The sequence below is a fragment of the Lagenorhynchus albirostris genome, chromosome 1, assembly GCF_949774975.1.
Source record: "Lagenorhynchus albirostris chromosome 1, mLagAlb1.1, whole genome shotgun sequence".
Classification (NCBI taxonomy): Eukaryota; Metazoa; Chordata; class Mammalia; order Artiodactyla; family Delphinidae; genus Lagenorhynchus; species Lagenorhynchus albirostris.
The window spans coordinates 167,694,453-167,978,863 of record NC_083095.1 but is presented as its reverse complement, the minus strand read 5'-3'; the positions used below and the strand labels follow the sequence as shown (position 1 = coordinate 167,978,863).

The 284,411-nt window shown below is 42.6% G+C and overlaps 1 protein-coding gene, 2 long non-coding RNA genes and 1 other non-coding gene across 9 annotated transcripts; 2 read left to right on the top strand and 2 right to left on the bottom strand.

Moving 5' to 3' along the window:
* Positions 1-41,522: 41,522 nt before the first annotated feature.
* Positions 41,523-199,625, top strand: PRKCQ (protein kinase C theta). Of its 6 annotated transcripts, none has more exons than XM_060159845.1 (18): positions 41,523-41,604; positions 90,976-91,102; positions 94,112-94,311; positions 97,269-97,329; positions 107,180-107,342; positions 109,044-109,075; positions 109,172-109,257; positions 112,247-112,376; positions 116,252-116,361; positions 117,135-117,252; positions 118,819-118,979; positions 122,571-122,744; positions 167,059-167,150; positions 169,043-169,105; positions 176,500-176,638; positions 182,163-182,351; positions 196,006-196,134; positions 198,335-199,625. In XM_060159845.1, the coding sequence occupies exons 2-18, from the start codon at positions 90,985-90,987 to the stop codon at positions 198,488-198,490; spliced, it is 2,121 nt and encodes a 706-aa protein (XP_060015828.1). In that variant the 5' UTR covers positions 41,523-41,604; positions 90,976-90,984; the 3' UTR covers positions 198,491-199,625. The 6 variants fall into 6 exon arrangements, with proteins under 6 accessions (XP_060015828.1, XP_060015868.1, XP_060015857.1 ...); XM_060159874.1 differs by lacking the exon at positions 41,523-41,604 and adding an exon at positions 42,581-42,599; XM_060159865.1 differs by lacking the exon at positions 41,523-41,604 and adding an exon at positions 60,091-60,108.
* LOC132526096 (uncharacterized) lies at positions 45,237-49,463 on the bottom strand. Its single transcript, XR_009542452.1, has 2 exons — positions 48,709-49,463; positions 45,237-47,674 (listed from the first exon to the last, which is right to left on the bottom strand). It is a non-coding gene; the product is annotated as an uncharacterized LOC132526096 (long non-coding RNA).
* On the bottom strand, positions 50,729-60,248 carry LOC132526092 (uncharacterized). Its single transcript, XR_009542450.1, has 2 exons — positions 59,649-60,248; positions 50,729-52,780 (listed from the first exon to the last, which is right to left on the bottom strand). It is a non-coding gene; the product is annotated as an uncharacterized LOC132526092 (long non-coding RNA).
* Positions 105,967-106,074, top strand: LOC132504553 (U6 spliceosomal RNA). The gene has a single exon (XR_009534946.1). It is a non-coding gene; the product is annotated as a U6 spliceosomal RNA (small nuclear RNA).
* Positions 199,626-284,411: the final 84,786 nt, after the last annotated feature.

The following is a 284,411-nucleotide window of genomic DNA, read 5'->3' as shown; positions in this document are numbered from 1 at the left end:
CCAAAATATTTTAGGCCAACCATATATCTTGCATACCACTGATCTCACCACTGAGAGCCCATTTCCAACAATGATGTTAATTCATAAGCCTCTAAATTTACAAATAAAAATGTGTCCTTAACATTTATTATGCTAATTAGAGAAAAAGCCTAGTGTTGATCAGGGATTAAAAAGAGTGAAATTCCTTGTGGTATTAATGTTATGAAATGTGGCCTTTCTGACACCCCTGAAAGGTGAATGTCTAAGATGACAACTGATTAACCCCCCAGAGCAGACTTTGTCAATCTTTTGAATCTGGAGGAACCCTTTAAATGATTTCCAGGATACAAGATGTGAAACAGGTATGATATATGTGTCATACGGTACATGCACATGGAAATTTGTTTCCCTTGTTTAAAACTAAAAATGACTTTTTAACCGATCTTTGCTGGAAAAAAAGGCAAGACAGGCAAGTTATGCTTAGTTTTTAACCTTTCTCAAAATGAAGCTCTTCCTTTCCTTTCCAAAAAAAATTAAACCCTCATAAAGCAAATCTAATGAATTAATCCAAAATAGAATTGAATTTTTCTAAATTTGATGGTTTGATAGATTTTATTCCAAGATTATCAATTTAATTTAGTAAAGGTTATCTATAGCATGAACATTTATTGACAAACAATAAATTAGCAAAGCTTCTGAAACCACAAACCAAAGCAATAGGAATAAAAAGTATAGCTCAAGAAATGATTTGAGGTAACACTTTGCAAAAAAGACTTTCTTACTGAGTGATACAGTCAGGCTCAAATACAGACCCAGCAGTTACAAAGTTACGTGTTGATTCTTTCGTCTCTCTGTTAGGCCTATACACGCATTTACAAAGTGTTATTTTTGAAACTGAAAATAAAGAATGAAATTTACTTCTTTAAAGTGAAACCTGTGTCTGTTTGGTGCTGCATGAAAATTCAATTCTGAGCCGAATCAGATTTCATTTTCAACTGAAATGCAATGATTTTTGCCCTTGGTGCTTGTGATACAAAACAAAGCTTGCTCTTCCATGTGAGGAGTTGAAAACTGCAGCGAAATATCCATTGTTCCCCTGTGACACGCTTCTTACACAGAAAAGGAGAGATCAGGAAACCTTGCCTAGAATATGCAATCGGGCTGCAGTGCACGGAATTCTTTCTTCCCTCAGAACTGTGTCCTCACCTCAGCAAGAGAGAAATGCTCCCTCACCTGGTCATGCACTTGTATTTAAGACAGGGAAAATAGGGTTCAATTTTATTCTTCATTCTTCCAGGTCCTTTTCAGCAAGATTGACATTTGTTGATAGCCTTAGGCCCAAGGAGCAAGGAAAACATCTCAAGATTCTCTTTTACAACATTATTTTTCCAAAAATTCAGTTTTCTTCTAAATCCCAAAATTTGGGGTGAAAACATTATCTCCAGGGTTTTTCAAAGACTTGTTCAGCTGATTCACATGACGAAAAACATCTTCCAATTCGGCTAGTGTCAGTAACCATCCTTCATCTTCGAAGCATTCTGCAAAATCTGGTCTTCTGTATTTTTCAGATTACCCCTAAAACACACTAGCGAAATTTCTGTTTGTAGGAGATACATTTTTTATTGGAGTTTTCACTCATTTTTAAAAAGAGATCTCCAATTGAATTGATCTTTGCTTAATCAAACTAATCATATTTGTATCATCATCCAAAACTTTTTCCATTTCCCCTCCAGTAGTTTTTGACACAAGCACCTGTTTACCAACAAATCAATGTGTTATGACGATGTCAGGGTATTCTTGTTTTCCTAAAGAGGGAAGCCTCTCACAGGGTGAACCATGAATAAGGCACTTTCAGTACAGACTCTAACACAATTCTTCCAAATTAGATGCTTTGCTTAAAGATATGAAGACAAACCAGAAAATATATCCTGGCCTTGGCTTGTTTTGAGCAGGTTTTTGTAGCTGACAAGGTTTCCTGAATTTCGTCATTATTTACAAACCTTATGAATGACACAATTGGTGTCAAGCTAGATGAAGATGCTGTTTTCATCAGTTTATTATACAAAACCTTTTCAGCATCCAGTAGCTTGTCACCAATATGTCAACCACTCATACTGTCTGAGATTGGAAGCTTTTCCATTTCTTACACTGTAAATTGTCCTAACATTTAACTCAGTATAATTTTATGTGCTGGTTCTCACCAAAGGCCTAATTCATCCTTTTGGGGGCATTAAGTTCTGCTTCTAAAAAACTGCTTCCTGAGCCATCTTACTGAAAGAGACTCTTCTTGAATGTTTTACACTGCTTGTTTTGAGATTCTGAAGGCTGTTTAAATAGTACCTTTACGTTTCAGATTTCACATAAAGTATTTTTCAATTTTGCTGGAGTCATTTCTGCCTTCATTAGTTCTTTGCCACAGAGAACACAAAATGGGCCGGGACACCTTGGATGACCCGTAAAATCCATTGATAAGCAGTTTTCATTGTACACACGAACAGACAGACTTCCTCTGTGCCCTTTGATGTGATGAAATGACTCAGAAGATTGTAATTCATCACTTCATCACTTTATCGGAATTGTCTTGGTCTAGATCTGGAAATCTCTTCCATTTCACCTGTCATTTTCAAAAATCACCACATGATACCTCAGATGTGTTTGAAAATATACATGCAATAAATTATAACACAGGGTGCATGATGAAAAGCTGAACAAAAGTTGCAAAAAATACAAAAATGTCACAGTAAAATTCTCTTCTAACCCGCATAATCCACATCTCACAGTGTTTACAACAGCAAGATGGCAGGAGGGGAAGCTGGGTGGCAACACATAACAATTCCTTCTTTGCAGTGAAAAGTCCATCCAATTTCCTGTTTCTACACTGGGTACAATTTGTTTGCTCCAGTACATCAATCGGGAGTAGGAGAGGTGATTCCTGAGCAAGAGGCTGATATCTCCAGTACAGGGTCCTCCACTACCTGCAATATGGCACTAACCAATTAGCAACAGCCTCTCCAATTTGCATAGAAAATAAGAATGGACGCAAGCGAATAAACACAACCCCGTTACTGCCGTACAGTAGGGCTGAAGGAAATTCTTCCAGGGCTGCTAGGTCACTAGGAACACCAGCATTCAATGGCATGCCAAGTGCAGAGAATGGTGGTTACTTCTGCATTCACCATCTCTCACAAAATCACTAGCAAAACACGCCCACAGGATTCCATTTGAGAAACTCGGTCCTAGGGTGTAGCTTCAACGAACACACATGTATCTTACTGTTTATGCTAAAGTGTTTTTAATGTAAAACAACAGAGATCAGCCTGGTGAACATCCTCTCCCCTCACTGCCGTCCTTAGGCATCTGAGCGTTTCTGAAGAAATTCACATGACCGGACTTCAGTAGGGACATGTCTAATGCCATGAAACATTAAGTAGACCCAAAGGTGAGGCAAGAAATAAAACACGGGAGAAGTTGGTTTTGTAACTGGACCCAGCAAGGAATTATGAGCTCAGAACCAGAATCTGGGTCCCAGTGACATGGGCTGACATCACCACCACTCCCCACCTGCCTCTCCAAGTCCAAAGAAGGGAGAAAGGATTCTCTTACCTGGAGGATCTTGATTCCTGGGTACCCCTGAATTGAGTTCCTCTCTGTGAAGAGCAAGTGAAACCCCAGGGAGCTATGATCACTTTCCCCATTATAAAATGTTTATCTTTTAAAAAGTCTCCTTAAAAAAAAAAAAAAAAGTCTCCTTTACTTTTCTTTTTTGGTGAGGAAATAATAAAACGAACTGAAAATGACCTTAGGCAAGTCCAAATCATTATTTTCACCAACTTTTCAACCCAGACCAACATTTGGGTTCTGGCCAAGTTCAACTGGCCTCATTTTGAACTCATGATCCTAATCTCAAATAAACGCTCAACATGGCGTGGGAACCCTAAGAGGCGTCTCTTGTGAGCTTGCTCTACCTTTCCTCTCTCCTCAAACCATACACTGACCATCTCTCCATGCCTTTTCCCTAACGCTCTCACTTTTGGATGACTCCCCTCATACTTCAGGAACTCCCTCACATCCCCATCGCCAAATCTATAAACCTATTTGCAATTGAACTGAACTTTCCTTTCTTGCCTTCTGTTAACATGAAAGAAGCACCCTCCTTTTATCCCTGGCAACCTCTTCGCTTGTGGCCTGGATCCCTCTAGGCTTATCCCTTACAGACTTCAATCCTTTATGTCCTTTATCCTTTCTCTTGCATCATCAACTTCTCTCTCAACCAGGTGACTTCCATCAGTATGAAAACATGTTCTAGTATCTCTCATCTTAAAGACAAAATGAAAAATAAACTCTTGACCTTAGAGCTCCTTCCAGATGTTAAGCACCTCTTTGACCCTTTTCACAGAAAAACCACTTGAAATAGTCTCTTTCCACAAACTGTTTGCACTTTCTCACTCTTCAGTTTACCCCAAACTGATTTTCATGTCTGTCACTTCACTGAGTCTGCTGTTGTCCAAGTGGCCACTGTCTTCCAGGTTGCCAAAGATGTTGACTCTTTTCTACCCTTTGAGCAGCATTTTCTGCAATTCACCATCCCATCTTTTATTTATTTTTTGCCGTGAGAATATTGATTTTTGTAACAGCTTTATTGAGATACAATTTACAAACCATACAAATAGTTCATTTAAAGCATATAATTCAATGTTCTTTAGAATATTTACAGAGCTGTGCAACCATCACCACAAGTTTTAAAACATTTTTGTCACCCCAAAAAGAAATCCTATACTCTAGCCATCACTCCCTAATCTCCCCAGCCCTCCTCCCAACCTGAGGCAGCCAATAATCTACTTCCTGTCTCCATAGATTTATCTATTCCAGACAGGTCATTTAAATAAAATTATACAATATGTGATCTTTTGTGACTAGCTTCTTTTACATAGCATGATTTCAAAGTTTATCCATGCTGTAGCTTATATCAGTATTTCATTCCTTTTTAATTGCCAAATAATATTCCATTGAGTGGACATACCATTTTTATTTATCTTTTCATTTCTGTTGGGTATATACCTAAGTGTGAAATTACTGGGTCAAATGCTAACTCTATGTTTTACCTTTTGAGGAACTGCCAGACTGTTTTCCAAAGTGGTTGTACCATTTTACGTCCCCACTGGCAATGAATAAAGGTTCCAGTTTCCCCACGTCCCCACCAGCACTTGTCATTTTCCATCATTTTGGTTATAGCAATCCTCGTGGCTATGGAGTTATATGCCATTGTGGTTTTGATTGACATTTCCATGATGACGAATAAGCATTTTTCATGCCTTTATAGGTCAAGTTTAGATCTACTTTGGAGAAATGTCTATTGAAATCCTTTGCCCATTTTTTAAAGTGAGTTACTTGTCTTTTTATGATTGAGTTGTGTTATTTATATATTCTAGATACAAGCCCTTAATAGATATATGACTTGCAAATATTTTCTTCCAGTATGTGGGTTATTTTCTCACGTTCTTCATGGTGTCCTTTCAAATACAAAAGTTGTTAATTCTGATGAAGTTCAATTTATTTTTTTCTTTTGTTGCCTCTACTTTTGGTGTCATATTTAAGAAACCATTGCCTAATCCAAAGTCACAAAGATTTACTCCTGTGTTTTCTTCTAAGAGTTTTCAGTCTTAACTCTTGTATTTAGGTCCATTTTGAGTTAATTAGTATATATGGAGTGAGAGAGAGGTCCAACTCCATTTTTCTGCAGGTAAATATCCAGTAGTCCCATCATTATTTGTTGAAAAACCTATTATTTCCCCATTGAGTTAATAGTTTTGGCAATCTTGTTAAAAACCAACGGACCATAAATGTGAGAGTTTATTTCTGGGTTCCCAAATCTATTCTGTTAATCTTCTTCTCATAACACCTTGTTCTCTTGGCTTCCAGACCATAACAATTTCCTGGTTTTTCTCCAAACTTTCTGTCTCCCACGTAGGTTCATCTGCTTCTACCAACCATACATCCAGGATTCAAATTTGTCTATTCACCTGCTAATGTGACATGTTCACTTAGATGTCTCCGAGGCATTTCACACTTCATATGTCCAAAACTGCACCTTTGCTTTTCCCAGGTATCAAAGTTTTATTATGCAAGTCTTCCTATCATAATAAATGGCATTTTCATTCACCCAGCTTAAGTTAGAAAGATGAAAATCATTCTTGTCTCCTTTTCCTAACTTCATCTGTGTCAGTTAGGATCTAGTCAAAAGACAGAAACCACATTAGTTATTTGAACAGAAAGAATTTAATATAAAAATATTAACCAAATGTTAGATAATCTGGAAAGGAAACATAGAGATATCACAAAGATTGTGAGTGAGGGAAACAGCTACTGCTCTAGGACTAAGTACAGGGATATGGTTGGAATTACTAGAAGTTTCAGGTTATGAGAAGCTTGGATGGGATATTCCATGGAGCAGAGTCCTCTAAGGAGGAGTCCCCAGCTAGCTGTTGCTGGTATCTCAGGCTGGGGGTGAGGTGGAAATGAAGCTGAATCTGAGATTGTTAGGAAAACTGCAAACTGAAATTCACCGTCGCAAACTAGATGTAGAGCCTTTGCTAAATTAACGCTGGCAGGAACAAGAAGGAGCAGGTCTCTTCTTACCCTCCAGCTCTCCAATATTCCTTTAATGTCTCCTTTTGCCAGAGCCTAGCATGTTGGGAGCTGACAAAGCAGAAATATGGTTTTGAAGAGTCTCCATCTTAGCATCAAAAAAAAAAAAAAATCAAGTGTGTAAGAGTGGCTTTGGAGCTAAGAAACAATAGCTTAATAACCGGCACAGTCCACTATTTTGATTACTCGGCACCCAAATATCCTATTGTTTCCACCTATGTTCTCTGGACCCTACTTGCCTCTCTAAATTTGACCCCCAATTCTCAGTGCTTTGGCCATTCTAACTTTCTGTCAGATGCTCAGATTCACAAAATAAATTTGTGTCTTGGAATCATCACACTTTGCCCGGACTACTCTTTATTCCCATGCCAGGTTTTTGCCTAGCTAGTTCCTTCTTATTTTTAAGTCTTAGCTAAATTATCTCCTCTAAATAATGGGCTTCCTAGACCATGCAGTCAAAGTGTCAACTGACCTTTGTTCACAGAGCTTTGTTCTTTTCTCTCATTGCACTTACTGTATATTTTCATTATATGTTTATTCCTGTGACTATTTGTTTTACGTCTGTCGCCATCAATAGAATGTAAGTTTCAAACTCCCTTTGTTCATCACTTCTTAGATAACACCTAGCACAGCTCCTGACATTTAATGATGCCGAATCACTATGGGTTGGATGGATACCATACTGAACCAATTCGCTGTGTTACCAGAGCAATCATATTAACCCAGAAAATAATAAATTTGCGGTTGGTTAAGTGTTGGGTCAGTAAAGAGGGTGGGTGGGTGTGAGAAGCCTAGTGGGGAGGATGGTTTTCTCACCCCCATGGTAAGCATAGGGCACCAAAACCAAAGTTGCATTAAAAAAACAAATTCAAGAAACAGAGTCATAATCCCCTGGGCGGGGGGACAAAATGCACACCGGGAAGAACTGGAAATTGGGAAAGGTAAGTTCAGATTACGAACACTTTGAAAGCCAAGCACAGTATACGTAGCTATTTGATTTCCCCTAAGAACCAGGCAAAACGGATTCACCTTCTGTTGCAATGGCACTAGTCTAGTTTAGCCATTAGGAAGTTCTTCCAATAAAAGCTGTGTGTCATTGGAATGGATTAACAAAGGGGCTGGTAACATAGCTACTTAGTAGAGGGAAGGGAAAATTTGCAACCTGAAAGTAAAGAAGAGGAATGAGGGAGTGAGGTTTCTCAAATTCCCATACAGGTTGCCCCTTTTCTTCTTGTTTTTCACTAGCCCATCCTAACTGCCTCCAAACAAGTCATTTTCACTACAAGGATTAGTGTCTACCAACACCCTTCACCAGATTACGCGGGAAATTGATAATTTATAGTGGGAATGGCTTCATGGACCCCAGGCTCAGGACAACACACGTGATGGAATGTTCTTCTGTCTCTATCTTGAAATTCAAATAATTTTTGAACAAGGGATCCTGCATTTATTATTATTATTATTTTTTTTTTTGCAGTACGTGGGCCTCTCACTCTTGTGGCCTCTCCCGTTGCGGAGCACAGGCTCTGGACGCGCAGGCTCAGCGGCTCCGCGGCATGTGGGATCCTCCCGGCGCCCCACGGTATGTGGGATCATCCCGGACGGGGGCACGAACCCGTGTCCCCTGCATCGGCAGGCGGACTCTCAACCACTGTGCCACCAGGGAAGCCCCAGGGATCCTGCATTTTTATTTTGCATTAGACCCTGCAAATTATGAAGCCAGTCTTCCTCCCAGTATAAGTTCCGGGCCATGTTATGCTGAAACAATATCCATTTCTTCCCAACCCTGGGTTTCATCTGAAAACCTCCTTTTATTAATATGAATTCAGAAGGTGCTGGGTCCAATCACCCTTCCAATTCCTGAGATTTCCACCCCTGCCCCTCACTGCGGGTGATGTCAGTACTGCTACACAATAAGCAGAGATGGGAGATCACACTAGCTTGAATGCCCCAGGATAAAGCTCACAAACTAATAAATCCTCTAGAGGTGATTTTGCATGTAAGTAAATGAGGGCAGAGGCAGCCTCTGCTTGGGGGCACTTAAGAAGATGTACTTTAATGGAAGCTGCCTCTTGCCTTTCTCTATTACCTCAGACCCCTGGCCTCAAACTAGCTGCAAGCAGTGTGAATTACCAGTGCATTATTACCAATCCTAGTTTTCTTCTTAAAGGTTTGTAGAGTTCTAGTTCTCCAAGTGTTTTCACCCACCGTGTATCATCTGATCGTCACCATATCTGTGCGGTAGGCGGGGTGGACCTTATAATCCGTGCGGCAACAGTGTAAAGAGCAGATATGGGAAGGCAGGCAAATCAGGGTCAAATCTCGTCTAAACCACTTCCTTGTCTATAAAATGGAGTTTTGTAGAAATTTAACATGAATATGTGTAAACTGCAAGTACAGTGCCCGGCACGTAACATACATATTATGTTACATATACAGGACGGGAGCTTTTGTTGTATGCATGCTTCCCTGGGGGAATTAAGGCCAAGCACGGTCCTGATTAGGACCCATCTCACACCATCCTGGCTGAGACCTGGCTCTGGCAGTTCCCAGAATGCACCTTGGTCTCTCCCAGCCCTTTGGCTTCCCACCTGCTGCTCTATCAAAAATTGCTGCTGCTCTGTTCCATCTGGCTAACTCCCACTTCTCCTGCAGACTCATCTCATGTGGCCCTTTTCCTGCAACTTTCCCAGAACAGCCCTCCTTTGTCAGGTGATCCTTCTTGGGCTCCCATCTTCCTCTCTTCTTATCTCCATGGTTGCACAATGTTGAGCTATAGCTGTCTGGTCCCTACTTTGTCATCTCTGTTGTCTATACTGACCTATAGGGCAGGAGCTGTGTCTTTAATCTCTCTGTTTCTGTGGTCTCTGAGTAGTTACTCCACAAATATTTGCTCCTTAAATGAATGAATAAACAAATGAGTTTAAAAAGGTAAGGAGGAATTAATTAATTTGCTATGTGTGTGTATGTGCCCCCTGGTAACAGAAGTGAGATGCAAACCAGCCTTTATAATCCTGGAGATATTCCAGCATTCCATTTTAACGCTGAAATCAACAGGACACAATTTCTCTAAATAAAAAGGTTTCTTGAGTTTCTAGGAATCTGGCCTGTGGCCACAGGTATAGAAATGGTAGAGGGCTGAATCTGGGTTGGAGGAAGGAGCATCACTCGATTGCAAAGACCATTTTTCTTGGCACTAGTCAAAGAAGAGGTCAGAGACATCTGCGTGTCCCAATGACATCACTTGGCCCTGCTTTGCACAATAGAGGAAAAAACTGTCAGGGCAAATTTCCCATTTTTCTAGAAATAGCTGGGTCACGGCCAAGATTTTCCTCCCCTCTCCCCACCCCTACTGGCTCCAACATTGAAAATGGCTCTTGGAACCCTGGATAAGATTGTCCAGAAAAAGTCAAACTCTTCATCAGATTTGCAGCTATGATTTCAAGGCACTGTTATATCCATCTTGTCCCTTTATGCTCCCATTCCTCCAAATCAGCTTCCACCCAAGAGAACCACCCTCTCTTCGAGTTGAGGGTTTTCATCTCTAGGCATTTCTTTATACTTAAATTATAGATGCACAGATTCTTAGAGCTATGTAGTGTTGCTTTACATTTTTCAACTTTATATGTTATATCATGTTGTATGGATTCATCTTTAACCTCCCTGTGTCTTTTCAATATGATATTGTCAAACGTACGCACATGGATATTTGCAGCTCTGAGCGAGCGTCAGCTCCCTCAGGTGAGTATCACATGGCACAGCTGCTGGTGCACACGTGTGAGCCTGGTGGATGGGAAAGCAGAGGACACATCACACACAGGTCTTTGCTGCTTCTCATTTCACGGTAAACTTGTAACCGGATGTCACAGGGCTGGGGGTATCTGTGGTCTGTTTTATCACATGTAGACGAGCTGATCTCATTTCCTAAACTTTGTTCACATGTGAGTCTATAATCCAATAGTCTATTATTGCCAGAACAGTAGGCTAGCAGTCAGAAACCTTGATTCTGGTCCCTGTTCTGCCATAAAAGCCCATAGGACCCCTGGCAAGTTACTCACCTTCCCAAACCTCAGTTCCCACGTAGAGCATAACTTGATTTCGGTAAGCTGTACAGGTCTGGGGGAAACGTTTATAAGGTAAAATGCGGTGAAATGGTTGAACTTTGTGCAGAAGGACAAAGTGAGAGTCACTTCCCAATTGGGGGTAATCAGGCAAAGCACTTAACTTTTCTAAGCCTCATTTACCTCCTCCCCACAAATGGAGAAAATAACGATTCGATTATACAATGCATGTAAAGGGCTTAGTCTAGGCTGGCACGTGAAGAGTGATCAATGTCACATAGTGTTAGTAATATTTCTCTGGGGATGACCTTTTCTCATTCTTTAATGTAATCTCAGTCCTTCTGAAAGTCTGCCCCGTACCTACTTCTGTGAACCTTCAGAAGATGTCTTCCATCTCCTGCTACAGATTAAGCACCTGAGTCCATCAATGTGACCATGATGGCACTGAGACCTCCATCTGCCACAGCTGGAGCTCTGCTGGTTCTGACACCATGGACAGGCAGCCCTCAGTGCCTGGACCACCAGCAGTGTAAGCACTACCTTTCTTATCACATTTCCCTGAATTAAAAACAAACAAACAAACAAAAACCTCTCCCAGACCTTATCGTTTCCTTATGGCTTTTCAATCAATGGTTGATGTTTATTTTCAACCCCTTTTTTTCTGAGCTCTCATGGAAGTCGGGCTAGGCAACGAGCTGGAGTGACAGAACTCTGCCCCTCCATCTCCCAGCAAAGGTTAGTTTTGTTTCTAGATGTTATGTTCCTTACTCTCAACTCTTAAGATGAGTTATTTCCCAGGAAGCTGCTGGGTCCCTCAGAAAACCTGGTAGCCATGCCCACCTTGGCTCTGGGCAGTTAGGAGCTGCCTCTAGCCTCTATCTGCTGCTCCAGATGCCAGGGAGCCCTTTTCAGAAGAGCATTTGCACCTCCAGCCTACAGAGGCCTGACCTTCAGCGCTTTTTAAAGACACTTACCTTTCCCTCATGTACGTACTTCTCAATGCCTTGGGGAAGGACAAACCCTCTGGCCCCTCTTAGGGGACATAGTTAGGGAGTATGGCAGACAGAATCTTTGCCAACAAAGATGTCCACATCCGAATCCCCAGACTGTGAACCTGTTACCTCACCTGGCAAAAGGGACTTTGCAGGGGTAATCAAGTTAAGGATTTTGAGATGGGGAGATGATTCTGAATTGTCAGGTGGGCCCAATGTAATCACAAGAGTCCTTGTAAGCGGAAAACAGACTAGTCAGCGTTAGGAAAGGAGCCGTGAGGATGAGAGCAGAGATGTGGTTGTGTGTGAGGCAGATGGGAAGATGCAACCCTGCTGACTCTTAAGGTGGAGGAAGGAGCCGTAAATCGAGGAATACGGTGGAAAAGGTAAGAACACGGTGCCCCCCCCAACCCCCGGGGCTTCCAGAGGAAACACAGCCTGCCAACACTTTGATTTTAGGACCCCTGACTTCCAGAACCGCGATGAGATACCTTTGTTGTTTTCGACCGCTAAGTTCATGGCGATATGTTACAGTAGCAAAGGGTGACTAATACAGGGGGTGAGTGAGCACATTCAACATAATAAATCCACTGCAGCATTTCTATGTCCGTAAATCTTTTGATTCCTTCGTCTGCCTTAAGCCAAGGCGTTCTGGTGTCTCAGAGTCCTTTCGTCTGAGTCTGCGTTTCAGCCATTCCTCCAAGCAAATATCGAGAACCATTTTCGGCTATGCGAGCTCACACACTGAATCCAGAACCTCCAGTAAGGGCCCTGTTTGATAAGTTCAGCCTAATCTAAATGGCGTTCCTTTCTTCCTGGGTTATGCCGTTTGGAATCCACTCCCACCCCTTCTTCCCTGGTTTCTGCTGATACTAATGAGCAAGTCTTGCAATTCCTGAAGTGGGTGAGACTTCTCCTCCCAGGTCAGGCTTGAAACTCCCTCCCTGATTCTAGCACTGTCAGAATAGAGAAACCAGGAATCCCCCGTTAGGTCACCCCAGGTGCTCGCATGACATAAAGCAACGGGGAAGCAGGATCTGCTTCTGCAGGTGAGGAAGCTTCATTTAAGGTTGGAATCTGCCCAGACATCCTCCTTCCAATCCTCTCTCTCCCAATGTTGTCCTACTTTCACAAAAGAAGATAGTGTGAGGCCGGAGAGGACAACCTTTGATGTAACTCAGCAACCCACGAAGGCAGACCTCATCTGATTTCTAGTTGCATCCGCCTATGGCTATAAGACACGAGAGGTTTTTAGAGCGTCCGTAGACGTTCCTTAGTTCTCTGGTTCTTAAAATAAATGTTAGGGCTTCCCTGGTGGTGCAGTGGTTGAGAGTCTGCCTGCTGATGCAGGGGACGCGGGTTCGTGCCCCGGTCCGGGAAGATCCCACGTGCCGCGGAGCGGCTGGGCCCGTGAGCCATGGCCGCTGAGCCTGCGCGTCCGGAGCCTGTGCTCCGCAACTGGAGAGGCCACGGCACTGAGAGGCCCGCGTACTGCAAAAAAAAAAGATGTTAAACCCTGAACTGATCGTATATTTTTTTCATTAAGCTTTCTGGCAGAGTAAAAAGCATAGCTCATATTCTCTAGGTAGGATATCCCTGTTGCTTTCAAATCCAACCAGATAAGACCACCATCTCCAAATTCCCCACTTTTCTGGGAGTACTGATACTAATTATTACTAGGGTAAAAGTTCAGTTGCAGACAATAGACTCCACGCTAGCTGGTTTTTAAGTAAGAAAAGACCTTTATCACGGGCTATTAAACACATTCCAGAATCATTAGGAAAGCTGCGGAAACAAACTCCGGGCTGTACTTCTAAGAACGACTTTTAAATTACAGTGCAGTATCTGGTAGCTCTTGCCTCTGCCACAACCCGATGTCAGGAGGCTGCCAGCCCAGGGTTGAAGGCTGCCTGCACGCTCACTGGTCCCAGAACCACACTAGCTCTGCTAGGACCCAAACAGACAGAAAGGGGGCTCATTGTCCATATCGCATTCAAGTCCCAAGCAAACGTTTATGCTCAGCAGACCTACATCACATCCAGAAAACCTAAGTGCATGGGAGTTCTAGGAGATGTAATCTTTAGCATCCCAGCCTCCGCTCTAGGAAGGCAGGTGAAGAAACCAATCCATAGCGTCTGCTCACTTCCCTTGAGGATCCCTAGGTGAAGTCCCATCAAGGACCATCAAAGAGGGACTTCCCTGACGGTCCAGTGATTAAGACTTTGCCTTCCAGTGCAGGGGGTGTGGGTTTGATCCCTGGTCCCTGGTCTAGTCGGGGAGCTAAGATCCCACATGCCCCACGGCCAAAACAACCAAAGCGTATAACAGAAACAATATTGTAACAAATTCAATAAAGACTTTAAAAATGGTCCACATTAAAAAAAAAATCTTAAAAAAAAAAGAACCAGCAAGGAAAATTGTGCGATGCCAGTAACCTGAGGCAAGTGGCTGCACTGAGTTGGGGACATGCCAAGAATCTCTTCTTGGCAAAGGAGCCGGGAGTCAGAGCAAAGGAAGGAGAACCAGTTGCCTTGCAAGTGAGGAAGGCAATTCAGCCTCAGTGCCAGTAATCTTGGTTCAGAAATTTGAACTCTGAATTGTGTTCCATTGCTATCTTTTTGTGTTTTGGATTTCTCTTCATAGTTACTTTTATCTTATCTTTTTAAGGTCTCTAGTTTTATTTCAGAAAGAAAGAGAAAAAAGATTATTCAAGATATACAGCCAGAGCAATAGTGAGAGAGGAATGGTTCCTGCCAGAGGGGAATTCCCTCTGACAAGCTTCTCTCTTTAACACTTCTCAGCTTATGTTGAATTTGGCAAACGGGACCCAAAGATGTGTGGTTTTTATTTTGAAATTTGGATCTATACAATTAACTAAGCGAAAGCTAGCATGTTGTATGAATGCTAATTAATTACTCCTCATTTAAATAACAACAGTTAAGACATTGTTCAAGCTGTACTGGTTTGCATATGCAAATGGTGTTTTTCTCCACTCCGAGAAACTCACTGATCACAGCTGCATGAAAAATGTCTGCTTTATGAAGTTTCCGTCAATCTTCACATGATAATGCTTAGTTATGCAGAATTGCTTAGCATCTGCAAATGAAGAGATCTGACTTTCATTTATGTCTACCTTTAACTCCTAGAATTGCCCAGTTAATCCTTAAGAGGTCTTATGAAGAATAATCATTTAATGGGGAATCCAATAATAAAACATTTAAACTGGGATGCACGTATGTGAACGAACTTGAGAATGTGTGTGCTTCTAATAAATGGGGTTTATGGAGCCTTTTGATTTATATAAGAGCAATAATCCCTGAGAACCCCGAGCAGCTCACATTGGCAACAGTCTCCTCTGTGAATAAGACTGTCCTTGTTTTCTCTGCACCTTTTTCCACTTTCTCATAAGCATTTTTAAACTGTACTGTTTTTCTACACTGAAGTCATCAAATTACCTCAGAATTTTGCAATAAAGTCAGAGAAAGGCCATTATTTAATCACAGCTGCCTAAGCTGTTTTAACATCTCCCACACTCTGCCACCAGAAACCATTGGCTCCACTTGCAAGTTTTTCTCAGCTCACACCAAGACTGGTTTGCTGTCATTTATTTGAATGTATATTGGACGTTTGCACATCTTAAAAGAGAAACTGGCTCTAAGCCTCCAATCCCAAATCCATGGTAAGAAACCATCTCCCTTTTTTACCCAATTAGTCGGTCTGGAAGCCAAAAATGCTCTGGAAGTAAACTTGGGCATTGGTAGAAATCCAACATGGATAATTCCGTTAAACAAAAATGTATCCAACTTTTCTCTCAATTACGCAGGTCCAGCCACAAACCACATTGTTCCTCTGGGTCTTAAACAATGGGTGATTGACCTGAGGCTTTCTGAGAATTACAAGATTAGCATCTGTGGCTGAATACCTAACTGTCTCCAATTAAAGGCTTTCTTCTTCAGTGCTGTGCTATTGATTAATTTGTAATCTGCCAGCATATTTTCTTATGTTTACTACCTAAGACACAGTCCCGGGGAGGAACGCTCCATGAAACACCTCGTCGATGATCATTTAAAGTACAGTGGTACATCTTAACTGTTTTTTGGAGAACAGATGTGATGCTGAATAATCAGTTTTATTATTTATCTGCTTCTCTCTTCTCATATCTTTCACATACAATATTTATCAACTGGATAATTTCTCTTATATGATCAAGGAATTAGTCACATATACTTGTAGTATGTAATTGGGGGAAAAAATTTCCTAAGGGGAGTTGATATATATTGTAACTGACTAAACTAAATATTTTATTGATTCTTAAAAACTATTAAAACTCATTCAGATGGTTCATGTTCTCAGACGGTTATCATTCAGTGCCTCCCTGAAAATGTATCAAGGGGCTCCTGGGGGCATCAACACCTTCAGTTGCAAATAGCATCTATCTCCATAACAAGAACACCTTCCTTGGCCTGGCTTCCTTACCTGGCAGGAAGGCAGTGCCAGGTAAGGAGGGCAGTGTTTCTCTATCTTCCCAGAATAAGAACTGACTCCAGTGAGAACACAGGTAGGAAATCTACACGTTCTTAAGGACCAGATTAATCAACCATGTTTGGTAGCTTTCATATAGGCACATGGGAAAACTTGCTCCTCCGCTGTTTTTGATCACCTATTCTGGAGAGGGCACGATGGTTTATTTCATATGCCATCTCCAATGAACTCACAGGAGCTCCCTGGAGCCCTGGGTTGAGAGGATTCTGAGGTCGTATATGAGCTCACTAGGAAAGAACCTGTGTGTCAGACATCATCTCGGCCTCATCTTGCTCACGTCTTTTGCTCTGGCCGATGCCTCAGCAGCACCTGTGCACAGGTGACGGCTGATAGGACCTCACTTCAGCCGCCTTGTGCACCTTTTGTCTTTTGTCCAGGGACACCTTTGCCCATTTCGTGAGGGATGTCCTCAGGGACTGGGTTGGCCCTTCTGCCAGTGGGCAAATTGCTGGGACAACCCTTGACCTTGGGCTGGTAGCCAGTGACTAAGTACTCCATTTCTGTCTTGGACAGGCAACTCCGAGGAGAATTCTACACCATTGCTCAGGTGGTCCTTAGGGCTGAGCCTTAGTTGCCCACAGCAGTAACCAGCACCGTGGGGCATCCATAGGTTGGCTTCCCCGCCTTCCCTCTCGCTTTCTCCTCAACTCCCCACTGCTATCCTCTGAAACCACTTCTCAAAGTAAATTATTTCCATCAGAATTCTTATTTCTAGTTCTGCTTTTGGGGGGAAATCCAAGCTGAGGAAAAATGCCATGCTAAATTATTGGGGTTAGCCCTGAGTAAAGGGTTCTTAGGGAGCTAAGCTCTAAGCCACATAGTTGCCACACCTCGTCTCTTCCGCCCTTTATAATGATTTAAACTCTAATTAATAACAGAGCAACTCCACTGAGATGATTGGTCAGTTGAAAACTGTTGTCATGTAAAGTTTGAAACCAACCTTGTATTTTACCTTGAAGTTCCATCTTTGGTTCATTATCTCTAAAAATCAAGACAAATTGCTCATTCTCATCATCATCCACAACATCAACCTTATCTGAGTGTTTCTTCTACGTGTGTACATTTTAAAAATATGATCTAAGTGTTGGTGGGGAATCAAGCTTGCAAGACTAAAATGTAAACAAGAAAGAAAAGACCCAAGGGCAAGAGTTAATACTATGAAATAGCATGTTCTAAAAACTAAATAAATGGCACAAAGAAAAGATTGTTAGCTTTAGAGTGACTCCTCGGGTAAGAGGTGGAACTTGATTGAGTTGGATGTCCAAAGGTCTGAACAGGCAGAGGAGTAGATGGAGAATTCCAGGCTGAGGACTGGTTTGAGCAAGTGTGCAGCATGGGATGTCCATGGCATGGTCAAGAAACAATTAGTCAACTAGTATAGGGGAGAGGACATTTATGGAAATGATGAAATCTGGAGAGTTAAGTTGGTACTAGACTATGGAGAAGCATAAAGAACAGAATAAGAAATCTGGTTGCTTATTCCACAAGCACTAGAGTCTTTTTGACGATTTGTTGATTCAGACGGCTGCCAATTATGCTTGAACCTTTCAGACCAGGAGCAATAAGAAAATATCTCGGGCCACATGGTAGAACACAAAGGAGACCACAGTCTGCTCTTGAACCACACAGCTGCTCCCCCCAAATCTTGGGAAGAGTAAGAAGTGAATGTGAAAATTTTGAATAATGCTTGAACACAGGGGAGGCAAGAGGCAAGACCTTAGAGTTTGAACCTGAAGCTTCCAACCTCAATTCCAGTGGTTTTTCTGAACAAAGTCACTGATTTTTACAGAAATCATCACCTCCAGATTCTAAAACTTAGAAGATGCTTCTAAGAAAGAATGTTTACCAGGCATTAAAATTTTAACCACCAAATATACTCAAAGACTTTAAATGATAAAATAATTAGGCAGGCAGGATGGAGCAGGAAAAAGGCTTTCAAATCCACAGTGAGAGGATGGACTCAGCTGCCTCCTTGTAAATTTAATTTTATTTATCTTATTATTTATTTTATATTTTTAATTCTACTAAAAATTCCTTCACTCAACAAATATTCTTTGCTTATTATGTACCCTGGAAGGTTATCAGAACACAGGCTTGGTGTCAAAGCTGCATCTAAACTCATTTTCTGACCATGGGATTTTGGCAAATTGTGTCTAATTTCTGGCCCTCAATTTTTCTTTATGTAAAATGGGAGAAATAATACCCACCTAATAGTCTATTATAAGAATTACATTTATAAAATGCCTATAGTAATTGAACAATTAAAGGCAGCTTAAAATTTTTGAAGTTTCATTTTCCATATTATCCAAAAAATATTAAAGGATTAGTACCATATGATAGGACATTAGCTAATCTCCTAGCTATAATTTCAGCAATTGTGATGGGCTCTGCCTATAGAAGTAACTGGTTATAATTTAAATGTCTCCCTTAAATCTTTAAACTTCTGTAGGAAACATAAATTCTAACTTGTAACTCATTTAGGGATGGCCAAATCAATCTCCATGGATTTAGTTTCACTTCTCCCTTCTGACTCTAAAAGAAAATAAGCTGAAAGTTATTTGTTTCATGTGATTCTACTCAAATCACTTGGGACGTCTGCTTTCCAGTTTCTCAATGAGTTAAAAATTCTTTCAAGCATTTTGGAATATACGATAACTTTTTACATGATTTTTAAAATTTTATTTATTTTTAATTTTTTGGCTGCATCGGGTCTTAGTTGCGGCACGCAGGTGCGCAGGCTACTCTCTAATTGTGGCGTGTGGGTTATCTCTTCTCTAGTTGTGGCACACAGGCTCCAGGGTGCGTGGGCTCTGTAGTTTGTGGCACGCGGGGTTAGTTGCCCCGTAGCGTGTAGGCTCTTAGTTCCCCGACCGGGGATCGAACCCACATCCCCTGCATTGGAAGGCAGATTCTTTACCACTGGACCGCAAGGGAAGTCCCTGAAATATACAGTAACTTTTATCTTGCCCTTCCCATTCTTTGAGATTCAGTTATTTAAGCTTTTAGTAAATGATCGTTATGATTCTATTACATCAACAGCTCATCCTAAAATTTTCTACAACTAATCATTGAAAAAAGCATTTTAATACTTAGATTTCCTTAGGCAGAGATGATGCAATTGATAAAAATTCCAGAAATCAGTAAAATCCCCAATACTTATTAATAAGCCTGTTATCTTTGATAGTATTGTGGTGATATATCTATTGAGTAAAAAGCTTTGTGCAAGTTGGAAAAATACTTAAAAGTGACATTATCAGGTGTCATTTTTTTAACCAAAAAAAACCCCCCAGAAAAACAAGAAAGCGCATCAGAAACATGATAGCCTTAGTTTCAAGAGTTGTTTCCGTCTGGAGATGGAAGAAATTCTACCATATTTACCCATAGTTGACATGTCTCCATCAGTTAGAAACGAGGGCAAGGTACATAGCAAAATGTGATTTCAGTCAGTAGCTTGAGTCATCCAGCAAAAAGATTTTGGCCTTATAGAGTCTCCTTCCAAGGATGCTGTGCAAGCAGGTATTTTCTTCACAAAGATGAAAGCAGTCACTATTCAAAACCAACATGGCTAGGTTGAAAATAACAGCAACATCTGTGAATTTCTCTGCAAACCCATCAGCAGGAGACAGGCGGTAATTTAACAACCAAATAAACAAAGTAAATGACTCTACAGAGAACTCTGTTGTATAGGATGGGCTGTGGATGCTGATGCGATCAAATCGCTCAGGCTGTCCCACTGAGTTTGCAGTTTCTTCCCCAAATGTAGTGCCAAGTATTGTGGCTGCCGCTATTACCCCCTGGGTTTGAATGTCCCCTACTTCCAACCAGCCATCTGCTACTGCATTCAAAGAGAACATCTCCACGTTTCCCAACACATTATAAACTTTCCCAGCTTTGTATCTTTGCTCGTGCCATTGCCTCTTCCTGGAATGACTTGTGTTTATTTCTCCCCTTGGAGAAAGCCTACTTATTCTCCAAGATCTCGTTCATAGCATTATCACCTCCCCTCGGAAGGCTTTCTACTCAGCCTTTCTCCCAGAGGCACGTTATAGAACAGTAATTTACCTTGTGTTACAGGCTTAATTGTGTCTCCCCTCTCCAGAATTCATATGCTGAAATCCTAACCCCCAGTGCCTCAGAATGTAATTGCATTTGGAGACAGTCTTTAAAAAGGTGATTCAGGGGCTTCCCTTGTGGCGCAGTAGTTGAGAGTCCGCCTGCCGATGCAGGGGACACGGGTTCATGTCCCGGTCCGGGAAGATCCCACATGCCGTGGAGCGGCTGGGTCCGTGAGCCATGGCCGCTGGGGCTGCGCATCCGGAGCCTGTGCTCCGCAACGGGAGAGGCCACAATAGTGAGAGGCCCGCGTACCGCAAAAAAAAAAAAAAAAATGTGATTCAGGTTAAATGAGGTCGGTGAAGTAGGGTCTACTCCCATATGACTGGTGTCCTTATAAAAAGAGGGGATTAGGTTAGACACGCACAGACCATGTGAAGAAACACGGAGAAAGTGGCTGTCTGCAAGCCAAGGAGAGAAACCAGCCCTACTGACACCATGTTCTTGGACTTTCAGTCTCCAGAACTGTGACAAATACATTTCTGTAGTTTAAGGTGCCCCATGTGTGATACTTTAATATGCCCAGCAAGCTACTACTTTCTAGCTCCTCCCACTAGAATTTAAGTTCCCAAGATCAGGGACTATGCCTCATCCCCACAATATATACTCTATAAGTATTGGTAATTTTAGTTAAAGTTTATTATAGCGAAAAATGACAGGTGGTATGGTTGGGTGGGAAGTTAGGCATGGATTGTGAAGGCTACTAACTGCTGAGGGAATCACAGGAGGCTTTATCTGAGATACGATCAGATTTTGGTTTAGACCAATAAGTCACTTAAGGGCAAAATTAAGGGTGGAGCCAAAGAGCTGGGAGGTTTTTGCCATTGTCTGGTCAAAGGATGAAGAGGCTGAGCGGGGGCAGCACAAGGGGAAAGGAAAAGAAGGAACGCATGTGCGTGTGAAAGACAACCAGAGGCAGAACCCACAGAACTCCACCCCTTGAATAGAAGGAGTGAAGGAGAGAAAAAGAAACAGGGGAACCAAAAAGTACTCTGAGGTTTCCAGCTTGGAAGCCTGGGTGGGTGGTGAGTCAACTAATCAAGATAGACATACAGGAGGAGAGTCAGACTTGCAGGCAGGAGGTACGAGGACACTGAGATCTACGTAAGTGCGTTAGATTTCAGGTGCCTACAGGTGTTCAGATGGGCTAGTCCAGGTAAGAGCTAGACATTTAGAAACCAATAATGTGCTTTTGCAAACTCTATAGCATCTAGAGGACAAGAAGCTATGCATCAGGGAGATCAGCTCGGTGCTTTGTGTCCACCTAGAGGGTGGGATAGGGAGGGTGGGAGGGAGACGCAAGAGGGAGGGGATATGGGGATATATGCATACGTATAGCTGTTTCACTTTGTTATACAGCAGAAACTAACACACCATTGTAAAGCAATTATACTCCAATAAAGATGTTAAAAAAATTTTAAAAAAGCTGTGCATCAGACGCTCCTGCAGGACACTTAGATTTTCAAGAAAGAGAAAAAAAGAAAGCACCTCGCAGAATCTGTTCTGGCAGGAGTGGTAGCTCCGGGATTTCCCTGGTGGTCCAGTGGTTAAGACTCCGCACTTCCACTGCATCCACTGCAGGGAACATGGCTTTGATCCCTGGTCAGGGAGCTAAGATCCCTCATGCCTCACAGTGCAGCCAAAACAAAAAAAACTGACCAAAAAAAAAAGTGTGGTCGTACCAGTTGTACGGTGCATATAATTGATGTGTGGGGGGGTGACATGTATTTCCCGCTCCTCATGTATCTTTCCAAGTGTGATTAATATCACGCTTCCGGCTTCTCTCTGCTCCTTCACTGCCTCTATCCTAGGGAGGCGGAATGTCTATTCTGACTATTAAATTGGTGAAGGATAAAGTAGGCAAGTTGACTGAGTTCCTCCTTCCCTCTTGGAACTGAGCCTGTCCACAGGTCCCGTGAGTTCTGTGGGCATCACCTTGGGGAGACTACCCCTGTAGGGGAGGTCTGCCCTGGTTCAAGGACTGGCTATGAGGTGGGTAAATCTTCCCAATTCTGAGGTTTAATCAGCAAGCTCATTTGACTCTAATACTAACCTTAGTATTTTAACTTAGCTGTCATTAGGAATAAAGATATTTGTTCTCCCGTTGCCACTGCCGACTAAAAAAATTATTCACAACCTAAAAGTTGTGAGTTGTGTTTTATTCGGTGGAAATTTTTAGGACTTCAAGCCCGGGAGACAGCATCTCAAGTAACCCTGAGAAAACTGCTCCAAGGAGACAGGCGTAGGGCCGGGCGAGCTAGGATATATGAGTTTTACAACAAAGGGCAGGTACTCTGAATGTCAAAAGATTTTTGTTATTAAAGAAAACCAGATATCTCAAGTTAAGGAATTTAGCACTTTTCTATGTATGGGAAGATGCAAGAGTCTGGGCTCACTGAAATCACTCCTTTGCTATGCGCCTTAGCTACCAGGAGCCAGTGTCCTGTGTTTTCACATCCTGAGTTTCCTCAGGGCTCACCTTATGGAGTGGCTGCAGTCTGATGGCTGCTAGATGGCAGGTATTCTGTTTCTTCCCTGAGTTCCCTCAGGGCTCACCAGCTCACCATAGGCTGTGGCCGCAATCGCTGATGACTGTGACATCCTTTGTTTACTGATATGGCAGGAAACATTCCATTTCTCACCACTAATTTGTCTTATTTGTTCAGAACTCAGACGGGGAAAGGCAATAATATTTATCAGGCCACCTTAAGACTCCCTCAGCAGAATCCTGGGCACAGGGTAAGCTGTGGGTTTGTATACCAGGAGTAACAATACCAGGGTCTCCAGTCGTGAAGGATAATGTGCATATGTTCCTGGCTGCGTGGTCTCCATGCTTGATTCCATGGCCTTCCTGGAAAACACGTGAGCTAAAAAATATCCTTCAACAAATGTCTTTTCTGCTTAAATTAACTCTAGTTAGTTTTGTAATTGAGAGCCCTCACCAATACCCTGTGAGTAAGATGATATGATGATTTGGAGTTGCAAAAGCATGGTCACTCTAGCTAGAACAGATGAATGGTGAGTTACACTGATTCTAGAAAAAATCATGGAGGATTTCAGGGGGAAAAGACAGAGCTCAAGAGTAGTCAAGTATCTTGTCTTAGGGAGAGAGTGCCTGCAATAACGATAGAAGTCTTCCAGTAATCTTGAGAGGCACATGTGTTTGTAAAGAAGGGGTATAGCAGTTACCATCATTGTGGTACAGTTTTATGAATTCTTTTCCAAAGCTCTTGTCGGCTTAAAAAAATGCACAACGTGAGAGTTCTGAGTTAAATTTTATTCGGGGCAAAATGAGGCCTGAAGCCTGGGAGACAGCATCCCAGATAGCTCTGAGAAACTGCTCCAAAGAGGTAAGAGGGAAGGTCAGTATATATGTGATTTTGGTGAAGGGGGATTACATAAAATTGAGCACATATTTTTTTTTGCAGAAGGTTACTGCTAGTCACGAGAAGCAGTCGTCACCATGAAGGATTTTAGTGCTTTTCTAGATATGAGCAGATACAAGAATTGGGCTCATAAAATTGGCTCCTGAAAAAATCTAATTATCCGTAGACCTGTTCTGCCAGTTTTTCCCAGAGCACAGAGTGCCTCATTCCTGATCTCCACCTGAATGCCTTTCAGAGGGTGTTGGAAGTCAGCAGCTGCAGAGGCTCGTGACTTAATCCTTGTAGAGGGAAACGGCGAGTACCATGGAAAATGCCAATTTGTAGTCGACACCGTTCAGACGGATACTTCAGAACCCACATTTTCTTCGTTTATTTTAGAAAGCTAGTGTGGTGCATATGCCACATACACTGTGCCTACCGTGAGGTCTGGGGCAAAACTCTATAACTGAATATTCACACTAAATGGAATCAAGATTACAAATAGACTCATGTCTGTTTACTAAATGAGTGTCGGCATCAAACTGATGAAAAATACTTGCAGTTTTCTGAGGTTTGGGGATGATACCGAGCAGGGCCCTGTGGGGCTCCTGACACAAAGCCTTTCTGTGATTACAGGAAATGGGCTTCATTCAGCCTCCGTGACCTTCCCTGAGTTCTAATGGACAGATTCAAGCAGTTGCTAATGAGGGAAGGGAGGGAATGTGAGGCCAGGGAGAAACAAACGGTCAAGAGAAACAATAGCGCATCCTTAGGGCACGGTCCTGGTTCCCCATCAACAGATACACACAACAAGTGTCTTTGAGCTGTTTTGCAGATACTGAATCCCCAACCAGGTGGGAGAGGTTAACTGTGTACTGCCCACAAGCGCGTAGACCCCAGACCGGTTGGAACCAGAAGGTCGATGATACTGACTCCCACTTACCTCCCCACCAACCAATCAAAAGAATGTCCACCAGCTGATCACGCCCTCTTTGAACCATTACTATAGAACGTCTCACTACCTTCTCCAACTGGGGGCACATAGTTTTTCAAGGCAGGAGCCCGCTGTGTCCCCCCTTTGAATGGCAAGTAATAAAGCTATCCTTTTCTACTTCACCCAAAACTCTGTCTCCAGGATTTGATTCGGCGCTGGTGTACAGACAAGCTGAGCTTTCGGCATCAGGGGCTTTTTAAGCTGTGGTTAAGGAATTGTATGGCTGTGCTGAATTTACTCTCACCTCCATTCACTGAGTAAATAGCTGACCTTGATTGCATTTCCCAAGAAACTTTCCTACTGGTAAGAGGATGAGATAACCAGCTAATGACCCTAATCCTAATGGTTTTGGCAATAATATTTCCCAGAGTAAGTTTATATTCTTAAACTTTGCCTTGATATTAAGGAATAAATCTATGCAACTGCCCACTTGACAACTACAAATGTACATCTAAGGCTTCTCCAATGTAACGTGACCACAACAGAGCTCTGAATTTCATTCCCATCACAGTCAGGGAGCACCATCATTCATCCAGTTGCAGAACAAAGCCTACAAGACTCACCTTGGTCCTCTCGTTCACTCATTCCCTACATGAAATGCATCAGCCCCATGTGTGGGTTTGAGTCTTACTTTGGAATGTTTTTCTTTTTCCAAGATTATTTTTAAACCTCCCCCATGCCAAGGCTTGCCTAGTTGTGTCCACTGGAACTCCAGTCAGTCATGCGAAAATTCCCCTCACTCTTTGACCACTTCTGGGCATGCGTTTTTCACCTCCCTGGCTCTCTTCCGAGGACCTGCCTTACTGGAAGCCTTCTTGAGCCGTTGCTGCGTTACCTTTGATACCCTTCACGCCACGGGGTCTGGAGGCTGTGGCGTGCTCTCTTACTCCTCACGTTTGCTTCCTGAAAGGTCTGCCTTCCTGAAACTCCCTCCATTTGAATTTTATGGCAGCAGATTACTGACCCAATTTCTCCTCCTTGTTGCCTTTATCCATTTTCCCAGGGACACTCTCCCAAACCCCTTGGATTTTTTATCTCCTCTCTTGCGGTCATTTCTGTGACATTATTTCCATCATAATTCCTGATACACATAAGTGATCCTTCTAATATGCCCTCAGTTCCTTGATCTTCTCCTCCTATTTTCTCGTCCTTTAAATGAACTCACTCCCATGGTCCTTCCCTTGACCTTGTCATTACAAATAACTGCAAACCTTGTATGTCTTGACCACCATCTTCTGTCTTTCTAGATCACTCCTTCTAGTATTCTTGCTCCAACCAACCTTTCAAACCCTGCCAACACTGGGCCTTCAGTCCACCTGTCATATCACCATCTTTACTGTCCTTCTTCCCCTCATATCCCCACATTGACTTATTACTCGTTTTTATGGAGGTGATTGGATTGCAATTTTCTGAGGGCAGATGATCCCTTTAAAGTAAAGAAGTTGCTCTTTGTTTTTATTTGCAAACATATTAAACACTTCTTATGATGTGAGAGGACTAATTAAATCCAGTATTTCAATATCTGGTGTAATCAACAATGTGACTATAGTTAACAATATGGTATTGTATACATATATCAAACCATCATATTGTATACCTTACATACACACAGTTTTGTTTTCTGTTTTTTTTTTTTAAATTAATTTATTTTTGGTGCGTTGGGTCTCCGTTGCTGTGCAGGCTTTCTCTACTCTATTGCTGTGTGTGGGCTTCTCATTGCCATGGCTTCTCTTGTTGCGGAGCACGGGCTCTAGGCGCGTGGGCTTCAGTAGCTGTGGCTCGCGAGCTCTAGAGCACAGGATCAGTAGTTTACACACAGTTTTTAATTGTCAGCGCTACCTCAATAAAGTCGGGGGGAAAAGAAAATACATAAATAAATAAAACATTTGCTCTTTGTTTTTTTTGTAAGTGGATTAACCACTTCTTATGATATGAAAGGATTCATTAAATCAGCCATTCAATTCTTTCATATAAATATTTAAGCGAATGTATTTCACATGTGTAAACGTATTGTGATTAGCTACTTTTTTTTTTTTTTTTTGCGGTACGCGGGCCTCTCACTGTTGTGGCCTCCCGTTGCACAGCACAGGCTCCGGACGCGCAGGCTCAGTGGCCATGGCTCACGGGCCCAGCCGCTCCGCAGCATGTGGGATCTTCTTGGACCGGGGCACGAACCGGTGTCCCCTGCATCGGCAGGCGGACTCTCAACCACTGCCCCACCAGGGGAGCCCTAGCTACTTTTAACTAATTCATCTAGATACAAATCTTGTTTGAGTGATTTCTATGTACCATTTTGTTGGGGATGTGATAGAACACAAAACAGGAGAAAAAGGATCCCTGCTGCCATGGACTTTATGTTCCAGAAAAATGAAACTAACTGGGAAGGAGGATAGGGAGGGGTGCGGGGCAGGGGGACACATAGGGAAGAGTGGGTATGGATGGATGGCGGGGGGGGTGCTCTTAGGGGCTGCGATTTTAAATAGAGTGATCAGGGAAATACTCACTGAGAGACTGATGTCGAGACCCAGAGCCAAAGGAGGTCTTGTGCAAATGTCCGGCGCAGAGGCTTGTGTGGCGTGCAAGGGAGCGTGAGGAAGCCGCGGTGTGGCTGGTGCCGAGTGAGGAAGATGACTCAGAGTGATGCTGGGGAGCGGGGCCGGGGCAGATGTCAGAGAAGGGAACCCCTGGAGGGCCGGGACACAGGAGCATTGCATGTGACGTGGGCATTAACAGGGTCCTCGGGCTGCATGCAGAGGACAGGCTGCAGGGGAGGGTCTCCCCAATGCTGTCCTGCATTGACACAGATGCCACAGACATCTGTGCTTGTGTATAAACATGAACACGCTGATACCATCTTGCTCGGTGGCAGATAAAAGCCTGACAGATGTAGAACAGCCCACTCTGCCGTTCTTGTTCTATACTACGTTGCTGTTCCCTCCAAGGCTTAAACCCACATGTGAAAATCAATTGTACCTGTTCCTCTCGATACACTACAGAGTTTTACGTGCCATATTCTTATTTGACTGTGATGGGTAAGGCAACCAGAAGAAACCATTTAAACTACCGTGTACTTCTTTCTCCACTTATACAGCGTTCCCTGGCAGATTTAGCAGATGGCTTCTTGAACCAGTGCATAAGGTTTAGTCAAGGGTGGTTTTCCCCTCACTGCTAGGTAACCCAAACATCTGAAAAGAGGATTTCCAAGGTCAAAATAACAGTGTCTTATGAAAATAGAATCTACATAAAACTTACTTGGCATCTCTAAGAGTTTCTGATGGTTCCATTTCAGAAACTTCAGAGTTTGGTTTTTGGGTTTTTTTGGGTTTTTTTGTTTGTTTCTGTTTGATTTGGTTTGTTGCTTGCATTTCCTTCTGATTCACTGTGAAATTCAGACATGGGCTCACATCATGAACTTAGCTGGTGCTTTTTACATGTTTACTAAAGAATTCATTAATTTCAGGTATAGAGTAAACTCAACCGATCACAGTGGAAGACAGAACCCTTGTTGAAAATAACCATGAAGATAAAATGCTGGATAGAGGAAGAGCTACTGTGAGGCCAACTTGCTTCAAGGTGGGCTCTGATAACGGACACTTAGAGCTACTTGGGAAATGGGAAGGGTCACCTAGAAAGACATGTTCTCCAAATTTCCCAGAATTTGAATTAAAAGAGTGGCTGTTTGAAAACATACTGGAGGATGGAAAATGTCCAAGACACTGACACCTCCGCAGTTGTGTGTCCACAACTGTATTCTCATGGTGACAACAGATGCAGTCAGGCTCCATTTTCCAACAACTTTTGAAATGTGCAATAACTAACAGTGTTCATCTCAAGAAAAAAACTTATAACACGGCTTTTCACGGTTAAACACTCTTACTGAGCTACACTTTTTCTATTTTCTAGTGGAAATTATAACCACAGGTTACCATGTTTTCTTTCCTGTGTTTGAAAACCACATGTGTTTGAGTGAAAACATGAAGGTGAATAATGAAATGGAAGACTTTAAAATACTAGGTACCTGTCGCTGAAAATGAAAATGTCTTTTCACTGACGGCTTCCTCTGCTGCAAGAAATCCTAGTAAGTTGAAAATGGAGCTTTGAGTCCATCAATCTCAGCTGAATACAAATTACATTCGATTATCCAGAGTAAAAAACAAGTACTATTACTTGTCAGAATTAGGTTATTTTGTACCTTATAGATTTTTTAAATTGAAAGGAACGTTATCTAGTCCATCACTGCATTTTACAACTGGGGAAACTGAGGCCCAGAGAGATGGTGAGACTCCCCCTTATCCACTGGCTTGCCAACAGTGAAGCCCAGGCATGAATCTGGAGGTTTATTTCTCTGAAATCCATAAGCTTTACACACACCACCCTGTCTCTCTTCATAATATAGCAGATACTATTAGAAAGGTTTGGGAATATATTGAGTGCTTACAGTGGAATTTCCACATGTTTTATTGAAATGAACTCATCCCTACAAGGTAGGTAAGTGGAAGCAGAGAAGTGTTTAAAATGTATTGAATACCTACTATATGAGCAGGAACTTTCAGTGTCCTAGAAAGACTTTGATCATCAGGATTTAGCTGCTATTGAAGGTAAAGAAAAAGGCGATGATGCTTCTTTAAGGCTGAGAGTCAGAAACCAAATATATTGACATTTATTCTTTTCTAAATGCGTGGCTTGAAAATTCCACCTATTTCTCTGGCTTCCTCAGCAACACCAGAAATACCCACAGGACCACGCTGACCCTCTGTCACAAGATGCATCCTAACGCTCACAGGTTTTCATGAGGGATAAAGGCTGAGGGTAGGCTGGTTGGCCGGGAGCATGCAGTCCATTTGAACCTGGACCACATGGACCTTTTTCATACCACACCCCTCTCTGCCTCTCAACCCCGATGGTGCCTCAGTGCCGCTGCTCCTTAAAAGATTCCATTCCCACACCTGGTCCTGGATTTGACCGTTGCAGAAACAACTTTGTAATCCATACCTGATGAAAGAGCGTGCGCTATCCATCATGGAGCATCCCCCCCACGAGATAACTGGTATTCAGTTAATCAGGAGATTAAACCACAGATCAAATCAGTTCTTCACGAGCAAAGAAATATTCGAAAAAATGATAATATAGGAAAGTAGCTGTTTTCAAAAGGATATAAAACTTATCCTTCCGGAGTTTAGCAACATTATCTTTTGAAATAAACGTTTTCAGCTCCTTAAGTGTATGATTAAGTACGATTGAACAATTCAGAAGACACACAAATTTTTCTCAACCGGCCCTCCTTTTTCATATTCTTTATCAACTCTCAGGATCTCTATCATTATAAACCTTATCTTTAATTACCTCAAGTAAAAATCTTCCAGATGATTCTTTATTGTCTTTATATTTTTGTCTGTATTTATATTTTATGCCAGTTATTTCATGATGCTTTAATCTCATAGACACGTTACCGCCCAAAAAGCAACATTGATGGGTCATAACGACTCCCACTTGTACGTTACATTCGTGATTAAAGTCCATTTAGAAATTGGCACAAGCTGCCTTTCACCCAAGTTGGGAAATATTCTAATTTAAAAAAAATTTTTTAGGCATTTACCCACTGACTATAGTGTGGACTTCAAACTATTTTTTACTGAATTTTTGCCTTTATAGGACAAACATTGTGTATTATTTACTCTGTACAAGGTGCAGTGGTAGGAAACTGGTCAGGGGCAGTGGTGGGAACAGAGACAAAGACACAAGCACAAATCTGAGGCTGAGATGTCAGTGTGCTACCCTGGAGAGGGGCGGCAGGTGGATTTCAGAGAGAGAGAGAGAGACTACTGTGAAATAAGAGGTCAGGGAAGCCTCACAGAGGAAAAGGAGCCTAGAATCACAGCAGTGAGGGTCCAAAAGGACTGGAAGCACCATCTTGTCTAACTCCCTCGTCATCAAACAAGGAAAAAAGACTCAGAAGGTAGCAGTGACTTGTTTGAGGTCACGCTGTCATTGAGCTTAACTCGTGGCATATTGAGTAACACAGAGAGAGAGAGAGAGAAAGATAGGTGGGGACAGAGAGGGATAGGGAGAGAGACAGAGTGACAGACCCAGAGAAATAGAGAGAGACAAAGAAAAACAGAGACAGAGGCAGAGATAGATCAAGGAGAAAACTCACACATCTGCCCTGCAGTCGCACTCGCTGAGTTTGTGAACTCACCTTTACCTGGGACACCAATCCTGTTTCAGGCTACAGAGAAAGGGCTTTATGAATATGATAATATTATATTCCACTCGCAAATAACCCTTTTTAAGTCAGTTTTTCTAAACTGAAACAAACAAAAAAAACAGTTTACCCATTTCTCCTTCCACCCCCTGCAAATGTCAATCTGCTCTCTATTTTGGGGCTTAGTATTTTTTGTTTTTTAGGTTCCATATATGAGAGATCATATGGTATTTGTCTTTGACTTATTTCACTTAGCTTAATGCCTTTGAAGTCCATCCATGTTGTCACAAATGGCAAGACTTCATTCTTTTTTATGGCTGAATAATAGTTCATATTATTCCATTATATATATATATATATATATATACATATATATAACATTATATCTATCTATCACAATTTCTTTATTCATTTATCCATTGATGGGCACTTAGGTTGTTCCCATATCTTGGCTATTGTAAATAATGCTGCAGTGAACATGCAGGTACATGTATCTTTTTGAATTAGTGTTTTCATTTTCTTTGGATAAGTATCCAGTAGTGGAAATGCTGGATCGTATGGTAATTCTATTTTTAATTTTTTTGAGGACTTCTGTTTTCCATAGCACCAACTTACGTTCCCACCAGAGCGTGCAAGTGTTCCCTTTTCTCTACATCCTTGCGAACACTTATTTCTAGTCTCTTTCAGATAGTAACCTTTTTATTGGGGTTGACACGTAGAGAAAAGTACATAAGCCATATATGTGCCATGAGATGAATTTATGCAAAGTGGACATATCTATGTAAACACCTCCCACATCAAGTGATAAACCAAGCCATAAGCCATTCTAAGAGCATAAGCCATTGTAATGCCCGTTTCCAGAAACTACATCATCCACATCCCTAAATGTAATAACTAATATCTTGACTTTTCATGGAATAAATTCATTATACCCATTTTTGAGCTTTATGTAAATGAAATCACACAGTGTATATTCTTTTAACCCTGGCTTCTTTCACTCAGCATGACAATTTCTGAGAGTTGTTCATGCTATAGCAGTAGTTTGTTAAACTTCATTGCTGCCTCATGAAATGTGGTACATCATGATTGTACACATGATGCAAATATGTTGTTCACATCTTTTAGTGCGTGTATGTATACGTGTCTATACTCAAGAAATGCCTGGGTCACGGAGTCTGCATATGCTCAGCTTTAGTTAATACTGCCAAACAGTTTCCCCTAGTTGTACTAATTTGCATGAGAATTCCACTTTCTCCACGTCTTCCCCATAATGTACATAATGGAGTCACTATGTCCAGAGTTACAAAGTAGATCATGGAATTTTTGGAATTTTCTTTCTTAGCTGAGAAATAAAAGGAAGAATGTAAGTTTGGAACCATGGAAGAGGTCTCCATTCTATCTGAATGAAATCACAAGGAAAAGAGAAACTATGAATCTGCAAAAGGTAAGTAAATAGAGGTTTGGAAAAACAAATACATGTACAATAGTTATTTCAAAACTCTTTTCAATGCTTTGATACTCTATGGAACTTGAAAAAAGGCCATAATAACATCAAGAACCTATGTTTAAAGACTTTCCGTTGATTAATTATTTGGTTTCCTTTGCGCTGGTCCTCACTACCTTCCCAGGAGAAGTGAAAACTTGGTAATAGTATTGTAGCAGCTGGAATGTGGGGCACCTTTTGCTGTTTCACTCAGAACCCTTTTTAAGTTCTTAAGTTTTTAAGTCTTTTCAAGTTTGCTTGGCACATCAGGTCACATGACAGGTTCTCAAGCAACAGCTGTCTTGTTTTTTGCTTGGAGAGAAACTTTCTTAGTGTGATTACAATTTAATCTGAATTTCTGCAGCCCTTCCCAATTTATGTAACACTCAAAGTGATTTACTTAATCTGGAAATTCAGTATTAATTGCTTTCGCCTGACCAGAAGCTTTTCCCTCTGGTTAAAAGTGCATGATCTAATTAGTAAACAGGGAGTTGCTGGTTTTCTTTCCTGCACAGTAGAAACTACTTAAAACAAGTGACATTTGAGGAAAACAATTTAAGCCATTCTGTGGAGTTATAAGGACAGGTTTAAACAGTATCATTATTCATTCTTTAAGATATTTGTGTGTGGGGAGAGTAATTTTTGTTGTTTAGGAAAAAGCCAAGTAGCTGGTCCTGTTTAGAGCAACCAAAGCATTCCAATCATCTGACTAAAAATCACATTTGCAATTTCTTGACAAATAAAACATTAACAAATCAAGTACAAATCAAACAAACAAATTTTTAAAAAGGTATTGCAGGGCTTCCCTGGTGGCGCAGTGGTTGAGAGTCCGCCTGCCGATGCAGGGGACACGGGTTCGTGCCCCGGTCCGGGAGGGTCCCACATGCCGTGGAGCGGCTGGGCCCGTGAGCCATGGCTGCTGAGCCTGCGCGTCCGGAGCCTGTGCTCCACAACGGGAGGGGCCACAGCAGTGAGAGGCCCGCGTACCGCAAAAAAAAAAAAAAAAAAAAGGTATTGTGAACCATAAACTACAAATTGTGTGATGCAGACAGTTTCAGCTTCAGTCTCAAGATTTGTGCTCTCAGCTGTGACTAAGATACCAAAGGATTAACAGTCATCTTTATACTTTGAGTATACGAGGGTTTTACAACTTCTTTTATATATATTTTAATATTTTTCAAATTTTCTATAACTAATATTCATTACTTTACAATTAGGCAACACGTAAAAGTTATTTTTAAAATAAAATAATCCCCAAATTATAGATAAAAGCATGTAAGGAAATATATCAAAATGTTTATTGTCTTTGGTTGTGCAACTATGGGTAATCTTTTTTCTCTTTTTTCTTTTCTCTAATTTCTAGATGTGTGTGTATGCAAATAAATGCATAACTTTTATCATGGGAAAAATAATAAACATTATTTTTCAAAATCTGCATGCAGACTATGACCCCTATTTTTAGCCTCTTTAGTTGGTGGCTAGAATTCTCTAGACACAGTTTGGCATAGGTCCAAATGATCCCTTCCTGTGTTCTGAGTCTGGCTCTGCCGCTCACTTGCTGTGTGATCTTGGATAAGTTCCTTACCCTCTCTGAGCCTTAGTGGTCTCATTGGTAAATTGTAAATAACACCACCCATATTATAGGTTTGTTATGCGGGCTAAACAAGATAATACATGTAAAATACCATGGAACAAATGCTTTATAAAGGATAGCTGATCATTCAAAATACAACATTCTCTTCTTAAGGTTTATAGGGACCAAAGTGCTTTACAGGTTTGACCTACTCAATCTTCTTATGAAATTGGCAAGATGTAATCTGCATACCTCTCCTTTATTTAATTTTAAAACAAACAGAAGTATTTGTGAAATAATGCATGATATTTGTAATCTATTTAGAAAAAAAGCTTATCTTCCAACTTAAGATACTGCATATATTTGATTTGGGGGCATATCTCCATCAAGTTCTAGTATGAGGTGTAGAAAGATTAATTTATTTTTCATTATTTTTAATGTTGCATAAACGTACAAATATAACCTATTGATATGATTACTTAAATATTACAGATTTTTCTTTTATCATCAGAGCACATTTTATTCAAGTCTTGGGCAGTTCAGGTTTATGGTTTGTGTGTGTGGTATGTGTGTGTATGTGTGTTTTATGTGTAAAATGGAGAAAAAGCATCTGCTCTCTGAGCGATATGTTGAATCCCAAAGGTAGGGCTTTACTTCTTTTGTTTGCTGACTCTGCCTAGTATACAAGCAGAAAAAGAAAAGACAGGAAAAAACAAAAGAAAAAGAAAGGAAGGAAGGGAGGGAGGGAGAGTGGGGAAAGAAAGAGAAAGAGCGAAAGAAAGAGAGAAGGATAGAAAGAAGGAAAGAAGGGAGGAAGGAAGGAAAGGAAAGAAGGAAAGGAAGGAAGGAAGGAAGGAAGGAAGGAAGGAAGGAAGGAAGGAAGGAAAGAAATATCAGCTTGGATCTACTTACAACATATGAGCCAATGTAAGTTTAAAGAAATAACCGGTCTTCACTTAGAGGGGTGGGATAGGGAGGGTAGGAGGGAGGGAGACGCAAGAGGGAAGAGATATGGGAACATATGTATATGTATAACTGATTCACTTTGTTATAAAGCGGAAACTAACACACCATTGTAAAGCAATTATACTCCAATAAAGATGTAAAAAAAAAAAGAAAAGAAATAACCGGTCTTGAGCATCACCATTTGGGGCTAAAAACAAACATTTCAGGGATGAGATGCTGGGGTTGGGGGATGAAGTGGGAGCATGCAACAGAGCACCTCTGACTCACAGCACAGCCAAATATGGTCAATTTAGCCTCATTGGGCCACTATTCTAACCACTGAGGAAAAAAAGAAATTACTTATATTTTCATTTCGCAAAATATTTACTTTAAACTGAATGGTTGAAACTATTGTGTAGTCAGGAAAGCTGAACACAAAGAAATTCTTGACTGTCAGCGTTTTCCTGTGCCATCAGTGTATGACTTCCTCGAGAATATTTGAATTTTTTATACCAATGACTCTATTAAATCAGCAACGAGTACTAGAAGCAAATTATATTACATTCCCTATCACTAACAATTAGAACTTCCTTTTAATTGGCATTTATTCTTGGCCTTTTATAGCTCAAAGAAACCTGACAGAACAACCCCATGTAGTCCAACATAAATCCCCTCCCTCCATCTGTGTGTGTGTGTGTGTGTGTGTGTGTGTGTGTGTGTTTTAATGGCAGAATAAAACCATAAACAACATGTGTTTGAGAGGTGTGGATTGAAGAAAAAGGGAGTAATGAGGGGCAGGTGTGTTATTTGCTTTTTCAAAAAGGAGACTGAGAAACAAAGCACTTTACTCTAACGTGCCTTCACTGATTTCCAGATCTAAGGGTAATTGTGCGGTGTCAGATCGTAGAATTGCAATAATCAAATTTATAAAGATGACCAAAGTTTCATCTAATTTCTCCCTCCAGAATTCACAGATTAATTCTCAGATTTATTAATCCTCCCTGGGGAGGATTTCTCATCAAAATGTACGGTCTTTTGCACTTTCAGTTTGCTGTTGTTTTTCCACTGGTGGAAGAGAATCACTAAAAAACGTGCTCTGTATAGATGATTCTATCTAGTCAATCTTCCTTTAATTTCAGACAAAGTTTTAGATCCATTGGGGCCATACTCATTTTGCTGATATACCTGGACTCACCAAATCCAAAACGTATCTGTGGATCCTCAGAGATTCTGGACCTTTCCTTTCTCCCTGATTCTATCCTTAGACCTTACAAACACACCACAAGTTTATTGTGTTAACTCGTATCCATATTAAAACATTGAAAACGTTACCATTCACTATCTGATTCAGATACTTATGTTACAATTGGAGTCTCTTTAGGGGCAGGGATGACTTTTAAAAAATGGTGCCTAAGGACTTCAGAAGCCACAACTAAAACAAGATAGCACATACAGAGTGAAGTAAGTCAGAAAGAGAAAAACAAATACCGTATGCTAACACATATATACGGAATCAAAAAAAAAAAAAAAGGTTATGAAGAACCTAGGGTCAGGACAGGAATAAAGACACAGACGTAGAGAATGGACGTGAGGACACGGGGAGGGGGAAGGGTAAGCTGGGACAAAGTGAGAGAGTGGCATGGACATATATACACTACCAAATGTAAAATAGATAGCTAGTGGGAAGCAGCCGCATAGCACAGGGAGATCAGCTCGGTGCTTTGTGACCACCTAGAGGGGTGGGATTGGGAGGGTGGGAGGGAGATGCAAGAGGGAGGAGATATGGGGATGTATGTATATGTATAGCTGATTCACTTTGTTATAAAGAAGAAACTAACACACCATTATAAAGCAATTATACTCCAATAAAGATGTTAAATTAAAAAAAAGACAGCAATATTGTGTTTTTATAACTCTCTACCTTAAAAAAAAAAGAAACACTTTCATGCTCAATTTCTTTATGATGTAACAATATTTGATGCTCAGGAAAAATGATTTACTCTAAGCGTCCTGCATCATTAAAGATTAAAATTTTTATTTGTTTTATTTCCTATGGCTGTATTAAGTGGGCATTTTGATACCTTCTAATTTACAACTGGCCATCTACACATGTGTTAATTCTTCTTCGAATACTGTACTCATCAGGACATCTGTAAACATACACGATTCATTTAGCATTTCGAGAATAAGGCTATAATTTCAGCTCTTGTCTCTGTGCATGATGGCAAAAATCATGGCTTTGGGGGTCAACAGACTGGGAGTCAAGCCATACCCCACACTTATTGGCTCAATGAACCTGGCAAATCATTTATTTGACCTCTGAAGCTCAGCTGTCCTATCTGGAAAATGAAGAGGATATTACTCATCTCAAGGGACTTGTTGTAAGAATCAAATTAACTAACTTAAACAAAGCGCTGGGCACCATGCCTGGACACCCGCCATAAATGCACAATAAGTTTTAGCTTATGTTAGGTGCACTCATCATCTCTTTCTTAAATGGAGACAAAACACCTACCTCCCCTACGTTGTCTAAGATTTTAAAATTAGTTTAACATTACTAAGCATGTATAATAACAGCAGAACTCTCAAACATACCAGATTATGAACATTGTTCCTTTTTTATTTCAGGATAAAATTTGCATTCACCTTTCACCATTCCCCCTCATGGTTTGGAAGAGTTGATATCAATCTTACTATCAACAGTAATCAAGGTTTACTTACTCCCTAAGGGGAGGACCAATTTTTGCTTCCCGGTTTAGAGCTCTCCTCTGGCAATAAAAATTTCTAATTGTTATCCTTTTTTCCCACTTGAATGTCTATAAAGTTGGAGGGAAAGGGGAAAAAAATCTCCCTTTCCCTTGTCCAAGCTGTGGATTTAAAATACCTGTTTTTATTAGAGGCAGTGGTATTTTTATTGAGGTATAGTTGATTGATAGTATGTTATTTTCAGGTGTACAACACAGTGATTCTAAATTTTTATAGGTTATACTCCATTTATAATTATTATAGAATAATGGCTATATTCCCTGTGTTTTACAAGAAAATATCTGTTTTTTGTCTGTGCCTCTTTCACCCGTAGCTCCTAGAATAATTTTGACATTTTCTGAATAAATTTACACCAGACACAACATGGTTATCAAATCTTCAGTCAGGGTAGGTCATTGTCTTCCAATTCCATGCTGATTCTTCTGGGTGTTGAGGTGGACCACTTTATAAACTCCTCATGAAATTGTCCAAACTGCTTTCCTCCGAGTGGTGACTTTCTGCACAGACAGAAGGGTCCTTGTGAAATTATCCTCTGTTCAAACTGTCTGTGGGATCATATCCTACTTCTCCCTAATACCGTCTTTCTCCAAATTGAGGCCCATAATAAGAATCTTTTCTTTTTAATTTCAATCCCAAGGTCAGTTTCACAGAAGGGTGTCAGAGCTGGCCTGTTTGGGAGTTAGGGCTTAATCATCCACCAGGTCCAAATTAAAAGCAAAGAGATGTCTTCAGCTCCCTTTTTCAAATCCCAAGTAGAAGGAAGATGGATTGAGATGTCCCCAGAGATAAGATTCCAGAGAGTCATTTATTCCTTAGCTCTGGATCCAGAGGAGAAATCATGTCTTTCCCAACTAAAGGAAACTGAAAAAGCTGCCCCACAGTCATATTCTCAGCACGATTCCAGGAAAGTTCAGGGCAGAAGGTGAAGCGGGGAAAGAAGTACAGAACTGAAAGTTCGGGTGTGTTTAACGTAATGAGTGGAACCTCACCACCCACATGTAAGCCCCTCCCGGAAATGCAATTTCCTCTTCCAGGAAATAAAGGTGTGGAGAACTTCTGAGCAGCAGCCATGTTTATAAAACAATGAGACAAAGTCTGACACAAAACAGAAATGCCTTGTAGTCTGGGGAAGGGAAGGCTGGCTATACAGGATGCTGGGGTCAGAAAGGTCTACAGGTATCCCTAACGCCTACATGTAACAAGAACAAATCGGGATTTTTTTTTCTTTTAGATGAGATTCAACACAACAACAACAACAACGCCTTTCTAGACATTTGTTGAATATTGTTTTAAAAGATCCAGTCTTCAGATTAATGGGTTTCCAATCGTAGGACTATATGGTTATATAGTAGAGTAGCACGGGTCTCCAGGGACCATTGTCCAAAAGAGAGAGAAGCAGAAGGAGGGTATGGCTATAGAATGGAGGCAGTATTCAACAGTGCCTAAGGGAGCCGTTTCAGACTGGCTTGAGTTTGAATACTGGTTGTGGTACTTTTTTTTTTTTTTTTTGCTGTATGCGGGCCTCTCACTGTTGTGGCCTCTCCCGTTGCGGAGCACAGGCCCCGGACGCGCAGGCTGAGCGGCCATGGCTCACGGGCCCAGCCGCTCCGCGGCATGTGGGATCTTCCCAGACCGGGGCACGAACCGGTGTCCCCTGCATCAGCAGGTGGACTCTCAACCACTGCGCCACCAGGGTAGCCCCTGGTTGTGGTACTTTATTAACTATATGATTGTGGGCAAGCTGCATAATCCTTCTAAGCTGCATTATTCTCGTCTCTAAAATAGAGATGATAGTGATGATAATGAGGATATAATATCCACCTCTTAAGATTGTTGTGAGGATTAAATGAATAGTGCATCAAAGGTGCTCATCACAGGGCTTCCCTGGTGGCGCAGTGATTGAGAGTCCGCCTGCCGATGCAGGGGACACGGGTTCGTGCCCCAGTCCAGGAGGAACCCACATGCCGCGGAGCGGCTGGGCCTGTGAGCCATGGCCGCTGAGCCTGAGCGTCCAGAGCCTGTGCTCCGTGACGGGAGAGGCCACAACAGTGAGAGGCCCGCGTACTGCAAAAAAAAAAAAGTGCTCATCACAAAAATAACTAATTAAAAAAATGAAAAGTGCTCATTACAGCCACTGGTAGATACTCAGTATATGATCATCATCATCATCATTTGAAAATTTTTAAAAGCCACAGACTACTGACTAAATTAAAAGGACATATGACTTTCCCTTGAGCCCCTACATGTGATTAATATTTAACCTTCTCAAATAGTCATTTCTCAAATAGTCATTGAAAACCCCAGCAAGGAGGAATGAGTGGGTTTGCTGTCTCCCAGGCCCTGCAGCCTCTGGCAGTCTGCCATCTCTCTTCTGTGTGACAGGCTCTGTTTAGGATGGCTGTGGAGAGCCAGGAGGAAGGCATCTTGAACCAGGAGGTTTCCCAGAGAGAAGCTGGGCCTCTCAGTGGGGGTCGTTTCTCCAGCTCTGCCACCTTGTTCTCAGCCATAGATGCATCTTCCCACCAAATCTCAATAGCATATATACAATGAGCGCCTACTGTGTGCCAGGCTCTGGTGACATCACAGTGAGCCCACACAGCCAATGTCTGTCCACACTCACACCTCCTGGCTACTATCTTCCAAGAGGCGGCAGCCTCTCTGTTGCATGATCCTGGCCCCAGGGTCCATGCAGTGCTGTTACATATTGATAAGTGTGAGAGACAGCAAACTTTTCAGGGAATATATTTTTATCTGTAAAAGGTGTGTGCGTTTGCTTTGCTGAATTCATACAGATTAGGGGGTAAAGTCAGCATATCTGGCTTCCCAGCACAGGCCTGCCACAAGGCAGTGATGTGAATTAAGTCAGTAAACCCTTCTGGGCCTCAGTTTTTCATCTTTAGAAGTTTGGGACTAGCTGTAGTCTGAGCTGTAGTCAGCTGACGGTCTATACTTCCATGATCGGAAGCACGCTGATCCAAGGTTAGGCTCTTCCATACATTTTTAATCTCCCTCTCTTAAAAAAAAAAGAAAAAAAAGAAAAGACAAAACAAAGGACTATTGTTTTATTTCTTAAACTAACCTGGGCTTAGTATATTATAGCAACAAAAGCCTACAGCAAGTACATTTTAATCATTTCGTGGCCTAATTGAGAGGGAACGGCCCTGCAGTACTGGTAACCAGTATATAGATTTTCTAACCTGAATGAAAAGTTAATTCTACAGAGCACAGGAAAAAGCACCCCAACTATCCTCATCACGATCATCAGTACCACAAACCAGGCGTAAAATCTTCCAATGACAAATGCACTGATAAGACATTGCACTGCAGCTTCAAGGACTGTCAAGTTCAAAGCAATGCAACTTGGAAATGATATATAAAACGACTGAGCAGGAACAGTCAGAGGTAGGCCACAACCGAGGAAAGATTATCTAGCGGACAGAACGGCACCAAATCCTTCTCAGGTGGGTCGTTTTAAAAGAACAGGGTTCTAGTCCTTTCTAGTGGAAAAGCTGGCAAAACAGCTGAAGTTCATTTTACCTAATGACCTTGAGCCTTCCCGTGGGAAGGCTCGTTTCGCTTTTCGGTTTGGTTGGATGGAGAGTCACGTGGACTCGGGGCCCGTCTGCCCGCGCGCGGCGCCTGGCTCAGTATCCCCAGCGCTGGGATGGGTCCTGGTCTCAGGGCCGAAGCCGCCGCGAGCGGAAGCGCGGGGAGGAGCGCGGGGCGGGCCCTAGAGGAGAGCTGCGCGCGGCGGGTGGTGCGCGGGCCGCGGCTCCGGGGAGGGCGTCGGGGGAGCAGGCTCGGCGGTGGGGCCGCGGGGTGACTAGCGCCCTCTGGCCGGCGCCGCCCGCGGGCGCACCCACCGCGCCGGCACCCCGCTCCCGCGCAGCCACCGCCGCTGCCGCCGCCGCCCAGCCGCGAGCTCGGGCCGCTGTCGCCCGCAGGTAGGTCCCTGCGCCGGGCGCCGACCGGGAGGGCAGGAGCCGCGGGGCCGGGGCCGTGCGCCCTGCGAGGGGCGGGGGGTGGCCACCCAGCTCGGGCTCTAGCTCCCAGCCGGTCCAGGAAGGGGCGAGCAGGCTGATGGCGAACTCGGAAACGGCCACTCGAGCCGCAAACTTTGGGTCTAGTTTCCGTGGTTTCTTGCGCGCGGGGTGCCCGGGATGCGCGGACCTTGGCCGGGCGGAGGCCACTGGGGAAGGGGCCGGGCCGCCTCCTCTTGCTTCTGGGGTTTTCTCTCACCTGAACGAACGGCTTGGGTGGGAGGGAGGGAGGAGGGAGGAGGGCGGCGGAAAGTTTTGTGTTCTCGGCACGTATTGGGAAGGAGAGGTGTTTGATGCAGTGGCAACCTGTCCGCCGAGGAAAATAACCAGTTTTCTTGGCATTTGTTAGAGGATCGGATAGGGCTGCTAACACTCGCTTCTAAACAAACTTGGTTTGTTTCCAGGGGCCGTTGGCGGGGCGAGGCCGGTTTTGATAGATACAAAGAAAAAAAAAGGGGGTGCTTCATGCCGTAATTGTGGGTGAGAGCGGTTTTTTTCCTGGTGCTCAATCCTGTAACCTTGGTAAGAATGTTTTTCAGCTTTGAGGGCCACACGTTAAGAAAGTAGAGTCAGTGTCTTTATTTTATTGGGTTTTTAAGGGCCCCGGTTATCAGTGTGAAATGGACCTTTCATGCTAACGGCTCGGCACTCCCCACGGGGTCAATGAAGAGAGGCCCGAGGCGGCCTCACCTGGGAGATGCTGGGATTTCTGCAGGATCAGCACTGCTGAGCTGCCTCGTCCTTCGGGGTTGTCCTGATCAGAGTGGTGCTAAGAAAAGATGATTCCGTGATGGACCAAGCTGACAAGGAAGGAGGTGGTGACACGGGGAGAAGAAGGAGAGGACACCGCTCTGTGTCCGTGGAGAGAATGACCCAGACCAAGGATGATCCATCCCTAGGTAGCGGTAACGTGCGGGTCCTGCAGGTGCCCTGCCCTTTCTGAACACGAGTCTGGTTGTTGCTCTCCTTACATTGTTCTCTAGAAGCTGTGATCACCACCGTCCTTTCCTGTTGGGGATACTTGATAGACAAGCCCTGTTCGTAAGGTCCCCCCCCAACTCCTACCCCACACCCAAACTTGTGAATCACCATCTTCATTTCCCCCATAACTTATCTTTGTTAACTCTTGTAAAATGGCTGTCTCACCGCGGATACTTAATGTCTTTTAAAAAATGCTGTGTCTGGTGGGAAGGAGGGTGACATTTACTAATTTGGTTGCAAATTACTTTTGAAGTTTATGCACAGCTGTTTGAAATCCCTCGGAGATCAGTGCCATTGTTTGAGGCAGGTGTCTGCCACAGACTGATCTGGTTAGTCTTGTGCTGATTGAACTGTATATATATTTAAAGAGGCAACATGGGAAGAGCTTCTAAAACCTTCAAAGCCCCAGCTGTGGAACTCCTCCAAGTTAGCAATTAAGTCAAAATTAAGTTGTTTTTTTGGGGGGTTCCCCCCCATAACTTTCCTCTCTGATTTCAAGAGTAACCTGTCGGCATCACCAGCCTTTGTTTCAGCCCCTGTGATTTTTCTTGTAAACTTTTAAAATGTAAACTTCCAGGGAGGACTCTTGTCACCTCCTCCGCCTTATCACTTGTTCGCTTCCGCCACTGTCTTGTGTGATGGTTGCTCAGGATGGCAGGTGGCTCTCAGACGAGCTTGAGCTGCTTTCCTTCTCCCAGACCCTCCTCCCTGCAACAGACACTCCCTATTGAGTCTGTTTGGAAGATACATAGGTCAACACTGGAACTTTCTTTTGTGTCACTTGTCTTTCGGGTATGCAGGGATATTGTTCAGTAAGTCACACTGTGGTCCTTCTTCAAATCTCAACACCGAGATGAGATTTCTCTTGTTCACAGCAGGTCCTGGAGGCTCCCTCGAATAGCCCATTTGTCTTTGGCCATTTCTATAAAGGTCCCTCATGCCATTGTAATATATTGTCTCTCTTCTGTGGAAAAGACGAAATTCTTTTGTGTCATGAATTTGGTGTTTTATCTAAAATTCCATGTGGACCGGGTTCAGGATTTTCTTTTGAGAGTGTGGGCTTCTGGTAGAAATCTACCAGGAGATTCAGGAGTAAAGCTCCACAGATCTCCTTATAATGCAGAATTTGACGATAGGACATTTGCCTTCCTTTAAAATAGGAATTGGAATTAGTACTTCCTGTTCTTAGTGCATTTCATGTTTTAGAGTTACTGATTATGTTGTTGGCCTTTGAAAGTATTGCTGATATAGTAATCAAATGTGACTGTTAAGGGTATTTTTGATTTCAGGTGGCTTCCATTTTAGAGGGTTCAATCTTTTATCTGTTTTTCAAGTAATTTTCACAAATCATTTCATAAAAATAAAAAATGGTTATAAGTCCCAGAGAATACCGATGTATAATGTGGTTTCATATTTACGTAATTTTGTTGCCCAAAATCAGATTGTAATTAAAAAGTAGGGAAATTAGTCTTGTGGTGACATGACATAGCATTAAACTCATTCTTTCTGTTTCTGTCTATTTTAAAACGTTAAGTGTCTCGTTTTCAAGTAGCAAATCATTCAGGTTTGCTTTCTAATATGTATTTTAATTGTTAAGGCAGAAATTAGGAGAAACTCATAGGAAAACATGATGTCCAGGCAAAAAAGATAAAAGGTGTTTCCTTGCAATAATGGAAACATCTTTCATTATTTTAACCTGTCAAGCACTTAGACACATTGCTCTGTCATCTAAAGATATCCTTGGTGCAAAATGAGAACTAGAGGTTTCTGAAATTAGGAATAGCACATCCTAAGCCTGCAATCATAGATTTCTGCTCTGGGATTAAATTAACGGATATTCAAAGCCACTCACTCTGGCAGCACATACTTCTACAGATTGATGTTAACTTTTGTTTTTTCAGTTTTATTGGAGCGTAGTTGATTTACAATGTTAGTTTCAGGTGTACAGCAAAAGTGGTTCAGTTATACATACACATATATCCTTTTTCAGATTCTTTCCCCATATAGATTATTACAGAATATTGAGTAGAGTTCCCTGTGCTATACAGTAGGTCCTTGTTGGTTTTCTATTTTATATTTAGTAGTGTGTTTATGTTAATCCCACGCTCCTAATTTATCCCCCCTCCACACACATTTCCCCTTTGGTAACCATAGGTTTGTTTTCAAAATCTGTGAGTCTGTTTCATAAGTGAGTTCATTTATATCATTTTTTAAAAAAATTATGTTAACTTTTGAATTAAGCTAATAATATTGATGGTAATCAGAGCCAATAAAAGCAATAAGGCATGGTTTTATTGATGTATTATTATTTATAATTTATGTGCCAGACATTATACTCAATTTTATTTGTATTTGACAGACATTACTGTCTGTAACGTTTAATCTTCGCGAAGCTTATATAAATTTGATATCACCATCACCATCCGAATTCTGCAGATGGGGAAACGGAGGCTCAGGGAGGTTGAGTCGCTTGCCCAGCTCTTCCAGCTGGTAACTGTTAGAATCAGGTGTGTGTGATCACCAAGCATTGCCATAAACCACAGAGCTAGACGACCTACCAATTAAATATTTTAAATTGTGATAAAATACACATAGCAAAATTTCCCATCTTCATCATTTTTAAATGTGCAGTTCAGCGGCATTAAGTACATTCACGTTGTCATGCAACTACCACCACTGTCCATCTACAGAGCTCTTTTCATCTTGCAAAACTGAAACTATGTACCCATTAAACAATAACTCCCCATCCATCCCTTCCAACAGCCCCTTAAAACCTCCCTTCTACTTTCTGTCTCTGAATTTGATTACTCTAGGGACCTCATATAAATGGAATCAGACAGTATTTGTCTTTTTGTGAATTGCTTATTTCACTTAGCTTAATGTCCTTCAGGTTCCTCTGTGTTGTAGCCTGTGTCAGAATTTCCTTCCTTTTTGAAGGCTGAATAATATTCCATTGTATGTATCCACCACATTTTGTTTATCCATTCATCTGTTCATGGACGCTTGGGCTGCTTCCACAGTTTGGCTTACGAGTAGTGCTGCTGTGAATATGGGTGTATCTCTTCAAATTTCTGCTTTAGATTCTTTTGGCTGTATACCCAGAAGTGGAATTGCTGGATTAGATGATAATTTCGGGTTTAGTTTTTTGAGGAGCCATCACACTGTTTTCTATGGCAGCTGCACCATGTTACGCTCCCACCAACAGCACACGAGGGTGTCAGTGTCTCCCGTCCTCTCCAATACTCGACACCCATTATTTTCTGTTTTTTGACAGTTGGCATCCTAATGGGTGTGAGGTTAACCAATTAACCAGTTAGCTTTTTACCAAATCATTTGGTGCCCGACGTGCGGGTTCTCTGGGCCGATGCTGCTCCTGAATTAGTTTTTTCCTATCTCACCTTGTGTTTATGTCCCTTTTTCTAGCGAAGAGTAATTGGAGGACTTATTACTCCAGCACCTCCTGGAGGACTAGGGAACCCATGGGCAGGAGGGCTCCTTACCGATAAACACCGCGTCTCTGTAGGGAGGGCTGCCCCTGCTTATGTGAAGGACCTCGTGGTTTAGCAATGAATAGTTGTTGAGAATCAGGTAAGCGTGGCGTTAGTATTAATGACACTAAATGTGCAGAACAGACCCTTTGCAGAAGATTAGGTAAAGTTTGAGTTATCTCTTATATGTGACCAAAACAAGACAAATTCTTTTTTTTTTTTTTTTTTTGCGGTGCACGGGCCTGTCACTGTTGTGGCCTCTCCCGTTGTGGAGCACAGGCTCCGGACGCGCAGGCTCAGCGGCCATGGCTCACGGGCCCAGCCGCTCCGCGGCATGTGGGATCTTCCCGGACCAGGGCACGAACCTGCGTCCCCTGCATCGGCAGGCGGACTCTCAACCACTGCGCCACCAGGGAAGCCCAGGACAAATTCTTAGGACAGTGGAGAGAACCAAAAAGTTGATGGCTGTGGTTTCATCCGTCAAGCTGTTGTTGGGAGGCGCAGAGCCGCACGCTGTGCTGTATAACCCAGCCAGGGGGGAGATGCAGACAGACGAAGGGGAAATTATAAGTGTGATGATTTCATCATGTATTGGGTTGGCCAAAGAGTTCATTTGGGTTTTTTTAATAACGTCTTATGGAAAAACCCAATGAACTTTTTTGGCCAGCCCAATATTTGTATTGTTATATGTCAGTTTATAATATTACGGTGCATGACAACGTTATATGTTTATTTTGTCTGTTTCTTTCTCTAGAGTATAAACTCCCTGAGGGCTGGCGTTTGTCTGTAGCCGTATTCCCAGCTCCTACGGTAGTGCTGGCATGTAGTGAGTAAATGAGTGCAGAATGAGTGTGTAAGCGCTGTACTAGGGACATACGTGGTGTCATGGGAGCACTAGATCTGGGGTGTCTGAGAAGATGTCCCAGAGAAAGCAACGGCTCAGCTGAGACCTGAGGGGTAGATGAGGATGTTCTGGAAGGTGGGAATGGCATTTTAGGATTGCTGTGAGCATGACATCCTAGTGAGGGAAAGGAAGACAGCGAGCACAGCTGGTGAGTGAGTAGAGGGGCTGAGCCCAGAGTTCCCCCTCAAAGTGTGCTACTGGCATCAACTACACTCTTCAGTTGAAAGTACAAAGAGCAGACCCTTAGTTGCCCTTGGCTATCTTACCCTCTTTCCCGTCTCAGCCCTCTACTCAGTTCACACTGAGTAGATGCTAAAATAAACATCTAGCAAGTAGAGTGTTGCCAAGATACGGGGGAGTTTCCAAAGCAAGCCAAGTGCTGTGAGTTCATGGTCAGATAAGACAACTCTTCTCAGCCCAGGTGAGCAAGAAGCCAAGTCTTTCATGAAAGTCAGCTGACCTTTCTTTCAGTTTGGGGAGAAATTCACGTCAGCTGCGTGTGTAGCGCTTTTAGAGCAGTAGTCTTCAGCATTTTCCGTTCTGTGGTCCGTGAATGTTTTCAGTGATAGAAAAACAGGCCTCTCACCCAGTGTTTTTTAAACTGCAAGACACAATCCATTATTGGATTATGAAGTTAACTTACTGTGCTGGAACAAGCATATCTTTAAATATGAAGTCGAATGGAACAGAAAAGACCAGCATGCATTTCATGTAGCAAGAGTAATTCATGAAAGTTTGGGTCCTGGAGTTTGGGACGTGGGTCTTACCCAAAAGCTTGAAAATGATAGACCCATGACATTTAGTTTTCTATAATGTTCCTTTTAAGTTATAGAATCACACAGGCGCAGGCCTGGAGGGAGGGCAGGAGAAAGTGACGTTAGTTGGGCGATCACCATGCAGGTGCCTGGATACATGGAATTATCTACTCCTACGGTACTGCTCATTGGGTGGCATCTGCAGTTTACAGAGGAGACGCTGAGGCTTGCGGAGCTTAAGAAACTTGACCGAGGGTTACCCGACAAATGACTAGCTGTGAACCCTGATCTCTTGGCTAGTTAGTTAGTTAGTTAAGAGGAATATGGACTTTGGGATATACCCCATCAGCTTCTTAAGGAACTAAGTCACATAGGAAGAAGTAGTATTGATTAAACAGACCAGGGCTGTTGACAAAGATGAAAAGGGCCACTCTTTCCTCCCCCCTGAAGCTTTCTCCCTGCTGCTGGGCGAAGCAGCCTCCATGGAGCCATGTGAGGCGCCGTGCTTTCCTTTCTAAAGCTGGGATCCCTGAGGCCATAGCTGAGTCCCACTGTCTCCTTTTCCCAGTGTGTACCCAGCTGATGGGTTTCTACTGGACAAAGTGATGCAATTATGCAAATTCCTGGTGCGTGATTCCATGATCTCCAGCACCTGCCAGGCTTTCAGACTTTGCCTGGTCAACTCTCTTTCTACAGCAGCTATTTCAGACCGTCTCCTGCCACCGTCACCCCCTCAGCCTGCTTCGCTGAGAAAATGGAAGTTTTCCTGATGAAAACCACCTTACCCTGAGATCACAGGGCTACAAGCCCAACTCTGTCTGGATCCACCCTCCCATCCTTCCCGTCTTTTACAATGAAGAAAAAAGAAAAAAAGCCTCACCTGTCTAATGTTCATCCTCCATTGAAGCTCTGGAATCCATTCTTCCTCCTTGAGAATCTCATTCTCTTGATTATGTCCTCTTGCACCTGTATTTTCCTTCCCTCCCTCATGCCTGGCCCCATTCTCACTGTACAGACATGCTGAAATCCCTCCCTTCTTTGAAGAAAAAGGCCATCCTTCTGTGCCTCCCTCCAGCTACTTCTCTCTTTCCTCCTCTTCACAGCCAGACTCCTTAAATTGTCCTCTGCACCTGCTGCTCTGTGTTCTCCCTCCGTGTCTTGGCCACAGACATCTGGCATTGCCTCTGGGAATGGATCCCACTCCTGTTCCCTTTTGCTGATTCTTGCTATAATTCCTCTCCCGTCTTCCTTGACTTCTCTGCGACAGACAGCTACTGAGCACCTCTGGATTCTCTGAGCAACGTCTTCCTCCCATCCCCCCTTCCCCTTCTCCTTCCTTCCTCTCTTGTGCTTTTCAAGCTACTGCTCTCCTTTCTGTCCCCTGGAAGGTTGATGTTCCTCAGTGTTCTCACCCCATGGGTAACCTCACCGCTCACTGACCTTAACAGCCACCTCCTGGCTGACCACTGCCCATCCATGACCTATCCAGAGTCCTCTTTTGCTGCTGCTTGATGGGCGCATGCAGCACCCCATGCCCCAAACTGCAGGTGTCGTCTTCCCCTTTCTCTTTCCACAGACCCGCTTCCCGTTCTTTTCTCTGTCTGGCGCTGGCATCAGCTGTCCTTGCACAAGCAGAAACCTGGATGTCTTCCTTGACTCGTCGCCTCCGCAGCTCAGCCCAAACCAAGTTCTGTTAGCTGCACCCCCTGCTTATCTTTTTACTCCATCCGCCTTCTCCAGCCCCCACGCTATTTGCAGGTCACACCATTTCTCTTCTGGATCACTGCCAGAACCTCCTCACTGGTCTCTGTTACTGTGGACTGTCCTCCGTGCTGCAGCTGGGAGGATCCTTCTAGAACCCAGATCTGAGCTTGTCACTCCTTGCTTTAAACTCTCCAGTGGCTACCCAGTGTACTTGGAATGAAAGCTGGACCCTGTAACATGAATTAGAAGGTTCTAGTTGGTCTGCACTCCCCCGTCCTCTCCAGCCTCATCTCTCCAGCACTACACACATCACTTTCCTCCAAGTCCAAGCCTCTTTGGGTTCCGTAGTGGTCCCGTGCATCCTACTGCCTCATGGAAATTTCTGCCCTACCTCTAATCCCTCCTTCCTTTGGCTATTCTCTACATTTTCAGTGCCTCACTTAGATAGTTTTCCTCTGGAAAACTCTTCCTCCAAATTAGGATTTTGTTTCCTCCCACATGTCCTTGAAGCATGTACGAGATCATCTATAAACAGCACTTAGCCCCACGTGTGGCAACCAGTCAGTACACGTTAGCTGGCACGGCACTTACATACACTGGTTTCTTTACCTTTAGATGTTCCAAATAGATTGTAAACTCTCTGGGGGCAGAAGGCACATTCTCTTATTCTTGATTGAATCCCTGGTATCTAGCACTTTCTGATGCATCGTAGGTGCTCAATAAATATTAGTGGAATAAATAAATGAGCCACACGTTTTAGAACCTTTATTGTCTAAGGGGCTGTGTGCTAATCCCAACCTAGTAGTTTAAATGTCTACACAAATAGAATCATTATCATCTTCAGCAATTTTTGCCTGTGGGTCTCTGGAATTATCAAGATACATTCTACTACAGAGTCAGAGTTGAAGGTGATGGGAAACATTTAAAAATGCGAAGAGGCATCTTGCTACAAGGGGAAAAACTCCATCTCCCCATCTCTGTGGTATGATTTTCTCCCTCTGTCATCCTCATAGTTTCTCACTTTGCTGGGAGATGCCAATAATAAAAGGCAAAAAGATTAGGAATGATCAGGAAATAAAAGGTAATATTGAAATACTCTGAAATATCCTACAAGGTTGAGGCAGGAGGTAAACATTAAATGCAAATATACAGCAAACGCAAAATTATTTTAATAAAAAGAAATTATCAAAGGGTAAAAGAGGTTAAAAAATTTAATGAAACGGTAAAAGATTTTAAGGATTCTTCAGAACAAAATCATCATGATCTTACACTTCATTAAGGTAAAAAGTAAAAGACTAAATTCGAGAATTAGGACAATAAAGGCATGCCAAAGATTCAATAATTGAGAGTATTCAAAGAAAAATCTCTTAAAGAGTAATAATTTAGGGGACTCACTGAAAGTGTAACCAGAAATATGGAACCAGCGGAGGAAAATAACATAATCTTTTAAAGAAGAATAAGATAAATCCCAGCAATAATAAAATGAGCACCCGCATGGGCTTCTAATGGCAAGTAAGGCACAGCTGAAACAATGTGAAAACTGGAGCTTAGGGTTTTAACCTCAAAAGCCTGTGTCACCCCAGTGGGATTTCAGAGGCAGTTTGTAGTATACTTGCTGTGTGAATGCCATCATGTTTCAGGGGAAAAGCTCTGTGAGTTCCACTGTGACATTCCCCCCCCTCCCGCCCCGGGGGTGGGTGGGGGAATCACACAAGGGCAACCAAAGAGTTATGCTCATCTTTGACTGTAGAACAAGGGAGACACTTCTCACTGTGTGAGACTCAGCACCCCTTCCTTCCAGAGCCTAATGGCTTCTCCATCCCATGTATCCTGCTTTCCTTTGGGAAATAAGAAAATCAGGTGGCCCCCCAAGTGCATTCCTCACTGTGTTCATGGAGCCTCTTCTCAACCAGAGTCCCTTTAGCAGTCACCCGAGCAAGTGTCTTTGTGTGTTGTACCTTTTCTGTGTAGCTTGTAACGTGTTACCCTCCCTCTTATGCTTCCTCATGTCTCTGGGGACTTGAGATTCTGTCTAGCTCATAAGCAGAGCTCAACAATGATATTCGAATTCAATTAGTATTTCCTGAGGAAGCTCACCTATTCCAGGTCTTCTATTTCCTTCTCTTTCTTAAACTCTCGGCACAGAGCTCAGACCGCATCTTGATTTGCGGAAGTCATGAAGCCTCTCCTAGTCTGGGAATAGATTTTATTTTTCTCTCATCGCTAACAAGAAGGATTCTGACTTTGAATGTCACATTTTTCAGGGCCTAATCATTAGTGCTAAGAGCCCTAAGCACTGCAATGTTGGCCTGTCTGCTTAAGGTGAATGTTAAGGGTCTGGCTCAGAAGTGGTGCATAGGGCCAAGTACGTCGTTACAGTTTGGCGCATTGACGTCTGTTTGGCCAGACTCTATACCCCGTCACCTGTTGCCTTCCTCCCCTCCCCTGCCCAGTTCCATTGTGCCAGTCCCTCCACCTTGCTTTCCTTGCTTCATTTATTTCTCTTGCAATAAATGAAGACATACGGGAGTTGGCACCCAAGGGTATTTGTCTTTTTCAGTAGCAGAGACTGGAGAGAGGCTATAGGATCTTGGGGCATCCTTCCCCCTGCCTTTGTCCAGCTTTTCCATGGCCTTGCCAGTCTTCCCAAGCCATCTAACAGTGAAGGCAGATGGAAAGGTCACAGAAATGGGGGCGAGGAGACCCACGTTCTCATTCCTGCTTTGTCATATTGACCATAAGACGAGTGAGTCGGATGAGGAGTCTGTAGGATCCCTCCTGGTCCTAATATTTTGTAGCTGTTTGAGGGGCGGGGGTTCTTTTGATATCTACACATTCTAGTCACACCGGGATTTCACCCAGGCACCTGGTGTGGCGCAGTAGTGGATACATTTCATGGCTCCCAGTCTGTAGTTAGCCCGCTCGTAAGCACAGGTGCAGAACAGAGAATATAACCAGTAGTGTAACCCTTCGCCAGTAAATGGGAGTGCAGTCCCCCAAACACTGAAATCATTCCACTGTCATTTAGATTTTGCAAATTAAAACTTCACATGATAACAACACATTTTTTCGTCTACTGTGTCAGTGATGACAGTAGCACAAGAAATCTAATAACAACCAGGTTTTCTCAAAATGCCGCTTCTCCAAAAAGAACAACTTGATTTCCTCAGTGGACTTTGTTTCTGGAAGATAGGATCGTGGTGAATAGCATCTTCTCCCCTCTCAGAATGGGAACTCTCTTCATTCTTCTGCATCAGTCATTGGAAAAGAAAAATAAATTAGCATGCATTTTTAAGGACATATTTAGGCTGTACAGATGGAGTGATATTCACAGTAGCCATAAATAAACTCTTTCATCAGAGTAATTCTTACATGCAGCTGAGCCAGTCCTAGATAGTTTTGTAAAACTCCTTTTAATGTTGAAATAATTCAGGGAGAAATAAATTGCATAATTCCAAGTTCTGGAGCAGAGACAGCCTGAATATTTGCCAAAGGTTCAGCACAAAACACTTTAACCTTCCTCCATTCCAATAAAACGAAGGATTTGACAACAGGGATTCTTTCCTAGTTCCTGGGCATTGAGATTTGTTATTATTTATAGTGCACTTGGGAACTTTGATGAAAAGTGCTTTAGGAAAGAAAGCCACGTGAGCAGTAGGAAAGGCTTTGCATTACTTATTAAAATAAAATGCAACTTACTTGACCCCAAATTGCCAATATTGCCAAGCATAAACTAGCACATAATTTTAGAAATTAATGAAGGCAAAGTTATCCGTTAACAGTTTCCCACAGGCGGAGCTGGTAGTGAGAAATGTCATCACATAACATCGTATTTGAATTTTATTATTTCAGTTGAAATGAAAGGAAGAAGGGCAAGCCTTTCTCTTTCGAGAACAGACTAGAGGTATTCAGAACAGAGAGAATATATCTTCCTTTAAATATACAAAATCAGTTTTCTCCTGAAAAAATATTGTAGATATCTTCTCATGGAAAAATTGTCAAGATCTCTAGGTCTAAACATCTAGACCCAGAGAGAGATCACACCGTTTATTCAAGTACTGGCCTATCTCAAGACATTTAGCAATATAGCTAAGAAAGCAAATTATAGAGAACCAACAGACGTTCTGCAGGTCCGGAAAGTGAGACACGTTTGTTTGGCTCTTCGTCTGAAAACTACCATTAGGAAAGTTCAGACTGAATTCCAGGGAATTTTAATCCACACACTGCATTTTCTTAGCCTTTTTGCAAGATGGAATCAGAGGATTACATTTTCTAAGAACCATTTTTTGTAAAAGCTTGAGCGCTCATCCGTTAAGTGTGACATAGGCTTGAAATAAGAGTTGGTGATAAGTAATTAAGTGAAGTACAGACTTAGCGCATGTTGACAGTGGACCAATGCGATTGTCCTGAACTTGTCAAGGCTGTGGTGTACATTTTATTTGACCTAGACTACTGCTTTGGGTATCAGTCACTGTGTAACAAACTTCCCTGACACTTGGTGGCTTAAAACAACACCGTTTTCTTTGCTCATGATTCTGTGGCTCAGGAATGTGGGCTGGTTCTGCGCCTGACGGATTCACCTGGCGTCTCTCGTGAGGTTGTGCACAGATCTGAGATGGGACCACTCCTGTATTATATGGCACTGGGTAGGTATGGCTCGAAGACTGGGACATCCCGCTCCCTCTCTTTCTCTCTGTGCGGCTACCTTGGGCTTCCTTTCATGGTAATTAGATCCTGAGAGTGAGTGTTCCCAACACACAAAGGCTCACATCTCTTAAGGGCCAAACCAAGAAGACACAGAGCGTCACGGAGTTCTACTGGTCCAAGCAAATCCCAGGCCAGCCAAGATCACAGGGAGGGGCCCGGCCAAGTGGCATTGCAGAAGAGCTTTGGAATGGGGGATGCTCTTGCAGCCGTCTGTGGAAACACAGCCTAGCACAAATATTTAGGCTGTTATAGGATAACGTTTCATAAAAGTGACCTCACGTTTATTTTCTGAGATAGAGCCTCTTCACTCTGACAGAAGGACCTGACGAAAACAAAAATCTGATTGCCGTTCTCCGCCTTGCTCTGTGTCACCTACAAAATAAGATCCAGACCCTTCACATGGCTTGCCAGGTCCTTCCCTATCTGTCCCCTGCCTGCCTCTCAGCCTCGCTCTCACCAGGCCCCGAGCACCAGTCGTTCTTCAACTGCCACTTGGTTAGCACAGCTCCACGTGGGACCGTGTGCTTGGGATGCACTTCTTCCCATTGCATCCTCACTTGGCTGGCCCCTCAGACATCACTGCCTCTGCGAAGGCTCCCCCACCCCCTGCTGTATGAAAGCATCCTTCCCCCGGTGAAGTGCCCTGTGAGGAAGCCACCGCAGCAGTAATAACACCCCCTCCTCCCCGACCACACCGTGAGCTCCTTGAGGGCAGGGGTCCGAGTCTCTCTCTCCAGCCCTGGCCTTGTCCCCCACAGAGCAAGCGCTCAGGCATTACAGTCAGCATAGTCTACGCACAGGGTAGAGTGGCGGGGTGCCTGGAGGGAAGACCAGAAAACCCCAAACAGGAAGAAGGCGGTGTGAGGAGGTCAGAGCCGTGAAGAGTGAGCCGAGCGACGGAACCAAAGGTGGATGCAGAAGCGCCAACGTGCAGAGAGAGAAAGGGAACACGCTAGACGCACAGAGGACGAGAGACGAGCTGAAACAGAGTATTCAGTGAGAGCGTAGTGTCATGGGTAAGAAGGAAGAAACAGAAGGCTGACATCGGACCCAGCCATGTGCATCCACAGAGATGCGGGAACTGCACCCTGTCGGGGCATCCCGGACATGCAGTTAAAAGGCGGGGCACCCCGATGCCAAACAATAACACAGCCTCACTCTGCTGCACACCTTCTCCACAGGTGACTGCCCGACCAAGAGGGCGGGAGAGAAGTTGGGCAAAGGGAAGAAGAGTTGCTGCTTCCGGGAAAACCTGTGGGACCATCACTCCTCAGTCCACGGTGGTGCTTATTTCGCTGGTCTGAATAGCTTTCCTCCTGGGCCAAATTGACTCAATAACATCAAAGTGAAACTGTTGTACTTGACGCTGGTGACAAGGTTCAGGGGAAGTGGTGTGACTCAGGGGAGGGAGGATGTAGCTAATCCCCAGCGAGGAAGACCCACTTTGAAAGAGCAGGAGCCGCCTTTTGACAAAACAACTCTAAAGGAAGTAATCATCGTGAGAAAATATGTTTTCTGCTAAATGGTGGAGGAAGAAAATATGACCATCTTTCCTTTGACTCCGTTGAGTGTATCAAACTCAGTACTAATACTTATAACTAACTTGGATTGAGCTTTTTCTGCATCCAGGAGCTGCTCCGATCCGTTTTACATCTATTAACTCACTTGAGGTGGGTCCTGTTATTGTCCCCATTTTACAGACGAGGAAACCAGTTAAACAGCTTGTTCAGAGTCACCGAGCTGCTAAACCGCAGAGCCGGGATTTGAACGCAGGCAGTTGGACGCCGTAGTCCATCTTCCTAACGCTCTACTTGGTTTAGGCCGAATATGGCAATATACTGTATCTACGGACTCGCTTTTTAAAAATACTACCTGACAGTGGTATTAATTCTAAGAAATGAGTTTTGAGACTTCTTTCCCTCTTTATATCTCAATTACGGTTTGGGGCACATTTTAAAATGGCAAATTCTATCAGCTCTGGACGGACACACACACACACACACACACACACAAATTCTATCAGCTCTGGACGGACACACACACACACACAAATTCTATCAGCTCTGGACGGACACACACACACACGCGCACACACACACACACACACACACACACACACACACCCCTGTAATTTGCAAAGAGCTGTTGAGAAGAAAGTGCATTTAATTAAAACTGAGTGCGAAATGCAGCCAGGTTAAACTTCTTTGGTGATAACTTTGAAGTTTGAACTTCGACTTTATAAGGCAGTTCTGGAAATGAGAAGAATGCCATATTCTTATGCTGTGAGATATACTTAAATTGTTTCTCAGTATATACCTGAGGTAACTTTGTAATTTGCTCTTTAGTCAGTATATCTACGAAATCACTGGTAAGATTCAAATTAATTTTCTGATCCCTTTTATGTCTATTACTTATTAATTGTTGTTATTTGACAAGTTCCTGAAGCACAGGATCCCGAAAAGTTGAAAGTGATATTCTTATTCAAGAAAACATGGGCTTCCCAGGTGGCGCAGTGATTGAGAGTCCGCCTGCCGGTGCAGGGGACGCGGGTTCGTGCCCCGGTCCTGGAAGATCCCATATGCCGCGGAGCGACTGGACCCGTGAGCCATGGCCGCTGAGCCTGCGCGTCCGGAGCCTGTGCTCCGCAACGGGAGAGGCCACAACAGTGGGAGGCCCGCGTACCGAAGAAAAAAGAAAACATTTCTTTTGCCAATATTTTCCAAAGAATAATTTAAAAAAATTTTAAGAACTCTGTACTTTATTATTTTTCTGGTTGGTTTGCAAAATAACAACTAGAAATATAATAGATATTTCATATTTGAGCAAATGGACAATTTTCAGAGGTTGAATATAAATATTAGTCCTGAAAATGAGTAAGTAGGAAAATTATAGTAGCCACCGAGGCACATAACACCCACGATGCACCGTCTTGGGGGTAGAAATATAGCGTATCTGTGCTTTCTGTGGCTTCTGTTTTAACCTTATCCTTCTGACCTTCGTGGGCCCCTGCTGCGCAGCCCTCCCCAGCCAGCACTTTTAGAGGATTTACGGGTTTGGCCATAGAGGGAGGGAGAAAGCTGTGACCAATACAGAGGAATTTGTTTTTTCTTGGAACAGACGTCCCAGCACATCAAAGGGTGACCGCCTTTGGAATGCTACTTCCCACTTGATCTCAAAATACCCTCCAGTACACCGCCTGAAAGTCCTCACTTCCCTTTATTCCAGTACCTGAAATTCTGCCAACTAGAAGTTTAAGCAAGACAGATCCTCTTAAAAATGCAAGTACTGCTGAGATTTCCTTCACACGTTAGAGTGGCTTAATCAGTAACTTAGAGAAAACGGGAACTCTTACAAGATGGAGCAGGCGGGGATTTATTCAGTCCACAAGTATTCCTTGGTCAAGCCCTTCACTGATCGTTATCAGCGATTGATGCAGGTGTTGGGAATACAGCGGAGAAAAGAGGGCCAAGGTCTCAGCCCTCACGGAGGAGTAAGATAAATAAACAGTATGTAAATAAGATAATTAGATCTTGGCAGTGCTGTGAAATCAGTAAAGAGAGTGAAGAACTAAAGAGACGAATTTCCGGAACCTGGCCTGTGCTTAGATTACCAAGCGCTTTCTTTCTATGGAGAGGGAGGGACAGGAAAAACATCTGATACGCACTCAGTGCCATAAAACCATGGTTAGAAAAAAAAAGTAAAAAAGGGTGCTGACAAGTCGTCGGGAGATATGGAAAAAGCATGTTCTGTCCCTCCCTGGTCCCAAGTGATACATAACCCTTGTCTTCTTTGTTCCTCCGTGAGGCCCTTTGTCATCACTGGCTGCTTTGTCACCACTGGGTTTCTTTACTGGTAAATGCCTGGGACTTCGTAGGTGGTCGTTGTATTTGTTGTCTAAATAGATATATGGAATCTGACTATTCCGATACTGATGAGTACTGAGGGTCTGTACCTTTAAAAAAAAAATCCACAACTTTTTATCGCTTTTTGCTACAGTTTCAGCAGGTGGGCAAATGAGTAGAAGGAAACTAAAGGACTATCTAATTACTTCCCACCCCTGCAGCCCAGGCCCCCAAGCTGTCACTCCCTTTCCTCCTTTTAACCTCCACACATGCCACATCGGAGGAAACATGCCTCGCGGTGCTTGAGAACGCACTTGGTACTGTCTAAATAGTTTACTGAAAAAGGAATACCACTAGTCAATTTTAAACAGTCTTTCCCCTGTTGTTTCATCCTAAGGATAAACACTGTCTCTTAGCATTTTCTGATCTTCATAATATTGAGGTAAAAATAGTGAAGTGTAGAATTTTAGCAAGTACAAGTATGAGTTTTTCTTTCTAGACCTCTCATTTTAAAGGCGAGGAAATGGGGCTCAGATGAGATATTCAGGGTGTCGCAGCTGGTTGGTGGTGGAGTCAAGACCACACTGAAGCCCTCGGGACTTCCACTATATAACTCTGGCTCCAAAACCGCCTTAATAAATACCAGTGGTCTCCCACGCCAATCTCAAAATTCAACTCTAACCTAAACAATCTTCTTTCTCCTCCTGAAACGAAGTGACCATATCCTCACAAGGGAAGGGACGTGGTCCAGGAAATGATGCTCTTCCAGCAGGCAGGGAGTCCCCTAAGAACTTCATGCTCCCAGGGGCTCCCTGGAGTCAGCCCATCAGCTTTCTTGTCCAAAGCGCTTTCTCAGACTTCCGTGCTGTACATCCATGACATTTGCTTGCTAAATCATCAGCTTAACTTATTTACCCCATATCTTTTATCTCAGTTTTCTGGTTGTATTTTATCTAAGTCATCTTTACTTTAGTTGAGCTAAAGCTGTGGTTTTGCAAATTAAATCAGCTGTGGGTTTCTGCATATATCCCCTCCCTGTGTCTACTAAGCTTTTTTTTTTTTTTAACTCACATTATATGTCTGTTTCCATCTTACTAGTTGTGTGAGGGAAGTTTTGCTTTGCTGAAGGTTCTTTGAAACATTCAGAACTATTTAGAAGAACACATTTTTAAGAAACCAAAATACTTTTAAATGTCTTGTTTAATTGATATCTTTAGCCCAAGTTGAATTTCCTTAAAGTTTGGAAGTTTGTCCATAATGAAGAAATCGTGTGGCTTTTGGGTCTGGACTTTATACTTTAGGCAAAGAGAAGGTGTTTCATGATTCTCAACGTGGAAGAGATTTGGAAAGGCAGATCTTATGGCTAAGATGGAGGAGGAACAGACAGCATGCAAAGACAAGGGGTTGGTACTAATTAGGAATCTATTGTAATAATCTAAGGAAAACGGCTGAAGTTCTCAAGCTAAAAGATTAAAGAGTAAGGATCAAATACAAAAGAAATAACCAGATAAAATTGGTAGGTCTTGTTGCACAGTTGGATGTAAGAGATGAAAAGAAGAGTACTCACAGTTAATTCCAGTATTTCCAGGTTGGACGATTCAGTGGATGGTAATACAAGAGAGGAGAGAGAGGAGAGTCTTGGGCATTGAAGAAAAGGTAGAATTAGTATTTATTTTGTCTGTGCTTGAGCTGGTGGAGGTGTCCAGTTTGTAGTTAAAAGTATAGGACTGAAGGGCGTGCAAGTGTAGTTTAAGAAGAAATGTCCTTTTCGAAGTTACCACTAAGTAGAGAATCAGTGAAGCCAGCAACGTGGGTGAGATAAGCCAGAAAGGAGTCACGTCAAAACCTGGACATATTTCAGAAGTTTAGGTAAAGGAAGTTGAACCAATAGAGTAGCCTGAAGAGGTGGAAAGACAGAAGGAGGGAAGGAGGGGAGTCAGCAGTGTTGTTCAATATCGCGGAGGAAGACCCAGGATGAGCTGGTGGATCTGGAAATTGACATCACTGGTGCCCTTTGGGAGAGCAAGGTCAGCAGAGCGGTAGGCGGCAGAAGCCAAAGGGCAGAGGGTAAAGCAGCTGATGGAAGGTGGAGAAGGGAAGCTTGCTGGTGGAGGAGGGGAGGCAGAGCCATATCTGCAGGAGAAGCCAAGTACAGTGTGGGCGTGGCCTTACCAGGTTCCTTCTAAATTTAGGGCTCTCTAGAGAAATGTCATCAGCCACAGCATTTCCCCGGGCCCTGAATCTAGCCACTGCCTCTAAATATCACTGACCAAGCTGTCATAAAGGGGAACTGTTTTCATATGCGTGCCTACTCCAATCTTACCTCCCCTCATTCCAGTTCCAAGCCCTTTAATTCCCAGCTCTGGGCCCCATTTCTCTCCTAAAGCTGCCACTGTGGAGTTTTCTGTCTTCAGAAATCTGTGTGGACTTCACCTACTGGCCTTTGTTGCTTTGTGTGTGAGTCATGTATCCCAGGGACACTATCATCTTCTTGAAGTTAATGTGTTTTAATCCATAGAACCATGAAATATCACCATTTTACACATGAGGACATTGGACCCAGGGAGGTGATATAACTTGGCCTAATGTCACACAGCTGAATTCAACAACAGATGGTTGAACTGGGTGTTGAAAAGGATGGAGAGAAAGATGGGTGTGTTTCTTCCCTAGAATTACTTGAATGAGCTCTGCCAGAGTTTGTTTTAGAGGCTGTTTTTTTTTTGTTTTTGCTATTTCTGTTGCTAACAAGCACCTTTTTGTTCCGGAGACCTTCCTCCAGATATAAGATACAATTCCATACTATTAGTTACATTTCAAGTTGTAAAAAATTATCCTCACATTTCCTGCCTCCCAGAGGTAACTTGATTAAAGTTTTAGGTGCTGGAGACTAGTGACACATTTACAGATTTTGAATTTTAGAGAACAATTTGACAGTAACTACTCTAGTTGAAGGTGTGTATACACCAGAACCCTGTAGTTCACTACCTTGCCCATATTCCGTAGAAACATGCACCCAAGGAGATATCTGCAAGAATGTTCATAATTGTATGATTAATAAAAGCAAAAAAAAAAAAGCATTGACAGAAGAACGGATAAAGAAATTGTAATATATTTATTTCAATGAAATTCTAAGGAGCAATGATTCTCCAAGTGTGGTCCAGAGACCCCTGGAGATCCTGTAGACTTTGAGGGTGTTCCCAGGTCAAAACTCATTTCACAGCATGACTAAGACCTTTTTCACATTTTCAGTCTCATACTCTGAGTTTTCCAGAGGCTGTGTGTTACCATAGCAACAGACTAAATGCAGAAACAGGTGTCAATAGACTAAATGCAGAAACAGGTGTAAGAGGCCAAATGTCTTCTATTAAGCCAGACATTAAAAAGACTTGCAAGGGGCTTCCCTGGTGGCGCAGTGGTTGAGAGTCCACCTGCCGAAGCAGGGGACACGGGTTTGTGCCCCGGTCCAGGAAGATCCCACATGCCGCGGAGCGGCTGGGCCCGTGAGCCATGGCCGCTGAGCCTGCGCGTTCGGAGCCTGTGCTCCGCAACGGGAGAGGCCACAACAGTGAGAGGCCCGCGTACCGCAAAGAAAAAAAAAAAAAAAGACTCGCAAAAATGTAAAACAGTGCCACTTTTCTCATTGCTTTTTTAAATTGAAAAATATTAGTTAATCGTAAAATATGTTGCTTATGCTAACATGTGATAGGTAATGGGTTTTTATTATCTAAAATTAATATATGTGTTTAAAAATCTTCTCATTGTTATTTTCTGATATGGCAAATATTGATTAATCCACTTAAACCTCTTCGGCATCCTCAGTGATTTTTAAGAAGGTAAAGGAGTCCTAAGACCAAAAATTTGAGAGCTACAGCTATAGAGCAATGAAAATGAATAAATTGAGATTACATGTATCACGAAGAATGTATCTCACAAACCTGATAAATGGAGCTGCAGAAGAATATTATAAACAACAATTTATATTGAGTTTTAAAGCCAGTAAAATATGCTATATTAGAATAGATATAGATATACAGATATTTGTTACATGTATAAAAAATGGTGGAAATAATAAATTCCGGAGTCTGGATAGTAGTTCTCTTGGTGGGTAGTGAAAGTATGAAAGGGAATTCAATCCAGAGAAGGGCATTGGAAACTTCAAATATATCAGTTAGATTTTCTATTTTAGGTTGGATTCTAGGTATAGGGTATTCATCAAGTTTTTTTTATATTTTGTATGCCTGAAATGTTTTATAATACAATTTAAAAACTAATAGCTATATACAACTCAACAACAAAAAAGAGTCCAACTTAAAAAATGGACAAAGGTCTTGAGTAGACATTTTTCCAAGGATGATACGCAAATGGCCAAGGAGTATATGAAAAGATGCTCAGCATCATTGCAAATTAATACCACAATGAGATATCACCTCACACCCATTAGGATGGCTGCTATCAAAAAAAACAAACTAACACGTTTTGGTGAGGATGTGGAGAAACTGGAACCCTTCTACACTGTTGGGAATGCAAAATGGTAGAGCCACTATGGAAAACAATATGGCAGGTCCTCACAAAAATTAATAGAGTTACTGTACGATCCAGTAGTCCCCCTTGTGGGTATTCATCCAAAAGAATTGAAAGCAGCATCTCAAAAAGGTATTTGCACACCCGTGTTCATAGCAGCGTTATTCACAATAGCCAATAGGTGGAAACAACCCAAATATCTACTGACGGATGAATGGATAAACGTAACGTCGCACGTACAAAAAATGGAGGATTATTCAGCCTTAAAAAGGAAGGCAATGCTCCAATAAAAAAGGAAGGATATTCTGACGTATGCTATAACGTGAGGCTGAATAATACTCTACTTTAATCTTTTTAGACTTGAGTTGTCTCCTCTGTAAAATGGGATCAGTAGCCCATTCTTCAAAGGTTGATGTGAGGATTTAACGAGAACATGAAAAATGATGGCCAGTGCCTCGCACAGTGCTTCGGCCCATGATATATGTTTGTTTCCTTCTCTTCCTTTGCTAATTTTTTTTTTAATTTAATCTTTTTTATCTTTGGCTGCTTTGGGTTTTCGTTGCTGCACGCGGGCTTTCTCTAGTTGCGGCGAGTGGGGACTACTCTTCATTGCGGTGCACAGCCTTCTAATTGCGGTGGCTTCTCTTGTGGCAAAGCACGGGCTCTAGGCATGTGGGCTTCAGTAGTTGCAGCACACGGGCTCAGTAACTGTGGCTCGCAGGCTCAGTAGTTGTGGGCTTAGTTGCTCCGTGGCACACGGGATCCTCCTGGACCAGGGATTGAACCCATGTCCCCTGCGTTGGCAGGTGGACTCTTAACCACTGTGCCACCAGGGAAGTCACCCCTTGCTAAATTATAAATTTCATTGAGAACCAGGTACAAGAAATATGCCTTTTTCATTTCCCTAGTTCCTTGTGTGACACATGAGTGAGAGCGCAGTAATGATTATCATGTTTGCTTGAATTAGAGAATCTCCTTACATAGTAAGTTAGAGATCTGCCCCCAGCATTGTAATAGTGATTGTCTCACCCTTTCCTGCTGCTCTCCCCACAGCCCCCGCCACCTATAAATCAATAACGTGAGGAAAATAATAGCAGACCTGTCACTCAGGAAAACAAAGCTGATGTAATACGTTTGTGGGATTGGATCTCTCTTACGTAGGAGAGAATGTTGAACAGTTGTCTGATAAATGCAGGTATTGAGGACAAGCTGAAAGCATCAAATCACAAGTCAGGACCCAGTTTCCAGTTATCTTAATTTGTATCCTCCTTTGCCTGAATCAATAAAAGTTAAATCAGTGTGGAGTTAATTATACTGTCACTCCTTGCTGTTACCAGCGTATTCTGTGGTCATTGCATGATTAGATGGGCAAATTGGTACTTAAGTTGACAGTCTGATTGGGTCATTAAAAAGGCAAATCTGAAGAAGAACCTTGAGTGGGGTTGATTTCCGTGGAAACATCCAGCCATCCACCAATTTTCTGGAATAGATGTCAAATAGATGCAGGAATTAAACTCAAAACTGCAACTATGACAAACAGTTTAACTCCTTTCAGATTATTTTCCCCCCACTCTTTTCTCCAAACCTCTCTCTCTCTGAAGCTCTCCCCAAAGGGTAACTTAATACATAAATTGTTTGTTCTGAGAATTTCTTTTTTCTTTAATATGAATTAATGACTCTACCCCCAATTCATAATAGAAGTATACTCAGGGAGAAAACTCAAAAGGTTTTTGAAATCCTTCATTTTCTTAAAAGAATCTTGCCTATCTAGACTGAGAAAGCCATGAGTATAAGTTTATTACATAGAAAATGTCTATTTATTTTATTGTCTCAAGAGAAATTAGATAAATGGTAAAAGTTTGTGAATATTTTATTAGGCACCTGAAATAATATAACTCTCCCAATTTTCTGAAAGTAAACGTGTCATCTGTGTTACAGAATAGGCTTCTGCATGTTCTAGAAACAAACACAACATAGTTCAGGGAGGCCAACCCCATGATTGATTGGAAAATAAACGAATGCATTCTTTTTTTTTTTTTTTTTGTGGTACGCGACCCTTTCACTGTTGTGGTCTCTCCCGTTGCGGAGCACAGGCTCCGGACGCGCAGGCTCAGTGGCCGTGGCTCACGGGCCCAACAGCTCCGCGGCACGTGGAATCTTCCCGGACCGGGGCAGGACCCCGTGTCCCCTGCATCGGCAGGCGGACTCTCAACCAGTGCGCCACCAGAGAACCCCACGAATGCATTCTTTATGCGACACTGAACCCAGAGAGCAAAATAATTTGTAGGACTTGCAGACTTGGGAGTCTGTCTAAAAATAAAAGGTGAAACACAGTATTATGCAAACAAATATATTCTTCGTTTTTTCCCCAGGATCTCATCCTTAACGGTTACAAAGGGCCTTCCTGAAGGACAGAGTAGGTTAGCAATTTGGCACAGGTGCTTTGGAGACAGATACGCGGTGCTGGGTGCTCTGGCCATGGGTGAGGCGGGTAGGGAGCACAGGAAGTGCCTCAGATCTTTAGATCTGTCCTGCACATGATGATAAAAATAGAAATTAATCTGATACTGACATTTGCTGCCTTGCGTTTCTTCCAAGATATACATTGTGACTCCTTTGTACTTCGAATCGAAAGGAAAATGTGAAGTATTGAAATGTCAGAATAAATAGTTTTAATTACATTTGATTAATTGGGGGGTATGTAAAATAATTTAAATAGTTAAAAATAGGGCTTCCCTGGTGGCGCAGTGGTTGAGAGTCCGCCTGCCAATGCAGGGAACACGGGGTCCTGCCCCGGTCCGGGAAGATCCCACATGCCGCGGAGCGGCTGGGCCCGTGAGCCATGGCCGCTGAGCCTGCGCGCCCGGTCCATGACGGGAGAGGCCACAACAGTGAGCGGCCTGCGTACCGCAAAAAAAAAAAAAAAAAAAAGTTAAAAATAGGTTGTCTGAGGGCATTCACCTTTAAAACTAGAAACTCTGGCCGCCTGGTATAGTGGGAAGGGCACTCAGATGCTGAATCCTGGCTCTTTTCCTTTTTAGCTGCAAATCCTTGTGTGAGTTGTTTAACCTTTATGCCCAGTTTCTTCATCTGTAAAGTAGGGATGACGATTTCTACCTTGCAGAGCTGCCGCGGGCATTCTTTTAGATGAGTGTAAAGCACTCAGTCTAGCACACAGTAGGTGCTCAATCAATAGTAACTAATCCTAATATGTCTAACTCATATTTTCATTGTAAAAATCTGTCACACACTTAAACACACCCATTTAAGACTTAAAATAGTCTCGACATAGAGCAAACATTCACCAAAATATGTTTCCCAAAGGTAAATTTCAATCTCTCACTTCCTTGTGGAATTTTACACACATCCCAAATTAGTCAGGGATGAGGGACAGACTGTATTAATGAGGTGTTTGGTTCACTGTAGGAAGATAAAGTAATAAATGGTATAATCAATTTTACTCAGTTAAGGGAAACTTGCTTTGAAGCTACATGCAAACCACCTGAAAACATGGTAACCCTCTTAGCATTATGGGGCTAGCGATGACTTTTCCCCTTCCCATAATGGGGAGGATTGGCACTCTGCCTTCCAGTCTTGACAGCTGCCTACACAACGCATAAGACAAACAAGGTCTGTCGTCTCAACCAGGAAGGATGCCCTTGAAGATAACTAATAAGGACCTACTGCATAGCACAGGGAACTCTACTCAATACTCTGTAATGACCTATATTGGACAAGAATCTAAGAAAGATTGTATATATGTATAACTGATTCACTTTGCTTTACACCTGAAACTAACACAACATTGTAAGTCAACTCTACTCCAAAAACAAAACAGAAAAAAAAAAAGAAAGAAAGAAAGAATAAAGGGCAGGAGGACCATGAGAGGAGAGAGTATGGTGCTTCCCAGATTTGGCCAGGCTGGTCTTCGTTCCAACACAGGCGTGGTTTTCTCTGGAGAACAGCCCCACCGGCCAGAGGGTGGCCTGGTCAGAAACCTTCTCCGTTAGGAGTGAGTTTATTTCATCATCAATGACAGTGTTTTAAGTGTCTGGAGGTGTGTGTTTGCTTTTCTTATGTGACCACAAAACAGCGGTTAGTTTCTCTCTAACAGATAAGAGTGACAGGAGTTGCTGTTGCCTTTAAGATGATGCATGCCATCTTATTCTGAGAGTAAACTTGGTGAGTTTAGTCACGACAGACCTAGTTCTTACTTCTTCCTCTCTCACCTTTTCCCAGCATCACCCTTCCCCATGTCGTTTTACTCCTCCGTTTGGGGATAGAAAGAAAGCAGAGCAGGGAAGCGCACGCCAGGCTGGCAGCAGTTTTAGATGCCTGGGCTCCACCCATGTGACTTTTTCCTCTTTTTAAAACTAAACACAGCAGGATGTGTGCACACCAATTACCGAGCACACAGAAACCCGGGCACTGCTCTATTGAAGGAAGAGCTTTCAAAGGACTGTGGCAGGAGCTGGCTGCCCCCTGCCCGGCATTTAAAGGGCTGTGCTCTCCCGGGGAGAAGAGCTGACTTCCTAACCTGGGACTTTTCTCAGAGCCCTGCAGAAGGAGCTCTACGTAGGGAAAGGACATGTTGGCAATGGGTTTTCCCACTAACTTTGGGACCTTCTGCACCCAAGCAAAAAAAAAAAAAAAAAAAAACTTAAAAAAGTTTTATTTTATTGTACTTGGCAAAAACAATGAAAAGAATGTGAACTTGACTTTGAATACCTCACACCTGTGGGTTATACATTTTTCCAGTGTATTCCTAGGAATACCTAAGGAAGCTATGATGTAGGTAGCGTAGCCTTTATTACCTCCATTCTTTTTAGATAAGCACTTTAAGCACAAAGCAGGCAGGTGACCTTGTAACATCAAATGCTTCAACGTTAAGCTGATCTTCTTTCTCTTTTTAAAAAATTTTTATTGAAGTATAGTTGATTTACAGTGTGTTAATTTCCTCTGTACAGCAAAGCGACTCAGTTATGCATATATATACACACATATATATACATATATACATTCTTTTTCATATTCTTTTCCATTATGGTTTGTCACTGGATATTGAATATAGTTCCCTGTGCTATATAGTAGGACCTTGCTGTTTATCCATCCTGTATACAATAGTTTGCCTCCCAAACTCCTATTCCTTCCCTCCCCTACCTGTCCTCCCCCTTGGGAACACAGTCTGTTCTCTATAGCTGGGAGTCCGTTTTTGTTTTGTAGATATGTTGATTTGTATTGTAGTTTAGATTCCACATATAAGTGATATCATATGGTATTTGTCTTTCTCTTTTTGACTTACTGCACTTAGTATGATAATCTCTAGGTCTGTGTGGCTGCAAATGGCATTGTTTCATTCTTTTTGATGGCTGAGTAATATTCCATGTATGCATCTATGTACCACATCTTCTTTATCCATTCATCTGTTGATGGACGTTTAGGTTGCTTCCACATGTTGGCTATTGTAAACAGTGCTGCTGTGAACATAGTGGTGCATGTATCTTTTCAAAGTCTAGTTGCGTCTGGGTATATGCCCAGGAGTGGGATTGCTGGCTCATATGGCAGCTTTCTCACATGTGCCCTCATGTGCTACAATCGAACGTCTAAAAATGGGGAGGACAGTACACCAGACAATCCTGTTGTTGAATTACACTCAAATGCTGCTTTTGTCTTAGAGTGAGAGCTGTTAACCCTGAAGTTAGAGGTGCCAGCTTATCGATACCCATGGTTTCTATCAGGGCTGTTGTATTCATGTTTTATTGCTTCCACTAAAATGCAAATATTTCGTGGATGAAGTACCTATCGTCCATGCTCCATGAGTATTTGTTGTATGAATGTTATTATTGAATAGATAATTTATGTTATTCCCATAATATCAGAATGCAAGGGTATTTCTCCAGATGGCAGGTTTCTGCCTGTAAACGCATTCGCCTCAGCAAAGTGGTGAGCACAGCACGCAAGCCGGGAAGCCATCGTGCACTGTAGCGTGCTGGGGACTCAGACCAGAGAGCTGAATCTCTGCTCCCTCATTTTATAGACAAAGAAGCTGAGACCCACAGAGTGGAGGAGATTTCCCCAAGTTTACCCCATCGAGCTTTGCCCTGGCCTTTTCATTCTTAGTGAGAACCCAAGAGCTGGCCACAGTTAGAGCTGTGGTCCCCTTGCATGGCCCCAGCTCCTGTCTCTGATGGGGAGTCAGGAACACGTTGAAAAGATGTAGTTTCTTCCCTGGAACTTAAACTTCCTTGTACAGAAATGCCCTTGAGTGCAGCATTTCATATAGAAATCAGATACTCTTTAAAGAGCAAGGCGAGAAGCATTTGAAATTTGAATATAAATACTTTTGGGGGAAAGAATGAAGAGAAGCTGTTACTTCACATGGAAGAGACAAGGCTTGAAGGTGATTTTAATATGTCGATCAATATAAGAGGGATCATTGAAAAAAGAGTCCTAACGAGCAATTTCTCATCTTCACTTAAAAGAGAGAAATAGGCTTGTAATAGAGCAGGACATTTTCTGTTTAGTTGTTAAAAAAAAAAATTGGTAATCAGAAGGACAGCATAACCTTACTAGGCTTTGCGCCAGAATCGCCTAATTCCATTTTTATCGAGTTACCAGACGGGTGAAAAGCTAGAAAAGTGAGAGAACATTTTTATGTCAGTAAGACATTCAATAGGATGTCTCATAACACTCCTGTTAAAAAATATGAAAAACACCTAGGGAACAACAATTCATTTCGTATTCGAGGAAGAGGTGTCTTTAGTGGCGGCCCATAGAAGTCGTCTATCCTAGGCATCAGTATTTATAGAAATAAATGACCTTAGTGACGGCTTAGAAGTCAGGCCAAATGGACAAAGGATCAATATATGTAATTTTAGAAAACGCAACTTCCTCTGAGTTCTAACGTATGTTACTTTCATTCACCGATGAGCCCTGAAGTTATAGCCAGGCAAAATAATTTGGATCAACAGAAAGGAGACTGGGGCTCTCATGATTAAATTCACTAATATTTCTTCCCCAGTCCTAGAGAACCATAACTTGATACTTAGCCACGTCACTTTCAATTACTAAAAATAATCTGAAAGTACTTCCTTTTCAAGTCATTTGGAAATAGAGTTAAAAGTTGGCAGCCTAGAACCTCAACTAGGAGGTTTAGTCTGACTCCAACTCAGCCTCTCCAGAGTTGTGGGGAGAGAACTGTAATGCCGGACCTGTGTCACCTTGGTGACATCACCATGGCGTTACTGCTAAGCAAGGAAATTCCTAGCTGCTTTAGTGCTGCCTAGATTTCCTGAAAGCAAAAGGAACCAGTGAGGGGAGCCTTGGTTCTGTAGAGCCATTCCATGTTGCCTTCAAACCCAGTCCTGCCAACTGTAGACTGGAAACCCAGAACTTTGTTTAACGTTTCCCAGTGGAGCAGCTTTTATGAGATGTTTCTTCTCTCTCTGCTGAGAGGTCGTTCCTGTTAGAATGCTTTCTACCTCCGATCAGAACCAGCCTGGCTTCCTTAATTTACCGAAAGCCCAGCAAGGAAATACCTGGAATCAGTGGAGACAGGTCGGGCTAGATGTGCATATCCATCTTCTGCTGCCCCAGAGTCAACCATCCCCAGGCCCCAGTCATGGCAGCCCCAGAGCATAGTGCAGTGGACCTACACCCTAGAGAAGCAACTCTTGCTTCAGCGTCTAAGCAGGTGAGCAAGATGAAGGGCGTTTCAGGCAGGAACTGAAGGTAGATCCTGGTGGGAGCCATGGTTCCATTCTCTTTGCTCCTGGAGATGATGTGTGAGAGATGGTACAGGGAAGAAACCACCCCCACTCCTTCCTCTTCATCTTTCCTCTTTGCCTGGAGACCATCACTTGGCTTTTATTCCTGTTCCATCACCAGGGAGGAAGCCCTGAACTGCAGCAGTCCCAGAGGAGGAAATGTGGGGAAGGGTGGCACTGTGGATGAGGAACCAGAAAAAGGCAGTGTTCCTCCAGCCCTTCCCTGACCCAAGTTTGCAAAGACAAGAAGTGTAGCTTCATTGTTGGGAGCAACTGGGGTACAAGTGTCTTTTGAGAGCCCTAGAGAAGCATGGGATGAATAGTACCTTTTCATCATCTCGTCTCTGCAGTAAAGAATAGCTGCAAGGAACTCAGTGGGAACCCAAAGTGTTCTTGACAAAGATGTCAGTATAATTCACCCAGTCAGACATAATTAAAAATAATTACTTACAGGACAGAACTTGCCGTACAGGAGATCAAAGTGCTCTGCGTGCTTTCAGAATAGACTCCAGACCCCAGAAAGGAAGAGAATGTTACAGCAGATAACCCACAGTTTGGTATCTGTGGCACTGGAGTCCGGTCCCCGCTCCACCACCATTAGCTGTGCAACCTTGGATTCATGTCCTCACCTCTCTGAGCCTGTTTCCCTACCTGTAAAATATGGATGAGAGTATCACCTTGGATATGTCACAAGACCATGGCATGAAAATGGAGGAAACATATGTAAAAAGGACTTCTAATTAATGTCAGAGTTTGCTATTCCTTCTTCTCATTGATTTCCCTAAGAGGTAAACTGAGGCAAAGACTAACAGAATAGCTTATTGCTCTCCATTCTTTTTAGAACAAGATGAAATGTTACTTTTAGACACAAACAAAAGTAAGAAAGGGAATCTCCCACTTCCGTCCAGCCAATCACAAATGTCCACAGTGAAGATCCAGGGAGAGCACGTGGTCCTCTTCTCCCATATCCCCTGGTCCGCGCCCAGGAGCTTCAGCCCCTGCCTCTCTCTGTCTCTTAAGCATCACAAGCTTGTTCCAGCAGCAGCCTGACCAGGGCTCACTCCCCTCGGAGTGGTTGGGAGATGTTGAGAATTACGAGCGGGCATATTTTTCCAAGATATTGTAGGTTTTGTTTCAAGGAGGGCAAGCTGGTGCCTGAGTTCAGCCTTTTCCTTCTTGCAGCCCAAGAGCATGACAGAGGGACTTAGGGCCACTGCACGTTTCCTGCCTCTTTCTCTCCCAGAGCTTCTACCTGGACAAATTTGAATTTCAGATTTTTAAACCTCAGGAAAATACCTGTGTTCAGAAGATGGTTCGGGTTTGTTTTGTGCTGTCAGATGCGGGATGAGAGCAGGACATTGACACCAGATGCCCCATTGTCACATCCTCTTTTTTCTTTCTTCCTGTGAACAGGACAGGGAGAATTGGCTGCTCAGTCTGGGGGGCAGGGGCAGGGGCCGGAAGAAGGGGGACGGGAGGAGGAAGACTTTCTAGAGTAGAATAAAAAATTCTGCTTTGTTATTAGGACAGTCCTTCTATCATTCAGAAAACTTCATCAGTTATATTCTTATTTGTTTCTTACTAGTCTTGTGAAGTGTGGTACCCGTTAGTCTATGTGTTCGGCTGCGGTCACTGGCCTCCAGTCCTCTTCTGCCTGCACATCCAGGCTCAGGTGGTCCAGGGCATCGGCAAGGTGATTCAGTGCCACCACCACCTCCAAGTTCTAGCCGGTAGCAGGAGGCAGGTGGGCCCAACCTGGAGGTTACTCATCAGCTGGGCTCACCGGCCATTGGCCACACCCTCCTGCAGGAAATAGTGCCAGTGGTGAGGTGTCTGCCATGGGCTGCCGCGACCTTCAGATGCCCTCTGTTGGAGACCACCAGCTGCACGCTTCCTCTTCTCCCCCTCATCCTCCTTGCTCTCCTGGTTCACCTTCCCTGGCATCACTCTCCAGCCACACCTGTCTCTCCACTGCCCCACCCACCCCAGTCTCTGTTGCCCTCTGTCACCTTTTCCTGCTTCACCTCTGCACTCCATGCTCAGCATCACCGGTGGGCGTATCTCCCCCACTCCTGCCTCCCTCCCCAGAGCCCTTTCCCCCAGGCCCTTACTTCCCACTACCCTTGGCCGTGGAAGCTCCTCGCATGACCTGGAGGTGGGGGAGGACCTGATCTGATCCCACGACTCCATAGGAAGAGGAATCTCTGACTCTACTCTCCCAGGGTGTGTCCCAAATGGGACTTTGGGAAGCAGTTCCTAGTAAATCTATTATAAATCCATTGTAGGTGGTTTCATAGTACCATTCAGTTCTTCCCCAAATGTGCATATGTCGATTCAACATCATGGGTAACATTTCTATGGGAAAAAAAAAATGCTCTGATCTAAACTACCTATTAGTGAAGTTGTGGACCGCTGCTGTTTCCTAAATCGGAATCTCCTATGACAAGGATTGGAGGATTCTTGAAATCAAGAACTGTGGCTTCGATGTCTAAGAACCGCGCCCCCCCCCAGTACTTTCCACATACTAATCTCCCAGGAATTGATATTAAGAGTGACTTGTTAAATTACCAAATGTTATCAGAGCAAGGCATCTGAATGCGTGCTAGGTGGTACCCTGGGGCCTGGTGCCCAGTGACTTTGCAGTAGAAAGGGACTAGATTTGGAATCAGGAGCCTTAGGCTGTGTCACTTACAAGTTCTATAGCCTTGAGAAAAGTCCCCACTGCTGCAGGCATCCATTTCTCCTTTCACTATAATGGGAACTGTCCATCCTACTGCACAAAACTGTTAGGTGTGAAAAATGAATTGATATAGGAAAAGCATTTTCTCCTTTTTGTTACCCAGGATCATTTTTTTAAAAAATTAGTATTGTAAACCTCTGAAAAAATAACCATTTAAAATCACCTAAGGGCTTCCCTGGTAGTGCAGTGGTTAAGAATCCGCCTGCCAATGCAGGGGACATGTGTTCGAGCCCTGGTCCGGGAAGATCCCACATGCTGTGGAGTAAATAAGCCTGTGCACAACAACCACGGAGCCTGTGCTCTAGAGCCCGTGAGCCACAACTACTGAAGCCCATGTGCCACAACTACTGAAGCCCGCGTGCCTAGAGCCCATGCTCCGCAACAAGAGAAGCCACCGCAATGAGAAGCCCGCGCACTGCAAGAAGAGTAGCCCCCGCTCACCGCAACTAGAGGAAGCCCATGTGCAGCAACGAAGACCCAACGCAGCCAAAAATAAATAAAAAATAGAAATAAATAATAAAAAAATTTTAATAAAATAGAATCGCCTAAAATCCAATCACCCAGAGATAGCACTTTTGATCCAAAGTTTTTCCCATTAAAATTTATGCATGTAAATTTATCTTTTTAAATGAGCGCCTATTATATACACTATGGTTAGTATCTCTTTTTAACTGTATCCTGTAAATTGAGTGAATAATAATCTGCTGGTTGTAAAATATTCCACTGTAGTTATATGTCATAATATATTTAAATAATACCTTATTTGGGGACATTGAGGCTGTTTCCAGTTTTGCTATTATTAACCAGTGCTGCAGTGGGCATTCTTGTTTATATACCTTCATATACTTGCCTTATTATTTTAAAGTCATTTAATACATATTTTCTTCCATAAAGACTGTATAGGTCCCTTATCCAAACGATTACAGCCAAATCTATTTTATAATTCATATTTTATAAAGGTAATAAAGTTATACACTGTATAGTACAAAATATTCCTAGTAAGCTATGCACTGGGGGGTAAGGTATTAACAGTTATGTTCAGTGGGATTAAATAGACCATAAATAGCCCACATCAGATTTTGCTACAAAATTAGTTTGCACTACAGAACCATTTTTTCCCTATTTTCAGAGCTTTTGGATTTTGGAATTGCAGAAAAGGGATTATGGAACTGGCTAATTTACATTTCTTTAGGTTCTAGTGAAATTGAACTTTTTTCATGGTTTTATTTTGCCTTTATAATATTCATTTTGTAAAAGGTGTGCTCTTAGCCTTTGCCTGGTTTTTAATTGGGCAAATAATATTTAACTATTCGGCTTGACCTTCTTATTGATATTTAAGAGCTTTTCACATATTTGTCAAACATTTTGCCACATACTTTAAATTATGTCTCCTAGTTTGTCATTTGTCTTATACTTTGATAATGTTTAACACGTATGGTTTTTTTTTAACATCTTTATTGGGGTATAATTGCTTTACAATGGTGTGTTAGTTTCTGCTTTATAACAAAGTGAATCAGTTATACATATACATATGTTCCCATATCTCTTCCCTCTTGCATCTCCCTCCCTCCCACCCTCCCTATCCCACCCCTCCAGGCGGTCACAAAGCACCGAGCTGATATCCCTGTGCTATGCGGCTGCTTCCCACTAGCTATCTACATTACGTTTGGTAGTGTATATATGTCCATGCCTCTCTCTCGCTTTGTCACAGCTCACCCTTCCCCCTCCCCATATCCTCAAGTCCGTTCTCCAGTAGGTCTGTGTCTTTATTCCTGTCTTACCCCTAGGTTCTTCATGACATTTTTTTTCTTAAATTCCATATATATGTGTTAGCATACGGTATTTGCCTTTCTCTTTCTGACTTACTTCACTCTGTATGACAGACTCTAGGTCTATCCACCTCATTACAAATAGCTCAATTTCGTTTCTTTTTATGGCTGAGTAATATTCCATTGTATATATGTGCCACATCTTCTTTATCCATTCATCCGATGATGGGCACTTAGGTTGTTTCCATCTCTGGGCTATTGTAAATAGAGCTGCAATAAACATTTTGGTACATGACTCTTTTTGAATTTTGGTTTTCTCAGGATATATGCCCATTAGTGGGATTGCTGGGTCATATGGTAGTTCTGTTTGTAGTTTTTTAAGGAACCTCCATACTGTTCTCCATAGTGGCTGTACCAATTCACATTCCCACCAGCAGTGCAGGAGTGTTCCCTTTTCTCCACACCCTCTCCAGCATTTATTGTTTCTAGATTTTTTGATGATGGCCATTCTGACTGGTGTGAGATGATATCTCATTGTAGTTTTGATTTGCATTTCTCTAATGATTAGTGATGTTGAGCATTCTTTCATGTGTTTGTTGGCAGTCTGTATATCTTCTTTGGAGAAATGTCTATTTAGGTGTTCTGCCCATTTTTGGATTGGGTTGTTTGTTTTTTTGTTATTGAGCTGCATGAGCTGCTTGTAAATTTTGGAGATTAATCCTTTGTCAGTTGCTTCATTTGCAAATATTTTCTCCCATTCTGAGGGCTGTCTTTTGGTCTTGTTTATGGTTTCCTTTGCTGCGCAAAAGGTTTTAAGTTTCATTAGGTCCCATTTGTTTATTTTTGTTTTTATTTCCATTTCTCTAGGAGGTGGGTCAAAAAGGATCTTACTGTGATTTATGTCATAGAGTGTTCTGCCTATGTTTTCCTCTAAGAGTTTGATAGTTTCTGGCCTTACATTTAGGTCTTTAATCCATTTTGAGCTTATTTTTGTGTATGGTGTTAGGGAGTGATCTAATCTCATACTTTTACATGTAGCTGTCCAGTTTTCCCAGCACCACTTATTGAAGAGGCTGTCCTTTCTCCACTGTACATTCCTGCCTCCTTTATCAAAGATAATGTAACCATATGTGCGTGGGTTTATCTCTGGGCTGTCTATCCTGTTCCATTGATCTATATTTCTGTTTTTGTGCCAGTACCATACTGTCTTGATTACTGTAGCATTGTAGTATAGTCTGAAGTCAGGGAGCCTGATTCCTCCAGCTCCGTTTTTTGTTCTCAAGATTGCTTTGGCTATTCGGGGTCTTGTGATTCCATACAAATTGTGAAATTTTTTGTTCTAGTTCTATGAAAAATGCCAGTGGTAGTTTGATAGGGATTGCATTGAATCTGTAGATTGCTTTGGGTAGTAGAGTCATTTTCACAATGTTGATTCTTCCAATCCAAGAACATGGTATATCTCTCCATCTATTTGTATCATCTTTAATTTCTTTCATCAGTGTTGTATAATTTTCTGCATACAGGTCTTTTGTCTCCTTAGGTAGGTTTATTCCTAGGTATTTTATTCTTTTTGTTGCAGTGGTAAATGGGAGTGTTTTCTTGATTTCACTTTCAGATTTTTCATCATTAGTGTATAGGAATGCAAGAGATTTCTGTGCATTAATTTTGTATCCTGCAACTTTACCAGATTCATTGATTAGCTCTAGTAGTTTTCTGGTAGCATCTTTAGGATTCTCTATGTATAGTATCATATCATCTGCAAACAGTGACAGCTTTACTTCTTCTTTTCCGATTTGGATTCCTTTTATTTCTTTTCCTTCTCTGACTGCTGTGGCTAAAACTTCCAAAACTATGTTGAATAAGAGTGGTGAGAGTGGGCAACCTTGTCTTGTTCCTGATCTTAGTGGAAATGCTTTCAGTTTTTCACCGTTGAGGATGATGTTGGCTGTAACACGTATAAGTTTTTAGTAAAATAGGATAGAAATTTGTTCCTTTATGGAGCTTGTCTATGGTACATTTGAGAAATCTTTCCTAATTCCAAAAGGATATAATCATTAATCTACATATCTAGTATCTTTAGTAGTTTAGAGGTTTTTATTTCTATGTTAATATCATCAATCTCTCTGAATTGTATTTTGATGTCAGCTTTAATGTAAGTTTTAGCCGATGGGCACAGTCCATTTATTAAACAATCTTTCCTTTTCCCAGTGTCATCGTTGTACATAAGCTTTCATAAGTATTTGGACCTGTTTCAAAACATTTGGTTTTGTTCTGGTGATCTCTCCAACTCTGGTGCTGCCAGCACCACACTATTTCCATTATTACATCTTTATTTTCATATCTGTTAGGGCTGGGGCGGGGGAAGGATGAAAGGTGGAGCACAGGATTTTTAGAGCAGTGAAACTATATTTAGTCTGATACAAGAGTGGTGGATACATGTCATTATGTATTTGTCCAAACTCATAGAATGACAGTACCAAGAGTGAACCCTTGTGTAAACTGTAGACTCTGGGTGATGGTGACATGTCAGTGTAGGAAACAAACGTACCATCTCGTTGGGGCTGTTGATGATGGGGGATGTTGTGCACGGGTGGGACAGCAAATATATGGGAGATCTCTGTCCCGTCTGCTGAATTTTGTTGTGACTCTAAGACTGCTGTTTAAAAAAATGAAGTCTATTAAAAAAACAAAAACTTGACATTACTCCTGAAATCGCAGAGCTTACCTCCAAGGGGAGAGTATAAAAAGCTAAATAGAAAACTAGAAGAAATTGCATTTCTCAAACATTGTGTTACAAGTAGGCACCAGAGAACAGTGCTTCTCAAACTGTGATGAAGGGGGCTTCCCTGGTGGCGCAGTGGTTAAGAATCCACCTGCCAGTGCAGGGGGACATGGTTTCGAGTCCTGGTCCGGGAAGATCCCACATGCTGTGGAGCAACTAAGCCCGTGCGCCACAACTACTGAGCCTGTGCTCTGGAGCCTGCGACCCAGAACTAACGAAGCCTGCACGCCTAGAGCCCGTGCTCTGCAACAAGAGAAGCCACTGCAAAGAGAAGCCCACGCACCGCAACGAAGAGTAGCCCCTGCTCGCCACAACTAGAGAAAGCCCCTGCGCAACAACGATGACCCTACGCAGCCAAAAATAAATAAATAATTAAATTTACATTAAAAAAAAACTGTGATGAAGGACCAATTAAAAAAAAAACAATTTCCAATATCTTTTAAGACTAGCAACCTCTTTCTTAACCTCATCTTTGAAAAGCTGTGTGTAAACTGTCAATGCTCTATGCCTATTAGTTATTTGCCACTAATCTGTAGTGGATTCTTTGTCGAAATGAAGATATTTATTCAGTCCACCTACCTTCTACTCTGCAGAACAGTGAAAGCGTATTTGTGAAATACTGTGCTCTCCTCTTAAGAGGGCTTGAACCCTCGTCCCCTGCCTTGGCAGGCGGATTCTTAACCACTGCGACACCAGGGAAGCTCAAAGCTTGGCATTTTCAAGAGGTCTGCCACATAATCAAGTACTTCTTTTTCTTTTTACCATTCTTTTTCTTCAGAGACACAAAGTTTTTAATGTCTTCATATTTTATGTGTGTGTGATGAACACAGAAAAGCCCCCCTTGGAATATGAATAATCAGCAGTTAGGCTAGTTGCACTCACTAACTGAATGCTTGCTACTGCATGTGAGGATGCTGCAGTGTCCAAAATTAGCAAAATTAGGACCCGTCACAAATATTAAGTGCGATTGGGCCGAGGGTCTGGCATTGGGGGGTGTAGGCAGTACTCATATTTTGTGTAGGAGAAAATCTAGTCATCTGTTCAAATCATATTCCTCACTGAGTGATATCTACAATAAAATAAGAGCGCAGTGGAAAGATGAATAAATAAGGACCTAGGAGACCTGAGTCCTAGTAACATTTCTTCCACCAATTAGGTAGATTTGATCACTTGCTTTAATTTCTCTGACCCTCAGTTTCCTCAGCTGTTACAAGAGACAGCAGACAGTTGGATCACTAAAGGCACTTTCAGCTCTCAGAAAGAAAAATGAACAGATCAACTAACTGATTTGTTCACAGATTGATTCATTCATAACCGATGTATCCGTGTACGTATTCAAAAGACACTTGGCAGTGAACATATTACATGTCAGTTACTGTGCTAATCGTGGCGGCCGAATGAGAAGGCAGTATGGAAAAGAGAGATGCGTTCCCCCAAGTCTCCGAATTCCCTTCTTGTTGTGGCGCTAGAATTCACTAAGCATGGGGAAATGATGAGAGACAGGGAGGAATGAATGGGGGGAATTGTCTTGGCATCACCACATTTCATGTATTTGTGTAGAACAGAGCTTCTCAGCCTCAGCACCATTGATGTGTTCATTGTGGGCAGCTGTCCTGTGCATTGTAGGTTGTCTGCAGTATCTCTGGCCTCAATCTACCCGATGCCGGTCCCACCCTCTCCACCCGTTTGTGACAACCATCCGTGTCTCCAGGCATTGCCAAATGTCCCCTAGAGGCAAGGTTGCCCTGGTTGAGAACCAGTGATTTAGAATCACCTCAGTGCCAGGTACTGTGCTGGATGCCAGGAAAATAAAGAAGAGAAATACACAGCCTTGTCTTGAGGCCTTGATTCCAGGGCAGTGCTTCTAGAACTTAGATGTGCAGCGAGTCAGTGGAGGGCCTGTTGGAACCCAGACTGCAGACGCCCGCTTCCATAATTTCTAATTCAGCGGGTCCGGGTGGGGCTGGCGGGTTTGCATGTCTAAAGCGGTGCTGGTGCGATGCTGGTGGTCCCTCAGGATGACACTTTGAGAACCGTTGGGCTCGGGGGTTCCCATCTCGCAGGTGACAGGTGTCCACTGCAGCTGTGGCCGAGAATATACATGTTCTCGCCTCACCCGTTCAACCAGTGTTTGCTGAGATTCAGAGTAATCTTTAAATTGAGAAATTAGACCCCAGATGGGCTCCTAAACCCACAATAAACCTGAAAGGTCACAGGAAATAAAACCAGGGGAGGACCTCCTAAGCTGGAACAGTGACGAAAAGGTGCTTAGTTTCATCCTTTTGATTTCATTCTGTATTAACAGATGAATGGGTTGTTCATGGGCTTGTCCAGGTACCTGAATAGTATCTAATTTCAGTTTCCGTGGATTCTAAGCTCTGATCACAAACAGGCTTTTACACACCACTCATTTCTAAGGTGGGGACATCCGTGGGCAACGAGAGACATGGCTGGTTCACCTAGACCTGCATGCACACATCCATCCTGGAGCGTCTGAGCCCCGCTTGGCCTTCTCCTCCTGGTCTCCGCCCCTGGTCTCCCTTTCCCTTTATCTCCAGCAGTAACTTCGACAGCAGTGCATGTCGTGCTGCACACGCAGGGCTGTGTGTGTGTTATTATTCTTCACAAAACTGTTAGTTCATCTTTGGACTGAACATTGCTATTTCCTCTTGCTATGACGATACTACCAAATACTGTATTTTCTTTGAAAAGTGTCACACACCCTCGGGAGGAAGTAGGGTGTGGTGTTTGAACACCACTGGGGGGACAGGGGTGTTTTGCTCCCGCCGTACCCACAAGTGACAGCCCGCTTTGCAGTTCTTGTTTTCTCTGTCTCTTAATGTTGAGTCCACACACTGCCTGGCCACGTCATTTTACTCGCAGGATGAACAGCGAGAAAGTGGAGTCCAGGCTGTCAGAACCTCCTCTCTGTCCCCCTCTAGGCAGGGGTCTACTTCATTCTGAGGTCCCAAGGCTGATTTAGAACAGGGACCCTGTCACATTTTTGCATCCAGCACCAGGCTTTATACCTAGGAGGCAGGTTTAGCAGATACTTAGTGAGCGATGGCAAAAAACAAATGTACATGTCACTTCATTTCCTTAGCCAATAGTTTAGGTGAGTTCTAGGCCACGTCAGATAATCCACTGAGTCAGTCGTCGTCATCGTCATCATCGTCATCATCGTCATCATCACCATCATCACCATCACCATCATCATCACCATCATCATCACCATCATCATCACCATCATCATCATCACCACCACCACCACCACCACCATCATCATCATCACCATCATCATCATCACCATCATCACCACCACCACCACCACCACCACCACCACCACCATCATCATCATCATCATCATCATCATCATCATCATCATCATCATCATCATCATCATCGGTAGTTAATTTCATCAGGGAGAATTTCCGCGGTTACTTTGGAAAAGTCCTAAAAGTCCTATAATGTTATAGCTACCTTTTCCACCAAACACTGTTGTAAGCGTTTCATTTAATGGTTAATTCATTTAATCCTCCCGACAACTCTGTGAAGTGGGTCTGTTATTTTCCCCATGTTGCAGAAATAGAAACATAGTCGCACAGAGATTAGGTCACTGGTCTATGACTATGCAGTTGGGGAAAGCTGGCGTTTGTACCGTGGCCCTCTCGTTGACACACCTGTGAGCTCCTGCCTGTGTCCTCTCCTTCCTGATGGTATACTGCCATGCCAGGCCAGGGAAAAGGGACCATGTGGCCAGGGACTTCAACTTGACCGTCTCAGTCAAGATGTCCTTTGGGGGCTTCCCTGGTGGCGCAGTGGTTGAGAATCCGCCTGCCGATGCAGGGGACACGGGTTCGTGCCCCGGTCCGGGAGGATCCCACATGCCGCAGAGCGGCTGGGCCCGTGAGCCATGGCTGCTGAGCCTGCGCGTCCGGAGCCTGTGCTCCGCAATGGGAGAGGCCACAGCAGTGAGAGGCCCGCGTACCGCAAAAAAAAAAAAAAGATGTCCTTTGACTGGGGCACACTGGGCCCTGCCTCTGATTGGACGTCCCACATCCGTTCAGGTGGGGTGTTTTTCCTACCTGAGCACCTGACAGGCAGAACTCTTCCTCTGATGGGTTAGGAAGATTCCAGAGTATCCTGTGTCTCATTAGAGCTACTGAGTTAATATGATGGTAGAGTCACTGAGAAAATTGTCTCTTTTCCCCCAACTTTATTGAGATATAATTGACAATTAGAAGTTGGATATACATTTAAGGTGTACGATCGGATGACTTGATAAATGTATACACTGAAATAATCACCACAATCAAACATTAACATATCCATCATTTCACATAGTCTCCTTTTTTTGTGTGGTGAAGAGTGTCTTTTAAGAGTAAAATTTGACGCAGTGAACAGACCCATCATTAAATTTGCTTCCTGTACCAGGCAGCATCTTTGGCCTCGGTACGTGGTTACCCTACCCTGGGTAGAAAGTAGTGCCGAGGAGACCGACTTTGTACAAAGCAGTGAGCTCTGTCTGCTCTAGACTTTGGCCCCGGGAATCCTAACTGATACCAGCCACACCAGTAAAGGCATGAATGGAGAAGGCGCAGAGGTAGACAGTACACACTTATGACCACCTGGGAGAATTACCCAGGTCAGCAGCTTTGACCTCACTTCTGAAAGAGAGCTTAAGCTCTTCAAAGAAACTTCAACTCCGTTTATATTACCCACTCTTTAACTCTTCAAATTATAGCCATGCAGTAGAAAGATCATTAAACCCCAGGTTCTGACAAAAAGAAACGTCAAATTGGTACCCAAGGTAACTGGGCAAGTAGGCAGTACAGAGGCTGCTGGGAAAGCCTGTCTGACAGCTGTCATGGGTCCTTGCTAATTAGGAACTGGTTGAACAGATGGAAACAATCTATGGGGAACTCTCCATGCTTTCACTTCCTCCCTGGCCTAACCTTAAAAGCCATTTTCTAACAAGGAATCATTGACTAGTTTGAGTGGAGGTACTTAGCAACCAGGGCTGGAATACAGGTTCAGTTGCTTACTAGCTGTGTGACCTTCAGCAGGCTGCTTACCCACTTAGGCCTCAGCTTTCTTATCTGTAGAATGGAGCTCATTATACCTATCTCACGGGCTTGGTGAAAAGGTTGAATAACCCAAGCTATGGAAAGCTTTTTGCAAAGTTTTGTGAACTGTAGGAGACCTAATAAATAACCGTCTAGGCTATGCATGTGCTTGGAACAAATGGACAGATAGATCAGGAGTCAGGGAGATGAAGAAGAAAAAGATCAACTTGACTAGTGATAAAGGCTGGATTGGTGGGTATGGCCAAAGTGTCCAAGCAAATCCATTGGTCGTTGTTCACAGTGTCATAGGCAGTACTGCACAAAGGCTGGCCTCCCAGGACTGGCAGATGAGCCCCGCCCTGCTTATGGCATGGCAGAGGGGAGTGGAGAAACATGGTCTCTGAAAGTCGGTAGATCCCCCCAAAAGAGAGGAGGGGGCTGGACTGGGCAAGCATAGTTTATTCTTCTAAAACTCATCTGTCAGATAAATCGCTCCTCTTCTCACGGGGAGCAGGAAAGGATTTCTGGATGAAGTAGTACAGAAATGAAGTCCTTGAAAGATGAGAAAGATTGAAGGGTGGCAACCGTGTATGCGTGGAGCTGGTAGAGCATCCAAGCAGAAGGAAGGTGTAAACAGCCGTCGAGATGGACTGCCGGGGTGTATTCAGAAAACAGGCTGAGTCGTGTGGTGTGTGGTCAGTACATGCCAACACATGGGGGCTTTTAAATAACAGATTGAATCATGATTTAATTCAAGGATGTGGACAGTTGAGTATTTGTATAATGTGCTCAGAGCTGTGTTTTCGTGGGACTGTCTATTCATGTCACCCATTAAAATTAGTGTCAGAATATTAATAATGCCATCCCAGGTTCCTTCTTTCCTATATTTCAATATTTGTTTTATTTCTACACTTTTTTTTTTTTTTTTTTTTTGGTGGGAGAAGGGATATGTTCTATTAGTCTGCTCAGGCTGCCAGAACAGAGTACCACAGACTGAGGGGTTTAAATGACAGGAGTTTGTTTTCTCCCTGTTCTGGAGGCTGGAAGGCTGAGATCAAGGTGCCTTCAAGGCTGGCTTCTGATGAAAGCCCTCTTCCAGGTGTGTCGATGGCATCTTCCCACTGTGTCTTCATGTGGCAAAGAAAGAAAGAGAGCTCTGGTGTCTCTTTCTCTTCTTATAAGGACACTGTCCTAATGGATCAGGGCCCCACCCTTATGACCTCATTTAACCGTAATTATCTCCCTAAAGGCTCCACCTCCAAATACAGTCCCACGGGGGCTTACGGCCTGAACATATGAATTGCTGGGGACACAATTCAGTCCATAACTGGGGTTGGGGGGAGTCTTGTTAACGTTCGCAGGTAGGAGGGCATGATGAGCTCTGTCACAAATCCCCCTTCCTTACTCGTTGAAGGTTAGGCCTCTTTCCTTTTGTCATGTAGCATGTATGGTCAGGGTTATTTTAAAATATTATCTTCATTTCACACTTATTATTTTAATTCACTTTTGAGACCATATTTAGGGGCGAGAGGCTAATATTTAGTCTGACTCTTTTTATTGTACTACTTTGTAGACATCTTAGCAAGGGGATAAAACACTTCCCAACTAGTTACAGTCTTTCTTCCATGCACATTGCAAGGCAAATTAATTTTTTTATTATAGCTTTTTTTCTACAGCAGTAAGTCATTTTATTCAGCTGCCACTTTTACCTAAGACACCTTTCTATCTCTTAAATGTGAAAGCGATAAACTTAATTTGCCAAAATTTGCCTGATGTTTAATTGACCAAATTTTGGCTAAGCTGATGTGTTTGGAACCCACTGAATGTTTTTCCCCCTCATCCCCAAGCTTACTGTTGATTCATTTGTGTTTTCTATATGGTAAAGAGTTGATATTTCTTTGAGACTCTCCCTGTGTCCCTAAGACACCGCCAGCTAAATTATAGCAATAAAAGTGACATCCAGATTTTTTTAAAATAAAGAAGTATGCTCATTCTTAGTTCACTTGCTGCAGAGGAAGAGGAGTCGTGATACGTTTTAGCTGATGAGAGTATAGAGAACTTCTTCTCTTGCTTTCTGTTTCTATGGAATTTCCCCCATCCGCTTTTGTTAGGTGGTGGCAACCCTTCAGGTCACCGTGAAAGTATTTGGTGGCTTTGAATTGTGGCAGGTGAGTCCATCTGGATAAGTAGGTCAGTCAGCATCAGGGAGGCAAGAGACCAGAATTCTCCATTCAGTACTTACTGGCATATGACCTCGAGCGTGCCCCTGAGCAGCGATTCTTGATCTTCTCCCTGCATTGTCACTACCTGCCGAAGAGAAATGAGATCACACTTAAAGGTGAAAACATTGAGCTGTAAGAGTAAAGGTCCTCCACAAATTTAAAGTACACATTAGGATGGTATTTCGCAGTTGGGATGGCAGAAGCGCAGAAGATTGGATGGACACACTGATAGTTCATCGTGACGAGTGCTAGCATCGTGCTGACTCCATTGGGGAAAATAAGTGCTATAGGAGGGACACGCGAGGGGTTTTATGGGAGCTCGGTGGCAGAGCACAGAGGAAGGCCACTTAATTCAGCCCAGATATGCTCCTAAAAGACTCTTTCCATTCTCTTCCTACCCTTTTTTGGTATATACTAATAATGACCATAAAGTACACTAGAAAGTATATCAGTTGTAATAATAATAATAACTAACATTACTTTGAGAGTTTACTGTGTGACAGCCCTGTTCTAAGCACCTCCATGTGTTTTCCCATTTCATCCTCATAGCCCTTTGAGACGAGTAACAGTATTATCACCATTTTCCACATGAGAAAGCAGAGAGGTTAAATAATTCCTGCAGTTGAGCTCATAATGGCATCGATTCTCTGCCAGTAACAATGCCTGGGATGTTTCCTTTGTATTGATTTCCTCTGTAACTGTCTGCTACCTAATCGGACCATAGAATACCCTTTCAGGTAAAAGAAATGCATGAAGATTAAAAGATGATGTAAAACGTTGCTTTTGAAAATTAAGTTTCTTAGCAAAAAGGCATTGAGCATCAGCTCGATATCAGACAGAGGGATTGACCCAGGAGGTACATAGATGATTAAGATATGGTCTCTGCTCTCAGAGCCCGAAGTCTTGTTTGGGAAGACCAACAGGAACTAATACATTGAATAAAGCATTATAGGGAAATACGGCTGTGTGAGCATTTGGTCTCCTCCCCAGCCCCACATTCCCCAGAGGAACGTGGTAATAGAGGAGACCCCTCATCACAGCTAGAGTCCAGTAAGTAAGGCACCTGCCTGCACTCACTCTGGAGGGTTTTTGCTAGATATGCTGCAGATGAAACCAGAGGGACTTCTATAGGTTGAGTCCCACCCGTCTTCTGGGGATATGAGTAGATCCCACCCTCTTCAAGGATTATGTAGGAGAAATCCTGGTGGGACCTTACTATGTCCCCCAAATTTGGGGGCTAAGAGCTGAAGACAAAGACAGAGAATGGGAGGTACAGGATCTACCCCACTCAGACTTTTGAAATGGCAAAGGTGAGGTGAACAAATATGACAGGTGCTGTCTCGCAGGGTACCCGGGGAGCTATGGGGGGCTGGGCGAGCGCTGAGTAAATTCCACCAAGATGTGTCGAGGGAGGCTGATGGAGGTGAGGGAAGAAGAGCTTCACAGAGGAGGTACAGACTGAGCGGGAGCTTGGAAGATGAGGAAGCGGGGGTGGGGCAGATGGAGGCTGGAGTGAGATAGGAAGGCGGTCCAGGGAGAGGAGGCAGTATGGCTAAGAGCCTAGAGCTCCGAAACAGCATGACAAGTTGGAGAAATGGCAGTGGCTCTGCATGAACCTAGGGAAGATCCTTTGGGGCTGGGAGTGAGAGGTGACAGGACTGGGGAGAGAGACAGGTAAGCTGCTATGATGGGTCCAACGAGGGATGATGCAGAATCCCGCCAAGACCCCAGGGAAGGAGGAGAGGAGATGGGGAAGGAGAAGGACAGGTTGGTTGCGGTGGATGAGAGAAAGGGTGATGTCTAAGCAGGATGCTAGGCTGGGAGTCATGGTCCCAGTCACTGAGCTGATAAAACAGAAGAAGAGGAGGATTCCAAAGGCAAGACAGTGAGTTCCTTTCGCACCTGGCAGGTTGGGGGGGTCCCCGGGAGCTGTCCAGGAGAGACTGGATGTGTGCTTTTATTCCTCGGACGAGCGGTCCGTAGAGGGACCCTTGTGTTGCCGGAACAGCCTGAGCTGGCCAGTCAGTCTTACTGCACACATTGTTTGCTGTAGAGGGCGAGGCTACTGTGATTGGCAAGAAAGAGATTATGAAATCCACACTCCACAGAGAGACTGGGGGAAGACAGTCCTGAGAGATGCGATTCCAGTGCATGTATTTCTGTACACAAGTAATTTTCCTTTCTATTTTAGCACCCCTTCTCCTTTACCATCAGCTCTGCGCACAAAAAACCAGCCCACAAAAATCTGTTATGTTAATTTCATCCTCATGTGCGTGTTACGCATCTTCTAGGCTCTTGAGATTTGCATGTATATACATACATATACATATATTGGTACATACACACGAGTGTTCAACAAATTTACGCTCACACAGCATTGTATGGAAGTGTATGATGCATGTTGTCCTTGCCATTGTTAGGTAAGAGCATTTCTAAAATATTTGCTAATTGCACAGGTAAAATAATATTATTTTAAAATAATAATATTTATTATTATATTAATATTAATTATATTGATATTAATATAAAATATAATAAAATTATTTTATAATATTTTATTATTATAAAATGATATTATTAAATTGAATTGAATATTAATGGATCCTCAAAGAAAATGCATTATCAGGTTCCAATGTTATTTTTTTCTCAGCTATTTGCACCAAAATGCAAAATTTCAGGAAACCTTAAATACTACAGAGTAAAACATGTTTTCTTAAGGCTCTAACCATTTCCCTTTAGTAAACTGAAACTATGCTGGCTTACTTCAGATTTTAGTTTAATATTTTATTATATGAATTCTCAGTTTCCTAATGTATATTCTTTATATAACCTCTGAATTTATAATCTATGCCTTGAAATGCCAGTGGCATATTTCTTAATTTTGGCTTTTAAATTATCGTATGGCAAAATTGACCTTTGTTTTGGGTGCATCCTTCTGTGAATTTAAGTCTAGATTTCTGTGACTACCACCACAATCCGGCTCTAGAACAGTTGGATCTTCCCCCAGAACCTGCTTGTGTCACCCTTTTATAATCATACCCTGTTCCCTACCCAAACCACTGGTAACCACTGCTTCTTTTCTCCATATAGTTTTGTCTTTTCAAGAATGTCATATAAATGCAATTATATAGTATCCTGCTTTGTTTTGTACATCTTAAATTGCTCACAAGGCTGAACATTTTCCTACAAACTAGTTACAAGTATGTTTTTTGTATTTTGTGTAGTTTGTGTCATTGCCAGTTATTTAGTTGGGTCATGGGTAGTGGTTTGGGGGTTTTTTTTTTCCTACACATTTGTGTATGCTTATTATATAAGAATGATGCTAACTTATTTTCTGTTGCATTTACCGTAGATATTTTCCTTAAGTCTTTGCCTTTGCATTTTGTTATTTTCTTTAAGTGTGTATGACCTTACACATAGTGATATTGTTTGATGTAGTAATACTGGAATTCTCTGGTGATCTAGTTTGATGCGTTCTTCCTAAATTAAAAAAAAATGTAAAAGGAGCTCATCACAGCATTATTTCTATTATGGAAAAACTGGACACAATCTAAATGTGGAACTATAAGACTTCAGTAAAGCAGATAATGGAGCTGTCCCTCAGTGGGCTGTCATGTAAGAATTAAAAGGATGCTTACAGAGATGACATAGTAGCTTGGACAATTTTTTTGGTAAAAGTTAGTAAAAGTAAATTTTTTTGGTAAATTTTTAGTAAATTTTTTTGGTAAAAGTCAGATACAATCTCATACACACAGTATGAGCACAGCATATAAAACAAAACCATAGACTAGAGAAAATCCATTAAAGTAGTAACCGTGATTTGCTTCTGTCGGTGGAACTATGAGGAGTGTTTTACCAATTTTGTGTATTTTCTTCATTTCATGATGATTGCCTATGACTGTTACAGAAGGGGAAAAGATTCTGGGCAGCTCAGCAATAAAATGCTACCTTTTGCCTTAAAAAGGCACCCCCTGAGCTTGAGGCTTTATTGAACAACGTGTGAGGTTAAACACACAGATGCCAGTTCTGCTTTCTAAATGTCAAAATGTCACTGTGACTAGACCTTTAGAAAGACAGTGGCTTGGCTACCAGACAGATGCATGCATTGGGCAGATCATCAAAATGCTATTGGGTGAGGGGATAGGGAAGGCGAGTCTGGTGAACTGGCAAGGGAATCAGGATGGCTGTGGATAGGAAGTCAGTTGATGTCTAAGCCAGCCCTGTTGGGGGAGGGGGTTTTGCAGTAACTCTGTTCCTTACTGTGATAGAACCCCGGGGGACACTAGACCTTTCAGTCTGTTCCCCAGACAGATTTTCCCAGGTGCATGTTGAGCTGCTGTTGCCTAATTCTGAACCCAGCCTGGAAATAGCAGAGTGACACATCCATCAGTAAAGGTCAGAGTGGTTGTAACTCGGACTTTATGAGTCAGTGATCCCTCGAGGCTCAAGTCAGAATTAATTACTTACCTTCACTTGTGTTAAGGAAATCTTCAGAAAGTCCACACGTGGTAAATACTCGCATAAATGATGCTGGTTCTTGGTGATTGTTCCTGATTAGTGGAGGAATATAGATTAGTCTGAAAGATCTACGTGGTCCAGGAATGGGGGTCTCAACGTTTTCTCTGGAGAATTCTCAGTTCTTAGCCAGGCTTCTGCCCAAGAGTTCTAAGCTCAGAGGGGGAAGGGGGCCCCCTAAAGACAAACCTGGAAGTCATCTAGCTGCTAATTCAGCAGAGTGACATATACAGAATGTTTCCAAGGCTAAGAACTCCTGACAAATCATGGTGATTCCATAACCACCTCCTTTAGTTAAACCTGCTGAACTGCAGGAAATTGGGACTCTCTTAACCTCCATGAAATTAACAACAGTGATCAAGAGCCCCTAATTTGTCTCTCTGTTTGTTCAAAAAATACCCAGGCTGCCAGCATTCCAGAGGACTGGCAATCTTTTATGGCTCTGTCGGATTCAGGGTTATGGGCCCAAGATTTCCAGTTGTGTCGTTGATTCTCACACCTGGGATCCTGTTACTCTGAGTAGTTTTCTTCCTTCACAAAAAGGTAGAAAAGATGACTAATGCTTTCTTCTTGATATCTTTGGCTTGCGTAAGAAGGGGAAAATTCGTGAGGCAAAATTGTTTCAAGAGAAAGAGGAAGCAAAGACGTAACTCTATCACTGAATACCAGGCAATAGTTTCAGATTCATGGAACCTCATGGAAAAGTAGGTTCAAAAAAGGGTTGAAGTAAATGGACAAAGACAAGGAAGGAACAACAGATGAAGAATCAGACTGGAAAATTCTGGAATTTGTAGCCAACACTACGATGATTTTCACCGATATCTCCGGGAAAGTGTAATTATTAGTTCTTTTTTGGCTTTTACGAAGGACTTTGTTTCTCCTTCCACAATGAAGTGGTATTTTACGGTGGCCAGTGATTTAGGGTTTTTAAGTGGTTTGTAACATTCAAGAGCTTAATTTATCTATATCTATATGTATATGTGTGTATGTTTGTCTAAACTAAACAGAGATCAGCTACTGAATAAATATCTAGAGCCAATTCCATCACACACATAAATAGCCCATGTACGAATTTCGTGGTGTCATGTTCAACTGGTGTGACTAAAATAGATGCACTGTTTGTAAACTCATTTTCTTATTACTGCGTGTTGTTTCCTGGGTACCTTCTTGAATAATATTGATAGAAGAAATAAAATGTTGGAAAGCCTCTGCTTCTCTCTGCAACTATTAAATAAAACTCCATTCGATTAAGAGTGGAACTTAGGTCTAACTGACAAGGTTCAATAACGCTGAAGTCCTGAACGCCACTTTCTCTGGCTAGTCAGCCTGTGGTTTGGGGTGAGCCCAATAGTGTACTGCGCAGAAGGGGAAGTAAAACATTTGTTTGAATGGATAGTTGAGCCATTTCAGGCTCTGGCTGTCAGAGATAAAGCACTGGTTAAGTGGGGGTGGGACACCCACAATAACATATTTTACAGCCCCCAAACAGCTTCTGTCTTTTGTCGCTTTTCAGGGAGCGGCCATGTCACCGTTTCTTCGAATTGGTTTGTCCAACTTTGACTGTGGGTCCTGCCAGCCGTGCCAGGGAGAGGCCGTTAACCCTTACTGTGCTGTGCTTGTCAAAGAATATGTTGAATCAGGTAAGCTTGAGTGGGTGGTGCAGGTGGGGTGGGAGAGGAGGAGGAAGACCCTGCTATGAACTGGGAAGCAAGGTCTTCCGGGATCTTCAGGGTCATCTGGCACAGCCTAATTTTCCAGCTCAGGAAACTGATGCCCGGGGGAGCCAAGTGCTTTCTCAAAGGCATATGGGCTTAGTAACAGCCTCCGAACTAGGCCTGGTCTCCTGCCTCATGTTCTACAATATTTCATGGTCCCATTTTCCACATAAACAAAGGAAAGGAGAAATGAGTTGAGGACATTATTGTGAAGAGTTAACGGGGGGGAAAAAAATCTACTTTAACGAGCTGAAGTAAAACATGGTGGTGTTAAGTCTGGTTGTTGTCAATGATTATAGATAAAGTCTGCATAATCTTAGAATTTACCCCAAAGATGGTTTACTGCTGCTTTGGCCAAGCTCAGATGAATAGTACAAAGAACATATGATTAGCGCTTAGAGTCCAAATTACAGAAAACTTAACTTCTGTGTTTACTAAAACCCTGGTTGAGTGAAAGAATACTCATAGTTTGTCAAATTTAAATATTTATGAGAAGTTCATGGTGAGGGGGAGAGAGTGACAGTCTTCCCGGATTCCTTTGTGGGTTTAAATCATTCCATTAAAATAATTATTCTGTCTGGAATCTCTCCATGATCACTTCAACTGTTCCCACCCTCCCTGATCCCTGCCTCTGTATTTTAAGATTCTCATGGACTTTCTTAAAAAAAAAAAAAGGCAGAAGGAAGTTTACATCCCATGATTTTTCCAGCTTCACTGCCTTCCTACACACATTCTGGTTTTCACAGAGACTTCGTAGGGAAGTCTGATTGCCACCAATGCAGAGTCCCAGGAACAATAGGAGCCATTATAGTTCGTTTACAGAGAAAGCATTTATGGAGCACCTACTGTATACTGGGTCAGAATACGTGCCTTTCCTCTAGAGCTTCTTTCCTAGCAGAGGAAGATAGGCAAGAAAGAAAAATATCATGTAGTAAGTCACGTGAAATGAAGACATTAAAGCAGGGTAGTGGGGAGAGAGAAGGATTGGGGCTGGAGAGACAGGTGGAGAGACACAGAAGTCCTCAAAAAAAAATAGTCCTTTAAGGGGGTGACATTCACAGGTGCAAGAGGAACCTGATTTTGCAGTTGAGAACCTCCAGCTAGATGTTTCCAGCTCAGAACCCTGGGGTTTCAAATCCTGGTGTGTTGGCTTTTCTCTCCCTTCTAAGACTTCTGCTCTGTGGTTGACTGACTTCAGCCTTCCAGACCCTGTGAGCACATGAAAGCGGGGAAGACTGTCTGATGATCTCGATTTCCCTTCTGCCCAGGTTTCTCTCCTGTTTAGTTAAAAGTGAGAATGGCATTTGCTCCCAATCTAAGACCTTTCAAAGGTCACCAAAATCTTTGAAGTGTACAATGTCTGAGTTTTTCAAAGCTGCTTTCGACTTAATGTCCCCGGGATCCAGTTCCCTTTACAACCACAGCTCTCACTGACATTTGCCTCTTGAGAGCCTTTCTAAAATTTCTTCTTCTTTTGGCCTTGCCTTTGAACTTAGTCTAATCAGCCGTGTGGATCCAGAGAACGTGTCGAAAAAGACTTTGTTTTTCCAAAAGGTTAGGCTGTGGAGTTTAGAGGTTCGGGGTGTCGATTTTGTTTTAGTTTTGTTCAGCAAAGAAATCACTCTGAACATGATCATTCAAATATTACTTCTCTAGAGTTTAAGCACATTTCAGTCTTGGGGGTGTGAGGCTGCATTTTACGTAAAGCAGTAGAACAGGGACAAACAGGACACAGTGCTGTCCGTCTGGGAGCCTCTGAAAATGGCAAAACCCACTTTAAATAGATAGGAGCCTGAGTTCTGGTTCTCTTTTTAAGTGATTGCAAACATTACTGAATGAAGGTGTAAAAAATGCCTTGCCGTGGGAATTTCTGTCCTTTTTCGGGGTGTGGAGAATGGTTGCGGCTGGGAGGAATTAAAGGAATTATGAGGGGTGGCTTCAGCCTGTGGAAGTAAAACGTTACTCCGATCACTAATATTGCCGTTGCTTTTTCTTATAGTCCGATCCTGAGTTAAATTTCTTTTAAACGAGACATAAAAATCTTCCCCTTCCTATTCCACGCTCAACACTGTCAGAGTTTATACCGCTAATAGCCAGGTTTACCTAAAATTTGAAGTCTCAGCTTCTTCAAATCCTTGTATACCTCCCGAAGAATAATTTAGCAAATGCTAAATGCCCGTTCTGCTTTTAGCATCATGCGCCGGAGAGAATCAGGATTCAGAACTGCTTTGTTGCCCTGTTTTAAGTGAATTTTTCCTTTTGCTTTATCAACATCTCTGCGTTGCTAAATCTGCCACTTTGTGTGCTTATGATCACAAGAAACACACACTGAAATACAGCTGCAGTTTTCCGCTCCTGAAATGATTAAAGAACAAATACTATGGAAAATCCAATATGGATGAAAGATAGGACAACACTGCTTAATCCCACGAGTAAGTCCAGTCGCCTGGTGGTTCTGGGGAAGTTCCCTTAAACTATATCATCCTGACCTTGGCTCCTGTTACTAACCATTTCCAGGACCCCCACCAGCCTGCAGGTCTACAGCCGGCTTCACTGGCTCTGGGGATGGGGACCACCACCCCTCCGGAATACTTGTTAATTTTTGCTTAGGGTGCATGGCTTATGTAAAATATATCCTCATTTGCAAATGAGGGAAGGAAATAACGGCTCATGATGGCTTAAAGGTTTTGCCTCTTAGTGTATTTATGTCAAATGGAAAAGTTTTAAATATCTTTTTAAAGGAGCACTCATTGTAAGCCTGAAATTATGCCCCTGTATCTTTCAGATCAATCTCTAATTCCTTTACGTGTTATTTTTGTTCTCCCAACAGACTGATATATCCCGGAGAGCAGAGGGAATAGGTGTCACTGTTGAGTTGAATTATTTCCCAGGGCTGGTTAAGGGAGTAATGAGAACATATCTTTCTGTTCCTAGAGAATGGGCAGATGTACATCCAGAAAAAGCCAACCATGTACCCTCCCTGGGACAGCACTTTTGACGCCCATATCAACAAGGGAAGAGTAATGCAGATCATCGTAAAGGGCAAAAATGTGGACCTAATATCCGAAACAACTGTGGAGCTCTACTCCCTGGCCGAGAGATGTAGGAAAAACAATGGGAAGACAGAAATATGGGTAAATAGCCAAGCTGTGAGCTTTATTTTAAGTGTATATTCCATTAAGTGATAAGAACCATAGTTGAAGACTAGCTCAAGATTTCAGTGTCATCCTGAAGGTACGATACACTGGCCTTATACTAGTAAAAACTGCTTTTACATGGTCTGAAACCCAGAGAGTGTTTTCACATGTCTGTATCATTTATGCAAAGGAGATTCTTACCTTTCTGCTTTGTGCAGGTTCTTAAGAACTCCAGCCAAAAGATCTTCAGGTCACAGGTTTCAAAATGGGAATGATACAAGCCTAAAACCTAGATTTTTGTGTCAATTACGTATTTTTGATCTGGAAAAAAAAGGTACTTTTTAGGAAAGTACATGTATCTTTGCTTGTATCACTAAAGTAATCTTTAAAGATATATATCAAGATTTTTTCTTAAAGTTCCCTACGCTTAGATGTGTTTAGATAACTTAGTTCAGTGTGTCTGTTGAGAACTTCCGCATTCAGCAGAATTCCTCTTGGGTAGCTAGTTATACAAGTAGGAAGAGTTTAAATAAGTGGATAATGTCACAGGTATGTGACTTAGTGTCAAAGGTTTATACAAACCCGGTAGGTGAGGGGGTGAGGCTGTAGGTACAACTGAATCATGGGAGCATTTGGCTAGGCTCAGAGAAAGAAGTGAGAAACTGGAGAAAGTTTTCCTCAGTTTTTTCCCCCATTCCCATTTATTTTCCACTTTCTGCCCCATTTTTTTAAAAAAAGGGAAGAGTCACCAAATCTCTAATTTTTTAAGTAGAAGGTTATTTGATTTCCTTTTCAATTAATGAGAGGATAACTATTTTAAAAATTCTTTTGTTAAGCATCACTGACAAACAAGTTGCTTTTCTGTTTGTATTTCTTAAAGTTGCATTTGATTTCTTGCCTCGACTTTCTCTGATTTTTATCCTTATCAGACTTTTTACACTTTTTGCATATTGGGATTTTTGAGACATAAGCCCTTGATCCTCATTTAACTACTAGCAACCTTCTTACATTTTCCACCTTTGCTGTTTTCAGGGTTATTTGTTAGTTCACTTTTATTTATAATGTTTAAAGGTCAACAGGTTGCTTTGGACTTATAGTTTCCCTTGCTTCTATTGCAGTCTGCTTTCTTAAAATTAGCTTCTCTATTTAAAACAAACCAAAAATGATTTTCTCAGAATTGCCTCTCACTTCCATGAACACCATCCAGTTTCCAAACAGTAAGATTTTTCCTTCTGCTTTCCCAAGATTTTCCCTGTTGGTGCGGTTATCTCCTGTTCACTCTCAAAAACATAATGGACTGTCACTTTCTGTGAATGTTGTTCTTCCAGCAGCTAACTGGTTTAATTTCCTCCATCACCACTAATTCCTGAATATCGGTATTGAATATTGGTAATATTGGTTGCAGTCACCTGGTACCAATTTTTGCCACTTCCTTTGGGACTGACCCCCTGTTCCCTTGCTCTTCTAGCTTTATTCTTGCCTCCTTATTTATTATTCCATAAACCAGAAAATAATGGTGTATATACTTGTTGTCAAAAGCACTTCTCTTTTCATTAATCTATTTAAGCTTGCATGAGAATGTGTAGATAATCAAGCAGTACAGGCTTGTCACATCATAAAATTCTAATAGTAGTGATGCTGTAACATCGACATCACTATTATGTCAGTTCTCCGAGATCTTTAAAGGTCTGGTGACAGGCACAAGGTCACCATGACCTTGAATTATTTAGCCATGATTCATATTCAATCCTGACTTTGACCAGACCCTTCTTACTATTTTTCAGTTATTCTAGTTACCCCTGGATGTAATGATCGGCAGTGCCCTGCAGTTCACCTTCGTATTCTTTTTAGCATATTTATAGTACAGTGTTACAGTTTACTATATAATCAGTAGTGGTCAGGTCGTGTCAGATTTGCCATTTTCCCCCTTATGTCACATCACATGATTTCCTGCATCATCCCTTCTACATAATGATACTGAAATATATATATGTGTATATATATTTTTAAATTTATTTATTTGTTTATATTTTCTTTTTGGCTGTGTTGGGTCTTCGTTGCCGTGCGCGGGCTTTCTCTAGTTGCAGTGAGCAGGGGCTACTCTTTGTTGCGGCGCGTGGGCTTCTCATTGAGGTGGCTTCTCTTGTCGCAGAGCACGGGCTCTAGGCGCGTGGGCTTCAGTAGTTGCAGCACGTGGGCTCAGTAGTTGTGGGTCACGGGCTGCAGAACGCAGGCTCAGTAGTCGTGGCACACGGGCTTTGTTGCTCCGCGGCATGTGAGATCTTCCCGGATCAGGGCTCAAACTCGTGTCTGCTTCATTGGCAGGTGGATTCTTAACCTCAGCGCCACCAGGGAAGTCCTGAAATATGTTTTTTTAAATCCCTTCCTCGACCAATCTAATTAAAATTTCCCTTAGCAGTGTGAAAATTTCCAGCACTTTCCAAAGGAAACAGGCTCTCTGTGTGAAAGAGAAAGGCCACTCCCATTTAATACCCGATTAACCTAGGGGCAGGTGTATTCAGGCATCCTCAAAGCAGGATTTCTCTTTCCTTCCAAAGGGAACCTACTTGTTCTCCAAGTGAGCTAGTCCCCAGCCTCCATGATTCTTTTGTCACCATCAAGATATGAATCTACCCTATTACAACTCTTAAGATAAGCTGTAGCGCAGGGCAAGGAAGTCACATAGAATCTGTTTTAGAATTTGGTTTCTTCCTTAAGGAAGTTTTGGTCTCCAAGTCAAATTAGGTAGTTGCTGAGGTGTTTTAATAAAAGAAAGCCTATGTTCACGGATGCTGTGCTAGTCTGATGATAATATGGGTAAGTTAAGTGAAAGGGAACAGGGTGGGCCCTGCGCTGGGGATCTCCTGCCGTCACCAAACCCGCCAGTTGTGATGTCATTCAACTCAGCACTTGTCTCACATTCTGACCCTTGTTTCTTTCCTTCCTTACACCAGTTAGAGCTGAAACCTCAAGGCCGAATGCTAATGAACGCAAGATACTTTCTGGAAATGAGTGGCAAGTGGCATTTCTTATTCCTGTTTGGGGGTGTGGCGGGCATGTCTCCTCTCCTTTGCAACTTATTTCACTTTGCCTTTCTGAGAGCAAAGAAGGTAGAAGCACAAGGAATTTTCTTAAAATTCCCAGTGGTGCTCAAGCATGAGTTGAATATACACTCTGTGGGGCCAGATCCATATAGAAATAGAAAACATTTATAGCATTCGTTTTTAAATGGTGTGAATTCATATGCCCAGTGCTTTTCTAGTCTGTCTGTATTTTCATTTGGGAATTTAATGTAAACACCAAAGGCTCTGCTAATGTGTTGCTCTGTGTGTACACACTGTGTATAAATGTGATATAACAAGTTGTCACACCATCAGTAGAATACAAAATAAATAAGAAACCAATAAATATTTTCTATAACACGATAGTAGCAAAATACTAATGCTTCAAGTTAGTCACCTCAAATCCTTTTAGGAACAAGGAGGGAAAAAATGCATCACTAAAGAGTTTCACTTCCATCTCACACACAGATGCCGTTCACAGAAGTTACATTCACAGGCAGTGTGCTTGGTGCCTGTGATAGCCCGTCAGTTCTTCCTGTTGCGTTTATATCCTGTTGTCAAAGTGCTGCGTCAATGGATCAAATGCTACTACTCCTAAAATCTTTTTTTTATTTAAGTATAGTTGATTTGCGATGTTGTGTTAGTTTCAGGTGTACATTAAAGTTATTCAGATATGTATATCTATTTTATATACATCACACACACACACACACACACACACACACGTGTATATATGGTTGGGGAAAAAGTTTATTCACGTTTTTCCGTAAGGAGTTGCACAAAAACCCAAACGAACTTTTTGGCCAACCCAATATATACTTTCTTTTTCAGAGCTTTTTCCCTTACAGGTTATTACAAAATATTGGGTATAGTTCCCTGTATTATACAGTAGGTCCTTGTGGATTATCTGTTTTATATATAATAGTGTGAATATGTTAAGCCCAAATTCCTATTTTTATCCCTCCACCCCCTTCCCTTTTGGTAACCCATAAGTTTGTTTTCTATGTCTGTGGGTCTATTTCTGTTTTGTAAATAAGTTCATTTGTGTCTTTCTTTTTCTTTAGATTCCACATATAAGCGATGTCATGTGATATTTGTCTTTTCTCTGTCTGGCTTACTTCTCCTAGTATGATCATCTCTAGGTCTGGCCATGTTGCTGCAAATGGCATGATTTCATTCATATTCCTATTTCATTGAGTACGTAGGAGGTACTCGATGAATGTTTGTTGAACTGTTCAGTTGGACTCACTCTGGCATTTAGAAATTCCTTTTATTTTCTTTTGGTTCCCACGCAGTGGCTATTCCAAACCTGCCCATACTCTTTGGTTGCTGAAGGTGTCTTGATCTTCTCTTACTCTTGAAGGTTGGCTTTACCTCCAGGGTAGTTGGGAGAGACTACGTCTTCTGTGTGTCTCTGCACTTTAGGATTCAGCTGCTTCGTCCTGCATCTCTTCCTGCTCTTCTGCCTCGGAGAAAGTCCCTCCCTTTCTTGGTCTCCTGGCTCTCACTCCTAGCAGTTCTGTAACATCAGTCACACTTCCACTCTAGCACCTTCAACTTTTCTGTCTTTCTTTGGTTTCTGCCTCATTGCCAAGACATACATAATTAAGCCATCTTCTCCAACCTGAAAAGAAAAATTTTTTAAATGTTTTAACCTCCATGAGTTTTTCTTTCCTTTCCTTCCCTGACACATTTCTTGAGAAAGTAGTTTAATGTATCAGTCCCTGTTTCTTCACTACTCTGTCAATTCTTAAACCCTAAGAGTCTGGCTTATATTTCAACCAATCTGCTAAATGGCTTTCTCCAAGAGAACAAATCCTCAAAACAAATGCATGTGTCTTAACCTTCAATTCCCTTGACACCTCTGTTTCAGTCAACGCTGAGAAACCCATTCTTTCTTGGATTGCTTGATGTAATATTATTCAAGTTTTCCTCTTAATTTTTCAGCTGCCTGTTCATGGCCTCTTTTGTAATTCCTTTTCCTACCTCCTAAAAAATATGGGTGTGTACTTATCTCCAAGTCTATTCTTTGTGTGAGTGCCGTGTCTTCCTGACTGGGCTATTAGCCATTCAGAATTAGGGGTGATGTCTCGTAGTTCTTTAGACCATTCAGCACAACAATTTGCTCATAGCTGGCCAGGAAATATTTGTGATTTAACTGACTACAAACAAGTGACAGATTAAATAAATAGATTGGGCGCCATTACTATAAAAGAAATAACCAAACATACAAAAACCAATGCACTTATTCAAGCCAATAAACAAACAGAAGACCAAATTACTTCATAAATAAACAGTAAATACAAGGAGAATGTTTAAAATTCTGAGTTTTTATACATTTACTTTCTTGTAATGATTGAAATGGTCAGAGGATAAAGGAAATCACAGGAAGGAGCAAGGGAATGAATTCCTTTTTAATACTCTGGCATTTTTTAAATGTACAATGTTATATTCTAATACAGACTATATTTATAAATATATAGTTATATGTAGTCTGTACTATTATATAATAGTTTATGTATTAGACTATATATAATTTTTACATAATTATATATATATATAATTTTTTTACAGTAATACAGATAGGGTTCCCAGAATAATCCACTTCCATCCCTGAATTTAAAAGTAATTTTATGCTTTATTTTATTTTATTACATCTGGATCAAAATAAAAATGAGTCAAATCTTACTGACAAATGGCCTACCATGCCAGTCCCAAGTTGTAAATTGATCTCTACACTTAAACCAGAACTTGAAGAAGAAGGCAGTTGCCTTAGTGACCCTAAATTTAATCCCTTATTCACCAAGCCTAGTTTATTTCTGACCCAGTTCCTAATAAAAAGACTTAAATTGCCTAATGAAGTATTAGGCAAAATATTCAGCCCTATCTAAGGAGCTCTTTATTAGGAAGGCTTTTTATCTGGAAGTTTGGAGTTTCCGTAAAACAGACCTGTGGAGCCCTGTGGAGAAGACTTTTGTCCTAAAATGAGTCCTGAGACTAGGCTGCATCCTGGGGGAGAGGTCTCCACCTCCATGCCCCACCTTTGTCCACCCAGTGTGTTTCTAGTCTGGCCACTCTAAGGGGTGGGGAAATTAAAGTACTTTGGCAGGAACATTTGCCTCAAGTGTGTTGTCCATTCTCTGCCATGGCTTAGCCAGGATGGAAGTAATTTAGTTTAAATATTGTGAACTCTTTTCATTTGTGAAACATGAGCCCCTTATTCTCGTTAAACCTCCATTTTTTGTATTTGGAAAAAATAAATAGAATAAGTTATCCAAGAATCTTCAAGCTACTTAAAATCATGGTTATAGGAACTATAATCATTAAATTCATTACCCTTGTTTTAGTGATGATGATTATTTTTGTTATTTCTTTCTTGTTCGCCATGTCACACTCTCTCACATGCTAGAGTTTCTATCGTGCTATTAAACCACGACTGCCTTGCTGTTGTGTGTTTTCTTTGGGCCTGGGCTTCAGCCAGTGCTGATAGTCTCACTGGTATTCTCGGAATTCTACCAGCCTTTTGGGAAGATGTCATTTGGGTATTGGGCACTGTGGACAGTTACTACCCAAAGTACCTTCACCAATATCCAGAGCCCAGGGTGAACTGAAGAAATGTGAATGCGATGATTTGATGTAGGTGACTAGGTAACATCCAGGATTACATTTTTATTTTTTTAATTGCAGTGATCTGTTCATCTCTGGCCCTTTCCACATTGACCTGTGTAATCTATGGCTGGTGCCTCTGATTACTGTGGGCCTCAGGAACCAGAGCATAAACAACTTCCCAAAGTTCTTTTGTCTTCAGAAGTCTGGCTAGCTCCCTCCTACTTTTTCTTGTCCATAAACAACCAGATACAAAGCATCCTGGGACCTTAAAAAAAAATGTCGTTTCCAACTTACTGTCAGTAACCACGTTATTCTCTAGAATTACAGGTAAAGTATTTGCCGCTTCCTGCCTTTTCTGGCTGAATCATCATTGACAGTGAATAGGAGAGGCTGGTAAATACCTTGAATGTTCTGACTTTCGTTTTTAAAAATTGAAAGAGGATATAGCTCAGTGTCATGAAAGAGGAGTGAAGGGTCAAGCCAGTAATCCAGCCTCATGGTTCCAATCCTATAACAATACACCCCCTGATAATCCTGTTATGGAATTAAGGTAAGATGCTTCGTATTGTACCAACCTTAAGAAGTACTTAGGAGAGGGCAGACAGCAGAAGCAAGAATAACTACAATTCTGCAGCCTGTGGAATGAAAACCACATTCACAGAAAGATAGACAAAATGAAAAGGCAGAGGACTATGTACCAGATGAAGGAACAAGATAAAACCCCAGGAAAACAACTAAATGAAGTGGAGGTAACCAACCTTCCAGAAAAGGAATTCAGAATAATCATAGTGAAGATAATCCAGGACCTTGGAAAAAGAATGGAGGCAAAGATCGAGAGAATGCAAGAGATGTTTAACAAAGACCTAGAAAAATTAAGGAACAAACACCTAGAAGAATTAAAGAGCAAACAAACAGATGAACAATACAATAACTGAAATGAAAAATAAACTAGCAGGAATCAATAGTGGAATAACTGAGGCATAAGAACAGATAAGTGACCTGGAAGACAGAATGGGAGAATTCACTGCCACGGAACAGAATAAAGAAAAAATGAAAAGAAATGAATACAGCCTAACAGACCTCTGGGACAACGTTAAACGCAACAGCATTTGCATTATAGGGGTCCCAGAACGAGAAGACAGAAAGGACCCGAGAAAATATTTGAAGAGATTATAGTCAAAAATTTCCCTAACATGGGAAAGGAAACAGCCACCCAAGTGCAGGAAGCACAGAGTCCCAGGCTGGATAAACTCAAGGAGAAACACACCAAGACACACAGTAATCAAATTGACAAAAATTAAAGACAAAAATTATTGAAAGCAACAAGGGAAAAATGACAAATAACATACAAGGGAACTCCCATAAGGTTAACAGCTGATTTCTCAGTGGAAACTCTACAAACCAGAAGGGAGTGGCACGATATATTTGAAGTGATGAAAGGGAAGAACCTACAACCAAGATTACTCTACCCAGCAAGGATCTCATTCAGATTCGATGCAGAACTCAAAAGCTTTACAGACAAGCAAAAGCTAAGAGAATTCAGCACCACCACACCATCTCTACAACAAATGCTAAAGGAACTTCTCTAAGTGGGAAACACAAGAGAAGAAAAGGACCTACAAAAACAAACCCATAACAATTAAGAAAATGGTTAGGGACATACATATTGATAATTACCTTAAACGTGACTGGATTAAATGCTCCAACCAAAAGACACAGGCTCACTGAATTGATACAAAAACAAGACCCATATATATGCTGTCTACAAGAGACCCACTTCAGACTTAGGGACACATACAGACTGAAAGTGAGGGGATGGAAAAAGATATTCCATGCAAATGGAAATCAAAAGAAAGCTGGAGTAGCAATACTCATATCAGATAAAATAGACTTTAAAATAAAGAATGTTACAAGAGACAAGGAAGGACACTACATAATGATCAAGGGATCAATCCAAGAAGAAGATATAACAATTATATATGCACCCAACATAAGAGCTCCTCAATACATAAGGCAACTGCTAACTGCTGTAAAAGAGGAAATCGACAGAAACACAATAATAATGGGGGACTTTATAACACCTCACTCACACCAACGGACAGATCATCCAAACAGAAAATTAATAAGGAAACACAAGCTTTAAATGACACAACAGACCAGATAGATTTAATTGATATTAATAGGACATTCTATTCAAAAACAACAGATTACACTTTCTTCTCAGGTGTGCATGGAACATTCTCCAGGTTAGATCACATCTTGGGTCACAAATCAAGCCTCAGTAAATTTAAGAAAATTGAAATCATATCAGCCATCTTTTCTGACCACAATGCTATGAGATTATAAATTAATTACAGGGAAAAGTAAAAAACACACACTCATGGAGGCTAAACAATACATTAGTAAATACCCAAGAGATCACTGAAGACATCAAAAAGGAAATCAAAAAATACCTAGAGACAAATGACAATGAAAACACGACAATCCAAAACCTATGGTATGCAGCAAAAGCAGTTCTAAGAGGGAAGTTTATAGTTATACAAGCCTACCTCAAGAAACAAGAAAAATCTCAATCTAACCTTACACCTAAAGGAACTAGAGAAAGAAGAACAAAACCCAAAGGTAGTAGAAGGAAAGAAATAAAGATCAGAGCAGAAATAAATGAAATAGAAACAAAGAAAACAATAGAAAAGATCAATAAAACTGAAAGCTGATTCTCTGAGAAGATAAACAAAATTGATAAACCTTTAGCCAGACTCATCAAGAAAAAGAGGGAGAGGACTCAAATTAATAAAATTAGAAATGAAAAAGCAGTTACAACAGACACTGCAGAAATACAAAACATCATAAAAGACTACTACAAGCAACACTATGCCAATATAATGGACGACCTAGAAAAAATGGACAAATTCTTCGAAAGGTATAACCTTCCAAGACTGAACCAGGAAGAAATAGAAAATATGAACAGACCAATCACAAGTAATGAAATTGAAACTGTGATTAAAAATTTTCCAACAAAAGTCCAGGAACAGATGGCTTCACAGGTGAATTCTGTCAACGATTTAGAGAAGAGCTAACACCCATCCTTCTCAAACTCTTCCAAAAAATTGCAGAGGAAGGAACACTCCCAAACTCATTCTACAAGGCCACCATCACCCTGTTACCAAAACCAGACAGAGATACTACAAAAACAGAAAATTACAGACCCATATCACTGATGAATTTAGATGCAAAAATCCTCAACAAAATATTAGCAAACAGAATCCAGCAACACATTAGAAGGATCATACACCATGATCAAGTGGGATTTATCCCAGGGATGTAAGGATTCTTTAATATACACAAATTCATCAGATACACCATATTAACAAACTGAAGAATAAAAACCATATGATCATCTCAATAGATGCAGAAAAAGCTTTTGACAAAATTCAACACCCATTTATGATAAAACTCCCCAGAAACTGGGCATAGAGGGAACCTACCTCAGCATAATGAAGGCCATATATGACAAACCCACACCCAGCATCATTCTTGATGGCGAAAAACTGAAAGTATTTCCTCTAAGATCAGGAACAAGACAAGGATGTCCACTCTCACCACTGTTATTCAACATAGTTTTGGAAGTCCTAGCCACAGCAATCAGAGAAGAAAAAGAAATAAAAGGATTACAAATTGGAAAAGAAGAAGTAAACTGTCACTGTTTGCAGATGACATGATACTATACATAGAGAATCCTAAAGATGCCACCAGAAAACTGCTAGAGCTAATCAATGAATTTGGTAAAGTTGCAGGATACAAAATTAATGCACAGAAATTTCTTGCATTCCTAAACACTAGCAACAAAAGATCAGAAAGAAATTAAGGAAACAATCCCATTCACCATTGCAACAAAAAGAATAAAATACCTAGGAATAAACCTACCTAAGGAGGTAAATGACCTATACTCAGAAAACTATAAGACACTGATGAAAGAAATCAAAGATAACACAAACAGTTGAAGAGATATACCATGTTCTTGGATTGGAAGAATCAATATTGTGAAAATGACTCTACTACCCAGAGCAATCTACAGATTCAATGCAATCCCAGTGGCAAATTACCAGTGGCATTTTTTACAGAACTAGAAAAAAAATCTTAAAATTTGTACAGAGACACAAAAGACCCCGAATAGCCAAAGCAGTCCTGAGGGGAAAAAAACGGAGCTGGAGGAATCAGACTCCCTGACTTCAGACTATACCACAAAGCTACAGCAATCAAGACAGTATGGTGCTGGCACAAAAACAAATAGATCAATGGAACAGGATGGAAAGCCCAGAGATAAAGCCATGCACCTGTGGTCAACTAATCTGTGACAAAGGAGGCAAAGATATACAGTGGAGAAAAGACAATCTCCTCAATAAGTGGTGCTGGGAAAACTGGACAGCTACATGTAAAAGAATGAAATTAGAACACTTCCTGACACCATACACAAAAATAAACTCAAAATAGATTAAAGACCTAAATGTAAGACCAGACACTATAAAACTCTTAAAGAAAAGCATACAAAGAACACTCTGTGACATAAATCACAGTAAGATCTTTTTTGATCCACCTCCTAGAGTAATGGAAATAAAAAACAAAAATAAAGAAAATGGTACCTAATGGAACTTAAAAGCTTTTGCATAGCAAAGGAAACTGTAAACAAAACGAATAGACAACCCTCAGAATGGGAGAAAATATTTGCAAACAAATCAGAGGACACAGGATTAATCTCCAAAATATATAAACAGCTCATGCAGCTCAATATTAAAACAACAAACTACACAATCCAAAAATGGGCAGAAGACCTAAATAGGCATCTCTCCAAAGAAGACATGCAGATGGCCAAGAAGCACATGAAAAGCTGCTCAACATCACTAATTATTAGGAAATGGAAATCAAAACTATAATGAGGTATCACCTCACACCACTTAGAGTGGCCATCATTCTACAAACAACAGTGCTCACTTCGGCAGCACATATACTAAAATTGGAACAATACAGAGAAGATTAGCATGGCCTCTGCACAAGGATGACGAATAAAGACGCAGACCTACTAGAGAATGGACTTGACGACACAGGGAGGGGGAACGGTAAGCTGGGACAAAGTGAGAGAGTGGCATGGACATATATACACTACCAAATGTAAAATAGATAGCTAGTGGGAAGCAGCCGCATAGCACAGGGAGATCAGCCCGGTGCTTTGTGACCACCAAGAGGGGTGGGATAGGGAGGGTGGAGGGAGGGAGACGCAAGAGGGAAGAGATATGGGGATATATGTATATATATAGCTGATTCACTTTGTTATAAAGCAGAAACTGACACTCAGTTGTAAAGCAATTATACTCCAATAAAGATGTTAAAAAAATCAAAAAAATTAAAAAAAAAGAAAATCTACAAACAACAAACGCTGGAGAGGGTGTGGAGAAAAGGGAACCCTCTTGTGCTATGGTGGGAATGTAAATTGATACAGCCACTATGGAGAACACTATGGAGGTTCCTTAAAAAACTAAAAATAGAGCTACCATATGACCCAGCAATCCCACTACTGGGCATATACCCTGAGGAAACCATAATTCAAAAAAACACATGCACCCCAGTGTTCATTGCAGCACTATTTACAATAGCCAGGTCATGGAAGCAACCTAAATGCCCATCAACGGATGAATGGATAAAGATATACAATGGAATATTACTCTGCGATAAAAAGGAACGAAATTGGGTCATTTGTAGAGACACGTATGGACCTAGAGACTGTCATACAGAGTGAAGTAAGTCAGAGGAAAACAAATATCATATATTAACATATATATGTGGAATCTAGAAAAATAGTACAGATGAACCTATCTGCAAAGCAGAAATAGAGACACAGATGTAGAGAACAAACGTATGGACACCAAGTGGGGAAAGTGAGGGGTGGGGTGGGATGAATTGGGAGATTGGTATTGACATATATACACTAATATGTAAAAAATAGATAAGTAATAAGAATGTGCTGTGTAAAAAATAAAATTTCAAAAAAAAAAAAAAGAAGCACTTGGGGTTTGCTGGTCTCGATGCTTGTCTCATTCCTCATCAGTCTCTTCCCTTCCCCATCTCCCCCAGCCCCGCTCCCCCAAGCTCTGACAGTCACATGGCAGAATGTCACTCTGTCCCCTGTCCTCTTCCTGCAGACACAAAGGACATGAGTGAATTCGAGAACGAAGGCTTCTTTGCTCTGCACCAGCGCCGAGGAGCCATCAAACAGGCCAAGGTCCACCACGTCAAGTGCCATGAGTTCACGGCCACCTTTTTCCCACAACCCACGTTTTGCTCCGTCTGCCATGAGTTTGTCTGGTATGGTAACTCAGCATTGCACTCCAAGCTTCAAGTTATGCATTCTGTCGCATCTTCTCGATCCACCAGGTCTGGCATGCCCCACCTTGGGGAAGTGTGCCGGAATAGGAACCACCTGAGAGTTTCCAGTGGCCTCACCTGGATGGAGAAGGTTCAAAGGGTGTGACTCTCTAGAACATTTTCATAATATAACTCCTGTAGAGCCAGGAAACCAGCCTCCTTAAGAAAGGTTCCAAGGACTTCAGTTTCCAATTAAATGGGAGGCTTATGGGGGTGAGCGGGAAGGGAAGGAAAAGGAGAGATCTTTATCGTAAGCACAGTTTTACAGCCAAAACCGCCACCAGCTCAACAGCCCAGCCGTGCTGCTACTAATGTCTGCAAAAGGCAACACTTGCCCGTTGGAGCTAATGGGTTTCAATGTTTACAAGGCTCTTGGGTGTCTTAAGAGCCCTCAAACGGAGAGATTGGTTCAACCCTCAGTAAACACACAGCGAAGGCTATGGGGGAGTGGAGACTTGAAATGACTCCTATCTCTGGCCTAAGCCTCCTCGCCTCTTCTGGGGTGTTCTCTCCTTAACCCCTGTGTAACCAGGGTATCCAGAGGTCAAGTAGACTTTTGGTGGATTTCCATCAACTGTCTTCATCTAATGACTTGAACCTCCTTCCTTTCTAAGAGTGAATGTTACTCAGGCTTCGGTCTTAAGCTTGAGAATTCATTAGTTGCACATATTTTCAGATACTCAGAAAAAGGAAATAAAATGTTATAAAATGTTATAAATGTAGATATCTTTGCTTATCTGTACTGAGCTTAGTAAGACATTGAATTTTTAAGCGTAGACGTGGAAATTTGCTACCACGATCCCGTGATCCATTTTTTAAAATATTAATTTAAAAATTTCTTTCTTTTTTTGGCTGCATCGGGTCTTAGTTGTGGCATGCGGGGTCTTTTGTTGAGGCACGCAGGGTCTTCCGTTGCGGCACACGGGCTTCTCTAGTTGCGGCAGTGTGCGGGTTTCTCAGTAGCTATGGCATGAGGGTTTTCTCTTCTGTAGTTGTGGCGCGCGGGCTTAGTTGCCCTGCGGCATGTGGGATCTTAGTTCCCCAACCAGGGATCGAACTCGCGTCCCCTGTATGGGAAGGTGGATTCTTTACCACTGGACCACCAGGGAAGTCCGCCCCCCGCCCCCCGGCTCTATCCATTTTTGGTCAGGCATTTTTATCTCTACATGTTTGTTTGGAAAATATGCAAATGGAAGGGAAATCAACAACTCCTCATTTATCTAATTATCAGACTTTTCACAAAGCAGGTTAAAATAAAAGCACAGGGCTTCCCTGGTGGCGCAGTGGTTGAGAGTCGGCCTGCCGATGCAGGGGACGTGGGTTCGTGCCCTGGTCTGGGAAGATCCCACATGCCGTGGAGCGGCTGGGCCCGTGAGCCATGGCCGCTGAGCCGGCGCGTCCGGAGCCTGTGCTCCGCAACGGGAGAGGCCACAACAGTGAGAGGCCCGCGTACCACAAAAAATAAATAAATAAATAAAAGCACATGTTAACACTCTTGGCTAATAATAGACTAGTGCTTCAGATCAGAAAATGCTCTGTGATGGCAGAAAGCTATGGGATCTTGTTCATCTTTTAAATGTTTTTTCTACTACTGTTGACTCGAAGGTCCATATAAATGTTCAAACATGTGCTTTATTGCAGGGGTCTGAACAAACAGGGCTACCAGTGTCGACGTAAGTCAGAAGGATTTCTTTTGTATTATCGTCATTCTTTTCGTTTAGTTGTCCCTTAACTTCTGAAAATCTCAAGCTGTAGTCATTTCTTTTCAGAATGTAATGCAGCAATTCACAAGAAGTGTATCGATAAGGTTATAGCGAAGTGCACGGGATCAGCTATCAACAGCCGAGAAACCATGGTACGGATCTAGATTCCTCTCTGTCTGAAATACGATGATTTTATCCTGACATTAAATTTTACAGCCCGCTATTTCTTGTTCCTAATGCCTGAATTTGAATGCTTATATTTTTCCTTGCACACCCTAAAACCCTTTCCTCTCCAGTGGTGATGGTTACTGAGATCCAAAACTAGGGGATGAATGAGAGAGCACAAGAAGAATTTTAATGATTCTATCTTTTCCAGAAAAACATCACAGAAAGGTGGCCAGAAAGCATAGTTCTGATCAATTATGTGAGAACGACTCCTGTGGCATCTACAGCTAGAAGTGACAAAGAGTAGAGGCAATGGTTATAAAATGCAGATGTGAGCATTGACAAGGGAGGGTAACAGATATGTAATTCTTATATTGAGAGGCAAGTATTTCTTTCAGAATGAACTTTGAGATGTATCATCTGGGGGCAAGTTAGACTTTACTCTGTGGGAGAGGGAGGCAGATGGAGCTGCAGAGAGAGAGAGGCAACCAAAGCAGTCAGTCTTGGCAAGAAGGGAAGAGGTCCAAAGCCACATGGACATGAAACTCTGACGGACAGGAAGGAGTTGGAGAGATGGTTGTAGATGAAGGTAGGCTTGTAGATTTGGGGAAGGACAGATGAGGGAGCTTCCCTTAGATGACTTAGGTCCTCGATGAAGTCTGAGGACTAGGGGAAGAAAGAAGGCAGCAAGTGTCTTTGAGGAGGAAGAAGGAGCTGTAAAATAATTATCTCATAGATGGCAGGGCAAGGGGATTCAAGAAAAGCAGCAGGATTGCCAAGCACAGTTGCAAGTCCATTTGAGTTTGAGGGCAGCCATCTCCCGGGTGTGTGATTTTCTCCAGCAAAGGGGTAGGCAAAGAGACAGCAGATCGGTTGGGTTTTTCCAGAGTAGAATGTCTTTTAAAATTTAGAGCCAGAAGGGGATAATCTCCTGTTATGAGTGACTCTGCCAAGGCTCAAAGAGGTTGAAGTAGTTTGTCCAAGGTCAGCCACTTTCACCTGGCAGACTAGAATTCGGATCTCAGTCTCCCAGACTAAGGCTTTTGTTGTTGAAATCACAGTGCCTCTTTTCATCCCGCCCGCCTGCTCCCTTTATCTGATGCCTTCAGCTTTCCTGGCAAAATCACAAATTGTAAGCATGACTGTGAACTTCAATGGCTAACGTCCAGTAGGACTAGAATGAGAGCCACAGGTCAAATTTTAAACTTTCAAGTAGCCACATTAAAGACCGGAAAAAGCAACAGGTGGAATTCATCTTAACGATATACTTTATGTAACCCAATCTGCTCCAATATTATCATTTCGGGATAGAATCAATATACAAAATGGAGATATTTTACATTGTTTTTTCATACAAAGTTGTCGTAATCCAGTACGTATTTTACACTTACAGCACATCTTTTCAACACCTTGTAAGTGTTGGCCCACGTGGGTGAGTGACTGTCGTGTTGGAAAGTACAGATCTGTAGTCTTTCCCAGACACATCTTGAACCATTTGGACTTGGGTTCAGGATTTGAAGTAGAAGTCTCCTAGCCTGGACCTTGACATCACTTGTTCATATTTATGTGGAAAAGTTTCTACGAAATAGGAGTTCTGAAAGGCACTTTTTCTTGGTTGAAAATATCTCGAGTAAGTGCTGGGCAGCTTTTAAGCCATTCTAAGTAGCCATTCTAAAGACTAAATACTGACCAAAAGCCACCATGAGAATATGTATTCCTTTAACAAATAAGGCCACTTTACTGTACATGTTCTCAAAGACATTGTTTAATTAAAAACTTTTGTAGAGACTTTAAGTCTCAAGTAAATAAAACTTTTTATACTGCACAAGAATATTGGTAATTCTTGCCAGGAATCAAAGTGCCTGATTTTTTGTTGTTGTTAATGTAATAAGTTTGATTAAAGGGGAGAATTTAAACTCTAGAACACTTTAAAAAAGAAAATCTTCACTGTATCTACTATCAGCATCCCTCTGTCATCTCCCTTCTCTCCATCCCTTAAACCATCACATTTATTTTGAGAGAGCGAAGAGTAATGGTGAAAGAGGGGATGGGCTCAGATTCGGACTGTCAGGCTCATAGATATCCCAGCTCAGTTGATGGCTGTGTGTCCTAGACAAGTGTCTGGCCCTATCTGTGCTGAATCTCCCCACCTATCAAAGCAGGATACTAACAGAGGCTGCTTCAAAAGAGGTATTTTGAGGGTTGTATGAGATATCACACATGTAAAAGATGACACGTGACGTGTCTAACGTGTCTATCACAGCACCTGGCAGAACTGTTATCTACCTCTTGTCTCTTCAGTTCATGTATAAGCAGTGTGAAAAGCCTTCCCACCTTGGGCTCCCACACTAATAAACCGATTTCTCTAGAGGAGGCATTATATAACATCTTCCAAAGGTTAAAGCACCAGCGCTAGGTTAAAAGAGAAAAGGAAATATTTATATTAAAATAGGAAGGGAAGGGCTTCCCTGGTGGCACAGTGGTTGAGAGTCCGCCTGCCGATGCAGGGGACACGGGTTCGTGCCCCGGTCTGGGAAGATCCCACATGCCGTGGTGCGGCTGGGCCCGTGAGCCATGGCCGCTGAGCCTGCGCGTCCGGAGCCTGTGCTCCGCAACGGGAGAGGCCACAACAGTGAGAGGCCCGCGTACCGCGCAAAAAAAAAAAAAAAAAAAGAAGGGAAGTACGTTTACTTAGCTCCCATTTAAATAAATAACCCTGGTCTCCTCTTCCTGAAATCTTAGCCCGTCTGTGGGAAGGCCGCAGACTTGCCCCCTTGCCCTTGACCTAGAAGAGCTAACGGCTTCTTGTCTTCTTTGGACATGACTATAAGGCTTGACAAGTAAAAATTATGGGTTCTAATAAACATCACTGCAGTGTTTTTATTATTCTGTTCACTGTGCTAAAGTATCTGCTAAGACGTGAAAAGTGGGGCAGTGGGGACACACCGACCATCACGCATTCTTTTTCCCTTTCAGTTCCACAAGGAGAGGTTCAAAATCGACATGCCACACAGATTTAAGGTCTACAATTACAAGAGCCCCACCTTCTGTGAGCACTGTGGGACCCTGCTCTGGGGCCTGGCGAGGCAAGGCCTCAAGTGTGACGGTGAGTTTGATGAGCGTGGCCCCCCTGGAGCCCCCTGCGGCTGGATTTGCAGCTTTGATGGAGAGAACCAGGGAGCGGGGCGGGGCGGGGGGGAGGATGGAGATGACTGGCTTCTCCGTCCAGCCCGGAAGAGCCCCGTGATCCTGAATGAGCAGTTCCCCGATAACAAGCCACTGCTGTTCTTTTCCTTCCACCTGTCCCCACCCCATGCCTTGTTTCCCAGAGGAGTGCCCAGTCTTCCAGGTCAAATGTCACAGCCCCTGGCCCCATGCCTTCTGTGGTACCTGCCTGATTCTCCTCTGACTGGCTCCCTCTCCCCTGGAGCTGCCCCTTCCTGACCTCCGCAGCCCCAGCCCTGCCGCTCTCCTTAGCACCAGCGAGTGCGATTCTGTCTGCGGCTCCATCAGGGAGCGAGCCTGGCACGTCTGTTTCGCTGCTGGTTAGTCCTGCGCAGAAAACTACCTGACTTAAGCTGGCGAGCCTGTCCCCAAAGCGTGCTGTGAACTCCACGTGCACGGGAAGACGCCCAGCTCTGATGCTGACGGCCTGAGAGCAGAGCCCGAGCCTGCTGCCCTCCACCGTGGAGTTATTCAGCTGGACCCTGAGAAAAAGCACAAGAGCTCTCTCTCTCTGAAAGTCCAGGCTGCGAAGGCAAAAACCTTTAGAAACTGAGATGCTGTTATGCCAGGATTAGGGGGTAGGGAGGAAAAAGTCCAACAAGAACTAACAAAGTACTTCTGCCCTTGGAGTGCAGCTGAGGGGAGGACAGAGCCCAGATAACATTCAAAACAGAGGTGCCTCGCTCAGCAGGGACCTTTGTATTTTGTTTTATTTAAAAAAGTTTTTTTAATGAAGTATAGTTGATTTACAATGCTGTGTTAATTACTGCTGTACAACAAAGTGATTCAGTTATACACATATATATATACATTATATGTGTGTGTATATATATATTATATACATATATATACATTCTTTTTTACTATATATTCTTTTCCATTATGGTTTATCATAGGATAGTGATTAAACACAGAAGCCACTTTATTTTTTCTGGGCAGCCCCATCTTAACTTATGCCACTGGCTAATGCGTGTTGTATCTTTTAAGTGATAAAGGGCGCCGACCTAAGGAGGAAGATCACCCTTAGCTGCCTGCCTGTCCTCATCCCACTTGCATCCACGTGTCTGGTGGAGCCTGGAGTGACATCTTAATGGAGGCGGGAGGGGTTAGGTCTCCAAATCATTACTGAAGGCAAACCCACAGGTAGTCAAAATTCACCTGAACAGTCCCTCCATCACCCAAAGTACCACCACGCACTACACCTGTTTAAGAGTCCGTGGGTGGGTGGGCTGGGCGTTGTATAGAGTGTCTTTAAGAGCCGTAGGCAACAGGTAGTATTGGAGTGTTCTGCGGGGACAAACAGACAGGAATAATCAGATCCCCGTCTGCTGGTACCCCTGTTCCTGTGATACTCTCACTTGTCGGGTTTTCTTTCCCTGGAGCCCAGGCGCCCCACCTGCAGAGGCCGAGCTGGTCCCAACAGCACGGTTGTGCCTCTGAGCTCAGAACTTCCAGGATTCCTTGGCATTGTTCCACCACGCCCTGCTGGGTTCTGTCCTTTTCGAACATTCCTTCTTCACTCCATTCTCTTTCCTCATTCCCTGTCCTCCTGTGCTTCCTTAACCCTACTCCCTCTCTTCTCTTCTCCCCTCTCCTCCCCCCTCTCCTTCCCCAAGTCACTCCCTGGAACCCCCAGAGGCTGGGCACTGTCTGCCCCCCTCCATGCCCTCATGTGCATCTCCGCCTCTCACTCTCTCCCCTGGGTCTCTCCCCGCCTCTTCCTCACTCTCTTTTCTTCTTACTCTCCTGTAAGCCTCCTTCCTAGGTAGGGCCCCCACTCCTCCTGACCCTGTCTCCTTTCTCTCGCCACTGAAATTGCCATGAAAGTAGTCATCTGGAGGGACTGTTTGCACTCACCGAGGTCCAGTTATCACCTGCTAGGTTAGTAACAGACTTAGGACGTTGTGATCCTAGTGGGCACGGAGCCTCTCTTCACGGCACATCAGAGAGGAGCTTAGATCCGCTACAGTTTTAAAGAGCAAGGTGCCCCTCCCCATATCCTCAAGTCCGTTCTCCAGTAGGTCTGTGTCTTTATTCCCGTCTTACCCCTAGGTTCTTCATGACTTTTTTTTTCTTGAATTCCATATGTGTTAGCATACGGTATTTGTCTTTCTGACTTACTTCACTCTGTGTGACAGACTCTAGGTCTATCCACCTCATTACAAATAGGGAGGGTGGGAGGGAGGGAGACGCAAGAGGGAAGAGATATGGGAACATATGTATATGTATAACTGATTCACTTTGTTGTAAAGCAGAAACTAACACACCATTGTAAAGCAATTATAGCCCAATAAAGATGTTTAAAAAAAAAAAAGAGCAAGGTGCTCGATGCTCGCTACATACCTCCCTCTACCTTGCAGTAAATAAGTAGTAAATGGGGCCGCCCAGCATAAAACCTGCATCCGGGAGCCAGGAGGAGTCAAGCTAACGAGGCGGAGTTCAGAGGGCAGGAGCCATTATGAGCAGCACCTCTACTATATTAAAGGTTCCACTTCAGGTGGATTTTTATGACTTTATACTGGGATGAGTAATAGTTTATGCTTACCTACTAGAAAATGCTGTTTTATTTTGTCTTGTTATGAACTGTTTAGTGAAAACTAAAGGTGAAGATGGCTAAAATTTCACCTAAATATTTCAAGAATATTTTATGGTAGTAAATAATAAAGATGAAAGAAAAGTTGTCTTTCGTGAACACCTGTTGGAGGCCAATCACTGTGCTAAGTTTTTGCACACAAATGGGCAAGTAATAAGGTAAGAAGATTAAAATGGCATGATTTTAGATCTTCTCCTGCCTAATTCCACTGTAACAATCCCTGTTGATATACCTTTATAGAACCTAGCAGGACGTGAGATCAGAGTTCTATCTGCTGGTGTTGGGAAATCTTTGGTACCTTGTTTTTTGGCATAATGGTGATGTTTCATAAGCAGAATTTGCATTTTTCTAAGACTAATGACATGAAGCGATATTGTCTTTACACAGACACACAGGTGCCCGACCCCCAGTACAAGAAGGCTCCCACAGTCACAGCACGGTTGTGCTGTTTTTAGGACTAATGGATCAGGATACTCCTCCAGCATCGTAGGTCTCAGAGCTAGAAGCCTATACAGATCATTTAGTTCACGTAGCCCAACTCTCCCATGTGGTGAGAACACGGTCTCCGGACACTTTCCTTCCTTTCACCCCCACCTCTCACATATGCACAGACCACCCCACTGTCTCAATTTCCATTTCGACGGAGGCTGTACCCTAGGCTTCAGCCTAGAGGGTGGAGAAGCCTCTCGCAGCCCACGTGGGAAAGGGGATGCTTGGACCCCAGTCTAAGTGGCAGTGAATGACCTTCCACCCAGCATTCCACATTACCACCAACTTATTTGCTGGGATCATCCCTGGAATAAGAGCCAACCTCAGTTTTTCACTGTCAGCGATGGCACAGTGGACATGCATTCTGGGAGCAGCCTTCCTCCCCATCCACAGGCCCTGGTTCTGCCTTGAGCGGAAGTCACTTCCCAGCAGCACGCTGAGGAGCATCTGGTGTGTGGATGAAGGTCTCAGGGAATCAGAGGTGAATGTGCGGTGGCATCGTAAAAGCCCTGCCCTGGTCTGTTTGCCTTCAGTGTCTCCCTCTGCTGGGAAGATGGCGCCGGGGATTTGCCAGTGATTCCTTGGGCATACGTGCACCTAAAACAGATCACGGGCAGAGTCCGTGGAAGTTGGTTCTGTTGCCCTTGTTCAAGGTGTCGCTTTCTTCCTTTCAGCATGTGGCATGAACGTACATCACAGATGCCAGACAAAGGTCGCCAACCTTTGTGGCATAAACCAGAAGCTAATGGCTGAAGCACTGGCAATGATCGAGAGCGCTCAACAGGTAGGAACGGCTTTTAGGGGACAAGTTCCCACAATTTCAGCTCAACTAGGACTATTCCAGTCCCTTCGCTCTGTGCTCTGTAGCAGCTCTACAGGGCGACGTGGACTCTATTTCCGAGTACTTGCCTTGACACTGACTTTCATCTTCGTGTCCACATCCCCCGCCTGAGATACTTATTTATTTAATGCATTTGCATCGTGTGGATCTTTATAAGATCTTAAATTCTTCATGGAATGAGCAGGGGAAGAAACAAATAAATTCATTAAAATTATTGAGGATTCATTGCCAGCTTTATACCTATATATGACAACTATATAATAGCCTGGGGGAAAAAACATTTGCTAGAATCATCCCTAGAATGCCTTCAAAACACTGAGTCCAAGGCAACTTTTGCCTTGCTACTTACTAGCATGCCGAATCCTCACATCCAGGGACAAACCCTCTTTAAGACTTGGCACTGCCCACGTAAGCTATTTTTCCATCCATTGGCCTTTGATTCTTATTTGTGACCACATAATGTGGATAGCATGGGATAAACCAGTTGGCCCCCAGAAAAGTATGCAGGAAGCGAATACGTTCTGCTGGTACGTAAAATATGATAGACATCCACAGGATATGGGATCCCTAAGAGAGTGCCAGGGGAAGGGAGAGATTCGGTTATCCTACACATTTAGGGATCTGAAATGGCTTTCACGCCCATGGACAGCAGGCTGCACTGTCCCGTTAATGGTGGGTGGGTAGGTGGGTAGTCTGACTCTTTGTTTGTAACCCAGGCTCGCTGCTTAAGAGACTCTGAACACATCTTCAGAGAAGGTCCAGTTGAAATTGGTCTCCCATGCTCCATAAAAGGTGAAGCAAAGCTGCCGTATGGACCAGCACCGGGGAAAAAAGGTAGCTACCCTGATCCACCGTAGAATCGTCAGTAATTCACCTTGATTAACCTGAGTCCTCTGGATTTAAATTCTCCACGTACCTGGCCTGATAAACGATTCTTTTCTAGTTTGAGATTACAGACCTAGCCACCAACAGAGAGTCTCCTACTTCTTAGAAGTATTATAAAACCGAAATATACCCCACTAGAAAACCTTCATAAGCAGGTGGTGGTGGTGAGAGGTTGAGGTGGGTGAAGAAAATGCGGCATCTCTGGAGGAAACAATTGCAAACTTTTCCTTAGAATTTTAGAACATTACTCCCTGCCGTGGTTAAACAGTTTTACAGAAGTAAATCCTCCATAGAGCTCTAGGGTAGGAATGCCACAGACCATCTTATTCTGTACCTTTGAGACTTTTCTGGAAAGTTTTAAAATTAGAAAGGGGATTATGGACACCAAGGGGGGAAAGCGGGGGCATGGTGGGATGCATTGGGAGATTGGGATTGACATCTATACACTAATATGTATGAAATAGATAACTAATAAGAACCTGCTATATAAAATAAATAAATAAACTCAAAAAAAAAGATTAGAAAGGGGAAGAATAGCCTAACGTCCTTAACATTTCTGATGTTATGGAAGTTTATCCAGCCTCCTCTTTGAAGGTCCTTCATGAGAGGATATGACCATGTGATTCTGAATAGTTTTCAGCATACATTATAAAATACTTATTTTCCTTGGACTTAGAATACGAAAGATAAACCTAGAGATCGGAAAATAAATGTCATTATTCCAACCACAAAAAAAGACATAATTATGTGATGTGATACAGGTGCTAACCATCTCGTGATATCACAGTAGATAAATGTGTCAATCAACATGTTATGCACCTTAAATTAGCACAATGTGATATGTCAGTGTATTTCAATTTAAAAGAAAGGAATGTTATAAGGGGGTGGGAGGAAGGCTCCAAAAACGTTTTTCTACACCTTCTCTGGCAGGAGGTGAGGAATAAATTGTCCTGAAAATTTTTTAAAGAAGGGTTTGGATTAGATTTGGGAAGGGTCTCCGGGCAGAGGAGTAGACCGTGTGTCTCAGACATGATCAAGGTAGGTAGCATCTTGACTCGAAGACTGTGGCGAACGATGCATTTCAGATCTTTAACGATCTGCCATCCATTTCTTCGTCCCCACATGGTCGGTCACAGAAACTGATGCCACTGTGCCTGTGAGCCACGCAAGCAACGGAGAATCATTTTCCCTCCAATTTGGTTAAAATCCCTATTTGTCTGTGATCCGGCGTTATCAAAAGTGCTCATTCCTGTTGCATAGATGGTCTTTTGCTGATTGGAATGTTTCTTAACTTGATATTTTCCCCAGTCTGTTGCATAAAGAGACACAGTCCATCCCCCAGATCCCAGGCTCCCAGGCAGGAGGTGCTGCTTTTGCCCTGCAGGCACCCCTTTCTGCATCGCTCTGAATGGAGCTTCAGAATGGGATGTGGAAAAGAAAGCGTGTTCTCAAAGTAGCTAGAACGACCTTCCGCTGTTCCTTATTTCCTTTTAACCACTGATTTGCTATTTTCAGAGCCTCAGGGGATCTCCTGGGAGTCTCCCTTGGATGAGATGGAGAAAGTAGGCCATCGTCCAGAACCTGAACTTAACGTAGAAAGACCATCTCTACGTATGAAATTAAAAATCGAGGATTTTACCTTGCACAAAATGTTGGGGAAAGGAAGTTTTGGCAAGGTATGATATTGTATGTAGAATTCTGTGGCCCAACTTCCAGAAATTGAAGAGCAGATCTGGCCAGTGGAACTGAACCATACATGGGTGTGCAGAGAGCGCATTCCTGGTCAGGAACTGTCATGTGATGTGATACATGTTAGAGGGCAGAGAGACATCTGAATAAATAGGGACCCGGGGAGCTCTGGGGAATAGCAGCCTCTGCTTCCTGGGAACAACGATTCAAGCCATTTCACTTGGAAGGTGTTCGTCCCACGAGCTTGTGTGTTTGGTATCTTTGGACACCAAAGAAATGAGAAGGTGCCTCAGCCGGTTCCTGTTTCACAGATATGTTTGTTTCATTGGTGGTTTTTTTGTTGTTGTTTTGTTCCTTTCTCAAACCTGGAGTGTGGTTTTTACCTTCTGTATGATTTCTTCTCTACCGAATGTCCTCAGCCTTGTTTTAGTTTGCTAGGGCTACTGTAACAAAATACCACAGATGGGGAGACTTCAACAACAGAAATTTAGTTCTTCTAGTTCTAGAGGCTGGAAGTCCAAGGTCAAGGTGTGGACAGGGCTGTTTCTCCTGAGGCCTCTCTCCTGGGTGTCCACGCTGTCTTCTCCCTTTGTCCTCACATGGCCATTCCTGTGTGCATGTCTGTGTCCTAACACCCTCTGCTTATAAGGATACCAGTCATATTGGATTAGGACCCACCCTAATGACCTCATTTTAACATAATTATCTCTGTAAGCACCCTGTCTCCAAATATGGTCTCACTCTGAGCTGCTGGGGTTTCGGACTCCAACATATCAGTTCTTTGGAAGGGACACAATTCAGCCCAGAACACGGCCCTAGCTTGAGCGTCTTAGGAAAAGTTCCACAGAGGAAGTCCCTCCTCTAAATTCTTCCTGCCACTCACTCAGGTTATGGGCCATTAGTCAGTCACAGAGGGCAAGGAGAGGAGGAAGGAGACATAATGGAAGAAATTATAATCAACTCTCAGTGACAAGAAGAGATTTTCAAGCCAGTGATTGTAAAGAGGGATGTCATAGAATATAGGCTTTTAGGTTATTTTGGATATTAAGGATATCACGTGTATTAATGGAACTCTCAGTTGTTTTATATTTATATTGGATGCAACGTCTAGGAAAGTTTTAGCCAAAGACTACTGTTCCGTGAATTTGTGAATTTGTGTAACCAAGACCAGCATTGTGCTCAGCACCTGCTCACTAGACTTTGGCTGCAAAACTTACCCAGTTTATTTAATAATAATGTAACTGGGTATTGCCATAGCTGAAGGACATTGTGCTGCAGTTGGGGTTTCTATATAATACCAAGGCATTGCCTTCGGCAAAATCCACTCTGCCCTACAAACTGTAGCTGATATCCATTAATTCGTTTATCTTGTTTCCACAATAACATGAACTGTAGCAGGCTCGTCTGGTGTTAATCTGAGTGTAAGAGGCAATTTTACAGCCAGTCTTCATTAAAATTTAGCATCAATTAATGTGCAATTTATAACCTGTTTCCAAAAACTGGAAGCACATTATAGAGATGGAAATGGCTTTTTTTCCCAGCTTCTTAGTTTATGGCTGATTTGGGGATGTTTTATTGAAAGAAGCAATTACCAAAAGGGGACTTTTCATTGTTAAAGGAAAGCTTTTCTTTGTTCCCGTGTGGATTTTACTTTTCAACAAAGTTAAGAAGACATTAAGTTAAACCTAGATGCCTTAGTAAATAACCCAAGGGACAGCTGAGAGCTTCAGGTATCCTCTGCTCTGTGTCCAAAGCAGTGAGCCCCTCACCATCAGGACCCCGGATCCCTGCACTCTGAGGGGGCTGCACCTTGGGGCCCAAGGAGAGGGGGATGGAGCACCAGAGCAAAAAGGGGCAGCCATATCTCCTTTTCTTCCAACACTAAGAATACTCAAACTTGTTTCTCTTCTTTCTTTTCACTCTATATGGGAAGTATGGTTCCTCATCAAAATGGTAGCCTCTGTATTCTGGTTCTCCATCGATTTTAGGCCCAGGAGAACAAGCTGCATGTTTTCTGGGGATATGTATGTACATCATTCATTTGCCTGAATTCTCATCTAAGCTCTACCCCCTCTATCAAGCCAGCTACCCCACAGTTATGTGTCTGCACTGTATTATTTTAAACACAGACACGTGCATTTTCACTATTGGTGTAACATCATTAATGTCAACAATCCCTAAAAGTCACTAAAAGAAGCAAATGGCAAGTGGTTTTTTTTTAAGTATAGTTGATTTACAATATTAGTGTCAGATGTATAACATAATGATTCAGTAGTTTTATAGATTATACTCCATTTAAAGTTATTACAAAATAGTGGCTGTATTTCCCTGTGCTATACAATATATCCCTGTTGCTTATTTTATGCATAGTAGTTTGTATCTCTTAATCCTATACCCCTATATTGCCCCTCCCCCTTCCCCTCTTCCCACTGGTAACCACTAGTCTGTTCTCTATATCTGTGAGTCACTTTCTGTTTTGTTATATACATCCATTTGTTTTGTTTCTTAGATTCCAGTAACTGTCATTTAGAAAGCATTTTACAGTTCACAAATCACTTTACCACCTGGTATTTGATTTTCACAACAGTCCTGTAAGTCAGCAGTGTGTTGATAGTTACCGCTTTTACACATTCGGGAACTGAAGCAGCCCAGGGAGGTTAATTTGCCCACATTCCCACAGCTAGTAAGTATCTGTGAAATGAGGCCTGAGCTGGGGTTTTCTGTCTCCAAATGCCATGTCCTCACCCCTGTCAATCGTCTGTGGCTGCATCATTTGCAAAAGTGAAAGTTGGTGAAACTCTCCATTACATGCCATCTGGTGTCCTTTCTTATAAGATTCATGAAATCAAGTGGAAAAAGTAAACTCTGGAGTCAGATTTCCCACTGAGTAGCTCCATGAATTTGAGAAAGTTACCCTTTGAGCCTAGTTTTTTAAAATTATTACTATCTATCTGTGTTGCAGAGTGTTCTGAGCTAAGAATTAAATAGATACTAAAATTAGATAGCACATGTGAAGCACATGGCAGAATGTCTGACACATAGTAGGTCTTGAAGATAATATTAGTGTCTGTGCCATCAGAGGAAATGCTGTGCATTCTATAAGCACATCAGGAAAGCTCAGTTCCTCACATATTCTTTTTTTGCCTTGAAAAAGTGGCTAAAACTTAGAGTAAGGTTTTATGCTCATTTTCAGTGATACTTCAAGAACAATCAAGTCCTCCTTCCACTACTTGCTGCTGCTTCCTTCAATACATATTTGCCTCTGAATGTTTTTATAAACTTACTCAGGTCCCTGGGTAGACAGGGCACACTTTTTTAAATAGAATTTCTCAGTGGCTGAGAATAACCCATCCAATTGCACCATAGTTTTGTGAAACCCTTTGAAAGGTAGAGAGAGGATGAAACCGTTCTGTATCATCCCACACCTGTGAAGCTCTATTTGTCTCCATGAAGAGGGTGGAGGAGGATTGGAGAAGTCGTCTTTTCTCACCCAGTACATCTCTCTCAGGACTTCGTGACTCTTCTTTAATGAGCGTGAATCCAAATTCTAAAATAAAGTGTCTTCCCCTTCCCTCTAGGTCTTCCTAGCGGAGTTCAAGAAAACCAATCAATTTTTCGCAATAAAAGCCTTAAAGAAAGATGTGGTTTTGATGGACGACGACGTGGAGTGTACAATGGTAGAGAAGAGAGTTCTCTCCTTGGCCTGGGAGCATCCGTTCTTAACGCACATGTTCTGTACGTTCCAGACCAAGGTAAGGCTATCCTTCATCTCTACCTCTCACCCCAGTAAATCTGGGTGCTCCTGGCAGCCCTCATCTGGAGACATGGGATACTCTCTCCGTATATTTCTTCCATCCATCCAAGTAAGTTTCTTCTGCGCTAAACACCATTGAAATATTACTTAGAATTTTTTAATGTAGTTGATCGGGAAAGGGCCTTACTTCTGGATTTGTTTGTTTTTTAGAACTTGGTTTAACTTATATAAGCAGTATGTGACTTGCTTAACAAGGCAGTGCTTTGTGAGAGGGAAAAAGTGACATCTGGTTATTCATCTACCATATGTGAAGAGATGAAAGTTGGAAAAATAGATCAAAACCTGTGTGCACTGTTATTTTCCTTTATAAGGCCAGTAGAAGATCATCCTTTAGAGCGGGCTTCATCAGTGAGGCCCTGAGCATTGTGGTAAAAGGGTGAATTGTCAGAAGTGTCTCTTCTGGGAGAATTCTCCTCCTGATCTCCTTTTTCCTTAAAATTAAAAAAAAAATTTCGTTTTTGACTCATTTTAGAAAATTTGGAAAGTGGTTATATGCTCAGAGAAGAAATCATTTTAGGAAATTGATTTTAGAAAATTTGGAAAGTGCTTATATGCTCAGGGAAGAAATCATTTTTAGAAAATTGATTTTAGAAAATTTGGAAAGTGTTTATATGCTCAGAGATCATTTTAGAAAATTTGGAAAGTGCTTATATGCTCAGAGAAGCAAATCATATGTAATCCCATCACTTGGGTATACTCACCGTTAATACTTCTAAGTTTATCCTTCTAGATTTTTCCCCCATTAGATTTTTAAAGGTAAAAATAATGACCTATTGGAAATACCTCCTGTTGTGTAACTTGCATTTTCAACACTCTCTACATTTCCTCACATCTGTGGGTATTCTTCTACAATTTATCTAATTAGGCTACTTCTAAATTTTGTTCTGATTCGAATAACACTGAAATGAATATCCTTGTAGTTCAGTCTTCCTGCACAAACATAATGATTTTCTCTTTTTATTTTTCTACCCTACTTGACCCTATATCCCTATGTATGTAGCCTAGAATAATAAGCAGACCCATGTGGAACCATATGGTTAAGGTCCAAAGGACATGAGGAGTTTTTCTCTTGTTCTCTTTCAAGCCTTGATGAGAATGTCCTACCTTAGGACAAGTAACCGAGGACCTCAAGATGCCTCCAGCCACAGGAGGCGTTAGTGGGGAAACTGGGAGTCAGCCAGAAAATGTGGACGGTCACTAGGGGTTTCATCACCACTTCTCCAGCTCCCAGTAGCTTCTCAGCAAGTGTTTAATTAGGGAATAAATGAATAAATATACTTGGCTAAAATAAAGAGAAACCAGACCATGAAAAAGCACTCAATGATCATATACTGTATTCAAAGCATTGTGAAGGATATAGAACGAATACAGTTCCTGACCTGGAGAATTTCATACTATAAAAAAGTAAAGAGGCAAGAATGACACTTCTAACAGTGGTGAGTAATATTAATTGCAGAATGCAGACTCTAAGCACCAGAGCTGAGAAAACTAGAAAGTAGAATTTGAATAGAAATTAGAATAGGCAGAAAGGGTCTTGGACAGCAGAGGTGTAGGGGCTATAAGAAGGCATGAAGGAATAAAGGGATTATGATAAGCTCTTTAAAAGTAGGCTTATGTTTTCCAGCAGGAAGGAGTTTGGAATTTCCGATAAGGAGGGTTAGAAAGATTTCCTGCTAGAAATTTCCTCCTGGAGATCGTAAATATCTGCTGGTCTGGGATGGTGCAGATATTTTACTGGAAGACAAAGTAAGCAACTCTGTCCCACTCTCCTGGTCTGTGTTCTAGATTTGCTGTGGTTACTTACAATCTCATTTTTTCCTCTTGAAATATTGTGGGACTTTTATCAAAATACTAAATACACCTCAGACCAGGCTTCTAGGGGCATTATGTAATCAAGTTTCACTCGGCACCTTTCCCTGCTGTTTTTATATATTTGTTTGTATCATTGTTTTCGTACCGTGTAGGGAAGGCTGTTGTGAATCCCACTTTGCAGAAAATAGGTATGTTTCCTTCTCTGATTGTCAGTTAGAGCCTCAGGCAGTGTTTGCTTCTTTCCCCGTTACAGGAAATGCTCTTAAGATTTCAAGCCTATGTAATGCTTTACCAAAACCAGAAAAGTAAATGCATGAGAAAAAGTGTCAGAGAATGTACATATCAAATGTAAAAACGACTGTCTCACTACTTAGATTTCAAGGAATTGAGTCCTTTTAGAAATAAGAGATGTGGGGGGGGGGCAGGGAGAGGCAAAGCTTACATTATACTTTCTGAAGGACCCTGATTTGAGATGTCCTGATTTTTTAATTTTATTCATTTTTTATTGAAGTATAGTTGCTGTACAATATTAAGTTATAGGTGTACGATATAGTGATTCATAATTTTTAAAGGTTATACTCCATTTATACTTATTATAAAACATTGGCTAGATTCCCTGTGTTGTACAATATATCCTTGTAACTTATTTTATACTTAATAGTACTGATTTGTTCTTCAAACCTTGTATGTCAAACAAAATAACCAAGTGCCACAAGTGAGTGTAAATAGCAGCAGTCGATATGAATCATGATTTCCTTTGGGTAATTTTTTAATGTAGTCAGTTGGGAAAGGGCCTTACTTCTGGATTATTTTGTCTGCTTGCTTATTTTTTAGAATTTGGTTTAACTTATATAACAACGAGGATTCCAAGCATATGTGACTTGCTTAACAAAGCAAAGATTGCTTTGGCTCTTTGGGGTCTTTTGTGGTTCCATACAAATTTTAGGATTATTTGTTCTAGTTCTGTGAAAAATGCCGTGGGTATTGTGATAGGTATTGCATTAAATCTGTAGATTGTTTTCCATAGTATGGACATTTTAACAATATTAAGTATTCTAATCCATGAACACAGGATATCTTTCCCCATTTCTTTGTATCATCTTGAATCTTCTACATCAGTATCTTTTAGTTTTCAGACTACAGGTCTTTCACGTCTTTAGTTAAATTAATTCCTAGGTATTTTATTCTTTTCTGATGCAACTGTAAATGGGATTGTTTTCGTACCTTCTCTTTACGCAGTATACAGAAATGCAACACATTTCTGCATATAAATTTTGTATCCTGCAACTTTATTTATAAGGTCTAATATTAGTTTTTTCACAGTTTCTTTATGGTTTTCTATGTATAGTATCATGTCATCTGCAAATAGTGACAGTTTTACTTTCTTTTTTCCAATTTGGGTATCTTTCGTTTTCTTGTCTGATTGCTATGGCTAGGACTTCCAATACTATCTTGAATATAAGTGGTGAGAGTTGGAATCCTTGTCTTTTTCCTGATATTAGAAGAAAAGCTTTCAGCTCTTCACTGTGGAATAAGTTGTTAGCTGTGGGTTTGTCATATATGGCCTTCACTAAATATGTTGAAGTGTATTCCTTCTATACCCACTTTGATAAGAGTTTTTATCATGAATGGATGTTAAATTTGTTTAAATGCTTTTTCTGTTATCTGTTGAGATGATACGGTTTTTGTCCTTCGTTTTGTTAATATGGTGTATCACGTTGACTGATCTGTAGATATTGAACCATCCTTGCATCTCTGGGATAAATCCCACTTGATCATGGTGTATGACTCTTCTAATATATTGTTCAATTTGGCTTGTTTATATTTTGTTGAGGATTTTTACATCTGTATTCATCTGGGATATTGGCCTGTGATTTTTGTGTGGTGCCTTTGTCTAGTTTTAGCATCATGGTAATGCTGATCTCATACAATGAGTTCAAAAGTATTCCTTCCTCTTTAATTTTTTTGGAATATTTTGAGAAGGATAGGTATTAACTCTTTTTATATATTTGGTAGAATTCCCCTGCGAATCAATCTTGTTCTGGACTTTTGTATGTTGGGAGTTTTTTTTTTTTTTCCCTACTTATTCAGTTTCATTACTGATTATCAGTCTGTTAGATTTTCTGTTTCTTCCTGATTCAGTCTTGAAAGATTGAATGTTACTAAGAATTTATCCATTTCTTTTAGGTTGTGCAATTTGCTGGCATATAATTGTTTATAGTTGCCTCTTATGATGCTTTGTATTTCTGTGGTGTCAGTTATAGTTTCATTTCTATAGTTTCTTTCATTTCTGATTTTATCTGGGCCATCTTTCTTGATGAACGTGGCTAAAGGTTTATCAGTTTTCATTATCTTTTCAAAGAATCAGCTCTTAAGTTTAAGTGATCATTTCTACTGTTATTTTTTGTCTCCATTTCATTTATTTCCACTCTGATCTTAATTATTTCCCTCCTATTAACTTCAGGCTTTATTTCTTTTTATAGTTCATTTAGGTGTCAAGTTCGGTTGTTTGAGATTTTTATTTCTTGAGGTAGGCCTGTATTTCTATGAACTTTCCTCTTAGAACTGCTTTTGCTGTGTCCTGTAGACTTTGGAAAGTTGCATTTCCATTTGTCTCAAGGTATTTTTTATTTCCTCTTTGATTTCTTCAGTGACCTATTGGTTATTTAGTAGTATGTTGTTTGGCCTCCATTTGTTTGTGTTTTTTGCAATTTTCTTCTTTTGATTTCTAGTTTCATACCATTGTGGTCAGAAAAGATGCTTGCTATGATGTCAGTCTTGTTAAATTTACTGAGACTTGTTTGGTGGCCTAACATAACCTACCTGGAGAATGTTCCATGTGCACTTGAAAAGAATCTGTATTCTGTTTTTGGATGGAATGTTCTGTATGTCATTTAAGGCCAGTGTTTCTTTATTGATTTTTCTGGTTGGATGATCTATCCATTTTTGAAAATGGCATTAAAGTCACCTATTATTATTGTATTACTTTCAATTTCTCCCGTTATGTCTGTTAATAGTTAGGTGCTTCTGTGTTGGGTGCATAAATATTTACAAATGTTAAATCCTGTTCTTAGATTGACCCCTTTATTATTATGTAATGTCCTTCTTGGTCATTTGTTACAGTATTGTTTTAAAGCCTATTTTGTTGGCTATGAATATTGCTACCCCAGCTTTCTTTTCATTTCCATTTGCATAGAGTATCTTTTTCTATCCCCTTACTTTCACTCTGTGTGTGTCTTTAGGTCTGAAGTGAGTCTCTTGGAGGCAGCATATAGTTGGGTCTTGTTTTTTGTTTTTAATCCATTCAGCCACTATGTTTTGATTGGAGCATTTAGTCCATTTACATTTAAAGTGATTATTGATATGTACTTAGTGCCATTTTGTTAATTGTTTTCTGGTTGTTTTTATAGCCCTTCTCTGTTCCTTTCTTATTCTCTTTGCCTCTTTCCTTGTGGTTTAATCATTTTCTCTAGTGTGATGTTTGTGTTCCTTTCTCTTTATTTTTTGTACATCATAGGTTTGTTTTTTTGTTTGTTTTTTTGTTTGTTTTTTTTGCGGTATGCGGGCCTCTCACTGTTGTGGCCTCTCCTATTGTGGAGCACAGGCTCCAGACGTGCAGGCTCAGCGGCCAGGGCTCACGGGCCCAGCCGCTCCGCGGCATGTGGGATCTTCCCGGACCGGGGCGCGATCCCATTGGCAGGCGGACTCTCAACTACTGCGCCACCAGGGAAGCCCCATCATAGGTTTTTGATTTGCAGCTACCATGAAGTTCATCTCTCTCTCCCGTATATGTATATGAGTTTATTTTAAGCTCAAAGTCACTTAAGTTAGAATGCATTCTAAAAGCACTACATTTGTACTCTCCTTGCCAACATTTTGGTTTTTATGTCATATTTTATGTCTTTTTGTGTATCCCTTCACTTCTATTGTAGTTATAGTTGATTTTACTACTATTGATTTTACTACTTTTAGCCTTCATGCTAGTTTAAGTGGCTGTTCCACAGCCTTTCCTATATATTTTCCTTTACCAGTGAGATTTTTTCTTTCATATACTTTCATATTTCTGTTTATGGCCTTTTCGTTTCACTTACAAAAAATGTTAAAGGGTCTTCTTTAAGGCCAGTTTAGCAGTGATGAACTACGTTAGTTTTCACTTGTCTGGGAAACTCTTGATCTTGTCTTCAATTCTGAATGATAACTTTTCCAGGTAGAGTACTCTTGGTTATAAGTTTTCTTCCTTTTAAGTTTTTTCCTTTCAGCACTTTATCATGCCACTGCCTCTGGCCTGCAAAGTTTTTGATGAAAAGTCAGCTGACAGTCTTATAAGGGTTCACTTGTAGGTGACTAGTTGCTTTCCTCTTGCTGCTTTTTCTTATCTTTAATTTTTGCCATTTTCATTGCAATGTGTATTGGGGTATATCTGTTTGGGTTCATCTTGTTTGGGACTCTCTGCTTCCTGGGCCTGGATATCTGTTTCCTTCACCAAGTTAGGGAAGCTTTCAGCCATTTTCTTTTCTCCTCCTGGGACCCCTATAATGTGAACTTTAGTAGGCTTGATGTTGTGCCAGAGGTACCTCAAACTATCATTTTTAAATTTTTTTTCTTTTTGCTGTTCTGTTTGGGTGATTTCCACTCTTCTGTCTTCCAGATTGCTGATCCATTCTTCTGTATCGTCTAATCTGCTATTGATTCCCTGTAGTGTGTTTTTCATTTGTTATTGTAGTCTTTGGTTCTGATTGGTTCTTTCTTATATTTTCTGACTCACTGTTGAAGTTCTCATTGTGTTCCTTTATTCTTCTTTCGAGCTCAGTGAATATCTTTATGCCCATTACTTTGAACTCTTAAATCCAGGTAATTTACTTATCTCTATTTCATTAGGGTGTTTTCCCCAGGGTTTTATCTTGTTCTTTCACTTGGAACATATTCCTCTGTCTCCTCATTTAGTTTGACTTTCTGGTTTGTCTCTACGAATTAGGTAAGACAGCTAGCTACGTCTCCTGGTTTTAAAGGTGGCCTTGTGTAAGGAGCATCCCCTGTGTGGGCTGGGCAGCTTTGGCAGTCTGGTTGGGTCAGGCTCAGCCTAGGGGTGAGGGGGGCTGGAACTGGAGCAGGTATGGGCCAGGGGGGGGGGGGGTCTCTGGGCAGGGTGTCCTGTGGCCACCCTGGCAGGATGGCTGGAGCAACATGAGCCACAGTGGCCTAGGATATATACCACACCAAAGCCACCCCGGTAGCATGGCTGTAGCTAGTGCAGGCCTGGGCATGATACGGTGGCCTTGGCAGGCTGGCTACAGTGTCTGGACTGTTTTTCCATCCATGCACAGCACCTCCAACCCTGGAGAGAGTTCCAGCAGTTCCCCATGTGTTTGGCAGATGCTCTAAGGTTAGTAAATGGATTTCCTTCAAATATGGTCTAAGTGTCCTTTAAATTGCTCGGGTTTTTTTTTCTCACTGTGCACCAAGGTGGGCAAGTCTGTGCACAGGCCTCTCAGTGGTATCCCTCTCTACTGCAGATCGCTGTGTCAGGGGTGTTTCCTGTTGATGCTGGGTCTTGGTCCCTCTGTCATTTCTTGTGCAGAAGCTGTTCAATCAGCTCTTTGTTCTTCAGGAGAAATTGCTTTCTGTGTAGGTGTACATCAGTGTGTCCATGGGAGGAATCTTTTAACTGTACTCACTAACAAATTAAAATCTATTAGAAACAGCTTAATCATAAAACCTTGAAAATACATGTCATAAATTACTTTAGAAAGTCACTGTTAAATTAATTCAACAAATGTTTCTTGTTGACCTGCTAAGTTCTATGTTTCCCCAACAGAGGCAAGACTCAAACTATATGGGGATTAAATTAGAAAACTATTTCCTTTTGCTACCTAATTCTAAGTAGTAAATAGAAAAATACAAGTTCTAGCTTGGAAGAGTAGTATTCTGCTTTCTTGATTTTAAGATACCATCAATAATTAGATGGCCTGTTTTTTTTTTCTTTTCATTTTAACATCTTTATTGGAGTAAAATTGCTTTACAATGGTATGTTAGTTTCAGCTTCACAACAAAATGAATCAGTTATATACATACATATGTTCCCATATCTCTTCCCGCTTGTGTCTCCCTCCCTCCCACCCTCCCTATCCCACCTCTCCAGGCGGTCACAAAGCACCGAGCTGATCTCCCTGTGCTATGCGGCTACTTCCCACTAGCTATCTATCTTACGTTTGGTAGTGTATATATGTCCATGCCTCTCTCTCGCTTTGTCACCGTTTACCCTTCCCCCTCCCCATAGCCTCAAGTCCATTCTCTAGTAAGTCTGTGTCTTTATTCCTGTTTCACCCGTAGGTTTTTCATGACATTTTTTTCCCTTAAATTCCATATATATGTGTTAGCATACGGTATTTGTCTCTCTCTTTCTGACTTACTTCACTCTGTATGACAGACTCTAGGTCTATCCACCTCATTACAAATAACTCAGTTTCGTTTCTTTTCATGGCTGAGTAATATTCCATTGTATATATGTGCCACATCTTCTTTATCCATTCATCCGATGACGGACACTTAGGTTGTTTCCATCTCTGGGCTATTGTAAATAGAGCTGCAATGAACATTTTGGTACATGACTCTTTTTGAATTTTGGTTTTCTCAGGGTATATGCCCAGTAGTGGGATTGCTGGGTCATATGGTAGTTCTATTTGTAGTTTTTTAAGGAACCTCCATACTGTTCTCCACAGTGGCTGTATCAATTTACATTCCCACCAACAGTGTAAGAGGGTTCCCTTTTCTCCACACCCTCTCCAGCATTTATTGTTTCTAGATTTTTTGATGATGGCCATTCTGACTGGTGTGAGATGATATCTCATTGTAGTTTTGATTTGCATTTCTCTCATGATTAGTGATGTTGAGCATTCTTTCATGTGTTTGTTGGCACTCTGTATATCTTCTTTGGAGAAATGTCTATTTAGGTGTTCTGCCCATTTTTGGATTGGGTTGTTTGTTTTTTTGTTATTAAGCTGCATGAGCTGCTTATAAATTTTGGAGATTAATCCTTTGTCAGTTGCTTCATTTGCAAATATTTTCTCCCATTCTGAGGGCTGTCTTTTGGTCTTGTTTATGGTTTCCTTTGCTGCGCAAATGCTTTTAAGTTTCATTAGGTCCCATTTGTTTACTTTTGTTTTTATTTCCATTTCTCTAGGAGGTGGGTCAAAAAGGACCTTGCTGTGATTTATGTCATAGAGTGTCCTGCCTATGTTTTCCTCTAAAAGTTTGATAGTTTCTGGCCTTACATTCAGGTCTTTAATCCATTTTGAGCTTATTTTTGTGTATGGTGTTAGGGAGTGATCTAATCTCATACTTTTACATGTAGCTGTCCAGTTTTCCCAGCACCACTTATTGAAGAGGCTCTGCTTTCTCCACTGTACATTCCTGCCTCCTTTATCAAAGATAAGGTGACCATATGTGCGTGGGTTTATCTCTGGGCTTTCTATCCTGTTCCGTTGATCTATCTTTCTGTTTTTGTGCCAGTACCATACCGTCTTGATGACTGTAGCTTTGTAGTATAGTCTGAAGTCAGGAAGCCTGATTCCTCCAGCTCCGTTTTTCGTTCTCGAGATTGCTTTGGCTATTCGGGGTCTTTTGTGTTTCCATACAAATTGTGAAATTTTTTGTTCTAGTTCTGTGAAAAATGCCAGTGGTAGTTTGATAGGGATTGCATTGAATATGTAGATTGCTTTGGGTAGTAGAGTCATTTTCACAATGTTGATTCTTCCAATCCAAGAACATGGTATATCTCTCCATCTATTTGTATCATCTTTAATTTCTTTCATCAGTGTCTTATAATTTTCTGCATACAGGTCTTTTGTCTCCTTAGGTAGGTTTATTCCTAGATATTTTATTCTTTTTGTTGCAGTGGTAAATGGGAGTGTTTTCTTAATTTCACTTTCAGATTTTTCATCCTTAGTGTATAGGAATGCCAGAGATTTCTGTGCATTAATTTTGTATCCTGCCACTTTACCAAATTCATTGATTAGCTCTAGTAGTTTTCTGGTAGCATCTTTAGGATTCTCTATGTATACTATCATGTCATCTGCAAACAGTGACAGCTTTACTTCTTCTTTTCCGATTTGGATGTCTTTTATCTCCTTTTCTTCTCTGATTGCTGTGGCTAAAACTTCCAAAACTATGTTGAATAAGAGTGGTGAGAGTGGGCAGCCTTGTCTTGTTCCTGATCTTAGTGGAAATGGTTTCAGTTTTTCACCATTGAGGCTGATGTTGGCTGTGGGTTTGTCATATATGGCCTTTATCATGTTGAGGTGAGGTCCCTCTATGCCTACTTTCTGCAGGGTTTTTATCATAAATGGGTGTTGAATTTTGTCAAAAGCTTTCTCTGCATCTATTGAGATGATCATATGGTTTTTCTCCTTCAGTTTGTTAATATGGTGTATCACGTTGATTGATTTGCGTATATTGAAGAATCCTTACATTCCTGGAATAAACCCCACTTGATCATGGTGTATGATCCGTTTAATGTGCTGTTGGATTCTGTTTGCTAGTATTTTGTTGAGGATTTTTGCATCTATGTTCATCAGTGATATTGGCCTGCAGTTTTCTTTCTTTGTGACATCCTTGTCTGGTTTTGGTATCAGGGTGATGGTGGCCTCGTAGAATGAGTTGGGGAGTGTTCCTCCCTCTGCTATATTTTGTAAGAGTTTGAGAAGGATAGGTGTTAGCTCTTCTCTAAATGTTTGATAGAATTCGCCTGTGAAGCCATCTGGTCCTGGGCTTTTGCTTGTTGGAAGATTTTTAATCACAGTTTCAATTTCAGTGCTTGTGATTGGTCTGTTCATATTTTCTATTTCTTCCTGATTCAGTCTTGGTAGGTTGTGCCTTTCTAAGAATTTGTCCATTTCTTCCAGGTTGTCCATTTTATTGGCATATACTTGCTTGTAGTAATCTCTCATGATCTTCTGTATTTCTGCAGTGTCAGTTGTTACTTCTCCTTTTTCATTTCTAATTCTATTGATTTGAGTCTTCTCCCTTTTTTTCTTGATGAGTCTGGCTAATGGTTTATCAATTTTGTTTATTCTTTCAAAGAACCAGCTTTTAGTTTTATTGATCTTTGCTATCATTTCCTTCATTTCTTTTTCATTTATTTCTGATCTGATTTTTATGATTTCTTTCCTTCTGCTAACTTTGGGTTTTTTTTGTTCTTTCTCTAATTGCTTTAGGTGCAAGGTTAGGTTGTTTATTCGAGATGTTTCCTGTTTCTTAAGGTAGGATTGTACTGCTATAAACTTCCCTCTTAGAACTGCTTTTGCTGCATCCCATAGATTTTGAGTCGTCGTGTCTCCATTGTCATTTGTTTCTAGGTATTTTTTTATTTCCTCTTTGATTTCTTCAGTGATCACTTCGTTATTAGGTAGTGTATTGTTTAGCCTCCATGTGTTTGTATTTTTTACAGATCTTTTCCTGTAATTGATATCGAGTCTCATAGCATTGTGGTCGGAAAAGATACTTGATACAATTTCAATTTTCTTAAATTTACCAAGGCTTGATTTGTGACCCAGGATATGATCTATCCTGGAGAATGTTCCATGAGCACTTGAGAAAAATGTGTATTCTGTTGTTTTTGGATGGAATGTCCTATAAATATCAATTAACTCCATCTCATTTAATGTATCATTTAAAGCTTGTGTTTCCTTATTTATTTTCATTTTGGATGATCTGTCCATTGGTGAAAGTGGGGTGTTAAAGTCCCCTACTATGAATGTGTTACTGTCGATTTCCCCTTTTATGGCTGTAGTATTTGCCTTATGTATTGAGGTGCTCCTATGTTGGGTGCATAAATATTTACAATTGTTATATCTTCTTCTTGGATTGATCCCTTGATCATTATGTAGTGTCCTTCTTTGTCTCCTGTAATAGTCTTTGTTTTAAAGTCTATTTTGTCTGATATGAGAATTGCTACTCCAGCTTTCTTTTGGTTTCCATTTGCATGAAATACCTTTTTCCATCCCCTTACTTTCAGTCTGTATGTGTCTCTAGGTCTGAAGTGGGTCTCTTGTAGACAGCAAATATATGGGCCTTGTTTTTGTATCCATTCAGCCAATCTGTGTCTTTTGGTGGGAGCATTTATTCCATTTACATTTAAGGTAATTATCGATATGTGTGTTCCCATTTTCTTAATTGTTTTGGGTTCGTTATTGTAGGTCTTTTCCTTCTTTTGTGTTTCTTGCCTAGAGAAGTTCCTTTAGCAGTTGTTGTAGAGCTGGTTTGGTGGTGCTGAACTCTCTCAGCTTTTGCTTGTCTGTAAAGGTTTTAATTTCTCCATTGAATCTGAATGAGATCCTTGCTGGGTAGAGTAATCTTGGTTGCAGGTTTTTCTCCTTCAACACTTGCAATATGTCCTGCCACTCCCTTCTGGCTTGCAGAGTTTCTGCTGAAAGATCAGCTGTTAACCTTATGGGGATTCCCTTGTGTGTTATTTGTTGTTTTTCCCTTGCTGCTTTTAATATGTTTTCTTTGTATTTAATTTTTGACAGTTTGATTAATATGTGTCTTGGTGTATTTCTCCTTGGATTTATCCTGTATGGGACTCTCTGTGCTTCCTGGACTTGATTAACTATTTCCTTGCCCATATTAGGGAAGTTTTCAACTATAATCTCTTCAAATATTTTCTCAGTCCCTTTCTTTTTCTCTTCTTCTTCTGGAACCCCTATAATTCGAATGTTGGTGTGTTTAATGTTGTCCCAGATGTCTCTGAGACTGTCCTCAGTTCTTTTCATTCTTTTTTCTTTATTCTGCTCTGCAGTAATTATTTCCACTATTTTATCTTCCAGGTCACTTATCCGTTCTTCTGCCTCAGTTATTCTGCTATTGATCCCATCTAGAGTATTTTTCATTTCATTTATTGTGTTGTTCATCATTGTTTGTTTCATCTTTAGTTCTTCTAGGTCCTTGTTAACTGATTCTTGCATTTTGTCTATTCTATTTCCAAGATTTTGGATCATCTTTACTATCATTATTCTGAGTTCTTTTTCAGGTAGACTGCCTATTTCCTCTTCATTTGTTAGGTCTGGTGGGTTTTTATCTTGCTCCTTCATCTGCTGTGTGTTTTTCTGTCTTTTCATTTTGCTTATCTTACTGTGTTTGGGGTCTCCTTTTTGCAGGCTGAAGGTTCGTAGTTCCTGTTGTTTTTTGTGTCTGTCCCCAGTGGCTAAGGTTGGTTCAGTGGGTTGTGTAGGCTTCCTGGTGGAGGGTACTAGTGCCTGTGTTCTGGTGGATGAGGCTGGATCTTGTCTTTCTGGTGGGCAGGTCCATGTCTGGTAGTGTGTTTTGGGGTGTCTGTAGACTTATGATTTTGGGCAGCCTCTCTGCTAATGGGTGGGGTTGTGTTCCTGTCTTGCTAGTTGTTTGGCATAGGATGTCCAGCACTGTAGCTTGCTGGTCGTTGAGTGAAGCTGGGTGCTGGCGTTGAGATGGAGATCTCTGGGAGATTTTCGCTGTTTGATATTATGTGCAGCTGGGAGGCCTCTTGTGTACCAGTGTCCTGAAGTTGGCTCTCCCACCTCAGAGGCACAGCACTGACTCCTGGCTGCAGCACCGAGAGCCTTTCATCCACAGGGCTCCTTAATTTGGGATGATGCGTTGTCTATTCATGTATTCCACAGATGCAGGGTACATCAAGTTCATTGTGGAGCTTTAATCCGCTGCTTCTGAGGCTGCTGGGAGAGATTTCCCTTTCTCTTCTTTGTTCTCACAGCTCCCAGGGGCTCAGCTTTGGATTTGGCCCCGCCTGTGCGTGTAGGTCGCCGGAGGGCGTCTGTTCTTCGCTCAGGCAGGACGGGGTTAAAGGAGCTGCTGATTCGGAGGCTCTGGCTCACTCAGGCCGGGGGTGTAGGGAGGGTCACGGAGTGCGGGGCGGGCCTGCGGCGGCAGAGGCCAGCGTGACGTTGCTAGCCTGAGGTGCGCCGTGCGTTCTCCTGGGGGAGTTGTCCCTGGATCCCTGGACCATGGCAGTGGCGGGCTGCACAGGTTCCCCGGAAGGGGGTGTGGATAGTGCCCTGTGTTCGCATACAGGCTTCTCGGTGGCGGCAGCAGCGGCCTTAGCGTCTCATGTCTGTCTCTGGGCTCCGCACTTTTAGCCGCGGCTCGCGCCCGTCTCTGGAGCTCTCTTAAGCAGCGTTCTTAATCCCCTCTCCTCGTGCACCAGGAAACAAAGAGGGAGGAAAAAGTCTCTTGCCTCTTCGGCAGGTCCAGACTTTTCCCCGGACTCCCTCCCGGCTAGCCGCGGTGCACTAACACCCTGCAGGCTGTGTTCACGCCGCCAACCTCAGTCCTCTCCCAGCGCTCCGACAGAAGCCGGAGCCTCAGCTCCCAGCCCCGCCCACCCCGGCGGGCGAGCAGACAAACCTCTTGGCTGGTGAGTGCTGGTCGGCCTGATCCTCTGCGCTGGAATCTCTCTGCTTTGCCCTCCGCACCCCTGTTGCTGTGCTCTCCTCCGCGGCTCCCAAGCTCCCCCACTCCGCCACCCGCAGTCTCCGCCCGCAAAGGGGCTTCCTAGTGTGTGGACACTTTTCCTTTCACAGCTCTCTCCCGCTGGTGCAGGACCCATCCCTATCCTTTTGTCTCTGTTTAGTTTTTTCTTTTGCCCTAACCAGGTACATGGGGGATTCCTTGCCTTTTGGGAGGTCTGAGGTCTCTGCCAGTGTTCAGTAGGTGCTCCGTAGGAGTTGTTCCACGCGTAGTTGTATTTCTGGTGTATCTGTGGGGAGGAAGGTGATCTTTACTCTTCCGCCATCTTCCCGGAAGTCACCGCCCTGTTTTCTTGATACACAAAATTATTTTAAAAACTAGAAGCCATCTCCCAATTTCAGAATTATCTAAATGTGAATTAACATGTATGTCAATTAGAAATTGCATTGGCTGCTAGTAACAGGGATAGAAAATAACAATGACTTACATGAGATAGAAGTGTTTTTCTCTTCATATAAAAGGAGTTACGTACATGGTTCAAAGCAAGTATGACAGTTCCATGGTGTCAGAGATCCAGGAACCATCTGCTCCCTGTTCCATCATTTACTGTACTGAGTTCCTATCCTCAAGGGTACTCCTCAGTCCAACATGGCTGCTAGAGCCCAGCCCTCACAGCCACATTCTGGGGAAGAAAGAACAACCCCATGCCAGCTTAGTCTTCTTTCTTAAGTCACTTTTCCCAAAGGCCCACAAAAAACTGCTGCTTACCTCTCTCTGACTCTTCTATAGCTGTAAGGAAAGCTGGAAAGTTGAATCTTAAGCACATTGTCATCCAGAATATTTTTTTTTTTTTTACTAAGAAAGGGAGGCAACCAGCCATTTCTGCTCCAACATATATATTAAAATAAAAATATGATTAAAACTAGGTTTACTGAAGCCTATTTTGTGCCAGACAGTTTCCTAGGAAGTTTAAATATATTATCTCATTTAATTCTATAAACCCAATGAAGTAGATATTATTACTCTGTTTTACCTATGAGAAAACTGAAGCTAAGAAAGATGAACCTTGCCTTAAGGCCACTCAGCTGGAAACGGGAAACAGCAATCAATCTTACCATATGTCTTTGTCCAGATATGGGCCTCCTATATATTCATACCATGTCTTAGTGACATGTTATCTCTGTAGTATCTAAATGTTCACCTACAGGGGAAAAAAACACAGAAAAATAGTTTTCCTCTCTTTTTAATTATGCTAGATTAAAAGTTCAATAACTCAAGTAACACAAAGTTTCTCTGATCTATCTCTGATAACCCTAGGTGAAAATGACAGGGTTTGGAAAGAAAACACAAAATTCAACTGAGCAAATTTAGAGATCTAATTATCTTTCTTTCAGCAATTCATGAATTGAGCAGCATCCGTCTAGCAAACAGAAAGGAGCTCTGAGGACCTGTATGAAATGGAAGACTTAAAGGCAGAAAGTAGGGAGTGACAAGGAAAGAGCAGATTGTTTCAGTCAAGGTCACCTTCCTTAGATGGATGTCCTCACTGGTGCTGATCAGGAAGTTCCAGCCTGACTGGTTAAGATTACATTCCTGGGGATGTTTGGAATTGCAGTTAGCTTACGTATTAAGTGCCAGTTTGGAGATGTGGGCTTAGCACAAGTGATTCCATTTGGGGACTGTCGTCTCTTTTCTAACAATCACACCCCCTCTTTTGCCTCTTTTGATCAGACCCTCAACTCAACTGGGAGATGTGATCAAAATGTAAGGTACTAGCACCACTCCCAGCTACCATTCTGAAGTTCTCATGGTTTTTGATGGTCCTTTGTGTGGTGTTCATAGGTCAGGATGTTTCTTTTACTTAATCGGTGGTATTCACAGGCCACAGAGTTCAGGGTCACAATTTCTAAGTCAGTCATTCTCTTCATTCCTTTCTTGAAGTTCCACTCTTAGGGAGATCATTTAGTTGGTGGTCAGTGGCTGCAAACATGAATTTAAAGCCTTTGAAAGAATACAGCATTCCAGGGAGATCACTATGATTATGAAAAGTAGGATAATTCCCAGTATCTGGAGTGCGCTTCAGCCCCAAGACCCAAACTAATCAAAATCAAATAAGTCAAAGAAAGACCCCATTGAAAGAGTCACCTGTTTAAGGCAAGTGGCTTGTTCAGTATTTTTATGTAACTGAGCCTCGACTTCCTCAGAAGTGTTCATCCAGGTGCAACAGGTTGCCTTGGCCGAGTGAAGTAGGGCCCTGACAAAGAAAGGGTTTGCTTCCCCTTAGCCTCGTGTCCCTTTCTTTGTATACAAAGCCTGGATACAAAGTTCCCCAGGTTTGGGGTTATTAGCCAGGTTTGGGGTTATTAGCCAGAGAGAGGGAAACAGACCAGAGGGTCTCTAACATCATGGATAGATCAGAGTTTTTGATGATAAATCCAGCAATCTAAAAGGATACCCCCCCACACACACCCCAGCAATGGCCTGGGAGATACGGATGATGATGTTATCTTTCCAGGCCAGTGCCAGGGTAAACGCTGAAGAAGAGAGGGTGTCAAGTTTAGTTGTCCAGCAGTCTACCTCAACATCGGCTACTTCTCAGTTTGATTTTGAGGTCTTCAGTGGGTGTACAGTACCCAACATCCGGTGGGGACTTCTTCAGTTGTGACATATGTACCCAAGGTTCAAGCCCCTGCAGGTTGGCTGCCATCAGGTTAGGGAGGAAGATCTGGTAGAGTCCCTTCCAAGGAGACACAAGGGCAGTCTTTGTTCTTAGTGACTCCAAATCAGAAGGGTGGGAGAAAATGGGAAACATGAGTTTGGAGAGTCACAGCCAGTTAATTGAGGGAACTAGAGGTATTCAAGATCCAATCCAGTTTACAGGTATATAACAAAACCTCAAAAACAATTACCAGGATTAGAATCTAATATCTACAAAGATACAGTTTTCCTCTGTATCATCACCATTTTTTTAACCAAAGAGAATTACAGTAAACCTAATTTGTTTGCATTGAACTTGGCCTGATTAATTACATAAGTGCAGCAAGAATAGTGACTGACCATTTAAGCTCTTTTAAAAACTGTTTTCTAGAAAGGAATCTCAGAGTGAACTCTTAAAGCCTCTGAGGCTTTAAGCTAAGCCAAAGTCTCACAGTAAGATTTTACCTGCAATACCTATAGCTTTGGGTGAATTTCTCTCTCCTTGAGCTTCCTGGAACCTACCAGGAAATTACCTTTCTTACTCACCTGGTTAGCTCCCAGGAACCTTGGTACCAGAGTACCAGTCCAATTTTTCCAAGGGACTTTACTGACTCCCTAAAGTCAACCTTAGTTATTTAAATCTGTCTGGTCATATCTGAGTCTATACACATCTCTCTCACATATAACGTTCCAGTCAAGGTCTGGGTAATATAACCAGTGTATCCAATTGTGTCCTGTTACAAAAACAGACTCTCACTGAACTTAACGTAAATAACTATTTTTCCATAAAAAGAATACTTGAGAGTTTCTGGATTCTGGAGGAATCAGAGAAAAAGTAAGTGTTTCATCTTTGTTTACAAAAGTATACTTTACCTAATTATAAGTCATGATAACTCAAGAGAAGTCTCAAATCTGGAAAAACAAAACATTAAAGTACCAGCAATATTTCAAATAAGTCATAACAATTCTAATCATCCTCCTCAGGTCATTCAGTCCTGTGTTATTAATTCTTGTTCTGCTTGAATCCAGTTTTTTCCATTAGTTCTGGGAATTTTTACCGAGTTCAGTTTTGTGATGTAAAGTTATCATTAACCTGTGTTTGCCATAGTTCGCTCCATAAATCTCTTCAAAGATGAGGCACTTTTTTTTTTAACATCTTTATTGGAGTATAATTGCTTTACGATGGTGTGTTAGTTTCTGCTTTATAACAAAGTGAATCACTTATACATATACATATGTCCCCATATCTCTTCCCTCTTGCATCTCCCTCCCTCCCACCCTCCCTATCCCACCCCTCTAGGTGGTCACAAAACACCGAGCTGATCTCCCTGTGCTATGCGGCTGCTTCCCACTAGCTATCTATTTTACGTTTGGTAGTGTATATGTGTCCATGCCACTCTCTCACTTTGTCCCAGCTTACCCTTCCCCCTCCCCATATCCTCAAGTCCATTCCATAGTAGGTGTGCATCATTATTCCCAACTTGCCCCTAGGTTCTTTTGACCAATTTTTTTTTATTATTCCATATATATGTGTTAGCATATGGTATTTGTTTTTGTCTTTCTGACTTACTTTACTCTGTATGACAGTCTCTAGGTCCATCCACCTCACTACAAATAACTCAGTTTCATTCCTTTTTATGGCTGAGTAATATTCCATTGTATATATGTGTCACATCTTCTTTATCCATTCATCTGTTGATGGACACTTAGGTTGCTTCCATGTCTTAGCTACTGTAAATAGAGCTGCAATGAACATTTTGGTACATGACTCTTTTTAAATTATGATTTTCTCAGGGTATATGCCCAGTAGTAGGATTCCTGGGTCGTATGGTAGTTCTATTTTAGTTTTGTAAGGAACCTCCATACTGTTTTCCATAGTGGCTTTATCATTTTACATTCCCACCAACAGTGCAAGAGTGTTCCCTTTTTTCCATACCCTCTCCAGCATTTATTGTTTGTAGACTTTTTGATGATGGCCATTCTGACTGGTGTGAGATGATATCTCATTGTAGTTTTTTTTTTTTTTTAACATCTTTATTGGAGTATAATTGCTTTACAATGGTATGTTAGCTTCAGCTTCACAACAAAATGAATCAGTTATATACATACATATATTCCCATATCTCTTCCCGCTTGCGTCTCCCTCCCTCCCACCCTCCCTATCCCACCCCTCCAGGCGGTCACAAAGCACCGAGCTGATCTCCCTGTGCTATGCGGCTGCTTCCCACTAGCTATTTACCTTACGTTTGGTAGTGTATATATGTCCATGCCTCTTTATCGCTTTGTCACCGTTTACCCTTCCCCCTCCCCATAACCTCAAGTACATTCTCTAGTAAGTCTGTGTCTTTATTCCTGTTTCACCCGTAGGTTTTTCATGACATTTTTTTCCCTTAAATTCCATATATATGTGTTAGCATACGGTATTTGTCTCTCTCTTTCTGACTTACTTCACTCTGTATGACAGACTCTAGGTCTATCCACCTCATTACAAATAGCTCAATTTCGTCTCTTTTTATGGCTGAGTAATATTCCATTGTATATATGTGCCACATCTTCTTTATCCATTCATCCGATGATGGACACTTAGGTTGTTTCCATCTCCGGGCTATTGTAAATAGAGCTGCAATGAACATTTTGGTACATGACTCTTTTTGAATTATGGTTTTCTCAGGGTATATGCCCAGTAGTGGGATTGCTGGGTCATATGGTAGTTCTATTTGTAGCTTTTTAAGGAACCTCCATACTGTTCTCCACAGTGGCTGTATCAATTTACATTCCCACCAACAGTGTAAGAGGGTTCCCTTTTCTCCACACCCTCTCCAGCATTTATTGTTTCTAGATTTTTTGATGATGGCCATTCTGACTGGTGTGAGATGATATCTCATTGTAGTTTTGATTTGCATTTCTCTCATGATTAGTGATGTTGAGCATTCTTTCATGTGTTTGTTGGCACTCTGTATATCTTCTTTGGAGAAATGTCTATTTAGGTCTTCTGCCCATTTTTGGATTGGGTTTTTTGGGTATTGAGCTGCATGAGTTGTTTCTGTGTTTTGGAGATCAATCCTTTGTCAGTTGCTTCATTTGCAAATATTTTCTCCCATTCTGAGGATTGTCTTTTCATCTTGTTTATGGTTGGTTTCCTTTGCTGTGCAAAAGCTTTTAAGTTTCATTAGGTCCCATTTGTTTATTTTTCTTTTTATTGCGGCTTCTCTAGGAGGTAGGTCAAAAAGGATCTTGCTGTGATTTGTGTCATACAGTGTTCTGCCTATGTTTTCCTCTAAGAGTTTGATGGTGTCTGGCCTTACATTTAGGTCTTTAATCAATTTTGAGTTTGTTTTTGTGTATGGTGTTAGGGAGTGTTCTAATTTCATTCTTTTATATGTAGCTGTCCAGTTTTCCCAGCACCACTTACTGAAGAGGCTGTCTTTTCTCCACTGTATATTTTTGCCTCCTTTGTCAAAGATAAGGTGACCATATGTGCATGGGTTTATCTCTGGGCTTTCTATCCTGTTCAACTGATATACATTTCTGTTTTTGGGCCAGTACCATACTGTCTTGATTACTGTAGCTTTGTAGTATAGTCTGAAGTCTGGGAGCCTGATTCCTCCAGCTCCGTTTTTCTTTCTCAAGATTGCTTCGGCTATTCGGGGTCTTTTGTGAAATTTTTTGTTCTAGTTCTGTGAAAAATGTCAGTGGTAGTTTGATAGGGATTGCATTGAATCTGTAGATTGCTTTGGGTAGTAGAGTCATTTTCACAATATTGATTCTTCCAATCCAAGAACATGGTATCTCTCTCCCATCTATTTGTATCATCTTTAATTTCCTTCATCAGTGTCTTATAATTTTCTGCATACAGGTCTTTTGTCTCCTTAGGTAGGTTTATTCCTAGGTATTTTATTCTTTTTGTTGCAATGGTAAATGCGAGTGTTTTCTTAATTTCACTTTCAGATATTTCATCATTAGTGTATAGGAATGCCAGAGATTTCTGTGCATTAATTTTGTATCCTGCTACTTTACCAGATTCATTGATTAGCTCTAGTAGTTTTCTGGTAGCATCTTTAGGATTCTCTATGTATAGTATCATGTCATCTGCAAACAGTGACAGCTTTATTTCTTCTTTTCTGATTTGGATTCCTTTTATTTCCTTTTCTTCTCTGATTGCTGTGGCTAAAACTTCCAAAACTATGTTGAATAAGAGTGGTGAGAGTGGGCAGCCTTGTCTTGTTCCTGATCTTAGTGGAAATGGTTTCAGTTTTTCACCATTGAGGCTGATGTTGGCTGTGGGTTTGTCATATATGGCCTTTATCATGTTGAGGTGAGGTCCCTCTATGCCTACTTTCTGCAGGGTTTTTATCATAAATGGGTGTTGAATTTTGTCAAAAGCTTTCTCTGCATCTATTGAGATGATCATATGGTTTTCTCCTTCAATTTGTTAATATGGTTTATCACATTGATTGACTTGCGTATATTGAAGAATCCTTGCATTCCTGGGATAAACCCCACTTGATCATGGTGTATGACCCTTTTAATGTGCTATTGGATTTTGTTTGCTAGTATTTTGTTGAGGATTTTTGCATCTATGTTCATGAGTGCTATTGGTCTGTAGTTTTGTTTTGTGACATCTTTGTCTAGTTTTGGTATCAGAGTGATGGTGGCCTGGTAGAATGAGTTTGGGAGTGTTCCTCCTGTGTATTTTGGAAGAGTTTGAGAAGGATAGGTGTTAGCTCTTCTCTAAATGTTTGATAGAATTCGCCTGTGAAGCCATCTGGTCCTGGGCTTTTGTTTGTTGGAAGATTTTTAATCACAGTTTCAATTTCAGTGCTTTTGATTGGTCTGTTCGTATTTTCTATTTCTTCCTGGTTCAGTCTTGGAAGGTTGTGCATATCTAAGAATTTGTCCATTTCTTCCAGGTTGTCCATCTTATTGGCATATACTTGCTGGTAGTAATCTCTCATGATCCTTTATTTCTGCAGTGTCAGTTGTTACTTCTTTTTCATTTCTAACTCTATTGATTTGAGTCTTATCCCTATTTTTCTTGTTAAGTCTGGCTAATGGTTTATCAATTTTGTTTATCTTCTCAAAGAACCAGCTTTTAGTTTTATTGATCTTTGCTATCATTTCTTTTTCATTTAGTTCTGATGTGATCCTTATTTCTTTCTTTCTTTCTGCTAACTTTGGAGTTTTCTTGTCCTTCTTTCTCTAATTGCTTTAGGTGTAAGGTTAGGTTCTTATTTGAGATGTTTCTTGTTTCTTAAGGTAGGATTGTATTGCTATAAACTTCCCTCTTGGAACTGCTTTTGCTTCATCCCATAGGTTTTGGGTGGTCGTGTTTTCATTGTCATTTGTTTCTAGGTGTTTTTTTGATTTGCTCTTTGATTTCTTCAGTGATCTCTTGGTTATTAAGTAGTGTATTGTTTAGCCTCCATGCGTTTGTATTTTTCACAGATTTTTTCCTGTAATTGATATCTAGTCTCATAGCATTGTGGTCAGAAAAGATACTTGATATGATTTTAATTTTCTTAAATTTACCAAGGCTTGATTTGTGACCCAAGGTATGATCTATCCTGGAGAATGTTCCACGAGCACTTGAGAAGAATGTGTATTCTGTTGTTTTTGGATGGAATGTCCTATAAATATCAATTAAGTCCATCTTGTTTAAAGTATCATTTAAAGCTTGTGTTTCCTTATGTATTTTCATTTTGGATGATCTGTCCATTGGTGAAAGTGGGGTGTTAGAGTCCCCTACTATGATTGTGTTACTGTCGATTTCCCCTTTTATGGCTGTTAGTATTTGGCTTATGTATTGAGGTGCTCCTATGTTGGGTGCATAAATATTTACAATTGTTATATCTTCTTCTTGGATTGATCCCTTGATCATTATGTAGTGTCCTTGCCTCTTGTAATAGTCTTTGTTTTAAAGTCTATTTTGTCTGATATGAGAATTGCTACTTCAGCTTTCTTTTGATTTCCATTTGCATGGAATATCTTTTTCCATCCTCTCACTTTCAGTCTGTATGTTTCTGTAGATCTGAAGTGGTCTCTTGTAGACAGCATATATATGGGTCTTGTTTTTGTATCCATTCAGCCAGTGTAGGTCTTTTGGTTGGAGCATTTAATCCATTTACATTTAAGGTAATTATTGATATGTATGTTCCTATTACCATTTTCTTAATTGTTTTGGGTTTATTATTGTGGGTCTTTTCCTTCTCTTGTGTTTCCTGCCTAGAGAAGTTCATTTACCATTTGTTGTAAAGCTGGTTTGGTGGTGCTGAATTCTTTTAGCTTTTGTTAAGGTTTTAATTTCTTGGTCAAATATGAATGAGATCCCTGCTGAATAGAGTAATCTTGATTGTAGGTTTTTCCCTTTCATCACTTTAAATATGTCCTGCCACTCCCTTCTGACCCACAGAGTTTCTGCTGAAAGATCAACTGTTAACCTTACGGGGATTTCCTTATGTGTTATTTGTTGTTTTTCCCTTGCTGCTTTAAATATTTGTTCTTTGTATTTAATTTTTGATAGTTTGATTAATATGTGTCTTGCTGTGTTTTTCCTTGGATTTATCCTGTATGGGACTCTCTCTGCTTCCTGGATTTGACTATTTCCTTACCCATATTAGGGATGTTTTCAACTATAATCTCTTCAAATATTTTCTCAGTCCCTTTCTTTTTCTCTTCTTCTTCTGGGTCCCCTATAATTCCAATGTTGGTGCATTTAATGTTCTCCCAGAGGTCTCTGACACTGTTCTCAATTCTTTTTATTCTTTGTTCTGCTCTGCAGTAGTTATTTCCACTATTTTATCTTCCCAGTCACTTATCTGTTCTTCTGCATTAGTTATTCTTTTATTGATCCCTTCTAGAGAATTTTTAATTTCATTTATTGTGCTGTTCATCATTGTTTGTTTGCTCTTTATTTCTTCTAGGTCCTTGTTTAACGTTTCTTGTATTTTCTCCATTCTATTTCCAAGATTTTGGATCATCTTTACTATCATTACTCTGAATTCTTTTTCAGGTAGACTGCCTATTTCCTCTTCATTTGTTACATCTGGTGGGTTTTTACCTTGCTCCTTCATCTGCTGTGTGTTTCTCTGTCTTCTCATTTTGCTTAACTCACTGTGTTTGGTGTCTCCTTTTCCCAGGCTGCCGGTTCATAGTTCCTGTTGTTTCTGGTGTCTGTTCCCAGTGGCTAAGGTTGGTCCAGTGGGTTGTGTAGGCTTCTTGGTTGAGGGGACTAGTGCCTGTGTTCTGGTGGATGAGGCTGGATCTTGTCTTTCTGGTGGGCAGGTCCATGTCTGGTGGTGTGTTCAGGGGTGTCTGTGGCCTTATTATGATTTTTGGTAGCCTCTCTGCTAATGGGTGGGGTTCCTGTCTTGTTAGTTGTTTGGCATAGGGTGTCCAGCACTGTAGATTGCTGGTCGTTGAGTGAAGCTGGGTGCTGGCGTTGAGATGGAGATCTCTGGGAGATTTTCGCCATTTGATATTTCGTGGAGCTGGGAGGTCTCTTGTCGACCAGTGTCTTGAACTTGGCTCTCCCACCTCAGAGGCACAGCCCTGATGCCTGGCTGGAGCATCAAGAGCCTGTCCTCCCCATGGCTCAGAATAGAAGGGAGAAAATTAAGAAAAAAATTTTAAGTAATAAAAAACAGAACCCTAGGACAAATGGTAAAAGCAAAGCTATACAGACAAAATCACACACAGAAGCATACACATATACACTCACAAAAAGAGAAAAAGGGAAAAAATATATCATTGATATATATATATCATATCATTGATATATATATATATATATATATATATATCAATATATATCATTGTTTCCAAAGTCCACCTTCTCAATTTGGGATGATTCGTTGTCTCTTCAGGTATTCCACAGATGCAGGGTACATCAAATTCATTATGGAGATTTAATCTGCTGCTCCTGAGGCTGCTGGGAGAGATTTCCCTTTCTCTTCTTTGTTTGCACAGCTCCCGGCGTTCATCTTTGGCCCCGCCTGTGCGAGTAGGTCACCTGAGGGCATCTGTTCTTCGCTCAGACAGGACGGGGTTAACGAAGCAGCTGATTCGGGGGCTCTGGCTCACTCAGGCCTGGGGGAGGGAGGGATACGGATGTGGGGTGAGCCTTCGGCAGCAGAGGCCAGTGTGACGTTGCACCAGCCTGAGGTGCACCGTGCGTTCTTCCGGGGGAGTTGTCCCTGGATCCCAGGGCAGTGGCGGGCTGTACAGGCTCCTGGGAGGGGAGGTATGGATAGTGACCTGTGCTCGCACACAGGCTTCTTGGTGGCGGCAGCAGCGGCCTTAGCGTCTCATGCCCGTCTCTGGGGTCTGCGCTTTTAGCTGCCGGCTCGTGCCCGTCTCTGGAGCTCCTTTAAGTGGCATTCTTAATCCCTTCTCCTCACACACCAGGAAACAAAGAGGGAAGAAAAAGTCTCTTGCCTCTTTGGCACGTTCAGACTTTTTCCCGGACTCCCTCCTGGCTTGCTGTGGTGCACAAGCTCCCTCAGGCTGTGTTCATGCCGCCAACCCCAGTCCTCTCCCTGTGCTCCGACTGAAGCCTGAGCCTCAGCTCCCAGCCCTGCCCACCGCGGCGGGGGAGCAGACAAGCCTCTCGGGCTGGTGAGTGCCGGTCAGCACTGGTCCTCTCTGTGGGAATCTCTCTGCTTTGCCCACTGCACCCCTGTTGCTGTGCTCTCCTCCGCAGCGCCGAAGCTTTCCCCCCTCTGCCACCCGCAGTCTCCGCTCGCGAAGGGGCTTCTAGTGTGTGGAAACCTTTCCTCCTTCACGGCTCCCTCCCACTGGTGCAGGTCCCTTCCCTATTCTTCTGTCTCTGTTTTTTCTTTTCTCTTTTGCCCTACCCAGCTACGTGAGGAGTTTCTTGCCTTTTGGGAGGTCTGAGGTCTTCTGCCAGCGTTCAGTGGGTGTTCTGTAGGAGTTGTTCCACATGTAGATGTATTTCTGATGTATTTGTGGGGAGGAAGGTGATCTCCACGTCCGTCTTATTCTTCCACCATCTTGAAGCTCCTCCAAAGATGAGGCACTTTTGAAGAAATACTTTTGCAAAAGCATCTGAGTTAAACAGTAACTGTCTGTAATGACAAAGACTTAAAAAAGAATATGGTCAAAGATCTAATGAGAGTTCATTTGATAAGGAAATGTAGTTATTTCTGTGATATACATTTTAAAATAATAACTGGAAGGATGTCTGATTACATTATACCAGGACATATCAATTTTGGGAATACTTATATATCTGTACAAATACAACATAAAGGAGGCTTAGTGTTACTTTTTGACAGTGCTTCCCATGCAATTTAGCATAACAGATAAACTTAGTTTGTTTTCTCTCCTTATAAAAAGAGAGATGTTAAACTAATCTTTTGAAATGTTCCTGGGGCTCTCTGGAAAATCTCAAAGTTGGTTTGAGGTCAAAAAGATTTCCTTTAGAATTTGATTTGTGGGAAGTTTGTCAAAAACATCAAAAGGTTTAAAAATACTTGGTCACATAGGACATAGAACATTGTGAAATAGGCGTTCTGTGGCTTAATATAGTTTTTAGAATTTCTTGAAACATGCTTTCTGATAGTAAATATTTCGGTATAGCACAAAAAAATATTTACTAATAGACCCAAATATCTTTAGTTGATCTGTAGGAAGCCAAAAGTAGATAAACCCGTGTTCAGTGTTTCAATATTAATGCCTATCCATCATTTAATCTAACTTAGCAAAACTTTGTTTCAGGTTACCACAAAGTTTTGAGGAAACTATTTTAAAAGTTACCTAAAACCTTTTATCCCATTTACATCTATTTAATTCACTTGTTCTCAATAATTATGTTTAGACCACCCACAAAAACTTTGTGAGACATTAGACAAAGTCAACCATCACCCCCGAGCAATTTTTCTTGCTGAAAACTTTGTAACAGAGATAATTTGAGCAGTAAAACAAAGTCGTACGTCTGCATTATTTTCAATGCTAAGACACATTTTAATTAAAATCGAACAAACTTCAACTAGCTTTTATTTACCAAAGATTATCTCAGACCATGTGAATTTGAGAAGCGTTTGGGTTAGTTTCTATTACCGGCATACCTTGCTTTATTGCACTTCACAAATACTGCATTTTTTATAAATCAAAGCTTTATGGCAACCCTGCATTGAGCAAGTCTGCCGCTGCCATTTTTCCAGCGGCGTTTTCTTACTTCATGTCTGTGTCACATTTTGTTAATTCTTGCAGTATTTCAACCTTTTTAATGTTACATTTGTTATGGTGGTCTGTGCTTAGTGATCTCTGATGTTACTACTGTAACTGCTCCACTGACCAGCCGTTTCTCTCTCTCCCTCTCTTCGGGTTCCCCCCTAGTCCCTGAGACACAACTGCTCCACTGACCAGCCGTTTCTCTCTCTCCCTCTCTTCGGGTTCCCCCCTAGTCCCTGAGACACAATGTTGAAAGTAAGGCCAGTGAATAACCCTACAATGGCCTCTAAGTGTTTAGTGAAAGGCAGAGTCACACATCTCTCGCTTTAAGTCAAAAGCTAGAAATTATTAGGCTTAGTGAGGAAGGCATGTTGAAACCTAAGATAAATCGAAAGATAGGCCTCTTGCACCAACCATTAGCCAAGGTGTAAATGCAAAGGAAAAGTTCCTGAAGGAAATTAAAAGTGCTATTCCAGTGAACACAGGAATGCTAAGAAAATGATATAGTCTGGATAGCTCAAATCAGCCACATATTCCCTTAAGCCAAAGCCTAACCCAGAGCAAGCGAAGGCTGAGAGGTGAGGAAGCCGCAGAAGAGAAGTCTGAAGCCAGCAGAGGTCGGTTCATGAGGTTTAAGGAAAGAAGCCATATACATAACATAAAAGCGCAAGCTGAAGCAGCAGGGGCTGAAGTAGAAGCTGCTACAAATTACCTACGAGATTCAGCGAAGATGATTAACCAAAGTGGCTCCAGTAACAACAAATTTTCAATGTAGATGATAGAGCCTTATAATGGAAGAAGACGCCGCCGCCATAGCTAGAGAGAAGTCAGTGCCTGGTTTCAAAGCTTCAAAGGGCCGACTGACTCTCTTGTTAGGGGCAGATGCAGCTGTGACTTTAAGTTGAAGCCAATGCTCATTTACCATTCCAAAAGTCCTAGGGCCCTTAGGAATTATGCTAAATCTACCCTGCCTGGCTCTATAAATGGAACAACGAGGCCTGGATGACAGTACATCTGTTTACAACATGGTTTACTGAATATTTTAAGTTCACTGTTGAGATCTGCTCAGAAAAAAAAAAAAGGTTCCTTTCAAAATATTACTGCTCTCTGCAATGCGCCTGGTCACCCCGAGAGCCCTGATCAAGATACAAACTGAGATTACTATTGTTTTCATGCTTGCTAGCACAGCGTCCATTCTGCAGCCCCTAGATCAAGGTGTGAATTCAACTTCCAAGTCTTATTATTTAAGAAATACGTTTTATAAGACTAAATCTGCCATAAATGGTGATTCCTCTGATGGATACGGGCAAAGTAAATCGAAAAACCCTTGTGGAAAGAATTCACCATTCTAGATGCCGTTAAGAACATTTGTGATTCACGGGAAGAAATCAAAATATCAACATTAACAGGAGTTTAAAAGAATCTGATTCCAACCCTCATGCATGGCTTTCAGGCATCCAAGCCTTCAGTGGAGGCAGCAACTGCAGATGTGGTGGGAACAGCAGGAGAACTAGAATTAGAAGTGGAGGCCGAAGATGTGACTGAATTGATGCAATCCCATGATCAGATTTTAATGGATGAGTTACTTCTATGGATGAGCAAAGAAGGTGGTTTCTCGGTTTAGAATCTACCTCTGGTAAAGATGCTGTGAAGATCGTTATATAAACTTAGCCGATAGAGCAGTGGCAGGGTTTGAGAGGATTGACTCCAGTTCTGAAAGTTCTATGGGTAAAATGCTATCAAACAGCATTGCCTGCTATGGAGAAACCATTCATGAAAGGAGGAGTCAATCAATAGAGCAAACCTCATTGTTGTCTTATTTTAAGAAATTACCACGGTTACACCCACCTTCAGCAACCAGCACTCTGATTAGTCAGCAGTCACCAACACTGAGGTAAGACCCTCCACCAGCAAAAAGATTATGATTTGATGAAGGCTCAGCAATAAAGTATTTTTAGTTAAGGTATATATATATGTATTTTTTAAGGCATAATGCTATTATGCACACTTAATAGCCTACAGTATAGTGTAAACACAACCTTTATATGCACTAAGAAATCAAAAAGTTTGTGTGACTTGGTATATTATGATATTAGCCTTATTGTGAGGGTCTGGGACTCAACCTGCAATATCACCGAGGGATGCAGGTATATCTCTGGGAGTTTTAGGAATATTTAATTCATATAAGCGCTTAATTTTCTTCAAACCAATTAAATTGAGCTTTTTTCTTTTACAATTTTAGTAATACCATTAGGAGGTGAAAAATACCATACACATATACACAGACACATAATCATACAGAGAGGTACAGAGACCTTATAGCTTTCATTTTCAATTCAATAATACAAAATTCACTGCTTATAGAAGCAGCTGAATATCTAAGTTGTTTACCTGGTGGAGGGAGTAAGTTAAGGTTACCCGCTCAGACGGCTAAAGCTTTTCCACTAATGTTTGTGGGGAAGACACTTATAAGATTTTTTGTTTGCCTAAGTTTCAAATGACCTTCCCCCTTTCGTTTTCCTTCTGATAGGAATTACCTCCCTAAAGTTTATATAACGTTTACATCTCAAAGGCACAGGGATAGGATGTAAGTTCCTCCAAGCAGGACTTTGGTTTCCTAAGGCCAGAATTTTTACAATACATACACGCCTCTTGAGATAAATAGGGGAGGTCGTGGGATGGGTGATAGGAATAGTTGGATTTTTGAACTGCCTCTAGAGCTGACTTTCTAGTTTTGCAAAATTTTTAAGATCATGACAGTAGCTCTCAATTCCTCAAAGAATTGGGTTGCAGCCTAAATGACATCATAAATTGATCCACCCCATCCAACTAAATTATCCTTAATTCGCTTTTTTTTTTTTTTCTTTTATATCAGGGAGAAGATTTCTAACTAAGATGGAAATCCTATGTTCTGGATTTAGAGCTGTTTGCCTTTGGAATGTTTTAGTAAATCCTTTCACAAAGGCTTTAGAAGGTTTTGCTTACCCTGGGGGGTACATAGTTTTATTTTGGCTTAGGGGAAGAGGCCTAAAAAAAAAAAAATTCCTATGAGCTTCCAATTTCTGACCAACTTCTTACCACTGAGCTACTTTTTAAAGAAATCCTTATAAATATCTTGCCAGTTTTCAATCGGGACAAACAGCAGATATTTCTTGCAGTATTGAACATCCCCTTGTACTTGATGTCCCCAAAGGGGATACAAACGCTGTTATATTTTCCTCTCTTTATCACGTACTACAAGAGATCCAGGGAAGCTGACCCTCACCTTAGCTGGCTTCTGCCGGTTTTCGTGGGATCACATCTGCAGGCTCTGCGTGGGGTTTAATGTAGACAGTATAGCTCTGGTATCTACCGTAACTTGGTAATTGTTTTTCATTCATTTTAATTTTAGTTTGCCTTAGCTGCTTAAGGGAATAATGTAGCAGTTTACCAGAAAATCCCTCAGAGTCTCGACCATCCTGGGAAGCGCCCTTTGGGGGCCCTCCTTTAAGGGTAGATATGGGGCTGTCTGTGAAGCCACTAACTTGGTGGATTTTATGGTCCTGTTGCCTCTTCAGGGTAGAAAGACAATTTAGACCGGATTACTAGAATGAGTATTCAAATAAAGGAGGACAGAGGGGAGCAGTAAAGGTTATATGACGTTCACTTTACCATCTGTTTTAGGTGCCTCCTGTGCCTTTAATTTTTCATTAGCCTTTTGCAACAAATTTTTCAGTGAAGCTAGTCTGGCATCTTGAAGCCTTTTGAAGGCTTCTGCGTGCCAGTTAAAATAAGTATCCCCATTCTGTTTGTTTGATTTGGGAGCCCTTACTTTCAAGGGCACTTCTCGGATGATCTCAACTATTGGAACTTTCCTCATAATGGCCGTTGCAATGTCTCCAAGGGCCGGCAGTGTTTGGTAGGACCCTTAGCCGCAAAGGTAGTTCGTTTCTGTCCAGCCGTATTTTGGAGTCCCCATCGTGACAGTTACCAAGCTAAGTTCTCAGAACCCCAAACAACAATCCTGAGTTATTTTTAGTAAGATTTTTGCCATTTTTGCAGATATCTGCAGCTTCCGGAATTATAGTTCTTAGATACAAAACAAGAACGTGGCACACTTAACTCTTTAGAATTTAAAGGTCTCATTTTTTCGGGCTAAGCCTTTGGGTCTCTCAGAGCCAGGTCAGTAACTAAGAGGGATATGCCACGGGGTTGGAGGTTGTGCGGTGTTTTATAGTGTGCCTCATTGCACGGAAATTTTGAGGTTGGCAGCTGACCTAGTGTCACTCTAACTCATTCCATGACCAACTTGTCCTAACACAAGAGTCTCTGTGTTAGGTGGTGAGCATTCTGACAGTTTAAATGCTTGACCCATGCCCACCAATTTTGTGGCTTTTCTTGCTTCTGAAATTCCCATCAACAATAGCCTTTATCTACACAAGACAAACATGCACCTTAACACACCAGCAGTAACCAAGAGATGTCACTGCAGCCCGGCCAAGGCAAAGACCTTACACACCAACAGTTCCCAACATGGAACCAGGGACTGGGCGAAGGACTGAACCAGCAAACCCCACAGAATGGGGAACCACAGCTGTCACCAGCAACTCCCAGCATGGAATCTGGAGGAGGATTCCAAACAGATGGGGAACCGCAGACTAAACCACCAGCAGCTCCCAGCATGGAACTAGTGGTTCCAATCAAATGGGGGACTGGATAGCCAATTAAATTAGATCAGGGGCCCGACGCAAAGAGCAGAGTTCAAAACCGAGGGGAACTTACCCACGGCCCTTGCAGCAGCGGGAAGGATGATGCACTCGAAGTGTTCTTTCCTGTGTCTCGTGTTGTCCTCAGATGTTTCCTTCGGATCCCGTCACCATCACTAAATCTGTTAAGACACAAAATTGAACTGAGTAAATTTAGAATTCTAATTGGCTTTATTCAGTGACTAACGAATTGGGCAGCATCCCATCTAGCAATTAACAGGGAGCTCTGAGGCGTTGCATGAAATGAAGACTTTATTGGCAGAAATGGGGGAGGGACAAAGAAAGAGCAGACTGTTACAGACAAGACCACCTTCCCTTAGGGAAGAAGGGTTCTAGCGGGGGCATTACCTGCCTCGCACTGACCAGAAAGATCCAGACTGACGGCTTAAGATTACATCGCTGGAGAAGGTTGGAAGTGCAAATAGGTTAGGTATTAAGTCTCAGTTTGGCGATGTGGGCTTAACACAAGTGACTCCATCTGGGGACTATTATCTCTTAAAAAAAAAAAAAGGAAAAGATACATCTAACACTTCTTTGGGGTTTTCTTTAGGGAACTAATTTTTCCTTAGAAATGAAAAGTGGACTGTGGTCTGCATTCGTGTGTGTGTCCTTTGAATCCTGAAAGGCCCATCTGTGTTCAGGTAGTTTCAGTAGCCTTACAATTTCACACCTACAAGACGTTTTAGATCATGTGAGCACATCTCCGGGCCTCTCCCCCCAGGCTGAATGTGAGCGAAGGCCCAAAGGCTTTGCAGGCTCCCGAACGTCAGGAGTGAGGATGCTAGTGTTAATTCGTGTATTTACACCACTGCCCTCGACTTTCACACGCCCTGTCTGAACCAGGTGACCCTTCTTTGTCAGCATTACTGTGCAACGTCTCTTTCATGAAAAAGAAAACTGAGTTTCACTTTCCCTTTATAGAACACATGAGGCTTAACTTCCAGGGTGGCCTCACCATGGTCACTCCTCTGCTCATGATTTCAGAGCAGGAGTTGACGCCTGACGCTTCACGTGACTTTCAACAAGTCACTGAACCTTTCTTTGGAACCTTGGTTGTCCCCTTTTAGCCTCGAAAGGGATAACGTTTAAAAAAGAAAATAGCATTTGCGGAGAAGTTTGAATCCTTCATGGAGAAAGTACCATATGAACTGCAAGTTATTATTCTTTGAAATAGAAGAAAAATGACTTCAGCTTGGCAGTTTTTTTTAAAGTGTGTCATTCTGGAATTCCCATAGTTTGAAGGTAAAATCCATCTGAGATCGCCAGAAGGTTTTTCAGGTCAAGCATTCAGAAACTACCTCGTCTGAAGCGTTCAAAAAACACTTTAATCCACAAACCCTCCAGCTGAGTTAGGAGCGCTAGCAACTATCACAATTTTAACGAGGAAAAGAAAACCCACATCCTCAAAACCACTTATCCATGAACTAAGACAAGAATTAACTTTTTGTGTGTCCCCATTTGTAAGTAACGGAGAAGTGTCTCTTCTCTTTACAGGACCCTGGCAGTTTTCTGATACGAAGATTGCTTGAAAATTGTTATTTCACAAATAGCACATCACTTTGATGTGCTTCAGATGTCCTTTCTGTGAAACTAAAGTATGATTCAGCAGATGTCAGATTCACAGTAAACGTACCAAAAAGAGTCAATTTACAGTAGACGCGTGGTAAATTCCTGTTGTACTCAAAAAGCTTGCCTTACACACACACCCCTCACAAGACCCTGGTGATAATAGGCAATCAGTGAACCCATGCAGGAATCCTGTGACTACACGTGTTACCTGCTGCGTCTGAGATGCCGTGCCCTTTCTGCACACCTGCTTTTAAGCTCGCAGATATTTTCTCACCTTTATGTGATCTGTTTCTTCAAGGCTCGTGTGCCCACCCTGTTCGTCTGTTCCTCCATCAGCTGTTCTCCCAAAGCCGCAGAACACCAGCTTCCCTTGAAACACGGCCATTTTGCATCTCCTTCAAGGGTGTCCTGGAAAGGAACCTCTCTTGTCTGCGAAGCTACTCTCGCCCTCCTTTGAAGGGTCAAAGAGGATCTACCCCCTAAATATCTTTCAGATTCACCAGATCCTACTTAGTGACTGTTATCTTTCACCTCCTCAGGCTTCTCAGCTGACAAGACCTAGAAAGGTGGTTTCGTTCCTGTGGTTTGCCCTTCCCTGTGACCGCTTTCAGATGCATTTATTTGGTTTCTCCATTTAAATAGTATTTTCCCTTGATATCAAGAAGCATGTTTTCTCTCTTTTTAAAAAAATGATCCCACAGCATTCTAGACAATGTTCTTGGGGTAGGGAGCTGTAGGGGAAGAAAACTAAAAAGAAATGGTCTTCTGGTAAATTACATTGGCTGACTGGGGCACGTCTGCCAGCATCCTCAGGTTCCAGAAAGGCTGGCCGAGAGGAGAGGACGTCCACCCTTGGTGTCCACTCTTCCACCCCTCTGTGCCCTTCAAGTCCATTATCTCCCCCTCGACCCAAGTCCCCTTGATCTTGTGCCCCTAGCAGCCTGTGGACTCTCTACCTTGACCTCAAAATCATTCTTATCCACCTCTCATCTCTCCATATTAAAACTCAGGTCACTTATGTGTCCTTTTCTCAGCTGACAGTCTTAGAGAAAATACACGATCAATAGCGAACGGCAGCCTAATACGCGTCATTCCCAGCGTTCTTACAACAGGGCACCTGGAGGTGCATCCCCCTGTTCAACCAAAGACCACGTGCGTTGGCGGGGACACGGCACACACCTCAAGGAAAGGAAAAATGCAGGACTCTGCAAACAGGCAGTAGTTGACACTGTGGGAATACGTGAGAGTTGGGATAAACCCACGGAAGTGGTTCAAGGACCAAACCAAAGCACAGCCCCCTCGTAAGGAGGGTGGGGGGAGAAGAGGGAAAGTGACAGCGCAGATCCCTTAGGGAGGTGAGGGGGGGACCAGGGGAGTGGGGTCACTGGAAGCCAGGAGAGAGAAGGATGTCAGGGAAGAGGGGCCCATGGGGTCAGGCTGGTGAGGAGCCCACCTGTTGACTGTCATTTAGGGGGAACAGAAGGAAGCATCCCACTGGGAGGCTGAGGACATATGTCAGGTGACGGGGGGTAGCTGGCGGGCGGGTGAACTTGGCGGTTACACGGCAGTCTTTCAGAAAGTGTGTTTCCGAAGGTGGAAGCTTGTTATGATCACAGGGTTCAAGGGTTATGAGTAATAGAGAATGCTCCCGAAAGGGAGGAATTTGTGGTGGAAGATTCTGGAAGAGGAAGGGGTTAGGATACAGCAAACACAAGGAGAGGGGTCACTTCTGAGAGAGGACGTGTGAGGGAGAGGCGGGGGAGAGAGACTAAGAAGAGGAGGAAATCCGGGTGGGCTCACCATGGTGGTGATCACCACAATAAATAAAGTAGGAAGTGTCTCCAGGCTGGAAGTGAGAGGGACAGGAACGGGACCATGGAGACAGAAGAAAGGGCTTGACACGTCAGCAGTAGGGGCTCCAGTAAAGGCTGCGTAACACACAGAAGCACAAATTGCGAGTGACCATCTAAGAGCCAGAGTTTGGAGACAAAGTACGTGATGCAAATTTCCCAGGGACAGAAAACTGGCAAAGTGAAAACAACCTTCAACACAAGTTGAAATAAAACTTACTGTGTAACTTCTACCACCATTTTATAATGATTTGTATTTATCCAGAATGTGAATGAGCTCTTAAATCCTACGTGTTTAATAGGTTAAAAGAAATAAGCAAATTCTCCAAGAAACTATGAAAAAAAATATTTCTAGAAGAGCAGTTACAAATATTTTAAGTGGACACTATCGACCAAAATAAAGATGTTTTTAGAAGTCAGATTTTTCAGATTTTAAATAGAACTGCAGTGCTACCTTCTTTGTGTCATTTCTACCTTGACAGGGTGAATAAACATTGGAATTTAGTAGAACTTAATAGTCTCCATCTTCTTCAGCCATTATCTTATTAATTTTTTATGAACTCCACATGAGGAAGACTCTAAAGAAGGTTTTTTTCTGGTACATTTGTTGTATTTTAATGCATTGGCTGGTCTATAGCTACTAGCGTTTTTTTGTTTTTTTTTTTAATAGACTATTTTTTAGAGCAGATTTAGGTTCACAGAAAAACTGGAAAGAACAGAGACTTCTCATGCATCGCCTTCCTCTCTCCACACCTCGCACATTCCCCTATTTTAAACACTTTATTTATTTTTGGCCGCACAGTGCAGCTTGTGGGAGCCTAGTTCCCAGACCAGGGATTAAACCCTGGCCCTCGGCAGTGAGAGCACGGAGTCCTAACCGCTGGACCACCAGGGAATCCCCATTAACATCTTGCTTTAGTGTGTTTGTTATAACTGATGCATCATATTTATATATTATTATTACCTAAAGTCCATAGTTTATATTAGGGGTTTTGTATTGAACATGCTATGGGTTTTGACAAATGTCTGAACATGCATCCACCATAACAGCATCATACAGAACAGTTTCACTGTCCTAAAAATCCTCTGTGCTCTACCTATTCATCCCTCCCACCCCCTACCCCCGCCCGTGGCAACCACTGATTTTTTTCTGTCTCCATAGCTTGGCCTTTTCCATGTCATATAGTTAAAAATCACACAGTATATATAGCCTTCTCATTGGCTTCTTTCACTAAGCGACACGCACTTGGGATTCCTCCATGTCTTTTCATGGCTTAATAGTTCGTTTTTTTATTACTGAATAGCATTCCGTTGTCTGGATGTACTATAATTTATCCCTCACCTATTGAGAGACATCTTGTTTGCTTACAGCTACTAATCTGACTTGTTATACTCTTTGTTTTTTTTCTATTGTAATGACAGACTATATGAAATTTTTAAGAGCAGGAAGGGGTTGTAGAGGTTATCACATCAGATACTCTCATTCTGCAGCTAAGGAAACTGAGATCCAATCATGATCAGCCTAGCTGATCACAATCTAGTCTCTTTTCTAGATCATACTGTCAATCCAAAACTTAGTAAAGTTGAGATTTCAAGGTACCTAGACACCAAATCCAACTCATTTAATTGGACAGTTATCTACTGCATGTCCTCAACCTTAGAACCAAGCATCTCCCCCATGGAGCCAGGGACCATGGCCCCTCATCCCTCATTCCATCTCTAGGACCCCAGAATTCCATGCCCCAATAGCTCAAAACGTGTGCATTTCCCTGTTGTGGAGGCTAGGGGCTGGAGGGGGTAGGATGCCTTCCCCATTCAGCAACTTCACTAGTACAAGATTTGGAAGAATTCTAAATTCATCACATGCCTTTTTGGTCATTATGAAGGTATATTTCTCAAGAGATATAGAGAGAACATATTGGAATATAGAACATATTTAACTTGTTCTAACAAAATAATAATACACATAATAAAGGTTACTATGTATGGAGTTCTTACTCTATGTCAGGCGCAGGGCTAAATACTTGACATGGATTATTTCCTTTAATTTTAGATCTGGACCAGCTCCCCTTCATTCTTCAGGGCACACCTTCCCGCACTTTCCACTGGCTAAAATAGGATATACCCCGAAGCTGAGTTGACATGTACTCTCCGGTTGCCATACTGTTATATCAATAACTGGCATCTTGGATGTTACAGCATTTATTACATATGCTTAACATATGGTACTCTGAAAAGGATACTGGTATACTTGGATATTTTTAATAAATATTGGTATTCTAATTTTATTTCCTCAGACATGCAAATCTTCTCGCATAAAATGTATTAATTTACTAGCCTTGGGGGAAAAACCTGAAAAAATGACTATAATTATTCTTTTTCTCCGTTTCTTATTTTTTCTGGAGAGGGACTCTATATTCCTGACCTCATGTGCATGATATTTACTATGTTCTCCATGTATTTTCAAAATTAATTGTTACAGGTTTGATAAAATGATAGCATCTTTAATGCTACAAAGTTCTCACTTGTCCAGTAATGTATGCACACTTGGCAACAGTTCCCTTAGTGGTTCAGTACTTGACTAGCTATACTGAACAGTCATCGTTACTAAATAATTTTCCATGTTCTTTATTTTCATTCTCTCATTAAAAGCAAATGTAATCATATACTAAGGAGAAATCAGGGTAGAAGCTACATCATATTAGAGTAACTGAGTCCCCTTTACATTTCCCCTTTACTAGAATATCCATTCACAAAATGTCCTCCTAAAGAATGATCTCATGTTTTAAATACTGATATATTTTGACAGCCCTAGGGCTTTTAATTTCTCTAGGACATTCATATATGCAAACACAGCCCTGTGAGAATCACACCACTGATTTTGTTAAATCTATCACTTTAATCTTGTATTAATCATCTTTCATATTGTAAATGTAAAATTTTACTTTAATGATGCTTCCATTTTTAGATTTTTGTTATTCTTTTTAAGAAGAATTATTCTATTTGTATTCTGGTGATTAAAAGTGATTTTGAAAGTATTTTATCACATGACTCTACTCCCCTGTACCTGGTCATGCTTGCTTCATAATACTTAAGCCTGCCAGTTTCAATTTCGGTGAACTAAAAAAGATAGCATCTTACTTTACATCAGACACTGAATCGACATTTCCATGCCAGATAGCAAACCCCCATGGCAGATGTTGAGAATCTACACCATACAAACATCCAGTGATAGAAAACTCACTCACTTATAAATTCTTAAGGAAAATTCTTTCACATTTTCCCTAATTATAAAAGTAATTACACCAAAACATACTTTAAAAATTGGAAAATACACAAAAGCATTATAAGAAGAAAAGGGTCGTTTCTAGTTATATCATTCAAGGCACCCACAGGTAGGATTTTTGAGTATTTCATCTTTCTTGTGTATATTTTTTCTCTTTGTCGTAGTGATAATTTAGTAACTGTAAAATCTTCAGCAGAGTAGGGTCATTTTCACATCAAAACCGTATTCCTTAAAACTTGCCTTTTATGTTAAAACCTAGTCTGTTCCAGGGACCCCTCTGTGTTTGGGAATATATGTTTCTCAACATGCATTGTGTGTGTATTGTATACAATAACTGTGGTCATAAATATAATAACAGATGATGTTTATAAAGCATTTACTATGTGCCAGTCCCTGTTCTAGGCACGTTGTGTATTTTAGCTCATTTAACCTTCATAGCAACCTTCTGAAGTAGAGACTATTATTATCCCCATTTTACAGACAGGGAAATCGAGGTGGCCCCTACAGGGGCCAAAGGCACCACAGGTGTCAGGCAAGGGAGCCAGGATTCACCCTTGGGCAGTTTGGTAGCAAAGTCCATCAGCCTAACAGCTCTATTGCCTCTTAGTAGAGACCCGATCGTATCAGGGAAAACAATTTTAAAATTCGTGACATGGATCATTGTTTGTACTTCCGTTATGGAAGAAAATAATTTGCTAGTTAATGCAAGATGACCCCATGGGACGGTTAAACCAGAAAATACCAACTGAGCCCAAGTTCCCCGTGCAGGTACAAACCTCTAGAAACTCAGGCACGTTATTTCTGACAGGTACTAATGAATCTATCCAAGGCAGTGAGTTTTACTAATTAGACTTACAGTAGAAATATAAACAGGCCGTAATGAATGAGTTTGCTGGTCTGCAGAGAGCCTTTCCTCCCTCCTTCCTTCACACACATACACATGCAACGCTTAGATATCGAAAGTATACGTGTGATTATCTGTTCGTTTTTTTGTTTTTTGATGGCTTTTAGTTTCTGCTGTATAACAGAGTGAACCAGCTATATGCATACATATATCCCCATATCTCCTCCCTCTTGCGTCTCCCTCCCACCCTCTCTATCCCACCCCTCTAGGTGGTCACAAAGCACCGAGCTGATCTCCCTGCGCTATGTGGCTGCTTCCCACTAGCTATCTATTCTACATTTGGTAGTAAATACATGTCCATGCCACTCTCTCACTTTGTCCCAGCTTACCCTTCCCCCTCCCCGTGTCCTCAAGTCTGATGGCTTATTCTTTATGAAAAAGGAAATAAACCTGTTTTCTAGGGTGTTTTAGCTTATAGCTCACTAAACAAGGAAGGAATAGATCAAGTACTCCACATTTGGAATGGCTCCAGCCTTCTAAATGACAAGCATACCTAAGACATTGAGTGTCAATGACCACAGGCTGTGTGCATGTAGCAGGCGGTTTGGGTGAGCCCGTGTCCAGGTGCCCTGCAGGAGTGCCATCCGGGTGCAGGCTCCATCCCCACGTGGGGCCCTGGCTGGTTCTGTAAGCTCCTGGCTTGGGCAGCCTGGACCCCAGCTCTGTGCTCTTGCTCTACACAGGAAGCCCCTGTAATGCATCCCCACCACAGAGCTGTGGACGTCAAGAATGCAGCTCTCCCAATTCGCAATTCCAAACTAAACCTTTGCTTGGCGGGGAACAATAAGTAGAAGTAAAGATGTAAACCTCCTTGGAGGTAGTCGTCAATCTGAAGGAGACTCACCTCCAGTCTGACACTAGTGCAGACTCAGGACATCGGTAGTGTCAGTAACAAGAGTGGGATCCACAAAGGTAGAGATTCAAAGGCAATATCTTGGTTGAATTTAGACCATAATGATTTAAAGGATTTGGCCTTGAAAACCACTGAGATTAGTACATGTCTGTCATCTGAAAGATGATTTTTTTTTCCAGCTCTTAGATGGGCAAACTAAGTATTTGTATTTCTGTATATAGCTTTTACCTGCTTCCTCCTTTTTACCAGTATAAATCGCTTTCATGGCTAAATTTGATATAGAGATTTTACAAAGAAGATGAATACAAAGCAATTTAGATGTTAGAGGCCCCCTAAAGTGGTCTGTCATATTTTTGTAAGTACATAGGAGAATAAAATATACCGTTCTATCAGCCAAGTGATGCAAGATATTTGTAGACGCTTAGGGAAATACAGTACTTTGTACACAAACACACAGAATCCTTTGCTATTTTCAATTTTTGAAAGTACTCAGTATATATTTAAATGACTTTGCAAGAATAAATACCTCTTTTAAAGGCAAAAAAAAAAAAAAAAGAGCCACAGAGCTTTGAATACCCATCTATCTCCAGAATGTCAGCATTGATTATATCCTTCGGTTACCAGAAAATCACAGCGAAGCAATAACTAACCCTGACTCTCTTGTTTTTATGAAGCTGGCATACAGAACGGCATGTATGCCATAGGTATATTTGCAAACTGGAGAGCTGAGAGATAAATCAGCGTTGTTGGATGATGTATCAAATGCTTGCTTGTTAGCGAGAGGTTCTTCAGCACTATTCAGTGAATCACTTCTTCCAGTGGCTGTCATCATTGTACTGTCAAACCCCAAGTAAAACTGACTGCATGGACAGGATGGAAATAAGCTCAGTGTCTTATTGTTTCATTCAAAAGAACCTTAGCCGTTTCCCTGCAGGAGGGAACACCCTGAGTAAGGCAACCTTCCTCTTTTAAAATTCACTTTTCACAGAGCTACTTGACAAAATGCTATGATTTTGCCGCCCAAGTAGGCCGAGTGAAAAACTCACCAAGTGCTTGGACTGGGAGGGTAAATCCTGGAGGTTATTGAGTTTTAATCCTTTGTTTGGACTCTTTTCCGAAATCAGAAATAATACACACTCCTCTCTGAGCAGGGGCGCTCGAGATCTTTCTTAGAGCAAGAAACACACGATTCAGAAACAATACAAAGACCAATCAGAAACAATACAAAGACCAATCAAAAAGTGATTCACCTGACACTCTGGTCTACACAACAGCGCTAACCCATTCTGCTTTTCAGCCCTCGGTGCATGGCGGGATTAATTTAGACATTAAAGAATTCAGGACCGTGACACACAGAGGTATTTGCCCCCAACTAGCCAAACTCTATTAGCATAATCAGGAGACGAATGAGACGGGAGGAAGCCCTCTGACCTCTATTTCGTGAACTTCTTTGGGGCATCATGATAGGTCATAATGAACCCAGCCATAATACTGACCTCCGTGGAAGAAGATTCAGAGAGCAGGCTCATCTCTATACCTTTCAGTTTACTTCCAATACACACTGTTTCTGAACAAATATTTCTCTTATGAATTTTACAGCATAACACCTTCTTACCAACATGTGTTTTATCATCTGGGAAGCACTACATAGGTCTTGTCATGTGCTCAATAACCAAAGTTTGTGGATTTCATATTTTCCTCCAAGAAAAAGGAAGAGAAATTAAGGTGAAAATCAGGGCATCTTTAGGCTAGAAAAGAGGAATTCGGTCTCACCAATACTTCTCATTTTTCAGAGATTGAGACTGAGGCCCAGGGATGGTATGACTTACCTGATCACACAGCTAGTTAGAGACACACAGAGATGAGAATTTCCTCTCTGCAGATGCTGTGCCAGGAGCTGTTGACAAATCCTAAGTCCAGGGCAGTTTTGGACCATCCCATCCCCACCCTACCCACCCCCCACCAGCATCACAACTTCAACTCTCACTCCACCCAGAAGAATCATTTGCATCAGTTAACGTATCACCGGCATTAAGAAGAGGGTCTTTGCTGGAATAACACGTGTCACAAGCCCACATTCCCCTCGCTTTGCCTACTTTGCATTTTCTCCCAGCTCTGACTGGAACAGAAAGATAGCGCTGGAGGAGATTTAACTTGTTGGAGGAGATCTAACTCCCTGTTTTCCTCCTTCTTTCAAGATCCACAGGACTGTGCGGTTCCTTTCTCTGAGAAGTATCTGCTGGGTGTTTTGTTTTTCTGACGTTGTGCAAATGAAAATTAAGAAATGTGGAAATACGATAATATACAGTGATGATCAGAACAATTTCTTGAAGAGACCGTCTTTGCTCCATTGTATTGCATTTTCTCCTCTGTCAACGATCAGTTGACTATATTTACATGGGTCTGTTTCTAGATTTTTCTGTTCCATTGATCTGTTGGTCTGGTCTTTCACCGATACCACTATCTTGATTACTGTAGTTTTATTAAGTCTTGAAGTCGGGTAAGGTCAGTCCTCCAGTTTTGTTCTTCTTCAACATGTTGTTGGCTATCCTGGATCTTCTGCCTCTCCTCCGTGTAACCTTTAGAGTCAGTTTTGTCGATACCCACCAGGTAACTCACTGGGATTTTGACTGGGATTGTAGAGAATCTGTAGGTCAAGTTCGGAAGCACTGACATCTTGGCAATACTGTCTTCCTATTTATGAACGTGGAATCTCTCTCCATTTGTTTAGTTCTTGTGATCTGTTTTTTTGACTGGCTTTTAAATTGTTTACTGTGACAACAGCTACCAGTTCTGAAGTGCAGGCTGAGTGCCAACGCTGAGCTAGCTTTCTACATAGGTCATCTCATTTACCACTCACGACGCCCCTGTGAAGTAGGAATATTACTTCTTCCATTTTGCAGATGAAAAATATGAGGCTTAGGAGAGGTTAAGTAACTTCAAGGTCACAAATAGAGGAAATCTGAACTCGGGTCCGAGTAAGGGCAAAGCCCATTATCCTAACAGTTGCCTTGAGTCCCGTCTGTCCCAACTGTCTCCACGCCAACTGAGCAGATTACTAATTCTGTGGTTCACGGGGACTCTCAAAATCAGGGTGCTCCAAGGGTCATAAATATACGTATTGAGGAACTCTTGTCTCACACCATGGAGGAGCTCAGGCTCCCTGGAATCAGCCACCTCTGATACTTCGACCACGGTCCGAAGACCACTCAGCCTTGCTTTTGACAGCTGCCGTCCAGGGGCAGCGGCTCTAACAACATGCATGGCGTCCTGTTAGGAGCAGCACAGCTTATAAGCCGTGACTTGCAACGGGTGAGGTCAGGACTGGAGGGAAGTAAGCCCAGACTTGACTGTGAGCTCCCTGAAGGCAGGGCTGTCTCCATCTTGGGTGGATGAGGCACGCGTGAGCACACCCACTCTCGCTCTGGCCATACCCGAAGAATACATTCAGAACTACTTACTGAGTGTTGAACGAGTGAACGCTTTCAAGCCCTGCCCCTGTAGTCAGAGCCCCCGGTTTGTACTTTTTACCATCCTACACACTGTCAATTTCCGTAGGTATACAGCCAGCATCCATTAAGTGCCGAAGACCATCCCACCGTCGGGTGGTCAAGTCCGGGTGGACCCTCCCTCGTGCTGTGCCCCATCTGCTGCGTGCTAGCATCCAGGCATCCAAGCAAACATCCCACATACTCCTCCTGGATTCCCCAGGTTTCTTGGGGTTCAGAAATGCTATACAGATCCGCTAAATCGTCTTGCCAGCCTTTTTATAAGGGACTTCAAGGCAGAATCGGTTCCTCTGAAATAATGAAATCCATTTAAAAAGTAATCCTTGTTTTCTTATTTTAAAGAAGCTCACGGTTGGGATGGTTGTGTCTTTCCGCAGGAAAACCTCTTTTTTGTGATGGAGTATCTCAACGGAGGAGACTTAATGTACCACATCCAGAGCTGCCACAAGTTCGATCTTTGCAGAGCCACGTAAGAGCCCTTGTAGGGTTTGGGGGTTCCCACTGGTCTTGTCAGGGACTGGGGTCCACTGTGCCCGCACCGTGCTTTTCCCCACGTGGCACTTTTCCTGTTTCTCACTCAGCGGGCCTAAACCCCAGGGTGAGGTGACCCCAGGAACACATCCAATGAGGCAACTGTTTTCCCAGCTTGCGAAACTTAAACTCAAGTCGCTTTTATTTCACTTCTCTGCCGCGAGATCAACTGCTTAGTTTCTTAAGGAGCCGCCCCACGTCATCAGGCTTCTAAATCATCCGAGCCCAGAAGCAATATTTGCCCCTTGAATGGAAGTCAAATGGAGCACAGAGGGGCGAGGCGGTCACTGGGTGGGGCTTCACGGAGGCGTCTCAAGGGAAGCTCAGTGTGAAGGCATCAGTCAGCCAGCTCTGGGGGCAGGAGAAGCAGGAAACAGGAAGAGACATTTGCTCTCTCTCGAGAATACGTTCTCCTTCTTTGGCATCAGGCCACTCCAGGCGCCGGTGAAATTGAGCAGGGTGGGTTTACTAGGTGGGACTGCAGCTGAGTCCCACAGAAGCCCCGCGCCCTTCCTCCCTCAGGCCCTCTTTCCTGAGTCATCAAACCACTGAGACGGTCAAACACAAGAGAACTGTGCCCCTGGCTCCACTGAAAAGGGGGGGTGCACACTAGCCTTGCTTGCTGTACGCTCAGTAATCTCACTCACCCCTAGTGAACACTCGGGGGGGTTCAGGTCGAGCTGCGTTGAGAGAGAGACTTTTCCACGAGCTCCTACAGAAACCCCAGCTGAAGCGGCTGTTTTGTCGAATCCAGTGGGTAGCGCGCCACCGATCTCGTTGCTTCCAGGAACCGTCGGCCAAGTGCCCGGAGATAATTTTATGAGATTCCTGCAGCCCAGAAAGCATCGGGTATTTTTCTGCTAGAAAGGATTCTCGGGGTCCCTTCCAGGTGTGTAAGGCACGAAAGCCATCGCAGACACATGCTATCTGTCTGTCCTCACTGCCTCCCAGGAAGGGGTTTCTGCGTTCTTCTCCAAGATCCAGCAGACCTCACTTGCGGGAAGTTCTCCCTTATCTCTAACTTTAATCCTCCTGTAAACTCACCTCCTTTGAGTCTGTCATCTTTGAAGGTGGAGAGCAAGGTATCACCTCCCAGCGTCTGATACAGGCGTATCTCGTTTGATCGCACTTCACTTTATCGTGCTTTGCAGATACTTGGTTTTTTTTTTATAAAGGAAGGTTTGTGGCAGCTCTGCGTTGCCAGATGACGGTTAGCATCTTTTAGCCATATTTTTTTAACTGAAGTATAGTTCACAAGTATTTAATTAAGATATGTACGCTTTTTTTAGACATAATACTATTGCGTGCTTCATAGGCGACACTGTAGTGTCAACATAATTTTATATGCACTGGGAAACCAAAAAAACTCGTGTGACTCTCTGTACTGCGGTGGTCTGGAACCGAAGCCGTGAGATCCCTGAGGTCTGCCTGTGTGCGTTTCTCCTCCTCTCAGGCTATGTGGAATGACCTGCAGACAGGTCTGAAGGGTCCAAGTAGATTTTAAAAGAAAAGGGAAAATTATTTCCCTATTGTTACATTGAGTGTTTTTGAATGTTCTATTAGCAAAAAAAAAAAAAAATGACAGTTTGAACCTTATAGTTTACAATATAAGAATAAGCCCTAGATGCGGGTAGGGCTAAATATACCGGCTCCATTTCATTCTCTCAGGTCTGAGACTGGATGTGTAGAATGGACGATATCTTCCTTTTGTTGTGATTAAACAAACTTCCATGCGCACGTTTAGCAGAGCGCTGCACACTCACTCTATAGAAAGGGGAACTTTTTTTCCTAGTAAACATTCACGTTGAGCCTTGATTTTCCTTCCCTCAGGTTCTATGCTGCCGAAATCATTCTCGGTCTGCAGTTCCTTCATTCCAAAGGAATAGTCTACAGGTAAATTTTACTCTTTGGAAACAAGTACTGGGATAACTGGATTTCCTGGTCCAGGTGATTTCATCACTGTGCTTGAGGGACATGAAGTGGTCAGTGTGCTTCTGTGGCAGAAAGTTCCACACCCGGGCTTCCTGCCCAGAGTGACAGCACGGATGGTGATTTACCAACCAAGTAAGAAATTCCGCTCTCAAAAGCAATAAGGGGGGCTTCCCTGGTGGCGCAGTGGTTGAGAGTCCACCTGCCAATGCAGGGGACACGGGTTCGTGCCCCGGTCCGGGAAGATCCCGCACGCCGCGGAGCGGCTGGGCCCGTGAGCCATGGCCGCTGAGCCTGCGCGTCCGGAGCCTGTGCTCCACGACGGGAGAGGCCACAACAGTGAGAGGCCCGCATACCACAAAAAAAAAAAAAAAAAAAAAAAAAAAAAGCAATAAGGCTCTGATCTCATTTTGTTCTCCGTCTCTCCTACCTTTTGTCTCATTTCCTTCCGTTACTTTCTCTTTGGCCTCTTGTTGTTGCTTTCTTTCTTCTGTCTTTTGTGTCTCTCCTTCTTGCCTGTATTTGCACATTGAATGTCCTCCTTTTGGGTGAGGGAGAAGGGGAGGCCTTCCTTGAACAAACACACCTGCGAAAACCTACAAGCCTACACCTTGTCTGCATGCCCAGGATGCCATGTGTGCCCTCTTTCTTGAGTGGATGTCTGTGCAGAATCTATTGGACACCATCATTTCACATCCTTCTTGGATGAAAGCTAATGCACTTCAGTCTCCTTCCTTCTCTCAAAGCACAGTTGACACTTATCATACAGATCTTCAAAGGCTTAGTTGTCTCGTTTCCCGCAGATTGGGCGGGATGGGGGGGTATATTGAAGAAAACAAATAAAAAAGGAAGGAAGGAGCCGGACAGGATGCTGACTGAGGAGCTGGAGGCCTACACAGTGACCACTGGTGACAAGGGAAGCTGAGAACCGACATAAAGGGAAGATGCAGGACAACCTCAAGGCCCCGAGACAGTGGGATCACGTGCTTTTCTGCAGCAGATGCTCACAGGAATGACCGGAGTCATCAGTACAGGCTAAGTGATGTTCCACACAGATTGCTGAAGATGGCAAACTGTGTATAATACAGTCCAGAAGCATTTCGTCTGCAATGGCCAGTACTGGGCTTTGGTGCTTACAGAATAGGCTGAAAATTCACTTAGGGAAACCTCTCCGTTTCCAGAGGGTCCAGCCAAGTGAGGGCTGCCCCATTTAGAGCCCAGAACTAAAGACGTAGGGGAGGTTTGGGAGCTCATTTTTCTTAAGCCGTCTCTTTGGCATCCTTTGGATATACTTTTGTATTTGGGAGAGCAGGGGCTATCTCCAAAACAATAGATTTAAAATCTGTTTTATACCTTTCTTTAATCTTCAGGAAAGTGAGAAATACCAGAACACTGAAAACCCTGATCAGATTCCGTGGTTGTTTTCCTCTTTATATCTGTAATGCCTGCAATATCCGTAAGATATACCTATACTGAGACACTAAGTAGATTGTGTGGGATGGATGGATAGGAAAGAGGGAGGAAAAGTTAGGAAGACTGGAGAGAAGAGAGATCTTAGGGCTGAAAGGGACCTCATGCAACCAAACCCCACATGCCCCAGTATAGTCTCTTTCTCCACATCACGATGTTTCTATTATTTCATCTTGTAAATTATTGACACGCAGGACAAAGACCAATGAGGGTCCATAAGTGTCTTTAATATCATAAATTGTACCCATTTTAGAGCTCTTACTACATCCATGAGAAATATTTTCTAAGGCTTCTTATGCACCACAAGGAAAGAATCCTGGGTTTATTTAGCAGTGTACTCACTGAGGCTGTAGGAGATCCTTGAAAGACATGGAATAATTAAAACTGGGGGAGGTCATCCGGCAGGTACACTGACACCGAGACTGGCCTTAAGAAATTATTCAACTGCCCATTGTAACTTTACTGGCCTAAACTTTTCATTGGCCACGAATTAACAAGGGGATTCTATTAGTTTCCTTTTTCTGACCACTCATGATCATCATATTAGTTTTGAAGGGTTGCCGTAAGAAATTAGCACAAACCTGATGGCTTAAGCCAATGGAATTTATTCCCTCAGAGCTCTGGAGTCCAGAGGTCCAAAATCAAGGTGTCAGCAGGGCCACGCTCCCTCTGCAGGTTCTAGGGGAGGATCCTTCCTTGCCCCCTCCAGTTTTTGGTGGCCCCACGTGCTCCTGGGCTTGGGGTCACTCCAGTCTCTGCCTCAGTTTTCACAGGGCCTCCTTTTCTCCCTGTGTCTTCCCTGTAGGTCTCTTACAAGTCCACTTGACATTGGATTTAGGGATCACCCAGATAATCCCAGATGATCTAATTTCAAGATCCTTAACTTGATTACATCTACAAATACCCTTTTTCCAAATACGGTCTCACTCGCAAGATTCCAGGGACTAGGACATACATTATCTTTTTATTGGGGGGGGGAGCCCACTAAACCCACGACAACTGGTAACGAAGACGGACCAGCCGCTAAACACACAGCCTTGGTTAAGCATTGTGGTGGATGCAAAAGCTATAGAAGTGCCAACCTCTGGATCCATAATTAAGCCACTTTCTGGATTTTTATTTTGGGTTTTTTTGGAGGTAAAATATAAGTACATGAAAAGACACAAACAGCATACTCTAAAAAAAGTCTAAGTGAATGAGATTCTAATTAAAAGTAAGTGTCGGGACTTCCCTGGTGGCACCATGGTTAATAATCCGTCTGCCAGTGCAGGGGACACGGGTTCGAGCCCTGGTCCGGGAAGATCCCACATGCCACGGAGCAACTTAGCCTGTGTGCTGCAACTACTGAGCCTGCGCTCTAGAGCCCGCGAGCCACAACTACTGAAGCCAACACGCCTAGAGCCCATGCTCCGCAACAAGAGAAGCCACCACAATGAGAAGCCCGCACACCACAACGAAGAACAGCCCCCGCTCACCGCAGCTAGAGAAAACTCACAGGCAGCAATGAAGACCCAACACAGCCAAACATAAATAAATAAAATAAATAAGTTTATTTAAAAAATAAAAGTAACTGCCAAAGGGAAGAATAATGAAGGTATCATCAGAAATGGGTGAGGGTGTGCCAACAAAAAGTTCCTATCAGAAAGAGGGAGAAAGGCTTTATAAATGGACGAAGTGACTCTAGAAAAGGCACAGAGATAGGAGTAAGGAGGTCGAGTGGAGGAATGTTAAACAAATTGTGTCCAGCTTTTCTGGAAAGGCCGTTGTTGGCAGTCGCAAGAATTGAGGCCAAGAGATGTAGAGAAGCAGGTGGCAACATCAATCATCTACCATTACTGGTGGCATCGTAAAAGCAGTGGCATCTTAAAAGATGCCTCAGCCCTGGCTTAGGTTAAACGTAAAACCAAGGAGCTGGAAAATACGCAGACGTAGAAGCAGCAGAATCTAGAGTCTCAAGTCTTAGAACTCTTAGAACTGAAAGGGACCTTAAGATGATCTTTGATCGATGACACTGGACCCAACGCCTATATTTGAAACCACTTACAAATGCCTTCACGTGGATGACCTCACTGGATGCTCGCAAGTCCTGTGGGATAAGCAAGGCAGGCATCGCTGGACCCATTTTATGGATGAGTCATTAAAGGATCAGAGAGGAGACATGGCTCGGCTGAGCTACTTAGTAGCAAAACTTGGATTTGGAAGCTCTTTCTTCTGGCTCCCACTTTGCCTCTTCCAAATGGAGAAGCTTTGCTTATGTTGACAACACAATGGAAAGAAAGGCTTCCACTGAATTCTCGGTTGTACGTGATGCCCTGATATGCAGCCCTTTGGGCAGACGGGTGCTTCCATCTGAAGGCCCTTTCTGGGTCCTGGTGTCCTGTGAGGTCCCTGTGAACACTCTGGCCTTTGGGTCCTCTGGCTTCTCCAGCTCGTCTCCCTCTGCCTTCACCCCTTCCTGCCCTCAGGGTGTCTGGCTCTGCATGGCAGGCCTTCTAGACCTTTCCCCTTCTGACTTAGATCTCTCAAAGCTTCAATGACCTCCTCTCTCCCAGCCCTGTAGACACCCTGCCCACTTTAGAGGGTGGATTGAAAATTGAACATGAAACTTTCCTAGCTTGAGGCCTAGAGAACATTCATTTTTAGAAGTGACTAAAATGTACCCTTGCAATCACAGAAGACTCTAGGTATCTCAGCAAGACCAGTTCAATGCGAAAGACCGGGTGAGCTTGGTTTAAGGGGATGTAAAAGAGGGTAAAGCCTGGCTTTGCTGGGATAGATTGTATAATTTTAAGAGCCTTTGTTTTCCATTAGATAAATACGAATAAAAATAGTGATTCCAGATCAAAGGGCTATTGTGAGAATCAAATGATAAAATGCATGTGAAAGAAATTCCAATATTAGATATTATGTTCATTATCCTTCTGAGCTATGTACAGTACTGCAGCTGGATATCTGGCTCCCTAGTGATGACCCTAAAACCATCCTTCAGCCAGATTTCTAGGAACGTACATATGTGGCTGTGAATGATGCAAATATGTTTCATATAGAAGAAACTCAAAATGATATCACTATCGCATAGAGTGTGGATTAGGAAATGAGCTTGCAGTTTTAGCCTAAGGAGTTAAATATGACCTATAATTGGACTTATTGGAATATAATCCATAAGTCACAATGAAAGTGGATTTAATTAAAATGAAGGAACAAGGCAGAAGGCCTGCCTACGGAGAAGACTTAGACATATTGGAAGTTTTCAGTCCTAATAATGAAAGTGCGACAGCATTTGAATTAGGATGGGAGAAACAGAACCGAAACTGATCTGAATGTGGGACACACATACATGTATCCTGGAGGTATCCACGCACCTGGTCAGACAGAAACCATCGATGCATTAGTGACAGAGGTCAGCAATGCAAGAGGTCAGCTCTGGGGAACACCTGCTAGCAGCATTTCTGCACCAAAACAGAACTGCATCCCATGCTCACCTCCTCTGGCTAATTTACTCACAGAAGGTGAGAAAGCAACAAAAAGGAACCATTACTTGGGACTTAGTTGTAGCTGATACTCGCTGGTGGTGAGATGGTCACTGGTTGGTGATGAACTCACTCAGATGGTTATGGAATGATAGCAACACGTGCTACACTCGCGTCAGAGCATCACAGCACAGCAAGTACCAAGCAATACACTTTCCACCCTCGTGAAGCTTAGAGTGTAACAGAGGAGATAAAACAAATAGTGACGGGACTTTAGGATACGGGTATCGATTACAAGCATCATACAACCACTGAAACCTTTGCTTAAGCAGAAGCTAAGGCTCACTGACAAAGCAGAACCGAGAATGCAAACCCATCAGAACCAAAGTGGCTGCTCTCTCATTGGCTGGGCTGTTCTTCGGGTTCATGCGGCCTCTGTCTCTACTCCTGGCCGAGCCACTTCAGTCTCTTCTTTTACAGGCTGGTTTTCTGTCCCTCCAAGGGCATGATGGAGGGCACGCCACAGCAGCCCCGCGCATCAGACACCCAGCCGAGACGGACGAGTGCCGTCATGTTGCAGCCTCAGCAAGTTTTCCCCAAGAAGAATCCACTGAGTCAGGCCTCCACCTGTGGCTCAATCAACAGGGGCGGAGGAGACAGAGCTACTTGCCAGGCCCTTTGGGAGCAGAATCTTTGAGAAGGAGATTCTGAGCATCTTCTCTTAGAGGAGGTGCAGAACAAGGCAACAGCAATAGCTCTTCTCTCCCAAGTCGTCTTAGCTCATTAAGGAAGGCAGTGGTAGCCACCGCCCACCACATATCCTAGACTTAAAGGAGTTTTCACAAAGCTCAGAAATTCACGGCAGATAAAGGAAGAGAAAGCTGGATGTTATATAACCGACTAGAATTCATAAAATGCCACTGACTAAAGTCGATAAAAGTTTAAAGAAACTCATGTCAAGTGTCATTCCTGGATTATCTTTTTAAAAAATCCGTTTCGCAGGTACAGGATGACAGGAAAATGGTATAATGGTAGTTTGTGCGGGGGGGGGGGGGGCGGGGAAGGACACCTGGAGGTTATAGTTTACAGTGAGTTCCATATTAAGCATCGTTGTGAGGGAGCTTCTCAAATAACTAGTGCAGCCACGGTGCTCAGAGGCAAGAGGACTAGACCAGAAGCTCAGGGTGCCACCGCCATCTGCACCTGTGAGATCACGTGCCCGGAAGACACCGCTTTCATTCTGAGAACCATCTTTGAAGAAGAAAATGGACAAATTCGAGATACGTGCAGGGCAGGGGCCGGAATGTTGCAAAGTCTGAATACCATGCTGTGTGGAGGAGTAAAGGTCCTCAACTTGGTCAAGGAAAGACAAGAGAAAGCTTGGTGTCACTTTCCAAATATCCAGGCGGTCACGTGTGGTAAACAGGCCAACAGGTAAAGTCACAGGGAGGCATAGTTTGGCCCGTGTTTTTAAAATCGTGTCACCACTTACACATCCCTAAAAAATGAAGTGGGCTGCCTTACAAGGATACTGGTTCTCTGAGGACAGAGGAAGTCATTGCCATGGTGTTCTGGTAGCAGATGGATTCTGATTCTAGAAATAATCTGGGTTAGGGACATCTTTCCTTAATTGGTCTTCGAATTAGGTGCAGGATAATTTATCCACAAACACAGATACTTAGAGAATGGCATAAAATGAGTATATTTCTAGGCCTTTCTTCCTTTTCCGTTACCCCCAGGAAAGGTACTGGGATTAAGAGCCTCAGGTCTGTGTCTTGTCCATGGTATATTAGCTGTACTCCTTGGCAAGTCAGACAGGGGAATCGGTAGCAGCCAGCCATTCCCTTGAAGAGTCAGTTTTATCTACACCCCTACCTTGGACGGAAGTGGATGGGTGTACGTGTTGTGTAGTACTGAATACCACCCTACACCAGACACATCAGCAAACACCGGCCCCCACGACATTTCATCACCAGCTTATTCCTTTCCATCCAGGCTTTGTTTCTTGAGGGCCCCTCTTAACACTGAGGGATGCTACTCTGCAGAGATAGCGCATGACCTTTATGTGGCCCCATCTCGACACCTGCTCAGCCATTCATACATGAACTATGGAGGGAGCTCTGGAGATGGGCCACGTATTGATACGGAAGATACAGAACTCGGTCAGAGCCAGGCCCAGAGAAAGCCGACCTGGACCACGAGGGGCTGTACTGTACGTCCAGTCCTGGGCAAGAGACACTGGTCAAGGAGGAAACACCAAGGACGAGAAGCAGTGACCCTGGAGGAGACAGGAGGACCAGCAAAGTACCTACTCATTGCCCTTCAGGCTGTGATGGGACGTGCAAGCCCCCATCACAGGGCAAGTCCATGTTAACAAAACCGCGTGTTATTAAAGTGCGAATCTGATTTGTTTTTCAGGGACCTGAAGCTTGATAACATCCTGTTAGACAAAGACGGACACATCAAAATAGCGGACTTTGGGATGTGCAAGGAGAACATGCTGGGGGACGCCAGGACCAACACCTTCTGCGGGACCCCCGACTACATCGCCCCGGAGGTAGGACGCGCCGCTCTGCACCCACCCGTACAACTCCGCCTCCCCGGGGCCAGCACCACTGCTTCCTTCTCCCCTGAAAATGAGAAGACCTTAAACTATTTTCGTTCAGGATGTGTATTTGTTTTTCGGAGTATTTGACAAATGCAGCTGCACCTAGGCGCCGCTAGTGTCGCACTGGGCGCGGTACCCGCGCTAACTTCTGCACCTCGCCAAGGCGTGAGGGACGCAGCAGGCCCTTCCCATCCTGGCTCTCCCACCCCAGCCTTAAAATATAGTCACTCTGCTCAGACCAAGCAGAAGAAGCAACTGGTGAAGAGCCAGGCGGACACTGAACAGGCATCTACCTAAGTCCAGTGGTTTCATTTTGGGGCCAGAAAAACCTAAATTGTGGTTTCCAAGCTGCTACTGTGTGAGCCTGGAGAGGTCCCACTTCTCTCTCCTGTTACCGGGTCCCATGGGAGAGCCTATGAAAGTTTAAAAACAGCAACAGAGAAAACAAAATAAGCCGTTGCGCTCATATTCTGAGCCCCTGGAAGATCAGAGTTTGCTCAGAAGGCCTCCATCAACACCAGCTGCCCACCCCAGGGAGACGAGACACTGCCTTTCCCCCTTGGTCCTTCCCGCAGCATACACTTATCGCGGCTTTTCTATCTTCGGATCTCTCTGAACTACTGGGTGATTGCTCTAAAGTCAGAGGCTGTTTCTTATTCGCTTCCTAAAAACTTTCTTTTGAAATAATTATAAATTCACAAGAAGTTGCCAAAAATAGTACAGAAATGTCACCCATATCTACCCTTCCCTTACTGGTTCCAGCTTACGTAACTATGGTACAGTATCAGAACCAGGACACGGATGTTGTTACAAGGTGTGTAAAGTTTTGCCCCACTTATCGTATGTGCAGATCAGTGTGATCTTAGCCACTTTTATATCCAAGGACGGAGCTCAAGGCTCGGCACATTAAGGTGCTAATAGATAGCTTTTCAAAGAGTGAATGAACAACTATTGATAAGTGTGTGAGTGGTGACGGCTGTCTGATGGATAGACAGCGATGGGCCTCTGGTTTCCTGGGCAAAACAAATTCAGCAGCAGATCCCTGTCATAGCCAAAGTAACTGTAGCCTCCTCAGTCTAAGAAACAGGAGACTCTGCCCTGTACGCATGTACTTAGTTTAGATTTCCCCTTGTTTAAATTCAAGCTTGGCCTCTGGTCAGCAAGAAATCATGGCTTTTACCTATCCTGTCTATACACGCCTTATGCCAAACCCTTTCCCAGGCAATCCTTCCTTCCCAATTCTGTTTCCTTTGGCATCTTCCAGAATTTACTTCAGAGACTGGCTTCTCTCTGCAACTTCAATCTCATTCTCTCATCTTCAAGCCTGCTTGTCTTCACACAATTCCACCCCTGGTCGTTTGTTCTCCCTGTACCTTCTCCATGAACAGCTATATTTATGACTATGATTTCAACTCCCAACTCAGTATGACCAGCCCAAACTTCTTGCTTCAGACCTGTATGTCTGTTTTTCTGCTGAGATCTCCAACTCACTGTCACAGGCCATTCGATCATAACAGATCCCAAACCCACTCTCTGTTGAAACTGCCCCCCGACACACATGCACACACCCTTCTCCTTTATCCCTTTCTGGATGAGTGACATACACATCCATCCGTCCAGTCACCTAGAGCCAGAAAACTGGAATCCTCCAAGTCTTCTCCTTCCTTCTTACCCCTCCCAAATCCAAACACCAAGACCTTCTAAATATAGACCTCAGGGGTTCACACATCTGTTTTCATGCCTCCCCAATCTTGTGATTGTACAAAGAATCTCCCTTCTTTTTTGATCCTCCCTTTGGGGATTAAATCAAGCTTCTCCAATCCCGCCCCATCTTCCAGTTGCTGCCCTGGTCCAGGCCCTCAGCACCTCTGGTCTGGATCCTGGTGATGCCTTTTGACCCAGACTTTCCTCTCTACGACCACCCAACTGCCAATGCATCATCGTTACATATTTTCAAACTGTTTGATCATGCTCCCTCATCAGTTAAAAAAGCATCCCCGGCATATCTATATTTATTATACATTATCACCAACTAATATAGTCTGTTATCAAACATGCAGAAAAAGGAACAGGCTGAACTCAAGATGAAATAAAGTTTTAAATAACTAAGTTGTATTCTATTAATAGCACATTTTATGCTTTATTAAAATAATGAGGCTAAATAACTTTGTAAAATCTTGGTTTAACCCTTTATGATTCTGCCACTCAAAAGTCTGCTTGGTTTCTTTCAATTGCTGGTTTTATTGGCTCATAGCCAAGAAAGAGCCCTCACAAAGGCACACTGGAAGACAGATGCTACAGTATGTCTGTAAGGCAAGGTTCGTGGCTGAAGAGAGTGGATATAAGTCCAGAATGCACGACAGTGTTTTCTGGTTTAGCCAGCTTCCTGTCACAACTAATGAGACGGTCACTGTTTTTAGCTTCGTTATAACGTGACAAAGAGCTGGTACTAGGAGGACGGAAGATCTCTGCACTTGCCGTTTTCTACTCTGCATCGTTAGCATGGTCTTCAATCCAAGTCTCTTTTGCAGATAACTTTTTAAGGACGTTCCATTTTGCGAAAATGAGTTTAGTTCAAACAGAACCCACCGATCCCCTTAACTGGGCATGCAACGCAAATGACGCACCTTAGGATAAGAAGTAATCGTAATAGTGACGCACCTTACGATGTGCCGAAGACGAATGCTCTAGCCAATCCACCACCAACTCCTCCCGAGATGAGGCTTCCCGTTCCTCCCTTGGAAAACCTAGTCACTGGTCAAATTTCTAAATGAGGGCATCAGTGCCACTACTGGAATTTTTTAAACTCGAATAAATACAAGTTCTAATATTTTCTTCCCGTATCTCGGCGTTACGCCGTCTGGGTGCTCCCTGGGGTGCATGCCCTGTTCTGAGGGCCGCTGTTCCACCACGTCACCAGATCTACCTCTCTAACGGGAAGACCTGTCACGCCACGCCTTTAAAAATATTCAGGAAGTCCCCACTGTCAGCTGGGTACAAGCCAAAACCCCAAGAGAAGGTCCTTAATATGTCCTGAGACATCCGTTTCCTTCTCTCTCATATCCCTTAGCCGTGCCCTCGGAATCCTTGGTCTGATTTACTCCCACCTCCAAAGTCATCTTCTCCCTGAAGGTGCCTCTGGCTTCTTGGAATAATCAGTTGTTTCCTCCTCTGTGCTACCACAGCCCATGTGTAATCCCATTTGCCAGTAAACTGAATTTCTCACAGCTAAGGACCATGATTTATCCACCTTAGTGTCTAGTCTCCTCCTCCACAGCTCAGAGCACCCATCACCTGTTCCGTGAATGACCACACCAAGACATGCACCCCAAATGCCCATCTCTGAACATGTGCTGGAGATGGGGCCTTTTGTCTCTAGCCTCTCCCTTTTCCATCAAAATCCCACCCATTTTCCAAAGCTCCACTCACATCATCTCCGTTGTGAAGCTCTTCCTTTATCTCACTCACTGACCCATTGCCCTCTCCCCGGGGACCTCAATGATATGGGCGGAGGGCCCGAAACACAAAAAACAAGTGCATTCAGGGCAGCATCAGGAATGATGCATGAAAAAGCGGACTGTGCTCCCTCAAACCAGGGAATAGCCTCACCAGCCCACGTCTCCTGAGACCTTCCCCAGAGCTCTGTGGTTCCCTATGTCACGGTTATAGGACCGAGGGTATAACATAATTGGAGGTCCACACTCATTTTGACAAAGAATAGAAAATAGTTAAATAGGGAGACACCCTACTTTCCAACATCTACTAGCCACTTAGTAAGTCCAGGTGGAATTTCAGTACCTAGAAGCAGCTCCCTGGAGAAAGCAGGAGTCACTCGGAAACCAGAGCCATAGAGGCATTGGTGGTCACTTGGTTTCTAAGGACGCTTTCCCCGCTGTGCACGTCACGTGGTGAGCCATGTACAGACCTCAAATCACTGGCTCCAAGCGGTGGATGGAACTGTAGCTTTCTCTTACTCTAAGAGAGAAAGAGGGACTCTGACGTGAAGTGGTAACATCATCATCATCTGAATTATTTGAGTAAAGATGGGGAGAGGACAGGACAAAAGACAGCATGGCCATAAGAAGGCACCAGGGGCTGAGATAGAAAAAGAGCCACTCCAGCCATTGTTTCTACACCAATTTCTTTTAGAATACAGACTAATTTGAGCATGAATTAGATCGAAGTTTAAATCCTGAAAACATTATAATAGAAAAGGAACATTATGTTGTAAAATCCCAAAAGACCACGGTCCAGATCATAGCTTCCAACTCACTAACCAGGCAACCTTAAAGAAGACACATAACCTCCCGAGGTCCAGTCACCGTCCTTTGTTAAATAGGGATAACAGCACCTACCCCAGAGGTGCTTACAAATAAACACAAAGTATGGGAAACACCCAGTACACGTCAGCAGGCATTTGCAGACATTCTGTTCATACAGTGTATAACTGAGTGTGAATCGGCATTTTGCTTCTTTCTCCTAACTTAAGACCGAAATTCTTTACTAACATCCCCTAGCCTTGGAAGACTTAATTTCCACCTCAGCTGTCTCCTGTCCTTCCAAATTTCTTTCCATTAATCCACCAAACGAAATTGCTTACCAAGATGCGATGCTCAGAGCAGCTTCTGGTTGCCTTGGGCTCCCTCTTGTGGCACATCCTGGGAATTGCGTGTGAACCGGGCCCCACTTAAGGCAAATGTACCTGAACTAAGATCGCGCAGTGTGTGCGTCTTTATTTTCTTTATCATTCTCCCGGGGTCTACTTTTACACTATTCCTTAAGGCTAAGTTTATTTTTTTTACTTTAGAATTAACCTCAGTATTCAAATATTGAGTTAAGGCCAGTAGATAGCATTTTTATACTGGAAGTCAGCAGCAGACTGCAAAATTCTGTTTGCAACTTGATCTTTATTTTCACAAATATCTATCAGCTTGTTATCCTAGTCTCTCTTGGCATAGTCACAAAATTTGACTCTTCGTAACCGTGACTAGTTAGGTTTAAGGGGTGGACTTGGTCAGACGACCCCTTTGGCTGCCTGATTAGCTACAGAACTTTATGCAAAGACTCAAGACCACAGAAGTCCATAAAACACATGGGTTTGATTTAGATATTCACCTCAGAGGCACTGACGGGCTTAGATACACATCAGCTCTCTTAGGTCTGAAGCTACCACCCATGGGCTCCCATCACAGATAGGAAAATGAAGAGCTGATGGTACAATTTAGTTGTTTTGCTTAAGGCCAGAGCGGGGAAGAAAGATGTTGAAATGCAAAAATGTTGCGTAGTTTGGTACTGCCCACTTATTTCTATCCAGTCATTAACTTCACAAAAGCTACAGTTTTCAGTGTAATCTTTGCTAAAACCATGCACTGTTCTTCATCAGTTATGTCCTGAGTGGCCTTGAAAAGTCCATGCAGGGTTTTCAAGTCAACCTCGTTTTGATTAATTATGTCTCTGCCTTTTGGTCCCACAGATCCTGCTGGGTCAGAAGTACAACCATTCTGTGGACTGGTGGTCCTTTGGCGTCCTTCTCTATGAGATGCTAATAGGTCAGTCACCTTTCCATGGGCAAGATGAAGAGGAACTCTTCCACTCCATCCGCATGGACAGCCCCTTTTACCCACGATGGCTCGAGAAGGAGGCTAAGGACCTTTTAGTGCAGGTAAGACGTGAAGTCAAGGAGACCTTCATATGATTAGTATTAGGTTTTCTGGTCAGTGTTCCCATTCATTTCTAAATTCTGATTTATACATTGTAAACAGTAATTGTGTCAAACAAGATTTAAAGAGGATGCTCACCATCTGTTTTAACTGAGGCACCAATAGGATGAACATTAGAAATCAAAACGAGCATAAGATAGACCCTCACATGCATAATTTACAAAAGAAATGCCCAGAAACCAGTTCCATGACTCTTGAATGGCCTTGCTTTGAGATGTAATTGGTCTGTTGAACAAACAACTTTGGGCTTAAAATTTGTTTCCCATAGTCCCTATTCAACCTATTCAGTCCACCTGAAACTGTAAAATTCCTAGAAGAAAACATAGACCGTAACTTCATCTGCATCCGTCTTAGCAGTGTCTTCGGGGATCTGCCTCCACAAGCAAGGGAAACAAAAGCAAAGATAAACATACGGGACTACATCAAACAAAAGCTTCTGCACAGCAAGCGAAATCATCAGAATGAAAACTCTGTATGGGACGAGATACTTGCAAATCATATATCTGTTAAGGGATTAATATCCAAAATATATAAAGAGCTCATACAACTCAACAATAAAAACAACCCAATTTTAAAATGGACAAAAGAGGATCTGAATAAACAATTCTCAGAGACATACAGATGGCTAATAGGCACATGAAAATGTGCTCAACGTCACTCATCAGGGAAATGCAAATCAAACCCACAATGAGCTATCACCTCACACCTGTGAGAAGGGCTCTTATCAAGAAGAGATAATAAGTGCTGACGAGAAGGTGGAGAAGAGGGAACCCTCCTGCACTGTTGGTGGGAATGTAAATCAGTAGAGCCACTATGGAAAACAGTATGGAGATTGCTCAGAAAGTTAAGAATAGAACTGCCACACACTCATATGGTATTCCACTTCTGGGTATTTATTCGAAGAACATGAAAACACTAGTTGGAAAAGATCTATGGACCCCTATGTTCATTGCAGCATTATTTACAATAGCCAAGATATGGAAACCACCTAAGTGTTTATCAATGGATGGATAGACGAAAATGTGGTATATATACACAATGGAATATTACTCAGCCATAAAAATGAAATCTTGCCATTTACAACACCATGGATGGCCTAGAGGGTGTTAAAGTTCATGAAATAAGTCAGACAGAGACAAATACCATGTGATTTCACTCATGTGGAATCTAAAAAAAAAAAAAAAAAAACAGGGAACAAACCCAGTAAAATAAAAACAAGCTCATAGATCCAGAGAACAGATTAGTGGTTCCCAGACGACTAGGGGTTGGGGAAGATTGGGCAAAGAATGGGTGAAGGGGGTCAACGCTGTGGTGGTGGATGGTAACCAGACTTCAGTGGTGATTACGCTGTAGTGATTATAGTACTGCACACCTGAAACTTATCATTAAAAATCTTCCTCTGCCCCTGGATGAAAACTTGGATAGGATGCGTAACTTTCTGCTCACTCTTGGGGAAAAGACAAACTTCTTGTCACTCCTAAGTCATGAAACACTGTCTCAGCTGAGAAATTGAAGCTGTTCAGTCCAAGATATAAGTCGTCATATCAGTCTTAACTCAAAAGACTCCCACTCCCTTTCCTCTGGCCAAGTTCATGGCTGGCAGCCACTCGCCTTGGAGAAGGGAGTACGGTCATAGTGTGTCTACCGCATGTATGTTCTCTTCCTCTCCAGCTCTTGGGTTTCTGTTTCAGACCAAACACACAGAGAGGCTGGAGGGATTATAAGGAGAAAGGACTGCTCTTATATGGCTGAGGGGCTCCCTGCTCTTTGAACCTGGTGGGTTTTAAAGCCAAGGCTTTGGGACCTCCCTGGTGGTCCAGTGGTTATGACTCAGCACTTTTCACTGTCGTGGCCCAGGTTCAATCCCCGGTCAGGGAACTGAGATCCTGAAAGCTGCTCAGCATGGCCAAAAAAATAATAATAAAATAAAGCCAAGGCTTTGTATGGGATTCTAGCAGGTGTTCTGGAAATACCTATAACTGGGAACATTTTTAGCTGAAGCTTTTGACGTAGAGGCTGCTCAATCCATTCCACAGCCCAGCTTCTGTACCAAACTCTAAGCCACCAGCACTCCACCCCGAGACTCATTGCCTGCTGAGTGGGCAATCTCACAGGCAGTCCTTCAGATGGACGCAGACCAGCTCTCCTGCCGTGTTCCCTACCTGCGTCCATGGGAAACACTGATGTATTTTTCATCCTGAATCCTTGACTGTTACCATCTTAGCAGGAATCTCCAGAATTTACCAGCAAAGCCGGAGTCACACACCGCCCATGATAACCCAGGATCGATTAAGAACTGGTACCCAGAGCTACAGATGTAAACCAGACTCCAAGAATCACTAGCCATAAACCAGGAGCTCCCGGGGCGAACTAACACAGAGGAAGCACCTGAAAGCCATCATTAACGATTTCAGAGGAAGCACCTGAAAGCCATCATTAACGATTTACACTTTAAGTCCCAGTTTACCTTTTTTGAAGATGCAAAATGCCATCTACAGTGTGATTGTAACAAGTTGTAAAAAAAAACCCCAAAAAACTCATGCTAATTACATATCATAGTAAGCACCTACATTTATTGAGCTGTCCCAGCAACTATGTGGATCAAAAAGACCTACAAATGTTACCAAGGCCCAGAAAATCTAAAGTGGACCGAGAATGCAGGCGTTTTGAACAAAACAGCGTTTTGATTTGTGGCAACTCATATCAGCTGGCTAAAAAAAGTCATTTAGGGAAATAATTTTTAGCCCTGCTCTTCTCACAGTGAAAAGGGGGCTAGGATAAGATCTTTCAACATCAGACGCTATCAATGAATTTTAAATCCAAACTTATAAGATTACCCAGCCCATCTTTTTTCTCATGAAGAACTCAAAATTCAATTTAAAGGGCATAATACACTTCTACCTCTCTCATACAGCTATCAGCTTGTCTAGGGTTATCTGAAATGTTGCAGCAACTGTGGACTTCTCCCTAAAGAATCAAGATCTTGAATCTGAAGTGCTGACAAAGCCCCAGGAGGAGCCCCAGCCCAAGGCTGATGGTATTTAAAAATCTGAGCCAGTACCCCTCAGCTTTCACTTTCCAATTGATCCGAACAAGCAATAAACTTAGAAAACTCCACAAACAGCCAATTAAATTCACTTTTAGTGACTGGACAAAACATCTATAAAATGAAAGCTAATTTAATAATTAACCAGTTTTAAAAAAGAGAGGACAAGAGTAAAACTAAGTTAGCAGGATGGGAACTTAAAACAATTTTGCTTTCCATAAGGGCAACTTCAGGCATTGTTACAGTTGCTATGTTTCTTTTAACTGGCTCTTGGAAGGATTTAATTGAGGTATGTTAGTTGGCTCTAGCTGCCATAACAAAATATCATAGACTGGGCGGCTTGGACAACAGAAATTTGTTTACTCACAGTTCTGGAGGCTGGAAGTCCAAGATCCAGGCCCAGCAGGGTGGGTTTCTGGTGAGAGTCCTCCTGGCTTGCATACGGCTGCTTTCTGGTGTGAAAGCTCTGGCATCTGCTCAATCCGTGGCATAAAGGCTGCACTCAGAAGGCCTGGGCCATCAAAACTCACTGGTAAAAGGAAACGAGGAGAAAGCTTGAGGAGCCTGGAGGCCCTGCAGCCGCCATTTCAACCGACCTTTACCGTAATGCTGAACAGCTGTGCCTCCCAAACCCGGCTCCTCCCAGCTCAGCAAAGGGAGAACACCTGGCAAGGATGTGGTGGAGGCTTAACTGGGTCCAGGTGAAGGTAATGGAAATAAGTTCAGGGAAAGACGCTGGGAGTGGTGGTTTCCAAAGGAGAGGGAGACTGGGGAGGAGGAAAGGATTTCTTCCAGTTGGAGGAGAAAAGTTGCACAGTTGTGTGTGTGGAATGTTATGCAGCAATTAAAAGGATGGAACTATTGACTCATACAGCAACTTGGATCACAAGAGCATTAAGCAGAGTGAAAACAAACAAAAAAAAGCCAATCTCAAAAGGTCACATACCGTATGAGTCCACATATGTACTAACACTCTTGAAAGGACAACACTGTGGAATGGAAAGCAGATCAGTGGTTGCCGGGGGTCAGGGGTCAGGGGTCATGGAGGCGGGGGAATGACTGTGACGGGGACCCCAAGGGAGACCTTTGTGGTGATAAGACTCTTCTGTATCCTTTTTGTCCTGGTGGTTACCCAGGCCTACACATGGGATAAAATGACACAGAACAAGACACAGTGTACTGGTTTTGATATTGTGCTATCACCATATATGATGGAAGCATTAGGGGAAACTAGGTAAAAGGTACACAGGGCATCTCTGTACTATTTTTTCAACTTCCTGTGAATCTATCTGTATGGTCTGAATGTTTGTGTCGCCCCCAGAAAATCATATGTTGAAGTCTTCTAACCCCCAATGTGATGGTTATAGGAGGTAAGGCCTTTTGGTGGTAATTAAGTGTAGATGAGGTTAAGAGGGTGGGGCCCCCATGATGGGATTAATGCCCTTATAAAAAGAGGGAGAGGGAGAGACAGAGAGATCTCTCCCTCCAAACACATGCACCAAGAAAAGGTTTTTACTAACCTCTGCCCACCAGAGCAAAAGCCAGCTCTACCCACCACCAGTCCCTCCAATCAGGAAACTTCCACAAACCTCTTAGATAGCCTCATCCACCAGAGGGCAGACAGCAGAAGCAAGAAGAACTACAATCCTGCAGCCTGTGGAACAAAAACCACATTCACAGAAAGATAGACAAGATGAAAAGGCAGAGGGCTATGTACCAGATGAAGGAACAAGATAAAACCCCAGAAAAACAACTAAATGAAATGGAGATAGGCAATCTTCTAGAAAAAGAATTCAGAATAATGATAGTGAAGATGATCCAGGACCTCAGAAAAAGAATGGAGGCAAAGATCAAGAAAATGCAAGAAATGGTTAATAAAGATCTAGAAGAATTACAGAACAAACAAACAGAGATGAACAATACAATAACTGAAAGACACACTAGAAGGAATCAATAGCAGAATAACTGAAGCAGAAGAACGGATATGTGACCTGGAAGATAGAATGGTGGAATTCTCTGCTGCAGAACAGAATAAAGAAAAAAGAATGGAAAGAAATGAAGACAGCCTAAGAGACCTCTGGGACAACATTAAACGCAACAGCATTTGCATTATAGTGGTCCCAGAAGGAGAAGAGAGAGAGACAGGACCTGAGAAAATATTTGAAGAGATTATAGTCGAAAATTTCCCTAACATGGGAAAGGAAATAGCCACCCACGTCCAGGAAGTGCAGAGAATCCCATACAGGATAAACCCAAGGAGAAACACACCAAGACATGTAGTAATCAAATTGGCAAAAATTAAAGACAGAAAAATTATTGAAAGCAGCAAGGGAAAAATGACAAATAACATACAAGGGAACTCCCATAAGGTTAACAGCTGATTTCACAGCAGAAACTCTACAAGCCAGAAGGGAGTGGCATGATATACTTAAAGTGATGAAAGGGAAGAACCTACAACCAAGATTACTCTAGCAGGCAAGGATCTCATTCAGATTCAATGGAGAAATCAAAAGCTTTACAGACAAGCAAAAGCTAAGAGAATCCAGCACCACCAAACCAGCTCTACAACAAGTGCTAAAGGAACTTCTCTAAGTGGGAAACACAAGAGAAGAAAAGGACCTACAAAAACAAACCTGTAGTAACTAAGAAAATGATAATAGGAACATACATATCGATAATTACCTTAAACGTGCATGGATTAAATGCTCCAACCAAAAGACACAGGCTCACTGAATGGATACAAAAACAAGACCCATATATATGCTGTCTACAAGAGACCCACTTCAGACCTAGGGACACATACAGACTGAAAGTGAGGGGATGGAAAAAGATATTCCATGCAAATGGAAATCAAAAGAAAGCTGGAGTAGCAATACTCATATCAGATAAACTAGACTTTAAAATAAAGAATGTTACAAGGCACAAGGAAGGACACTACATAATTATCAAGGGATCAATCCAAGAGGAAGATATAACAATTATAAATATATATGCACCCAACATAGGAACACCTCAATACATAAGGCAACTGCTAACAGCTCTAAAAGAGGAAATCGACAGTAACACAATAATAGTGGGGGACTTTAACACCCCACTTACACCAATGGAGAGATCATCCAAACAGAAAATAAATAAGGAGACACAAGCTTTAAATGACACAGTCACAGATAGATTTAATTGATATTTATAGGACATTCCATCCAAAAACAGCAGATTACACTTTCTTCTCAAGTGCACACAGAACATTTTCCAGGATAGATCACATCTTGGGTCACAAATCAAGCCTCAGTAAATTTAAGAAAATTGAAATCATATCAACCATCTTTTCTGACCACAACACTATGAGATTAGAAATCAATTACAGGGAAAAGACCTGGAAAAAACACAAACACAAGGAGGCTAAACAATACGTTACTAAATAACCAAGAGATCACTGAAGATATCAAAGTGGAAATAAAAAAATACCTAGAGACAAATGACAATGAAAACACGATGATCCAAAACCTATGGGATGCAGCAAAAGCAGTTATAAGAGGGAAGTTTATAGCTATACAAGCCTACCGCAAGAAACAAGAAAAATCTCAAATGAACAGTCTAACGTTACACCCAAAGGAGCTAGAGAAAGAAGAACAAACAAAACCCGAAGTTAGCAGAAGGAAAGAAATCATAAAGATCAGAGCAGAAATACATGAAACAGAAACAAAGAAAACAATAGCAAACATCAATAAAACTAAAAGCTGGTTCTTTGAGACAATAAACAAAATTGATAAACCATTAGCCAGACTCATCAAGAAAAAGAGGGAGAGGACTCAAATCAATAAAACTAGAAATGAAAAAGGAGAATTTACAACGGACACTGTAGAAATACAAAGCATCCGAAGAGACTACTTCAGGCAACTCTATGCCAATAAAATGGACAACCTGAAAGAAATGGACAAATTCTTGAAAAGGTATAAACTTCCAAGACTGAACCAGGAAGAAATAGAAAATAGGAACAGACCAATCACAAGTAATGAAATTGAAACTGTGATTAAAAATCTTCCAACAGGGCTTCCCTGGTGGCGCAGTGGTTGAGAGTCCGCCTGCCAATGCAGGGGACGTGGGTTCATGCCCTGGACTGGGAGGATCCCACATGCCGTGGAGTGGCTGGGTCCGTGAGCCATGGCCACTGAGCCTGTGCGTCCGATGCCTGGGCTCCGCAACAGGAGAGGCCACAACAGTGAGAGGCCCGTGTACGGCAAAAAAACAAAACAAAACAAAAATTCTTCCACCAAACAAAAGTCCAGGACCAGATGGCTTCACAGGTGAATTTTATCAAACATTTACAGAAGAGCTAACACCCATCCTTCTCAAACTCTTCCAAAAAATTGCAGAGGAACACTCCCAAACTCATTCTATGAGGCCACCATCACCCTGATACCAAAACCAGACAAAGATACTACAACAAAAGAAAATTACAGACCAGTATCACTGATGAATATAGATGCAAAAATCCTCAACAAAATACTAGCAAACAGAATCCAACAACACATTAAAAGGATCATACACCATGATCAAGTGGGATTTATCCCAGAGATGCAAGGATTCTTCAATATATGCAAATCCACCAATGTGATACACCCTATTAAAAAATTGAAGAATAAAAACCATATGATCATCTCAATAGATGCAGAAAAAGCTTTTGACAAAATTCAACACCCATGTATGATAAAAACTCTCCAGAAAGTGGGCATAGAGGGAACCTACCTCAACATAATAAAGGCCATATATGACAAACGCACAGCAAACATCATTCTCAGTGGTGAAAAACAAAGCATTTCCTCTAAGATCAGGAACAAGACAAGGATGTCCACTCATCCCACTATTATTCAGCATAGTTTTGGGAGTCCTAGCCACGGCAATCAGAGAAGAAAAAGAAATAAAAGGCATACAGATTGGGAAAGAAGAAGTAAAACTGTCACTGTTTGCAGATGACATGATACTATACATAGAGAATCCTAAAGATGCTACCAGAAAACTACTAGAGCTAATCAATGAATTTGGTAAAGTAGCAGGATACAAAATTAATGCACAGAAATCTCTGGCATTCCTATACACTAATGATGAAAAATCAGAAAGAGAAATTAAGGAAACACTCCCATTTACCATTGCAACAAAAAGAATAAAATACCTAGGAATAAACTTACCTAGGGAGACAAAAGACCTGTATGCACAAACTATAAGACACTGATGAAAGAAATTAAAGATGATACCAACATATGGAGAGATATACCATGTTCTTGGATTGGAAGAATCAATATTGTGAAAATGACTCTACTACCCAAAGCAATCTACAGATTCAATATCATCCCTATCAAATTACCAATGGCATTTTTTACAGAACTAGAACACAAAATCTTAAAATTTGTATGGAGATACAAAAGACCCCGAAGAGCCAAAGTAGTCTTGAGGGAAAAAAAACGGAGCTGGAGGAATTAGACTCCCTGACTTCAGACTATACTACAAAGCTTCAGTAATCAAGACAGTATGGTACTGGCACAAAAACAGAAACATAGATCAATGGAACAGGATAGGAAGCCCAGAGATAAACCCACGCACATATGGTCAACTAACCTATGACAAAGAAGGCAAGGATATACAATGGAGAAAAGACAGCCTCTTCAATAAGTGGTCCTGGGAAAACTGGACAGCTACATGTAAAAGAAAGAAATTAGAACACTCCCTAACACCATACACAAAAATAAACTCAAAATGGATTAGAGACCTAAGTGTAAGACCGGGCACTATAAAGCTCTTAGAGGAAAACATAGGAAGAACACTCTTTGACATAAATCACAGCAAGATATTTTTTGATCCACCTCCTAGAGTAATGGAAATAAGAACAAAAATAAACAAGTGGGACCTAATGAAACTTAAAAGCTTTTGCACAGCAAAGGAAACTACAAACAAGACGAAAAGACAGCCCTCAGAATGGGAGAAAATATTTGCAAATGAATCATCGGACAAAGGATTAATCTCCAAAATATATAAACAGCTCATGCAGCTCAATATTGAAGAAACAAACAACCCAATCCAAAAATGGGCAGAAGACCTAAATAGACATTTCTCCATAGAAGACATACAGATGGCCACGAAGCACATGAAAAGCTGCTCAACATCACTAATTATTAGAGAAATGCAAATCAAAACTACAATGAGGTATCATCTCACACCAGTTAGAATGGGTATCAGAAAATCTACATACAACAAATGCTGGAGAGGGTGTGGAGAAAAGGGAATCCTCTTGCACTGTTGGTGGGAATGTAAATTGATACAGCCACTATGGAGAGCAGTATGGAGGTTCCTTAAAGAACTAAAAATAGAACTACCATACGACCCAGCAATACCACTACTGGGCATATACCCTGAGAAAACCATGATTCAAAAAGACACATTCACCCCAATGTTCACTGCAGCACTATTTACAATAGCCAGTACATGGAAGCAACCTAAATGCCCATCGACAGATGAATGGATAAAGAAGATGTGGTACATATATACAATGGAATATTACTCAGCCATCAAAAGGAACGAAATTGGGTCATTTGTAGAGACGTGGATGGATCTAGAGACTGTCATACAGAGTGCAGTAAGTCAGAAAGAGAAAAACAAATATCATATTTTAACACATATATGTGGAACCTAGAAAATGGTACAGATGAACTGGTTTGCAGAGCAGAAATAGAGACACAGATGTAGAGAACAAACGCATGGACACCAAGGGGGGAAAGCCGCAGTGGGGAGGTGTGATGAATTGGGAGATTGGGATTGACATGTATACACTGAAGTGTATAAAATGTATGACTAGGGCTTCCCTGGTGGCGCAGTGGTTGAGAGTCCGCCTGCCGATGCAGGGGACACGGGTTCGTACCCCGGTCTGGGAAGATCCCACATGCCACGGAGCGGCTGGGCCCGTGAGCCATGGCCGTTGAGCCTGCGTGTCCGGAGCCTGTGCTCCGCAACGGGAGAGGCCACAACAGTGAGAGGCCCGCGTACTGCAAAAAAGAAAAAAAAACAGAATTACAGCTGGGACACTGCTGTCCAGTCGACTATTGTCAAAGACACGCCCCTTTCTTCCTCATTTATTCATCCAGGATGTCCTGTCCATTTGTTTGGAAAATGATGGAAAACGAATGATCGCAAACAGAAATACCTCTCCCTTTTGTAGAAAGAGCCATCCGAAGAGGGACTGAAGAGGGAGGGAGATTCCAGTGGCAGGCGCTGAGCCGGGCGAAGCGGGGGTCCATCCCCAGCAGCCCAGCACTGCTTTCTTGCCCAGATAGCCGAATAAATGTAAACAAACTCCAGCTGCATCCTGACCACTTATGTCAGAGATGTGCTTTCTCCTGTAAGTGTAAACCCCACTTCTGACAGCTTTTATGGACAACAATCAAGTCTTTCTTTCATGAACATTTATTCCTTCGGTGCAGCCTCCCGGTGGCAGAGACGATGACCTCCCATAAGGTCAACAGGCATCTTCAGGACCAGGGTGTGGGGGGTGATTGGCTGCAGGGCAGAGAAGATAATTCACTCGTCTGTGCAAAACGGGAAAGGATTTTGAGTCTCGAGGCTGGAGATCATACTATCTACTCATTATACATTTTATCTTAAAAAAATTTTTTTTTAATTTCACAGGTACATATACCAGGCCCAGGAGGCTCTCTGTCACGATCCTCTTGGAACAAATGCCGCATGTTACTGGGGAAACTAACAGGAAACCTAGCATGTGCACACTTCTAACCTGATTCCCTGAAGCATTTAATTATAACAACACGAGGCTGGGTTTCGGCTTGTTCATGGGGCACTCGCACCTTCTCTCTAACCTTGCTTCATCAAAATATCTTTAAGAAGTGGAAGTCGAACATTTATCAGGATCATTTCAAGGCAAGGGATGGGGGGCAAGTCACTTATTCCCTCTTCTCCTGAAAGCATCAATCTGCTTTTCCCTCTCTTGACTCTTGCTGGTGTCTGAGTCTATAGGAAAGTGTGCTGTACTGTGAACTTTTCTCTAGGCTGTTCTATATGCTGAAACCAAGAGACTAACAGAAGACAGAGACTTTAAGACACATAATCTGGAAAAAAAGTGGAAAGACAGCTTACTCATGCATTCAACAAACATTTATTGAGTGTCTGCTTTGTACATGGCACTGGGCTGGATTCTGTAAGAAACAGAAACATAAATGATATCTGCCTTCCAGAGCTTACACTACAGCAGGAAAGACAGTCTTTAAATACACACACACACACACACACACACACACACACAAACACACACACACACACACACACACACACACATTGTGCTAATTTCCTTTAGTGGAAGGGAGGTGTCCTATATATAAACAGAAACATAAATGATATCTGCCTTCCAGAGCTTACACTACAGCAGGAAAGACAGTCTTTAAATACACACACACACACACACACACACACACACACACACACACATTGTGCTAATTTCCTTTAGTGGAAGGGAGGTGTTCTATGGACCACAGAGGAGAGACCATCCAAAACCAGAAGTAGGAAGGGGTTGCTCATCATTTAGGCTCTACTGCTGGCTAGACCCGTGGTCTTAAGCAAGTTACTTAGCCACTCTGAGCCTCGGTTTCTAAAAGCTTTCTGCTTTTACAATCTGCCTTTAAAGTCAAGATGGTCTTGATGAGGCCTCTAGCACAAGACCTGACTCTCAAGGGACATTGGGTGGGATGAGTGATGTAACCAACCATGTGAATATGACTTGAGGAGAGAGAGCTCACCATGGGTGGAGGTAATCAAAGAAAGCTTCACAGAGAAGAGGGGGTATAAGATGAATCCTGACAGGTGAGTCAGGATTTAAAGAAGAAGAGGAAGAAATGGGAGTGGATGTGGGGAGAGGGAAACCCTGGCAAGATGGAAATATCATTGGTGAAGGGCAGAGGTAGGAAAGGCAGATGCGTATGCAATGAGTAGACGTGTCCAGATGGAAGAGAAGGTCACAGTGAAATCAGAGGACGAGTGTCAGCATTGCAGAGAGCCTGGAAGATGGGCCTAGGGGTTCAGGGGATGTTAGGACTCACGGGACATAAGGACCACCTTGTCTGACCCTTCATTTTACAGGTGAGGGAACTGAGACTCAGAAAACTTGCCCCAGGCCAAGAGACTGAATGACAGTCTCGTGTTATATCCACTATGCAGTGATTTTCTAATGGGGTGCTTTGGAACCCTAAGTTTCCACAGAGGGCCTCCATATGAAAAAGGGGAGAGGAAGCTGGGGCCATTCCAACAATTTACCACTTGGATATACTAGGAGGTCGCATGAGGTCTCACTTGGGCTTTTAGAGGAGTCTCCTAATTAAAAAAAAAGAAAGAAAAAAATCTCCACTTTGCTACAGCTTGGTAGTTAATTAGTTAGTTAGTGATTATAGACTAGAGCTTTTGAAGATTCTGATTACACATAAGACTGACTCTTCTTATGAGAGGGATAAGCAAGAGGTTCATGCAATATAGATGCACATGGAGGTCCAGTCCCGCCAGAACTTCATGAAAAATCACTGCACTTGACTTGGATTCTGTTTTCAAGACTCAGAGTCTCCATGATACCCTGTAATAAGCAGTTATTTGATACATAAACATCTAGCTGACGTAAGAGAAGAGGTAACTACTCCAGACCCCCAGGATGCGAGACTATTCTAGGACTCTTCTACTTCCTTAAAGCCCTTGACGTGTTTTATTTAAGTTTGAAGAGTTTCCAGGTTTCTTTCCTGTGCTGGCCAACGTTCATTTTGACCTCATGGGGGAAAGTAATAGGAGAGGGGAGTGCACAAAGAGGAAATACATGTGTGATGGGTCAGAGATGATTAAAGATGATTTGAATAAAGTATTAGTGTCCAGCAGGTTTGCAGGAAGGAAGAGTGATTCCGGATACTCAGATGCCTTACAAAATACAAAGCTGATTGTCAGGGGCTAGTTTATGTCACACCTGAAGTGAGCTTTTCTTTAGAGCAAGACTGTAATCCTAAGAAAGCAGCTTTTAAAGAAATCAAACTTGATCGATGGACAGTAAACCAAACAACAAACACATTGGTCACTTCCTTTCTGCTGTTGGCTTCTACAGACCAGGAATTAGCACACACCTCTGTGTGTGTGTGTGTATTGTTGTTGTTGTTTTAACCCACAAAACAGCCCTGTGAGGAGGATACTTCCCTCACCTTACTGATGAGAGAACTGACTCTGTAACTTGCCAGGTCCCATGAATAACAACACAGGGCAAAGCTGATTTCAATCCAGGTCTAGATAACTCAAAACATTGCACTTCTAGAGCAAAGCCCAGACTCTGGAATATTCAGTAGACTTGTTGCCGCTGGTTTGACTTGAGTTGATAGTTTATGGTCGTTGGTAGAAAAACAAGGTTCGGAAATCAGGTGGCAGAAGCCGGGCCCTTCTCTTAGTGGAGTCAAGTGCGTGCTGTCCTGCCTCCCAGGGGCCTGGTTCATCCCTTGAGAAGTAACTGCTCCCCTTCTGCTCCCTTTCAGCTCTTCGTAAGAGAACCTGAAAAGCGCCTGGGGGTGAGGGGAGACATCCGCCAGCACCCCTTGTTTCGGGAGATCAATTGGGAAGAGCTGGAAAGGAAGGAGATTGACCCTCCGTTCAGGCCTAAGGTGGTAAGGAGCCTCCGGGGCCCTGTGGTCCTGCCAGCACAGTCCTCACATCACACCCAGGCTGCCGGGGCCTCGACTTCCCACCCACCCTCTGCAGTTCTTGGAAGAGAGTCTTCTTTAATCAGGCTGTTGGGCTGGGTGGGAGGGGGTGTTACTCACTGGCAGAATTTAACCTGTGTGATCAAATGTATTTGTGTGAAGAACGGATCACCACGTGTACATGCCTTAGACTGAACATGTATATGTGGGGATGACCCTCAGATGCCATGTGGAGCTTTGCACAGGGTGTGTCCAGGCTTCAGGGTCACAGTCCGCATGACCCAAACCTGAGCATAAACCCTGCATCCTTTGACAGGAGTTTGGGATCCATGTTTTCTGTGATATTTATGAAAGTTTCTCGGACATTTGTCATCTGTTCATATAACTACAGACCCTAATGGTAATTGGTAGGTGTTTCTTCATTTAAGAAGTAAACTGATACTTAGAAAAAGACTGGTCTCTAAATTGCCATGTATATACCCACCAGCAAGAGTCACCAACCTCCCCGAGAAAAGGCAGAACTTCCTGGGTCACCATAAAATGAAGCAAAGATGAGATGAAAAAGGTTCCGGAGATGGACGGCCCAACATGTGAATGTGCTTCACGCCCCTGAACTGTACACTTAAAATGGTTAGAATGGTCATTTTTAGGTTATGTACATTTTACCACAACTTAAAGAGTAAATAATAATTTTTTAAGGAGGACAGCAAAGTGGTGGATTTGCCATCTTTACCCATTCCTGGTGATTCTGGGAATAAGGTAAGCAACGACCTGGGTAGACATGAACCATCTTCGCATGGCGGTGGCACAGGCTCGTGGGTTTCAAAGCAGAGCGTTCACTCCAGAAAGTATCTTCTGTTATTAGTCGTGCCAGAAGCAGCCCTGCGCCCCCAGGGCAGGAAGAGTTACTTGTGCTCAACATTTGTCCTAAGCTCTGGAGATGTTCCAAGGGTCCTACCGGCTGGCCTCTAGCACTCTTATTATGCGTAACAGCACCATTGCTACTACATGGGTTAATAATTTGTTTATGATATGATCAATTTTTGCCTTTTTCCAGCTCATCAGAACAACGTCATTCATGTCTCAGCTTCCATGGTAGACTGCAATGGACTCAAGATTTTCCACATAAAAATCAGACATTTCAGCTATGCTCTCCCTATGGGACAATTCCCAGTTCCTCCTGTAGGAAGGGATTTCCCTGACCCGTGGTCTGAGTGGCTGTTTGTAGGCAGAGACCACAGACCACTGGCCTCAGCAGCTCAGGGGCCCCCTTGAGGGTGGGATGGGCCTGGATCTTAGTCACACCCACGTAAGGGTGACATTTGATTACGGTTGCTTTTAATCTTAGAAAGCTGAAGTATACACCATCCTGAACAGTATTTATAAACAGGTCTCTTTCTCTGTCATGGGCACCAGCGGACCAGGTGACCAGAAGGGAGCTCACCCCAATCTGTGTTGTCTCTGGAAGACAGTCCAAGATGTTTAATAATAAAATTAATGTGGGATTCTTTTCCCATATAGGCCATTACAGAGTATGAGTCGAGTTCTGTGTGCCACACAGTAGGTCCTTATTAGGAATCTAAAACGGAGTGGATGCGTGTATGTGTATGACTGATTCACTTTGCCGTACACCTGAAACTAACGCAACGCTGTAAATCAATTCTACTCCAGTAAAAATTTTAAAAATAAAAATAAAAGAATAAAATTAATGTGAGTAGGGGAACCAATGGTAGTGAAGGATACTGATCACCGGGATATATAATCTGCAAAACTCCTGCGATCCTGCGCCCCCTCTGCTCCCACCCCAACCTACCACTCCCCCCCTCCACTGTCCCCTGTAGACTAGAAAGACAGAGATCAAATTGGGGCTTACCACTTTTTCAAAGGTCCTGCTTCATGTAAAGTTATTTGAATGTACACAGCATGGAATTCCTGTGTACGAATTTAATTACACTACTGATACGCTGATGAGTCAGGATCTTAGAGATGTTCAATAAAGGCCCTATACAGTCATCTATCAGTATTACTTTCGTTGATTGGCAGGTGCCAACGTTTTCTTATGCAGATTAGAGCCTAGATGGCAAAAGCCATGTCGTGAATGAATCATGAATTCAGTGGCTGATTTTCCTCTCTTTTTCTCCCCACCCCTTAAACGCTGGTCAAGAAATCACCGTACGACTGCAGCAATTTCGACAAAGAATTCTTGAATGAAAAGCCCCGGCTGTCATTTGCAGACAGAGCGCTGATCAACAGCATGGACCAGAACATGTTCCGGAACTTTTCCTTCATGAATCCAGGGATGGAGAAGCTGATATCCTGAACTCGCCTCTCCAGACACACGAAGGGATTTGCTTTCTCTCTGTGAACTGGTTCAAGTGACACTTCTCGGGTTCCTTTTCAACTTGGAAAAGAAAAGAAACACTCAACAATAAAGGCCGAGCTCTTTGACCTCCTCAGGGACTTTGCATCTGCAGCCAACAATAAAGGCTGAGCCCTTTGACCTCCTCACCGACTTTGCATCTGTAGCAGAAACCAGCTCTGCTTCACTAATGACGGTGCCCTTTGGATTCTCCCCTGTCATCTCTCACAGCCACTCTTGAAGTTAGGTCCTTCCTTACTGTAGTTATTTACTTGAAGATGGTTCTCCGCACTGTGAAAGATTTGAAAACTTAATTCCACTCTAAGTTATGGCTCTTCACCTGGGCACCAACTGCTGATCAGTGACATACGTGTTGACTCAAGGAGCAGAGTCCAGACTTCTCAAGACTGAAAGTGCACATTGCCTGGCGTAGCACGGGCATCCACTCGGCCGCAGACAAGTAACCACTAACCCATTTTATTCTGTTCACACCTGGGCGAGTGTCAAGGGTAGGGGGTAGGGGAAGCCCTGAATAGGTTCTTATGGGAATTCTTCATAATAAACATGCTTGTAACTTGAGATTTACACATTCATTCATTCTGATTTAGCCATGAAATTCACGGGCAAGAGGAAAGTGGGGAGAGTTCGTGTCATCCACGTGCCAGACCCCTACTCTGGTTATCTTGTCAACGTAGAATTAAGTTTAGGGTCCAATAAAGATAGAGTCATTTTACTCCTGCCAATAAAACCTTTCCATCCATCCATTTTCAGTTGATTTCAGTATCAGTGGCAGTTTCTCATCACCATCCTCACATTAGAACAGGAAAAAAAAAAAGGAAGTGCGTAATTCTTCTAGAGAAAAGGTAACCCATCCCTTTATTATACCATTACTGATGATTTGATGACTCCTAAGTCTCTTGAGAGAGACATCCTTCAAGACAAAGACCCATGCATGCTATCTGCAGTGATCTTATTTAATAAGAATTCTAGCTATCCGTGTTTAAAATATCTGTGCTGTGTGTATATTTTGATAAAATGTTGTGACTTAATGACAAAGAGGTGGATATGTAAAAATGGAATAAAAAAAAGAAAGAAAGATGCCTCTTCATAGTTTAATTCCCTACTTGCCCCTCCCCCTGCTCCAAACTTGGTTCTGTTTTAGTTATCATCAAAATGCAGCTAGAATTAATGTTTTAAATTTTGAGAATCATTAAAAATCCCCAACAGGAGAGAAACTCAGATAACCTTTAAGTTATTAGTATTATATTCCTCCTTTCCTTCCCCACAAGATTTCTTTTTTTTTTTTCCCACTCACTTTCCAACATACTTTATTCCAGATTCCCTACACAGCCTTCAGAGGACCTGCAGGATGAGGTCTTTAGCCTCCTGCTCTCAACTTTGCTTAACTGGCTTCAGTCCTAGTGGTTTCCCCACCACCCTGACACAGTTCTGCCTCAGGGCCTTTGCACTTCCTGCTCCCAGTACTTGGGATGCTCTTCCCCCCACAAGCTTCTTGAAGGAGTGATCTCCAACCCCAGAACTCAGCTCTGCCCTCCAACTTCTCTCCTGACACTGCTTCCCCCAAGGACGCCCTCTTGCCAGTTCATGTGAAATGTTCTAGCTCCTCATCTACCCCTCTGCAGCTTTTTATACAAGGAAAGACCCTCTCTTTGATCTCGGCCCCTCGGATGTTCTGACACAGCCCTTTGCTCTTTCATCCCCTCCACCTTTGATTACCCACCCCCTGCTACCCCCGGCTGGCCCCTTTCCCTCCTTCCCCAAATCACCTCCAAGTCCCCTCTTCCCTCCTTGCTTTCACTTTTCCTTGGTTTTCTCCTCCCACGCCATGCCTTCACGAACGCGCAGTGCAGACAATCTCAATCCTCACCCCCAGTTCTAGCCTCTGCCAGGCTTCACACAGGTTCCACTAACTCATCCTGCTCACTTACGATCTTTATCTCTCTTGTAGTCCCTCATTCTATTAACAGCACCATCATGGACCTGGTCATCCAGGCTCAGAACCACAGAGTCCTTGTTGACTATCCCCTCCCCCTTTCTAACCTCCCTCTCTCTCTTACCAAATTCTTAGGATTCTGCCTCTGCAACTTTTCCAAACTATATACTTATCTCTACTTTCTCTCCTGCTAATCGTGCCTGGATTACTTAATAGCGGATGAACCAGTGTCCCCATCTTAAGTCTCCTTCTCCATTTTAATTCACATACACAACATATAAACTGTAGAGTGGGAATAACTTTTCCTCTACCTCTTAGGTTCAGTACCTGAGGGCCTGTGAATTAAATGAACAAAATACCGATGAGCAAGAGAAGCATGCTTTTATCTACACATGCAACACGCATATACGTGATGAGGCACTCAAAGGAGTGGTTAGAATTTGGGGCTTAAATAGCTAGCTTACCAGAGGAAAGAGAGGAAGAAGAAAAGCCTCCAACGCAAAGAGCAAATAGGGGTTTCAGGAGACAAGGAAGTTTGTGATAACGTTTGTCCGCATAGGTATGAGTGGGCTTCCTGTCTTGTTCTCTTCAGGGCCAAAAACTGCCCCCAGATGGAAATTTATGGAAGTAGGTTTACTCAGCCTCCCTCCTGGGATCAGACCCACCCCAAAGAAGGAATTCACGGTGGTCCTTATTTCTCTTAAGTGTCTGCTTTTAGTTAGATAAAGAAAGCTCCAGGAAGGCCTCTCTCTGCATCTACTGAATCTCCAATATCTCTAGCTTAAAATAATTTTTACTATTTATGAAATATAAAAATATTATCTTCAGAAATCAAGGTTATTATCCCACACCCTCACGTTCAAAACGCTGTGTAATCTTCCCTGGCTGAACCCCATCCAGGGCGCCCCACCTTGTCCCCAGACAACCTCTCTACCATCACCTTTCATCTCTGCCTTTCACTCCCCTGTGCTCCCACTGAGCCGGATTTCTTAGCACTGCCCGTGAACCCCCATCGTTTCCTGCCTCCAGGCCTTCGGGAAGCTAGTTTTTCTGCCTCGAATGCCACATTCCCACAAGTTCATGTCTTCCTGTCTCCCAATATCCACTTCAAGTATCAAGACTGCCATGAAATACTCCCGACTTGAGCTGATGTGTCTCTCACCTTGTTAAGGTCCCATCCTATTGTATTTCTCTGTCCATTTCCCAGGCACTCACCATTTTTTCATCAAGCTCTACAAGCATCTGCTTTGCCCCTCTTTCTGGACTGTACACCCCTGAGGGCAGAATCTCTGTCTGGTTTGTCTCTGTCCTTGCCACACTTCCTTGGTATATTCGGGCTCAAAACGAGTTGTTGGGCAGGTGAGGAAGTAAATGAATGCACTGTGTGGTGTCTGAATGGTGGCCCCTCCAAAGGTATGTCCACCTGGCACCTGCGAATATGACCTTACTTGGTAAATGGGTCTCAGCAGGTGTCATTAAGTTAAAGATCTAGAGGTGAGAGCATCCTAGATTTTATGGCTGGACCCTAAATCCAACATCGAGTGTCCTTACAAGAGACAACAGGGAGAAGAGAAGGCCAGGTGAAGATGGAGACAGAGATTGGAGTGAAGCAGCCCCAAGCCCAGGAACACCTGGGGCCACGAGAAGCTGGGAGAGGCCAGGACGGGTCCTCCCCTAGAGCCTGCAGAGGGGGCGTGGTCCTGCCAACACCTTGACTTTGAACTTCCGGCCTCCAAAAGTGAGAGAAAATACGTTTCTGTTGTTTTCAAGTCACCCAGCTTATGGTAATTTATGACAGCAGCCTTGGGAAATTGATACACACTATTCTATGAAGCCAGCAGTGCGTTAGGAGAAGGCGGCAGTGAGCTTTGTGCCATCCTGCCCACCCGGCCACCACACGTGCAGGCGGGCCATGCCATCCCTGCCAGGCCTTCACCTCCCTCCTCCCACGGCACAACCTCCCACCATCGCCCAGCTTCTTGTCCACATGAATTCCCCATCGCGGTTCTTACTCTTCTCTCCATTTTTGTCCTGTCACCTCATTTCCCTCGCCTGCTTTTTCCCTCACCGGCCTTCAATATCCTCTTTGACTGCAGAGCTCAGCTTTTCCAGACACACAGGAAGAAAGCCTCTCTCCGGCGCTTCGCGAGTTGGCATCCTGCCGGTGGGACATCCACACCGCGGTTTATAAACGTGTCAATGTGGTTAAAGAAAATACCCAGTGACACTTGTGAAAGCGCAGGAAGGATGACTATTCAAGGCGGGCTGCAGCGATGGGTACTGCAGTAGCGGCGAGACTGCATGGGAAAGCGGGGGTTTATAGAGAAGGGACGGGGTGCGGGGTGGCAGTGAGGGGCAGGGCAGTGGAGGGAAGATTACTAAGAGGAAACAGCAGCGGGAAGGTGGATTCTGGCTGAACCGACCTATCGGGATCTTGCTGAGGCAAGCCAGGTGATCAGACCTCACCTGGGGGATGAGGAAACCAACCAGGTGCCCCGAGTGAGGGTTCTGGTTAAACTGACTTAGCGAGATTCTTGCTAAACTTGGACAATGCAGGGACAAACGCAGAAACCCTTAGTTAGTTGAAAAAGAGTTCAGGAAGGCTGAGTGGAGTTTGGTCAAGGGCAGAATCTGACGGTATTTAGAACGAAGACCCAGCTGCAGCATCGCGAGGGCTTTGGGGCCACAGCTAGTGGAGCTTTCCTCTTGGTGCCAGAGCTACTTCCACACAATCCTGAGAGCTTGTTGGCCCCACTGCGAACACACTGGTTGAAAAAATCACTTCCTATGACCCCATGTGTAAGCTGAGATGTGCTGGGGACATGGGGAGCTGCGGAGAGACTGTGGGTTTGGAAACCAGACAGACCTGAGGTCCAGTCCCAGCTCAGCCGTGATAAGCTTTGCAGCATCACTTACCTTCCTGGATGAGATTTTCCCACCTATAAAATGGAGCTTATGGTCCATTATGAGAACAAAAGATGCCCCTGCACAGTGCGGGGAATTAGCGGATGCTTCCTAATGAGAGTCACTTAATATTTTCAATTTGATCATGAGCCTGAGGGAAGATTATCTATCTATCTATCTATCCACCCATCCATCATATCTATCTACCTATCTATCATCTATATCTCTAGCTATTGATATAACTATATCAATATATCGATAGATGATAGATAGATAGATAATGATGGATGGGTAGGTAGGCAGATGGATGGGTGGATAGACAGGTAGTCTAGAGTGTCTTACAAGTCAAATCAGCAACAAGAGGAATAATTCTTGATTGCCTCTGAGAAGTAGCTCAGAAACAGCCTCTCTGACATTAACTGAGAGTGCTGTGTCCAGCCACCTGGGCCTTTACAGTGTGGACAAAAGAAGACTGAACACCATTAGTGGCAGGGAATTCTTTTTTAAATGCACATCTCCTAATTCACATATGGTCTTCAAGTTCAGAATGTCTTCTAGGTAGAGTCCAGTTATTTTGTTTCCCATCCTGCTACCTGACAAGAGAAGATTTTTGGAAACAGACTATGTCTGGTCCAGAACAATTCCAGCCCTGGCCAGGGTAAGGACAAATACCAATTGAAAACAGGAGCTAATTCTCCCTGTTGAAAACGAGAGAAGAAACTTCTCCCTCTCCTCTCCCTTTTCTTCCAGAATTTCTTTCTCTGTCTTTCTCAAATGTATGTTAAACTTTACAGAGGTCTCACCACTCAGGAATGTTTTCTCAGGGACCTGGGAGCCACCTTTTTGAAGTGCACACATCAAGGGAGATAGAGCGCCTCTTTCCCGGTTCCCTTGGGAGCATAAGAGCTTGACCTCATGGGCACCTGGCTTCGATTTGCAAAACTACCTCCTGTCCTAAATATATGAGAGTTTTGTTTCTCCTTGGAAATAAAGCCAGTGCAGGTGGTGCCCCAATTACCATGAGAAAGTGAGGATAGACTATGAGTGGGAAAAGACACTGTAAAGTTGCCTCGCTTGAGGACCAGTGATTGTTTCTCTTGAGAACGGGTCTATCACAGGTTGTGTCTGCTTGGCCATCTAAGGGGGTGAAATTCCTTTCTCTCTTTGCAAACTCCCAGTGGGTTGACTGTGACGCACATCACAGTCTGGTTTAATGCCCCCGTGCTCCCGCAGTAATACAATGGTTTTCTTTCTCTGCTACCTTTGTGGAGAGGTTTTCTGGATTGAGGGAAGATTTGGGTTTTTTAAATTATGTTTCTCCAACACCAGCTTCTCCTAGCTCTCAACAGAAGGAAGGGATTTGGGAAAATACAAGAATTATTTTGACCCCTGCCTTGGTCAGCCCAGTTTCTCCTAAAGACAGCCGGGCATAAAACAACTCTAATACTCTATTTAAGGCACACTTTTGTGCTTCCTTCTAAAACACTGTAATGAGAGCTTGGAAAACCATTCAGTGTATTATGCATTCGACATTTTTTTTCTTTTTTTGCTCCTCAATCAGAAAATCATTCAACAGTGTTTATTGTGCACCTACTACGTGCCTAGAAGTACCTGGCTTGTCTTTTGGGATTCTCCCAAAGAACTCTGTGAATTTTCCTCTCTGCTCCCTATTTCACCTAAGATGTGTGCTACTCAAAACACCAGCCAAAATTTGGTAACTGCAGTTATGAGACGTGACTGATTTCACCCATACATTTCTCTCCTACAGACTAAAACCTTTTCTCTTAAATGGGGACAGCATTCCTTGAGCATCTCCCTGAATCTGTCTTTAGGGCTAGTCTTGCTGTTTCCTTCCAGAGAGCACCCTTTGCTCTGAGCTCTAACTAAGGCACTTCAAGGCAAGGTGGTGGTTTAGTTTGTACTCAGAATCAGCTGTCCTTTTCCTGGAGACAAGATCCCACACTCCTGCAAAGACTGCACACCTGGAGCTGGCCCTTCTGGGGAAAGTAAGCAAATCAATGGACTAGCTGAAGTACACAGAGAACAGAAGTTTCCAGACAGGAAAATACATTAGAGCCAAATGTCCAGTGCTGCAAACATTTGGATAAAGAGTTTGAAAGTCATTCCATAGGCAAGGTGAAGACACAAACTCTGCCAGCGAAGTACTACAAAATCTTCAAAGCCTAACCACCAGAAGCATACATTTCAAATTTTTTAATTAAAAGAAATAAAAGCGTTTCATGCCAACTGGGAAGTGCATTTTCTGGAACAAAGACCCACTCAGAGTTTTCTACATATAAGATCATATGACCGGAGGAGCTTCAAGACGGCGGAAGAGTAAGACGCAGAGATCACCTTCCTCCCCACAGATACATCAGAAATACATCTACATGTAGAACAACTCCTACAGGACACCTACTGAACGCTGGCAGAAGACCTCAGACCTCCCAAAAGGCAAGAAACTCCCCACGTACCTGGGTAGGGCAAAAGAAAAAACAGAGACAAGAATAGGGAAGGGACCTGCACCAGTGGGAGGGAGCCGTGAAGGAGGAAAGGTTTCCACACACTAGGAAGCCCCTTCGCGGGCGGAGACTGCAGGTGGTGGAGGGGGGGAGCTTCGGAGCCACGGAGGAGAGCACAGCAACAGGGGTGCGGAGGGCAAAGCAGAGAGATTCCCGCACAGAGGATCGGTGATGACCAGTGCTCACCAGCCCGAGAGGCTTGTCTGCTCGCGGAGCTGAGGCTCGGGCTTCGGTCTGAGCGCAGGGAGAGGACTGGGGTTGGCGGCATGAACACAGCCTGCAGGGGGTTAGTGCGCCACGGCTAGCCGGCAGGGAGTCCGGGAAAAAGTCTGGACCTGCCGAAGAGGCAAGAGACTTTTTCTTGCCTCTTTGTTTCGTGGTGTGCGAGGAGAGGGGATTCACAGCGCCACTTAAAGGAGCTCCAGAGACGGGCGTGAGCCGCGGCTAACAGCGCGGACCCCAGAGACGGGCATGAGACGCTAAGGCTGCTGCTGCCGCCACCAACAAGCCTGTGTGCGAGCACAGGTCCCTCTCCACACCTCCCCTCCCGGGAGCCTGTACAGCCCGCCACTGCCAGGGTCCCGGGATCCAGGGACAACTTACACGGAGAACGCACGGTGTGCCTCAGGCTGGTGCAACGTCACGCTGCCTCTACAGCTGCAGGCTCGCCCCGCATCCGTACCCCTCCCTCCCCGCGGCCTGAGTGAGCCAGAGCCCCCGAGTCAGCGGCTCCTTTAACCCCGTCCTATCTGAGCGAAGAACAGACACCCTCAGGCGACCTACACACAGAGGCGGGGCCAAATCCAAAGCAGAGCCCCGGGAGCTGTGCGAACAAAAAGAGAAAGGGAAATCTCTCCCAGCAGCCTCAGGAGCAGCAGATTAATCTCCACAATGAATTTGATGTACCCTGCATCTGTGGAATACATGAATAGACAACGAATCATCCCATATTGAGAATGTGGACTTTGGGAACAATGATTTATATATCAATGATATAAATGATATATATCTATATCAATGATATATTTTTCCCTTTTTCTCTTTTTGTGAGTGTGTATGTGTATGCTTCTGTGTGTCACTTTGTCTGTATAGCTTTGCATTTACCATTTGTCCTAGGGTTCTGTCTGTCCGTTTTTGTTTTTGTTTTTGTTTTTGTTTTGTATAGTTTTCAGCAGTTGGTATCATTGGTGGAATGGTTTTTTGGTTTGGTTGTTCGCTTCTTTCTTTTTTTGTAACTTTTTGCAATTTTTTAAATAATATTTTTTATTTTATTTATTTTATCTTCTTCTTTCTTTCTTTTCTTCTCCCTTTTATTCTGAGCCGTGTGAATGACAGGCTCTTGGTGCTCTGGCCAGGCGTCAGGGCTGTGCACTGAGGTGGGGGAGCCAAGTTCAGGACGCTGGTCCACAAGAGACCTCCCAGCTCCACATAATATCAAATGATGAAAATCTCCCAGAGATCTCCATCTCAACGCCAAGACCCAGCTCCACTCAATGACCAGCAAGCTACAGTGCTGGACACTCTATGCTAAACAACTAGCAAGACAGGAACACAACCCCACCCATTAGCAGAGAGGCTGCCTAAAATCATAATAAGGTCACAGACACCCCAAAACACACCACCAGACGTGGACCTGCCCACCAGAAAGACAAGATCCAGCCTCATCTACCAGAACACAGGAACTAGTCCCCTCCACCAGGAAGCCTACACAACCCACTGAACCAACCTTAGCCACTGGGGGCAGACACCAAAAACAACGGTAACTACAAACCTGCAGCCTGCGAAAAGGAGACCCCAAACACAGTAAGTTAAGCAAAGTGAGAAGACAAGGAAACACACAGCAGATGAAGGAGCAACATAAAAACCCACCAGACCTAACAAATGAAAAGGAAATAGGCAGTCTACCTGAAAAAGAATTCAGAATAACGATAGTAAAGATGATCCAAAATCTTGGAAATAGAATGGAGAAAATACAAGAAATGTTTAACAAGGACCTAGAAGAACTAAAGAGCAAGCAAACAATCATGAACAACACAATAAATGAAAATAAAAATTCTCTAGAAGGGATCAATAGCAGAATAACTGAGGCAGAAGAACGGATAAGTGACCTGGAAGATAAAATAGTGGAAATAACTACTGCAGAGCAGAACAAAGAAAAAAGAATGAAAAGAATTGAGGACAGTCTCAGAGACCTCTGGGACAATATTAAACTCACCAACATTTGAATTATAGGGGCCCCAGAAGAAGAAGAGAAAAAGAAAGGAACTGAGAACATATTTGAACAGATTATAGTTGAAAACATCCCTAATATGGGTAAGGAAATAGTCAATCAAGTCCAGGAAGCACAGAGAGTCCCATACAGGATAAATCCAAGGAGAAACACGCCAAGACACATATTAATCAAACTATCAAAAATTAAATACAAAGAAAAAATATTAAAAGCAACAAGGGAAAAACAACAACATAGAATGGAATCCCCATAAGGGGGAAAAACAACAACATACAATGGAATCCCCATAAGGTTAACAGCTGACCTTTCAGCAGAAACTCTGCAAGCCAGAAGGGAGTGGCAGGACATATTTAAAGGGATGAAAGGGAAAAACCTACAACCAAGATTACTCTATCCACAAGGATCTCATTCAGATTTGACAGAGAAATTAAAACCTTTACAGACAAGCAAAAGCTAAGAGAATTCAGCACCACCAAACCAGCTTTACAACAAATGCTAAAGGAACTTCTCTAGGCAGGAAACACAAGAGAAGGAAAAGACCTACAATAACAAACCCAAAACAATTAAGAAAATGGGAATAGGAACATACATATCGATAATCACCTTAAATGTAAATGGATTAAGTGCTCCAACCAAAAGACATTCACTGGCTGAATGGATACAAAAACAAGACCCGTATATATGCTGTCTACAAGAGACCCACTTCAGACCTACAGACACATACAGACTGAAAGTGAGGGGATGGAAAAAGATGTTCCATGCAAATGGAAACCAAAAGAAAGCTGGAGTAGCAATTCTTATATCACACAAAATAGACTTTAGAACAAAGACTATTACAAGAGACAAAGAAGGACACTACATAATGATCAAGGGATCGATCCAAGAAGAAGATATAACAATTGTAAATATTTATGCACCCAACATAGGAGCACCTCAATACATAAGGCAAATACTAACAGCCATAAAAGGGGAAATCGACAGTAACACAAACATAGTAGGGGACTTTAACACCCCACTTTCACCAATGGACAGATCATCCAAAATGAAAATAAATAAGGAAACACAAGTTTTAAATGATACATTAAACAAGATGGACTTAATTGACATTTATAGGACATTCCATCCAAAAACAACAGAATGCACATTCTTCTCAAGTGCTCATGGAACATTCTCCAGGATAGATCATATCTTGGGTCACAAATCAAGCCTTGGTAAATGTAAGAAAAGTGAAATCGTATCAAGTATCTTTTCCAACCACAACACTATGAGACTAGACATCAATTACAGGAAAAAATCTATAAGAAATACAAACACATAGATCACTGAAGAAGTCAAAAGGAAATCAAAAAATACCTAGAAACAAATGACAATGAAAACACGACCAGCCAAAACCTATGGGATGCAGCAAAAGCAGTTGTAAGAGGGAAGTTTATAGCAATACAATCCTACCTTAAGAAACAAGAAACATCCCAAATAAACAACCTAACCTTACACCTAAAGCAATCAGAGAAAGAAGAACAACCCCAAAGTTAGCAGAAGGAAAGAAATCATAAAGAGCAGATCAGAAATAAATGAAAAAGAAATGAAGGAAATGATAGCAAAGATCAGTAAAACTAAAAGCTGGTTCTTTGAGAAGATAAACAAAATTGATAAACCATTAGCCAGACTCATTAAAAAAAAAGGGAGAAGACTCAAATCAATACAATTAGAAATGAAAAAGGGAAAGTAAAAACTGACACTGCAGAAATACAAAGGATCATGAGAGATTACTACAAGCAACTATATGCCAATAAAATGGACAACCTGGAAGAAATGGACAAATTCTTAGATATGCACAACGTTCTGAGACTGAACCAGGAAGAAATAGAAAATATGAACAGACCAATCACAAGCACTGAAATTGAAACTGTGATTAAAAGTCTTCCAACAAACAAAAGCCCAGAACAAGATGGCTTCACAGGTGAATTCTATCAAACATATAGAGAAGAGCTAACACCTATCCTTCTCAAACTCTTCCAAAATACAGCAGAGGGAAGAACACTCCCAAACTTATTCGATGAGGCCACCATCACCCTGATACCAAAACCAGACAAAGATGTCACAAAAAAAGAAAACTACAGACCAATATCACTGATGAACATAGATGCAAAAATCCTCAACAAAATACTAGCAAACAGAATCCAACAGCACATTAAAAGGATCATACATCATGATCAAGTGGGGTTTATCCCAGGAATGCAAGGGTTCTTCAATATATGCAAAACAATCAATGTGATACACCATATTAACAAATTCCAGGAGAAAAACCATATGATCATCTCAATAGATGCAGAGAAAGCTTTTGACAAAATTCAACACCCATTTATGATAAAAACCCTCCAGAAAGTAGGCATAGAGGGAATTTTCCTCAACATGTTAAAGGCCATATATGACAAACCCACAGCCAACATTGTCCTCAATGGTGAAAAACTGAAACCATTTCCACTAAGATCAGGAACAAGACAAGGCTGCCACTCTCACCAGTATTATTCAACATAGCTTTGGAAGTTTTAGCCACAGCAATCAGAGAAGAAAAAGAAATAAAGGGAATCCAAATCAGAAAAGAAGAAGTAAAGCTGTCACTGTTTACAGATGACATGATACTATACATAGAGAATCCTAAAGATGCTACCAGAAAACTACTAGAGCTAATCAATGAATCTGGTAAAGTAGCAGGATACAAAATTAATCCACAGAAATCTCTTGCATTCCTCTACACTAATGATGAAAAATCTGAAAGTGAAATTAAGAAAACACTCGCATTTACCATTGCAACAAAAAGAATAAAATATCTAGGAATAAACCTACCTAAGGAGACAAAAGACCTGTATGCAGAAAATTATGACACTGATGAAAGAAATTAAAGATGATACAAACAGATGGAGAGCTATACCATGTTCTTGGATTGGAAGAATCAACATTGTGAAAATGACTCTACTACCCAAAGCAATCTACAGATTCAATGCAATCCCTATCAAACTACCACTGGCATTTTTCACAGAACTAGAACAAAAAATTTCACAATTTGTATTGAAACACAAAAGACCCCGAATAGCCAAAGCAATCTTGCGAAAGAAATACACAGCTGGAGGAATCAGGCTTCCTGACTTCAGACTATACTACAAAGCTACTGTATCAAGACAGTATGGTACTGGCACAAAAACAGAAATATAGATCAATGGAACAGGATAGAAAGCCCAGAGATAAACCCACGCACATATGGTCACCTTATCTTTGACAAAGGAGGCATGAATATACAATGGAGAAAAGACAGCCTCTTCAATAAGTGGTGCTGGGAAAACTGGACAGATACATATAAAAGAATGAAATTAGAACACTCCTTAACACCATACACAAAAATAAACTCAAAATGGATTAAAAACCTAAATGTAAGGCCAGACACTATCAAACTCTTAGAGGAAAACAAAGGCAGAACACTCTATGACATAAATCACAGCAAGATCCTTTTTGACCACCTCCTAGAGAAACAGAAATAAAAAGAAAAATAAACAAATGGGACCTAATGAAACTTAAAACCTTTTGCACAGCAAAGGAAACCATAAACAAGACCAAAAGACAACCCTCAGAATGGGAGAAAATATTTGCAAATGAAGCAACTGACAAAGGATTAATCTCCAAAATTTACAAGCAGCTCATGCAGCTCAATATCAGAAAAACAAAAAACCCAATCCAAAAAAGGGCAGAAGACCTAAATAGACATTTCTCCAAAGAAGATATACAGACTGCCAACAAACACATGAAAGGATGCTCAACATCATTGATCATTAAAGAAATGCAAATCAAAACTACAATGCGATATCATCTCACACAGGTCAGAATGGCCATCATCAAAAATCTACAAACAATAAATGCCGGAGAGGGTGTGGAGAAAAGGAAACCCTGATACACTGTTGGTGGGAATGTAAATTGATACAGGCACTGTGGAGAACAGTATGGAGGTTCCTTTAAAAACTAAAAGTAGAAATACCATACGACCCAGCAATACCACTACTGGGCATACACCCTGAGAAAACCATAATTCAAAAAGAGTCACGTACCACAATGTTCATTGCAGCTCTATCTACAATAGCCAGGACATGGAAGCAACCTAAGTGTCCATCGACAGATGAATGGATAAATAAGATGTGGCACATATATACAATGGAATATTACTCAGCCATAAAAAGAAATGAAACTGAGATATTTGTAGTGAGTTGGATGGACCTAGAGTCTGTCATGCAGAGTGAAGTAAGTCAGAAAGAGAAAAACTAATACCGTAAGCGAACACATATATGGAATCTAAAAAAAAAAAAAAAAAAAAAAGGACATGAAGAACCTAGGGGCAAGATGGGAATAAAGATGCAGATCTACTAGAGAAGGGACTTGAGGATGGGGGAGGGGGAAGGGTAAGCTGGGACACAGTGAGAGTGGTAGTGTATATATGGACATATATACACTACCAAATGTAAAATAGATAGCTAGTGGGAAGCAGTCACATAGCACAGGGAGATCAGCTCGGTGCTCTGTGACCAGCTAGAAGGGTGGGATAGGGAGGGTGGGAGGGAGGGAGACGCAAGAGGAAAGAGATATGGGGATATATGTATATGTATAACTGATTCACTTTGTTATAAAGCAGAAAGTAACACACCATTGTAAAGCAATTATACTCCAATAAAAACGTTAAAAAATAAATATAATAAAAAATTTTTAAAAACGATCATATGACTGAGTTGGAGAGCATTAGTAAAATGGAGAACTAAGAGGTCTCAGCCTTTGTACCCCACAAAACAATAATTTAACAACCAGTCATGGAGAAAAATAGCTCTGGGAGAGTCTCAGGGTACAGTTAAGAAGCTGTAACAACCCAGTAGAGGGGAAAAAACAAAGAAGCCCTCATAGAAAGCTATACAAAGTGTTTAACTGTGTCTCCCATCCTTCAGACTGGTACAGTTCAGCACCAAGAGGAATCACCTCGGCCACAAAGTCTCCCTGTGGGGGAAAAGGAGAGCAGGAGGGCCCTAGCAGCCCACTCCACCACTGCAGGGGTGGATAAGGGGTTAATAGCCAACGTATGTAAGGAACTCATACAAGTCAATAGCCAAAAGACAAACAAAAGCAATTTTTAAATGGGCAATGTATCTAAATAGACATTCCCCCAAAGAAGACATGCAGATGGCCAACAGGTACATGAAAAGATGCTCAACATCACTCGTCATCAGGGAAATGCCAATCAAAACCACAATGAGATACCACCTCACACCTGTGAGAAGGGCTATTATCAAAAAGACAACAAATAAATGTTGGCAAGGACGTGGAGAAAAGGAAACCCTTGTGCACTGGTGGTGGGAATGTAAACTGGTGAAGCCACTGCGGAAAACAGTATGGGGGTTCCTCAAAAAATTAAAAATAGAACTACCCTGTGATCCAGCAATTCCACTTCTGGGTATATACCCAAAGGAAATGAAATCAGAATCTTGAAGAGGTATTTGAACTCCTGTGTTCATTGCAGCATTGTTGATGATGGCCTAGATATGGAAACAACCTAAATGCCCATAGTGGATGAAGAAAGTACGGTGTAAATATATAAGGGAATATTAGTCAACCTTAAAACATGAAATCCTGCCATTTGAGACAACATGGATGAAGCTGGAGGACATTATGATAAGTGAAATAAGCCGGACAAAGACAAATACTCCATGGTCTCACTGAGCTGTGGAATCTAAAATAGTCAAAACTCATAGAAGCAGAGAGTAGCATGGTTGCCAGGGGCTGGGGTGGGGGGCGGGGAATGGGGAGATACAGGTCAAGGGGTACAGAGTTGCAGGCATGCAAGATGAATACACTCTGGAAATGTAATGTACAGCAATGAGACTATAGTTAACAATACCATATTGTACACTTGAAATTTGCCAAGACAGTGGATCTTAAGTGTTCTTGCCACAAAAAAAGAAGGAGGAAATGGATAAGATAATTAGCTCAACTGGTGATAATTTCACAAGGTATACGTGTATCAAAACATCAAGTTGTACACACAAGAGATATACAATATTTGTCAATTATACCTCAATAAAGCTGGGGGAAATTTTATTATCTGAAAAAAAGAACTCAAAATATAATTACAATAAGGTAAATAACCTCTGTATATTAAGCTAGCCTTATACATGTTTCATACGGTTGCTTATTTTGTGTGAGCGAGTTTTATTTAATGAATGAAGGAGCACATCCATCTCCTAAACTCTTTGCACCAGCAGGTCCCTGAGGCACCAGTGCTAGAAAGGTCGAGTCATCTTTTACTGATGGAAGATGCTAAGACCAAGAAGATGGAGTGACACCTGGGCTTAGACCCAGACAATATCATAATTCGAAAAGATACGTGCACCCCTATGTTCACAGCAGCACTATTTACAATAGCCAAGACATGGAAGCAAACTAAATGTCCATCGATGGCGGAATGGATAAAGAAGATGTGGTGTGTGTGTGTGTGTGTGTGTATATATATATATACACACACACACACACACACACACACGCATACAATGGAATATTACTCAGCCATAGAAAGAACAAAATAATGCTATTTCCAGTGACATGGATGGACCTAGAGATTGTCATATGGGAAAAGAATCTAAAAAAGTGGATATATGTATAACTAATTCACTTTGCTGTACAGCAGAAACTAACACATCGTAAATCAACTATACTCCAATAAAAGTTAACTTAAAAATTCATATATACGTATATAGTCTATAGCAGTGTATGATGATCTCATTTTTTAATGAGATGAAAGTATTTTACTAATTTTATACAGATTCTAATTTCCAGCTTTGACCCCGGCGCTTCACTTCTTCTCTGGGTCTTCCATCACCTTCCCCAAAAGAAAGACATGAAGGCAAGTGGCCCTGGTCTCCTGAAATAATAAAGGTAATGCTCCTGTAAGTTTCTATCCTGGAAGGTGCTTAACTTCCAAACCCCTCAGTTTGCATTTGAGGAAATAGAAGCTTCTGAGAAGTGGCTCGTCTGAAGCCACAGCTGGAGAGTGACTGAGGGGGAAACCAGTTCCTGAGCTCCTCCCTAATGGGTCTTCATGACTCAATTCATTGCTTCCTTGACAACTAAGAGCGAGTTAAGGATTCCAAATGTTCCATATCAGAGCTTTGCCCTAGAAATGGGAAGCTGAATAAAGAACCAACACCTATCAAACTCCTTTTGTGCCAGAAGGAGGTAGGTTCACTCAACAACCCCATCAGCTGGGTGTTATGCTTCCATCTCACTGCCCCAATTTACAGCTCAAAGTCACACCGCTAGCAATCAGCAAGGTAGAACGTGAACCCAGGTCTTTCTGATTCCAAAGCTCCAACTTTTACCGACAATATGCTCTTCCCAATTCTCTCTCTTTTGAAGCTGAACTGTACATAGTCCTTCTTTTTTGTTTTAATATCTTTAATTGACGTTTAGTTGATTTACAATGTTGTGTTAATTACTGCTGTACAGCAAAGTAATTCAGTTATACATATATATACATTCTTTTTTCATATTCTTTTCCATTATGGTTTATCACAGGATACTGAATATAGTTCCCTGTTCTATACAGCAGTACCGTGTTGTTTATCCATCCTATATACAATAGTTTACATCTGCTCATCCCAAACTCCCACTCCATCCCTCCCCCACTCCCCCTCGGCAACCACCACTCTGTTCTCTATGTCTGTGAGGCTGTTTCTGTTTCGTAGATAAGTTCATTTGTGTCATATTTTGGATTCCATATATAAGTGATATCATATTGGTATTTGTCTTTCTCTTTCTGGCTTACTTCACTTGATGGGATACTCTCTAGTTGCATCCATGTTGCTGCAAATGGCATTATTTTGCTCTTTTTTCTGGCTGAGTCGTATACATATTCTTTCCACATGGAGGCATTTCCCCTCTGCCTCCGTGCTACACCATCAACATTCCTTTCCTGAACCTACGTCCCACCTTCTCAGCCCATCGTACCTTCACAGCACACGGGAGATCCATCCTTACTGCCCTCGGGGACTTACCCAGATCTCTTGACACTCGGCACTTATTCAGCAAAAAAAACACCTAGACACATGCGCCCTGTTCAGCAAGCAGTCAGAGCCTGGCTTAGCTCTTCCCTTCTGGCTTAAAAAGAAGCAGACATCTGTTTCAGAGTCACTGTATTTCTTTTGAGCTCAGGTCCAGCATGAGATCAGAAGCTTGTTTATTTTAAAGCTTTTATACCTTTATCAGAATTCAACTCCTTGAGCTATATACTGGCTAATCCCTTTGAAAGTTTTCAGAGTCAAAGGGGACACAAAAAAACACTTGTGATTGACACTTGCTCCAAAGGTTCAACAAGGTAGCCGCCACGGTCCTTTGGCTCCTGCAACAACTGGAATTAAGAAAAAGAAGTCCCGGGACTTCCCTGGCAGTCCAGTGGTTAAGACTCTGCGTTTCCACTGCAGGGGGCACAGGTTCAATCCCTGATTGGGGAGCTAAGATGCATCATGCCGCACGGTGCGGCCAGAAAAAAAAGAAAAAGAAGTCCCACATAGAGAAGAGCCTGGTGGTTGCCAAGGGAGAGGGGGTGGGAGAGGGATGGATTGGGAGTTTGGGATTAGCAGTTGCAAACTGGTATATACAGGATGGATAGCATCAAGGTCCTCCTGTATAGCACAGGGAACTATATTCAATATCCTGTGAAAAAGAATGTATATATATGTATAAGTGAGTCACTTTGCTGTACAGAGGTAATTAACGCATTGTAAATCAACTATACTTCAATTTTAAAAAGAATAATTTTTTTAAAAAAAAGAAAAAGAAGTCCCAGATACCTAAAACAATTGTCGGGGGACTGTGTTGGTGGAGGGTCTTGTAGGAAAGAGTGCAGACGGATGACTTAAAATACTCTCTTTTGAAAAGCCAAATGGCCTGGGTTGAGTGGCACATGTGGCTGGGCTGTGTTAACACCTCCATCTGTGCTTTGTAAATGGGTTTAGTCTCCTGGCCTTCCTTGTAAATGCACAAATTGAACTCTGAGCAGTGGGAAGAGATGCTGCCCAGGTGTCTCCCAGCTCCAGGGGAACCATCTGCTACCCTATGAAACATGGGGGTGCTTGTCCTGGTCTCCAAACGTGCTCCAGGCAGGAGAGAAGTACCAGCTACTCCCACTAAAACAAAAAATTCAACAATACAATCATCAATACACCGTCAGAGTTAACTCTCCAGGGGCAGGACTGATCAATAACACTGTTAAACGTTCTTTGAAAGCTAGTTTTGCTGTTGTTCACTTTTATCCGATCGCATACCCACAGATGGCTCTGGGCAGCAACTGAGCCTAATAAGACAGTCCCCCTTTTTATGTCTTTTGGGGTTTTTGCACCCAAGCTTATCCATTACAGAGGGGAGCGCATTACCTAGTGTGGGGTTGGTTCTCAGTCGATAATTACCCATAAGTCCACAAGGGCTGTTTGCAAACTGGCATCCGTTCTGGTTGGCTAGTGCCCGTGCTATCAGGGTGTTTAGATATTTTGAACCTCAATCCCAAATGTGGGTAAATATGATACCTACTTGGCAATAAAGACCTGTACGTTCCCTTTCTCCCACCATTAAAATTCAGCATCTAACAAATCATGTAAAAGTAGATTACATAGCTGTTTTTAAAAACGAGCATAGAACCAGCAGTCCTGTACTTACTAATCCTGTTTTGAATCTACTCTACCATTCTCCTCCAAAACCACTGTGCTATGCCACTCAGAGGGTACAGCACTGCCCTGCCAAACACAGGCCACATCCAAAGGGCGACACATGGAAGCAAGAACCTGCTTACACATATACCAGTAGAGGAGGACGTCAATGTCATTATCTCGGCTGTTATAAAAATATTCCATATGATTATGCCCCATGTCTTATTATAAAAATTTGTGCAGCACAACAATAAAAACCGATGCCACCAAATTATCCATTACAAGTGTGGGGTGGAGAGTCTATAAATTGTTTTCACTCAGATTTTTCCCACCAGAAGTCCACCACCCAATTTCTCTAGATATTATTTTTTTCACTTTTAAATTATCTTTATTTCATTTTTTCACCTCTTTATTGGGGCCTAGATATTATTATACCGCTATTTCTTTCACCAATCAAGTCTCTATTTCCTGCCAATTATGTTGTCTTAGAATGTGAAGTGCATCTAGATACACAGTAGGATTTTGTGATACAAGATGTGTTTCCCATGATTCTTAGTTGCTACCCTAACTCATCATGCAACTGTAAATTCTGCTGACACTCTATTTAAAACAAGGTCCAGGATAGACCTAGAGACTGTCATACGGAGTGAAGTAAGTCAGAAAAACAAATATCATATATTAACGCGGATATGTGGAATCTAGAAAAATGGTACAGATGAACCTATCTGCAAAGCAGAAATAGAGACACAGATGTAGAGAACAAACGTATGGACACCAAAGGGGGAGGGGGAGGGGGGATGAATTGGGAGATTGGGATTGACATATGTACACTACTATGTATAAAATAGATGACTAATGAGAACCTGCTGTATAGCACAGGGAACTCTACTCAATGCTCTGTGGTGACCTAAATGGGAAGGAAATCCAAAAAAGAGGGGATATATGTATATGTATAGCTGATTCACTTCGCTGTACAGCAGAAACTAACACAACATTGTAAAGCAACTATATCCCCCCAAAAAAAACATTAAAAAAATAAAGTCCAGCATCTTACATTTCTAAATCAGACCAGTCTTGAATATGTTGAAACAAAGAAGGAAATAAACTTAATTAAAAGTGAAATAACTTGCCAAGACAGTGGCAGACCATCAAATTGGAAGAAATGAGGAAGTCTCCAGGGGATCAATTATTTACTCACAGTTTCATTTCAGAATAGTAAAGAGGACATTGAAAACATTTGTTTATCCCTGACTCGGATGCTTCTAACCCCTCCTCGGCCAGGAAGGTGGAATGAGGTGGGAAACTGTGTGAAATCTGTCTGAGCTTGGGCAGGGAAAAAAATAAGTAGAGAAAGCCATGTTAATTTTGCAGTGGGGGTCAAAACCTAAAAAAGTGTTTAGCATGAAAGAAAAACCAGGTAAAGTCAGTGTCTCAAGCTTCAAATTAACTTACAGTAGAGCTTCTCTGTTGGCTTTTTTATTTTTTTCATTTTTGGTACCACAATGACCTACATAAAGGGTAATCTACAAATGCACATGAAACTGAACTGTTGCAGATGTGAAAAGCCTGATGAGGAAAATAAAATATTGTAGTGGTCCAAGGGGCTAGGGATGCGTGTTACCTTAAGGCAATAATAAAAGCAGGTTGCCAGTCTGACAGGTGTGCTGTGAAATTATCATGACCTCATTGAGGCTACTGTGGTATTTTTTTAAAAATAGACACTGCAGTAAGGAACACTGAGAACCTCATCTAACAAGGTAAAAATAGGTGCCTATCCTCAGATGCACTGATTCAGAGGTTGGGGTCCTTTGTTCTGAAAATAACATTGACTACAGATCTCTAGATTATGGAAAGGCAGCACTGCTCCTTCCCTGACTCCTGATGAAAAGCTCACAGATGTTTACCAAACGCACCCACTTGAAGGAGGAAGAGGGTGGACAAGGCCTGCAGGGAACAGCTGAGGGAAGGCAAGGGCTGTAGACAGAGGATCGGAAGCGTTCGGGTCATTTGTTCTGAAATGGCTCTGCCTCTGGTTCACTGTGAAACTCTGAACAAGTCATTTAGCCTCTGGGGGCCACAAAATAAGGAGGGGTCGGCAAAGATGGTATCTCAGGGCCTTTTAGCCTGAACATTTTCCGGTTCTAATCGTAATCAAAGTCCTGAGCAGCTGTAAAGTTTGGTGAGCAATACTGTCCACACACACAGGCACTCGCCGATTCCATACTTCGCAGACCCGAGGGCACCTGCGGGCCCCCTCTTTCCCCTCTTCCTCATCCTGGGCCCCTACACACCCCCCACCCAGACACTCAGTGTTCTCATGCTGCCCCGAGACCCCACCAGGACCCCCAGCAGGAGATACTCCTCAGAGCTGGCTCTTAGAAATAGTGACATCCAAATCCGCCTTCCCCTCCTCAGTGCCCCAAATCATGTTTAATTCGTAATCGGCTTTTAATAAATGGTGCCTATGTGAATCTGTTGGATGATTAACAATATTAATATTAGCTTCCTATTTTAGAGTGTACCAAGTACTTACGCGTCAAACTCTATTCTTACAGGGGCCTTCTGAAATTTGAGTATAAATGTACCTATTTAATAGGTGAGGAAGCTGAAACTCAGGGAAACAGAAAGTCACCAAGTGGAGACCCGAACCCAGATCTCTCAGCATCAGATCCTGCTTCATTCCAGACTATCTACAGCATTCCTGGCGCATCTACCCAACAGTGCTAGAAAGACTTTTACACTGACTCACCCGTTCAGGTTCACACCTGGCCTTACCTGTCCCATCTCTAGGGAAATCAGCACAGGGAGACGGTCTCATGGAAGCCTGGCCCTCTCACCACCACCCCCAATTCTCTCCCACACTGTACTTCTTCCTGGACTCAATCTTGCCAATAGAAATGAGAGCCGGGCTTCCCTGGTGACACAGTGGTTGACAGTCCCCCTGCCGATGCAGGGGACACAGGTTCGTGCTCCAGTCTGGGAAGATCCCACATGCCGCGGAGCGGCTGGGCCCGTGAGCCATGGCCGCTGAGCCTGCGCATCCGGAGCCTGTGCTCCGCAACGGGAGAGGCCACAACAGTGAGAGGCCCGCATACCGAAAAAAAAGAAGTGAGAGCCTTTCCTCAGGCCCCAGTCGAAGGTACTGGGAAAAGAGAGACCGGGGTTTCGTTTAGGAAGATGTGAACTCAGAGTTTGGCTGTTCTAGTGGACCCTTCACCGTATGTGCAGACAAATGAGAAGGCATGAGTACTTCCTATGCACAAGATGTGGGCCATTAAGGGTTGTTTTTTTTTAAGTGTGGAAAGTTTTATTAACATTCAGTTTAAAAAGCTTTACACCTGTGGTATACCAAGAGAAACGGTTCTTAAAGAAGTTACTGTTTAAGGTTCGGTCCTTGGTTTTAGAAGTTGTGGAGCTTTGGTAGTTTTTGTTAAGTGCTTTAAGAATCTTGGTCCAGGGCTGGGGATGTACCAGTTTCTGAACTCGCTTGTTAGCAAGACCACCTGACGCAGCTGCTCTGCTGGGGCTTTGCCCACTGATGCTGAGGTGTGGAGGAAGCAGCCAGACACAGCCAGCGAGAGGACAGGTGCCTTTGCACGTGTCCAAAAAGTACAGACACAGATCGCAGCATTCAGAGCATCTGTCTTCGGCTGACTCACCAAAGACCCTCATGAGAAGCATCAGCTCTCATCACCTACCAGGCCCAGAAAACGCCAGAATCCATTCAAACAGTCCAAGACAAGGAAGACTTCTCCTGCCTGTCCTTCCTCTTTACCTCTCCTCTCCTGACTTGGGAGAGAGGGCAGTGGGCAGAAACCACGGTTACCAAGCCGGAAAAGAAGACTAGAGCCTGCGGAAGTGAGGAAACCTGCAGAGGAAGCCTGACTGTTTCTCTGCTTTTCACCCAAGCAGCCAGCACGCAGCCCATCTGAACCAGAGCGGGGAGAAGACTTGCTCTGCGTGGATTTTGGATTATTCCAATGCACCGCACATTTAAGTTGCTGAAATGAGACTTGAGGGGAAGACTGGAAGTGACAGGAGGACATTTTCAATCACCTAAAAATAAACGGAAAAGTCACAGGACCTATGAGATTTCAGAGGCTGGGAGAATTAGCCCCACAGAGCAGGTCTGAATGGACAATAGGTAAAAAAATAATAACCATTTTTGTTTGGTTTTGTTGTACCCTGAGAGTTCCGCTTGTTCACACACAAACATGTATTGGAGCCAAGATTATGTTGCACTTGGTGTCACAGCATTCATGAGAGGTTTCGGATGCATCGGTCACCTGCCTTCTATCACTGACCCTGCCACCCTGGCAGGTGCTTGATAAATATTTGTTGAATGAATGCACGCATTGGACTGTGGGTAAGAAACCCAACTATGGTCATCCATCAGTGCATGGGGCTGATTGATAAGAAGGCCTCGTGGGAAGTATTTTGTCCAACAGCGACTGACGAAAATATGGTATCAGATTCTCTGTCTTGGGGCGTTTTAGGAAGAGGCAAAAACAAGTTGACCAAGAGAGACAGCATCAAACCAGAGGCCATGAGGCAGCAAAAGGGATGCATAGTGGAAGCCAGGAGGCAGAGGAGAGCTGAAGAATCAGTGATGGGGTACGTAGTCTGTCACTATAACCAGGAACCGCTAGAGTAGTGACCAAGAGCTAAGCAGTCCTGGGGGTACCTGAGTTGCTCTAACATCCTGGAGTTTCTGAGGGGTCCACAGGCTACTGGGAGTTTTGTAGGCAACCCTGAAGTCAGCCCTGTGTCGGTCGTCTAACTCACAGAACTCACGCCAATTCAGTCAGGGAGCCACCCTGACAGAGGTGGGCGCCCCCCGATCGGAAGTAGGGCCCAGGAACTTAAGTCTCCAGGATGCAGCCTTTCCTGCAATGATGCTGTCTAATCTCCAAGAAGGTTGGCAATGAGGCAGAATCCTGGCTGCCTTGTTTCTCGTGGATCCCCCAAAGCCCTGAGCCCAGAGAGTCTTGAGTGTGTTTGTGTGTGTGTGTGTGTGTGTGTGTGTGTGTGTGTGAGAGAGAGAGAGAGAGAGAGAGAGAGAGAGAGAGAGAGAGAGAGAGAGAATTAACTAAATCATTACAAAATATACCACACAGCTATTGGCATCAGACTGGTCGACTCATTGTTCCCTGCATACCTGATGTGTATTCCTGTCCCAGAACTATTTTTTGGGGGGAGGGGGTTCACAGGCCTCTCACTGTTGTGGCCTCTCCCGTTGCGGAGCACAGGCTCCGGACGCGCAGGCTCGGCGGCCATGGCTCACGGGCCCAGCCGCTCCGTGGCATGTGGGATCTTCCCGGACCAGGGCACGAACCCGTGTCCCCTGCATCGGCAGGTGGACTCTCAACCAGTGCGCCACCAGGGAAGCCCCTGTCCCAGAACTTTGACTCATGTTCTCCTAACAGCCTGAAAGGCCCTCCCATATCTTGTAAACAACCCCAGAACCAACCAACCAATCCCCCCAAGGCCCAGCTGAACCTCCAACCTCCTGCGTGAGGCCTTTGTGGCCGTGTCAGGAGACCCTGCTCAGGGATGCTTCCCTCCACATCCTGTCTTTTAAAATACAGGCATTCAGGCTTCCCTGGTGGTGCAGTGGTTAAGAATCCACCTGCCAATGCAGGGGACACGGGTTTGAGCCCTGGTCTGGGAAGATACCACATGCCGCGGAGCAACTAAGCCAGTGCGCCACAGCTACTAAGCCTGCACTCTAGAGCCCGCGAGCCACAGCTACTGAAGCCCGCGTGCCACAACTACTTAAGCCCATGCGCCCAGAGCCCGTGCTCCACAAGAGAAGCCACTGCAATGAGAAGCCCACGCACCGCAACGAAGAGCAGCCCCCGCTCGCCGCAACTAGAGAAAACCCGCGCACAGCAATGAAGACCCAATGCAGCCAAAAATAAATAAATAAAATATTTTTTAAAGTTAATGCAATAAAACTACAAAAATAATAACATTAAAATTAACAGTATTAATTTTATGTGATGATGACACTGAGAGGCTGAAATTAAGCCAGCACTCCCAGTGTAAATGTGTCCCGGCGACCACAGTATAAATTCTTTTGAGTTTATCGTGGTTAGATGACCATGTACATACAGTGTGATGACTCAGTGTACATACAGTGTGATGGCTCAACCCATCCACTACTTTTCTCTATTGTAATTATCAAAGAGGAATCAGTTATGTGCTTGATGCATTTGACCTTCGTTTGTCGTAAATGCTTAAGTGTACCTCAGCTCTTCTGATAGCATGTGACAAAGTAATTCCGCTAGTGCCGACACAGCCATGAACAAAATGTACCACGAGATCTGCGCTTCAACACGACCCAACAGAACTTTCTGCAATCCTAGAAATGTACGATATCTGTGCTGTACAAAAGGATAGCCAATAGCCGTAAGTGGCTAATGCTTGAAATGTGACTGAGACTGAGAAACTGGATTTAAATATTTTTCATATTAATTACTTTATTTTAGTATTAAACAGTCACATACGGCTACCATGTTGGATAGCAGAGCTTTGAAATCTCAGGATGGTACTCAGTTATAGGCAGTCATCTATATGATCCATAGAAATTATATATATATACCAAAATAACACACAAGCATATGTGTGTGTATAGACACAAAACTTTCAAATGTGTAGCAAGAATCTTCAGACTACTGATAATTTCACAATTTGCGGGATACTATATTACAGTACACTGCATTCTTTCTGTTGGGAAGATTCACTCAGGTCCAGTCCTAAATGCCAAGGTCTCTACGCCCCCAGAGCAGACCTAGTAGTGCGTAAAAGGTAGAGAATCTAGGGATAATATTGCCATATTCTGCATCTACCAGGCCATGCCAAGAGTTTGGGTGTTACATTTTACAAGAGACCTCAAAGAACTAAAGCTCTTTGAGAGAAGGGTTCTCAAAAAAATAAAGGGGGGCTTCCCTGGTGGCGCAGTGGTTGAGAGTCCGCCTGCTGACGCAGGGGACACAGGTTCGTGCCCCGGTCCGGAAAGATCCCACATGCCGCGGGGCGTCTGGGCCCGTGAACCATGGCCGCTGAGCCTGCGCGTCCGGAGCCTGCATGTCCAGAGCCTGTGCTCCGCAACGGCAGAGGCCACGGCAGTGAGAGGCCCGCGTACTGAAAAACATAAATAAATAAAAAAAAAAAAAAAAGGGAAACCAAATTAAGTCAGACCATAATGGTCAAAAGAATTGGCAATGTTTGTCTTGGAGAAGACATTACAAAGAAGGAAAAGAGAAGCTGTGGTCCTGTGGACAAATATTTGGAGGCTGCAGTTACGGGAGAGAGAGATGACACTTGTTTCAATTCACTTGAAGTTAGAGAAAACGGAACACTGGCACGAGAAAAAATGAGATTGACTGTAATTAACAGAAGAAAGACACATGTGAATTGTATCTAAATCAAAATGAAAAAGACTCTTCTAACGACCATGTTGTCTCAGTGAATAAAGAAACAGTGCATTGAACACAGCCTTTCATCCACTGCCTTCCCAACCTCGCTTAATTTTTTCAAGAAAAATATATTATTTAAAAGAACAAAGTGAACTAGGAAAGAGACAACAGAGGTGAGAGATGTTAACAAATTTGGAAGCTGGAAAGCAGTTGAAGAAGACTTGGCACAGTGGAAAGAGCAATCCTAAGCCTGAGACCTATTTATTTCCTAGAATCTCAGAAAGGAACAGAAATGTGAATTGCGTGAGAGACCTTAGAAGGCAATGGTATAGGGCAGAGCTGAAGCTGCGGGGGACAGGTTGAAACTCTCTAGAGGTAGGTAAGACTTTCTGGAGAGCTTCTCCATGCAGCCAAGATACCACCCTGATAGCCAGCAAAGAACTAAAGATTTGCTCTCTAGAAAGGGTAACCTTGGTTGAGAAGATCTGGACTCAGGAGCCCCCCGTGGAGGGTGCAGATAAGTCATTATAACAAAAAGTGGGAGATAAAGTTAAAGCCCCCGTATTTAGTGGGGAGACCTTCCCCCACCCCAGTCTCCTTCCCTCCCTTCACTTCCAGAATAATTATTTCTCCCATGGCTGGAGATTATAGGATTCCTTTCCAAGGAAGCTGGTCAGCCCAAGAGAAAAGGCCAAGAGACCCAGTTACTTAGGGGCCTCCATGGAAATGGCTGGGTTCCCATCTCTTTAGCCTTAAGTGAGTCCCAATAATGTATCAACATAAGCCCATTCCAAGAACTCAAACTTCCCAATCATCATCTTACTGTCTCACCAACATATAAACAGATAAACAAGAATCACTAAGCACTTGAAGAAAAGCTCTAACCTAAAACACAGAAACCAAAATAACACAGTGGGGAAAAAAAAACCTGAGAGAAAACAAAAACGACAGAGAAAATACGAGGAACAGAAGAAAACTAAATCATAATAAAAATAATTATTATCTTCAGAAACACACAAGGAAGCATTGCATCAATATTATATCCATGAACAAGACATGGATGCTATAAAAATGCAGAGAGCATTCAGAGAAGAAAAAACTAATTGGGAAATTTAAAACATTGATTAAAAAAAAGTAAAAACGCTCAACAGGTTGAAAAATAAGGCTAAATCTCCTAGAAAATAGGTCAAAAGGAGAATTTAGAAAATGTCAGAAAAAAGTTTCAGTCCTGAGGTTCAATGTACAAATACAGGAGTTACAAAAGGAGAAATAAAGAGATCAAATGGGAGGAAGTTCTGAAAGAAACAGTGCAAGAAAACGACTCAGAACTGAAATACTGTTTTCAGTTCGAACAGACTATTTTGACACCCAGTAAAATGAATGGAAAAAGAGATCCTCATCAAAGCACACAATAAAGAAATTTCAGAAAACTGGTGACTGAGAGAGAGAGAGAAGTTGATCCAAAAACCTTCCATAGAGAAGAAAGAGGCCACCTACAATAGCCAACTGTCCATCATAACACTGAAAGCTACAAGACAATGGAACAATGTCTTCAAAACCCTAAGACATAAGTCATTATAACAAAAAGTGGGAGATTAACAAATTTGAACATAAAATTCCATAACTCACCAAACTATCATTCAGGTGTTAGGATACAATAAAAAATTTCCCAACAATTTAGTTCTCAAAAAATTCCTCTCCCATGCACCCCTTATCTAGAGGACCTATCTCACCCAAAAAAGGTATGTGGGGGGTTGGGGGTAGGGAGGGGTTTACGCCAGGAGAGGGAACTTGAGCAAGGAAGACAAAGACAGAGGAACCTGGAACAGAGGGCCCAGCCGAAGAGAGCGCGAAGGAAAGGGAAATCCCAGAGTAATTCTGGAAAGAATCGTGAGACATAGCTATGCTGTAGTGCAGACCCAGAGAGCAGCTCCGACCACAGCAGGACGACGAGGGCTACAGGAAGGTTCATCCTGAAGGGAAAAAACAAAGGACACACGTGGAATACCTGGTGTGTTGAAGTGCATTAAAAAGAGATTCAGTTCTGGGACTTCCCTGGTGGTCCAGTGGTTAAGACTCCATGTTTCCACTGCGTGGGGTGCGGGTTCTGATCCCTGGTCAGGGAACTGAGATCCCACATGCCATGCAGTGTGTCCAAAAAAAAAGAGAGATTCAGTTCTGTCCGCGATCTGAGGGTGAATTAGGGATACGGAGAAAACGAAACTTATCAAGAAACGAGGTAATTACCGATTCTAGATAAAATAAAAAAGTGTTCAAAAATGCAAAGGTAATCATAACACATTAAGTAGATCCACTGTGACTAATAGTCACTTGCCAATAATTATGTAAATTTAAAATGAATCAAACTGAGAGTTATCACCTAATTGGAAGAACGGGGGACAGCAGCGGAGGGTCTGTGAATGTGGGAGTAGGTGAAATAAATCCTCACTTTTATCAGTGGGAAGCCAAAAAACAATCTCAAAATTTTAAATTAAGAGGGATCAGCATACAAATCTACTTGAGATATATTAAGGAGAAACAGCCGAAGAGTTTTTAAATTATGTGCATTTATTATACTGAACACACATCTAACATATGCACACACACAGATGGAGGGGGAGAGATAAAGATGCCAGATAGATAGATAGATATGATGGATATGGATAGATAGATAATGGATGGATAGATAGATAGATCACAGATAGATGAAAGAAAGAAGGAAGAAGAAAAGATGGGAAGGGAAGGGAAGGGAGAAAGGGAGGAAGAACGCTCCTTGATAGGTAGGAAGTTCCCTGGAGCTGGAACTAATCAAGCACAGAATGTATAACCACTTTGTCAGAGGCACTGAGAGGGTTTTCAAACATTAGATTCTAGTTATAATGGAATCAGTCACCACGTCTCCCTCTAACCTCTAAGATTCTACAAGGAGTCACCAGAGTTTGGATGCAGAGGGCCATTGACAGTCCCTGGATTGAGTGCCAAGAGTGGGTGAGCCGTGGGGAGCGTTCCGTAAGGAGGAGCAGACAGGTTCCCTTCCCCCTGACTGTAGCAGCCCAGGGGCTGGGGAAAGAAGAGGAGGAGAGGGTGGCAACAAAGAAGGAAGCATGCTTAGCTCTCTTCCTGTCTCCTTGAGGGAGTCAGCAAAACCCCAACTGATCTCTGAGAGGAGGGAGTACATGGGGTTCTACACCACACAGTATTCTAAGCATCTCTGTCAGCTTTTAGATCGCAGCATCCTCTAGCAAGAAACAAATATCAAGAAATTTTACCAATCTAAAAATTCTTCATACTTGAAGTCTGATTATGCCTCACAGATTTTAGGGCTGCATCTTTTCCTTTCTTTTTAATAAACCCAAAGTTTCTCTGAATTCACATGTGGTCCTTTACAAGGCAAACAGCAGCATGTAATTAATTTCAAAACAGGGATGTTGTTATTTGGAAAAAGTCTGTTTAAAATCCAAAGGGGTGGGCTTCCCTGGTGGCGCAGTTGTTGAGAGTCCGCCTGCCATGCAGGGGACGCGGGTTCATGCCCTGGTCCGGGAAGATCCCACATGCCGCGGAGTGGCTGGGCCCGTGAGCCATGGCCGCTGAGCCTGCGCGTCTGGAGCCTGTGCTCCACAACGGGAGAGGCCACAGCAGTGAGAGGCCCACGTACCGCAAAAAAAAAAAAAATCCAAAGGGGGAGAGAATTTCTCTGCCAGTGTTCGTAGTAATGACCACACATTTTTTTTCCAGTGCTGAAGCCTTTAAGAAACTTTGCGTGCCCAATCAAAGATATAAATCTGAAAAACAAGTGGAAAATCAAAGTCCAGCAAAACCTATTCAGATTTCAGTCAGTATTTCAAAACATCAACAGATGATATCCACCCAAGAGAAAGTAGAAACTGCTCATTATGAACTGCCCTCATGGGTCACACAGACTGCCCATCCCACCAAGCCCCCCCAGGGACAAGATACCCACTCAATGTTGCCACAGAAATTGTGATTCTTAAGCTTTTCCTCTGAGATGTCATTTGTTGTATGGTAAGGTGCAGACCTCTGGTGTCCCCAGATTGTAATTCTTCCAAAAATAAATTACACTGTTGGCACTTGTGGTGGTGATTTTATCAAGGGGAAAGTTAACTCTACTAGCTGGATTTGATCCTAAAATGGCCGAACCCCAGAGTGGAATAAAAATAAGAATCTTTCATATTTTTCATTCGTGATATGTCTGGTCAACCATATCAAGAGTCCAGCTTGCTTTATCATGGTGAATATTTGACTCCTCCAGAAGGTATATTTGCCAGTAGACTATAAACTGTCTAAAAAGTATAAAAGTATAAAATAGACTATAAACTGGTCCAATCCTTTATCAAAAGAGAAAAACATTAGACAATTGTCAACAACATACCTCCACCCATACTGTGACCCCACCAATCCCAGTACAAGATTTTCAAATGGGTAACCAAGAGACTCAATACTGTTTACTTAATGGACAATTTGACCTTTCCCCACTGCCTTAAAAGTCTATCTGTGTCATCTATTATCCTGCCACACGTATCTTGGAATATTGTCTGTTGTAGTATAGTGAGCTATTTATTCTTCTACCAGAAACCAATTGTTTCGATTATTGTCACTTCATAATATGCTGATATCTTGCAAGGCAACCACTCTTTTTCAAAAACTTCTTGTCCATTCTCACACGTTTTCCATTACAAATTAACTTTAAAATTAGCTTCAACTGCCCTTTTCAAACTGCCACTTTTTTGGGGATTGCACTGAAATAAACTGATTTGAGGATAAGGAATTTCTTTCACATCGTCAAGCAAATTCCAAGATGACTAACCTCTCCTTTACCTAACATGGCTTCTTAAATTCTTCTTACCATAAGTTTACCTCATTTAAAAGCCTCTCCTCAACATCCAGCTATTGCCTGGGTTCATAGGCCAATTTTGCCAGTGACTAACTGAATACACTTGAAGAAGGTCCTGAGATGCCGGGCATTATTGCAGGTGCTTAGTTAAAAGTGTTAATGCCTGTAAAGTACTTAGAAGCATGTGTGGCCATAGTAAGCAAATACATGTTAGCTATTATCATCGGTATTATTCTCACTATATAAATCCTTTGCTTGTATCTTTCTGCACTATGTTAAGAAATGGCCACTGGGTGACACTGATAAGTAGCCATATCATAAGGTAAATGATGTGCTAGACCAGGGAGGTCAGGAAGCATTTTCTGTAAAGGACTAGATAGCAAATATCTTAGTCTTTGCAGGCCATAGAGTCTCTGTGGCAGCTACTCAACTCCGCTGTAGGAAAGCGCTCATATCCAATAGGAAGACAAATAGGAGTTCCACTATAACTTTATTTACAAAACAGAATTTCTCTAAAGACTAGAATTTGCCAATCCCCAGACAAAATCAGGAAGTCAGTTATGCCTGTTTATGATGTCCCTCTATTGTCTTACAGTGATCACTTTTGTCTTTTTTTTTTTGCAGCGACTTTGCATCACAGGAATTTGTTTCACCCTCAGGAAAATATTGCTCTTAGAGATTTCCCATGTCAGAGAGATGTTTCTGCAATAACTTCTGGGCAACGGCAAGTTTTCCCAAGAGGAATGAGAGAAAGAATGACCACAGCTAACATCTCTGAATGCTTCTTATGGGCTAGGGAACCTTCTACATGCTTTAAATGCATTAATTCATTTAATCTTCACAACAACTACAAAAGATAGGTACTAAGATTATCCTCAATTAACTGATGAGAAATTGAAGTACAGAAAGGCTAAGTAACCAGGTCAAGGTGACATCACTATTAGAGAATTGGGCTATGAACTCCAGACTCCTCTCTCATTATGCTAGAGACAAAAAACAGTACTGACTGCCTAAAAACCTTTGGATTTTCCCATAAGACGTGAAGACCAAAGCACTTACTCTCTCTAATAAGCCTGTCATGTTTCTCAAAAGGAGTTACTGGCCTTTGGGAAAGGACCATTATTTGCTGGGTAGAACAGCTCAACTTATTGTAAGACATTTTGCCCCCTGGCCCCCAAGCGCTAAGTGTCAATAATGCCCAAGACCACCATTCCTAGGGCCATTTTCAAAAACCAGAAATGCCCTTACGCATTTCCAAATACCACTGCTAGTTAAAGCCCTGATTGGGAAGCTGTTTGGGGTCAACCTTGGCAGCTGTGGACCTAGAAATAAAGCTCCACCATCTGCCCTAGATTTCATCGCAAGAAGGCGACAGGCATTGAAGAAAAAGGTATTTTCTTGTCGGCCTCACTCAGCCAGTACGCTGAAGAGTCCCAAACAGAGAACCGGCTGTGGTCTCTGGCACTTGAAATTCCAATTTAGGAGCTTTGTTCATTTACTTAGGGGTTTACATCACTTTAAAAGTGCACATCCTGCCAAAGTGGTAACATATTGAATAATCCCATAAATATCCCTTCATAAGAACAAACTGCAAATCATCTCAAAATCAACCAACTCATACATGAAGACGTTTATTGAGGAGTGAGTACCCAAAAAGTGTTAAGGGGACAGCCTGTGCTCTGTCCCCACGACCTTTTCCCATAGTTAATGAGCTACTGCCAGACTTCTTCTAATGGACAGTAGTCCAAAGTTAAATGAGGTCTCTCAAATTTTGTGTTTGCCATGGCATCACCCAGCCTTTTTAACACATTTCACCAAAGGCATGATGAACTAACCTTTCTACATCACAAGACTAGTAATTTTTCCATTGGAGGAACTGCATGAACAAAGAAACTTCCATCTTGTTCTGCTACCTTAATCCTAGCTATTTCACCCCTTCCTTGAAAAGTATAGCTTTTCAGTAGATCAACGTTCTTGCTATAATATCCTCCATGCTACAAACTTGGAAATAGTCTTCTGTAGGTTTACCCACTTTAACCTAAATGGAGGAGAATATATTACAGCTATCAAAACTGTGGTGTTGGAAAGTTCTTTCAGGAATAGCTAAAGTGGAATTCCAATTAGAAATTACAAAAACATATGTAAAATGAACAAGAAATAAATATTCTAGCTTCTGGGGAGGGGTGGAGAACACCAGTATTAAGTCCTGTTTTATGAGGTTCTAAGAAGGAACAAACATCTGGATTTAATCTTTCTTCCATAAGTCCTCTTCAAGCCAACTCAGACTGGGTGATGAGAAATGTCCTTGGTCACATAAAACCCTTACACCAAATTTCCTTTCACCCCCCTCCATTACCGTGAAAATGAAAACCACAATGAAATTCTGTTACATATCCACCAGATGGACAAAACTTAAGTTGGACAAGGCAATGAAGGTGCAAGAATTCTCACCCACTCTTGATGGGAGTGTAAATTAGAACAATTGCTCTGGAAAAGAGTTTAGCATGGGCTATAAAGTTAAACTTGAATATGTCCTACAACTCAGCCATTCCATTTCTTGAGAAATTCTTGCTCAAGTTATTAACCAGAAAGAATAAGAATATATCTCATATTATAAGAATATATATAATATATAACAATATATTATATGTAATATATATTATAAAAAGTGTAAGTATAGCAAAATTATTCATAATAGCAAAAACTTAGAAACAACCTAGATACACATCAACATTTGAATGAACATATAGTAATAACTAATGAATGAATACACCTAAGTGTCGAGCAGCAATAGCTTCTAACATCTACAAAGGAAAGACCACCAGATTTTATTTGTGTCATGAAAAACATAACAGTGTCTCTAAAGTAGCCTTGCCAAAAATAAATAAATAAATTCCGAGTCTAGTTGAAACTCCAAGTACTAATTCATAGGAAATACAGAACACAGAATAATGTGTCAAAGTATACCCCCATGGATACCATCAGCAAGAGCCAAAGTGAGCAATTCTATAAGACAAAGCTTCTCTTCAATAAATAAATTGTAAGGGGCGGAGTGGAGATAAAACTGTAGATTTAAGAAGATGTAAAAGACATCAACTAATCACAGTGTGTGGATCTTATCTGGATCCTGACTTTTTTAAAACCATAAAAAACAATCAAAAGTGACCTGAGTCATTGGAAATTTGAACACTGAAGATCTGATGGTACTAAGAATTATTGTTAATCTTGGCATGATCATGGTATCATTTTTTTTAATTCTTTACAGAAATTTAGAAATACATATACCATATTTTATGTATTTAGAGATACAGTGCAATGATATGATATATGGGATTTGCTTCAAAATAATACTGGTGAGAGTGGATTGGGGGATAACATAGATGAAACAGGATTGGCCATGAAATGGTAATTATTGAATCTAGATGATGGGTACATGGAGATTCATTTTACTATCCTGCGTGTGTGTATGGTTGGAATTCTCCATGTAATAAAAGGTTGCTTGAAACAGACAATTATGTATAGCATATTCATTCAATGAAATATAAATATAGCACCTAAAATGACAGCATGTTTGAATCACAAAGACATAAAGAAGAGTTAAAGAACTAAGTTACGGGTGGGTGAATATATACACTTTGATTCCATAAATGTAAAGTTCATAAACAAAAGTGAAAAGAAATGAAAAGTTAATTTAAAAAATAAAAGGAAAGGAAAGAAATGAAAACAAAACTCAGATAGTGGTCACCTCTGGGAGAGTAGGGAGGGACACAGAGAGTTCCCTAGATACAGTTATACCTCACTTATTGGTCTTTTTTGTGGATATATGGATATTTATTTTGTTACTTTTCTCTGAACTGTACATTTGCAGTTTATATGCTCCTCGTTGTATATATCTTATTTTTAAAAAATTTGTAAAGAAAATATTCTACCACCAACCCTAGTAGCCTTATAACATCATATGTTTACTGAGAACTAGGTGTATAGCTTGTCAAATTTAAATAAGACTGCCTAAAGATTAGCATCCTTAGGTTTGGGTTGTTTTTTCTTTATGGTTTACAATTCATATCCTATTCAGAACCTTCAGGGAATAATTCGCACCAGTAAACAGAGCCCTACTGATTCCTGAGAGTTAATTATACAAGTATCAGAAACATTATAATTGTTTTTGACAGAAACATCTGTAAGTTGTACTGTGAAGTTCCCTAAATTAAGGTTCAGTTTGTCTTACCGACTCAGGGTAAGCATCAGAATGAAGATACTTCCAAGGGAATTATAAGTCATGTCTACACTGAGGATTACTGACTGAAAGACTACTGCCTCCCATGGTAGTTCTCAAATTCATTTAAAAAAACGAAAGAAGAAAAGAAATCCCCTGTTTATGTGTGAAGTTTTGATTAGTAATTTATTCAACAAAATGTAGTGAGTGTCATGGCAGAGCTGGCTATCCATTCTTCAATATCCTTTCTCCTGAGCACCCAACTAGGCTGGATTTCACAGTGCTCCTTGCAGTTAGATGAGGCCATGTGCCTAAGTCCTCGCCAATAAAATGTGGGAGAAGATAATGCAAGTTTCTTCTAGGCCTGGCTCATAAAACCACCCATAAGACTCTCCACTCTCCTTTTTCTGTCTAACAGGATATTTACGTCGAGGGATACTATGGAAGTCACATATTGAACGTGGCAGTGCCTCTGTTGGCCTGGTTCTTTGGATGCTGCATGCAGCAGAATTCTCCAGCCACTCAACTACCCATCAAGAACATACATTTTGTATAGTTACCATATTATCCAGCAATCCCACTCCTGGGCATATTTTATAGACAGAACTGTAATTCAAAAAGATACATGCAGCCTAATGTTCATAGCAGTACTATTCACAATAGCCAAGACATGGAAACAACCTAAATGTCCATTGACAGATGAATGGATAAAGAAGATGTGGTGTACACACACACATACACACACACACACACACACACACACACAATGTAATACTACTCAGCCATAAAAAAAAGAATGAAAGGACTTCCCTGGTGGTGCAGTGGTTAAGAATCCACCTGCCATGGGCTTCCCTGGTGGCGCAGTGGTTGAGAGTCCGCCTGCCAATGCAGGGGACGCAGGTTCATGCCCTGGTCCAGGAAGATCCCACATGCCGCGGAGTGGCTGGGCCCGTGAGCCATGGCCGCTGAGCCTGTGCGTCCAGAGCCTGCGCTCCACAACGGGAGAGGCCACAACAGTGAGAGGCCCGCGTACTGCAAAAAAAAAAAAAAAAAGAATCCACCTGCCAATGCAGGGGACACGGGTTCGATCCCTGGTCTGGGAAGATCCCACATGCTGTTCAGCAACTAAGCCCGTGTGCCACAACTACTGAGCCCGCGTGCCACAACTACTGAAGCCCACACACATAGAGCCCGTGCTCCACAACAAGAGAAGCCACCTCAATGAGAAGCCCATGCACCACAACAAAGAGTAGTCCCCACTCAACACAACTAGAGAAAGCCCACGAGCAGCAACAAACACCCAATGAAGCCAAAAATTTTTTAAATATAAAATTTTAAAAATAAATAAGAATGAAATAATGCCATTTGCAGCAACATGGATGCAATGAGAGATTATCATACTAAGTGAAGTAAGTCAGAAAGAGAAAGACAAATACCATATGATATCACTTATATGTGGAATCTAAAATATGACACAAATGAACTTATCCATGAAACAGAAACAGATTCACAGACATAGAGAACAGACTTGTGGTTGCCAAAGAGGAGGGGGATGGGGGAGGGATGGAGTGGGAATTTGGGGTTAGCAGATGCAAACTATTATACATAGAATAGATAAACCAAAAGGTCCTACTATATAGCACAGGGAACTATTTGCAATATTTTGTGATAAACCATAATGGAAAAGAATATAAAAAAGAATGCGTATATACGTATAACTGAATCACTTTACTGTACAGAAGAAATTAACACAACATTGTAAATCAACTATACTTCCATTTTAAACAAAGAACATACATTTTGAACTTAACATGAGCAAAAAATGAAGTCCTATTATGTTGGCACTAAGAGTTCTCTTACAACAGCCAGCACTAACTAATACAAGGGCCCACAATGAGGCATTATGCTAGGGACACACCTTAAACAAAACAGACATCGGTTTCTGTCTGTATGGAGCTTACAGTCTGATAAAGTAAACAGACAAATGTATAGTGAGTGATCATGTTAAGGGCTTTGTAAAGAAGGAGGAAAAAGAGGAGAAGAAAGAGGGATTTATGAGAAGCAATAACAAGAAAAACAAATTTTTAGATAGGAGGTCAAGTAAATTTTCTCCAAGTCAGTGATATTTAAACTGAGACTTGATGAATAAGTAGGCATTTATCAGATTTTTTTTAAAAAGAGAATAACAGTTTGTCCAGCAGAAGAAAGAATAAATGTAAAGCTACTGAAGTAGGAAAAGGGTTGGCACATTGACGAATCTGGAGGAGGGTCAGTGTGGCTGGAGCTTGAGTTAAGAGATATAGATAGGGCATAATCCGTAGAGGCTTGTAGGTGGTATTAAGCTAACATTGTTTCTCACTGCAATGGGAAGCTACTGCAAGTTTTAAACATGGGAGTAATGTGATCAGATTTATATCTATATATAAAAGGTCACTCCATGTGATATGGGGAGAATAGCCTGGAGTGGAGAGGAATGAAACTAGGGAATCAGACAGGAAGCTGCTACAAATTTCCAGACAAGAGGGGAGGCAACTTTAAAAATAGAAAGAAACAAATTTGTTACCAAGGAACAGGTAAAATTGCTGAAAGCCAAAGATAAAGGATACAGTCTTCAATGTAGAATAGAATTTGGTGATACATTACATGCGAAGGCAGAGAGGTACCATGAACAAGTCCCAAGTTTCTGGCATGAGCAGCTATTAGGGATCATTACTTAAACAGGGAAAAAAAGAGGTCTGGGCTGAAAAGCAAGATGTCCAGGTGGTGATGTTAATAGATAGTTAGCATATGATCCTGGAGATTAAAGATTTGGGGTGAAACTTTTAAAATTGGGAGTCTGAGCATATGGAAACTGTCTAAAGTCATCAGGAAGGATAATATAACCTATAGAGAAGGTGTTGGAGGGAAGAGGCTAAGTGCAAGGATTATGTTTTCTTTGAACATTTTAAAGATGTCCTTCCATGGTCTCCTAGCTTGCATTGTTTCAGATGAAAAATCATCTGTTATCATTGTTTTTCCCCTATACGTATTCTGTTTTGGGGTGTTTTGTTGGGGGGGGGGGTTTCCCAGCCACATTTAAGACTTTATCTTTGGCTTTCAGCAATTTTACCTGTGCCTTGGTATGATTTTCTTTGAATTTATTCTGCTTGATGTTTGTTGAGTTTCTTCAATCTGTAATTTGATTTTTTTTGCCATTTGGGGAAAATTGTTGGTCAATATTTCTTCAACTACTGTTTGCCTCATTTGCGTGTGGTTTCCTCATTTTAATACTATTACCATGAAAGACTCACTGTGTGAACAGTGGGCAACAGAGTGGGCAAGGACAGCTTGGGCAGATGCCTTTGATCAGATTCTTATGTGTTCTTGTGTCCTTTCATTTTTGTGGCTTGAAGTAAATAAGCTCTTCCATCCTTCTGCCTATTTTCTATCATTGCTTTATATCTCACCCCAATTTCTAGTGTTTGTATGTGGTGCCTTTTCTTATTCCCATGTAATTGATCTTCCTCTTGGATCAGTACTTCTGATGCAATACCCATGTCAAGTATGTATGTTACAAACATTATCTACTATCCTATAGCTTGGCTTTTGAATGTGTCCGATCTCTTTTGTTTAGGAAAAATTTTAATATTAGTGTAGCCAAATTTACCAGTCTTTTCTTTTATGGCTGAGAATATGATGATATGCTTCTACATTTTATTTTGACTTCAAAATTCTTATCCAACTGGAATTTACTTTGTGTGATACAGTGATATAATTTTACTTCTTTTTACTATTTGGATAACCAATTGAATCAGGACAATTTATTGAATGGATGGTCCTCTCCCTACTGCTTTATAATGCCATTCTATCATTTACCAAGTTCCCATACATACACAGATCCGTCCTAGTTCTCTTCTTTGTTCCTTATTTTTTTTTCTCTCTCTCTCTCTCTCTTTCACACACACACAAACACACACACTTTTATAAACGTGTCCTGATATCTAGCTTCACAAATATCATCCCTTGCCCCACCTTGTCCTTTTTTCTCATTTTAATTTTGTCTTGCCATTCTTGGCCTGAATATGCATATGCATCTGGGGATCAACAGAATGCCTGATACAATGGAGGGCTCGGTGAATATGTGTGGAATGAACAGTTGGATGGGTGAATTTTAAATCCTTTAGAACGATCTACTAGAAATTATAACTCTTTTTGGACTTGTGAAACAAAGAAATGGTTTCTGTGGTTTTTAAACCTTGCTCATTTATCTTTTCAAAGGGCTTTTATTTTACCTCCAAGAAAGTAAAAGTTACACCATTTTGCATGTTCAATGTGTATTAGTCCCTTTCAACTGTATGACTGTCATCTCAGCAAAACAATTATTCCAGTTTCTTGTTCATTCCACCTTTTAGTTGCATCAGGGTTTTACATGTTAATTAAGTAATTAACTGTGATTAAATCATCAAACCTAAAATGAATATCTCCCCACTCACATGAGACATCCTCATTAATCTTATACTAAGTCAACCAACGATTTGCATATTGTACTAAAAAAGTGCTGTTAAAAAAACCCTCTAGTTTCTCATTGCTTTGGCAGTGATGAATGAATAGCCTTTCTAATAATGATGCCTGGGGTGGTTGGTCTTCAGGGTGAACATATTATTATTAGACTTGCACAGAGATATCTATTAGTGTCATTGCACTTGTATTAGCCAGGGTTCTCCAGAGAAACAGGACCAATAGGATATGTGCAGATATACAGAAAGAGATTTATTATGAGAGATTGGCTCATGAGATTATAGAAGCTGAGAAGTTACACAATCTGCAAAATAGCAGGAAAGCCTCCTGTGTAAGGTTGACCCTCAAACAACACAGGTTTGAACTTCGCGAGACCACGTATAAGCAGATTTTTTTCAATAGTAAATACTACAGTACTACATGACCCCAGTTGGTGGAATATATGGATGACAAACAACAGATATGGAGGAACCTCGAATAAGGAGGACTCACATACATGGAGGTAAGTTATACGTGGATTTTCAACTGTGTAGAGGGTCTATGACAGAGGCAGCATAATATAGCTGCAATAAAAATAATAATAACTCACATTTATTGAGTCTTAACTTTGTGACAGGCCCTAAGTATTTTAAATTTAACTCACTTGGGACTTCTCTTTTGGCACAGTGGTTAAGAATCCACCTGCCAAAGCAGGGGACACAGGTTTGAGCCCTAGTGCGGGAAGATCCCACACTTCGTGGAGCAACTAAGCCCATGCACCACAACTACTGAGCCTGTGTGCCACAACTACTGAAGCCTGCGCACCTAGAGCCCGTGTTCCACAAAAAGACAAGCCACCACAATGAGAAGCCCGTGTACCAAAATGAAGAGTAGCCCCCACTCATTGCAACTAGAGAAAGCCCACACGCAGCAACAAAGACCCAATGCAACCAAAAATAAAAAATAAAAAAATAATTTTGTTAGATTTAATTTGCTTAATACCTCCAATAATCCTATAACAGCTGCTAGTATTATTATTTCCGTTTTACAGATGAAGAAATCGAAACCCAGAGAGATCAAGTAACTGTCTCAAGATCATACCACTAATCAAAAGTGAAGCTGTCATTTGAACCCAGGCACTCTGATCCCACAGTCCATTGCCTTAGACAGGGAAGAATTTGTTATTCAATAAATGGAGCTAGGAAAATTGATTATCCATATAAAAATGTAATTAGTTCCCTACCTCACACTATACACAAAAATCAATTGTAGGTAAATTAAAGACTTAGTTGAAAAACTTTTTAACTTTCAAGAACATATAGTAGAATATTTATCTTAAGAGTGAAAAAGGATTGCTTAAACACACCACAAGATAAAACAAGCCATAAAGGGAATATATATAGACACATACATATGTAATACATATTTGACTACATTACAATGTAAAATTTGTATATGAAAAAAGGTATATTAAAAGTGAAAAGACAAGCCATACACTGGAGGAAAGTGTACAGCCAATGAAAAGTTCTTATCTATTGTAAAGAACTCATACAAATAAATAATAAAAAGACTCTCAAATCAGTAGAAAACTAGAACAACGATTTGAACTAGCTACTCACAGAGAGGAAAATCAAATGACAGAAGAATGAAAACATGCTTAACCTCTCTACTAAGAAGGAGGACACTTATTTTAAAAAATAAAATATCATTTCACATCAGACTGGTCCAAAGAATTAAATCAGACAAATATAAGTATTGGTGAGTATATGAGGAAATGGGAACCCTCATACACTGTTCCAAAGAGTATAAATGGGTAAAATTATTGAGGAGGGTAATTTGCATTAAAGGTGTACTTATGCTGTGACTTAGGTGGTCAGATGTAACTCTTGATAACTAATTTTCACTTTGTATAGTATTTCATGGGGCAAGCATGCTACCATCCTACTGATAGGCATTTAGGTTGTTTCTAATTTTTACTATTACGATATGGCAGTCAACAATGGTCAAGGTTTCTTTTTACACTCGTGTGAAAGTTCCTCTGAAGCACGGTGAGCGTGAGCTGTACATGGAAATAATCCCCACCGTTTACTGAGAGCTTGGGTGCCAATTGTTGTACCTGCATTATTTCATTTAAAAGGGTAATCACTGTGTTACTGTAGAATTTAGGTTTCTTATTGCTTCCAGAAATTCCACGTTGATATAATCTGCAATTCTAACTTTAGCCACTAGGGGGCAACTTACATTAACATTAATTTTACAACCAAATTCTGGAATCACAGGTTTGTGCTGAAAAGAACATGGGGCCCCACTGTGCAAACTTTTCCCTTTTTTCTCCCCCCTTGGGAGAAGGAAGCATTTATTACTTGCAGCAAGTAAGGAGAACAAGGATATTTCCCAAAGCACTGTCTCCCAAACTTTTCCTTGTAGAGAGGCCAAAATAATAATAATAATAACCTGCTTAGTGGGTGGCAGAGACTGAACTAGAACACAATTCTGAGTCTTAAAAGAATAATCTTAGGGCGATGTTTGATATAAGTATCTTCTAAGGTCTTTCCAGTTCTAACATAAATTAATTCTAAACCAAGGATTTTCTGAAATGCTGCACATTTTAAATCCACACCATGCTTTAGACTTTGCTCTTTTACAAACCAGTCTCAGTTTCAAAGGGCACGGTTCCCTTTATGCTTTTTCTCCACTTTGATAAAATATGAACAGTGTTGGTTACGACACAGGCCCAAAACAAATGGCCAAGCTGCCCTCAGAGATGGACCCTGGCTGTGCGAGCTCCAGCCAGCCAACATGCCTGACCTAGAACTCCACCAAGCTGAAATCATCATTCCAGCCAGATGGTCTCCTTGGCAACAGATGCCTTAGGTGTTGGGACTGTCACTGTTCCCGTGGGCTCAATGGGGAACATGGGCAGTTTGGGGAAGTAGCTGGTACTCAGTTCAGAGCCTGGTACTCCCAGGAGTAGTGGTCTGCCTCGCCCCAACCCCTTATCCAGAATCATGCAAATGTCCTTTTGGAAAAAGCAGGACGAAAAACTGAGTCGCCTACGAGGAGCCGTTTGGAAGACACCAGGCAAATTCCCTCCTCCAAAATTTCTGCCTTTCCACCCCAGGTTAACATTTTACTATTAAAAATCTTTTTTGTTTGTTTTTCTACTGAGATATAATGGACATATAACATTGTATCCATGTTAGTTGTACAGCATAACAACTTGATATGTGTGTATACTGCAAAATGATCACCACAATGAGTTTAGTTAACATCCTAGATCGGAAAGAATTTGAGCACCCAGGAGTCCCATGGTTGAAATGCCAATCACGTGTAACTGGACGACCTGCCAGAAAGAGAACAGGCAAAGCCCTGGGTCAGGCTCCGGGGGATGTGGGGTGAGCTGTACACAAACAAGAAGAACAGCTCGTGAAAGCCCAGTTGAGAAAACGCCAAACACAGGATTGCCTACCGCACAGAGCTGCCAGAAGGAAAACTACTGCCCAGAACAAGCAGATCTGCTCATTACTCAGGTATAAATATGGCACATGGAATCCATTGTCAAAGAGTCTGGCACTAAAGGGAATTTTTAATCTACATTTTATGTGGGAATTTGTATAAGTCCTCTAGCTATTTCCTGCCTCAGTTTCCCTAAAATATCATGCTCTCTCTCCCTAATAATAGTAAAGATTTTGCCTTTAACTAACCTTGGCAAAGAAAGAGTCGAATTCTCTATTTTTTATTCTTACTACTAAAACTGTGACCATAACGGCTGAAAACTGTCTCTCGGCTATCAGATCCATGGGTATTTTTTATTAGAAAGTTTGACTTTTGGGTTTTTTTCTTTTTTCCTGCCTGTAGCCTAGTATCTTCTGCCTTTTCTTCGTATGTACCTTAATGTCTTATTTCTCACCATGAGCATGATAAAATCATGAAGATCTTTCTCAAAAGCCTTCATATTACACATAGCTGTTGGCCTAGGAATTCTACTCAGGAAAAAATAAATATTTGTGTCTGATTTTAAGAACAAAGAAATGCTCAGGCTAATCATTATTCATTCATTCTTTTTTAAAATTTTTATTGAAGTATATAGTTGATTTACAATGTTTCAGGTATACAGAAAGTGATTCAGTTATACATTTTTTCCTTCTTTTTCAGATTCTTTTCCATTATGGGTTATTATAAGATACTGAATATAGTTTCCTGTTCTATACAATAAGTCCTTGTTGTTTATCTATTTTATATATAGGAGTGTGTATCTGTTAATCTCATTCCTAATTTATCCCTTCCCCCTCCCCTTTGGTAACCATAAGTTCATTTTCTATATCTGTGAGTCTATTTCTATATTGTAAATAAGTTCATTTTTAGATTCCACATATAAATGATATCATATGATATTTGTCTTTTTCTAACTTATATGTCCATCCATGTTGCTGTAAATGGCATTATTTCATTCTTTTCTAATGGCTGAGTAATATTCCATTGTATATATGTACCACATCTTCTTTATCCATTCATCTGTCCATGGACATTTAGGTTGCTTCCATGTCTTAGTTATTGTAAATAGTGCTGCTGTGAATACTGGGGTGCATGTGTCTTTTCAAATTAGAGTTTTCTCCAGGTACATGCCCAGGAGTGGGATGCTGGATCATTTGGTAGTTCCATATTTCGTTTTTAAGGATCCTCCATAGTGTTTTCCATAGTGGCTGCACCAATTTACATTCCCACCAACAGCGTAGGAGGGTTCCCTTTTCTCCACACCCTCTCCAGCACTGTTGTAGATTTTTTGATGATGGCCATTTTGACCAGTGTGAGGTGACACCTCATTGTAGTTTGGATTTGCATTTCTCTGATAATTAGCGATGTTGAACATCTTTTCATGTGCTTTTTGGCCATCTGTATGTCTTCTTTGGATAAATGTCTATTTAGATCTGCCCATGTTTTGATCAGTTTGTTTGTCTTTGATACTGAGCTGTATGAGCTGTTTGTATATTTTGGAAATTAAGCCTTTATCGGTTGCATCATTTGCAAACATTTTCTTCCAGTCCTTAGGTTGTTCTTTCATTTTATTTATGATTTCCTTTGCTGTGCAAAAGCTCTCAAGTTTAATTAGGTCCCATTTGTTTATTTTTGCTTTATTTTCCATTACTCTAGGAGACGAGACAGATCCAAAGAAATATTGCTGCAATTTATGTCAGTGTGCTGCCCGTGTTTTCCTGTAAAAGTTTTATAGTACATTCATTCATTCTTGAAATAAGCAATTATTGAGCATTAACCATGCCCCAGGCACTGGGGGCACAAAAAATAAATTCACATAATTCAAGCCCTGTAGCTATAGTCAGAAACACTGAATTGCAGTACAGTGTCCTTGGGTACAATCACAAGAGGTATGCAGATAAAAATCACCCCGTATTCTATATGAAGCATCTATATAATACCTTTCCCAAGTTCCCTCAAGCCCCTAGCATGGGGAGAAGTATTGTTTCTGTGGCTATCAAACATCTCATCTGAGACCCACCAATGTCAGCTGTAAGCTGGGAAAGATGTAGGAACTCTTAGTGCAGTGACACTGGGCAGCTCCGGGGGAAAACACGTCAGTGATGGAGACCTGGATGCTAAGTTAGACTCCGGGTAGTAGATGGTAGAATCAAGCTACTTGGATCCTGCTGTAAAGAGAACATGCTAGAACCCCTTCCCACCTTTCCTGGTTTCCAAGTGGAAGGCATCACCTAGACTGAGTCTTGCCTTATTTTGGCTGGTAGCAAATTCCTTAGTGTTTGTTTGGTGACAGTATCATTGAGAAGTCTGACTCCTGCCCCACCCTGCCTCTGAGTGTTTACTGTCTGCAAGTTGCTAGAAACAAAATGTTCTAGCACAGAGGTGAGTGATCTCTGTAGGAGAGAGCAACCCTCAGGGTTGAGCCGTACTGATGGTGTCCCTGGCTTCCTTGCCTAGAATATTGGTTAGCAGAGCAGATAAAATACAAAAGCAATAGTGAAGGATTAGAGAGAGGAGTGGAGGAGGAGACAGAAGGGAAGGAGCTGGAAGGAGGGAAGAAAAGTAGGGTGAAAGTGGTCAGGATATAATGTACAGATACACAGCAAAAAGTGGTCCCAGCCCCTTAATGGAGTCTCAAGTGCAAAACCACACTGTGCTTAACCTCATATGAGAAAGATTGGAAATGGAAAGAGTGGTTACTTCCACTCTTCCTTTGTTTTTTTTTTTTTTTTTTTTTTTGGCCACACGGCACAGCTTGCAGGATGTTAGTTCCCCGACCAGGGATCAAACCCATGCTCCCTGCACTGAAAAGTACGGAGTCCTATCCACTGAACCACCAGGGAATTCCCGTTCCTTTGAAATTTACTTCCACTCTTCCTTTGAAGTTTTAAATTCTTTTTTGTTGTTTTTTTTTTGGGGGGGTTGATTTTTTTTTTTGTACAAAGAGGGGTTGCCAAAGTGTCCTAAATGGGAAAAAAAGAACACAAAGGTAAAAACCTGAGCCAGGCTTTTATCTTCACGTCCTTGGTAGTTCCTAGAGTTTCCCATGCATTAGGCATGAGGGAGACAAGGAAGGAAGGAGTAGGTAAGACTTGGCTTTTTCTGTAGCTTCTGTGTTCTTACAATAACTCCCTACTGCAAAAAATATATACATATATATATTTACATTACTGTTTTATATATATGTATATAATATATATTACTTTATTACATATTACTATTTATATATATATATAATAATATATAAAATATATGATTGTAATTCTGGACTTGAGTCTCTAGAGGGAGGCAGAGGAACATGAGAAAAGCTGCAGTGGGCCACCACACACAGGGCTGTCTTAGACGTGGTAAGAGAATGGCTGTACTTCATGGACCAGGCAAGATTAGAAGTCAGAAGAATAGGTTCTTCTGCCTTGAAACTGTGTATCCCACCTTTAATCAGTGTAATCTATATAATTTTAAAGACTTAGTAAGAAAAGAGCTACATATCATAGAGCAATGCAGAATTACTGAGTTCATGTCATAAAAGGGCTGTCAGGTCATCTTGTCGACCCTCTCAGCAGCTGATGCAAGGCAGCAGGAAAATGTGTAGGAATCAGAGCCTGGGACCAGCGCTCTCTAGTTATGCAAACTTCACCAAGTTATTTGTCTTCTCAGAGCCCCAGATTTTCATCAGTAAAAGGGTAAGAGTCATAATTTCTGCCTTGTTGGGTTGCTGTAAAAACTGATAAATGAAAAACTTCTTCATAAAACAGCAAAGAATTACATGGCTTGTAGATCCAATTATTATTATGACCCATGTGTTCAAGCCATGAGGTTGTCTACCTAATCCTGTTCTTAAAGTTCCCCCGTGACAGTCCACAGACCGTTAGTTCTATAATAGACTGAAAGGAACTATGGCTACTGCTCTTAGCATGAATGAGTAAAAACACTTACATGTAGGAAAACCATATAATTTAACATCTAAAACAAGTCTTTTTTCTTCTTCTTCTTATGAAAGGGAGCACTGTTAGTAATTTCTCCAGGAAACAGCAGGTCTGCCCTGGGCCAACTGGACATGGGACACACAGTCACTCTACTTATGTGACACTTACTATGAGGTGGACACTGCCCTGAACATACTATAGTATGTTCTCATCTAACTTCATAGCAATCCAATTGACGTTGGTACCATTACTAACCATATTCAACAAATATTTAATGAGTACCTTCTACATGTCCCAAGTCTTCTAGATTCTGAGGATACATCAAAAGACAACCACAACAAAAGCAATGATTTCTGTCCTTTATGGGTGGGCGATGAGAAAGACAGCAAACAATAAATGTAATAAATAAATATATTACATGCATACTAGAAGGTAACAGTGCTGTGGATAAAAGAAAGAGATTTGGGGAGTTTTGAATGAGAACATTTGGGTACAGAAATACCACACAAGTAGCCACAATTCCACCTAAAGCAATCTATCTCCAGTTCTTGCTTTCAACCCCAGCGCTGTTCTCTCTTTCAGTTCTGATGTGCCCCTAGCCTTGCCCTGCATTCACATTTATTTCCTCCATTTATTTCCTCCATAAGTGGCAGAGAGGAGCGCACAAAACCTGGCCCTCCTTCTCTGGAACTCAGCTAGGTAGCCCCCATCCAAACCAGACATTGGCCACGACTGATGACTTGGTTTGGGTCACAGCTGAGTTTACACTGCCCATGGGGCCCCTGGAATTGCCTACCTGAATGAAGGCTGTGCCTAGAGAACTCTGTGTTTGTAGGTTTGGGGAAACAGCCAGACAAACCCACCAGACAGGAGGAAACAAATAACCCTGAGGGGAAGGGTCAGGCTTTCCAAAAGTCTCAATTGCTTGAACTAATTCTGGCCCCTGAGCAGAGTTGAGCCATTCAAGCCACATGATGCTGAACTTCCTCTGCATCCCCACCCCCACCCCCACCTCGCCACCCTGCTCTCTGTCTCCTGCTGTGCTTCTTGCCCTTCCTCATCTTGTGACTCTGGCAGAACTCCAGGGTGGTTATTCAACCTGTCTCCAGACGCCCTGGGCCAAAAAAGAAAGAAAGGATAAGTGCAGGCTCCAGGGCAAAGCTGGCTGCCAAGAGTACTGTCAGTAGCCCAAGGCCGGGCAGTGAGCACAAAGAAGTCTTTAACTGTGAAGTTCCCCGCACCCCAGAAGGAGCTTGAGCACTTTCTCAGCCTTCTGAGGCTGTCCCTCCATGGTGAGCTGTCCCAGCCACCAGCCTTCACACCAAATAAGCAAATCATGGCAAATATTTTTTGAGAGCCTACTGTGTTCAGTTATTTACTTTTGTGGACACCGTAGCTTTCACGCAAACTCTTTTCTAGGCTTCCTTTTCATACCTATACAGTGAAGGGGTTTAAGTTGTCAGTCTCCAGAAAGGCAACAAGAAAATTCTGGCCAGTTCTTTGCCAGACTGCGAGCATTCTGAATGCAGGGACTGAGCCCCGTTTACTTTTCTCTCCCCAGCTTCTAGCACAGGCCACGACGTGTGGGAGATGGTGGGCAAATGTCTGTGGAACAAATCAAACTTCTGAAATAAGGCTCTTCAAGAAGGTCTCCATGACTAGCCAAAGGCTAACTCATGTGCGATCGCAGATGTATGAGAAAACACGTCATACAACAGGGTCCTTACTGTTGGACAGCTGGGCACATAAAGCTCTTGACTTCCACTAAAGAATATCAACTGATTTCTCCAAACCCTTCAAAATCAACTGTAGGGCAAACAACCCTTTATTTAAAAAGAGGCATCATTGTTTTGAAGAATTACTAAGTTAGAGGACTTACACTCCCCGATCTCAAAACTTAACTACATGGCTACAATCATCAAACTGTGTGGTACCAGCATCCAGATAGACATACAGATCAATGGAACAGAACAGAGAGTTCAGACATAAGCCTTCCATTAGTGGTCACTGATTTTCAACAAAGATGTCAAGGTAATTCAATGCAGAAAGAACAGTCTTTTCAATAACTGGTGTTGGAAACAACTGGATACCAACATGCAAAAGAATGAATCTGAACCCCCCCACCTCACACCGTACACAAAAATTAACTCAAAATGATCACAGACCTAAATGAAAGAAATTAAACTATAAAACTCAGAAAGAAACATGGGAGTAAATCTTCATGACCTTGAGGTAAGGAATGATTTCTTAGACATGACACCAAAAACACAGATGATGAAAGAAAAAAACTGATAAGCTGGACTTCATCAAAATTAAAAATGTTTGCACTTCAAACCACATCATCAAGAAAGTGAAAAAAAAAAAAACAAGAAGCAGACTTGGAGAAAATATTTTCAAGTCATATATCCAATAAGAGCCTAGTATCCAGAATATATAAATAACTGTTATGACTCAACAAGAAAAAGACAAATAACCTAATTTTAAAATGGATGGGGACTTCCCTGGTGGCACAGTGGTTAAGAATCCGCCTGTCAATGCAGGGAACACGGGTTCAAGCCCTGGTCCAGGAAGATCCCACATGCCGCAGAGCAACTAAGCCCATGCGCCACAACTGCTGAGCCCATGTGCCACAACTACTGAAGCCCCTGCGCCTAGAGCCCGTGCTCTGCAACAAGAAGCCACCACAATGAGAAGCCCCTGCACCACAATGAAGAGCAGCCCCTGCTCTCAGCAACTAGAGAAAGCCCGTGGGCAGCAATGAACACCCAACACCACAAAGATAGATCAATGGAACAGGATAGAAAGCCCAGAGATAAACCCACACACATATGGACACCTTATCTTTGATAAAGGTGGAAGGAACGTACAGTGGAGAAAGGACAGCCTCTTCAATAAGTGGTGCTGGGAAAACTGGACAGCTACATGTAAAAGTATGAGATTACATCACTCCCTAACACCATACACAAAAATAAGCTCAAAATGGATTAAAGACCTAAATGTAAAGCCAGAAACTATCAAACTCTTAGAGGAAAACATAGGCAGAACACTCTATGACATAAATCACAGCAAGATCCTTTCTGACCCACCTCCTAGAGAAATGGAAATAAAAACAAAAATAGACAAATGGGACCTAATGAAACTTCAAAGCTTTTGCACAGCAAAGGAAACCATAAACAAGACCAAAAGACAACCCTCAGAATGGGAGAAAATATTTGCAAATGAAGCAACTGACAAAGGATTAATCTCCAAAATTTACAAGCAGCTCATGCAGCTCAATAACAAAAAACCAAACAACCCAATCCAAAAATGGGCAGAAGACCTAAATAGACATTTCTCCAAAGAAGATATACAGAGTGCCAACAAACACATGAAAGAATGCTCAACATCATTAATCATTAGAGAAATGCAAATCAAAACTACAATGAGATATCATCTCACACCAGTCAGAATGGCCATCATCAAAAAATCTAGAAACAATAAATGCTGGAGAGGGTGTGGAGAAAAGGAACACTCCTGCACTACTGGTGGGAATGTGAATTGGTTCAGCCACTATGGAGAACACTATGGAGGTTCCTTAAAAAACTACAAATAGAACTACCATATGACCCAGCCCTCCCACTACTGGGCATATACCCTGAGAAAAACAAAATTCAAAAAGAGTCATGTACCAAAATGTTCATTGCAGCTCTATTTACAATAGCCCAGAGATGGAAACAACCTAAGTGCCCATCATCGGATGAATGGATAAAGAAGATGTGGCACATATATACAATGGAGTATTACTCAGCCATAAAAAGAAACGAAATTGAGCTATTTGTAATGAGGTGGATAGACCTAGAGCTGTCATTCAGAGTGAAGTAAGTCAGAAAGAAAAAGACAAATACCGTATGCTAACACATATATATGGAATTTAAGGGAAAAAAATGTCATGAAGAACCTAGGGGTAAGACAGGAATAAAGACACAGACCTACTGGAGAACGGACTTGAGGATATGGGGAGGGGGAAGGGTAAGCTGGGACAGGGCAAGAGAGAGTCATGGACATATATACACTAACAAACTTAAGGTAGATAGCTAGTGGGAAGCAGCCGCATGGCACAAAGATATCAGCTCAGTGCTTTGTGACCGCCTGAAGGGGTGGGATAGGGAGGGTGGGAGGGAGGGAGACGCAAGAGGGAAGAGATATTGGAACATATGTATAACTGATTCACTTGGTTATAAAGCAGAAACCAACACACCATTGTAAAAGCAATTATACCCCAATAAAGATGTTTAAAAAAAAAACAACCAAAAACACATGTATTAAAACAAATAAATAATTAAAAAATAAAATGGGTGAAGGATTTGAATAGACAGTTCTCTAAAAAAATATAAACAAATAGTCAATAAGCACATGAAAAGATGCTCAATCATCCACAATGAGATGCTACTGCACAGTCACTTGAATGGCTGAAATTAAAAAGATAGACAACCACAAACGTTGACAAGAATGTGGAGAAATTAGAATCACCATACACTGTTGATATGGATTTAAGATGGTGCAATGACTTTGTAAAACAGATCGGCAGTTAAATGTTAAACATACAGTTTCCGAATGACTCAATCCCTCTCATAGGTATCTACCCAAAAGAAATGAAAACATATGTCCACACATAGATTTGTACACAAAGTGTTGTTCATAATAGCCAAAAACAATCCAAATGTTCATCCACGGATGAATGGATATACCATGTGGTCTATCCGTACAACAGAGTAACATTCAGCAATAAAAAGGAATGACGTGCTAATACATGCTACAATATGGATGAAACTCAAAAACACTAAGCTAAGTGGAAGAAGCCAGTCACAAAAGATCACTTATTATATGATTCCATTCTTAGGAAATGTCCAGCCTAAGCAAATCTATAGCAAGAGATAGATTAACAGTTGCCTGGGGCTAGGGATTGGGGGAATGGGGAGTGACAGCAAGTGGATTCAGAGATTCTTTTGAGGGTGATGAAAGTGTCCTAAAATTAGATTATCGCTGTGGTTGCACCACTCTGTGAATATACCCCCAAAATTGAATTTTATACTTTAAAATGGTACACTGTGTGGTATATGAATTAGAGCTCAATAAAGGTTGTTTAAAAATAACTTTTATGGACAATAGACTTGTTTTTAGCTAAGGTGTTAAAGTCTAGTAAATGACAAGGGGGATTGATTTGGGAGCTCTAGTGCTTAGAGGTGATTTTTAAAATGTACTATCCACTGAAGTGTGACATTAGCATTTACGTTCCCAGAGCAAAAATGATATCACTATCAACGGCTATGCGATATTGGGCAGTTTTAATATCTGCTAAATTTTTTGTCCCTTGATCTGGAAGGTCTTACTCCTTGGGGATTCCATTAACTCTGCATGTATCTTACTGATAGAGAAAATGACAGAAACATCACAGTGGTTTATTCAGACCTGTCACGATAGCTAAAAAAAAGTAGGAGCAGGGAAAACGAAAGGACAACTTCTGAAAAATACACTCAGCATAGTGTACTGATAGCCAGGATCTCAGAGACATTGACAATACTGACAGCAGCACTGACCTGGCCCATGGAAGACCTTCAGGAGATATTCTGGAGAAAAAAAAAATTCTCAAGTATTCAACCAACCTTATCCTGACATACTCATCACCTGTTTTTGAGAAAACAGATGATAAAATTGCCCATGTTCTTGGAAGCAATGTGGATTCTCCTTCTCCTGTTGCGTTTTCAGTTGTAATTTCCTCTCTTCTGAATCAGCTGTTGAGCTAAAGTCATTTAATTCAACAAATTCAACGCTCTCCAGTGTGTTTTCCAGAGGCAACAACCTGGTGCGTGTATTTATAACATGTGTGTAAGGAAGCAGTTTCCTGGTACAAACCATCAGCATCGCCAAGCTGCGTCCATAGTCAGAAAGAGGAACGGTACGGCTCATTGGAGCTGACAACCGGAATGCAGATGGCGTGGTAGGTCCCTCCTGCATTTTTACATATGTGTGTCATAATTCTTCCCCCCTCTACTCCAGGAGACAGACGGCAAGTTAGAAAAATGACTGGTCTAGTTGAAGTCCCCAGGCCATCCAAGGTATGCTGTTTGCCCTGTGAATCAGCAATTGGAGCGTGGAGACACAGTGCATCTTATCTGGAGATCAGGTCTCCAAACGTAAGACAAGGAGGCAGATGGGGGAAGGACTAGTGTCAAAGTCAAAACCACTCAGGTCTGTGCTAAACCCCACCTACTACCAAAGATAAGGACCAGAGGGAAAGGAGCCTTCACAGATGAACTAATCAGACTTAACAGTCCCACATACATGGTAATAGCAGCTTCCTTTCTCATGTATTCTAAGGAATCACTTCTCCTTGCATCTTAGTATGTAGAGGACCCAAAGGCGTGGGTGAAGGAGATTCAGTGGATATATACCCATGCGCCACGTCACCGCCCCTATCCCAGCCCTCTTTCCCTATTTGGCTCTCAGAACTCACAGTCAGGCCTTAACCACCCGTCCCCCGCATAGGCAAGAGATCGGTTGAGTTTTCCCGGCTCTGCTCCAGCCAAGGAGGCACGAGAGCAGGATGGCCAAGGGGGCTTCCCAAACTCAACAGCTCAGCGAACAGCAACAGCTCACCAGGCTTCCCTGGTGGTGCAGTGGTTAAGAATCCGCCTGCCAATGCAGGGGACACATGCTCGATCCCTGGTCCGGGAAGACCCCACATGCCGTGGAGCAACTAAGCCCGTGCGCCACAACTACTGAGCCTGCGCGCCTCAGCTACTGAAGCCCACGAGCCACAACTACTGAAGCCTGCGGGCCTAGAGCCCGTGCTCCACAATAAGAGAAGCCACCGCAATGAGTAGCCCCCGCTTGCTGCAACTAGAGAAAGCCCACGCACAGCAACGAAGACCCAACGCAGCCAAAAATAAATAAATAAAATAAATAAATTAAAAAGCTCACTTAGCACACTGCATCCACGTGCACTCACCTCCTCCAGCATTACAGATGCCCACTCTAAAATATGAGGAAACAACCACAGATTACCAGACAACTGAAGAAAATCTCTGATGAGAAAGAGGCCAGATCAAATAAATAGGGGAAAGAAAGCAATCTGAGAAAACAGAGCCTATACAGGAAGGGGAAATAAACTTCCAGAAGAGAAGCTATCCCTAGTAGATTTGGAGAGCTAAAAGAAGAAACAAGAAAACGTACTGTGAAAAATACACTTAAAGAATGACCAAAAAAAAAAAAAAAAAAAGAATCCTTGAAAATTAAAAACATGAGTACAGAAATTAAAAAACAATAGGGGCTTCCGTGGTGGCGCAGTGGTTGAGAGTCCGCCTGCCGATGCAGGGGACATGGGTTCGTGCCCTGGTCCGGGAAGATCCCACATGCCGCGGAGCGGCTGGCCCCGTGAGCCATGGCCGCTGGGCCTGCGCGTCCGGAGCCTGTGCTCCGCAACGGGAGAGGCCGTAACAGTGAGAGGCCCGTGTACCGCAAAAAAAAAACAAAAAACAAAGAAACAAGAGAAGAATTAGAACATAACATTGAGGAAACATTCTACAAAGTAGAGCAAATAAAATAAAGAGATGGATAATAGGAAAGAAGAGAGAAAACAATTAGAAGGTCAGTCCAGGGTGTCCCACACCTGAATAATAGGAATACAGAAAGCAACCTCAGAAAAAACAGAGCAGAGGTAATCATCAGTCTAGTAATTAATTCCAGGACATTTATCAGAACTGAAGGACATGAATTTGAAGATTAAAAGGTATCACTGAATATCCAGAAAGATGAAAGAACACAGTCTCAGCCGAAGAAATATCCCATCATTGCGAAACACCAGGAACAAGAGAAGATCCTACAGCCTTTGAAGCGGGGTGGGGAACAGGTTATTTTCAAAGGCTCAGGAATCAGAATGGCGTCACATCTCTCAATGACATCCCTGGAAGCTAGAAAGCAACAGAGCAATGTCTTCAAACTCCTGACGGGAAAGGATTCCCAACTAGACCAGGATATCCACATAAAACATCATTCAAATTATTAGGATAGAATACATTCACTTTTGGACATGCAAGGTTACAAAAAGAAAAAAGAAACGTACCTCCCAGTCACCGTTCTCAAGAAGGTATCAGAAGACACTCCACCAAACTGAGAGGAAAAGCTGAGAAAGAGAGGAAATCAGGAAAAATAAGAAACAGATGATCCTACATTAAAGGGAGTAAGAGAATCCCCGAAGTGTTGAAGAGAAATCCCAAGATGATTGCTGTCCCCCAGGCATAGGGTTCAGCTGGTCAAGGGGGTGGAGCAGGTCATCAGAGGCCCCAGGAGAGAGCTCTTTAGGAAGATGAAATAGAACACCTGAAGTCTTTCAATGTCCTAAGGGGAGATTTCGAGGAAAGAACTTGGAGTTTTATTAGTGACAGGTGCATAGAAAGCCAAGCAAATAACAAGCTTGATTTAACTTCAAAGAAAACAAAAAGTTGCCTCAAAAGGAGAAATACCCAAGTTTTAACATTAGGGGAAGAGTATACGTGAGTTCTGTACTATTTTTGCAACTCTTTTATATATCTAAAATCAATTTAGAAGAAAAAGTAATCACGGTGCATGTAACAGACGGTCTCTAAAATGGTCTCGCTCTCTCCTTGCTCTCTGAGGAAAAGCAGCTACGTGCTGTGAGCTGCCCTATGGAAAGGCCCGGGTGGCAGGGAGTTGATGTCTCCAGCCAACAGCCACATGAGTGAGTTTGGAAAGGGATCCCCTCACCTTCAGTTGATCCTCAAGATGACCACAGCGCCAGCCAACGGCCTTGACAGACCCTGAGCCAAAGATCCCAGCTAAACCACCCCTGGCCTCCTGACCACTGAAATGGTGAGACGATAAACGTTTATTGTCTTCAGCTGCTAAATTTAGGCGAGACTGGTTACATGGAAATCGATAACTGATACAGTATCGATACACTACATGGCTCTGCACGTACGGTTGCACCGGAGACAACTTGGGGGTTAGTGATGCCAACCCTCCTCACAGTGGAAAATCCAAGTATAACTTGACAGTCCGCCCTCCGCATCTATGGTTCCTTATCCAAGGATTCAACCAATCAGGGATCGTGTAGTACTGTTGTGTGCATTTAGTGAAAGAGATCCGAGTACAAGTTGGTACCATTCAAACGTGTGTTATTCGGGGTCACCTGTATCGAGCCTGGTAAACACTAAAAGTTAATCCATCCAGAACTTGGGAGGATACAGGACAAAGAGGGGTGAATGCCTGATGGGAATGGGTGGGAAGGACAGCTGAAGCCTCAGCTTTAAGGAAGAAAGTAAAAAATGGTGTTGACGCCTAAAACACAAAGCAGCAGAAATAAGTAGTAAAAGCAATAAAAGTGATTGCCTCTGCGAAGGAGGGAAGGGTGGGATGGGGGAATGCTGGTTTTATCGTGAATCTTATATAACTATTGGACTTTCTAAACTTGGTGCACGCGTAACTTTGATAAAAATTTAAGCTTAACGATTTCCTCATCACACGATTCAGATGCGATTCTTTTTTTTTTTTCCTTTTTGTCTCATCTAAACTCCTTTCTTCTGTCCTTCACAGAGTGAAAAGCCTCGAGCAGCTCTCCTCTAATAAGTAGTCCTTAATACTATGTTTTGACCCTTGAGCCTTCATTCAGTCTTTTCTAGTTTTTACAACCTCAAATATTTTCACTCAATATCAAAGCTCCTATTTCCCTAAATCCCTAATCCTTTCACTGTTTTTTCTTTTCTTTGTCTGTGTGTTTATGATGTGTGTATGTGTGTATATGTGTGTATGTATGTGTATTTATATGTGTGCATGTAAATGTGTTATGTGTGTATATGTGTGTTATGTCTATGTGTGTATGCATGTATATGTATATCTGTGTGTATGCATGTGTGTATATATGTTACGTGTGTATATATGCGTATGTTGTATATGTGTATGTGTGTATATGTATATTGTGTCTATGTGTGTATATATGTGCGTGCGCACGTGCATTATGTGTATATGTGTGTTATGTGTGTATATGTGCATGTGTGTGTATATGTATATGTCTATTGTGTCTGTGTGTATATGTAAGTATGTGTGTGTGTGTGTACATGTGTGTATGTATATGTATGTGTGTATATGTGTATGTCAGGGGTGAGGGGTCCTTTCCACTTTTCCCTTCTACATAATGAAATAGAAAGTCTCAGCATCTAGCCAGTGCCTGGCACATAGAAGGCACCCGGTACAAGTTATATAAATAAATGAGCCTCAAAATTGAGCATTAAGTCCACCAAAAAGGCCTGGAAAATGCAAGGATTGGTGGAGCTGAAAGAGAAGGGGTGAGGGAAGGCCCTTGGCTCAGAAACCCACTCACACCCTGTGCGGGGCTGTGGTCGCGAGGGTGTGGCTCAGTGGCACCAGGCAGCAGCAAGGTTACAGCAAGCTGATGACCAGAAAGAGCAGAAGAGAAGCCGGGCTGCCCCCAAAGGGATGCCGTGTTCTACACAGGCCAGTAACCAGCTCCACAGTGTCACGGGGGAGCAGTGCTCGTCGCTAAAGATGGAACCCACTCCCCAAAACAAACAGAGCAAACCAGGATGAGGGAGGGCAGCCATGGTGTGGAGGAAGGAGCCTCCCACACGACGGGACCTGACTTCTGCTTGGGGTGGTGCTGTTGACCAAAGCCAGGCCAAGGGAAGTCCCCCAGCAAGCTCGGCAGATTCCTGTTGACTCAGGCCCTTGGGCTACCAGGAACTGGTGACTCACCTTTATGAGTTACAACCTTCAGAGCCTGAAGAGAACTATTTACTTTTAGAAACCAGATTATCTGATTAATGTCTGCTGGTCCCTCTGAGCCACCAGCCCCAGGGGTGCAGAGGCCGGTCTGCTTTTGCCCCCCATCGAATCCTGAATATCACACTCGGTGTCTGGAACATAATAAGCAGTAGATATTGGATGAATGAATGAGTGAATGGCATCCCTGAGAGCTTGTGATGGTTAATCTTTTTTTTTTTTTTTCTTGCGGTACGCGGGCCTCTCACTGCTATGGCCTCTCCCATTGCGGAGCACAGGCTCCGGACGCGCAGGCTCGGCGGCCATGGCTCACAGGCCCAGCCGCTCCGCGGCATGTGGGATCTTCCCGGACCGGGGCACGAAACCATGTCCCCTGCATCGGCAGGTGGACTCTCAACCACTGCGCCACCAGGGAAGCCCGTGTGATGGTTAATTTTATGTGTCCGCTTGGCCAGGCCACAGGGCACCCAGATCAAACATTATTTCTGCATGTGTCTGTGAGGCTCTTTCTCGATGAAATTAGCATTTGAATCAGTGGACCCAATGTGGGGAGCGTCATCCAATCCATTGAGGGCCTGAATAGAACAAAAGGGAAGGAAGGAGGAATTCACCCTTATTTTCCTGCCTCGCTGAGCTGGGACCTCTCATCTCATCCTCTCTGGTCCTCAGACTGGGTGTTACACCATCAGGCCCCCTGGGCATCAGACCTTCAGACTTGGACTGAATCACACCTCTGGCTTCCCCAGGTCTCCACTTACAGATCCATCCATCATGGGAATTCTCAGCCTCCCCGACTGTGTGAGCCAATTCCTCATAATAAATCTCTCTCTCTCCCCAACAGTCTGTGTATATATAAATATATGTACGTGTGTGTATGTACTGGTTCTGTTTCTCTGCAGAATCCAGAGAAATTAGTCAAACACAGCACTGACCCGTGCTCTACAGTAAGTCCCTGTTGAAAGCACAGGGAACTCTGCTCAATATTCTGTAACAACCTAAATGGGAAAAGAATTTGAAAAAGAATAGATACATGTATATGTATAACTGAATCACTTTGCTGTACACCTGAAACTAACACAACATTGTTAATCAACTATATACCAGTATAAAATAAAAAATAATTTCCTGGAAAAAAAAAAAGCTGATCTGTGTTCGTTGGTAGGAATCCTGGCTGGATGTTTTGAGTTTTGGAGAAGACTGTCTTCTTAATTTGGGGCAGGAAGAGAGTAAGACCTCACTCATTTCCCTTGCTCCGGCGTTCCTTGACTCCTCCCCCATGGATCCGATGTTGGGAGATGGCTCAGGCTGGAAGTGTGACACCCTCCACCCTGGACCACCTCCCACTGAAACCTCGGTGTGTCCTGGGTGGTGGCCCGGTCGTGCCCCCCAGCCCAGGGGAGATCCCCCCGTGTTTTCTCTCTGTTGGCTGAAACTGTACTCCATTTGTTATTAAACCAATTATGTTTGTCACCAGCCTGAGCTGCCCACCCCAAAGAAAACTGGTCCAGTTCTTTTGATGCCAGACCCCGAGAGAGATCTCAGGAGAGAAAAAAGCTGGTAAACAAACGGCTGATCACCCTGTGAGACAGTCCACCTGGTACACATTTGGGACTGAATAGGAGGTAGATGCGTCCCCCTCCTTTCAACACTGTGACGTGACCCTGTGTGTCACGCTCTGTGTGGTTACCCAACTAACCAGTCTGGGGTTTACAAAAATAGGAGATTTTAATGCAACAATTCACTCTGATAGGAGCCTCTTCACGGAATAAGAAGCACAATTTACTGAGTACCTACTAAATGCCAGGTACTGCGCTAGGTGTGTGTATCATACACGGGTTATCTCTAAATCTCGCTGCAAGAAAGGTATCCGCCTCGTTTTATAAAGGATGGAACTGAGGCTCAGTGGAGTTGAGTGTTTGACCCAAATCTCAGTCCGTAGGTGGCAGAACTGGAATTCAAAACGGGGAGAGACGTGACGCTCCCAACAGATCCTCTGGGTTTGAATCCTGGATTCCACCACGTACTGGTAATATAACTAAAGCAGCCACTCCCCCTCCCCAACTCTTACTCCCCAGACGGAAGAAGAAAATCATGATACCTGTGCAGAGAGTCATTCCTGGGAGGAGGTGACCTAATACAGAAATAGCACTTAGATGAATATCTCAGGCACAAAGTAATTTCTCCATAAATGTTAACTATCATTACTGAAAATGGTGCTGTCCCTTTCACACATGTGCGCACACACACACACACACACACACACACACAGAGTTAACACCATTCATAGCTTACCCTCGAAACGCAGTCAGGCCCTGATTAACACAAGGGCTGAGCTAATCTAATCACTACCCATGACCGAGTCTAGCAGTTAAACAAATGAACGCTTTATACCTTACATGAGCTGCACGATTAAGATCGCTGCTCTTAGACATGACACTGAAAATAACAAAACCCACCATTTATCGGAGACACAAGTGTCAAGTGTCTTTCCACACGTCCTTCCTTGACTGCCTAGAGTAGATGATTCCATGCCAGTGTCCCCTGCCCCAGAAACACGATTTGCTCCTCCCGAGGGAGCAGGGTTCTGACTGTTTGCCTGGGACCTTGCTTTGTCTCCAGACCAGCGTTGTTCAATAGAAATATCATGCAAGGCACATTTATAATCATAAATTTTCTAGTAGCCATGTTTAAAAAAGTAAAAAGAACAAGTAATATTAATTTCCATAATACATTCTATGTAACCAATTATGTCCACTCTACTATTGGTCCAACATGTAATCAATGTAAAAATTATTGATGAGATATCTTACCTTTTATTTTAGTACTAAGTCTTTGAAATCAGTGTATATTTTATACTCCAGTCCATCTCAATAGGGACTCACCACATAACAAGCACTCAAAAGCCAGAAGTGGCCAGTGGCCCCCAGAGCACATCTCTAAGGGCCCCTAAAGGGCAGGAATCCTGTCTGGCTTGTTTACCATTGTAACCTCAGGGCCCAGCACAAGGTCATTATAGAACCTGGTATACAGAAGGAGCTTAATAAGTATGTACTGGATGATTGGATGGGTGAACGAATGAATGGGATTCCAAACGCATAGTTGATACAAAATATTAAACCTCAGGTCCTACCTGTGAAATGGGCTGCATGGACCAACAGATTCACCAAGATCTGGTAAGTGGGCAATGTCATTGTCATCACTGTGTCATCACTGTGTTTCTAGACACAAAAGTAACAGGCTTCAGCATGGTGGAAACAATAAAAGTGTTTGCCAAAAACATGTTCTAGCGTGACCTGGGTTCTTTTCAATACCCGTCGAATTCTCCCATCTTTGGCGGTTTGGGAGGGGAGGGCAGGGGTACACCTCAGAAAGTCTGAACCCTAACCCTGTCTCCCTCCAGCTGTGAGACCTTAGGTAAATGACTTCATCTTTTTATATCTCAGCTTCCTCATCTGTAAAACCTCATTAGGTTGCTGATATCACCTATATGTGGAACCTAAAATATGATACAGATGAACTTACTTACAAAACAGAAACAGACTCACAGACATAGAAAACAAACTTTCAGTTACCAAAGGGGAAAGGGGGTGGGGGAGGGCGAAACGTTAGGGGTTTGGGATTCACAGATACACAAGACTATATAGAAAACAGATAAACAACAAGGTTCTACTGAATAGCACAGGAAATTATATCCTGTAATAAACTATAATGGAAAAGAATCTGAAAAAAACCATATATATGTATGTATAACTGAATCATTTTGCTGTACACCTGAAACACAACATTGTAAATTAACTACACGTTTTTAAAAAAAAGGATCCAAAAGAAGCCCTTAGGGCAAGGGCTGACATAGAACAGGCACTCTGTGAGCATCCTTGCTTCTTCCTCTGCGTCCTCCAAGGCCCCGCATCACCTCTCCCCTTCCCGCTGCTGCAAATTAGAACTTCAGGGCAACGCAGCCACGGGGCCTCTCGCCTAAACAGTTTCCTCAGCATTCGCTTCCTCTTTTCTTCATCCTCCTTCATTGCTCGACCTGCCAACATGTGATCTTTTCCCCTTTGTCTTTTCCACTTTGCTCCTTAGCTCTGAGACTTCTCCTTCACCAGCCAGGTAACCCCCCAAACTACCTCCATGTCACCACCTGCCTAAAGACATCGTGGCTCAGCGTCCAGAGAGTGTAAGTTCTCCCTTGATTTGCTATCAAATTCTTGAAGAAGAGGACAGATGGCATTCTCCCACCCGCGTCCTTATTCTCCTCTACACAAAGCACACCTTAGACATCACTGAAGTGCATCACCCATCACAGGGCAAGAGCCCAAATGGTCCCTGGGGATGGGGGGCTGGACCACACACAGGACAATAGCCACAGGGGAGCTAAGTGAGAGGCCAGGTAGCTAAGGACACACATCACCAGCCTGTGAGAGGCACCCAGAAAGCTCGTCCATGATAACAAACCACGCCTTTGTTTCACCGGAATTTCTACTGAACAAGCTGTACCCAACATCTCCTTTCCTCTGACTCTGTTCTTCCAATAGACTCTAGCTTGTTTTCAAACACATTTTTTTAACATCTTTATTGGAGTATAATTGCTTTACAATGGTCTGTTAGTTTCTGCTGTATAACAGACTGAATCAACTATACGTATACATATATCCCCCCCCTCTTGCGTCTCCCTCCCATCCTCCCTATCCCACCCCTCTAGGTGGTCACAAAGTACCAAGCTGATCTCCCTGTGCTATGCGGCTGCTTCCCACTAGCTATCTATTTTACGTTTGGTAGTGTATATATGTCCATGTCTCACTTCGTCCCAGCTTATCCTTCCTCCTCTCTGTGTCCTCAAGTCCATTCTCTACATCTGCATCTTTATTCCCATCCTGCCCCTAGGTTCTTCAGAAACTTTTTTTTTTTTTTTAGATTCCATATATATGCGTTAGCATACGGTATTTGTTTTTCTCTTTCTGACTTACTTCACTCTGTATGACAGACTCTAGGTCCATCCACCTCACTACAAATAACTCAATTTCATTTCTTTTATGGCTGAGTAATATTCCATTGTATATATGTGCCACATCTTCTTTATCCATTCATCCGATGATGGACACTTAGGTTGTTTCCATCTCCGGGCTATTGTAAATAGAGCTGCAATGAACATTTTGGTACATGACTCTTTTTGAATTATGGTTTTCTCAGGGTATATGCCCAGTAGTGGGATTGCTGGGTCATATGGTAGCTCTATTTTTAGCTTTTTAAGGAACCTCCATACTGTTCTCCATAGTGGCTGTATCAATTTACATTCCCACCAACAGTGCAAGAGTGTTCCCTTTTCTCCACACCCTCTCCTGCATTTATTGTCAAACGCATTTTTTTTTCTTTGCGGTGCGCGGGCCTCTCACTGTTGTGGCCTCTCCCGTTGCGGAGCACAGGCTCTGGATGCGCAGGCTCAGCGGCCATGGCTCATGGGCCCAGCCGCTCCGCGGCATGTGGGATCTTCCCGGACCGGGGCACGAACCCGTGTCCCCTGCATCGGCAGGCTGACTCTCAACCACCGCGCCACCAGGGAAGCCCTGTCAAACTCATTTTTTAATTGAAGTATAGTTGCTGTACAATATGTTACAGGCGTACAATATAGTGATTCACAATTTTAAAGGTTATGCTCCATTTATAGTTATTATAAAATGTTGACTATATTCCCTGTGTCGTACAGTATATCCTTATAGTTTACTTTATACCTAATAGTTTGTACTTCTTACTCCCCTGCCCCTATAATGCCCCTTCCCCCTCCCCTCTCCCCACTGGTAACCATTAGTTTTTTTCTGTATCTGAGTCTGATTTCAGGAAGCAGGACCAGCTGTTCTTTGTGGCCGAGAGAGCCACAAACCCAAAGATCGCCTAGCTGTCAGCTGCCCAGCAACCCGTGAAGTGACTTGACTCAGTACAAAATATTTGTCCAGTAAGTATGACAGTCATTGGCTAAACCAATTAGCCTGGCTCCTTATGAGATCAGTATGAATAATATGGGAATAATTGGCTAATCAGGAAGAAGAGGAGCCCAGAGCCAACACATATAGAGAAGCAGATACATCACATTAAAGAAAATCAGAGTATTCCCTCTCTAGGCCGCTTTGGATATTCATAAGCAAACTGAGTTGGAAAGAGAAATTCAGTGTGGCATGGTCAGCTTCCTGGTTACACTTACAAACCTTGAGAAACTTTACAATAAACACCTACATGGGCTGTGCTCCCTCAAAAACACAACCTGAGGCAAATCTTACCTGTGATGCTTTGTGGAGAGGTGGGTGCAATCCCAGGGCAGCAAGAGTGAGGGAAAAGGGAAGTGAGAAGGTGGGAAAAGCAAATACACCCAAGGGGTGTGCTACCCAGTTGTCAGGGCTTCAAAACAAAATGCAGCTGGGCTTCCCTGGTGGCGCAGTGGTTGAGAGTCCGCGAGCCGATGCAGGGGACGCGGGTTCGTGCCCCGGTCCGGGAAGATCCCACATGCCGCGGAGCGGCTGGGCCCGTGAGCCATGGCCGCTGAGCCTGCGCGTCCGGAGCCTGTGCTCCGCAACGGGAGAGGCCACAGCAGTGAGAGGCCCGCGTACCGCAAAAAAAAAAAAAAAAAAAAAGAAAACGCAGCTGGTGGTTCAGTCACGTGGGACGTTGCGGGGAAGGTCAAAAGGCATCACTGCCCCTGGGCATCTTGTGCGCGAGGCAGGAGGAGGGGAGAGGAGTTTGCGCGCCAGCTGCTTCCCAGCCCCTGTCTAATGGTCAGAGCTCATTACACGGGGCATAAGCAACCCCCTCCCACCCCACTCCCCTGCCCCCGCCCCGACACCTTCAGGCTGTTTGCACCCTGTGGAGTGTGAACTCACCTACACGTCTAGTTGAGTCGGTCCAGTTGCACCTGGGAACCCAGATCTCACACCCCACAGTCTGGCCCCTCCATCTGGGTCTGGATGTGTCGGGAGCAGCCAGGGCCACCGCGAGACCACAGGGCTGGGACAGGGGGTTAGGGGCCAGAACGGCTGCAGCGCCCCCCGACTGATCAAGCAGCTGAGGGCCCCGGGGAAGGCAGGTGGGACCAGGTGAAACTGGGAAGGTGAGTGCCTGCATTCAGCCCAATGCATCCTCTTTGCAGTCATGAGTTTTCCTTTCTTACGGTTAAAAAAAGCCTAAGTCAAAATTTACACTGTGTTGGCATCACCCTCCTCACGCCTCCTCTCCTCAGCACCAGCTACAATCACTTCCCAAATCAGCTCAAGTAGAAATCTATTACAGCTTCACACCTTCCGGGTTCAAATCGTCCTATTATAGCACCAACACTTCCCTGAATCCAACATTTCCACAGCCAAAGACCGAATATTCCATCCAGAGGCAGAGCACTCACGGTGAGACTACATGCCCCAGTAATTTTATTTGGAAAATATGGTGGCTAGCACCATAGTACTATGGTTTGCCAAAGGCAGGGATTTCCCCAAGCCCAGAACCTTTACATCGTTGTTGAGGGATGTTTACACGACCTATATTATGCCCTTTCTTTTTTAATACTTCAAAGTACGTAGCTTGGGCAACGATACATAAAACGCAATACAGGGCTTCCCTGGTGGCGCAGTGGTTGGGAGTCCGCCTGCCGATGCAGGGGACACGGGTTCGTGCCCCGGTCCGGGAAGATCCCACATGCCGCGGAGCGGCTGGGCCCGTGAGCCATGGCCGCTGAGCCTGCGCATCCGGAGCCTGTGCTCGGCAACGGGAGAGGCCACAACAGTGAGAGACCCGCGTACCGCAAGAAAAAAACCACGCAGTACACTTCGTTGCATCAAGTTGCATGAGGATGTGCTGAGTGGCGTGGTGGGGAAATTTCCACAAGAAGTTAGGGTGATTGGTTTCTAGTCCCGCTTGGGCACTAACAGCCTGTGTGATGTGGCAGGTACCCGTGAGCATCCTCCTGCGTGGAGGAGGGAGTGGGAACAGACCCCACAGCGCCAGCCTCCTGTGAGGGTGTTTTACCACGACTGAGATAAAGAAAGCGCTTTACCTTCAAGGGCTATGACTCCAACTTTCAACAATCTAGGACTCCTCTCGGGTTCAACACTGAGAGGCATAGAGCCCACCACTTCTGTTCTTTCCGACAGAGTAAAAAACATTCTCACCAGGGCCCAGGGGACTTGGCAATCATAATATGGAGTCTCCTTTGAGTCTAACGACTCCTATAGCCGTGCGATTAGAGTCTCAAAGTCTGGTTACCTGGACTGGCTTCTCCCACAGAGACACAGGAATCCTCTTGCCTTCTGGGCATCAGGTTGTCTGTCTAAAAACAGGCTGAACGGTGCCTTTTGAAACCTCCCAGGGGGACTCTGGGGCTTGGGGGCAGGGAGGGCTACCCCTCAAATGTGTATCCATGAAGTGTTCATCTTAAAATATCTGGAATTCTGCTAGTTCAGCCCATCAGCTCACCATAAGAAAAACATCACAACCAAAAAGGAAGAATCAAAGATCAGATAAAATAAGAACGAGAAGCCTGGGCTGCATGGACCAGAGGCACAAAAGTAGGCTTGTGAGCCGTGTGGGGGGGACAGGACAGGATGTGATACACGGGATGCAAAGAGCATGGAAATGGAGTTCACCTCCCTGAGGTTCAGGAGTCGTTAGCAAGGATCAGAATGCTAAATCTGGGAGATGTAAGCCCATCCCGTTTGGGAAATGTGGACTTGGAGGGTTGGTCACTAAAATGTCATTCACTTCCATGTAAGGTAGGTCCCGTCTCGCAAGTATTAAATATAGTACCAGCTATAAATGGCTCAGCCAGACTTGAAGGAAAGAGACAACCTGGGTAGAGCTTAGGTTTTCTTACAGGTGAGCATGGAACGCTTTCTCACTGTTCTCTATAGTTCTTCAACTCAAAAGAACACTCACCAGGGGTTTCCCTGGTGGCGCAGTGGTTGAGAGTCCGCCTGCTGATGAAGGGGACACGGGTTCGTGCCCCGGTCCGGGAAGATCCCACATGCCGGGCCCGTGAGCCATGGCCGCTGAGCCTGCGGGTCCGGAGCCTGTGCTCCGCAACGGGAGAGGCCACAGCAGTGAGAGGCCCGCGTACAGCAAAAAAAAAAAAAAAAAAAGAACACTCACCAGTCTCTATAGATGACATAAAACTGAAGAATTTGTGTTATAAACTAATATGAGACATGGGTCTCATTAAACAATGCTAGATTCTCAGTGATGTCACTGCAGAAGTACCTAAAACGTTATTTTTTAAAAGGTGCTCTACTTGGTGAGCTGACACACTGGCGAGGATCCATCTAACTGCTTAATGAATAACAACACATCCGAGTACGCCCCAGAGCTGGGCCTGAGGCCACAGGACAGAGGAGGGAAGGGCTGACCAGGGCAGCCAGGTGGGGCTGTTGGAGGTGGGGCTGTTGGGGGTGTCTGGTATTGACATCTGAAAGTGAGCAGAAGGCCCTGGGGGCGGACCTGGAGGGCCACGAGAAAAATCCTCCTAACCGTTCAGAGCTGTGCCCGGGGGCTCCGTCCCCTGGTGACACTCCAGCTCCCCCAACGGTGGCCCTGCAGAATGAATGGGTTTTGTTTGGCTTTTCTGAGATGCATCTTAATTCAAGAGCTTTTGCCTGAGTGAGTCAGAAGCAGGAAAGTCTCCAGCCCCACCCCAGCTGGTACTTTTCCGTCCCTTCCCCTGGATTATATAACATGGCACATTTTTAGAAACTTAGTTCTAGCTGCAGAGATATCTGTGCTAAATTCCAGCTTCCCACTCCTCAGCCTCTCAAATGTTCAAGGAAGAAGATGCTGGTGTTTTTTGAGTTACAAAGAGTAGGAGTTGGAGAATAACGTATCTTCCTATGATGTAAAAGGAATAAGGGGTCTCACGTGGTCACCTGGAAATAACACCTTCCTACCCCTTGCGTTTATATAGGGACAGGGTCAGAGAACCTTTATGTGGCTGGGTTTTATCTTGTTGCTTCCAGGGAAGCACCTGGAAAAGTGCCCAGCTTGGAGATTTTCCGTGTAGTGTCACATATGGAGGTAGAACATTAGCTGCAATTCATACTAGCATGTAGATGACTGATTGCAATTCATACTAGCATGTAGATGGTTGATAGAGAAAGGAAGTTTCATGGGAACATCTGGAGAGGACTGGGCTCCTGAAATAAGGAGAGATTGAAGCCACAGGAGAAAAATATGTTGACAGAGTTGGAGGGAAAGGGGCTCAGGGTAAAAAGGAAAACAGAGGCAGATAGAGCCTCTGTCAGGTTCATTTTGCCCCATGACAAGTTACAAGGACCTAATTCTAGGTCTCTTTTCTTACCTCACCTGCTAGAATGTCCAGCCTCATCCTCTTTGAGGCATTTGTCCAAAGCAGCCCCTTGCCCCTAGTGACCAATTCTGACCAAGTCCTCCCCAGTCAGAGTGCCCAGGAAGAAAAAATGAACAGCCCGAGGCCAACTTGCCCTCAATAGAGCTTCAGACAAAGCCACATGCACAGGGAGAAGCGGCTTCTTGTTTAATGTCTGCTCAGCCGACAAGGATCATGAAACCTTAGTCCCAGCCCTAAACCTGGAGCCAAAGCCAAACAGGAATTGAAAGAAACGAAGGATAGGGAAGAACAAAATGGGCTGCAGCTGTGTGGACATCCTCTGCGGGGCCCAGTCTGCTGCCCTTCCTCCTCGCGCCCACAAGCGCTGACATGTGGTGTGCATGCCATTCCCCGAGGGCCTTCCCATTAAAAAACCATAATCTTCAGCTGCACTGCAGGGTAATAATGTCACATCAACTCCACGGAGAGCTAGAGCTTAGTTTTGGCCTAATATGTTTTTAGGCAACTCATTTTTGTGGCAGTGGCCACTGCCTTCCTGTCCCCCTCCTTTGTACAAACTTCCACGGTGCCAACAGCATCTCCCTGCACCTACCGTGTCGGCTGTAGCTATGTTTCAGATGGATGTTCACCTTAGAGCCTGAGAAGCAAACTAGTGGAGACGTGGGAGGGTCCTGATGCAGAAGTCTGCAGACCCCTGTCCCTACTTCCAGAATAAAGACAGGCGTGTGTAGAATACTTGTCCTACATCTCACTGGGGAAGTGGCTTTCTTTCGGGTGCTCTCTCTGCATAACTGCTACAGGACAGTCACCATCTCCCCCTCCAAAGATTCAGCCATCCATCGGGTCCATGGAGAGATGTGGTGACCCCCCATTTATTCACACAATGAGTATCTATTAGCAGATATACACTGAGCTCTGGCTGTATGCCGAACACGGGACCAGACACAAGTCACCAAAGAGAACAAGACGTGCTCCCTGCCTCCGTGTCCTAAAGACTCTGACAGTCTATGTAACAACTATTACATCCCTTCCCAACTCTGCATTCAGAAGTTGTCACACTGGCAGCTTGACATCAGCCATGTGGGAGAATTTACACTCCAGAAATTGGCAACCACTTCAGGGTTTCGTTATTGCTCCTTCGGTTTCTGTTGCGTGTTTTGTTTGCGTGTGCTTGAGGTGGTTAGCCAGAACATCACTGCATCGATGGCACGACTGAAGGGCTAGAGCAGAGAGTACATTTTTCTGCTTTAATGGACGGGCTGAGGCTCTTACACAGGAGATGGCGTACTGGTTGTGCATTTCAAGCTGAGTAAGATTTCACCAGGCAGCAAGAGAGGAACAAAGAATTCCAGAAAGAATAACAGAAGTAGAGGCACAGACGTTTCTCATTTAAAAAGTTCTAGGGATTCAGAGAAGGAAACCAATACAATCTGTGTGCTACCCAGGAAAGTCTATTGGGCTTTAAAGAATAGATGGGTCTTTGGCAGATGCGTGGGGGGGGGGAGGTGGGGAGGAAGGACAGGAGGCTGGAGCAGACACTGCCATCAGTATGATCAGTGTGGAGCTGGGCAGCCTAGCTTAGCTGGGGAGAAAAGACTGACACCTCCCTCTTCTTTACTTCCCATCCTTGGAGCCCCCATGGTAGATTTTACATGTAAAGAAGAACACTGAATGAAGTTGCACAGAAAAACCACACCTTCTGTGTGTCCTAAAATTGTAAGGGGTGGAGGGGGGTGGTATCTGTCTTTAGTTCAGATGCTAAGCAGAGTGTCAATTTCCCCAAGTTTACAGTGGTACTTTATCAGTACCACCCCCAGGTGAGAAATTCCTTCCTTAAAAAGCACTATTCTATTTTTAGTTTTTTAAGGAACCTCCGTACTGTTCTCCATAGTGGCTGTATCAATTTACATTCCCACCAACAGTGCAAGAGTGTTCCCTTTTCTCCACACCCTCTCCAGTATTTATTGTTTCTAGATTTTTTGATGATGGCCATTCTGACCGGTGTGAGATGGTATCTCACTGAGTTTTGATTTGCATTTCTCTAATGATTAATGTTGAGCATTCTTTCATGTGTTTGTTGGCAATCTGTATATCCTCTTTGGAGAAATGTCTATTTAGGTAGGTCTTCTGCCCATTTTTGGCTTGGGTTGTTTGTTTTTTTGTTATTGAGCTGCATGAGCTGATTGTAAATTTTGGAGATTAATCCTTTGTCAGTTGCTTCATTTGCAAATATTTTCTCCCATTCTGAGGGTTGTCTTTTGGTCTTGTTTATGGTTTCCTTTGCTGTGCAAAAGCTTTTAAGTTTCATTAGGTTCCATTTGTTTATTTTTGTTTTTATTTCCATTTCTCTAGGAGGTGGGTCAAAAAGGATCTTGCTGTGATTTATGTCCTAGAGTGTTCTGCCCAGCAATCTCATTACTGGGCATATACCCTGAGAAAACCATAATTCAGAAAGAGTCGTGTACCAAAATGTTCATTGCAACTCTATTTACAATAGCCAGGACATGGAACCAACCTAAATGTCCATTGACAGATGAATGGATAAAGAAGATGTGGCACATATATACAATGGAATATTACTCAGCCATCAAAAGAAATGAAATTGAGTTATTTGTAGTGAGGTGGATGGACCTAGAGTCTGTCATACAGAGTGAAGTAAGTCAGAAAGAGAAAAACAAATACTGTATGCTAACACATATATATGGAATCTAAGCAAAAAAAAAAAAAAAGGTCAGGAAGAACCTAGGGGTAAGATGGCAATAAAGACACAGACCTACTAGAGAATGGACTTGAGGATATGGGGAGGGGGAAGGGTAAGCTGTGACAAAGTGAGAGAGTGACATGGACATATATACACTACCAAATGTAAAAGAGATAGCTAGTGGGAAGCAGCCGCATAGCACAGGGAGATCAGCTCGGTGCTTTGTGACCACCTAGAGGGGTGGGATAGGGAGGGTGGGAGGGAGGGAGATGCAAGAAGAAAGAGATATGGGGATATATGTATATGTATAACTGATTCACTTTGTTATAAAGGAGAAACTAACATACCATTGTAAAGCAATTATACTCCAATAAAGATGTTAAAAAAAAAAGCACTATTTATTCCCTTCCTTCTCCCCAATAACACAAATAGTGAGTGGAAGAATTCTGTTTTTTATGGTTTAAAAATTAGCACAGGGACTTCCCTGGCAGTCCAGTGGTTAAGACTTCACCTTCCCACGCAGGGGGTACAGGTTCGATCCTTGGTTGGGAAGCTAAGATCCCACATGCTTCGTGGCCAAAAAAACAAAAATACAAAACAGAAGCAATATTGTAACAAATTCAATAAAGACTCTAAAAAAATGGTCCACATGAAAAAGTCTTAAAAAAAAAATTAGCACAAAGACCATCACAGTAAAATGGCCAAAATCCACAACACTGGTAACACTAAATGCTGGTAAGGATGTGGCGCGACGGAATTCTCACTCATGGCTGGTGGGGGTGCAACATGGTGCAGCCACTTGGGAAGACAGTTTGCCAGTTTCTTACAAAACTAAACACACCCCTACCATACAATCCAGTAATTGTGCTCCTCGGTATTTACCCAAATGAGCTGAAAACTTAAGTCCACACATAAACCAGTACACAGATGTTTATAGCAGCTTTACCCATAATTGCCAAAACTTGGAAGCAGCCAAGATGTCCTTCAGTAGATGATGGATAAATAAACTGTGGTGGATCCAGACAATGGAATATTATTCAGCACTAAAAAGAAGTGAGCTATCAGACAAGAAAAGACATAGAGGACCCTTAAGAAGCCAATCTGAAAAGGCTACACACTATAGGATTCCGACTATGTAACATGCTGGAAAGGGCAAAACTATGGAGACGGTCAAAGGATCGGTGGTTGCCAGGGGCTGGTGGGGAGAGAGATGGAGCAGAGAGGATTTTTAGGGCAGTGAAGCTAACCTGTATGATGTTATAATGGTGGATACATATCATTATATATTTGTCCAAACCCACAGAATGTACAACATCGAGAGTGAGCCCTAATGTCAGCTACAGACTTCGGGTGATGATGCCGTGTCCATGTAGGTTCATCAGTTGTAACAGATGCACCACCCAGTAGAGGAAGTTGATAAGGGGGGAAGCAGTGCTTGTGTAGGGACAGGGAGTACATAGGAAATCTCTATACTTGCCCCTCAATTTTGCTGTGAAACCAAAACTGCTCTAAAAAATAAAGTGCATTTTTCAAAAAGATTTTAAAACTTAAGGGAAGTAGCCTGAGCCTTTAAGAGGCCCCTGCTCCTCCAGGACATTACCCTCCACCCCCAACCCAGCCCCTAAGGAGGGTTGGAGGTTGGCCTCCACCTTAGTCCCTGGAGCCACCAGATGGCGCTGTTGCAGCCGTCAGCGCTCCCGGGGCTTGAGGCCAAATTGGTGAGGACCCTGGGTTCCAGCAACGACACCTGACAAGGATTCTTGTCATCACTGGGGATAGATTCCTCAGGAGGACTGAGACGAAGCTGGGAGAGTGAGGAGGGTGTGGAAGAAGGAGGAAAGAGAAGTCTGATGTGGGAAGGAAAGTGACGATCACCTGTGACAGCTAAAGGTTGGTTCAGAAGGCGTCAAGGCGTGTCGTCACTAAGACTGCCCTGCGGACAGTTTTATTTAAAAGGGCAGAGAAGAAGAGCAAATTGGAGGGATGCATTTCCATCCATTTCACACATGGCTTTGGAGGACAGTTTAAGAATCCCGCCTGGTCTGTAAGGAAATGGTGAACACACCTGGTTCAGCTCCAGGAAAATGGTTTGCTGGGTGAACAGTGCACACCCTGCGTACCATCTCCAGGCTGCAGTCTCAGAGCCCAGGCGTCTGGATCCCGCCTCTGCCACATACTGCCTGGGCCTTGCCAAGCCTCTGTGGACGCATCTGTAAAATGGGGATGGGGATGATATTACAAACGCCCTGTCATAGCCATTCTGAGATCATTTACGTGAAAGTATCCTGTGACCTGGAAAACCTTTGGAATCATTATTTTTACCATCAACATACTCTGCATGCCCCCAACTCCAACAGCTGTTCCCACACCCACAGAAGCATCACATTCACCCTAGCTGTGCTTTCAGTAGGATTTTATTTGTTTTTTTAATTTTTTATTGACGTATAGTGGATTTACAATGCTGTGTTAGTTTCTGCTGTACAGCAAGGTGACTCAATTATACGTATATATATTCTTTATCATATTCTTTTCCATTATGGTTTATCACAGGAAATTGTATAGAGTTCCCTGTGCTATACAGTAGGACCTTGTTTATCCATCCTATATAATATAATATATAATAGTTTGCATCTGCTAACCCCAAACAGAGGGGAGTTTGGGGTCCACTGGGATTTTAAAACCCGCATTGTTGCCTTGTCTGAATCACTGCGATAAACGCAGACCAGTCTCCCACTTGGCATCTCTCAAAATCCATCCTACCAAAGGTCACCAGGGCACTAAAGCAGTGCTGACGTCATGCTGTCCCTTGTTCAGGTACCTCTTGAATGGTTCTCCTATCATCTTCCACGTGGAAAAAGGGCTCCTTACCTTGGTATTCAAGGCCCTGCAGGTCGTCACTGCTTCCTCCCCTCCCGCACATCTTCCTCTGGCCCCAGTGTGTGCCCTGCCTCCCTGGACCATTCACCGTCCACTTAGCCTGGTCTTTCACCCCTTGCCCCGGGCGTGCCATGGTAACTCCCTTCTCCCACCCTCCAGCTTCTCCTGGAAAAATCTTACACATCCTCTAACTCATCTAAAAGGACCCTTCTTTAAAGAGGACTTCCATAACGCGTTTCCTCATCCTGTCACTGAATTCCTCCCAAATCATGTAGGTTTCATTTCTATCCCTGCATTACCTAGCACATCTTGCAGCAATAAATCCTTAATGAACGGATTTGGGGTTTTGTGCTTCATTTATCTCCCGACAAAAGCATAAAGTTCTATAGGGAGAGAGTGCCGGCTGGGTTTTCCCTATATGCCCACGGTCTCCAGTATAATGCTTTGCCCTTAATAAGAGATCAATAAGTATTTGCTGAATTGACTTGAAGGAGTAGAATAGCATCAGGGTCTGAAGGGACTTGAACGAGATCAGTGAAGATCTTATGGCGAATTGTTAAGAATTTAAATTTGATGTGAGATGAATACAAACCACTTTTAAAATACGCTTAGTATCTACGCAAGTTTTTTTCCACCTGACAGTTATAGTTTCTCCATGTAAATTGCCAACAATGGCTTATGTTTCTGTGTCGTAGGTCCTATAAGTATAATCAGTAGAAACCAAGGTTACTGCGTTTCTGACCCTCTGTTTCTACCAGCCCCTTCTGCTTCCCTCCAGATGTTTTCAGGGTTTGATGAGAGCATTTTTGCATTTTTCTCGAGCAGTGGTTCTCCAAGAGCAAGCCTTGGACCCACAGCATGAGAGTAACCTGGGAACTTAGAAATGCAAGTTATCAGGCCCCCTGCAGACCTACTTAATCAGAAACCCGTGGCGGGGGCGGGGAACAGAGCAATCTGTGTTTTAACGGCTTTTCAGGGGACTCTGATGCAAATTAAACCCCTGTTCTTGACACTTCCTGCTCAGAAGTGTGGTCCGGACCAGCAGCATCTGCATTGCCCGGGAGCTTGTGAGAAATGCAGACTCAAGCCTCACCCCTAGACCCACTGAATCAGCATCTGCATTTTAAGACCACTGAAGAGTCCTCAGCAGGCTCACATTTGAGAAGCTCTCTTCTAGAGCACTTTGGGCAAAAAGATGCCTTCCATTAGGAAATCGTCACCGAGGAGTGTGGCTGATTAAAAACTGCCACACATTTCTGCCACTTCTTCCACTAAGGGCTGGTGTCTATGTCCCATCCCCTTGAATCCGTGCTGGCCCGTGACCTGTTTGGATCAACAGACATGGCCATGGTGATGCTGTCTACCCTCCAAGGCTGGATTTTGAGAGACTTGAAGTTTCTGCCTTAGCCTCTGACAACACTGTCTCATGGGACTCAGCCAATGTACTGTGAGAGGCCCCTGGAGATGCCAGGAGGAAGAGGAAAACTGAGGCTGTCTGGTCCCCGCCCCTGCTAGGCTCTCCCCACGACAGCAAATTGGTAGCCGTGGGAGTGAGTCATGGAGGGTGTCCCAGCCCAGGTGGGCCCACAAGGAGCAGAGGACACCCCAGCTGAACCCAATCACCCCACAGACTTGCAGTAGGTAATAAAGGTGGTTGTTTCAAGCCACTACCTTTTGGGATAGTTTGTTACACAGCAGTAGAAAATTGAAACAGTAAGCTAATGAGTGAATTAGTCACGTGTCTTCTGAAGGAGCCTCTGTTCAAAGTCATTTGCTAAATTATAAAATTCTGAGCATTATGACTTTCACGTATTTTCCCTGAAACTCTCAAAAGTAGGTAGTTGTAACTATTTGCAAGATGAATAAGCCTGTGAGTGTAGGGCTGCACTATGGAAAACCAAATTTCTCATACAGCACGGGACAAAATCCACGTCATTCGACAAGGGCCATGCGTGGACCAGGATGGGTGAGCATAGTCGGAAGAGAGTTCTATCCGTTTGGCCAGAAGCAACTCAATATACCCAACAATTTCCTCTAAAACATAAACTGTTCACTTTAATTTTAAATGTTGGTACTTATAGTGAGGAAAAAAAAAACCTTTATATTCTAGAAAAACAAATTCAGGAAGGACACTACTTCATAATTCCGGATGTATCGATAATTAAATTCGAGTCAGTCGATTTGTATGGCGCTCCAGCTGTAGTTAAATGTATACCAAGTAAACTAGCGTTGGCCCTCAAAACACTGAAGCTCCCGCAAGCAAATGGGACCTAGTAACGTGGAGGGGAAAGAACCGAGGCTGAGAGTCAGGAGACCTTGCAGCTGGTCCTGACTTTGCCACTGTCCCAACCCACCTCTGCTGGCAGAGAGGCCAAAAGCATCTTTAAGAAAACGGAGGGAGTGTGGTCCTCGCTGGATACAGACGCCCGACAGCTGGAGTTGGCACATTGGTAGGACCCACACAAGGGGAATTCCTCTGTCTCCTGTGGGCCACACGGTCTCCCCCTCAAAAGGCTCCTTTTCTCCCTGAATGTGTCCCATCTCCTTCCTCCTCTTTGTTTATTCACAGCTCCAACTGGCCCAGGAACATCATCATCTAAATGTCGTCCACGTTATGACACCGGCATCCTCGGCGCCCACTTCTAGGCTCAAATTCTTAAGGAAGACCATCTGATTGACCAAGGTTGTGGGAAAACCGAGAGATGGGCAGTGAGTGTTGTCAGGTGACCATCCCCCAATTTACTGTCATGGGGTGTTGGGGTCCTGAGTCTCACAGTTCGACCACCCAGGGCTGCAAGGGAGGCAGTTCCCTGAGAAGGTGCAGTAATTCTCATCCCTTCACAGCCATTCACCAGCTGGGATAGTTGGGGCTAATCACTTGGCCTCCTAGAGTTTGCTCTTCCTCAACTGTAAAGTGAGGGATTTGCTCAGATGATCTCAAATCTCTTTCTTCCAATACCAACGTCCTGTCATCCATAATGCAAAGCAGAACATAATAGTAAAATGCAAAGGACCCAGGCCCACCTGTTGTGAATACAGGGACAGCTATGTGCCCAAGACTTGAAACCAGCAAAGATACAGGGCAAGAGGTATTTTCAGGACCACCTGCAGAAAACTGGGCACAGCAGCAGAACTATGTGTCCAGGTACCAACACTCCTTGGACCACGTGCCTCTAGGACCAGATGACTTTAGTTACACAGGGTTGGTTATGAGCATAGCCTATGAAAATGGTGATAGAAACTGAGGGCCCAGCTTCCCAGTTCTGCCCCCCTCTCCTCTCCCTGAACCACTGCCTTCCCTCACAGGACTCCCAGCACAGAGCCTGCATATATATTAAGAGCTCAAAGGCCAAAGCATCACTTTTTTATTTTTGCGGTACACGGGCCTCTCACTGCTGTGGCCTCTCCCATTGCAGAGCACAGGCTCCGGACGCACAGGCTCAGCGGCCATGGCTCACGGGCCCAGCCGCTCCACGGCATGTGGGATCCTCCCGGACCAGGCACGAAGCTGTGTCCCCTGCATCGGCAGGCGGACTCTCAACCACTGCGCCACCAGGAAAGCCCTAAAGCATCACTTTTAACAAATCCCTTTTCTGATCTTTCCATTTCTCCCACTTATATATCTATTGATCAAAACTAGAATCAAACATATCACTTATGCTTTAGTGTGAATTTAAGTCAGTGAATCACATCTCCCGAGGTCTTTGCATTTCGCCCCATTTATGAAAAGAAAGGTGTTAATTTTAGGCAGGTAGGTAAGTAGGTAGTAAAGAATTCTTTTTCTCTTTCTCTTTATTTTACTTACATTTTTATTTTCAATGTAAAGGGTCTTTCTTAGAGCCATCATTACAGAGACTAGAGCGTCTATGCCCCTCACTCAGTGCTGAACACATGAGGCCACATGATGCAGAGGCAGGGACAGCATGCAATCAACAATAAAGGACTACATCAGCCACGTGTATGCCATTTGCTACCCTGTGCAGAAGGCCTGCAGTGGGAGGGCATCGTCTCCATGTCATGAATGTATCACCAGAAGAGAAAGAGCAGGTGTAGAGCCATAGGAAAAGCCTGTTCCAGCCACTGGTCTTTGCTGGACCCAGTATGGCTAGAGGAATGCCCCTCAAGGCCACCTACCTGGCTCTGTTCTGGCTCTACGGTCGGCCACCGGTGACCAGCTGACCCAGGAGTGTGAAATAAATGATCACAGTTACAAAGCCTCTGAGGTTTTAGAGCCGTTTGCTATATAGCAGACTCAGAGCAAAAGCCTAGCACAATAAAGGAATTAAACATTTCTGCAGAGAGTTCAGTGTGTTAAGGATGCCGGGGGCACCCACGTCAGACTCCAACGCAAAGTAAGGCTTCGTTAGGGAAACATTCCCTGCAAAGCTGTCTGTGGGTTTCAGGATCACGCAGTCCACTGAGGGCAAGGAAAGCATTTCAGCAGGAAGTCTCTGTTGAATATAGCTCTTCACGTGCCCAGCAAGACAGACTCTGTCCTGCTCCAATCACATGACAGTTCACAGCCAGAGGCACACAGTGGAGGGGGTGCTGACCAGAGCCAAATGCCGTCATTCTCAACCCCATTCAGGCCATTTCAATAAAGCATCACATCATGTGAGGAAGTACGAGCACAAAAGAGAGCATTGTTTCCATGAAAACTAAGTTGAACACTTTGTAAAGACTCAGCGATGCAAATAGATTTTTTTTTTTTTTTTTTACTTCAGAAAACAATTTGGCAGTTTTGGGGTTTTTTTTCAACTGTGGGAAAAACACAACATAAAATTTGCCATCTGTTATGGACTGAATATTTGTATTCCCCACCCCCAATTTATATGTTGCAGCCCCACCCCCCAGTGTGGCTATATCTGGAGTTGAGGCCTCAAAGGAATTAATTAAGGTTAAATGAGGTCATGAGGGTGGGACCCTGTCTGATAGGATTAGTGTCCTTAGAAGAAGAGGTGGAAGAGGGCTCTCTCTCTCCATGCATTCACAGAGGAAAGACCATGTGAGGACACAGCAAGAAGACTGTCACAAGCCAGGAAGAGGGCCTTCACCAGAAACCAAATTTGCCAGCATCCTGATTGTGGGCTACCAGCCTCCAGAACTGGGAGGAAATAAGTGTCTATTGTTTAAGCCCTACAAACATGGGCTTGTTATGCAGCCCAAGCAGACAAATACACCTTCTTCACCACATTTTATGTGTATAGTTCAGTGGCATTAAGTACATTTGCATTGTTATGCGAAACTGATTTTTTAATGTTGTTTAATTAGGAATGAGATGAAGGTAAAAAATTTGAAGATGAAATCATAAAAGTCTAGAAGAACTCTGCATTCAGATTACTTTCCAAGCATCTCTAAACTCTCATTTCTTTATAAGGACCCAAACTGGAAAACAAAACTTTGTGATGGTGGTTTATGAAGAAAGTCAATGGAAAACTTTGACCAGTGACACTGCTATGCCAAAAACCTTCCACCCAAGAGTCAACAAATGAATGTTCTTGATGTGATTAAGTGAGAATGGTTAAGTAGGTGGGATTTATTTTTCAAATTTTCCTTCTTTGATCCTTTTGGTTGACCAGCGGTTCCCAGTGTGGATCAAGTTAGATAAGGAAGTTTGTACGGATTCCATTCCATGTGCCTGTGCCTTCAAGGATGGATGGGTTTCCACCAGGCAAAGGAGGGAAAGAACAATAGTCCAGGTGGAGGAAACAGTCAAAGTCATAGAAGCATGATGGTACGTGACATGTTAGAGAACTGGGGAGATGTCAAGTGTGACTGGGACATTGGATCATGAGGGCATCTGAGGAGGAAAAGTCAGAAAAGTGTGCTGGTCCCAGATCACATAAGCCTTTGAAAATCATACTCAGACATTTGGACTTGACCCTGTGTGCAGCCCCTGAAGGTTTTCCTTGGGGTTGTGCTCGGGTGCAAGCTATTGTCTGATACAGCACAGGAACTAAAGGAAGGGGTGGCTGGTATCAGTTGTTTCCTGCAAGAGTCCCTATAAGAGATAACAAGGGTCTGAAATAAGAGTAGCAGCAAAAATGGAAATGTGGAAGCAGACACGGCAGGCATTTTTTCAAATAAAATTGACACTTCATGGAGAAAAAGATGATGTTTTCAAGGCTGGTGCAAAAGTTTCCAGTTTGTTTCAATAAAGGTTAAGATTGGAAATTTCCTTCAGGTAGGAAATTGGCCTGGAGCTTTCTGCCAAGCAAATATCTTTTTAACATGGATAAATGAATTTTAACTGACTGCTGCATATTCCTGTTACTGTCACTTGGAGCAGGAAGTGAGAAGGGGGCTTGAAGTGGGAGAATTCAACACCCCTCTGGTTCACAGTGACCTGAACCATCAAACAGGATAACAGCCAGGATGCTGAGCTCTCCTGGAATCAGCTACAGAGCCAGATGAGAGTTGAGGTACTGGGTGTGATCCCTATAGTATGACTTATTGAGCATATAGAATATGTACCAAAAGTATGTACCAGAGGGGCTTCCCTGGTGGCGCAGTGGTTGAGAGTCCGCCTGCCGACGCAGGGGACACGGGTTCGTGCCCCGGTCCGGGAAGATCCCACATGCCGTGGAGCGGCTGGGCCCGTGAGCCATGGCCACTGGGCCTGTGTATCCGGAGCCTGTGCTCCGCGACGGGAGGGGCCACAGCAGTGAGAGGCCCGCGTACCGCAAAAAAAAAAAAAAAAAAAAAAAAAATTATGTACCACAACAAAATGTCTTCAAAAATCCTCTTCCAATAGAGCTAGACAAAAATACCATCTTTCCTTGCACATAATAGGACTGTTAAGTTGAAATCAATTGAACTGCATTGGTCATGTTCTCCAAGACAAACCTCATTCCCTTCCATTTCTTTCCCATATAGGAGTCTTTGAGGCAATTTTAGGAGAGTCTGAGCCTTAAGACCTTCTTCATGACTCAGAGTACTCAGCACTCATTATTTGACTGTGAATATCAACAGCCATAATTCACACTGTTGCTACATCTTTTTTATTTTAATTTTTTTTTTTTTTTTTTTTTTTTGCTGTACACGGGCCTCTCACTGTTGTGGTCTCTCCCGTTGCGGAGCGACAGGCTCCGGACGTGCAGGCTCAGTGGCCATGGCTCATGGGCCCAGCCGCTCCGCGGCATGTGGGATCTTCCCGGACCGGGGCACGAACCCGTGTCCCCTGCATCGGCAGGTGGACTCTCAACCACTGCGCTACCAGGGAAGCCCCACACTGTCGCTACATCTTTTGTGTGTATTTAACAATTGGAAGCATGAATGGACACGTGAATTTGAGTTAACTCTATGATTGTGTTGATCTTGCCTGGGAGGTGCTTAGAATCTAATAAGAGAAATAGGCTGATATAGAAATAATTATAATACAAATTAAAAGTTAAAAATAGCATAGAGAAGGAAGAGAGAGAGTGTTCCTATAATTCAGAGAAGCCAAATTTTATCATCTTAACCTTGTGAAAGTATTATCCATCCTCTGTGGGCTCCATTTCTTACTAGTCTGGCTCTACTCTCTGGCCACTGCAAATGCTGTTTCCTAAAACAGACTTTGTGTCTTGTATAAAGTTCTTCCACCCGCTCTTACCCCACTACCCAGTCTGAGACAGGTGGTGTCTGAAGATCTGGGGTGTATGCGTACATGAGGACTGGTCTATTCCATTCAAGGAGCTCAAGATTTATTCAAGTCGCACTCCAGACTGGATTTTATTGGAACCAGTCTACACTCTCTTGGGTGCTAACTTCCTGAAGTTGGCTGGGAAGGGTACACATTATGGGAAAATCCAGGAATGTCTAGATGTGGTAAACATACCAACGTTCCTCTGGTATGCACAGCCAGACTCTGCTCCTCGAATAGGTTGTTGATCTGTTTACCCTGAAGGCAATTAAGCCTGAGCTCCTCTGGAACATCTATTTCACATTCCTTACGTCCTTCTGGAAAGCTTCCATTAGAAATATCTTTGTGTATTTGTGTATTTGTGTAGTGAGGTGGATGGACCTAGAGTCTGTCATACAGAGTGAAGTAAGTCAAAAAGACAAAAACAAATACCGTATGCCAACACATATATATGGAATCTAAAAGAAAAAAGGTTCTGATGAACCTAGGGGCAGGACAGGAATAAAAACACAGATGTAGGTAATGGACTTGAGAACACGGGGAGAGGGAAGGGTAAGCTGGGACGAAGTGAGAGAGTAGCGTGGACATATATACGCTACCAAATGTAAAATAGATAGCTAGTGGGAAAGAGCCGCATAGCACAGGGAGATCAGCTCGGTGCTTTGTGACCACCTAGAGGGGTGGGATAGGGAGGGTGGGAGGGAGACGCAAGAGGGAGGAGATATGGGGATATATGTATATGTATAGCTGATTCACTTTGTTATAAAGCAGAAACTAACACACCACTGTAAAGTAATTATACTCCAATAAAGATGTTAAAAAAAAAAAAAAGAAATATCCTTGTTAACTTTTCATGATAGCATCTCAGGCTGCCAGCAGTAAAATGAACCGAAGTACGAGCAGTTAGATTAAATTCTAGATCAAGATGCTGAAACTCTTCTAAAATGGGGCCTAGAGACGAAATGCTCTAGATTAGTTTAGATGCAATTTTTGCCTAAGACTTATGATCTCTTCTAAGCTCTTATGATCTCTTCTAATCCTAGAACTCTGTAATCCTAAACTCATTGAAAAAAATTACATATCAGTGAAAAGGCTACCACCAACTACATACTAAATACTTAATATATGCCAAGTTCTTTAAGACAGTAAGAACAGTCTTACTATTCTTACTGACAATAAGAGACTGACAATGAGACAGTCTCTTATTTAATCCCCACAGTACACTTAAGAGTAGGTATGAATAACTGCCTTTTAGAGACAGAGAATCTAAGACTCAGAGAAGTCAAGCAACTCTGCAAAAGTCACACAGCTAGAGAGTATCAGATCAGAAATCAGAATCCAAGTCTGTGTGATACCAAAATCTTTACCTTTCTATTAGAGACAAGCTCAGTTCTTGGTGTGAGGCCAACAAATTGAATTGTCTGAACAGTAACTGATAAAAATCTGGGATCATAATGGAACTGACATTACAGAAAGCATTTTGCATAATAAAAGAAAAAGGGTCTCCACCGCCTGGGAATTTCTAGTCTATAAAGCAACACGGGGCATGCCGCACAGTGAGAAGAAGCTGAAATTGAATGATCTTATTCATGCCCTTCCCAATCCCACCCTAAGGTAGGGAAGCTAGGAGGTCATGGGCTCCTGGGATCCTCTCAATTCTTTTCCCACTATAGTTGTCCTCAAGCAACTACTATAAAGAGGTAATACAGTTCCAATTTTCACCGGTATGGCGCACACTAGATATCCTCACCAATTCTCCCAGTGAAGATGAGCAAAAGTGTTGGCCAAACATCTCTTTAAAAGCACTGATAAGATGGCAAAAAGCAGAGGACATTTAGAGGCCAAATAATAAGAAACTCAAGGAGGTAAATCTGCTCTCACCTTGATGGCATTTTCTATAGCAAGTGTATTTCAGCTTATATCTTAAACTTAAGGATACAGAAGGATAAAGATAAAAGTTGCAATTATATACACACACACCAGGCAAATACTAACCACAAGAAAACTGGTATGAGTGTATCAATATATATTAATATCCAACAAAATAAACTCTAAGGAAAAAGCATTACCAGGGTATTAAAGGCTCAATCCACCAGGAATATATATCAATTCTAAAATTTTATATACATAATACAATAGCTTCATTAGCTACAAAGCAAAAACTAACAGAGCTAGATAAATTTACGATGATTGTAGGAGATGTCAGCCTACATTTAATGCTGGGGTTCCTTAGAAAATAGCCTGAAGCAAAGTTTATCCAGGGGGTGCTATCCTAGGGAAGCAAGATAAAATATATACCATCACTATCCCACCAATGCCCCCAGCCCCCATGCTATATGCTCCTCTTAGGGAAAGGTCAAGTCGCGGAGTTAGTAGTTAAACTCACTTCAACTGGTCAATCTATTTCTCCTCCTCCCTGGAAAACCAGACACGTGAAATCACAAGAAAGAGGTACTGGGTGACCTTAAATCATGATTTACTTTCAACCAAGTCAACAAGCTTCCTTAATAGCAAGAAGCACCTATTGAATCTCTAAGCATTGAAAAAGAAAATTGTATTAGTCAGGGTATCCCAGGGAAAGAGAACTAGGAAATATGTTATATATGCATATTTAGAGAGAAGATTTACTATAAGGACTTGGCTAACGTCCTTATGACGGCTGACAAGTCTCAGGTGCCGGTGACTCAGCAAGCTGGTGACCCAGGAGAGCTGAGGGTGCAGTTTTTGTCCAAAGGCCAGTTAAGCTCAAGATCAAGGAAGAGGCAATGTTTCCGTTCAAGTCTGAAAGCAAGAAAAAGCCCATGTCCCAGTTCGAAAGTGATCAGGCAGGAGGAATTCTCCCGTACTCTGGGGAGGATCAGTCTTTTTGTTCTATGCAGGTCTTCAACTGATTGGATGAAGCCCACCCACATGAGGTAGGACAATCTGCTTTACTCAGTCTATTGATTTAAATGTTAACTGCATCAAAAACACCCTCATGGGGGCTTCCCTGGTGGCGCAGTGGTTGAGAGTCCGCCTGCCGATGCAGGGGACACGGGTTCGTGCCCCGGTCCGGGAAGATCCCACATGCTGTGGAGCGGCTGGGCCCGTGAGCCATGGCCGCTGAGCCTGCGCGTCCGGAGCCTGTGCTCCGCAACGGGAGAGGCCACAGCGGTGAGAGGCCCGCGTACCGCAAAAAGACAAACAAAAACCACCCTCACAGAAACACCTTAAATACCGTTTGACCAAATATCTGGGCACCCTGTGACCAGTCAAGCTGACACCTAAAATTAACTATCACAAATGCTATGCACAGCATCCCCTCAATCCTTTGCCCAGAGGCTTCTTCACCAAGGAGCTCCTCTTGGAATTAGGGAAATGCTACTGTGAGCTCTGAGAGCCTGTACACCAACGCCCACCATGAGAGGGATCCAGGCACACCTTCATCATGACTGAGCAAATCAACTCTAACCAGTTCCTGCCCTTCTGGATCACACAGACCACTGTTCCTCATAGCACATCCTTCCAACCCATGGTCAGGCTAAAGCAGTGCTTCTGAGACTAGAACGCGCATAGCAATCGCTCGGAGCTCTTGTTAACATGCAGATCCTGGTTCAGTCGGTCTGGGGTGGATCCCGAGGCTCAGTATTTCTTGTAAAGTCCCAGGAGCTGTTGACGCTGCTGGTGCACAGACCACACTCTGAGCTGTGAGGTCTAGAATAGCCATAGCTTCTTGACACCATCTCCAGAGACAGAAAAGGTCCAACTTTTCTCCTACTTCCCTTTCATTTATGACCAGGACGTGATCTATATCATATCTGCTCTTACCAACTCCAGCCCTATGGCTTAGCCTTTA

Coding starts and splice junctions, on each gene's coding strand:
- PRKCQ (XM_060159845.1), top strand. CDS start 90,985: ATGTCACCGTTTCTTCGAATTGGTTTGTCCAACTTTGACTGTGGGTCC. Junction 118,980..122,570: donor GGAAAGGAAGTTTTGGCAAG/GTATGATATTGT, acceptor CCTTCCCTCTAG/GTCTTCCTAGCGGAGTTCAA. Junction 167,151..169,042: donor TTCGATCTTTGCAGAGCCAC/GTAAGAGCCCTT, acceptor TCCTTCCCTCAG/GTTCTATGCTGCCGAAATCA.